This window comes from Musca domestica, unplaced genomic scaffold (genome assembly GCF_030504385.1).
Source record: "Musca domestica strain aabys unplaced genomic scaffold, Musca_domestica.polishedcontigs.V.1.1 81, whole genome shotgun sequence".
Taxonomy (NCBI): domain Eukaryota; kingdom Metazoa; phylum Arthropoda; class Insecta; order Diptera; family Muscidae; genus Musca; species Musca domestica.
This window is the reverse complement of record NW_026712412.1, coordinates 2,815,959-3,104,316: the sequence shown is the minus strand read 5'-3', so window position 1 is coordinate 3,104,316 and position 288,358 is coordinate 2,815,959. Positions and strand designations below refer to the sequence as shown.

The 288,358-nt window shown below is 36.0% G+C and overlaps 1 protein-coding gene and 1 long non-coding RNA gene across 6 annotated transcripts in view; one reads left to right on the top strand and one right to left on the bottom strand.

Annotated features, from left to right (window-relative positions):
* The first annotated feature begins 48,798 nt into the window (after positions 1-48,798).
* On the top strand, positions 48,799-52,200 carry LOC109614053 (uncharacterized). Its single transcript, XR_002195343.2, has 2 exons — positions 48,799-49,042; positions 52,058-52,200. It is a non-coding gene; the product is annotated as an uncharacterized LOC109614053 (long non-coding RNA).
* A 227,830-nt stretch (positions 52,201-280,030) lies between these two features.
* LOC101892885 (putative FERM domain-containing protein FRMD8P1) overlaps positions 280,031-288,358 on the bottom strand; it is a 1,829,920-nt gene continuing 1,821,592 nt past the window's right edge. For 3 of the 5 annotated variants that reach the window (XR_009344135.1, XM_059131212.1, XM_059131209.1), the window contains one exon: positions 280,031-280,152. The gene's annotated coding sequence lies outside the window, so the exon portion shown is untranslated. Of the gene's footprint in view, positions 280,164-288,358 lie in introns of all 5 variants that reach the window. The other 2 variants (XR_009344136.1, XM_059131210.1) reach the window with 1 other exon arrangement.

Here is a 288,358-nt window from a genome sequence, read left to right as displayed (position 1 = left end):
AAATTTGGAGATTTCTTGATTTCCAGCTGGTGGTTAGGAAAGAAGATCGGCTCTGGAGGCTTAGTCAAAAATCAGTTTATGGTAGAACAAAGTTGGAGATTTCCTGATTTCCAGCTGGCGGTTAGGAAAGAAGATCGGCTCTGGAGGCTTCCCTATACAAACATAGTCAAAAATCAGTTTATGGTCGAACAAAGTTGGAGATTTCTTGATTTCCAGCTGGTGGTCAGGAAAGAAGATTGGCTCTGGAGGCTTCCCTATACAAACATCATCCAAAATGAAATATTAACATTAAAGAGGAGGTCTTCACGCACATTTTCGAATCAATACTTAGTCCAAAATAAGATTTGGTAGAACAAAGTGGGAGATTTTCTGATTTCCAACTGGTGGTCAAGGCAGAAGGTCGGCCCTGGAGGCTTTACTATACAAACCTCGTCCAAGATGAACTACTAGAACTGAAGAGGGGGTCTTCACGAACATTTTCGTATAAATACTTAGTCGAAAATCAGTTTTTAGTAGAACAAATTTTGATATTTTCTGATTTCCAACTGGTGGTCAGAAAAGAAGATCGGCTCTGGAGGCTTCCCTATACAAACCTCGTCCAAAATGAACTATTAGAATTAAAGACAGGGTCTTCACGAACATTTTCGTATAAATACTTAGTCAAAAATCAGTTTATGGTCGAACAAAGTTGGAGACTTCTTGATTTCCAGCTGGTGGTCAGGAAAGAAGATCGGCTCTGGAGGCTTCCCTATACAAACCTCGGCCAAAATAAACTATTAGAATTAAAGAGGGGGTCTTCACGAATATTTGCGTATAAATACTTAGTCAAAAATCAGTTTATGGTAGAACAAAGTTGGAGATTTTCTGATTTCCAGCTGGTGGTCAGGAAAGAAGATCGGCTCTGGAGGCTTTCCTATACAAACCTCGTCCAAAATGAACTACTAGAACTAAAGAGGGGGTCTTCACGAACATTTTCGTATAAATACTTAGTCCAAAATCAGTTTTTGGTAGAACAAATTTGGAGATTTTCTGATTTCCAACTGGTGGTCAGAAAAGAAGATCGGCTCTGGAGGCTTCCCTATTCAAACCGCGTTCAAAATGAACTATTAGAATTAAAGACAGGGTCTTCACGAACATTTTCGTATCAATATTTAGTCCAAAATCAGTTTTGGTAGAACAAAGTTGGAGATTTTCTGATTTCCAACTGGTGGTCAGAAAAGAAGATCGGCTCTGGAGGCTTCCCTATACAAACCTCGTCTAAAATGAAATATTAGTATTAAAGAGGAAGTCTTCACGAACATTTTCGTACAAACCAGTTTTTGGTAGAACAAAGTTGGAGATTTTCTGATTTCCAACTGGTGGTTAGGACAGAAGGTCGGCTCTGGAGGCTTTCCTATACAAACCTCGTCCAAAATGAACTATTTGAATTAAAGACGTGGTTTTCACGAAAATTTTCGTATAAATACAAAACCAATTTTTGGTAGAACAAAGTTGGAGATTTTCTGATTTCCAACTGGTGGTCAGAAAAGAAGATCGGCTCTGGAGGCTTCCCTATACAAACCTCGTCTAAAATGAACTATTAGAATTAAAGAGGGGGTCTCCACGAACATTTTCGTATAAATACTTAGTCAAAAATCAGTTTATGGTCAAACAAAGTTGGAGATTTCTTGATTTCCAGCTGGTGGTCAGGAAAGAAGATCGGCTCTGGAGGCTTCCCTATACAAACATCGTCCAAAATGAACTATTAGAATTAAAGAGGGGGTCTTCACGAATATTTTCGTATAAATACTTAGTCAAAAATCAGTTTATGGTAGAACAAAGTTGGAGATTTCCTGATTTCCAGCTGGTGGTCAGGAAAGAAGATCGCCTCTGGAGGCTTCCCCATACAAACCTCGTCCAAAATTAAATATTAGTATTAAAGAGGAGGTCTTCACGAACATTTTCGTATCAATATTTAGTCCAAAATCAGTTTTGGTAGAACAAAGTTGGAGATTTTCTGATTTTCAACTGGTTGTCAGGACAGAAGGTCGGCTCTGGAAGCTTCCCCATACAAACCTCGTCCAAAATGAACTATTAGAATTAAAGACGTGGTTTTCACGAAAATTTTCGTATAAATACAAAACCAATTTTTGGTAGAACAAAGTTGGAGATTTTCTGATTTCCAATTGGTGGTCATGACAGAAGATCGGCACTGAAGAATTCCCTATACAAACCTCGGCCAAAGTGAACTATTAGAATTAAAGAGGGGGTCTCCACGAACATTTTCGTATAAATACTTAGTCAAAAATCAGTTTATGGTCAAACAAAGCTGGAGATTTCTTGATTTCCAGCTGGTGGTCAGGAAAGAAGATCGGCTCTGGAGGCTTCCCTATACAAACATCGTCCAAAATAAACTATTAGAATTAAAGAGGGCGTCTTCACGAACATTTTCGTATAAATACTTAGTCAAAAATCAGTTTATGGTAGAACAAAGTTGGAGATTTCCTGATTTCCAGCTGGTGGTTAGGAAAGAAGATCGGCTCTGGAGGCTTCCCTATACAAACATCGTCCAAAATGAAATATTAGCATTAAAGAGGAGGTCTTCACGAATATTTTCGTATAAATACTTAGTCCAAAATCAGTTTATGGTAGAACAAAGTTGGAGATTTCCTGATTTCCAGCTGGTGGTCAGGAAAGAAGGTCGGCTCTGGAAGCTTCCCCATACAAACCTCGTCCAAAATGAAATATTAGCATTAAAGAGGAGGTCTTCACGAACATTTTCGTATCAATATTTAGTCCAAAATCAGTTTTGGTAGAACAAAGTTGGAGATTTTCTGATTTCCAACTGGTGGTCAGAAAAGAAGATCGGCTCTGGAGGCTTCCCTACACAAACCTCGTCTAAAATGAAATATTAGTATTAAAGAGGAAGTCTTTACGAACATTTTCGTACAAACCAGTTTTTGGTAGAACAAAGTTGGAGATTTTCTGATTTCCAACTGGTGGTTAGGACAGAAGGTCTGCTCTGGAGGCTTTCCTATACAAACCTCGTCCAAAATGAACTATTAGAATTAAAGACGTGGTTTTCACGAAAATTTTCGTATAAATACAAAACCAATTTTTGGTAGAACAAAGTTGGAGATTTTCTGATTTCCAACTGGTGGTCAGAAAAGAAGATCGGCTCTGGAGACTTCCCTATACAAACCTCGTCTAAAATGAACTATTAGAATTAAAGAGGGGGTCTCCACGAACATTTTCGTATAAATACTTAGTCAAAAATCAGTTTATGGTCAAACAAAGTTGGAGATTTCTTGATTTCCAGCTGGTGGTCAGGAAAGAAGATCGGCTCTGGAGGCTTCCCTATACAAACCTCGGCCAAAATGAACTATTAGAATTAAAGAGGGGGTCTTCACGAATATTTGCGTATAAATACTTAGTCAAAAATCAGTTTATGGTAGAACAAAGTTGGAGATTTTCTGATTTCCAGCTGGTGGTCAGGAAAGAAGGTCGGCTCTGGAGGCTTTCCTATACAAACCTCGTCCAAAATGAAATATTAGCATTAAAGAGGAGGTCTTCACGAACATTTTCGTATCAATATTTAGTCCAAAATCAGTTTTGGTAGAACAAATTTGGAGATTTTCTGATTTCCAACTGGTGGTCAGAAAAGAAGATCGGCTCTGGAGGCTTCCCTATACAAACCTCGTCTAAAATGAAATATTAGTATTAAAGAGGAAGTCTTCACGAACATTTTCGTACAAACCAGTTTTTGGTAGAACAAAGTTGGAGATTTTCTGATTTCCAACTGGTGGTTAGGACAGAAAGTCGGCTCTGGAGGCTTTCCTATACAAACCTCGTCCAAAATGAACTATTAGAATTAAAGACGTGGTTTTCACGAAAATTTTCGTATAAATACAAAACCAATTTTTGGTAGAACAAAGTTGGAGATTTTCTGATTTCCAACTGGTGGTCAGAAAAGAAGATCGGCTCTGGAGGCTTCCCTATACAAACCTCGTCCAAAATGAACTACTAGAACTAAAGAGGGGGTCTTCACGAACATTTTCGTATAGATACTTAGTCAAAAATCAGTTTATGGTCAAACAAAGTTGGAGATTTCTTGATTTCCAGCTGGTGGTCAGGAAAGAAGATCGGCTCTGGAGGCTTCCCTATACAAACCTCGGCCAAAATGAACTATTAGAATTAAAGAGGGGGTCTTCCCGAATATTTGCGTATAAATACTTAGTCAAAAATCAGTTTATGGTAGAACAAAGTTGGAGATTTTCTGATTTCCAGCTGGTGGTCAGGAAAGAAGATCGGCTCTGGAGGCTTTCCTATACAAACCTCGTCCAAAATGAACTATTAGAACTAAAGAGGGGGTCTTCACGAACATTTTCGTATAAATACTTAGTCCAAAATCAGTTTTTGGTAGAACAAATTTTGAGATTTTCTGATTTCCAACTGGTGGTCAGAAAAGAAGATCGGCTCTGGAGGCTTCCCTATTCAAACCGCGTTCAAAATGAACTATTAGAATTAAAGACAGGGTCTTCACGAACATTTTCGTATCAATATTTAGTCCAAAATCAGTTTTGGTAGAACAAAGTTGGAGATTTTCTGATTTCCAACTGGTGGTCAGAAAAGAAGATCGGCTCTGGAGGCTTCCCTATACAAACCTCGTCTAAAATGAAATATTAGTATTAAAGAGGAAGTCTTCACGAACATTTTCGTACAAACCAGTTTTTGGTAGAACAAAGTTGGAGATTTTCTGATTTCCAACTGGTGGTTAGGACAGAAGGTCGGCTCTGGAGGCTTTCCTATACAAACCTCGTCCAAAATGAACTATTAGAATTAAAGACGTGGTTTTCACGAAAATTTTCGTATAAATACAAAACCAATTTTTGGTAGAACAAAGTTGGAGATTTTCTGATTTCCAACTGGTGGTCAGAAAAGAAGATCGGCTCTGGAGGCTTCCCTATACAAACCTCGTCTAAAATGAACTATTAGAATTAAAGAGGGGGTCTCCACGAACATTTTCGTATAAATACTTAGTCAAAAATCAGTTTATGGTCAAACAAAGTTGGAGATTTCTTGATTTCCAGCTGGTGGTCAGGAAAGAAGATCGGCTCTGGAGGCTTCCCTATACAAACCTCGGCCAAAATGAACTATTAGAATTAAAGAGGGGGTCTTCCCGAATATTTGCGTATAAATACTTAGTCAAAAATCAGTTTTTGGTAGAACAAAGTTGGAGATTTTCTGATTTCCAACTGGTGGTTAGGACAGAAGGTCTGCTCTGGAGGCTTTCCTATACAAACCTCGTCCAAAATGAACTATTAGAATTAAAGACGTGGTTTTCACGAAAATTTTCGTATAAATACAAAACCAATTTTTGGTAGAACAAAGTTGGAGATTTTCTGATTTCCAACTGGTGGTCAGAAAAGAAGATCGGCTCTGGAGACTTCCCTATACAAACCTCGTCTAAAATGAACTATTAGAATTAAAGAGGGGGTCTCCATGAACATTTTCGTATAAATACTTAGTCAAAAATCAGTTTATGGTCAAACAAAGTTGGAGATTTCTTGATTTCCAGCTGGTGGTCAGGAAAGAAGATCGGCTCTGGAGGCTTCCCTATACAAACCTCGGCCAAAATGAACTATTAGAATTAAAGAGGGGGTCTTCACGAATATTTGCGTATAAATACTTAGTCAAAAATCAGTTTATGGTAGAACAAAGTTGGAGATTTTCTGATTTCCAGCTGGTGGTCAGGAAAGAAGGTCGGCTCTGGAGGCTTTCCTATACAAACCTCGTCCAAAATGAAATATTAGCATTAAAGAGGAGGTCTTCACGAACATTTTCGTATCAATATTTAGTCCAAAATCAGTTTTGGTAGAACAAATTTGGAGATTTTCTGATTTCCAACTGGTGGTCAGAAAAGAAGATCGGCTCTGGAGGCTTCCATATACAAACCTCGTCTAAAATGAAATATTAGTATTAAAGAGGAAGTCTTCACGAACATTTTCGTACAAACCAGTTTTTGGTAGAACAAAGTTGGAGATTTTCTGATTTCCAACTGGTGGTTAGGACAGAAGGTCGGCTCTGGAGGCTTTCCTATACAAACCTCGTCCAAAATGAACTATTAGAATTAAAGACGTGGTTTTCACGAAAATTTTCGTATAAATACAAAACCAATTTTTGGTAGAACAAAGTTGGAGATTTTCTGATTTCCAACTGGTGGTCAGAAAAGAAGATCGGCTCTGGAGGCTTCCCTATACAAACCTCGTCTAAAATGAACTATTAGAATTAAAGAGGGGGTCTCCACGAACATTTTCGTATAAATACTTAGTCAAAAATCAGTTTATGGTCAAACAAAGTTGGAGATTTCTTGATTTCCAGCTGGTGGTCAGGAAAGAAGATCGGCTCTGGAGGCTTCCCTATACAAACCTCGGCCAAAATGAACTATTAGAATTAAAGAGGGGGGTCTTCCCGAATATTTGCGTATAAATACTTAGTCAAAAATCAGTTTATGGTAGAACAAAGTTGGAGATTTTCTGATTTCCAGCTGGTGGTCAGGAAAGAAGATCGGCTCTGGAGGCTTTCCTATACAAACCTCGTCCAAAATGAACTACTAGAACTAAAGAGGGGGTCTTCACGAACATTTTCGTATAAATACTTAGTCCAAAATCAGTTTTTGGTAGAACAAATTTTGAGATTTTCTGATTTCCAACTGGTGGTCAGAAAAGAAGATCGGCTCTGGAGGCTTCCCTATTCAAACCGCGTTCAAAATGAACTATTAGAATTAAAGACAGGGTCTTCACGAACATTTTCGTATCAATATTTAGTCCAAAATCAGTTTTGGTAGAACAAAGTTGGAGATTTTCTGATTTCCAACTGGTGGTCAGAAAAGAAGATCGGCTCTGGAGGCTTCCCTATACAAACCTCGTCTAAAATGAAATATTAGTATTAAAGAGGAAGTCTTCACGAACATTTTCGTACAAACCAGTTTTTGGTAGAACAAAGTTGGAGATTTTCTGATTTCCAACTGGTGGTTAGGACAGAAGGTCGGCTCTGGAGGCTTTCCTATACAAACCTCGTCCAAAATGAACTATTAGAATTAAAGACGTGGTTTTCACGAAAATTTTCGTATAAATACAAAACCAATTTTTGGTAGAACAAAGTTGGAGATTTTCTGCTTTCCAACTGGTGGTCAGAAAAGAAGATCGGCTCTGGAGGCTTCCCTATACAAACCTCGTCTAAAATGAACTATTAGAATTAAAGAGGGGGTCTCCACGAACATTTTCGTATAAATACTTAGTCAAAAATCAGTTTATGGTCAAACAAAGTTGGAGATTTCTTGATTTCCAGCTGGTGGTCAGGAAAGAAGATCGGCTCTGGAGGCTTCCCTATACAAACCTCGGCCAAAATGAACTATTAGAATTAAAGAGGGGGTCTTCCCGAATATTTGCGTATAAATACTTAGTCAAAAATCAGTTTATGGTAGAACAAAGTTGGAGATTTTCTGATTTCCAGCTGGTGGTCAGGAAAGAAGATCGGCTCTGGAGGCTTTCCTATACAAACCTCGTCCAAAATGAACTACTAGAACTAAAGAGGGGGTCTTCACGAACATTTTCGTATAAATACTTAGTCCAAAATCAGTTTTTGGTAGAACAAATTTTGAGATTTTCTGATTTCCAACTGGTGGTCAGAAAAGAAGATCGGCTCTGGAGGCTTCCCTATTCAAACCGCGTTCAAAATGAACTATTAGAATTAAAGACAGGGTCTTCACGAACATTTTCGTATCAATATTTAGTCCAAAATCAGTTTTGGTAGAACAAAGTTGGAGATTTTCTGATTTCCAACTGGTGGTCAGAAAAGAAGATCGGCTCTGGAGGCTTCCCTATACAAACCTCGTCTAAAATGAAATATTAGTATTAAAGAGGAAGTCTTCACGAACATTTTCGTACAAACCAGTTTTTGGTAGAAGAAAGTTGGAGATTTTCTGATTTCCAACTGGTGGTTAGGACAGAAGGTCGGCTCTGGAGGCTTTCCTATACAAACCTCGTCCAAAATGAACTATTAGAATTAAAGACGTGGTTTTCACGAAAATTTTCGTATAAATACAAAACCAATTTTTGGTAGAACAAAGTTGGAGATTTTCTGATTTCCAACTGGTGGTCAGAAAAGAAGATCGGCTCTGGAGGCTTCCCTATACAAACCTCGTCTAAAATGAACTATTAGAATTAAAGAGGGGGTCTCCACGAACATTTTCGTATAAATACTTAGTCAAAAATCAGTTTATGGTCAAACAAAGTTGGAGATTTCTTGATTTCCAGCTGGTGGTCAGGAAAGAAGATCGGCTCTGGAGGCTTCCCTATACAAACATCGTCCAAAATGAACTATTAGAATTAAAGAGGGGGTCTTCACGAATATTTTCGTATAAATACTTAGTCAAAAATCAGTTTATGGTAGAACAAAGTTGGAGATTTCCTGATTTCCAGCTGGTGGTCAGGAAAGAAGATCGCCTCTGGAGGCTTCCCCATACAAACCTCGTCCAAAATTAAATATTAGTATTAAAGAGGAGGTCTTCACGAACATTTTCGTATCAATATTTAGTCCAAAATCAGTTTTGGTAGAACAAAGTTGGAGATTTTCTGATTTTCAACTGGTTGTCAGGACAGAAGGTCGGCTCTGGAAGCTTCCCCATACAAACCTCGTCCAAAATGAACTATTAGAATTAAAGACGTGGTTTTCACGAAAATTTTCGTATAAATACAAAACCAATTTTTGGTAGAACAAAGTTGGAGATTTTCTGATTTCCAATTGGTGGTCATGACAGAAGATCGGCACTGAAGAATTCCCTATACAAACCTCGGCCAAAGTAAACTATTAGAATTAAAGAGGGGGTCTCCACGAACATTTTCGTATAAATACTTAGTCAAAAATCAGTTTATGGTCAAACAAAGCTGGAGATTTCTTGATTTCCAGCTGGTGGTCAGGAAAGAAGATCGGCTCTGGAGGCTTCCCTATACAAACATCGTCCAAAATAAACTATTAGAATTAAAGAGGGCGTCTTCACGAACATTTTCGTATAAATACTTAGTCAAAAATCAGTTTATGGTAGAACAAAGTTGGAGATTTCCTGATTTCCAGCTGGTGGTTAGGAAAGAAGATCGGCTCTGGAGGCTTCCCTATACAAACATCGTCCAAAATGAAATATTAGCATTAAAGAGGAGGTCTTCACGAATATTTTCGTATAAATACTTAGTCAAAAATCAGTTTATGGTAGAACAAAGTTGGAGATTTCCTGATTTCCAGCTGGTGGTCAGGAAAGAAGGTCGGCTCTGGAAGCTTCCCCATACAAACCTCGTCCAAAATGAAATATTAGCATTAAAGAGGAGGTCTTCACGAACATTTTCGTATCAATATTTAGTCCAAAATCAGTTTTGGTAGAACAAAGTTGGAGATTTTCTGATTTCCAACTGGTGGTCAGGAAGGAAGATCGGCTCTGGAGGCTTTCCTATACAAACCTCGTCCAAAATGAACTACTAGAACTAAAGAGGGGGTCTTCACGAACATTTTCGCATAAATACTTAGTCCAAAATCAGTTTTTGGTAGAACAAATTTGGAGATTTTCTGATTTCCAACTGGTGGTCAGAAAAGAAGATCGGCTCTGGAGGCTTCCCTATTCAAACCGCGTTCAAAATGAACTATTAGAATTAAAGACAGGATCTTCACGAACATTTTCGTATCAATATTTAGTCCAAAATCAGTTTTGGTAGAACAAAGTTGGAGATTTTCTGATTTCCAACTGGTTGTCAGGACAGAAGGTCGGCTCTGGAAGCTTCCCTATACAAACCACGTCCAAAATGAACTATTAGAATTAAAGAGGGGGTCTTCACGAACATTTTCGTATAAATACTTAGTCAAAAATCAGTTTATGGTCGAACAAAGTTGGAGATTTCTTGATATCCAGCTGGTGGTCAGGAAAGAAGATTGGCTCTGGAGGCTTCCCTATACAAACATCGTCCAAAATGAAATATTAACATTAAAGAGGAGGTCTTCACGAACATTTTCGAATCAATACTTAGTCCAAAATAAGATTTGGTAGAACAAAGTGGGAGATTTTCTGATTTCCAACTGGTGGTCGGGGCAGAAGGTCGGCCCTGGAGGCTTTCCTATACAAACCTCGTCCAAAATGAACTACTAGAACTAAAGAGGGGGTCTTCACGAACATTTTCGTACAAACCAGTTTTTGGTAGAACAAAGTTGGAGATTTTCTGATTTCCAACTGGTGGTCAGGACAGAAGGTCGGCTCTGGAGGCTTAGAATTAAAGAACAGGGTCTTCACGAACATTTTCGTATAAATACTTAGTTAAAAACAGTTTTGGTAGAACAAAGTTGGAAATTTTCTGATTTCCAACTGGTGGTCAGGACAGAAGATCGGCTCTGGAGGCTTCCCTATACAAACCGCGTTCAAAATGAACTATTAGAATTAAAGACAGGGTCTTCACGAACATTTTCGTATAAATACTTAGTTAAAAACAGTTTTGGTAGAACAAAGTTGGAAATTTTCTGATTTCCAACTGGTGGTCAGGACAGAGGGTCGGCTCTGGAGGCTTCCCTGTACAAACCTCGTCCAAAATGAACTATTAGAATTAAAGAGGGGGTCTTCACGAATATTTTCGTATAAATACTTAATCAAAAATCAGTTTATGGTAGAACAAAGTTGGAGATTTCCTGATTTCCAGCTGGTGGTCAGGAAAGAAGATCGGCTCTGGAGGCTTCCCCATACAAACCTCGTCCAAAATGAAATATTAGCATTAAAGAGGAGGTCTTCACGAACATTTTCGTATAAATACTTAGTCAAAAATCAGTTTATTGTCGAATAAATTTGGAGATTTCTTTATTTGCAGCTGGTGGTCAGGAAAGAAGATTGGCTCTGGAGGCTTCCCTATACAAACATCGTCCAAAATGAAATATTAGCATTAAAGAGGAGGTCTTCACGAACATTTTCGAATCAATACTTAGTCCAAAATAAGATTTGGTAGAACAAAGTGGGAGATTTTCTGATTTCCAACTGGTGGTCAAGGCAGAAGGTCGCCCCTGGAGGCTTTACTATACAAACCTCGTTCAAAATGAACTATTAGAATTAAAGAGGGGGTCATCAAGAACATTTTCGTATAAATACTTAGTCCAAAATCAGTTTTTAGTAGAACAAATTTGGAGATTTTCTGATTTCCAACTGGTGGTCAGAAAAGAAGATCGGCTCTGGAGGCTTCCCTACACAAACCTCGTCCAAAATGAACTATTAGAATTAAAGACAGGGTCTTCACGAACATTTTCGTATAAATACTTAGTCAAAAATCAGTTTATGGTCGAACAAAGTTGGAGATTTCTTGATTTCCAGCTGGTGGTCAGGAAAGAAGATCGGCTCTGGAGGCTTCCCTATACAAACATCGTCCAAAATGAACTATTAGAATTAACGAGGGGGTCTTCACGAATATTTTCGTATAAATACTTAGTCAAAAATCAGTTTATGGTAGAACAAAGTTGGAGATTTCCTGATTTCCAGCTGGTGGTTAGGAAAGAAGATCGGCCCTGGTGGCTTCCCTATACAAACCTCGTCCAAAATGAACTATTAGAATTAAAGACAGGGTCTTCAAGAACATTTTCGTATAAATACTTAGTTAAAAACAGTTTTGGTAGAACAAGGTTGGAAATTATCTGATTTCCAACTGGTGGTCAGGACAGAAGGTCGGCTATGGAGGCTTCCCTGTACAAACCTCGTCCAAAATGAACTATTATAATTAAAGAGGAGGTCTTCACAAATATTTTCGTAAATACTTAGTTAAAAATCAGTTTATGGTAGAACAAAGTTGGAGATTTCCTGATTTCCAGCTGGTGGTCAGGAAAGAAGATCGGCCCTGGAGGCTTCCCCATACAAACTTCGTCCAAAATGAAATATTAGCATTAAAGAGGAGGTCTTCACGAACATTTTCGTATCAATATTTAGTCCAAAATCAGTTTTGGTAGAACAAAGTTGGAGATTTTCTGATTTCCAACTGGTTGTCAGGACAGAAGGTCGGCTCTGGAAGCTTCCCTATACAAACCACGTCCAAAATGAACTATTAGAATTAAAGAGGGGGTCTTCACGAACATTTTCGTATAAGTACTTAGTCAAAAATCAGTTTATGGTCGAACAAAGTTGGAGATTTCTTGATTTCCAGCTGGTGGTCAGGAAAGAAGATCGGCTCTGGAGGCTTCCCTATACAAACATCGTCCAAAATGAAATAGTAGAATTAAAGAGGGGGTCTTCACGAATATTTTCGTATAAATACTTAGTCAAAAATCAGTTTATGGTCGAACAAAGTTGGAGATTTCTTGATTTCCAGCTGGTGGTCAGGAAAGAAGATCGGCTCTGGAGGCTTCAATATACAAACATCGTCCAAAATGAACTATTAGAATTGAAGAGGGGGTCTTCGCGAATATTTTCGTATAAATACTTAGTCAAAAATCAGAACAAAGTTGGAGATTTCCTGATTTCCAGCTGGTGGTTAGGAAAGAAGATCGGCTCTGGAGGCTTTCCTATACAAACCTCGTGCAAAATGAACTATTAGAATTAAAGACGTGGTTTTCACGAGAATTTTCGTATAAATACAAAACCAATTTTTGGTAGAACAAAGTTGGAGATTTTCTGATTTCCAATTGGTGGTCATGACAGAAGATCGGCACTGAAGAATTCCCTATACAAACCTCGGCCAAAGTGAACTATTAGAATTAAAGAGGGGGTCTCCACGAACATTTTCGTATAAATACTTAGTCAAAAATCAGTTTATGGTCATACAAAGTTGGAGATTTCTTGATTTCCAGCTGGTGGTCAGGAAAGAAGATCGGCTCTGGAGGCTTCCCTATACAAACATCGTCCAAAATAAACTATTAGAATTAAAGAGGGCGTCTTCACGAACATTTTCGTATAAATACTTATTCAAAAATCAGTTTATGGTAGAACAAAGTTGGAGATTTCCTGATTTCCAGCTGGTGGTCAGGAAAGAAGGTCGGCTCTGGAAGCTTCCCCATACAAACCTCGTCCAAAATGAAATATTAGCATTAAAGAGGAGGTCTTCACGAACATTTTCGTATCAATATTTAGTCCAAAATCAGTTTTGGTAGAACAAAGTTGGAGATTTTCAGATTTCCAACTGGTGGTCAGCAAAGAAGATCGGCTCTGGAGGCTTTCCTATACAAACCTCGTCCAAAATGAACTACTAGAACTAAAGAGGGGGTCTTCACGAACATTTTCGTATAAATACTTAGTCCAAAATCAGTTTTTAGTAGAACAAATTTGGAGATTTTCTGATTTCCAACTGGTGGTCAGAAAAGAAGATCGGCTCTGGAGGCTTCCCTATACAAACCGCGTTCAAAATGAACTATTAGAATTAAAGACAGGGTCTTCACGAACATTTTCGTATAAATACTTAGTTAAAAACAGTTTTGGTAGAACAAAGTTGGAAATTTTCTGATTTCCAACTGGTGGTCAGGACAGAAGGTCGGCTCTGGAGGCTTCCCTGTACAAACCTCGTCCAAAATGAACTATTAGAATTAAAGAGGGGGTCTTCACGAATATTTTCGTATAAATACTTAGTCAAAAATCAGTTTATGGCAGAACAAAGTTGGAGATTTCCTGATTTCCAGCTGGTGGTCAGGAAAGAAGATCGGCTCTGGAGGCTTCCCCATACAAACCTCGTCCAAAATGAAATATTAGCATTAAAGAGGAGGTCTTCACGAATATTTTCGTATAAATACTTAGTCAAAAATCAGTTTATGGTCGAACAAAGTTGGAGATTTCTTGATTTCCAGCTGGTGGTCAGGAAAGAAGACCGGCTCTGGAGGCTTCCCTATACAAACATCGTCCAAAATGAACTATTAGAATTGAAGAGGGGGTCTTCACGAATATTTTCGTATAAATACTTAGTCAAAAATCAGAACGAAGTTGGAGATTTCCTGATTTCCAGCTGGTGGTTAGGAAAGAAGATCGGCTCTGGAGGCTTTCCTATACAAACCTCGTGCAAAATGAACTATTAGAATTAAAGACGTGGATTTCACGAAAATTTTCGTATAAGTACAAAACCAATTTTTGGTAGAACAAAGTTGGAGATTTTCTGATTTCCAATTGGTGGTCATGACAGAAGATCGGCACTGAAGGATTCCCTATACAAACCTCGGCCAAAGTGAACTATTAGAATTAAAGAGGGGGTCTCCACGAACATTTTCATATAAATACTTAGTCAAAAATCAGTTTATGGTCAAACAAAGTTGGAGATTTCCTGATTTCCAACTGGTTGTCAGGACAGAAGGTCGGCTCTGGAGGCTTCCCTATACAAACATCGTCCAAAATAAACTCTTAGAATTAAAGAGGGCGTCTTCACGAACATTTTCGTATAAATACTTAGTCAAAAATCAGTTTATGGTAGAACAAAGTTGGAGATTTCCTGATTTCCAGCTGGTGGTCAGGAAAGAAGATCGGCTCTGGAGGCTTCCCTACACAAACCTCGTCCAAAATGAACTATTAGAATTAAAGACAGGGTCTTCACGAACATTTTCGTATAAATACTTAGTCAAAAATCAGTTTATGGTCGAACAAAGTTGGAGATTTCTTGATTTCCAGCTGGTGGTCAGGAAAGAAGATCGGCTCTGGAGGCTTCCCTATACAAACATCGTCCAAAATGAACTATTAGAATTAACGAGGGGGTCTTCACGAATATTTTCGTATAAATACTTAGTCAAAAATCAGTTTATGGTAGAACAAAGTTGGAGATTTCCTGATTTCCAGCTGGTGGTTAGGAAAGAAGATCGGCTCTGGAGGCTTCCCTATACAAACCTCGTCCAAAATGAACTATTAGAATTAAAGACAGGGTCTTCAAGAACATTTTCGTATAAATACTTAGTTAAAAACAGTTTTGGTAGAACAAGGTTGGAAATTATCTGATTTCCAACTGGTGGTCAGGACAGAAGGTCGGCTATGGAGGCTTCCCTGTACAAACCTCGTCCAAAATGAACTATTATAATTAAAGAGGAGGTCTTCACAAATATTTTCGTAAATACTTAGTTAAAAATCAGTTTGTGGTCGAACAAAGTTGGAGATTTCTTGATTTCCAGCTGGTGGTCAGGAAAGAAGATCGGCTCTGGAGGCTTCAATATACAAACATCGTCCAAAATGAACTATTAGAATTGAAGAGGGGGTCTTCACGAATATTTTCGTATAAATACTTAGTCAAAAATCAGAACAAAGTTGGAGATTTCCTGATTTCCAGCTGGTGGTTAGGAAAGAAGATCGGCTCTGGAGGCTTACCAATACAAACCTCGTCCAAAATGAAATATTAGCATTAAAGAGGAGGTCTTCACGAACATTTTCGTATCAATATTTAGTCCAAAATCAGTTTTGGTAGAACAAAGTTGGAGATTTTCTGATTTTCAACTGGTTGTCAGGACAGAAGATCGGCTCTGGAGGCTTCAATATACAAACATCGTCCAAAATGAACTATTAGAATTGAAGAGGGGGTCTTCACGAATATTTTCGTATAAATACTTAGTCAAAAATCAGAACATAGTTGGAGATTTCCTGATTTCCAGCTGGTGGTTAGGAAAGAAGATCGGCTCTGGAGGCTTTCCTATACAAACCTCGTGCAAAATGAACTATTAGAATTAAAGACGTGGTTTTCACGAAAATTTTCGTATAAGTACAAAACCAATTTTTGGTAGAAAAAAGTTGGAGATTTTCTGATTTCCAATTGGTGGTCATGACAGAAGATCGGCACTGAAGGATTCCCTATACAAACCTCGGCCAAAGTGAACTATTAGAATTAAATAGTCCACGAACATTTTCGTATAAATACTTAGTCAAAAATCAGTTTATGGTCAAACAAAGTTGGAGATTTCCTGATTTCCAACTGGTTGTCAGGACAGAAGGTCGGCTCTGGAGGCTTCCCTATACAAACATCGTCCAAAATAAACTATTAGAATTAAAGAGGGCGTCTTCACGAACATTTTCGTATAAATACTTAGTCAAAAATCAGTTTATGGTAGAACAAAGTTGGAGATTTCCTGATTTCCAGCTGGTGGTCAGGAAAGAGCCCTATCGGCACTGAAGGATTCCCTATACAAACCTCGGCCAAAGTGAACTATTAGAATTAAAGAGGGGGTCTCCACGAACATTTTCGTATAAATACTTAGTCAAAAATCAGTTTATGGTCAAACAAAGTTGGAGATTTCCTGATTTCCAGCTTCCCTACACAAACCTCGTCCAAAATGAACTATTAGAATTAAAGACAGGGTCTTCACGAACATTTTCGTATAAATACTTAGTCAAAAATCAGTTTATGGTCGAACAAAGTTGGAGATTTCTTGATTTCCAGCTGGTGGTCAGGAAAGAAGATCGGCTCTGGAGGCTTCCCTATACAAACATCGTCCAAAATGAACTATTAGAATTAACGAGGGGGTCTTCACGAATATTTTCGTATAAATACTTAGTCAAAAATCAGTTTATGGTAGAACAAAGTTGGAGATTTCCTGATTTCCAGCTGGTGGTTAGGAAAGAAGATCGGCTCTGGAGGCTTCCCTATACAAACCTCGTCCAAAATGAACTATTAGAATTAAAGACAGGGTCTTCAAGAACATTTTCGTATAAATACTTAGTTAAAAACAGTTTTGGTAGAACAAGGTTGGAAATTATCTGATTTCCAACTGGTGGTCAGGACAGAAGGTCGGCTATGGAGGCTTCCCTGTACAAACCTCGTCCAAAATTAACTATTAGAATTAAAGAGGAGGTCTTCACAAATATTTTCGTAAATACTTAGTTAAAAATCAGTTTATGGTCGAACAAAGTTGGAGATTTCTGATTTCCAGCTGGTGGTCAGGAAAGAAGATCGGCTCTGGAGGCTTCAATATACAAACATCGTCCAAAATGAACTATTAGAATTGAAGAGGGGGTCTTCACGAATATTTTCGTATAAATACTTAGTCAAAAATCAGAACATAGTTGGAGATTTCCTGATTTCCAGCTGGTGGTTAGGAAAGAAGATCGGCTCTGGAGGCTTTCCTATACAAACCTCGTGCAAAATGAACTATTAGAATTAAAGGCGTGGTTTTCACGAGAATTTTCGTATAAATACAAAACCAATTTTTGGTAGAACAAAGTTGGAGATTTTCTGATTTCCAATTGGTGGTCATGACAGAAGATCGGCACTGAAGGATTCCCTATACAAACCTCGGCCAAAGTGAACTATTAGAATTAAAGAGGGGGTCTCCACGAACATTTTCGTATAAATACTTATTCAAAAATCAGTTTATGGTAGAACAAAGTTGGAGATTTCCTGATTTCCAGCTGGTGGTCAGGAAAGAAGGTCGGCTCTGGAAGCTTCCCCATACAAACCTCGTCCAAAATGAAATATTAGCATTAAAGAGGAGGTCTTCACGAACATTTTCGTATCAATATTTAGTCCAAAATCAGTTTTGGTAGAACAAAGTTGGAGATTTTCAGATTTCCAGCTGGTGGTCAGGAAAGAAGATCGGCTCTGGAGGCTTTCCTATACAAACCTCGTCCAAAATGAACTACTAGAACTAAAGAGGGGGTCTTCACGAACATTTTCGTATAAATACTTAGTCCAAAATCAGTTTTTAGTAGAACAAATTTGGAGATTTTCTGATTTCCAACTGGTGGTCAGAAAAGAAGATCGGCTCTGGAGGCTTCCCTATACAAACCGCGTTCAAAATGAACTATTAGAATTAAAGACAGGGTCTTCACGAACATTTTCGTATAAATACTTAGTTAAAAACAGTTTTGGTAGAACAAAGTTGGAAATTTTCTGATTTCCAACTGGTGGTCAGGACAGAAGGTCGGCTCTGGAGGCTTCCCTGTACAAACCTCGTCCAAAATGAACTATTAGAATTAAAGAGGGGGTCTTCACGAATATTTTCGTATAAATACTTAGTCAAAAATCAGTTTATGGTAGAACAAAGTTGGAGATTTCCTGATTTCCAGCTGGTGGTCAGGAAAGAAGATCGGCTCTGGAGGCTTCCCCATACATACCTCGTCCAAAATGAAATATTAGCATTAAAGAGGAGGTCTTCACGAATATTTTCGTATAAATACTTAGTCAAAAATCTGTTTATGGTCGAACAAAGTTGGAGATTTCTTGATTTCCAGCTGGTGGTCAGGAAAGAAGACCGGCTCTGGAGGCTTCCCTATACAAACATCGTCCAAAATGAACTATTAGAATTGAAGAGGGGGTCTTCACGAATATTTTCGTATAAATACTTAGTCAAAAATCAGAACAAAGTTGGAGATTTCCTGATTTCCAGCTGGTGGTTAGGAAAGAAGATCGGCTCTGGGGGCTTTCCTATACAAACCTCGTGCAAAATGAACTATTAGAATTAAAGACGTGGTTTTCACGAAAATTTTCGTATAAGTACAAAACCAATTTTTGGTAGAACAAAGTTGGAGATTTTCTGATTTCCAATTGGTGGTCATGACAGAAGATCGGCACTGAAGGATTCCCTATACAAACCTCGGCCAAAGTGAACTATTAGAATTAAATAGTCCACGAACATTTTCGTATAAATACTTAGTCAAAAATCAGTTTATGGTCAAACAAAGTTGGAGATTTCTTGATTTCCAACTGGTTGTCAGGACAGAAGGTCGGCTCTGGAGGCTTCCCTATACAAACATCGTCCAAAATAAACTATTAGAATTAAAGAGGGCGTCTTCACGAACATTTTCGTATAAATACTTAGTCAAAAATCAGTTTATGGTAGAACAAAGTTGGAGATTTCCTGATTTCCAGCTGGTGGTCAGGAAAGAGCCCTATCGGCACTGAAGGATTCCCTATACAAACCTCGGCCAAAGTGAACTATTAGAATTAAAGAGGGGGTCTCCACGAACATTTTCGTATAAATACTTAGTCAAAAATCAGTTTATGGTCAAACAAAGTTGGAGATTTCCTGATTTCCAGCTGGTGGTCAGGAAAGAAGATCGGCTCTGGAGGCTTCCCTATACAAACATCGTCCAAAATAAACTATTAGAATTAAAGAGGGCGTCTTCACGAACATTTTCGTATAAATACTTAGTCAAAAATCAGTTTATGGTAGAACAAAGTTGGAGATTTCCTGATTTCCAGCTGGTGGTCAGGAAAGAAGGTCGGCTCTGGAAGCTTCCCCATACAAACCTCGTCCAAAATGAAATATTAGCATTAAAGAGGAGGTCTTCACGAACATTTGCGTATCAATACTTAGTCAAAAATCAGTTTATGGTCGAACAAAGATTTCTTGATTTCCAGCTGGTGGTCAGGAAAGAAGATTGGCTCTGGAGGCTTCCCTATACAAACATCGTCCAAAATGAAATATTAACATTAAAGAGGAGGTCTTCACGAACATTTTCGAATCAATACTTAGTCCAAAATAAGATTTGGTAGAACAAAGTGGGAGATTTTCTGATTTCCAACTGGTGGTCAAGGGAGAAGGTCGGCCCTGGAGGCTTTACTATACAAACCTCGTCCAAAATGAACTACTAGAACTAAAGAGGGGGTCTTCACGAACATTTTCGTATAAATACTTAGTCCAAAATCAGTTTTTAGTAGAACAAATTTGGAGATTTTCTGATTTCCAACTGGTGGTCAGAAAAGAAGATCGGCTCTGGAGGCTTCCCTATACAAACCTCGTCCAAAATGAACTATTAGAATTAAAGACAGGGTCTTCACGAACATTTTCGTATAAATACTTAGTCAAAAATTAGTTTATGGTCGAACAAAGTTGGAGATTTCTTGATTTCCAGCTGGTGGTCACGAATATTTTCTTATAAATACTTAGCCAAAAATCAGTTTGTGGTAGAACAAAGTTTGAGATTTCCTGATTTCCAGCTGGTGGTCAGGAAAGAAGATCGGCTCTGGAGGCTTCCCCATACAAACCTCGTCCAAAATGAAATATTAGCATTAAGGAGGAGGTCTTCACGAATATTTTCGTATAAATACTTAGTCAAAAATCAGTTTATGGTCGAACAAAGTTGGAGATTTCTTGATTTCCAGCTGGTGGTCAGGAAAGAAGATCGGCTCTGGAGGCTTCAATATACAAACATCGTCCAAAATGAACTATTAGAATTGAAGAGGGGGTCTTCACGAATATTTTCGTATAAATACTTAGTCAAAAATCAGAACAAAGTTGGAGATTTCCTGATTTCCAGCTGGTGGTTAGGAAAGAAGATCGGCTCTGGAGGCTTTCCTATACAAACCTCGTGCAAAATGAACTATTAGAATTAAAGACGTGGTTTTCACGAAAATTTTCGTATAAGTACAAAACCAATTTTTGGTAGAACAAAGTTGGAGATTTTCTGATTTCCAATTGGTGGTCATGACAGAAGATCGGCACTGAAGGATTCCATATACAAACCACGGCCAAAGTGAACTATTAGAATTAAAGAGGGGGTCTCCACGAACATTTTCGTATAAATACTTAGTCAAAAATCAGTTTATGGTCAAACAAAGTTGGAGATTTCCGGATTTCCAGCTGGTGGTCAGGAAAGAAGATCGGCTCTGGAGGCTTCCCTATACAAACATCGTCCAAAATAAACTATTAGAATTAAAGAGGGCGTCTTCACGAACATTTTCGTATAAATACTTAGTCAAAAATCAGTTTATGGTAGAACAAAGTTGGAGATTTCCTGATTTCCAGCTGGTGGTCAGGAAAGAAGGTCGGCTCTGGAAGCTTCCCCATACAAACCTCGTCCAAAATGAAATATTAGCATTAAAGAGGAGGTCTTCACGAACATTTGCGTATCAATATTTAGTCCAAAATCAGTTTTGGTAGAACAAAGTTGGAGATTTTCAGATTTCCAACTGGTGGTCAGGAAAGAAGATCGGCTCTGGAGGCTTTCCTATACAAACCTCGTCCAAAATGAACTACTAGAACTAAAGAGGGGGTCTTCACGAACATTTTCGTATAAATACTTAGTCAAAAATCAGTTTTTAGTAGAACAAATTTGGAGATTTTCTGATTTCCAACTGGTGGTCAGAAAAGAAGATCGGCTCTGGAGGCTTCCCTGTACAAACCTCGTCCAAAATGAACTATTAGAATTAAAGAGGGGGTTTTCACGAACATTTTCGTATAAATACTTAGTCAAAAATTAGTTTATGGTAGAACAAAGTTGGAGATTTCCTGATTTCCAGCTGGTGGTCAGGAAAGAAGGTCGGCTCTGGAGGCTTCCCTGTACGAACCTCGTCCAAAATGAACTATTAGAATTAAAGAGGGGGTCTTCACGAATATTTTCGTATAAATACTTAGTCAAAAATCAGTTTATGGTAGAACAAAGTTGGAGATTTCCTGATTTCCAGCTGGTGGTCAGGAAAGAAGATCGGCTCTGGAGGCTTCCCCATACAAACCTCGTCCAAAATGAAATATTAGAATTAAAGAGGAGGTCTTCACGAACATTTTCGTATAAATACTTAGTCAAAAATCAGTTTATGGTCGAACAAAGTTGGAGATTTCTTGATTTCCAGCTGGTGGTCAGGAAAGAAGATTGGCTCTGGAGGCTTCCCTATACAAACATCGTCCAAAATGAAATATTAACATTAAAGAGGAGGTCTTCACGAACATTTTCGAATCAATACTTAGTCCAAAATAAGATTTGGTAGAACAAAGTGGGAGATTTTCTGATTTCCAACTGGTGGTCAAGGGAGAAGGTCGGCCCTGGAGGCTTTACTATACAAACCTCGTCCAAAATGAACTACTAGAACTAAAGAGGGGGTCTTCACGAACATTTTCGTATAAATACTTAGTCCAAAATCAGTTTTTAGTAGAACAAATTTGGAGATTTTCTGATTTCCAACTCGTTTTCAGAAAAGAAGATCGGCTCTGGAGGCTTCCCTATACAAACCTCGTCCAAAATGAACTATTAGAATTAAAGACAGGGTCTTCACGAACATTTTCGTATAAATACTTAGTCAAAAATTAGTTTATGGTCGAACAAAGTTGGAGATTTCTTGATTTCCAGCTGGTGGTCAGGAAAGAAGATCGGCTCTGGAGGCTTCCCTATACAAACATCGTCCAAAATGAACTATTAGAATTAAAGACAGGGTCTTCACGATCATTTTCGTATAAATACTTAGTTAAAAACAGTTTTGGTAGAACAAGGTTGGAAATTTTCTGATTTCCAACTGGTGGTCAGGACAGAAGGTCGGCTATGGAGGCTTCCCTGTACAAACCTCGTCCAAAATGAACTATTATAATTAAAGAGGGGGTCTTCACGAATATTTTCGTATAAATACTTAGTCAAAAATCAGTTTATGGTAGAACAAAGTTGGAGATTTCCTGATTTCCAGCTGGTGGTCAGGAAAGAAGATCGGCTCTGGAGGCTTCCCCATACAAACTTGGTCCAAAATGAAATATTAGCATTAAAGAGGAGGTCTTCACGAACATTTTCGTATCAATATTTAGTCCAAAATCAGTTTTGGTAGAACAAAGTTGGAGATTTTCTGATTTCCAACTGGTTGTCAGGACAGAAGGTCGGCTCTGGAAGCTTCCCTATACAAACCACTTCCAAAATTAACTATTAGAATTAAAGAGGGGGTCTTCACGAAAATTTTCGTATAAGTACTTAGTCAAAAATCAGTTTATGGTCGAACAAAGTTGGAGATTTCTTGATTTCCAGCTGGTGGTCAGGAAAGAAGATCGGCTCTGGAGGCTTCCCTATACAAACATCGTCCAAAATGAAATAGTAGAATTAAAGAGGGGGTCTTCACGAATATTTTCGTATAAATACTTAGTCAAAAATCAGTTTATGGTCGAACAAAGTTGGAGATTTCTTGATTTCCAGCTGGTGGTCAGGAAAGAAGATCGGCTCTGGAGGCTTCCCTATACAAACATCGTCCAAAATGAACTATTAGAATTGAAGAGGGGGTCTTCACGAATATTTTCGTATAAATACTTAGTCAAAAATCAGTTTATGGTAGAACAAAGTTGGAGATTTCCTGATTTCCAGCTGGTGGTTAGGAAAGAAGATCGGCTCTGGAGGCTTTCCTATACAAACCTCGTGCAAAATGAACTATTAGAATTAAAGACGTGGTTTTCACGAAAATTTTCGTATAAATACAAAACCAATTTTTGGTAGAACAAAGTTGGAGATTTTCTGATTTCCAATTGGTGGTCATGACAGAAGATCGGCACTGAAGGATTCCCTATACAAACCTCGACCAAAGTGAACTATTAGAATTAAAGAGGGGGTCTCCACGAACATTTTCGTATAAATACTTAGTCAAAAATCAGTTTATGGTCAAACAAAGTTGGAGATTTCTTGATTTCCAGCTGGTGGTCAGGAAAGAAGATCGGCTCTGGAGGCTTCCCTATACAAACATCGTCCAAAATAAACTATTAGAATTAAAGAGGGCGTCTTCACGAACATTTTCGTATAAATACTTAGTCAAAAATCAGTTTATGGTAGAACAAAGTTGGAGATTTCCTGATTGCCAGCTGGTGGTCAGGAAAGAAGGTCGGCTCTGGAAGCTTCCCCATACAAACCTCGTCCAAAATGAAATATTAGCATTAAAGAGGAGGTCTTCACGAACATTTTCGTATCAATATTTAGTCCAAAATCAGTTTTGGTAGAACAAAGTTGGAGATTTTCAGATTTCCAACTGGTGGTCAGGAAAGAAGATCGGCTCTGGAGGCTTTCCTACACAAACCTCGTCCAAAATGAACTACTAGAACTAAAGAGGGGGTCTTCACGAACATTTTCGTATAAATACTTAGTCCAAAATCAGTTTTTAGTAGAACAAATTTGGAGATTTTCTGATTTCCAACTGGTGGTCAGAATAGAAGATCGGCTCTGGAGGCTTCCCTATACAAACCGCGTTCAAAATGAACTATTAGAATTAAAGACAGGGTCTTCACGAACATTTTCGTATAAATACTTAGTTAAAAACAGTTTTGGTAGAACAAAGTTGGAAATTTTCTGATTTCCAACTGGTGGTCAGGACAGAAGATCGGCTCTGGAGGCTTCCCTGTACAAACCTCGTCCAAAATGAACTATTAGAATTAAAGAGGGGGTCTTCACGAATATTTTCGTATAAATACTAAGTAAAAAATCAGTTTATGGTAGAAAAAAGTTGATGATTTCCTGATTTCCAGCTGGTGGTCAGGAAAGAAGATCGGCTCTGGAGGCTTCCCTATACAAACCTCGTCCAAAATGAACTATTAGAATTAAAGAGGGGGTCTTCACGAATATTTTCGTATAAATACTTAGTCAAAAATCAGTTTATGGTAGAACAAAGTGGGAGATTTCCTGATTTCCAGCTGGTGGTCAGGAAAGAAGATCGGCTCTGGAGGCTTCCCCATACAAACCTCGTCCAAAATGAAATATTAGCATTAAAGAGGCGGTCTTCACGAACAATTTTCGTATAAATACTTAGTCAAAAATCAGTTTATGGTCGAACAAAGTTGGAGATTTCTTGATTTCCAGCTGGTGGTCAGGAAAGAAGATTGGCTCTGGAGGCTTCCCTATACAAACATCGTCCAAAATGAAATATTAACATTAAAGAGGAGGTCTTCACGAACATTTTCGAATCAATACTTAGTCCAAAATAAGATTTGGTAGAACAAAGTGCGAGATTTTCTGATTTCCAACTGGTGGTCAAGGGAGAAGGTCGGCCCTGGAGGCTTTACTATACAAACCTCGTCCAAAATGAACTACTAGAACTAAAGAGGGGGTCTTCACGAACATTTTCGTATAAATACTTAGTCCAAAATCAGTTTTTAGTAGAACAAATTTGGAGATTTTCTGATTTCCAACTCGTTGTCAGAAAAGAAGATCGGCTCTGGAGGCTTCCCTATACAAACCTCGTCCAAAATGAACTATTAGAATTAAAGACAGGGTCTTCACGAACATTTTCGTATAAATACTTAGTCAAAAATTAGTTTATGGTCGAACAAAGTTGGAGATTTCTTGATTTCCAGCTGGTGGTCAGGAAAGAAGATCGGCTCTGGAGGTTTTGGTAGAACAAGGTTGGAAATTTTCTGATTTCCAACTGGTGGTCAAGACAGAAGGTCGGCTATGGAGGCTTCCCTGTACAAACCTCGTCCAAAATGAACTATTATAATTAAAGAGGGGGTCTTCACGAATATTTTCGTATAAATACTTAGTCAAAAATCAGTTTATGGTAGAACAAAGTTGGAGATTTCCTGATTTCCAGCTGGTGGTCAGGAAAGAAGATCGGCTCTGGAGGCTTCCCCATACAAACTTGGTCCAAAATGAAATATTAGCATTAAAGAGGAGGTCTTCACGAACATTTTCGTATCAATATTTAGTCCAAAATCAGTTTTGGTAGAACAAAGTTGGAGATTTTCTGATTTCCAACTGGTTGTCAGGACAGAAGGTCGGCTCTGGAAGCTTCCCTATACAAACCACGTCCAAAATTAACTATTAGAATTAAAGAGGGGGTCTTCACGAACATTTTCGTATAAGTACTTAGTCAAAAATCAGTTTATGGTCGAACAAAGTTGGAGATTTCTTGATTTCCAGCTGGTGGTCAGGAAAGAAGATCGGCTCTGGAGGCTTCCCTATACAAACATCGTCCAAAATGAAATAGTAGAATTAAAGAGGGGGTCTTCACGAATATTTTCGTATAAATACTTAGTCAAAAATCAGTTTATGGTCGAACAAAGTTGGAGATTTCCTGATTTCCAGCTGGTGGTCAGGAAAGAAGATCGGCTCTGGAGGCTTCCCTATACAAACATCGTCCAAAATGAACTATTAGAATTGAAGAGGGGGTCTTCACGAATATTTTCGTATAAATACTTAGTCAAAAATCAGTTTATGGTAGAACAAAGTTGGAGATTTCCTGATTTCCAGCTGGTGGTTAGGAAAGAAGATCGGCTCTGGAGGCTTTCCTATACAAACCTCGTGCAAAATGAACTTTTAGAATTAAAGACGTGGTTTTCACGAAAATTTTCGTATAAATACAAAACCAATTTTTGGTAGAACAAAGTTGGAGATTTTCTGATTTCCAATTGGTGGTCATGACAGAAGATCGGCACTGAAGGATTCCCTATACAAACCTCGACCAAAGTGAACTATTAGAATTAAAGAGGGGGTCTCCACGAACATTTTCGTATAAATACTTAGTCAAAAATCAGTTTATGGTCAAACAAAGTTGGAGATTTCTTGATTTCCAGCTGGTGGTCAGGAAAGAAGATCGGCTCTGGAGGCTTCCCTATACAAACATCGTCCAAAATAAACTATTAGAATTAAAGAGGGCGTCTTCACGAACATTTTCGTATAAATACTTAGTCAAAAATCAGTTTATGGTAGAACAAAGTTGGAGATTTCCTGATTGCCAGCTGGTGGTCAGGAAAGAAGGTCGGCTCTGGAAGCTTCCCCATACAAACCTCGTCCAAAATGAAATATTAGCATTAAAGAGGAGGTCTTCACGAACATTTTCGTATCAATATTTAGTCCAAAATCAGTTTTGGTAGAACAAAGTTGGAGATTTTCAGATTTCCAACTGGTGGTCAGGAAAGAAGATCGGCTCTGGAGGCTTTCCTATACAAACCTCGTCCAAAATGAACTACTAGAACTAAAGAGGGGGTCTTCACGAACATTTTCGTATAAATACTTAGTCCAAAATCAGTTTTTAGTAGAACAAATTTGGAGATTTTCTGATTTCCAACTGGTGGTCAGAAAAGAAGATCGGCTCTGGAGGCTTCCCTATACAAACCGCGTTCAAAATGAACTATTAGAATTAAAGAGGGGGTCGTCACGAACATTTTCGTATAAATACTTAGTTAAAAATCAGTTTTTAGTAGAACAAAGTTGGAAATTTTCTGATTTCCAACTGGTGGTCAGGACAGAAGATCGGCTCTGGAGGCTTCCCTGTACAAACCTCGTCCAAAATGAACTATTAGAATTAAAGAGAGGGCCTTCACGAATATTTTCGTACAAATACTTAGTCAAAAATCAGTTTATGGTCGAACAAAGTTGGAGATTTCTTGATTTCCAGCTGGTGGTCAGGTCAGAAGATCGGCTCTGGAGGCTTCCCTATACAAACCTCGGCCAAAATGAACTATTAGAATTAAAGAGGGGGTCTTCACGAATATTTTCGTATAAACACTTAGTCAAAAATCAGTTTATGGTAGAACAAAGTTGGAGATTTTCTGATTTCCAGCTGGTGGTCAGGAAAGAAGATCGGCTCTGGAGGCTTCCCCATACAAACCTCGTCCAAAATGAAATATTAGCATTAAAGAGTAGGTCTTCACGAACATTTTCGTATCAATATTTAGTCCACAATCAGTTTTGGGAGAACAAAGTTGGAGATTTTCTGATTTTCAACTGGTTGTCAGGACAGAAGGTCGGCTCTGGAAGCTTCGCTATACAAACCACGTCCAAAATGAACTACTGGAACTAAAGAGGGGGTCTTCACGAACATTTTCGTATAAATACTTAGTCCAAAATCAGTTTTTAGTAGAACAAATTTGGAGATTTTCTGATTTCCAACTGGTGGTCAGAAAAGAAGATCGGCTCTGGAGGCTTCCCTATACAAACCTCGTCCAAAATGAACTATTAGAATTAAAGACAGGGTCTTCACGAACATTTTCGTATAAATACTTAGTTAAAAACAGTTTTGGTAGAACAAGGTTGGAAATTTTCCGATTTCCAACTGGTGGTCAGGAAAGAAGATCGGCTCTGGAGGCTTCCCTATACAAACATCGTCCAAAATGAACTATTAGAATTGAAGAGGGGGTCTTCACGAATATTTTCGTATATATACTTAGTCAAAAATCAGTTTATGGTAGAACAAAGTTGGAGATTTCCTGATTTCCAGCTGGTGGTTAGGAAAGAAGATCGGCTCTGGAGGCTTCCCTATACAAACCTCGTCCAAAATGAACTATTAGAATTAAAGAGGGGGTCTTCACGAATATTTTCGTATAAATACTTAGTCAAAAATCAGTTTATGGTAGAACAAAGTTGGAGATTTCCTGATTTCCAGCTGGTGGTCAGGAAAGAAGATCGGCTCTGGAGGCTTCCCCATACAAACCTCGTCCAAAATGAAATATTAGCATTAAAGAGGAGGTCTTCACGAACATTTTCGTATAAATACTTAGTCAAAAATCAGTTTATGGTAGAACAAAGTTGGAGATTTCCTGATTTCCAGCTGGTGGTTAGGAAAGAAGATCGGCTCTGGAGGCTTCCCTATACAAACATCGTCCAAAATGAACTATTAGAATTGAAGAGGGGGTCTTCACGAACATTTTCGTACAAACCAGTTTTTGGTAGAACAAAGTTGGAGATTTTCTGATTTCCAACTGGTGGTCAGGACAGAAGGTCGGCTCTGAAGGCTTTCCTATACAAACCTCGTGCAAAATGAACTATTAGAATTAAAGACGTGGTTTTCACGAAATTTTCGTATAAATACAAAATCAGTTTATGGTAGAACAAAATTGGAGATTTCTTGATTTCCAGCTGGTGGTCAGGAAAGAAGATCGGCTCTGGAGGCTTCCCTATACAAACATCGTCCAAAATAAACTATTAGAATTAAAGAGGGCGTCTTCACGAACATTTTCGTATAAATACTTAGTCAAAAATCAGTTTATGGTAGAACAAAGTTGGAGATTTCCTGATTTCCAGCTGGTGGTTAGGAAAGAAGATCGGCTCTGGAGGCTTCCCTATACAAACCTCGTCCAAAATGAACTACTAGAACTAAAGAGGGGGTCTTCACGGACATTTTCGTATAAATACTTAGTCCAAAATCAGTTTTTAGTAGAACAAATTTGGAGATTTTCTGATTTCCAACTGGTAGTCAGAAAAGAAGATCGGCTCTGAAAGCTTCCCTATACGCTTCCCACGTCCAAAACGAACTATTAGAATTAATCAGGGTTTCTTCAAGACCATTTTCGTACAAATAGTTGGTCCAAAACCAGTTTTTTGGAGAACAAAGTTGGAGATTTCCTGTTTTCCAGCTGGTGGTCAGGACAGATGGTCAGCTCTGGAGGCTTCCCTATGCAAACCTCGTCCAAGATGAGCTATTAGAATTAAAGACGTGGTCTTCACGAACATTTTCGTATAAATACTTAGTCAAAAATCAGTTTATGGTAGAACAAAGTTGGAGATTTCCTGATTTCCAGCTGGTGGTTAGGAAAGAAGATCGGCTCTGGAGGCTTCCCTATACAAACATCGTCCAAAATGAAATATAAGCATTAAAGAGGAGGTCTTCACGAATATTTTCGTATAAATACTTAGTCAAAAATCAGTTTATGGTAGAACAAAGTTGGAGATTTCCTGATTTCCAGCTGGTGGTCAGGAAAGAAGATCGGTTCTGGAGGCTTCCCCATACAAACCTCGTCCAAAATGAAATATTAGCATTAAAGAGGAGGTCTTCACGAACATTTTCGTATTAATATTTAGTCCAAAATCAGTTTTTGTAGAACAAAGTTGGAGATTTTCTGATTTCCAACTGGTTGTCAGGCCAGAAGGTCGGCTCTGGAAGCTTCCCTATACAAACATCGTCCAAAATGAACTATTAGAATTAAAGAGGGGGCCTTCACGAATATTTTCGTACAAATACTTAGTCAAAAATCAGTTTATGGTCGAACAAAGTTGGAGATTTCTTGATTTCCAGCTGGTGGTCAGGTCAGAAGATCGGCTCTGGAGGCTTCCCTATACAAACATCGTCCAAAATGAACTATTAGAATTAAAGAGGGGGTCTTCACGAATATTTTCGTATAAATACTTAGTCAAAAATCAGTTTATGGTAGAACAAAGTTGGAGATTTCCTGATTTCCAGCTGGTGGTTAGGAAAGAAGATCGACTCTGGAGGCTTCCCTATACAAACCTCGGCCAAAATGAACTATTAGAATTAAAGAGGGGGTCTTCACGAATATTTTCGTATAAACACTTAGTCAAAAATCAGTTTATGGTAGAACAAAGTTGGAGATTTTCTGATTTCCAGCTGGTGGTCAGGAAAGAAGATCGGCTCTGGAGGCTTCCCCATACAAACCTCGTCCAAAATGAAATATTAGCATTAAAGAGTAGGTCTTCACGAACATTTTCGTATCAATATTTAGTCCACAATCAGTTTTGGGAGAACAAAGTTGGAGATTTTCTGATTTTCAACTGGTTGTCAGGACAGAAGGTCGGCTCTGGAAGCTTCGCTATACAAACCACGTCCAAAATGAACTACTGGAACTAAAGAGGGGGTCTTCACGAACATTTTCGTATAAATACTTAGTCCAAAATCAGTTTTTAGTAGAACAAATTTGGAGATTTTCTGATTTCCAACTGGTGGTCAGAAAAGAAGATCGGCTCTGGAGGCTTCCCTATACAAACCTCGTCCAAAATGAACTATTAGAATTAAAGACAGGGTCTTCACGAACATTTTCGTATAAATACTTAGTTAAAAACAGTTTTGGTAGAACAAGGTTGGAAATTTTCCGATTTCCAACTGGTGGTCAGGAAAGAAGATCGGCTCTGGAGGCTTCCCTATACAAACATCGTCCAAAATGAACTATTAGAATTGAAGAGGGGGTCTTCACGAATATTTTCGTATATATACTTAGTCAAAAATCAGTTTATGGTAGAACAAAGTTGGAGATTTCCTGATTTCCAGCTGGTGGTTAGGAAAGAAGATCGGCTCTGGAGGCTTCCCTATACAAACCTCGTCCAAAATGAACTATTAGAATTAAAGAGGGGGTCTTCACGAATATTTTCGTATAAATACTTAGTCAAAAATCAGTTTATGGTAGAACAAAGTTGGAGATTTCCTGATTTCCAGCTGGTGGTCAGGAAAGAAGATCGGCTCTGGAGGCTTCCCCATACAAACCTCGTCCAAAATGAAATATTAGCATTAAAGAGGAGGTCTTCACGAACATTTTCGTATCAATATTTAGTCCAAAATCAGTTTTGGTAGAACAAAGTTGGAGATTTTCTGATTTTCAACTGGTTGTCAGGACAGAAGGTCGGCTCTGGAAGCTTCCCTATACAAACATCGTCCAAAATGAACTATTAGAATTAAAGAGGGGGTCTTCACGAACATTTTCGTACAAACCAGTTTTTGGTAGAACAAAGTTGGAGATTTTCTGATTTCCAACTGGTGGTCAGGACAGAAGGTCGGCTCTGAAGGCTTTCCTATACAAACCTCGTGCAAAATGAACTATTAGAATTAAAGACGTGGTTTTCACGAAATTTTCGTATAAATACAAAATCAGTTTATGGTAGAACAAAATTGGAGATTTCTTGATTTCCAGCTGGTGGTCAGGAAAGAAGATCGGCTCTGGAGGCTTCCCTATACAAACATCGTCCAAAATAAACTATTAGAATTAAAGAGGGCGTCTTCACGAACATTTTCGTATAAATACTTAGTCAAAAATCAGTTTATGGTAGAACAAAGTTGGAGATTTCCTGATTTCCAGCTGGTGGTTAGGAAAGAAGATCGGCTCTGGAGGCTTCCCTATACAAACCTCGTCCAAAATGAACTACTAGAACTAAAGAGGGGGTCTTCACGGACATTTTCGTATAAATACTTAGTCCAAAATCAGTTTTTAGTAGAACAAATTTGGAGATTTTCTGATTTCCAACTGGTAGTCAGAAAAGAAGATCGGCTCTGAAAGCTTCCCTATACGCTTCCCACGTCCAAAACGAACTATTAGAATTAATCAGGGTTTCTTCAAGACCATTTTCGTACAAATAGTTGGTCCAAAACCAGTTTTTTGGAGAACAAAGTTGGAGATTTCCTGTTTTCCAGCTGGTGGTCAGGGCAGATGGTCAGCTCTGGAGGCTTCCCTATGCAAACCTCGTCCAAGATGAGCTATTAGAATTAAAGACGTGGTCTTCACGAACATTTTCGTATAAATACTTAGTCAAAAATCAGTTTATGGTAGAACGAAGTTGGAGATTTCCTGATTTCCAGCTGGTGGTTAGGAAAGAAGATCGGCTCTGGAGGCTTCCCTATACAAACATCGTCCAAAATGAAATATAAGCATTAAAGAGGAGGTCTTCACGAATATTTTCGTATAAATACTTAGTCAAAAATCAGTTTATGGAAGAACAAAGTTGGAGATTTCCTGATTTCCAGCTGGTGGTCAGGAAAGAAGATCGGTTCTGGAGGCTTCCCCATACAAACCTCGTCCAAAATGAAATATTAGCATTAAAGAGGAGGTCTTCACGAACATTTTCGTATTAATATTTAGTCCAAAATCAGTTTTTGTAGAACAAAGTTGGAGATTTTCTGATTTCCAACTGGTTGTCAGGCCAGAAGGTCGGCTCTGGAAGCTTCCCTATACAAACCTCGTCCAAAATTAACTATTAGAATTAGAGGGGTCTTCACGAACATTTTCGTATAAATACTTAGTACAAAATCAGTTTATGGTAGAACAAAGTTGGAGATTTTCTGATTTCCAGCTGGTGGTCAGGACAGAAGGTCAGCTGTGGAGGCTTCCCTATGCAAACCACGTCCAAAATGAACTAATAGAATTAATCAGGGGTTCTTCATGACCTTTTTCGTACAAATAGTTGGTCCAAAACCAGTTTTTGGAGAACAAAGTTGGAGATTTCCTGTTTTCCAGCTGGTGGTCAGGACAGATGGTCAGCTCTGGAGGCTTCCCTATGCAAACCTCGTCCAAGATGAGCTATTAGAATTAAAGACGTGGTCTTCACGAACATTTTCGTATAAATACTTAGTCAAAAATCAGTTTTTGGTAGAACAACGTTGGAGATTTCCTGTTTTCCAACTGGTGGTCAGGACAGAAGATGGGCTCTGAAGGATTCCCTACACAAACCTCGTCCAAAATGAAATATTAGCATTAAGAGGGCGTCTTCATGAACATTTTCATATCAATACTTAGTCCAAAATCAGTTTTGGTAGAACAAAGTTGGAGATTTTCTGATTTCCAATTGGTGGTCATGACAGAAGATGGGCTCTGAAAGATTCCCTATACAAACCTCGGCCAAAGTGAACTATTAGAATTAAAGAGGGGGTCTCCACGAACATTTTCGTATAAATACTTAGTCCAAAATCAGTTTATGGTAGAACAAATTTGGAGATTTTCTGATTTCCAACTGGTGGTCAGAAAAGAAGATCGGCTCTGAAAGCTTCCCTATATAAACCACGTCCAAAATGAACTATTAGAATTAATCAGGGCTTCTTCACGACCATTTTCGTACAAATAGTTGGTCCAAAACCAGTTTTTGGTAGAACAACGTTGGAGATTTCCTGTTTTCCAGCTGGTGGTCAGGACAGAAGGTCAGCTCTGGAGGCTTCCCTATGCAAACCTCGTCCAAGATGAGCTATTAGAATTAAAGACGTGGTCTTCAAGAACATTTTCGTATAAATACTTAGTACAAAACAGTTTATGGTAGAACAAAGTTGGAGATTTTCTGATTTTCAACTGGTGGTCAGGACAGAAGTTCGGCTCTGGAGACTTCCCTATACAAACCGCGTCCAAAATAAACTATTAGAATTAAATAGGGCTTCTTCACGAACATTTTCGTATTAATACTTAGTCCAAAATCAGTTTTTGGTAGAACAAAGTTGGAGATTTTCTGATTTCCAACTGGTGGTCAGGACAGACAATCGGCTCTGGAGACTTCCCTATACAAACCTCGTCCAAAATGAAGTATTAGCATTAAGAGGGGGTCTCCACGAACATTTTCATATCAATACTTAGTCTAAAATCAGTTTTGGTAGAACAAAGTTGGAGATTTTCTGATTTCCAACTGGTTGTCAGGAGAGAAGTTCAGCTCTGAAAGTTTTCCCATACAAACCTCGTCCAAAATGAACTATTAGAATTAAAGAGGGGGTCTTCACGAACATTTTCGTACAAATACTTAGTCCAAAACCAGTTTTTGGTAGAAAAAAGTTGGAGATTTCCTGATTTCCAGCTGGTGGTCAGGAAGGAAGATCGCCTCTGGAGGCTTCCCTATACAAACCTCGTCCAAAATGAACTATTAGCATTAAAGAGAAGGTCTTCACAAACACTTCCGTAGAAATACTTAGTCAAAAATCAGTTTATGGTAGAACAAAGTTGGAGATTTTCTGATTTCCAACTGGTGGTCAGGACAGACAATCGGCTCTGGAGACTTCCCCATACAAACCTCGTCCAAAATGAAATATTAGCATTAAGAAGGCGTCTTCACGAACATTTTCGTATCAATACTTAGTCCAAAATCAGTTTTGGTAGAACAAAGTTGGAGATTTTCTGATTTCCAACTGGTGGTCAGGACAGAAGATCGACTTTGGAGGCTTCCCTATACAAACCTCGTCCAAAATGAACTATTAGATAAAGAGGGGGTCTTCACGAACATTTTCGTATAAATACTTAGTCAAAGATCAGTTTATGGTAGAACAAAGTTGGAGATTTCCTGATTTCCAGCTGGTGGTCAGGAAAGAAGATCGGCTCTGAAGGCTTCCTTTCACCAACCTCTTCTAAAATGAAATATTAGAATTAATTCCTTTATTGTTGTTTTTATAAACACAACGTTTGTTTATTAGTGAAGAACGATGGTAATGTTTACCAGGGAGTAAGACAGAGAATTCCTGCGTTTCGGAAGAGGCACTAATCCTCATCAGTTCCCTTGTTATACCCTCCACCATACTATGGAGGGTATATTAACTTTGTCATTCCGTTTGTAACTCCTCGAAATACTCATATCAGACCCAACAAAGTATATATTTTCTTGATCAGCGTAAAATTCTAAGTCGATTTAGCGATGTCCGTCTGTCTGTCTGTCTGTTGTAATCACGCTATCTTTCGAATGAATTGAGATAGGTGGCTAAAATTTTGCACACATGTTTATTTTTCCAGTAGGCAGGTTAAGTTCGTAAATGGGCCATGAAGGTCCACGTTTTCATATAGCCCCCATATAACGGTACCTCCCTATATTCGGTATTTTGATTATTTTAGCGACATTATTCACGGGAATTGGTTCAAATTTGGTATTTGAAGTTCAAAATGGATACTACACCCTAAGACGGAAAATTATCCGTGCAGGTCCACGTCTTGGTATAGCCCCCATATAACGGTACCTCCCAATATTCGGTATTTTGATGATTTTAGCGACATTACTCACCGGAATTGTTTTAAAATTGGTATTTGAAGTTCGTTATGGGAACTACAGTCTGTGGCAGAAAATTGTCTGTGCGGGTCCAGGTCTTCGTATAGCCCCCATATAACGGTACCTCCCTATATTCGGTATTTTGATGATTTTAGCTACATTATTCACCGTTTATTTCAAGTTTCGAATTTGAATATGGTAATGGCTTATGACAAACAATGCCTATGTATTTCCACGTCGTATAGACCCCAAAATAACGGCTATATTTGGTATTTTTAAAATTTTAACAGAATTTTTTAAGGATTTTATTTTTTGAAAATTTCCAAATTCGTTGCAAATGGTGGAGTGTATTAAAAGTTCGGCCCGGACGAACTTACTGCTTTTTAACTTGTTTTTTGTCTGGGATATTCTCCCCAGAAGTTATTTTAACAATAACTTCTATGATAAATAAACTTTTTTATCAGGTTTTAGTTTTCAAGTTTCTAAACTCAATAGAAGAGGAACCAAATAATTTTTAACTTAACATTTTCAATTCCAAAATTGGTTTGAGAATTCATAGTCCCAAGAGCTGTGTCGACGCGACTACCTGTATTCTTCAACACACGGTTTACCCATGGTAGAAAAATACAGGTTAGCTAAATCGACACAGAATTTTATGCTGATCAAGAATATATATACTTTGTGGAGTCTAAAATATATATTTCGAAGTGACAAAATTAATATACCCTCCATATTATAGTGGAGGGTATAAAAGGATAAGGAACTTACTTCTCAAAAATTGTGACAGTTTGGCAATTTGCATTGACCTTGACATTGAAACACGACAAATTTACTGTGTTTAAGTCAGTTTTGAATTTCGTACTATTTTCCTTATATTTTTGATTACGAATTCTGTCATCAGTTTACAAATGTAATGGTTGGGCAGTTTTGGACGTTTTTATATGGAGGCTTCCAGAGCCATATTTCCGACCTGACCACCAGTTGGAAATCAGAAAATCTCAAATTTTGTTCCACCAAATCTGATTTATGATTAAGTATTTATACGAAAATGTTCGAAAAGACCCCGTCTTTAATTCTAATAGTTCATTTTTGACGAGGTTTGTAAAGGGAAGCCTCCAGAGCCGATTTTCTGTCCTGACCACCAGTTGGAAATCAAAAAATCTCCAAATTTGTTCTACCAAAATGTGATTTTGGACTAAGTATTTATACGAAAATGTTCGCGAAGACCTCCTCTTTAATTCTAATAGTTAATTTTGGACCAGGTTTGTACGGGAAAGCCTCCAGAGCCGATCTTCTTTCCTGACCACTAGCTGGAAATCAGGATATCTTCAACTTTTTCTACCAAAAACTGGTTTTGTACTAAGTATTTTTACGAAAATGTTCGTGAAGACCACGTCTTTAATTCTAATATTTAATTTTGGACGAGGTTTGTACGGGAAAGCCTCCAGAGCCGATCTTCTGTCCTGACCAAAAGTTGGAAATCTGAAAATTTCCAAATTTGTTCTACCAAAAACTGATTTTGGACTAAGTGAAGACCCCCCTTTAATTCGGATAGTTCATTTGGGACGCGGTTTGTATAGGAAAGCCTCCAGAGCCGGTCTCTTGTCCTGACCACCAGTTGGAAATCAGCAATTCTCCATCTTTGTTCTATCAAAAACTGATTTTGGACAAAGTATTAACACGACAATGTTCGTTAAGACCCCCTATTTAATTCTAATAGGTCATTTTGGACGAGGTTTGTATAGAGAAGCCGTCATAACCGATATTCTGTCCTGACCACCAGTTGGAAATCAGAAATTCTCCAACTTTGTTCTACCAAAATCAGTTTTTGGATTTACTATTGATAAGAAAATGTTCGTGGAGACCTCCTCTTTAATGCTAATAGTTTATTTTGGACGAGGTTTGTATAGGGAAGCCTCCAGACCGCTATCAAATCCCTTAAAAAACAGCATAATTTTTCACCTAGATTTGACCGGTGGTCAGGACAGAAGATCGGCTCTGGAGGCCTCCCTATACAAACCTCGTCCAAAATAAACTATTAGAATTATAGTCCAAAATCAGTTTTTGGTAGAGCAAAGTTAAAGATTTTCTTATTTCCATCTGGTGGTCAGGACAGAAGATCGGCTCTGGAGGCTTCCCAATACAAATCTCGTCTAAAATGAACTATTAGCATTAAAGAGGAGGTCTTCACGAACATTTTCGTATCAATTTTTAGTCCACAATCAGTTTTTGGTAGAACACAGTTGTATATTTTCTGATTTCCAACTGGTGGTCAGGACAGAAGATCGGCTCTGGAGGCTTCCCAATACAAACCCCGTCCAAAATGAACTATTAGCATTGAAGAGGAGGTCTTCACGAACATTTTTGTATCAATACTTAGTCCAAAACCAGTTTTTGGTAAAACAAAGTTGGAGATTTTCTGATTTCCAACTGGTGGTTAGGAAAGAAGATCGGCTCTGGAGGCTCCTTATACCAACCTCGTCCAAAATTAAATATTAGAATTAAACAGGATGTCTTCACGAACATTTTCGTATAAATATTTAGTCCAAAATCACATTTTGGTAGAACAAAGTTGAAGATTTTGTGATAACTGGTGGTTAGGACAGAATGTCGGTTCTGGAGACTTCCCTATACAAACCTCGTCCAAAATGATATATTCGCATTAAGGAGGAGGTCTTCACGAACATTTTCGTATAAATACTTAGTCCAAAATCAGTTTTTGGCAGAACAAAGTTGGAGATTTTCTGATTTCCAACTGGTGGTTAGGAAAGAAGATCGGCTCTGGAGGCTCCTTATACCAACCTCGTCCAAAATTAAATATTAGAATTAAACAGGATGTCTTCACGAACATTTTCGTATAAATACTTAGTCCAAAATCACATTTTGGTAGAACAAAGTTGAAGATTTTCTGATAACTGGTGGTTTGGACAGAAGGTCGGTTCTGGAGATTTCCCTATACAAACCTCTTCCAAAATGAACCATTAGCGTTAAAGAGGACGTCTTTACGAACATTTTCGTATCAATACTTAGTTCAAAATCAGTTTTTGGTAGAACAAATTTTCCAACTTTCTGATAATCCACTGGTGGTCAGGACGGGAATCTTGGGGCAATGAATTGTCAAACCAATTTTGGAATTGAAAATGTTAAATTAAAAATTATTTGGTCCCTCTTCTATTGAGTTTAGAAATTCGTCACTTGGATAAAAAAAGTTTATTTATCATAGAAGTTATTGTTAAAATAACTTCTGGGGAGAATATCCCAGACAAAAAACAAGGGAACTGATGATAATTGGTTGCTCTTCCGAAACGTAGGTATTCTCTGTCTTATCCCCTGGTAAACATTACCATAGTTCTCCACTAATAAATAAATGTTGTTTTTATAAAAACAACAATAAAGGGATTAAGCCTGTCCGTTTTTCAACAACAAAATTATTGAAATTTTTAAAAATTGTTGAAAAATACATATCATAACAACCTCCGATTTGCATCGTGTAAGAATACATATAAAAGATCTGCTTATTTTTGACAAAACATTTTAAATTTTTTGAAATTTCAATATTCCCAAGCTATGCTGCATCTACCTGTAGTCTTCTGCCATGGGTTAACCCGCCGAATCTATTAAACCCAGTAAGGTAATCATCCATAGTTTTCACAGTAACCTATCCATTCACTCCCACTTAATAGATATCATGTTACCGATCAACATGTATGTATATTTATGTATATAAATAAAATTATAAAATGCGTTGAAATCTTTTGATATTATCGTAAAAGGATCTGCAGTTGCATAGATCCCTCTGGAGAATTGAATTCCAAGTGGTACATAGTGGCGGGTGGCACGTTGAGGAACATTGGTGTTAATGTTGTTAACAAGAAAACTAGCAGAAATACCACCTATAATGACAATATAAAGAAATGAGACAGTTACAGTTGGCAGCATGATCAGCGAGAGTGTATCAGCGTATGGTGGAAGAACATCAAATGAAAAGTTTAAATATCATAAGCAGAAAAGAAGGAATAGTTTTTAAACAGACTCGATGTGGTCGCTGTGTGTTTTATGGTCCCATATGACCGAAGAGTAGTACAAAGTTGGGCGAACAATTCACATGTATAATTTTTTTATGCACAAGGATCCTAAAACTCCTTTATTTATTTTCTTTTATACCCTCGTCCATAGTATGGAGGGTATATTAAGTTTGCCATTCCGTTTGTAACGGCTCGAAATATGCATTTTAGACCACACAAAGTATATTCTTGATCAGCATAAAATTCTATGTCGATATAGCGATGGCCGTCTGTGGAAATCACTCTAGCTTCCGAACCAATTGAAGTAGATTGATTAAAGTTTACTCAAGTGTATACTATGTCTGCAGGAATTTTGGTATTGGTATTTGGAACTAAAGAGGGGGTCTTCACGAACATTTTCGTATAAATACTTAGTCCAAAATCAGTTTTTAGTAGAACAAATTTTGAGATTTTCTGATTTCCAACTGGTGGTCAGAAAAGAAGATCGGCTCTGGAGGCTTCCCTATACAAACCTCGTCCAAAATGAACTATTAGAATTAAAGACAGGGTCTTCACGAACATTTTCGTATAAATACTTAGTAAAAAATCAGTTTATGGTCGAACAAAGTTGGAGATTTCTTGATTTCCAGCTGGTGGTCAGGTCAGAAGATCGGCTCTGGAGGCTTCCCTATACAAACATCGTCCAAAATGAACTATTAGAATTAAAGAGGGGGTCTTCACGAATATTTTCGTATAAATACTTAGTCAAAAATCAGTTTATGGTAGAACAAAGTTGGAGATTTCCTGATTTCCAGCTGGTGGTTAGGAAAGAAGATCGACTCTGGAGGCTTCCCTATACAAACCTCGGCCAAAATGAACTATTAGAATTAAAGAGGGGGTCTTCACGAATATTTTCGTATAAATACTTAGTCAAAAATCAGTTTATGGTAGAACAAAGTTGGAGATTTTCTGATTTCCAGCTGGTGGTCAGGAAAGAAGATCGGCTCTGGAGGCTTCCCCATACAAACCTCGTCCAAAATGAAATATTAGCATTAAAGAGGAGGTCTTCACGAACATTTTCGTATCAATATTTAGTCCAAAATCAGTTTTGGTAGAACAAAGTTGGAGATTTTCTGATTTTCAACTGGTTGTCAGGACAGAAGGTCGGCTCTGGAAGCTTCCCTATACAAACCACGTCCAAAATGAACTACTGGAACTAAAGAGGGGGTCTTCACGAACATTTTCGTATAAATACTTAGTCCAAAATCAGTTTTTAGTAGAACAAATTTGGAGATTTTCTGATTTCCAACTGGTGGTCAGAAAAGAAGATCGGCTCTGGAGGCTTCCCTATACAAACCTCGTCCAAAATGAACTATTAGAATTAAAGACAGGGTCTTCACGAACATTTTCGTATAAATACTTAGTTAAAAACAGTTTTGGTAGAACAAGGTTGGAAATTTTCCGATTTCCAACTGGTGGTCAGGAAAGAAGATCGGCTCTGGAGGCTTCCCTATACAAACATCGTCCAAAATGAACTATTAGAATTGAAGAGGGGGTCTTCACGAATATTTTCGTATATATACTTAGTCAAAAATCAGTTTATGGTAGAACAAAGTTGGAGATTTGCTGATTTCCAGCTGGTGGTTAGGAAAGAAGATCGGCTCTGGAGGCTTCCCTATACAAACCTCGTCCAAAATGAACTATTAGAATTAAAGAGGGGGTCTTCACGAATATTTTCGTATAAATACTTAGTCAAAAATCAGTTTATGGTAGAACAAAGTTTGAGATTTCCTGATTTCCAGCTGGTGGTCAGGAAAGAAGATCGGTTCTGGAGGCTTCCCCATACAAACCTCGTCCAAAATGAAATATTAGCATTAAAGAGGAGGTCTTCACGAACATTTTCGTATTAATATTTAGTCCAAAATCAGATTTGGTAGAACAAAGTTGGAGATTTTCTGATTTCCAACTGGTTGTCAGGCCAGAAGGTCGGGTCTGGAAGCTTCCCTATACAAACCTCGTCCAAAATGAACTATTAGAATTAGAGGGGTCTTCACGAACATTTTCGTATAAATACTTAGTACAAAATCAGTTTATGGTAGAACAAAGTTGGAGATTTTCTGATTTCCAGCTGGTGGTCAGGACAGAAGGTCAGCTGTGGAGGCTTCCCTATGCAAACCACGTCCAAAATGAACTAATAGCATTAATCAGGGGTTCTTCATGACCTTTTTCGTACAAATAGTTGGTCCAAAACCAGTTTTTGGTAGAACAAAGTTGGAGATTTCCTGTTTTCCAGCTGGTGGTCAGGTCAGAAGTTCAGCTCTGGAGGCTTCCCTATGCAAACCTCGTCCAAGATGAGCTATTATGTATACTTGGTACAAAATCAGTTTATGGTAGAACAAAGTTGGAGATTTTCTGATTTTCAACTGGTGGTCAGGACAGAAGTTCGGCTCTGGAGTCTTTCCTATACAAACCTCATCCAAAATAAATCATTAGAATTAAATAGGGCTTCTTCACGAACATTTTCGTATAAATACTTAGTCCAAAATCAGTTTTTGGTAGAACAAAGTTGGAGATTTTCTGATTTCCAACTGGTGGTCAGGACAGACAGTCGGCTCTGGAGACTTCCCTACACAAACCTCGTCCAAAATGAAATATTAGCATTAAGAGGGCGTCTTCACGAACATTTTCATATCAATACTTAGTCCAAAATCAGTTTTGGTAGAACAAAGTTGGAGATTTTCTGATTTCCAATTGGTGGTCATGACAGAAGATGGGCTCTGAAGGATTCCCTATACAAACCTCGGCCAAAGTGAACTATTAGAATTTAAGAAGGGGTCTCCACGAACATTTTCGTATAAATACTTAGTCAAAAATCAGTTTATGGTAGAACAAAGTTGGAGATTTCCTGATTTCCAGCTGGTGGTTAGGAAAGAAGATCGGCTCTGGAGGCTTCCCTATACAAACATCGTCCAAAATGAACTATTAGCATTAAAGAGAAGGTCTTCACGAACATTTTCGTATAAATACTTAGTACAAAACAGTTTATGGTAGAACAAATTTGGAGATTTCTGATTTTCAACTGGTGGTCAGGACAGAAGTTCGTCTCTGGAGACTTCCCTATACAAACCGCGTCCAAAATAAACTATTAGAATTAAATAGGGCTTCTTCACGAACATTTTCGTATAAATACTTGGTCCAAAATCAGTTTTTGGTAGAACAAAGTTGGAGATTTTCTGATTTCCAACTGGTGGTCAGGACAGACAATCGGCTCTGGAGACTTCCCTATACAAACCTCGTCCAAAATGAAATATTAGCATTAAGAGGGCGTCTTCACGAACATTTTCATATCAATACTTAGTCCAAAATCAGTTTTGGTAGAACAAAGTTGGAGATTTTCTGATTTCCAACTGGTTGTCAGGAGAGAAGTTCAGCTCTGAAAGCTTTCCCATACAAACCTCGTCCAAAATGAAATATTAGCATTAAGAGGGCGTCTTCACGAACATTTTCATATCAATACTTAGTCCAAAATCAGTTTTGGTAGAACAAAGTTGGAAATTATCTGATTCCCAATTGAAGGTCATGACAGAAGATGGGCTCTGAAGGATTCCCATACAAACCTCGTCCAAAATGAACTATTAGAATTAAAGAGGGGGTCTTCACGAACATTTTCGTACAAATACTTAGTCCAAAACCAGTTTTTGGTAGAAAAAAGTTGGAGATTTCCTGATTTCCAGCTGGTGGTCAGGAAAGAAGATCGCCTCTGGAGGCTCCCCTATACAAACCTCGTCCAAAATGAACTATTAGCATTAAAGAGAAGGTCTTCACAAACACTTCCGTATAAATACTTAGTCCAAAATCAGTTTTGGTAGAACAAAGTTGGAGATTTTCTGATTTCCAACTGGTTGTCAGGAGAGAAGATCGGCTCTGGAGGCTTCCCTATACAAACATCGTCCAAAATGAAATATTAACATTAAAGAGGAGGTCTTCACGAACATTTTCGAATCAATACTTAGGCCAAAATCAGATTTGGTAGAACAAAGTGGGAAATTTTTTGATTTCCAACTGGTGGTCAGAAAAGAAGATCGGCCCTGGAGGCTTTCCTATACAAACCTCGTCCAAAATGAACTACTAGAACTAAAGAGGGGGTCTTCACGAACATTTTTGTATAAATACTTAGTCCAAAATCAGTTTTTAGTAGAACAAATTTGGAGATTTTCTGATTTCCTACTGGTGGTCAGAAAAGAAGATCGGCTCTGAAAGCTTCCCTATATAAACCACGTCCAAAATGAACTATTAGAATTAATCAGGGCTTCTTCACGACCATTTTCGTACAAATAGTTGGTCCAAAACCAGTTTTTGGTAGAACAACGTTGGAGATTTCCTGTTTTCCAGCTGGTGGTCAGGACAGAAGGTCAGCTCTGGAGGCTTCCCTATGCAAACCTCGTCCAAGATGAGCTATTAGAATTAAAGACGTGGTCTTCAAGAACATTTTCGTATAAATACTTAGTACAAAACAGTTTATGGTAGAACAAAGTTGGAGATTTTCTGATTTTCAACTGGTGGTCAGGACAGAAGTTCGGCTCTGGAGACTTCCCTATACAAACCGCGTCCAAAATAAACTATTAGAATTAAATAGGACTTCTTCACGAACATTTTCGTATTAATACTTAGTCCAAAATCAGTTTTTGGTAGAACAAAGTTGGAGATTTTCTGATTTCCAACTGGTGGTCAGGACAGACAATCGGCTCTGGAGACTTCCCTATACAAACCTCGTCCAAAATGAAGTATTAGCATTAAGAGGGGGTCTCCACGAACATTTTCATATCAATACTTAGTCCAAAATCAGTTTTGGTAGAACAAAGTTGGAGATTTTCTGATTTCCAACTGGTTGTCAGGAGAGAAGTTCAGCTCTGAAAGCTTCCCATACAAACCTCGTCCAAAATGAACTATTAGAATTAAAGAGGGGGTCTTCACGAACATTTTCGTACAAATACTTAGTCCAAAACCAGTTTTTGGTAGAAAAAAGTTGGAGATTTCCTGATTTCCAGCTGGTGGTCAGGAAGGAAGATCGCCTCTGGAGGCTTCCCTATACAAACCTCGTCCAAAATGAACTATTAGCATTAAAGAGAAGGTCTTCACAAACACTTCCGTATAAATACTTAGTCAAAAATCAGTTTATGGTAGAACAAAGTTGGAGATTTTCTGATTTCCAACTGGTGGTCAGGACAGACAATCGGCTCTGGAGACTTCCCCATACAAACCTCGTCCAAAATGAAATATTAGCATTAAGAAGGCGTCTTCACGAACATTTTCGTGTCAATACTTAGTCCAAAATCAGTTTTGGTAGAACAAAGTTGGAGATTTTCTGATTTCCAACTGGTGGTCAGGACAGAAGATCGACTTTGGAGGCTTCCCTATACAAACCTCGACCAAAATGAACTATTAGATAAAGAGGGGGTCTTCACGAACATTTTCGTATAAATACTTAGTCAAAGATCAGTTTATGGTAGAACAAAGTTGGAGATTTCCTGATTTCCACCTGGTGGTCAGGAAAGAAGATCGGCTCTGGAGGCTTCCTTTCACCAACCTCGTCTAAAATGAAATATTAGAATTAATTCCTTTATTGTTGTTTTTATAAACACAACGTTTGTTTATTAGTGAAGAACGATGGTAATGTTTACCAGGGAGTAAGACAGAGAATTCCTGCGTTTCGGAAGAGGCACTAATCCTCATCAGTTCCCTTGTTATACCCTCCACCATACTATGGAGGGTATATTAACTTTGTCATTCCGTTTGTAACTCCTCGAAATACTCATATCAGACCCAACAAAGTATATATTTTCTTGATCAGCGTAAAATTCTAAGTCGATTTAGCGATGTCCGTCTGTCTGTCTGTCTGTTGTAATCACGCTATCTTTCGAATGAATTGAGATAGGTGGCTAAAATTTTGCACACATGTTTATTTTTCCAGTAGGCAGGTTAAGTTCGTAAATGGGTCATGAAGGTCCACGTTTTCATATAGCCCCCATATAACGGTACCTCCCTATATTCGGTATTTTGATTATTTTAGCGACATTATTCACGGGAATTGTTTCAAATTTGGTATTTGAAGTTCAAAATGGATACTACACCCTAAGACGGAAAATTATCCGTGCAGGTCCACGTCTTGGTATAGCCCCCATATAACGGTACCTCCCAATATTCGGTATTTTGATGATTTTAGCGACATTACTCACCGGAATTGTTTTAAAATTGGTATTTGAAGTTCGTTATGGGAACTACAGTCTGTGGCAGAAAATTGTCTGTGCGGGTCCAGGTCTTCGTATAGCCCCCATATAACGGTACCTCCCTATATTCGGTATTTTGATGATTTTAGCTACATTATTCACCGTTTATTTCAAGTTTCGAATTTGAATATGGTAATGGCTTATGACAAACAATGCCTATGTATTTCCACGTCGTATAGACCCCAAAATAACGGCTATATTTGGTATTTTTAAAATTTTAACAGAATTTTTTAAGGATTTTATTTTTTGAAAATTTCCAAATTCGTTGCAAATGGTGGAGTGTATTAAAAGTTCGGCCCGGACGAACTTACTGCTTTTTAACTTGTTTTTTGTCTGGGATATTCTCCCCAGAAGTTATTTTAACAATAACTTCTATGATAAATAAACTTTTTTATCAGGTTTTAGTTTTCAAGTTTCTAAACTCAATAGAAGAGGAACCAAATAATTTTTAACTTAACATTTTCAATTCCAAAATTGGTTTGAGAATTCATAGTCCCAAGAGCTGTGTCGACGCGACTACCTGTATTCTTCAACACACGGTTTACCCATGGTAGAAAAATACAGGTTAGCTAAATCGACACAGAATTTTATGCTGATCAAGAATATATATACTTTGTGGAGTCTAAAATATATATTTCGAAGTGACAAAATTAATATACCCTCCATATTATGGTGGAGGGTATAAAAGGATAAGGAACTTACTTCTCAAAAATTGTGACAGTTTGGCAATTTGCATTGACCTTGACATTGAAACACGACAAATTTACTGTGTTTAAGTCAGTTTTGAATTTCGTACTATTTTCCTTATATTTTTGATTACGAATTCTGTCATCAGTTTACAAATGTAATGGTTGGGCAGTTTTGGACGTTTTTATATGGAGGCTTCCAGAGCCATATTTCCGACCTGACCACCAGTTGGAAATCAGAAAATCTCAAATTTTGTTCCACCAAATCTGATTTATGATTAAGTATTTATACGAAAATGTTCGAAAAGACCCCGTCTTTAATTCTAATAGTTCATTTTTGACGAGGTTTGTAAAGGGAAGCCTCCAGAGCCGATTTTCTGTCCTGACCACCAGTTGGAAATCAAAAAATCTCCAAATTTGTTCTACCAAAATGTGATTTTGGACTAAGTATTTATACGAAAATGTTCGCGAAGACCTCCTCTTTAATTCTAATAGTTAATTTTGGACCAGGTTTGTACGGGAAAGCCTCCAGAGCCGATCTTCTTTCCTGACCACTAGCTGGAAATCAGGATATCTTCAACTTTTTCTACCAAAAACTGGTTTTGTACTAAGTATTTTTACGAAAATGTTCGTGAAGACCACGTCTTTAATTCTAATATTTAATTTTGGACGAGGTTTGTACGGGAAAGCCTCCAGAGCCGATCTTCTGTCCTGACCACCAGTTGGAAATCTGAACATTTCCAAATTTGTTCTACCAAAAACTGATTTTGGACTAAGTGAAGACCCCCCTTTAATTCGGATAGTTCATTTGGGACGCGGTTTGTATAGGAAAGCCTCCAGAGCCGGTCTCTTGTCTTGACCACCAGTTGGAAATCAGCAAATCTCCATCTTTGTTCTACCAAAAACTGATTTTGGACAAAGTATTAACACGACAATGTTCGTTAAGACCCCCTATTTAATTCTAATAGGTCATTTTGGACGAGGTTTGTATAGAGAAGCCGTCATAACCGATATTCTGTCCTGACCACCAGTTGGAAATCAGAAATTCTCCAACTTTGTTCTACCAAAATCAGTTTTTGGATTTACTATTGATAAGAAAATGTTCGTGGAGACCTCCTCTTTAATGCTAATAGTTTATTTTGGACGAGGTTTGTATAGGGAAGCCTCCAGACCGCTATCAAATCCCTTAAAAAACAGCATAATTTTTCACCTAGATTTGACCGGTGGTCAGGACAGAAGATCGGCTCTGGAGGCCTCCCTATACAAACCTCGTCCAAAATAAACTATTAGAATTATAGTCCAAAATCAGTTTTTGGTAGAGCAAAGTTAAAGATTTTCTTATTTCCATCTGGTGGTCAGGACAGAAGATCGGCTCTGGAGGCTTCCCAATACAAACCTCGTCTAAAATGAACTATTAGCATTAAAGAGGAGGTCTTCACGAACATTTTCGTATCAATTCTTAGTCCACAATCAGTTTTTGGTAGAACACAGTTGGAGATTTTCTGATTTCCATCTGGTGGTCAGGACAGAAGATCGGCTCTGGAGGCTTCCCAATACAAACCTCGTCTAAAATGAACTATTAGCATTAAAGAGGAGGTCTTCACGAACATTTTCGTATCAATTCTTAGTCCACAATCAGTTTTTGGTAGAACACAGTTGGAGATTTTCTGATTTCCAACTGGTGGTCAGGACAGAAGATCGGCTCTGGAGGCTTCCCAATACAAACCCCGTCCAAAATGAACTATTAGCATTGAAGAGGAGGTCTTCACGAACATTTTCGTATCAATACTTAGTCCAAAATCAGTTTTTGGTAAAACAAAGTTGGAGATTTTCTGATTTCCAACTGGTGGTTACGAAAGAAGATCGGCTCTGGAGGCTCCTTATACCAACCTCGTCCAAAATTAAATATTAGAATTAAACAGGATGTCTTCACGAACATTTTCGTATAAATATTTAGTCCAAAATCACATTTTGGTAGAACAAAGTTGAAGATTTTGTGATAACTGGTGGTTAGGACAGAATGTCGGTTCTGGAGACTTCCCTATACAAACCTCGTCCAAAATGATATATTCGCATTAAGGAGGAGGTCTTCACGAACATTTTCGTATAAATACTTAGTCCAAAATCAGTTTTTGGCAGAACAAAGTTGGAGATTTTCTGATTTCCAACTGGTGGTCAGGACAGAAGATCGGCTTTGGAGGCTCCTTATACCAACCTCGTCCAAAATGAAATATTAGAATTAAACAGGAGGTCTTCACGAACATTTTCGTATAAATACTTAGTCCAAAATCACATTTTGGTAGAACAAAGTTGAAGATTTTCTGATAACTGGTGGTTTGGACAGAAGGTCGGTTCTGGAGATTTCCCTATACAAACCTCGTCCAAAATGAACCATTAGCGTTAAAGAGGACGTCTTTACGAACATTTTCGTATCAATACTTAGTTCAAAATCAGTTTTTGGTAGAACAAATTTTCCAACTTTCTGATAATCCACTGGTGGTCAGGACGGGAATCTTGGGGCAATGAATTGTCAAACCAATTTTGGAATTGAAAATGTTAAATTAAAAATTATTTGGTCCCTCTTCTATTGAGTTTAGAAATTCGTCACTTGGATAAAAAAAGTTTATTTATCATAGAAGTTATTGTTAAAATAACTTCTGGGGAGAATATCCCAGACAAAAAACAAGGGAACTGATGATAATTGGTTGCTCTTCCGAAACGTAGGTATTCTCTGTCTTATCCTCCACTAATAAATAAATGTTGTTTTTATAAAAACAACAATAAAGGGATTAAGCCTGTCCGTTTTTCAACAACAAAATTATTGAAATTTTTAAAAATTGTTGAAAAATACATATCATAACAACCTCCGATTTGCATCGTATAAGAATACATATAAAAGATCTACTTATTTTTGACAAAACATTTTAAATTTTTTGAAATTTCAATATTCCCAAGCTGTGCTGCATCTACCTGTAGTCTTCTGCCATGGGTTAACCCGCCGAATCTATTAAACCCAGTAAGGTAATCATCCATAGTTTTCACAGTAACCTATCCATTCACTCCCACTTAATAGATATCATGTTACCGATCAACATGTATGTATATTTATGTATATAAATAAAATTATAAAATGCGTTGAAATCTTTTGATATTATCGTAAAAGGATCTGCAGTTGCATAGATCCCTCTGGAGAATTGAATTCCAAGTGGTACATAGTGGCGGGTGGCACGTTGAGGAACATTGGTGTTAATGTTGTTAACAAGAAAACTAGCAGAAATACCACCTATAATGACAATATAAAGAAATGAGACAGTTACAGTTGGCAGCATGATCAGCGAGAGTGTATCAGCGTATGGTGGAAGAACATCAAATGAAAAGTTTAAATATCATAAGCAGAAAAGAAGGAATAGTTTTTAAACAGACTCGATGTGGTCGCTGTGTGTTTTATGGTCCCATATGACCGAAGAGTAGTACAAAGTTGGGCGAACAATTCACATGTATAATTTTTTTATGCACAAGGATCCTAAAACTCCTTTATTTATTTTCTTTTATACCCTCGTCCATAGTATGGAGGGTATATTAAGTTTGCCATTCCGTTTGTAACGGCTCGAAATATGCATTTTAGACCACACAAAGTATATTCTTGATCAGCATAAAATTCTATGTCGATATAGCGATGGCCGTCTGTGGAAATCACTCTAGCTTCCGAACCAATTGAAGTAGATTGATTAAAGTTTACTCAAGTGTATACTATGTCTGCAGGACTTTTGGTATTGGTATTTGGTATAGCATATGGGGGCTATCGGTACCTCCCGATATTCGGTATTTTCATGATTTTACATACGATCATTTTGTTTGTTTACAAACTGCTGGACAGCGAATGTTTTCTCAAGGAAGAAAACCAAACTCGGCAGTTCACCGCCGTTATATGGGGGCTATACGAAGACGTGGACCCGCACAGGCAATTTTATGTCTTTGCCAGTAGTATCCATTACGAACTTCAAATACCACATTTGAAACTAAAATGATCAAAATACCGAATATCGGGGGGTACCGTTATATGCGGGCTATACTAAAGCGTGGACCTACATAGCCCATTTTCCTGCAGACATAATATACACTTGTGTAAAATGTTATCAATCTACTTTATTTCGTACGGAAGCTAGAGTAATTTCCACAGACGGATAGGCAAAGAATTTTATGGTGATCAATAATATATATACTTTGTGGGGTCTAAATGTCAACTTCGAGGTGTTACAAACGGAATGACTAACTTAATAAACACTCCATACTATGGTTGAGGTATAACAAGTTAAAAAACAGTATGTTCGGCCGGGCCGAACTTTTAATACCCTCCACCATTTGCAACGAATTTGGAAATTTTCAAAAAATAAAATCCTTAAAAAATTCTGTTAAAATTTTAAAAATACCGAATATAGCCGTTATTTTGGGGTCTATACGACGTGGACATACATAGGCATTGTTTGTCATAAGCCATTACCATATTCAAATTCGAAACTTGAAATAAACGGTGAATAATGTAGCTAAAATCATCAAAATACCGAATATAGGGAGGTACCGTTATATGGGGGCTATACGAAGACCTGGACCCGCACAGACAATTTTCTGCCACAGACTGTAGTTCCCATAACGAACTTCAAATACCAATTTTAAAACAATTCCGGTGAATAATGTCGCTAAAATCATCAAAACACCGAATATCGGGAGGTACCGTTATATGGGGGCTATATGAAAACGTGGACCTTCATGGCCCATTTACGAACTTAACCTGCCTACTGGAAAAATAAACATGTGTGCAAAATTTTAGCCACCTATCTCAATTCATTCGAAAGATAGCGTGATTACAACAGACAGACAGACGGACAGACAGACGTTAAATTTTAAACGTCCCCTTTTTATTTCATCCCTTAAAATAGCTACTCCTGCAAAATTATTTAGTTCAATCGGCCTAAAGGTTTGTTAATAAAAGAATCTGTGTTTATGGAGCGAACAAACCCAGTTAATTTGTCGGTTAATCTTTCAGTTGTACCGTTGTCAAAAAACTATCTACATCTTTATGGATTCTCTATCAAAACGTGAGAGGTCTTAATACTAAACTTAAAAACATTTATTTGAACATCATTCCACAAACGCTGAAATTATTTGTTTTTGGGGATTTTAATCTGCCTAATTTAGCATGGGTCCCAGGAAAAAACTCTGGCAAGACTAACGCTGATCTGCTGAGTTCTATATTATTCAATATTAATTGGGGTTTTGAAGGTAACATTGATATTCTTATATCAAGTTTACATAAAATAGTTAACAATGTTTTCATTTCACGATACCAAATACCATTGACTGTTTTCGCTTGACTTGCCTTTTTTCATAAAAAAATTGTGCTTCCTCCACTCCAAAAACCACACTAAACAGTGACAAGTTGAGGGTGTATTTCCTTCTTGTGAATCACTCAAGGATTTTCCTCACTCCAAACAGACAATTCTCCCTCGTGACGAAGCCATCAGTATGAAAATGGGCCTCGTCCCGCAAGATGATTTTATGGGCAAAATCAACATGTTCATGTTATCCCTCCAATACCCAATCAACGAACTCCCTTCGCTCTCCATGCCCCATTTTTACTAATCTCTTAGCTCCTACTATTAAACAATATCAATTGTTCAAATTTCAAATGATGGTACTTCGAATGGCGCCAAATATAAAAATTGCGTTCTAGTTGCGACACAATTTAGATGAAATTATACTATTTAAAAATAAAAAAAAAAAATGGAATGCTTCGTTTCCCGTAACTCGAAAACTAAAGCCGTTTTCGAAAGTCAAAGAAATTTGCAAAATCTAAATATTAAGTGTTAAATTCAATATTTCTTTCTGTTTGTTCTTATTTCACTTTTTCCGAATCATTTTCATTTTCCTGTAAACAACCAATTTTTTCGTTCCACTTGTTGAACCCATTGAAATTTTTGGTAACTTGTATAAATTATTAAATCAATTAATAAATACTATATTTACAAATAAATAAAGATTAGGATGGTTAGTGGCTCAAGGAGGAAGTGCATCTGAGGTTTACCAATGTCCCATTGATTCGATGATAAATGTTCAAAAAACTTGTAATATATTGTAAATTTTTTAACAGGTTCTGGTGTCGACCAAAGCAATAAATTTAATCAATTATGTAACTATTGTGAAAAATTGTGTATCTACAATCGAGCTAAATAATTATACGCAACATATACTGAATAATTAACACTAATCCATATTTACTGACAATGAATGACTTAAATTATGGCAGAAATTGATTATAAAAAAGTATGCCTAGAATTATCCTCTTATGTGTGTTGGATTAAATATAATTGGTTCAGAGTCTAAATCAGACGCAAAATCTTTAAACATATATTATGGTAATTGGAATATTATGATATTTTTCTATTTCATGTGTTGTTGAAATAGCCATTGGTCTTTTTTGTCTTTATCTATGTTTACAAAACTAAACATTTTGTTGAAGCATATTAGAAATTAAATTGAACCATGATAAAAAAGTTTCCTCCTTTTTCACCCAGGTTGTTGAGTTTCAAAAGTCGTCGGTCAGCTTAAACAAACATGTTTCTTGTGGCCATCGATTATTAAAATGAATTGATTGGACATTTATTTATATATAAAGAAATGTTTAAGTCACTGGATGCTAACATTTACCTTTTTCTCATTTTTAACTTTTTCCTAAGTTAAAATCACATATTCACTTTGATGTAACAACGACAAAACAAGTTTTAGTAAAGTAGTATATAATAAAGTATATTGAAAATACTATTTTCTTTGCGAAAGTAAACTATTTTTATTGAAACACAGCATTTTTATTACAATATTGCATTATTATATATCTACTCTGCTCATCCCTTTGCCAAGTTATAAACGATTGTCCTTGCAATGATATTCAGAAACTAGTTTATTCTAATTCTAATTCTATTCTAACATTTATAATATGAAGTTATACAGTTAAATTTAAATATCAGAATAACTGGATTTCTACCAAAAAGTGGACAATTTCATCGATTATTGTGCTGACAGGGGAAGAAAACTTGGATAGAGTCTTCAGAAATTCACAAACGAAAAGATTTTATGTCTTTAGCAGAATTGCTTTAACTCGCCAATGAACTCGAAATTATGCATAATCCTAGACGATTTGAACCATCAAGATACCAGCCTCATCGTGCTCGAAATTCTGTTGCAACCCAAACAGCATCTTCATGGGACGGACATTATGTGAATACACAAGAGAACGACAGTATCGAGGACTTATAGAACCACCACCTAAGAGACATTGCGGAAATGATTCCTCACTTGAATTTGAAGAACACCAAGAAGGACGACTGCTGGCTTCCATTGTGAATACTGGGGCCACTACACTGAAAAAACAAAACGATGTTAATCTAACTGCGAAAGACTGTCAAAAAACTGTAGCGAAAAAATAGTTGAAACATTGAAAAACCCCTTGCCCCAACTGCTTTACATTTAAAAACATAATAGTGGCGCTGTTAACAGACTGTAGTCGAGACTGTTGATTTTATAATCAATGTAAATTGTTGTTTAACGCCTCCAAGAGCGATGTAGGTAAAACCAACAACCTTTTAACAACTTTGCTGTTATCTTCCTTCCATTTTTCATTTTTTCTCTTTGTTTTCTGCTGTATTTCTTTGTTCTTAATTTTTTTGTTGTAACAAGCCAATGTCAGAAACAGATGATTTATTTCTTCTAATGTAAATTCAGTTCAGTTGATATTTTGCAGCCTAAGTTAAAGCATGACTGAAGATCAGCAACTTGATTTCACGGCTTTTTTGAGTGAGTGGGGCATGAATACCGACAGTCAGTTATTATTTAAAGAGTGCGGTATTAATTGTATTGATACTTTTAAACTATTAAATAATAGTGACATAGACAAAGTGTTTAGTAAGCGAAACATGCTTGGAGAAAAACTTATTTTTCGGGAAAAATTTGAAAAATGGAAATCTAAAAACACGGTAAGTGCATTTTTTATACACAACACAAAGAACAGTTGAGTCTTAGAATAACAACACAAAGCATTCGAAAGCAAAGCACGCACATACAATAGCAACAACACGCATTAAAAGTAACCAACCGCACAGCTTGCGGTTTGGCACTTTTTTTTGATTAGTTTTTTCTTTGGTTCGTGAAGTTTGTGTTGTGCATTTTGTAGTACAGTAGCCCTTGAAATTTACATTATCGTTTTTTTATTGAACAGAAGTTGAACAGCAGTGATGGAACTAATAAGGTACAAAGTTCAAAAATTGATTTGAAAAATGTACTAATTTCAACGATTGATGGGCAAGACATATAAGACAATTTTTCGATTAGTAAAGGCTGACCAGACAATAATTGCTCGATTAGTTGTGGAACAGTATCAATTGCGACACATAAAAATGGACCCCTCAATAATGAGACGCGCTGCAAAAGCGATCGTTGAATTATTCCCAACTGAGGTAGAGGCCACGTATTATATTCCACGTTCGCAAAATATAAGACCGTCAGGAAAGTTATATGACAGGTACTTCAACACGTACAAAACAAAGAAAAAACCCACATCTACAGAAGAATTGCCACAAAAAAAAATCAGAATCGAAAACTGTGAGGACAATCCGAACTACGATGAATTTTTAAAACAGAAGTCATTTCTGCAGTTCAACACACCAGTAAATTTAAAAAAAGTATGGGAAGAAACATCGAAGTTGAGGATGCAGGAGTCCAAAGACAATCTTGACAATGTTTTCAAAAATTGGCCAAGATACAAGGACCTTAATGGTTTAGATTTAATAAACATTGATTTCCAGACCCTCTACCCAAAAAAATCAAATTTATTATTTGAGAAAATTGAGACATTTGTAGCAGACGTGTGCAAAATTTTCCCCTCACTCATCAAAGACAAACTCAATATGAACCTCTTCCATACATTGAATAAATGCTCAAACTGGTCGTCAGGTAAATAGTTTCAGTCATTTTAAAAGAACATTTCCTTTTTTTATTTACACGACACATTTTCAAATATTTAACCTTCTGCACGCAGTAATTTTACCACAGCGACTATCCAAAACTCACAAGCCCACTATATCGGAAGCGCAGAAGGACATGATGGTACATTTAGTAAATATTAACAATTTTAAGCACATGGAAGATACAATCACAGTTTCAGCGTTAGAGGAGAAGTTGTCGGTGCAACCCAAAGTTATTGTTGTTGGTGAACACGTGAATAATTTAAAAGAATTTTTCGTTTATTTAAATGGCTCTATATACAAAGTACATACGTTACTAGCGGCTGTCGACGCAGTCGTGAAAATGTGTTTTGTTTTCGATTTAAAATATTCAGCAAAAAGTAAATATGTATGGACGTTCTTGCAGGAATATGTTTATGAAATTCCATCAAAAACTAAAGTTTCGAAAGTTCAAAATTTTATTAATATTATTCAAAAATGAACGTTGAACATATTTGCTTTATTTGCGAAAAACCGTATGAAATCCCAGAAAATTTATTGAGCCATTTAAAAAATGAACACAAAACGTCAAATTCATATTGTTACAAATGCAAGTTCCGTGGTACTACAGAATGCCAAAGAACTTATCAAAATTTTTTTAAATTTAAGAAACATATATTACAGCATCGATCTCTATCTCATAGCGAAAACTTATCAGAGCAACCTCCACAAAAAAAAAGTCATGTGCAAGAGGAAGATATTGTCAATGATGTGCAAGTAGCTATTAATAATAATAATGTAATACCAGTAAAAGAAAATTTAAGAAATAATGAAATTAATATGAATTTTTTGAAAAATACTACCAACAAAAATGTTATCAAATTCTTATTAAGTTTTCATGCTAAATCGAATATGGCTAGAAAAAATATTCCGGAATTTTTACAAAGTATAAGAGAAACACAAAAAGTTTTAATAGTAACAGCTACTGCAGAATATGCTTTTTTCAAAAGAATCTTTCTGGCACAGATTCTTTTGAAAAAAGCGAAAAAATTCGTAACAAAAACACGTATGCAGACGAATGCGCATCTATTGACAATAATACAGCAGTTGTTGAAAATTCCATCTGGAATAGTATTCGAGATTTTCATGTAACGGACAATATTGCATGCGACATTATGCATGACATTTATCTTGGAGTCGCTAAATACAATCTCAGCAAAATATTAAATTATTTTATATATGAAAAGAAACTTTTTTCGTTAGATGCGTTCAATTTTAGAAAGCAAATGTTTCATTATGGTCCAAAGCTAGTTGGAAATATTAGTTCAGCAATAAAAAAAACATCACATCAAAACTGGAAATTTTAAAATTAATGCTTCAGAGATGAAAACTTTCTTGCATATCATTTTATTATTAATTCGTATTGAGAATTTAATTAAAGAAGAGGAATTTAACGATGAAAAATTGCAGTTGCTCGGAGATTTGATATCGAAACATCATGAACTCTATATTCATTTGTTTAAAGATACTCTAAAGCCAAAGCACCATTTCATGGTACACTATCCGATGGTAATTAGAAAGTTAGGGCCTCTTAAGCATTTATGGAATTTCCGTTTTAAGCGCAAGCACCAAGTTTCAAAACAATACAGTCATGTTATCACATCCAGGAAAAATATACCATTGTCATTAGTAATAAAACATAGCTTAAATTTTTCGCACTGTTTGGTCGAAAATGTTTTCTTTGCTTCCTATTTTTCAGATTTTTAAAAAAAAGCGAGACTGACTTAAAAACATATCCTTTTTACAAAAAATTAATGACGAATATGGAAAAAGTTTTTAGAATTAAGAGTGTTAAATATAGAGGTCATGTATTCGAAGAAAATACATATGTTAAGTTTAATGATATAATAATGAAAATATTACTGATATTTTTTGAAGAAGAATCGGATATTTATTTAGTATTACAAGAAAATGAAACTGTATTCTTACAAAAATATCAATCGTATGAAATAAAAATGCCAGTAATGCCTTTCATGTTGTAAATATAAATAATTTTAAGTTCTCGGCTAGAGAAAACATGTTGAATAACAATATAAGAATAATTACATTTTAATAAAAATTAGAAACAAAAACAACCAAAAAATGCTTTTTTATTTTCCAAAAATTTTCATAAAAAAAAACGGAATTACAATTTTGCAAGAACAAAGCTGTCAAAAAACTGTTGTTTACAATAATTCAAAGGCCGCACTCTTAAAAAATTGTGAGAATTTTTTAACAAAATATTAAAAGCAAAACTGTTATTAGCGCTTTCAAAAAATTGAAAAATTGAAAAAAACTACCTTCACAGTATAACAAGAGCAAAATTGTTGTTATTACCTACTCATACAGTTGAAAAATCAATTGCATTTGCATTTGGCACAACGGTTTCGCTGTTGTCATTACCTACATATTTCTCTTCACCAAATGACAGTCTCGGTACTGTTATCTCAACAGCTTCGGTTCTTGGGCAATAATGAAGAGCGGAATCATTTGGCATTACCTACATAATTTTTTCGGTGTAGTTGTTTATCCAAAAGGAACTTGTCGACTGCCTGAAGAATAAACCAACTTACAATAGACGAAATAACTAAAACTAATGCTGTTTTTTCAAATGGCACAAAATCACAATATTTGGGGTGCTGCGCCTAACATTGGGTTACAAATAGCGCCACAGTACTATTCCTAATTATGTTTCAATTCAAAGAGGTCATACTACTTGGTTTGGAATTTATGAAACGATTCCCCACAAAAAATAAGTGCGAATGACTCAGAGTCAGGTTGTTTAACCCTAGAGAGATAACCCTATTGGAAGCTACGGAAAAGATAACCATACGTCTGTGGGACGTATCATAGTTTTTCTTTACGGTGACAACATTTTGGGAAGCATTTTTTACCTTTTTTGTACTTACATGGCTTCTTTATATATTTCTTTATTATTTAAATGCGTTATTGACGAAACTTTTTTTATTAGGTAACAAAAAACACATTTTCAGTATTCTTATAAAATAAACAAAAAAAATTCAAGTATTTTCTAAAAGGAATTGCCGTTTTCTTAAAAACTAAAATTAACACATTTCTTTCGGTTTTTAAGCTTATTTAGATATAGCATTTATGATAAATAAAAAAAAATATTAAGTATGGTTACATTAGGTACAAGTTTTGCACACTTCATTTTTATGTTCCCCGCATATAGATTTAGAACATTTTAGACATACGCCTTATTTTGGAGGGGCAATAGTAACAGTATTTTTTTTCTTTCGTTCAGGTTCTTCTCTGTTTTCATTATTGTCTCTTTCACCCTGTTGAGGAAATGCATTTTTTATATTTCGCTTCAAAGCGTTACTCAAACTAGGAACCTCCAAGCGCTTTTCCATCCATGGCGATGTCAACGAACTGGATAAAGTTTTCATATAATTTTTTCGACTAGACGGTTTTTGGTTTCGAGATTGTAGGTTGTGGCAATAAATAATGTATGAATTTACAAAAGCTATGTTGAGCATTCCGTAAAATATTGCCATAGGCCAACGGTTAGTTTTCCTTGAGCACGACATTATTGAACAGATTTGGTCGAGCGTGTCGACTCCTCCTTTTGTTTGGTTATAATACAAAATCATGTCTGGCTTACCACTTCTTTCATCGATAGTGCCTTTTTCATTACAGGATGAGAGCATGGACACCATTTTAGAAGGCTTTGGTTTATAGGACAAAGGCGTTAAAGGTCCATCATAACAAAATCTGGCAGTTCCAACCTCTCGCGATCGTGCATTTTTCATTAATTCCGGAATTTCACGTTTATTGGACCTTATAGTTCCCACCAAAGTCAATTTGTACGGCTCTTTTAACAAGTTCTTTGCCAGTGGAACTGACGTAAACCAGTTGTCATAAGTAATATTGCGAGAAGTCCCATGTATTGGTTTGGATAATTCCTTCACGTAATATTCCCCCAGAGGGACGTTGTTGGTATTACTCGATTTGCCTAGGTATGGAATGGCAGTGAACATATACTTTGTGGCACTGTCGCAAATCATTGCAATTTTGATCCCATATTTGTTTGGTTTATTGGGAATGTACATCATAAATGGACATCGGCCACGAAAACCCAGCAACTGCTCGTCAATTGTGGTATGCGACCCCGGTGTGTAACTGGTTTGGCATTGTTCAATGAACATATCCCACACTTTTCTGACAGGCAAAAACCGGTCAGTAGGTTGAAGAGAAGCTCGCAATGCTTTGTCAACCATTCGCAGGCATCGAATCAAAAATTTAAATCTTTCGCGACTCATAGCCGAAGTATATAGCGTTCCACTGTAGGTATTGTCAAATATTTCATCGGTTGCCAGATGGTTATCTTTCAACGCAGCTGTCAAAGTAAGAATTCCAATCAGAGCACGGAGTTCGTGTTCACTTGTATCCCCATAAGTTGCTTTCGTCATTTCATCTTTACGTTTCAGGGATATTTCCACATTTGTCCATTTTACAATTTCCAGAATTATTTCGTCGGTAATAAATGCATTAAAGCAGGAAAGGGGCTCAAGCAATGATTTACATTGTCTAGTAGGACCTCTTGCCGTTCGAACAATGTTGGATGAAGAAACTCTGCCAGTGTTTTTCCCTTTCGACGTTGTCCAACAGTACTTACTTTTGCTTCTAATAGTAGGTTCAGAAAACGTAAGAATACGACTATCTGAAGAAGAAACACAATTGTAAGATCATGTAAATTGGTCCTCCAATAAAGCTGTGTTGATATCAGGATCTTCACTGGCGATTTCCTCATCTTCGACGTCGCTCTGAACATGATCTTCAAATAATTCATCTCCTGTTTCACTGCCATCAGATGATTCCGAATCGTCCGATAAACCTTGCAAATACGCATTTATTTCTGTGTCATTTAACCTTCTATTTCGGGCCATTATTCTTGGTTTAGCTAATGAAAAAACGAAATCACGATCAAAACAAATTTATTCAAATTGAGTGTAAAAGTCACACAAAAGCTAACCATACGTCTCTGAGACGTAAAGAGTATCGATCTTACCACGACAAAATAACCACCACCGGCAAGCTACTTTAGACGACTGAGAAAAACAAAAACAGCAACGTGTTGCACAAACATTCGAGAGAGGGAGAGCGAAAAATAAAAATGGCATACGTCTCTCAGACGTATGTTATCTTTCTAGGGTTAAGTCACCCTACAAAGTGGAACTTACAAGTTAACAACCATCATTTAAACTATGCTCCCGGAAACCCGAACCACACCGCCAACCCCTCAGTTAAAATAATATATTCTTTAGAATTTTCAATATATATCTCAGATAAAGAAGTGAGTCGACCCCGTTCAGAGAGTAAGAAATCTGAAGGGTCATCCACAACTGTGGACGAGGATGAAGAGGTTTTAAGAAGCCTCAATGGTTATGGGGATAACTACATTACACTTTGTTCCCCATCGCCAATGCAGTCATCAAGTTCGACTTCTATAAAGTCCGAAGATGAAGCCTTTTGCCCCCCACTCCACACCACAAACGTTACTGGGTTTTACTGAGCAAACAAACCGATACATTGGTTTCAAGTGTTTTAAGCGATCTTGAGTGTAAATTTGTCGGTATACGATAATACTAGATAGAAACAGGTAATAACACATGCAGAAGATTTTTTATCCTCAGCGAACACCTTGGGTACCGATGGGTGCAGACATCCCCATGAACCAAGGGACGGATATGTCTAACAAACGGATAAACTGAGAATAAGCAGTGGGTCGCTCCACCGTCACCTCCCTCTCCGGATTCATCCACCAGTCCTTCGTCTGTCTATTCATCCATTAGTCTCACTTCGACAACGTCCAACACTATATTATCACAGGCTAGTAACTCGGATATGCAATGCGCTCCACATCTACCATGCACACCTTCGGTTTCTAGTTTCAGATGAAGCAGCCATAGTAGATGTCAGAGGTTCCGAAATAAAACTTACTCCCCGTGTTACGAAAACGGTGCGGATATTGCCGTAATTGTCTCGCCAGGAATCATCTACCTAACCAGACTTAAGATATGCAACTGCAAAAAAAAAAAAAAAAAATTATACAATTACAATAATTATTACAATAATGATGCTGGCGAATAATAGGTTTTCTTAATAGGCAGTATTTCATACATTTTATAGAAATTATACTATCATTTAATACATACTATATTTACAAACAATTCAAGATAATGTTGGCTAGTGGCGCAAGGAGGAAGTGCCTCTAATGTTTACCAATGTCCCATTGATTCGATGATAAATGTTCAAATGAAGACGGTGGTGAACAGATGACGAAAGAAGGGTCAAGACACAATATCTCCAAAAAAACCGAAGATATTCAAAGCAAGCTGAACTATATTTATTCTCGGTTCCATCGACACTATAAGTCCATGCAACTTGAATGTTTTGAGGAAGTTTTTACACTCATCATAACTCTACGATACGTTGTCCCGCAATTTTCGAAACTCAGAACTGCGGATATCAAGATTGTGCTTAGTGAACTTTGATTTATGAAATTGTTCAAAAGGCGTAATTGACATTTTTAAGCAAAAAATAAAATTATTAAACTTAAGTTAGATGATGGAATACTTAACTTAAACAGAAGGTTAAACTTTACTAGACTTGCACTATGAACAAACCCAATATGAACAAGTTTAATCTGATTAACAGTTAAGAAATGTTAGATGTGGAATACTTGGCAAAAGTTATTGAGCAAAACTGAGGGAAATGCAACTCAACAACACTTTTTAAAGATCCTCTTGTTCTATGGATGTAAGGAAATTGCAGAGTAAGCACTAAGCGAAACAAAAGAGATTTTGAGACCTTCAATTCTCACAAGGGTTCAAATAACAATAACGGGGCGGTTATAACAGTAGCACCAAATATTCTTTGTTGTATGATAAACGCTACGACGGATGTTCAGTATAATCAAAGATTATAACTTTAAAAAAAATATATAATAGAAAACCTGCATTCCTATTACACTTAGATAACACAAGAAGTGTTAATATAAGTCGACCAACTGGCTTGTTTTCACACGAAAGGTAAATGTATGATCAACACAGCGTATGCTGATCAGTACAACGAATGCAATTCAATGCAACAAGAGTTGAATGCATTCGAATGACAATGACACACTCGAAGGGTGATTGAGGCTCGACCAATATTATGTTTCCTCGAATAAATACAACTATATTAATCGCGCACTAACAAACGCGAGTAGCTCACTTTAAATAGAGATCTGTTGATGATATGGTGATAGAGAATCCCATGATTCCCTCTTGCAATGAAGGGAGCTTTCGTTCCTAGTAGGCAAGTGGGCGCAGAGGTTCCAAGTGATCGCTGAGCACCCCATGTCTACCTACAATACATATAAGTAAATGCTGAGGTTCTATGTGATCGTAGAGTACCTTTTGTCCTGTAGAAAGATCTATTTTTCCTTTGCTTTAGGAATGTGTTCAAAAAATCTTTGTCGTTGGGTCCCTTCATCTTTTTTTTCGGAGTATTTAGAAAATGTTTATGCTATCGTTATCATAAAAAGATTGAAAAAATGCTAACAAAATTTTTCACAAAAATATGTGTAAAGTTGAACAGTTATCTCACGGAGCTTGCAACCTATTTCAACGCGAGGAATATGAAAATATCCGCAACAAAACCAACAGCCACACTCTTATCACATGGTATGCGAAGATCAGAATATAGCTAAATGTTCAGATCGAGAGAAATAAAATACCGACCACAAGTTACCCCAAGACCTTGGGGTTATATTCGATAGCCTGTTCAATTTGTCCGTACTGCAGCCAATGCCACAGCTATCTGCGACAAAATGAAAATTAGGAACAAGGTCCTCAATAGGCAAGCCGTCAGAACAATCATATGCTATCGACGCAGTACCTGCTTGGGTGTTATCGTGGGAGCCATCCAATCACATGGAGTATAAAACTCTTCCATCCAGGCGTGTCAGAAAGGACATACGTGATCTTGAGAGGCAGGTCCAACGCTACAAGAGAGAGCCTCTGGATCACAAAGCCCACAAGGGAGGTGTGAGTGACATTTATACTGAAGAAGTTACAGATGCCATCAATAATTATAATTTGAATGCTGTTCGGGATCGTCTCGATTCGTATTGGGCACTAGGGTAACGAAGATAACTTAAAATTAGTTTCCAAATACCATTTTTTTTTTTGAATTGCAACTCTCTTTGATTGAATCAGCATTATGTGCAAAAATTCTGGCTTAATTTTGATGACAACGATTTCATTGCAGGTCTGGGAAGAGTAATATGACTCAATCGATGGTATAAGAGACTACAAAGTTTGTATTCTTTCTGTGAGGAAAGCATCTAAGCCTGGAGAAGAAGGCAACTACGACTTATTCGTGATACTTTGCTCCCATAGAGTTAAAATTAATTTTTGCAGCTTCTTGTAACAATATACATAAATACAAATAAATTGGGGGAGGGATTTAAAACTGGCGATTAGTTTAGCAAAACATTCTATTGCACTAAAATTTTGCCCCTTGTATGTTGGGTATTAAAAATGGGCCACGTTTCGGTAAAACTTCCATATAGCGATACTTCCTGATTTTTGGTATTTTACAGGTTTCGGCCAAAATTTCAAACCCAATCATGAGCAACTTGACATTCTCTACCTGCTTAATTTTGTAAACGTACATCCACTATTTTGTATTGACCATATGTAACGGCACTTCCAAAGTTAAGGTATTTTGAGAATCACTCCACACTTTGTGAAGGAAAGTCCACAATTATATAGGTCCAATAAAATGATTTTTAGATTTAAATTTTAAATTTATTATTTGGTATTTTGTTTCTCAGAAAATGCTAATACAAAACTATCTATAACGTAGGTCTCTGCAGGGCTCAATGGGATTAGATCCACAAAATCAGAGATAAATGCAGGGGAAGCATTTCCTTGCACCCATTTATATAAATTTTTTTATTTTATATCTTAATCAGCAATAAATAAAAAAAAATATTGAGCTAGCAATTAAGCCTTTCCACCTGAAATAGACCAAAATCTTATCCATATATTAAAACAAGTAAGTAAAAAAACAAGTAAAAAAGCATAAAGTCGGCCGAGGCGAACTTTGCGATTTCCATTTGAAGGAAATTTGCAAATTTTCAAAAAAAAAAGTTATTCAAATACGAAACTTGAAACAATTCCGGTGAATAATGCAACTAAAATCATCATAATTCCGATATAGGGTTGATGCCAAAGTTAATATACCCTCCTGTGGTGGAAGGTAAAAAAATATGTAACTGATTTTTAAGAAATCATCATTACAATTTTCCTCCCTAAAATCTCTTTCATTATCTTATCATCATTCAAAATTATAGGTGAGGCAAGCGACCACACCACTGATTTTTAAAGAGAGACTTGATTATCATTATATAGTTTAGATTTCCCATTAATTATACGATAAAAATGTAAGAGAAGCGCATTTAAAAACAACTACAAAAACAAACAAACAAACCAGAGAACTAGGTCAATGTACATTCACCGCAAAGTCAGTTGACCATTTTCACCATTTTTAGATAAAACAAAAATGCAAAAAACTCAATATACTTTTTATATTGTTATATTTTGAATTAATTTTGAAAATATTTTTACATCACTGTTTATAAATCTTTTATATTCTGAAACACTGATAAAAATCTGTATTCAGTGCTTGAATTTAACAATTAAATAATTAAACTGAATTATTACACCAAAAACAATTTTTCCCTTAATCTTGGGAAAAAAGATTTTCATTTCTTGTAATGCTAAGCCACATATGACTTTGACATTTTCGGTATTGAAGTAGGATTTTGTGTTTTATAATAGCTTACAGACATTTATTTTAAAAGACAAATTTCATTTTCTCACATAATTCCGTTTGTTGTGATTTCATCCCTCTGTGCGACGTTATAGACGGCAATTTCAGCACTACAACCATTTATGCCACGTTGGATAGTTTTTAATCCGGAACAAGTTTTAAAATTTAAAAGAAGAAAGTCAAACAACGATGCGCATTAACTAAAAATAGTGAGTGGTAATCTGCAAACAATTTCTCGAGCCTCAATGGTAGTATGCAGCCTATGATAACAAAGATGTCCTATATCTAAAATATATGAATTGTTTATGAAGACGGTGGTGAACAGATTACGAAAGGAGACCAAATATTTAGTTCTGCGAACTCTGCTTGCATAGAAGTGTTTTTCTCTGCGTCGTCATACAAATTTACATAATAATTATTATTTCGTAATTATTGTGTTCTTCCAGTGTTTAATCGAGATTCTTCAACTAAACATTTGTCAATAAATTCCAAAAGTGGGAAGTTTTTGTGGAATTAATTTTTTTTTTCGCCTAATCATTGCTGTTAATATTCTTTTCTTCTTTGCTATTTACAACGTAGTGTTGTTTTCTTTATTAATGCCGTTTGTGGCTGATTCAATTTTGCTTAGATGGATTTACAACGTAGTGTTGTTTTCTTTATTAATGCCGTTTGTGGCTGATTCAATTTTGCTTAGATGGATCTCCGAAATGAAAAAAAATCAGCAGTCTTTGTACCTGGTGCTCTTTAAATTCACCAGTTGTGGCTCAGCAACACAATACTGTCATATCTTTCGGTTCGGACATCCTACCCACTATTAATTATAGAGCTGTAGAAAATGCTTCTAAAATTGCTCCAGTCGAAATTCAATCTTCTAAAATTGTACCTACAGCTCCTCAATCTTATTGCCCACAATTGTTAGTAAATCATCCAGTTGTTGATACTAATCCTCCAACTTCTACCTACATCTCTGATACTAATCCTCCAACTTCTACCTACATCTCTCAGCAAACTTTATATTCTCTACTTTCTGCGGAACTGTTGAAGGAAACTTCTGTAAGTGCAGAATCTAACAATACCTCTATTTTGATCGGCTAAAGAAGCAAAATCTGTCCCTGCATATAAAGATAAAATTATACTGATTTTTAATAGCCAATCTGCTTCTGCACATACTTCCAGTATCAGTTGAATGTCTGTTTCTGTAGACGTTAACAGCGCAACAGCGGGGTGCAAAATGAGCCTCGGCGGGTTCAGAAGTTTGTGATCATCATAGTTTTATTTCGGCTTTGTTGTCGTCCTAGTCAAGTAGTGTTGCTATCAGGACATCGAAACGCCACTGTTGTAACTGTAGTTGGGTCGCCTAAGGTAAGTGAGTTTTCAAAACCTTGACTTTTCGCAACACATCAGTGTGTACCAGACTCTAACCGCTTTTCGCAACACATCGATGTGTACAATACTGAAACGCTGCTGTGAAAAAATCGCTGCCAGGAGCAGCATAGCAACACTCATCGATAAAGCCATGTGCAACAACATATTAAAAGTATATAGGTGATATGAACCATCAAGAAACCACCCTTATCATGCTCGAAGTACTGATCGTCCCAAACAGCATCTTCATGGGACAGTGCCGAGGACTTACTATGCCACACCCTTAGATAAACTGCGGAAATTACTCCTCGCTGGAATTTGATGAACATCTTATAGAAGAAAGACTGTTTAGCGACATTGTGGATACGACATCGACAGCATGAAGGCTAAACCAACTTTCAATAGACGAAACACTAATGTTGTTCTGCAAATGGCACAACATAACAAAATTTAGGGTGCTGCGCCTGACATTGGGAAACAAAAAGCGCCACAGTACTATTCCTAATTATACCTCAATTCAAAAAGGACATACTACTGTGTTTGGAATTTCTGAAACGATTCCCCACAATAAATAAATGCGAATGACTCATAGTGAGATTGTTTAAGACACCCAAGAAAGTGAACCTTACAAGTTAACAACCATCATTTATACCATGCACCCGAAACCCCGAACCACAACGTCAACCCCTTAGTTAAGATTATATATTCGGAACGTCGACCTTATATTGGGTAGTTAATCATCACGAGATAGTCGAGGGCGTCCGTTCCCGCAACACCAAGTAATTCCGTGTGCTCACAGTTCCCCGTCACTCCGAGTAAAATATATCTCAGATAAAAAAGTGACTCTATCCCCGTTCAGAGTCTAAGAGACCTGAAGGGCCATCCACAACTGTGGACGAGGATGAAGAGGTTTTAAGAAGCCTGAATGGTTATGGGAATAACTACATTACACTTTGTTCCCCATCGCTAATGCAGTCATCCAGTTCGAAGTCTATAGAGTCTGAGGATGAAGATTTTTGCCCCCACTCCACACCACAAAGGGTACTGGGTTATACATTACATACACGCAAGTCGCCCGCACCATATATATATATATATATATATATATATATATATATATATATATATATATATATATATATATATATATATATATATATATATATATATATATATATATATATATATATATATTGAGTTTGTTTACATATGTTTTTTTGTATACAATCAAAAGGTTGTATTCAATTTCTGCTCATAATTTAAATCTCACATTGGAATAGGAATTACTGTTACTTCTCTCTCGAATCGATGTAGGTTGATTGAATCTATTGCTTCGATCGGCGCCGGAACCTAATATAAAATTTACTGTATATTACAAGTTTTATTTATCGTCGAATCAATGGGACATTGATAAAACTCTGATGCACAATAATGGGATTAAGCATGACAGTTTTACAAAAAACATATTTTCTTACTTTGTAAAGGGAGTCTGATATCGCAATTTCTTAGATATGGCTAGGCAGTAGCAGTCCGGAGCCAGGTGACTCCTGGCCAAACAGTTACGGTGAAGTTTGAATGGCTTAGTACCGGTCTCCAATATATGCGGAGCGAAGGTTAACGTTTTCGTAAAGCGTACGTACTTCGGTATCTCCCGTTAGTCGGGATTTTAGTCACATTTTTGTGCGGAATATCTAAAATTCGGTATGAAGAGTTTTAATGAACTCAACCATCTTTGGCAGAAGACTGTTTGAAGATGATGATTTCTTATATAACTTATATAGCGGTGCCTACGATTTTTATTTTGGTGATTTTTAGCTCATGTTTTAACAAATTTTTTTAATTTATATCGCAATATTTAAAAACCACTGTACCAGAAAATAAGTGCCATCTATTTAAAAAACCTTTAAACAATCGATTTCACATATAACCCAAGTTCGAGTCCTGAAAAATTCATTGATATTCGATTTACTCTTGTAATAACTTCTGGGAGATATGTTTGATGTTTAAATGGTAGATGTGGTGCGGGCGACTTTCCTGTATGTGATGTATAACCCAGTACCGTTTGTGGTGTGGAGTGGGGGGCAAAGTCTTCATCCTCAGACTCTATAGACTTCGAACTGGATGACTGCATTAGCGATGGGGAACAAAGTGTAATGTAGTTATCCCCATAACCATTCAGGCTTCTTAAAACCTCTTTATCCTTGTCCACAGTTGTGGATAGACCTTCAGGTCTCTTAGACTCTGAACGGGTATAGAGTCACTTCTTTATCTGAGATATATTTTACTCGGAGTGACGGGGAACTGTGAGCACACGGAATTACTTGGTGTTGCGGGAACGGACGCCCTCTACTATCTCTGATGATTAACTACCCAATATAATGTCGACGTTCCGAATATATCATCATAACTAAGGGGTTGACGTTGCGCAGCGATTTTTTCACAGCAGCGTGTCAGTATATATATATATATATATATATATATATATATATATATATATATATATATATATATATATGTATATATATATATATATATATATATATATATATATATATATATATATATATATATATATATACATATACATATAGTTTTTAATCCACTATTTTCTTAATAACATTTTCAGCAGATTTTAAGTATTTGTAAGTTAGACATTTTTTAATTCAGTAGTTTATAAGTTTTAACATGTAAGTAGATTGTAAGTTTTTTCACCTTCGTGTTGCATGTTCTTGTTTAGTAATATTCTCCTTGTTGTTGAATGTTCACTGTTTAATGTTCAATTTAATGTTATTAATTTTAACTTTGATTTTATACAGACACTTTCACTTGTCACTCGAGGGGGAAACTTGTGTTCGCGGCGGTAATTCGATTAGAACTCATTATTGTCCAATTTGCATCGTCACATCAAACCTGTTTTGGCTGTTGACGATGCTTAGTTATTAGAATTCAGCATTGGAATTTACCGGTGGCTGCATAAATGTATGTGTGTATGTGTATGTATTTACATTATTTACATCATTTTGTTATGATGTCATTTATGTGGCCGCCGGTAAATACCCAACCAACAGTGTTCGGCAAAATTATAGCAATTTTATGAACATTTTCTGGGCCCCGAATGACAAGTGTAAGTATTCATTTGTAATATACCATAAGGATCCTCGGTTTTCAGTTCCTCGGCATGTTCTTGATTGGCCCAGCAAACGCGTAGCCCAGTTGTGTGTTGTAGGCCATGACATCTCCCATTCCAGCTGCTGTACACCAATCTTTCCTTATGACTGAGTACGTGGCCGCTCCCAGTTCCACATCGATCGGACTATTTCCTCGGGGATCAGGGTCAGCAAGGGCGTAATTTGTAAAGCATCTCGTGGCGTTTTCTAGTGTTGGGTCCGAGTAAATGCGTCTTGGGAGATCTTCGATAATTACTGCATTTACCTTCAGACTCCAAGTACTGTTTGTGCGGCGGGGCGAAACGGTGAAGGTGGTGAATCGCTCCCCTTTGTACTCTCGCGACTGCAGACCCAGGCGACGGAACGCGGCATACGAAATCTTAGACATCGTCGCCGATAGGCTAATAATGGCTCGCAGCATACTAAAACCCTCCATGCCCTCGGCCGTTATGCGTACCATCTCTGTTGGTACAAAAACCAAATCCCATGCGAAGGCTGGTGGTGGACGGCTTCTATGTTGAGGGATACCTCGTCCAATTGAGACGCCCCGTGCAAAAGTGTATGGTGCCGGTCGTTGCATCTCCGGCAACCAGTTAAAGACGGGCAGTCGGGGGCCAAATGACTTCTCGCCAGGCAATTTCGGCAATACCCCCGACGCTCCACTGTCTCATACCGCTGGAAGGGCGTCTGTCTGCGGAACCGTTCACAGGTACTGAGGGCATGGTCATCTTGGCAGAGCCCACACGAATATTGCCAATAACTTGGTCTCTCATGACGTGGCCGGGGTCTTACATCAGATCTGCTTCTCTGTCTTAGGGCATATGCGTATGATCGATAAACTTTAGATAAAAGGAGAAAATTTTAAAGGGTCATCTCTTTCAGCAAAAAGAGTCATAGCTTTTGCCGTTTTGGCTTCTAAATTTGTGTCATTTGGGATTTCATATGATGGCCAACGGTCTTTTGGCATTCTGAGCCATTGAGGTCCCTGCCACCAGAGATCACTAGTCTTTAGCTCTGCAGGCGAACATCCACGGCTCGCAATATCAGCTGGATTATTTCCCGAATCAACATGTGTCCAATTTTCTTGTCCAACATTATCAGCAATTTCCGCGACTCTATTTCCAACAAATGTGTTCCAATGACAAGGGGGCTTTTTTAACCATGCCAAGACGATGGTAGAATCGGTCCAAAATTGTATCTAATATTTTGATATTTGTAGGCTATTTACAATGGATTTTGCTAATTTTGATAGTAATACTGCCCCGCATAACTGGGTATTGATAATTTTTTAATTGGAGCGACACGAGTCTTTGCTGCTAGCAAGAATGTATGTGTGGTATGGTCAGTATTTTCCACCCGAATATAAAGAGTGGCTCCATACGCGCTTTCTGACGCGTCACAAAATCCATGAATCTCTACAGAACCATCTAGCGTGTATCGAATCCATCGAGGAACTCTGAGATATTCAATATCTTTGCTATTTTTGACAAAATTGTTCCAGCTCATTTGTGTTGTTGGCTTTAATTGATCATCCCAGTCAATTTCGTCTAGCCAGATTTGTTGCATTATTAACTTAGCTACGACGACCACCGGTGCCAGCCATCCACATGGGTCAAACAATTTGGCTATCGTTGATAAAACTTCTCGTTTTGAAGATATATTTTTATTTTCCATTGCGGGTGGTGTGAAAGAAAAATAATCACCTGAGATATTCCATCGAATTCCAAGGGTCTTAGTTGAAGCATCTTCGGAAATGTCTAGCCAATTGAGTGGTAGCAAGTGTTCATGTGGAATATCTTGTATTATTTTGCGATCATTTGATGCCCATTTCATGAGTGTGAAACCAGCAGAGTCTAAAGCAGCAGTTAATTCTTTTCGAGCTTTAATTGATTCATCTTCAATGTGGCCGCCAGCTAATACATCATCGACATATAAATTATTGAAAATTATATTTGCGGCTCTAGGATGTGATTCTTTTACATCTGCTACTTTAAGAAGAGTTCTCAATGCTAAATATGGTGCGCAGTTAACTCCAAATGTAACTGTTAGCAGCTCATAGTCCTCCACTGGATTTTCCGGAGACTTTCTAAAGAGAAATCTTTGATATTTTGTTTGCTTGGAATCCAAAAATATTTGGCGATACATCTTTGTTATATCTGCATTGAAGGCATATTTGAAGAATCTCCATTTTAAGATTTGCAATACTAAATCCTGTTGAAGAATGGGTCCAGGATATAGTATGTCATTGAGACTTGTTTTGTTTGATGAAGGACAAGAAGCGTTAAATACGACTCTTAACTTCGTTGTGAGTCGATCTGGTTTTATCACAGCGTGATGTGGTAGATATTAATTTGGCATTTTATTTATTTCATTCGGATTGATTTTCCTCATATGACCAAGTTCTAAGTATTCAAGTCTTGAGTATCATTTTGTTCTTTGATCTCTGGTGTTTTCATAAGTTTTTTCTCCATTCTGTAGAATTGAGCTAGGGCGATGTTTCGGAAATTCCCCAATTCTTCGCATTTTTTGAATGGGAGAGTCACCACATATCTTCCATCCTTGTTTCGTATTGTTGTTTCAGTGTAGTTTTGTTCACAAAATTGGTCTTCTTCTGACCGTTAAACTTTTTTAGGGGTCTCTTCCACCTCCCAAAAACGTGTAAGTACTTTCTCTATTGAAGTTGTATTTAGAAGTGATATTTGTTTTCGTTGAAGGATGCTTCCTGGTATGGGTCCTCCAACTATCCATCCAATTTTGGTTTTTTGTGTTAAAATTGATCCAAATGTTTTCATTGGAGTTCCAATTGTGAATATTAATGGTCCTATGTCCATTCCAATAAGTAAATCGATTGGTTGACTAACGTAAAATTTCGGGTCAGCCAGTTCTAATGCTGTTACATCTCGAAGTTGTGATTCATCTAAGTTTTGTGGTGGTAGATTTGAAGTTAAGTTCTTTAAAACTGGAGCCCAGACTTCCAGTTTAAAGCTAGGGTCGTATTTGGATCTCATAGTGAACAAGCAAGATTTCGTTGAAGTCTCAGAAACAAATTGACTTAAGCCAGTGACATGAACTAAGTTATTCCGTGTAGGTAACTTCAAAAAGTTTTTCATCTTTTCCGAAATAAAGGTGGATTTTTATTCTGAGTCTATTAAAGCTCGGGCATCGTAAAGTTGTCCTTTGGTTTCAATTTGTACTATTGCTGTGAAGAGTAGTGTTCCTCCAGATTGTCGCTCACAAATTTGCTTATCTTGGAGGGTCAAAGTAGTATTAGTAGTTGGTTCTAGGTTTGTAGTGGACTGTATTTGATTTGTAAGAGCAGCAGCACTAGTACTAGGTCGTGCTTCCACTCGAGCTAGGTATGAGTTGGTTGTTTGGGTTTCCGTTCCCTTGTGTAAGAAAGTATTGTGTTTCATAGTACAAATACGGCAGCCAAAGCGACTTTTGCAATCCTTTACTCCGTGATTTGATGACAAGCAATTGTAGCATAAGTGTGAAGTTTTCACGATGTGAATTCTGTCATTCACACTCTGTTGGAAAAATTCGCTGCAGTCTCTTATGAAATGATTTGATTTGCAGACTTGACAAGTTTGAGTATTTTTCTGTTTATTTTGTTGAGGTAATATTACATTAGTAGGTCTTCCTCCAAAGTTGTTTGTATTTTTGGAGACATTTGTTTGAAACGTTTTCAAAAATCTAGGCGTGTGATTGTTAGTTGGTTTTTGTTGAGCAAATTTCGATGTAGAGGGCTTTATATTTCCAACTGATTCCAAAGTTTTGAATTTGTTTGTTAAAAAAGCGTCAAACTGTTCCCATTTTGGAATTTGTTTACAATCGCTTAATGAGTTCTCGAATTCTTCTAAAAAGCCTCTAGGTAATTTTGTTGAACAAATGTATATTAAAATCGGATCCCATCCTTTAACATCGACATCAAGCATCTCCAGTGTCTTAATGCTGCTATTAACAGTGCGTTGTAGTTTTTGTATAATGTGACTTGATTCAGTAGAAACTCCAGGTAGATTAAAAAGTGTCTTGATTTCTTCATTAATTTGCATTCGTTTATTCTCGTAACGATCTGTGAGATTTTTCCATGCTAATGTAAATCCATCATTAGTTAGTGGGACATGTGAAATAATTTCTCTAGCTTCTCCTGCCGTCTTTTGTGTTAAATGGAATAATTTTTCGACATTGCTTAATTTTGAGTTGTTTATGTAAATTGCCGAAAATAGATCTCTGAAAGTTGGCCATTCTCTATAACCACCTTTAAATGTGTCGGTATCGCATGGAGGTAGCCGCGATACATTAGTAAAATCCACTTCCCTTCCCTGTTGTGACATCTCTGACTCTATTTTAATTTTTCCCTGTGTCTTTTCATCCAAAAGGTTTTGAATTTGTCCATTTATTGAACTCAGCGCTTTTTTGTACGATCCCATGGTATCCATATAGTGCTTTCTCAGTTTATTTTTATCGATCGGCTTTCCTTCTTCTTCTGGAACATAATCCCGGCAGTCTGTGTATGCTCTTTTGACCTAGTCCCATGCAGAGTCCAACTCCATTCGTGTTGTTTCCAAAGTATGTACCGTGTCATCAGGTTTGGTTATTGAAAAAATTTAAATATAATACAGAAGATCGTTGACGCAATTTGTGAATTTAGCGCTTAAAGATTTATCCATTTTGCAAGCTGAGCGTTAACCTTAAGGAAATTTTGTTGGTTTACAAAAAAGAAAACTTGCCCAATGAAAAGAACTAACTTGGTTTAGAGTTTAAACTTTTATCCAAATTTTTATTTTTAAAATGAGGATAAGTTTCTCTCTCCAATTTTGTCGGCGAAAACGATCTTATCTTATTGGTTTGAGTCAAATTATATTTCGTTTCCTTTTAAGAATTTAAAAATTTTTGAAAAATTTCAAAAAATTTTCTTTGTATTAGACGCCGGACTGATTTGATTAAAAATGTTTGTTGGGTTGTCAGAAGGAGTCAACTTTTAGCCAAAATGAGCAAAAAGGAAAATAAAATCTCTTAAAGTCCACTTTCAGCAGGATTTTATTTTTGCAAATCGACAAATAATCCTAAAGTTTGTAAAACAAATGTGTAAACGAGAATTGCGAAAACAGAAACTACCAGAGATGTATTGCTGCAATAAACGATTTTTTTCCAAAAAATCTTGAGAGGCTAGTTTGCTAGTCAAAGAGAAGTTTAATGTTCCAACAAGTTCAGGAAAATCCAAAGAAAATTCTACGAAAGAAAAAATGTGTGTTGGGTTGTCGAACAAAAGTTTCAAAATTTTTACTTAAAATCGCTTAATATCCTATGACAGGAGGATTTTATTTTATAAAAGCCAATAACTTTGATTATTGCTGTGAAAATTTGTCTGATTCAACAGAAATATTTCAAACAAATAATTTGGGTCAAAAATCTAAAAATTTGAGCAAAAATTTCCAAAAAATTTGATTTGGGTCAAGATCCAAATATTTCAGCGGAAAATTTTATGTCCCAGCAAAATATTTCAAAAGAAAATATTTGGGTCAAAATCCAAATATTTTCAGCAAATAATTCAAGAAAGTGTAAAAAATGTCAATGAAGAATTTTTTTTTCCCAAAAAGTTGTCAAGTTGTCATTTTGTGACACATACAAAATCAAAAAAGTATACCAGCAAAATATTTCTGCGAAAAATGCAAGAAATTAATTTTGGGTCACAGAAAAATTTTTAAGCTCCTTAGAGCAATAGATATTGTGCTAAATGGGAAAAAGGTTAAAATTAGAATAAAAACAAGTTAAAAAGCCCGGCCGAACTTTTAATACCCTCCACCATTTGCAACGAAATTTTCAAAAAATAAAATCCTTAAAAAATTCTGTTAAAATTTTAAAAATACCGAATATAGCCGTTATTTTGGGGTCTATACGACGTGGACATACATAGGCATTGTTTGTCATAAGCCATTACCATATTCAAATTCGAAACTTGAAATAAACGGTGAATAATGTAGCTAAAATCATCAAAATACCGAATATAGGGAGGTACCGTTATATGGGGGCTATACGAAGACCTATACCCGCACAGACAATTTTCCCATAACGAACTTCAAATACCAATTTTAAAACAATTCCGGTGAATAATGTCGCTAAAATTATCAAAATACCGAATATCGGGAGGTACCGTTATATGGGGGCTATATGAAAATGTGGACCTTCATGGCCCATTTACGAACTTAACCTGCCTACTGGAAAAATAAACATGTGTGCACAATTTTAGCCACCTATCTCAATTCATTCGAAAGATAGCGTGATTACAACAGACAGACAGACGGACATCGCTTAGTCGACTTAGAATTTTACGCTGATCAAGAATATATATACTTTGTTGGGTCTGATATGAGTATTTCGAGGAGTTACAAACGGAATGACAAAGCTAATATACCCTCCATAGTATGGTGGAGGGTATAATAAAAATTGTAAATATATGGGATCGATTTTATGTCTGTCCACCAGACTCCGATATAAAATTTGTTCTCCAAGATTTCAAATAAATTTGTAGTTTACGTTTCAAATGTATGTCTGTCCACCAGACGCTTGCTTGTTTGCCAATTTTTTTTTTCCAAAAATTTCAAAAAAATTGTATGTTTTGTATCATATTTATATCTGTCCACCAGACGCTTGCTTGATTTCCAAATTTTTTATCAAAAATTTCAAAAAAAAATTAGGTTATTTTTCGTCTGTCCACCAGACGCTATTTTTTAAACGGGTTTTATTTACTCGTTTATGTATTCGGTTGAAGCCAAATTTTTCCAAAAAATATGGCGATAATATATTGACGCTTTGTTTCCAAAAATTGTATATAAAATATTTGCAATATGGCGTTTATATGCTTTCTTGGTGACGCCAATTTTCCAAAATTAAAAGCTTATGTATTTGTGTCAATATGGCGCTTATGTATTCACCTGAACTCCACGTTCAGAAAATTCCAAGATTTTTGTATGTATATCTATTTGAAAATTCCCGCTATTTCAGAAAAAAAAATGTCTGTCTGTTTTTTTCCGGGTCAAAAGCCAAATGTCCGTCCACAAAAATGGCTCCAAATGGAAAATTTTCCTTCACAGTGTCTGAGTGGGCAACTAGCAGCTTTGAATATGGGTCAAAGTGTTATTGCAAATTATGGGAATATGCGGGTCAATGCAAATATTGAAGATTTGCCTGCTCCCGAATTGCTCTTATGTGTCAAAAAAGAAATTTCAACGAGTACGCACTTTGATTTTGGGTTTTGGGTCTCCTTTGTTGTACCTTGGTTGTTGTTGTTGTGCTGCGAGTGTCCGTCCGCTTCTCCTTTACTGCTGTTTCCACAATTTTCCGGGATGTTGCTCTTTGTGTCAATGTATATTGTCTCTTGTGTATTACTGTGTATTGTTTTTTTTTTATACCCTCCACCTTGGAAAGGAGGGTATATTAACTTTGTCATTCCGTTTGTAACATCCTTAAATATTCGTCGTAGACCCCATAAAGTATATATATTCATAATCAGCATAAAATTCTAAGTCGATTTAACGATGTCCGTCTGTCTGTCTGTCCGTCTGTCTGTCTGTCTGTTGAAATCACGATACAGCCCACATTATTTGACGTAGAGCGCCAAAATTTAGCAGAGCAATTGGTATTGTGTCTAGGATGGTTGGTATTGAAAATGAGATATATCGGTCCACGTTCTGGTATAGTCACCATATAACGGTACCTCCCGATATTCGGTATTTTGATGATTTATGCCACATTATTTAACAGATTTGTCTGAAAATTGGTATTTGTAGGTCATAATAGGTCCCTGTATGTGTGGCAAAACATAGCATATATAGGTCCACGTTTTGGTATAGCCTTCATATAATGGTACCTCCCGATATTCGATATTTTGATTATTTTTGCCACAGTTTTTAACGGATTTGTCTAAAAATTGGTATTTGTTGGTCATAATGAGTTCCAGCTCCGGTGGCGAAACATTGCATGTATGGGTCCATGATTTGATATAGCCCCCATATAACGGTACCTCCCGATATTCGGTATTTTGATGGTTTTTGCAACATTTTTTCACTGATTTGTGTAAAAATTGGTATTTGTGAGTCATAATGGGTCCTAGTTCGTGTGGCGAAACATTGCATGTATAGGTCCACGTTTTGGTATAGTCCCCATATAACGGTAGCTCCCAATATTCGGTATTTTGATAATTTTTATTAGTTTTTTTCACGAATTTCACTGAAAATTTGGTAGTTGTAGATCATAATGGGTCCCAGTTCGTGTGGCGAGTCATTGTAATTATAGGTCCACGTTTTGGTATAGCCCCCATATAACGGTACCTCCCGATATTCGGTAATTTGATGATTTTTGCCCCTTTTTTCACGTATTTGTCTGAAAATTTGTATTTGTAGGTCATAATGGGTTCTAGCTCCGTTGGCGGAACCTTGCATGTGTAGGTCCACGATTTGGTAGAGCCCCCATATAACGGTACCTCCCGATATTCGGCATTTTAATGGTTTTTGCCACATTTCTTCTAATGTTTCCTTTACCCTAAGGTGGAGGGTATTAAAAGTTTGGCCCGGCCGAACTTAATGTTTTTTTACTTGTTTTTGTATAAAAAACTTTTTGTCACTTTTTATTAATTTTTTAGATTTTATATTTTTTAAAATTTAAGAATAAATTTAATTTTTTACTTGTCACACGGGGAGGAACTTGTCTTCGCGACGGTAATTACAAGAGAACTCGTTATTGTCCAATTTGCATCGTCACATCAAACCTGTTTTGGCTGTTGACGATGCTTAGTTATTAGAATTCAGCATTGGAATTTACCGGTGGCTGCATAAATGTATGTGTATGTATTTACATTATGTACATCATTTTGTTATGATGCCATTTATGCGGCCGCCGGTAAATACCCAACCAACAGTGTTGGGCAAAATTATAGCAATTTTATGAACATATATATATATATATATATATATATATATATATATATATATATATATATATATATATATATATATATATATATATATATATATATATATATATACATATACGGGTTCGTGTTCAGTAGGAACTGTATTTACATTGCACCTTCTACTAATTTAGGTAATAAGTAATGAACAAAGCAAAAGGAGAAATAATTGAACGCAGGCAATATCGAAGTAAGAAGCTTTGATAAGCAAAATATTAAACACAGCCAAAATGAAAGACAAAGATTTTCAAAAAGGCAAGTAAGCTCTATAATTTACAGGGAACAGACATTCATAAATTCGTTCGTGTATTTAGAAATTAAGAAGCATTAAATTCATGTAATCTAATAAAACCGTGAACTGCAAATATTTTAAACTTAATTTGATTGATATAATGAACCTAAATAATAATAAATAATAAATGTACATAAACTAAAATAAACAATTAAGTGTTTCTATTGCTCATGGGAATCAAACCTAAACGTAACCAAACCCATGCAAACCTGCATATTTGGGGGCTCAACCGGTTCCAACAATAAAAAGTGAAGTGAACACAAAAACCAATTGAAAATCAAAACCATATAGAAAGTGAAAGAATCCATTTAAATACAAATGATCTATAAAAATTTGAATGTGAAATGAATATCTAAGACAGTTGAAGAAAAATTTCTGATGTAATCTGCCAATGATAATTACAAAGAGATTGAAGCTTGACAAACCTTCTTGTGTGACGTTATAACGAAAATCTTGCTTGTGCGTCGAAATCATAAAATAGCCTTGAAGTAAAGTCTTGAAGTAAAGAAGTATAAAATCTACAACAACTGTGTATGCATAGACCTTACAACAACAATGTTGTGTGCAACAAAATCTTAAAATTTGGCTGACGAAAAGTGCTAATGATCATTTCAAAGATATTGAAGAATTATGAGAACTGCCTGTGCATAGATTTTAATACAACAATCTTGTGTGTGCGTCGTAAAATAGACCGTTGATCGTCACCCTTCTATTGAAATTGAAGTCCATAAAACAACAACAAAATACATATGAATGCTAGTGCGCATGCATAACATTACCCAAAGCACAGTAAGAAGACGACAACAACAACATATGAATGCTAAGTGCGCATACATAACATCATCAAGGGTACAATAAGAAGACAACAACAATCATACGAAGGCTGATTGTGCGCATAAACCAACAACAAGGAGAATAGCAATTTCGACCCCAAAAATTTGCGTTGACAAAGGAATGAGTGGAGCTGATCTTCGAGAAGAATCGATGTGGATGAGTAAGAATAACAGTACATATGATGAGTTGATATGTTAGACTTTAACAGGATGTAAGAAGAAGTATTCCATATTACGCATTAAATTGAGGTAGGGGGGAATTGTATGCATTGTGTTGCGAACGAACAGGAGATTTTATTTTTTGTTCATTTAGGGTGATCGATTTCATCATTTTTTTGTTGTTGTCGCCTAACAGCAAGCAGTTGAAAAACAGAAGTGTTAGTCAGCTTGTGCGTGTTTATTTTAAGATAATTATTTGGGGGAAGAGACTAATTGTCATTGAAGTTTTATTCTTACTTTGAAGTAATTTTATTTTGGTATTAGCTTGTAAGTATCTCGTAGAATACTTATTTTCGACTTTTTGGTGAAATATTGTCGAAAATATGGATAAAAAAGAAATAGCAAATCTTACCGTTGAAGTCTTAGGGAAAAACTGGATCAGCTTAATTTACCAAAAAGTGGAAAGAAAGGTGAACTGCAGACCCGTCTCCTTGAACATTACGGTCATTCTACGCCTGACGACGACTCTGATTATGGGGAAGCATCATCGGCTGTTGGACATGGCACAACGTTTTTTACTTTGGGGGATATTCAAGACTCGGTCTCGAGTTTTAGTGGTGACCAATTGCCAACTGTTGATCAATGGCTTAGGGAGTTTGAAGATTGCGCATGCACAGTTGGGTGGGATAACTTAAGGAAGTTTATCTATGGAAAGCAACTGTTGACTGGGGCCGCCAAAATTTTTGCTGGGAGCCAACCTAGGATAAAAAATTGGTTGTCGCTGAAACAGGCTTTAAAAAAGGAATTTGGAGTTCAAATTTCTTCCGTTGAAGTCCATACAAAATTATCCAGCCGAAAGAAGAAACAAACCGAAAGTTTACGAGAATACCTTTATAGCCTTATGGAGATTGGTCAGCCTATAAATTTGGATGATGAACGTTTAATAACTTATTTTATAGAAGGCATACCAGACACAAAATTAAATAAGAGTAATTTGTACCAAGCAACAAGTCTCGATGACTTAAAAAAAAGAAAATATACGAGAAAATGCAAAGCGATGCGGGTCCACATTCATATAGGAGTTCTACTAAAAATGAGAACAAAAATGATAAAATGTCTGTCCGTTGTTTTAAATGTGGGGAAAAGGGACACGTTTCAAATCAATGCAATGTCCCAGGGACGAAACGTTTCAAGTGCAAAGGCTTAGGACACAAATCCTTCGAGTGCAAAGTTCGCACTAAAGAACAAGTGAAAGAAGAAAACCCCAATTTAATAAAGAAAGATAGAGTACATACGGTGTCCGCAGAGAGTCCGCAGTCCATGCATAGAATATTTAAAGAAGTGCATATATTCGGCAAGACGTTTTTAGCGTTGGTAGACACAGGTAGTGATGTAAGTCTAATACGGAGCGATGTCGTTGACGACTTAGGTAATGTAGAAATAAGAAACAAAATAAAATCGCTCAGTGGCATAGGTGGTAAAACAGTTTACACGCTTGGATGTGTAAACACAAATGCAATGGTCGACGAAAACTACATAAACATAACTTTTCATATTGTCAAAAAATCCAACATAATATATCCTTTAATCATAGGAAATGACATTTTAGACCAGTTTGATGTTGTGAAACTACGTACCTGTGAAACCAGAATCATACCCCGTCGAAATAAAAATTATTTTAACTGACGAAATTCCTGTTGCACAAAGGTCAAGAAGAATGTCATATCCCGATCAATGTGCTGTCGATGAACAGTTAAACGAGTGGCTAAGAGATGGAAGTATTACTAGAAGTAGTTCAGAATATAGTGCACCTGTAGTTTTAGTAAAAAAGAAGGATGGAACAAGACGACTTTGTTGTGACTACCGAAAATTAAACGAGAAAATCATACGCGATAATTTTCCAATGGCAGTAATTGACGATGTAATACCAAGATTATTGAATGCCAGAATTTATACCACTTTAGATTTGAAGAATGGGTTCTTCCATGTTCCTATTGAGGTAGAATCTCAGAAGTATACCGCATTTGTGACACACAATGGACAATATGAGTTCAAATATGTTCCATTTGGGATATCAAATTCTCCAGCTGTATTTTGCAGATACATTGCTTCCATATTTAGGGATTTAGTATCGCAGGGAATATTAGTAATATACATGGATGACATCGTGATTCCATAAGAAAACGAGGCTGATGGTATGGAAAAGCTGGAAAAAGTTTTAAGAGTCGCGGAATCAAACGGACTTAAAATAAAATGGAAGAAATGTCAATTCCTTCAGAAGAAGAGTAACTTTTTAGGGTACATAATAGAAAATTCCACTATATTGCCATCTATGGAGAAAACTAAAGTTATAACAAATTATCCAGTACCTCCGAACAGGAAAGCCTTAGAACGGTTTTTAGATCTTACTTCATATTTTAGACGTTTCGTGGAAGGATACGCTACGATTGCACGACCGTTGACAGATATGTTGAAGAAGGATTCAAAGTTTAAAATAGGGGATGAAGAAATGTTCGCTTTCAACCAGCTTAGGAGTGCGTTAGCTAAAGTACCAATTTTAAAAATTTTTGATCCAAAAGCTGTTACTGAAATTCATGCAGATGCTAGCATGCATGGTTACGAAGCAGCCTTACTTCAAAAGGATGATGACGAGAAATTCCATCCAGTAGAATATATGAGTAGGAAGACGACGCCAGCTGAGCAAAAGTACCGCTCCTTTGAATTAGAAGTTTTGGCAGTAGTACAAGCTCTAAAGAAATGGAGAATATACATAATAGGCATGCATATAAAAATAGTCACCGATTGCAACACATTCGCACTAACGATGCGTAAAAAAGACATTCCTCCAAGAATATCTCGTTGGGTACTACTTTTACAAGAATTCAATTACACAATAGAACATAGGTCAGGGACAAGAATGAGGCACGTAGACGCATTAAGTAGACTTTCATGCTTGATGATTGAGGATTCCTTAAGACATCGCATTAAAGAGGCACAGCTACGCGATGAGTGGATAAGAGCTGTCAGGAAAGTTTTAGATAACAGTACCTACGACGACTACTACATAAAATATGATATTTTGCATAAAGAACCAAATAAGGAACTTATTGTGATACCATCGTCTATGGAAAATGAGATTATAACTGTAGCCCATAGACAGGGACATATTGCTGCACGGAAAACAAAAGATTTTGTCAAGAAAAATTATTTCATACCAGATTTGGCAAAGAAAGTTGAAAATATTGTAAAAAGTTGTGTTGAGTGCATAATAGCAGATGCTAAGAGGGGTCGAAAGGAAGGATATTTAAATCCAATAGAAAAAGCTGATAAGCCGTTAATGACGTATCATATTGACCATGTAGGTCTAATGGAAGCTACCCATAAACAATACAATCATATACTGGTGGTCGTAGACGGTTTTACTAAGTTTGTGTGGTTATACCCCACTAAGAGTGCGGGCACAAATGAGGTAGTAGATAGATTGTCGAAGCAAGCTGCACTGTTTGGTAAACCACAAAGAATCATTACCGATAGGGGAACTGCTTTTACTTCAAAACAATTTGAGGCATATTGTGAAGAACAGTCCATACAACATTTACTAATCACTACCGGTGTTCCACGTGGTAACGGCCAGGTAGAAAGAATGCATAGGATAATTGTTCCACTGTTAACAAAATTGTGTATAGAAGCACCTGGAAATTGGTATAAACATATCGATCATGTGCAAAAAACTATAAATAATGCTCCACCTCGTAGTACTAATGTATCGCCTTTTAAGTTATTGACATGAGGATTAAAGATTGTACGGATATACGGCAAATGTTCGAAGAATATGCGGTGGAGGAATTTGAAAATGAACATAATTGTTTGCGTGAAGAAGCAAGAAATAAGATATTGAAAATTCAGCAAGAAAATAGAAGGGAATACAATAGAAAGAGAATACCAGAGATATCGTATAATATTAACGATTTGGTTGCCATAAAACGAACTGAATTTGGAACAGGTATGAAATTAAGACCGAAGTTTTTAGGTCCGTACAAATTTGTGCAAAATCAAAACCATGACAGATACGCCGTCGAGAAGGTAGGCGACAATGAAGGTCTTAAGCGTAGTACAACAGTAGCAGAATACATGAAGCCTTGGAGTCTACATTCGCGGTCGAATGCGAATCAGGATGGCCGAATGTAGGAACGGGTTCAGTAGGAACGCTGTAATTACATTGCACCTTCCACTAATTTAGGTAATAAGTAATGAACAAAGCAAAAGTAGAAATAATTGAAAGCAGCCAAAATCGAAGTAAGAAGCTTTGATAAGCAAAATATTAAACACAGCCAAAATTAAAGACAGAGATTTTCAAAAAGGCAAGTAAGCTCTATACATGATTTCAATTTTTTGATTTTTAAAGCAAAAATTTGCTTAAATATTCAAACATGCTTGTGACTTCAATTAATTTAGTTTTTTCTTTTCTCGGCTCGACTCGCAACGGATATAACTTCTTGTCGTTATTTTAGTAAGTTTGGAACTAATAACAAAAGTTTGAAAGATAAACTTTTGCCCCCATTTTGACTTTTTGTTTACACAACTGGGAACTTTTTGAAAGTCTTGCAAAAAAAATTGTTATAAAGTCAGACCCAATATCGTACAAAGATGGCCGAACTTATTCATGATAAATTTGCGAATTGCATTAACGACCTGCGGTATTATACATCAATTTTATGCATCGCGCAGACAGATGATGACGTACATACACTAGAGGCATCACGAGTTGAGCTTAATTCATTCTACGATCAAGTTAAGCGGGCTTATGTGGAATGTCGAGATTACGTTGTTGAGAAAGAGGAAAAGCCAATCAGCAAAAACAAACTGAGAACCCATTACCTAGAGGCTATAGAAGCTTATAAAAAAGCTGTCGGGTCGCTTAATGGTCAAATCCAGATACTTAAGCTTACAGACATTTATTTTAAAAGACAAATTTCATTTTCTCAAATAATTCCGTTTGTTGTGATTGCATCCCTCTGTGCGACGTTATAGACGGCAATTCCAGCACTACAACTATTTATGCCACGTTGGATAGTTTTTTTATCCAGAACAAGTTTTAAAATTTAAAAGAAGAAAGTCAAACAACGATGCGCATTAACTGAAAATAGTGAGTGGAAATCTGCAAACAATTTCTCGAGCCTCAATGGTAGTATTCAGCCTATGATGACAAAGATGTCCTATATCTAAAATATATGAATTGTTTATGAAGACGGTGGTGAACAGATTACGAAAGGAGACCAAATATTTAAGTCTGGGAACTCTGCTTGCATAGAAGTGTTTTTCTCTGCGTCGTCATACAAATTTACATAATAATTATTATTTCGTAATTATTGTGTTCTTCCAGTGTTTAATCGAGATTCTTCAACTAAACATTTGTCAATAAACTTCAAAAGTGGGAAGTTTTTGTGGAATTATTTTTTTTTCGCCTAATCATTGCTGTTAATATTCTTTTCTTCTTTGCTATTTACAACGTAGTGTTGTTTTCTTTATTAATGCCGTTTGTGGCTGATTCAATTTTGCTTAGATGGATCTCCGAAATGAAAAAAAAATCAGCAGTCTTTGTACCTGGTGCTCTTTAAATTCACCAGTTGTGGCTCAGCAACACAATACTGTCATATCTTTCGGTTCGGACATACTACCCACTATTAATTATAGAGCTGTAGAAAATGCTTCTAAAATTGCTCCAGTCGAAATTCAATCTTCTAAAATTGTACCTACAGCTCCTCAATCTTATTGCCCGCAATTGTTAGTAAATCATCCAGTTGTTGATACTAATCCTCCAACTTCTACCTACATCTCTCAGCAAACTTTATATTCTCTACATTCTTCGGAACTGTTGAAGGAAACTTCTGTAACTGCAGAATGTAACAATACCTCTATTTTGATCGGCTAAAGAAATAAAATCTGTCCCTGCATACAAAGATAAAATTATACCGATTTTTAATAGCCAATCTGCTTCTGCACATACTTCCAGTATCAGTTGAATGTCTGTTTCTGTAGACGTTAACAGCGCAACAGCGGGGTGCAAAATGAGCCTCGGCGGGTTCAGAAGTTTGTGATCATCATAGTTTTATTTCGGCTTTGTTGTCGTCCTAGTCAAGTAGTGTTGCTATCAGGACATCGAAACGCCACTGTTGTAACTGTAGTTGGGTCGCCTAAGGTAAGTGAGTTTTCAAAACCTTGACTTTTCGCAACACATCAGTGTGTACCAGACTCTAACCACTTTTCGCAACACATCGATGTGTACAATACTGAAACGCTGCTGTGAAAAAATCGCTGCCAGGAGCAGCATAGCAACACTCATCGATAAAGCCATGTGCAACAACATATTAAAAGTATATAGGTGATATGAACCATCAAGAAACCACCCTTATCATGCTCGAAGTACTGATCGTCCCAAACAGCATCTTCATGGGACAGTGCCGAGGACTTACTACGCCACACCCTTAGATAAACTGCGGAAATGACTCCTCGCTGAACATCTTATAGAAGAAAGACTGTTTAGCGACATTGTTGATACGACATCGACAGCATGAAGGCTAAACCAACTTTCAATAGACGAAACACTAATGTTGTTCTGGCAAATGGCACAACATCACAAAATTTAGGGTGCTGCGCCTAACATTGGGAAACAAAAAGCGCCACAGTACTATTCCTAATTATACCTCAATTCAAAAAGGACATACTACTGTGTTTGGAATTTCTGAAACGATTCCCCACAATAAATAAGTGCGAATGATTCATAGTGAGATTGTTTAAGACACTCCACAAAGTGAACCTTACAAGTTAACAACCATCATTTATACCATGCACCCGAAACCCCGAACCACAACGTCAACCCCTTAGTTAAGATTATATATTCGGAACGTCGACCTTATATTGGGTAGTTAATCATCACGAGATAGTCGAGGGCGTCCGTTCCCGCAACACCAAGTAATTCCGTGTGCTCACAGTTCCCCGTTGCTCCGAGTAAAATATATCTCAGATAAAGAAGTGACTCTATCCTCGTTAAGAGTCTAAGAGACCTGAAGGGCCATCCACAACTGTGGACGAGGATGAAGAGGTTTTAAGAAGCCTGAATGGTTATGGGGATAACTACATTACACTTTGTTCCCCATCGCTAATGCAGTCATTCAGTTCGAGGTCTATAGAGTCTGAGGATGAAGACTTTTGCCCCCACTCCACACCACAAAGGGTACTGGGTTATACATCACATACAGGAAAGTCGCCCGCACCACATCTACCATTTAAACATCAAACATATCTCCCAAAAGTTATTATAAGAGTAAATCGAATATCAATGTAGTCGCCCGCACCACATCTACCATTTAAACATCAAACATATCTCCCAAAAGTTATTATAAGAGTAAATCGAATATCAATGAATTTTTCAGGACTCCAACTTGGGTTATAGATGAAATCGATTGTTTAAAGGTTTTTTTTAAATAGATGACACTTATTTTCTGGTACACTGGTTTTTAAATATTGCGATATAAATTAAAAAAATGTTGTTAAAATATGAGCTAAAAATCACCAAAATAAAAAAAATCGTAGGTACCGCTATATGAGTTATTTAAGAAATCATCATCTTCAAACAGTCTTCTGCCACAGATGGTTGAATTCATTAAAACTCTTCATACCGAATTTTAGAGATTCCGCACAAAAATGTGACTAAAATCCCGACTATCGGGAGATACCGAAATATGTACGCTTTACGAATACGTTAACCTTCGCTCCGCATATATTGGAGACCGGTACTAAGCCATTCAAACTTCACCGTAACTGTTTGGCCAGGAGTCACCTGGCTCCGGACTGCTACTGCCTAGGCATATCTAAGAAATTGCGATATCAGACACCCTTTACAAAGTTACAAAAAATTTTTTTTTGGAAAACTGTCAGGCTTAATCCCTTTATTGTGCATCAGAGTTTTATCAATGTATATTGTTTTCTGAAATTATTCTTGTGATGTTTCATGTGTTGTGTTCTTCTTCTTCAAAAGGAATAATATAAAAGAAATTTGGAAAAAAATTATTTTTGTGATTTTATTTTTTTAATGTGTCTGTTTTTTGAATTTTTGCAACTCATCTTAGCTTCCAGAGCATCTATTTGTAGCCAAATTTGTGTTGCTTTTTACCAAGATGGTGGAATATCCGCATTCACAGCTTCTTTGAGGGATGCCTCTGCGGTATTTATGTTTATCAGTGGGGGGAATCCGCGTCAACTTTTCTTCCTTTATTTGCTGTTGGCGCTTGAAATATTCGTCGAGTGTTAACCACATAGGACCTTGGGGTAATGTGTCATAACAGGATTTGCTGTGGATGCCGTGTTTGGCATGATCGCCATGTAATGTTGTCCTGCAACCTGTTGTTGTTTTTGTGTAGACATGAGTGTGTGGGTGGAAAATAAGGACCTGCCTCAATTTGATTGCAGGCGCTTACAAACGCCACTTGGCAGAAAATTATGTTGAAATGAAAACTCTTTTGGTTTTGTTGGGGAAGCCGCAAAATGCGACTTCCCCTTACTTTATTCAAATTAGAAATGGACTAATATTATCTTACAAAAATTAACTTAAGTTAAATGAATAATAAAGTGAGCGTGGGAAAACGCTTAGTAAGCATAATGCACGCTTACTATCTCGGAGCAGTGCGGACAACGCACCTCAATAAAGTGAGGGTGTAAAGTTACCTTCTGAATGTATTGTAACTTGAGTAAAAGCATACTATTAGTTGGATACAGAAGGTATGCCAACTTGGACAAATATGCAAACCAGTATGATACGTTGTCATACGGAAGGTATGGCAACATGGATGAATCAAACACACTACACCTCCTTTTTTAACAAAGAATAATCAACGGTTTAAGCTGATTATTCTTAGTTGAGTTTAATTCATATAATTTTATAATTCATGAATTTTATTCACATAAATCTACAATTAACAGTCAGTGCTAGCATTATTTAAAGTTAGTTCTGGTTAATTTTAAAATTACATTTAATGTTTACAAGTTACTCATTTTTTTTTTTTTTTTTTTTTTTTTGTATAGAGACTAATGCTTACATATATATTTAACTTTACTTATTAAATACGGTTACAATTTTTATTCTATATTATATTTTGTAGTAAAATATTATTACATGAGAATAACGAAAAATAGAACATTTGTTTTTGACTTAAGCGATATTTTGAAAATATAATTTATGGTTTGTAAAAATCATAATCAATATAATTTATGGTTTTAAAAAAATCAAAATAATTTTATAAAATTTTGTTGTGGGATCTTAAATTTTAATTTAATTGATTTAATATGTTTTTTTTCATTATTTTACATATATGCCTATTTTTTGTTATTAATTAATAGATGTATTCCTATATATTATTTTACTAAGTCGAATTGAAAAGTTAAATGCTCTTAAGTAGATTTAGATCAAAGTATGTTTATATATATTATTACTATATATATTATATTATTATATTTTCATAGGTACTGGCCAGTTATCTATGTTTTATGTAAGTTTTATAATTTATTGTATGTATATGCTGAATTTATATGTACGTATATTTTAGAGGCAGAGTTATATTTAAAAGGCAGTTAAAAAAAAAGTATTTTCAATATTTTTGTTCTTTATTCAAGTTATTGCTTAATGCATTGAACAATTTTAAACGGTTTTTATGTACTTCAATACTTTTTCTGCCCGACAATGTGTAATGATATATTGATGACCAATTCTAATTTAGTATTTACTTTCTCATTTAAACAAATATATACCTTATAGCAATTTTTGTAGCATGCGACCTTTTTTTTTTTTCTGGTATAGTTTTGTGCACTTACTAGATTGCCTTGTTTTCAGCCTTGTGTTAAAAAACTCCGACAGAACCTCATCATTTTGTTTTCTTCTTTTCTTTCCTGAGCATTTCACTCAAGAGCAACATCGATCTAATAGACTTAACTAAAGGTCGAGCCCTCTTATCTCTAAGAGATATATGTGAGAAAATTTCACATTTTGCCCTAATGGAATTTTTATTGGAAACATGGTACTTCATATAGAGGATGCAACTTAAGATCTCAATTTTTAATCTCCGAAAAAATTACCCAAATCCCTAAAATAGGGAAATTAAAATATATCAAAATTTATAAACTTCCGCGTCTATATTTAAGGGGATTTTTTTGAAGTATTTGCTTGAGTACGAACTGGTACAAAGTATTGTGTTAGTTTCGATAACGTACAATCTACGGATTTATCGGTTAGCAGGTACACCTGTTATCGCTAGGAGATGGAAACAGGCACCTACGCTATTGAAGAGAAATATGTATACTTCCTTTTCCTCGTGATTTATAAAAGCTACCAGACGTGTCTACCAGCATTCAATTTTTCTAACTCCAAATCCGAGTTACATTATCTGAAATTATCGTTACCATATTGAAAAAGTATAAATTTTTCCTGAATTAAATTTGATTTTGATTGCTATCAGAAAGCTATTGCCGGAGGTATGGGATTAAAATCCTTATATTTTGCCTTTTAACAGAGTTTCAAAGGAAATATTCTCTCCCGCAATTCCCTTTCTTTAGATTTTATTTGGGTTTCTATACAATACCCTTGGCTAATCCTAGCATCCGTAAACCATTAAACAATCTCCGGCTAATATAGCTTATCGCTATTTACAAAAATGAAAAGGCTCCAAATTGTCGACAATATCTGAAACCTAGGAGAAAGTTCACGTTAATCCTTGGGACCAACTAAATACTCGGCGATCCCAAAACACATTTTCCCGTCATTTCGCCCAAGAGTCTAAACTTACAATATTTCCCCAGTCAACTTGGAGTGCAAAGAAAAAAAAAACACACGGTCCGAATCCCTAATTTTAAGAGCACGAAAGCTCCCAGAGAAAAAAACTGCCTCATTAATTCGATGCCCCGATCTATCACTCCGCAGTCTCCTCCATTTCCCGAGGAATTTCAGTTGTCTCGGACATATGCAAGAATGCGCATCGAAACATAAGTGACGTGTAGTGCTAAAGAACGGGAGAATATCGAAAAAAAAAAAAAAAAACATACACCCAGAATTACTAAGAGCATTAGAATATTAAATATGAAAGAAAATGATGGTAATGAAACGTTTAAATACTAGTGATATTTTATTCTGGCAATATGTAAAACATCGTCGTTCGTAAATATACATACTTTTTTTTTAACAGCCCCCACAACAAAGGATTGAACTTGCTGAGGCCTCAACAACATCAATTTCTTTAGGTGAGTACAGTTTCATAATATTATCTGCTAAACTAGAAGACAAGAACTTTATTGGAGGACAGAAAGAAATATTATAATAATATTAAAATATTAAAAAAAAAACACTGTTTTAAACAAAATTACAACAACAAACATAGTTATCATTGATTACGGTCAATTTAGAGAAAAAGTCACCAATCAAGTTCTTCTCTTATTTCTTTTTATGCATATTTGCGAGTTACCTTTTGTTCTGCCTATTGCTATTGCCACCTATGCATTATTATTATGGTTTGTTTTGATCTCCTAATTTGATCTCCGTTCGGATGACCTAGTTTTTTTTTTCTTGCTCTCTTTCAATACTTAAGAATAACCAAATATGAGACAAAACAAAATATGTTACCATTCACAATAATCTTTTGTTTTCTTATTATATTTTATTAAATTGCCCTCCTTTAAATTTTATAATGATATTTTATCATCTCAGTAATTATGAAACTATTGTTAGGAATAAAAACAAAACAAATTAAATACCTAACCTAGATCTAGAAAACAAATCCCTATCAGTATGCTTAAATATATATTTAATCCACCTGATATGAAACAACAAATTTATTTCTAAGTACTATATACCTACAAAACAATGAATTAACATTTAAACAGATAATAAAAAATTAGGCATTTGTTGATTTTTCATAGTGTGAATTCTAGAAGTTCGTTCTAACCCCAAGTTATATGCAAATGTATGAATTGTATCCAAATCATTTTATAAATGGGTTGAAATAAAAATATATCTTTTACCATGAATTGCTAAACATATCATCGGGTTTCTTATAAGGTAAAGCTGGGTTAGGCAATCTCTCTTGTGGGTCCCTAAAACAATTTTAAGTGGTACAGGATGGTGTGGGTGAGAGATGGACCTAATAACATCTAAGGTTCCAATTCCGTTTAATTTGAGCATGTCTATTTGTTTTCCTTATATTTCTCATTGGCAGTCCGGTGGGGCATTTTTTATTTATCCTGACTGTCCTGGTCCATTATAAATTAGATTTAATAGTTGTTCTTTTGTACTTCGGGAGTCTATAAAAATATGTATCTGTATACAACAGTGTGCCTAAAAATGACGGACAAGAACTCCCCTTAAACCGACTGATCGCTAGCGATATCAAAGGCTCCCATCGTCTTTCATCTTTGGTGCATTGGAGGCGAACGTTGTTTGTCACCTTGATTAGAACATTACAGTACAGAAATGGCGCCCAACGTGGGGCCAAAGTTGATCCATTATTTGGTGACATTTTGGCTCTGAAACATTTGTAGTAGTATTAAATTTCCAAGTAGTTATTCATGAAACGAACTAGAATTGTGATCGACAATATTCTTATCTTTGAAATAAGGTTAAGAAAAAATTATATTGGATTTTAGAAACTTGAGTCAAATACAATCGAGTTAACCTACCGATAATTTTACTTTTCCTCTTTTTCGGGAAGGCATTTTGCGGTTTCATGACAGTAAGTTTCTAGTGAGAACATGTATGAGTTGTCAGTGAAGCATATATGTTTCTTAGCCATCCACACTAAATACTTTAATGGACTATGTTTTTTCATGGCGTTACGCTAGAAAACATCCTGAAATATTTAGAAGGAAATTTAGATTGCTAGTATACATCCTTACGTGGGTTTGAATATTGTACGCTTCATCCATTAACTCATACAAGAGACGCGATATCCATAGATCGGTAATTGTATCCTCATGCTCCAAATTGCGCCTAATAACCTAACTCAGCATAATCCCTTATCAAGAAACTGAAATGTTTTATATGTATTTATCTTCGAAAAACCTAACTTATTCTCAATACAATTATATACATATATATATTATATATATATATATATATATATATATATATATATATATATATATATATATATATACTAGTAATCTAATATTATTGAACATCAATCATTATCAAAACTTAAAAAAATGCCTCTTCATCATTCTCCTACGGGTCCCTCTGAACCAGAACAAGCTCAGGCTCAAGGCCCAGCTCAAGAACCAATTCAAATTTTGGATCAATGTCAATTATATCCTCCGTCACCTAGTGTACATAACACTAACGACGGTGTTCCTTCCTTTTGTACCATTTGTAATGAGGTTAAGATTGAAAAAACTCCGATTATGATGATATCGACATGTAATCATTCATTTCATCAAATATGCATTGAGAGTTATTTATCTACTGAAAGGGTTTGTCCATCATGTAAAGCTCCTTGTAACTTGTCTGATTTAAGAAGCTTAACACATCAAACAAATAACAATAAAGGCAAAGGTAAACCAAGAGGTGCTATGGCTAAATATTATAATACCCGGAGCCAAACCAAAAATTTATTTGCAAACTCTCAATTAGATGTAACAAATAATGATTCTCTTGAGCTTCCCTCACCAAACTCAAATCGTAACCAAAGAAAACAAGAAAACAATATAAGGAAAAATTATCCTACAGGTGAGACTCTTCCGCGCACCGATTACAATGTTATTAACAAACTCATTGAGGAAAACCTCACTAAAGCTCTACAAAACCTTGGTTTAACTAGAAACGTCTCTCCTAATAATCCACAACAACATTTTTCTACTACTCATTCCACAAATTTTAGCAATAATTCTCAGAATGGTGAACATCCTTCGTTACCACAACGATCTAATAGCAACTTATATTCCATCAATTCCATTAACTTACAACCAGACAAAATAACATCTGTTATACGAAATTGGGGTATAACCTTTGATGGTTCTTTGACGATGCATGCCGAGGAATTTTTGTATAGAGTTAATATTCTCACGAACGACTACTTTAATGGTAATTTTTCATTAATCTGCAAAAATCTACCAATCCTTTTGACAGGTAAAGCTCAAACCTGGTTCTGGAGATACCACAGACAGGTTGGAACTATAGAGTGGGAGGATTTTTGCAATGCTTTTAAATTCCATTATAAGGATTATAAATCGACATTTGACATTAGAGAAGAAATGCGGAATCGCAAACAAAAACCGGGGGAATCCTTTGATTCTTTTTTTGAAGCGGTATCTACCATCATGGACCGTTTACCTTCCCCAATGTCGGACATGGAACTAATAGAGATTGTAACTCGAAACCTTAGACCCGATATACGTCGCGAGTTACTATATGTACCAGTTAATAACATTCCTCATTTAAGAAAGTTGGTCCAAATGAGGGAAAGTCCATTAAATGATGAATATGTTCGAAGAAATTTTACTGCTAGAAATATCAATAATCAATTTGTTCCCCGAAAGCAGATAGCAGAAATCGACAATTCTACTGACGTATCAGTTCTACTGCCTGAAGAAGTTTCAGATTCTATAAATGCTATTCAGCAAGCAGAATCAAGTTATAAGTGCTGGAATTGTGACCAGGTAGGGCATCACTGGCAAGACTGTTTAGAACAGCGAACGATTTTTTGTTACGGATGTGGAGCAAAAGAAACTTATAAGTCACAATGCCGAAAATGTTCCTCTCGTAAACAAAAAAACTGCCAGAGTCAAATTTTTGTCGAAGATCCAACATAGAAAATGAGACCAATATTAAACATTTTATTAACCCTGATTGTACGATATCCACAAACTCTGATTTGACTTCCAACAAAGACGAAAATTACTTACCCCCTCCATCATGTAATGCCCAGGTTAAAAAGGTAGAGATTTTGAAAAGGGACTTTGTTCTGCCGGTAAATCGAGAATGTATGAACTGTACCAAAGTCATATTTCCACCCTTGCCATACCATAAACGTTGGAAGGCATACCAAAATAGAAGACAAGAGATTTTTTTCCAACCCACCGTATCAGGAATCTCGCTAACAAAACCAAAAAGATCTACTCTTAGACTAAGAAAGTTCTACAAAACCCTTAAAACGTGTTCTAAATTCCTTGTTTCGGCTATAGTTAATAACCCCAAAGACCAACGACACTATGCTAAAGTTTCATTTCTGAACTTTACCGAGTATGGGCTTCTGGACACCGGGGCCAGCATTAGCTGTATAGGGGCCGATTTCGCAAAGCAAAATTTTTCTAAATTTAGTTCTTTCGTTAAATGCAAATCCCACGTGCGAACAGCTGATGGGGCTTCACAAAAAGTTGTGGGTTGGTTAAATGTAAACGTTTCGTTTCAAGATAACACCCAAAATCTCAATATTTTCATTATACCGTCGATATCCCAGAGATTAATACTAGGCATTGACTTCTGGAAGAGCTTCCAACTAATGCCAAATATATTTAACTCTTCTGATATAATTGACAAGACCCTTTTTAGTCTCTCTTCAGTGGAATCTCCTGTGGATCTAAACCAAACTTATGATACCCAACCTTCAAACCCTATCGAACTAGAAGATAGTTCTTACTCTTTTCCTTTAAGTTCCAGCGAACGTCGACAGCTAACCACCGTCATATCGATGTTTCCAAATTTTGCCAAGGAAGGTCTAGGAAGGACGAAGTAAATAAAACATGACATAGATGTTGGTAATTCGAAACCTATAAAGCAGCGATTCTACCCAGTTTCCCCAGCTGTGGAGAAACTCATATATCAAGAGGTAGACCGCATGTTGTCTTTAGGGGTTATCGAAAAATCAAGTTCACCATGGAGTTCGCCCATGAGGCTTGTCCTTAAGCCAAATAAAGTCCGACTATGTCTAGATGCCAGGAAAATAAATATGGCGACCAAAAAGGATGCGTATCCTTTACCATCCATTGAAGGCATATTCGCACGTTTACCTAAGGCTAATATAATTTCAAAATTGGACCTTAAGGACGCCTATTGGCAAATTGGACTTACTGACGAAGCAAAAGCCATCACTGCATTCACAGTCCCTGGTAGACCACTCTACCAGTTTGTGGTCATGCCATTTGGATTGTGCAATGCACCCCAAACAATGTGAAGGATGAATTAATTCCTGCAGATTTGAAAACCTGTGTGTTTGGCTATCTTGATGACCTCATCATCGTTTCAGATAAATTTTCTGAACATTTAACTGTCCTTGTCCGTATTGCAGAACAATTTCGAAAGGCAAATCTGACTTTAAACGTAACCAAGAGTCACTTTGGCGTAACTCGGGTAAAATACCTGGGTTACGTGATTGGAGACGGCGGAATCACCACAGACCCGGAAAAAATTAGTTCCATTTTAAACTGGCCAATTCCAAAAACCATTCGGCAAGTCAGGGGATTTTTAGGAATTGCCGGATGGTATAGGAGGTTTATTGAAAAATTTTCGACCATTGTCTTTCCAATAACGGAGACTATATCCAACAAAAAGAAATTTCTGTGGACCTCAGAGGCACAGCAAGCGTTTGAGAAAATCAAATCCTTACTCTGTTCGGCCCCAGTGCTGACGAACCCCGACTTCGAAAAAAAGTTTTACTTGCATTGCGATGCAAGCGATTTTGGTATCGGGGCGGTTTTAATACAACTGGACGATCAGGGGAATGAAAAACCGATAGCTTTTATGAGCAAAAAGCTAAATTCTGCTCAAAGAAACTACAGCGTAACAGAGCGAGAATGCTTAGCTGCTGTAGAGGCTATCCAAAGATGTCGCTGTTATCTTGAGCTGCAAGAATTCGAAGTGATAACAGATCATTCGAGTCTTGTATGGCTCATGAGGCAGCCCAATCTTTCGGGAAGACTTGCTCGTTGGGTTCTTAAATTACAGTCCTTTAAATTCTCAATCAGCCATCGCCGGGTTAAGTACAATGTAGTTCCCGATGCGCTCTCTCGAATACCAAATTTTGAGATAGCCGATCTGAACATGGAACAACCCGAAATAGACTTGCAATCGTCAATGTTTGAGAGTCCAGAATATGTCAGCCTTCGAGAAAAAATTAGAGCTTCTCCAGAGAAATATCCTGATATAAATGTTGTGGATCAATTTGTCTACATTCGGACCCAGCATTACGATGGCATAGAAGGCAATGAAGAAACTTGTTGGAAATTATGGGTACCTGAAGGTCTTCGAAAAGAGCTGATTCGCAAATATCATAATTCTCCTATTTCCTCTCATGGAGGTATGTCAAAAACTATAGACCTCTTAAAACGACTTTTCTTCTGGCCTGGCCTTATCCGCGATGTAAGAGATTTGATTCGAAATTGCGACATATGCAAATCATCCAAGGCTCCAAATTTTGTTATGAAGCCGGAGATGGGTCGTCAACCAATTTCAGAAAGACATTTTCAGAGGATCTACATAGACCTATTAGGTCCATATCCTCGTAGCAAAAACGGAAACATAGGAGTTTTGATCGTCCTCGATCATTTCTCCAAATTCCATTGGTTACATCCTCTTAAAAAAATCACGTCCAAACTGATCAAAGACTTTTTGGAAAAGGACATATTTCATTGTTATGGAGTACCAGAAATTGTTGTTAGCGATAATGGATCGCAATTTAAAGCAAACGATCTTTGCGCATACTTTACTTCACTGGGTATTAAACACCTCTATACCGCTTTATATTCACCCCAAAGTAATGCGTCCGAGAGGGTAAACCGCTCTTTGCTAGTAGGAATACGTGCGTATTTAAAACAAGACCATTCTAGATGGGACGAGAATCTCAGTGCAATAAGTTGCAGCTTAAGAAATTCTAGACACTCAGCTATAAAAATATCTCCTTACCATGTACTCTTTGGCATAGATATGGTTACTCATGCATCCCAATATACCCTTTTGAAAGAGCTCAAAGTGATGGATGATCCATCATTTCTATTAAATCGAGAAGATAACATGCAATTAATAAGGCGTAATCTTCAGAAACATGTCAAAGGTGCTTACACTCAAAACCAATCTCGATATAATCTGAGGACGAGACCTTCCAATTACAAAGTAGGTCAACAAATCTGGCGAAGGAATTTCGTACAGAGTAGCAGCGAAAAGCGATTCAATGCCAAATTTGCCCATCTGTTCGTGAAAGCTCGCATCAGAGAAAAATCTGGAAGTAATTATTATATATTAGAAGACTTAGAGGGAAAATTAGTGGGCACTTTCCATGCCAAAGATTTAAGGGAATAAATATCTACCCATATATAGGTACATATATCATCGAAATGCATAAACAAAAAATATATCTTTTTCTGGCTAATCTGATTCTCATAGAGCCATATTATCCAGTTTTGTAATGATATATTGATGACCAATTCTAATTTAGTATTTACTTTCTCATTTAAACAAATATATACCTTATAGCAATTTTTGTAGCATGCGATCTTTTTTTTTTTTTGGTATAGTTTTGTGCACTTACTAGATTGCCTTGTTTTCAGCCTTGTGTTGAAAACTCCGACAGAACCTCATCATTTTGTTTTCTTCTTTTCTTTCCTGAGCATTTCACTCAAGAGCAACATCGATCTAATAGACTTAACTAAAGGTCGAGCCCTCTTATCTCTAAGAGATATATGTGAGAAAATTTCACATTTTGCCCTAATGGAATTTTTATTGGAAACATGGTACTTCATATAGAGGATGCAACTTAAGATCTCAATTTTAAATCTCCGAAAAAATTACCCAAATCCCTAAAATAGGGAAATTAAAATATATCAAAATTTATAAACTTCCGCGTCTATATTTAAGGGGATTTTTTTGAAGTATTTGCTTGAGTACGAACTGGTACAAAGTATTGTGTTAGTTTCGATAACGGATTTATCGGTTAGCAGTACACCTGTTATCGCTAGGAGATGGAAACAGGCACCTACGCTATTGAAGAGAAATATGTATACTTCCTTTTCCTCGTGATTTATAAAAGCTACCAGACGTGTCTACCAGCATTCAATTTTTCTAACTCCAAATCCGAGTTACATTATCTGAAATTATCGTTACCATCTTGAAAAAGTATAAATTTTTCCTGAATTAAATTTGATTTTGATTGCTATCAGAAAGCTATTGCCGGAGGTATGGTATTAAAATCCTTATATTTTGCCTTTTAACAGAGTTTCAAAGGAAATATTCTCTCCCGCAATTCCCTTTCTTTAGATTTTATTTGGGTTTCTATACAATACCCTTGGCTAATCCTAGCATCCGTAAACCATTAAACAATCTCCGGCTAATATAGCTTATCGCTATTTACAAAAATGAAAAGGCTCCAAATTGTCGACAATATCTGAAACCTAGGAGAAGGTTCACGTTAATCCTTGGGACCAACTAAATACTCGGCGATCCCAAAACACATTTTCCCGTCATTTCGCCCAAGAGTCTAAACTCACAATATTTCCCCAGTCAACTTGGAGTGCAAAGAAAAAAAAACACACGGTCCGAATCCCTAATTTTAAGAGCACGAAAGCTCCCAGAGAAAAAAACTGCCTCACTAATTCGATGCCCCGATCTATCACTCCGCAGTCTCCTCCATTTCCCGAGGAATTTCAGTTGTCTCGGACATATGCAAGAATGCGCATCGAAACATAAGTGACGTGTAGTGCTAAAGAACGGGAGAATATCGAAAAAAAAAAAACATACACCCAGAATTACTAAGAGCATTAGAATATTAAATATGAAAGAAAATGATGGTAATGGAAACGTTTAAATACTAGTGATATTTTATTCTGGCAATATGTAAAACATCGTCGTTCGTAAATATACATACTTTTTTTTAACAGCCCCCACAACAAAGGATTGAATTTGCTGAGGCCTCAACAACATCAATTTCTTTGGGTGAGTACAGTTTCATAATATAATCTGCTAAACTAGAAGACAAGAACTTTATTGGAGGACAGAAAGAAATATTATAATAATATTAAAATATTAAAAAAAAAAAACACTGTTTTAAACAAAATTACAACAACAAACATAGTTATCATTGATTACGGTCAATTTAGAGAAAAAGTCACCAATCAAGTTCTTCTCTTATTTCTTTTTATGCATATTTGCGAGTTACCTTTTGTTCTGCCTATTGCTATTGCCACCTATGCATTATTATTATGGTTTGTTTTGATCTCCTAATTTGATCTCCGTTCGGATGACCTAGTTTTTTTTTTTCTTGCTCTCTTTCAATACTTAAGAATAACCAAATATGAGACAAAACAAAATATGTTACCATTCACAATAATCTTTTGTTTTCTTATTATATTTTATTAAATTGCCCTCCTTTAAATTTTATAATGATATTTTATCATCTCAGTAATTATGAAACTATTGTTAGGAATAAAAACAAAACAAATTAAATACCTAACCTAGATCTAGAAAACAAATCCCTATCAGTATGCTTAAATATATATTTAATCCACCTGATATGAAACAACAAATTTATTTCTAAGTACTATATACCTACAAAACAATGAATTAACATTTAAACAGATAATAAAAAATTAGGCATTTGTTGATTTTTCATAGTGTGAATTCTAGAAGTTCGTTCTAACCCCAAGTTATATGCAAATGTATGAATTGTATCCAAATCATTTTATAAATGGGTTGAAATAAAAATATATCTTTTACCATGAATTGCTAAACATATCATCGGGTTTCTTATAAGGTAAAGCTGGGTTAGGCAATCTCTCTTGTGGGTCCCTAAAACAATTTTAAGTGGTACAGGATGGTGTGGGTGAGAGATGGACCTAATAACATCTAAGGTTCCAATTCCGTTTAATTTGAGCATGTCTATTTGTTTTCCTTATATTTCTCATTGGCAGTCCGGTGGGGCATTTTTTATTTATCCTGACTGTCCTGGTCCATTATAAATTAGATTTAATAGTTGTTCTTTTGTACTTCGGGAGTCTATAAAAATATGTATCTGTATACAACAGTGTGCCTAAAAATGACGGACAAGAACTCCCCTTAAACCGACTGATCGCTAGCGATATCAAAGGCTCCCATCGTCTTTCATCTTTGGTGCATTGGAGTCGAACGTTGTTTGTCACCTTGATTAGAACATTACAGTACAAATGACAGCGAGCAATTCCCATTAGTATCGATATTTTCGACAGAGTAGGGGCCTTTCTACTAGTACTAAATCTCCTATTTGTACGTGTAAAGGATTAGCCGTTTTGTCATATTGTAATTTATTGGAGAATTTTGATTGAGTAATCATTTTGGCTGCTCGTTGTCTTGCCATTTGGAGTCTGTACTTCACTTCTTTTTCATAAGAGTCAACATTATAAAGTGGATCTACAATGTTAAAACCAAGAGAATCAATGGTAGTCGGAATTTTGCCAAAAACCAATTCATACGGACAATAACCATGGATTGTTGATGGAGTAGTATTAAAACAGTATGTAAAATATTTAAGCCATTCGTCCCAATCCGTTCGTTCTAATGACACATAAGAACGAATATATTCATTAAATGTCCTATGTGACCTTTCTATGGATCCAACTGTTTGATGATGGTATGCTGTCGAGGGAGCATGTTTCACATCCAACATCTTAAAAAGTTCCTGCAGGAACTTTTCTCATTGGTCCATATGTAAGTACAAAGTTTTCAAATATTGCCGTAGCTATTGTTTTTGCCGTTTTTACGGGTACTGGTATAGTTACTAGGTACTTGGTGAGATCACATATAATTGTCACAGCGTATTTGTTACCGCTGTTTGACTTAATAAATGGACCTATTGTATCAATAACGAGAATATCAAAGGCACTTGCTGGGGTTTCCGTTATACACATAGGTTCTTTCGTCCTTTTAAGGGACTTGTTCTCTTGGCATTTACTGCAATTTTTAACACAGTTTTTGATGTCTTTAGACATTCCTTTCCAACGATATTTAGTGCGGAGTTTTTCTGACATTCTTTTGATGCCAGGGTGACCTCCGTATAATGGGTCATTATGATACGTTTGTAGGAGTTTTCTTTTCTGCTCGTCAGCAGATATTTTCTCTAATTTTGGCGTTAACGCTATTGTTAGTTTCTTTAATAACTGGTTCGCACAGTTTTTGAAATCATTGATTCGAATCATATTGAATAAATCCTCATTTAATGAGAGTTGTAATTTGAATATTCCCTTATTACCGGTTATTTTTTCCAACCTAGGAATGAATTGACTTAGATCAAAGCTTCCATTAGCAATAAGGTCATCAATCTTTACATTTTCTAAAGTTTTTCTCCCATATTTAAGGATACACTTTGGAGTTGTACCAGAGAGAAAAAACTTTAGGCGAACACTTTTCCTTACCTCCTTTGCATTTAGTGTTTCGTAGACCCTAGGAATGTCTGACACGCTTGTTAATTTTTTATCTTTTTGTGTTTGGTCTTTCTTACTTTTGGTCGTTAAACCTTATCAAGACCGTTTCCGACTGAAGCAGCCCTGATATAATATTTTCGCAATGCCCTTTTATGCAACTGGTAAAGAGTTACCAGTAGTTGCGCGGCTAGTAAAGCGATAATTATAATAAAGTAAATAGTAGGATGCTCAACCTTAAGCACAATGTCATTTACTACATTGGCATTCGGTTTGTCTATTTTAGATTCTGAGCCACCCATTGTTTAACAATGTAAAACCAAGCTGATAAAGATTTTATAGATTTGATGATATTTATGTTTGAGTTGAATTTGTCTGAATGTAATCAATCAATTCAAGTATCCCCGATTATATGTTATCAAATTCGGAGGCAACGCCAAAAATATTGCATGTAAACAAAAACAGAATGGAAACAATAAATATATAAATGTTGTTTTTTTTTTATATAGTTTGCCTTTGTTGTCGTGGTATATATTATATAAATATAAGTGTTTTGTTTTAATTATTTGCATTTAATAATGTATAGGGGTTGTTTTTGCAGTTTTTTGGTTAATACTAGAACTAAAATGTGTGTTGCTGTTGTGTTAAGTTAATATTTAACAATAATAATTTTAAGGGGACATTATTTTTCTGCTAGTGTGGGTGGTCGATATTATCCTTGTTGCACTTCTTAAAAACAAAAGGGGGTTACCTGTTATTGTAGTTGCTTGTTTGTTTTGTTTATTTTCTTAGATATAGATTTTCATATTGTTGGTGTATTTCTTCGAGAACTCGACAGGCATCCCACAATACAGCATTTGCGAATTTCTGGCATTATGGTATTTGTTTGTAAAAATTATCTGCAATATATGGAATATGAAGACGAACGCTTTCCTTTTCTCTACTTTTTTACTGTTCTTCCTTCGCCAATTTCGTCCTTTCTTCTGTTTTTTTTTTTTTTTTGGATTAATTTCAATTCTGTTGTTCTCGATGAGAGACAGAAGATTGGGAGAGTGTAAGTGTACAGCTCCTTTTTGTTCTCTTTTAACTTTTCATTCAATACTGGCTTCTGCACATACGTGTATTCGGAAATCTCAAGACCCCGTTTGTTTATGTGGTGTTTCGCTGATAGTTGTTGTTCACAATAGAGAATGTCAGAATCAGTCACATGCAGCTTTTGTTTTATTATGTCAACGTTTTTCTTTTTTTGTTGTTGTATTTAAAAAAAATTATATTTTAACCTTGTATTGGTTTTTTGTTGCATTTTTAAGTTATTTTTTAAATGGCATATTACGATTTTTTGTGGATTTTTTAAAGTTGTTTGTTTTGTGTTTGAATTTACTTTTTTTCAATTTTTTATCTTGTTTCAACTAACAAAAAAAAATAGTTTTTTTTTTCTTATTTTTTCCTTGTGTTGTTTTTAGGTTTTTTTTTCTTGTTGTTTTTTGAAGATTTTTTTTTATGTTTTGTTTGATATTTTCTGAGCAAAGTTTTCTTCTGCTTTCTCACATTCAAATGATTCATTTTTTTTCTTTTCTTTTTTGGCATTCATCCTTTTGTAAATCATTTTTTTTTTGGTGTGTTTGTTTGAATTTCACATATAGTTGTTGTTGTTGTTGTTAAATCCTTTTTCGATTGATACTTAAACAAGGATCATTAATCAAATCACTTGTTTCTTTGTCTTTTTTTAGCAAACCCGAGGCATTTTTCTTTCTCTTTTCTATTTATAATTTACGAGCTGGCACGGTCCGTGTTGCTGGTCCATAGTTTAAGCGTTTAATATATATAGATTATCCGAAATCACATTATACATGGTGCACCACTTTTGTAGATTTTAAAGTTCTTTTTTTTGTTTGGCAGCATCGCCATGAAATGAAAACTCTTTTGGTTTTGTTGGGGAAGCCGCAAAATGCGACTTCCCCTTACTTTATTCAAATTAGAACTGGACTAATATTATCTTACAAAAATTAACTTAAGGTAAATGAAAAATAAAGTGAGCGTGGGAAAACGCTTAGTAAGCATAATGCACGCTTACTATCTCGGAGCAGTGCGGACAACACACCTCAATAAAGTGAGGGTGTAAAGTTACCTTCTGAATGTATTGTAACTTGAGTAAAAGCACACTATTAGTTGGATACAGAAGGTATGACAACTTGGACAAATATGTAAACCAGTATGATACGTTGTCATACGGAAGGTATGGCAACATGGATGAATCAAACACACTACAATGTTTTAAATTTTTTTCGAAGGCACGACAAGGCCAACGTGACACTCTAAGGTGGAGGGTACTAAAAGTTCGGTCCGGTCGAACTTAATGTTTTTTACTTGTTGAAATTAAAATAATGTTACCTGGGTGTTTACCTAATATGAATTTCTTAGTTGTAATAATTAGTAATAAAATAGTATGCAAATAAAACCGTAAATATATAATATAAGAACATTAAATAGGAAATTAAATAATAACAAGTTAAAAAGCAGTAAGTTCGGCCGGGCCGAACTTTTAATACCCTCCACCATTTGCAACGAATTTAGAAATTTTCAAAAAATAAAATCCTTAAAAAATTCTGATAAAATTTTAAAAATACCGAATATAGCCGTTATATTGTCGTCTATACGACATGGACCTACATAGGCATTGTTTGTCATAAGCCATTTCCATATTCAAATTCGAATCTTGAAATAAACGGTGAATAATTTAGCTAAAATCATCAAAATATCGTATATAAGGAGGTGCCGTTAAATTGGAGCTGTGCGAAGACCTGGTCCAGCGTAGCATCCATTACGAACTTCAAATACAACATCTCAAAAAATTTCGGTGGGTATTGTACCTAAAATCGTAAAAATACCGAATATAGGGAGGTACTGATATATGGGGCCTATACGAAGACCTGGACCCGCACAGACAGTTTTCTGTCACAGACTGTAGTTCCCATAACGAACTTCAAATACCAATTTTGAAACAATTCCGGTGAATAATGTCGCTAAAATCATCAAAATACTGAATATAGGGAGGTACCGTTATATGGGGGCTATACGAAGACATGGACCTGCACAGACAATTTTCTGTCTTAAGGTGTAGTATCCATTTTGAACTTCAAATACTAAATTTTAAATTACTTCGGGGAAAAAGGTCGCTAAAATCATCAAAATACCGAATATCGGGAGGTACCGTTATATGGGGGCTATACGCAGACATGGACCCACATGGCCCATTTACAAACTTAACCTGCCTACTGGAAAAATAAACATGTGTGCAAAATTTTAGTCATCTATCTCAATTCATTCGAAAGATAGCGTGATTACAACAGACAGACGGACAGACAGACAGACGGACATCTCTAAATCGACTTAGAATTTTACGCTGATCAAGAATATATATACTTTGTTGGGTCTGACATGAGTATTTCGAGGAGTTACAAACGGAATGACAAAGTTAATATACCCTCCATAGTATGGTGGAGGGTATAAAATGAATTAAGGCTTTGTACCTGCCGGGAAATAAGTTGCATTTGCAAGAAACTTGAAAATTTAAAAAAAAAATATCCGTCAAAAAATACCACTCAAATGAAAACTGTTATATGGGGCTATACGAAGACGTGGTCCTCTTTTAGGGTATAAAGTACCCGCGAGGAACTCTTTGTGAGGATTTTCAGACAATTCCGTTTTTACAAAATACGGCTGGGAAATATGTAATTTTTAAATATTGATTTTCCCAGCGCTTCAACCATACTCAAAAGTATTTACATTTGAGTATGGTTGAGGCGCTGGGAAAATCAATATTCAAAAATTACATATTTCCCAGCCGCCATAAAATACCACATGTGAACAATTCGATGATCTTGTGCGCATACGATGATGTATCAAATAATAAAGGTTATGACCCACACGCACAGATATCAGATATCAGGAGAATTTAAAAAATATATACGTATTACAAAAAAGACCCAAAGGACAAAAAAAATGCGCCATGGGAGCAAAAGTATTAGATAACAGAGGACAACAAAGTCCCAAATAAGAAAACGTACAGTTTTGAAAAGAGGTCATTAAAAGTCCCAACCAAAAAAGAAACAAAATTTAAAAAAAAAAATAAAAAGAAACAATCCAAGAAGGCAGCATCAAAAAAGAAACAAACAAGCAAAATAAACAACAAAAAAAGCAAAGAAATATAAAAAAGCAAAAATTAATAAGACGATAATGTTGTAGCAGCAGGAGCAAATGAAATCGGTGATGGAAGAAATTAAGCAGATGTTCCTATTGGAACAAACCAACAAAAAGAAAAATCTAAAACATATTCCCCGCTAAGAAGTAAATATTGTAAAATTGTTCCCTCGAAAAACACGAAATTAATGGAAAAAGGAATTAGGGCGCTACGCAAAGGTCCCATTATTTCCAACGAATATGGAAAAGAATACATCGAAAAAAAAAACTTTGTACTCTCTCTGGCTCCGCCTCCTGAAGGACTGCGATTAGGTTAAGTTAGATTAGTTTCATTAGTAACATAGTTTTATACCCTCCACCTTGGAAAGGAGGGTATATTAACTTTGTCATTCCGTTTGTAACATCCTTAAATATTCGTCGTAGACCCCATAAAGTATATATATTCATAATCAGCATAAAATTCTAAGACGATTTAACGATGTCCGTCTGTCTGTCTGTCTGTCTGTCTGTCTGTTGAAATCACGATACAGCCCACATTATTTGACGTAGAGCGCCAAGATTTAGCAGAGCAATTGGTATTGCGTCTAGGATGGTTGGTATTGAAAATGAGATATATCGGTCCACGTTCTGGTATAGTACCCATATAACGGTACCTCCCGATATTCGGTATTTTGATGATTTATGCCACATTATTTAACGGATTTGTCTGAAAATTGGTATTTGTAGGTCATAACAGGTCCCTGTATGTGTGGCAAAACATAGCATATATAGGTCCACGTTTTGGTATAGCCTTCATATAATGGTACCTCCCGATATTCGATATTTTGATTATTTTTTCCACAGTTTTTAACGGATTTGTCTAAAAATTGGTATTTGTTGGTCATAATGAGTTCCAGCTCCGGTGGCGAAACATTGCATGTATGGGTCCATGATTTGGTATAGCCCCCATATAACGGTACCTCCCGATATTAGGTATTTTGATGGTTTTTGCAACATTTTTTCATTGATTTGTGTAAAAATTGGTATTTGTGAGTCATAATGGGTCCTAGTTCGTGTGGCGAAACATTGTATGTATAGGTCCACGTTTTGGTATAGTCCCCATATAACGGTAGCTCCCAATATTCGGTATTTTGATGATTTTTGACTGATTTTTTCACGAATTTCACTGAAAATTTGGTAGTTGTAGATCATAATGGGTCCCAGTTCGTGTGGCGAGTCATTGTAATTATAGGTCCACGTTTTGGTATAGCCCCCATATAACGGTACCTCCCGATATTCGGTAATTTGATGATTTTTGCCCCTTTTTTCACGTATTTGTCTGAAAATTTGTATTTGTAGGTCATAATGGATTCTAGCTCCGTTGGCGGAACCTTGCATGTGTAGGTCCACGATTTGGTAGAGCCCCCATATAACGGTACCTCCCGATATTCGGCATTTTAATGGTTTTTGCCACATTTCTTCTAATGTTTCCTTTACCCTAAGGTGGAGGGTATTAAAAGTTTGGCCCGGCCGAACTTAATGTTTTTTACTTGTTTAAATAAAAACTAGAATTGAAACAACAGTCAAACCATTCGGTTGTCTTCTTTTCTGATCACCGAAAACAGAATAGAGTTGACAATCGATGAGGGATATGGGACTCTACTCTCCTTTACATTGGTCCTTCGATTCGGATATAGAATAGAGTTGACAATCGAAGAGGGAGATTGGACTCTATTCTCAATCATCAAAATCATCAAAATACCGAATATCGGGAGGAACCGTTATATAAGGGATATACGATATCGTGGACCTATATCGACAATTCTCTTTAAATGGGTAATGTACTTACAAGGAACTCCGTTTGAGGATTTTAAGACAATCCTGTTGAAAAATTTGGCTGAAATCATTAAAATACCGAATATCGGGTGTATACGATATCGTGGACCGATTCGATAATTCTATTCCAGGGGATAAAGTAACAAGGAACTCCTTGTGTGGATTTTTAGACAATTCTATTGAAAATTTTGGCTGAAATCAAAATACTGAGTATCGGGGGTATCTATAAACAATTCTCTTTCAGCAGGTAAAGTACTGACAAAAAACTACTTGCGTTGAATTTCAGCCAATTCCATTGAAAAATGTGGCTCAAATCAATCAAAATACCGTATAACGGGAGGTACCGTTATATGGGGGCTATACGTTATTATGGACCGATATAGCTCATCTTCGAACTTGACCTGACTGCAGACAAAAGACAGATCTTTGCAAAATTTTAGCTTCCTATTTTAATTCGTTTTGATTGTAGTGCGATTACAACAGACGGATAGAATTTTACGCTGATCAACAATATATATTCTTTGTTGGGACTAAAATTATTATTACCATCACTTACAAACGGAATGAAAAAAAAACAATTTAGCTTAATTTTGCACACATTTTTATATTGCAAGTAGGCAGGTTAAGTTCATAAATGCGCCATGTAGGTCCACGTTTTCATATATGATTTAAGCGACATTATTTAACGGAATTGTTTCAATTGTGGTATTTGAAGTTCGTAATGGATACTACATCCTAAGACAGAAAATGAGCCATGTGGGTCCAAGTCTTCGTATAGCCCCCATATAGCGGTACCCTCGATATTCGGCATTTGGATGATTTTAGCGACATTATATACCTAAATTATTTAAAATTTTGCATTTGAAATTCGTAATGGATACTACAGCCTATGCCAGAAAATTGTCTGTGCAGGTCTACGTATTGTACCTCCCTATATTCGGTATTTTATTTATTATAGCTACATTATAAACAGATTTTTTTCAAGCTATGCATTTAAATATTATAATAGCTTAAGACTAAAGTTGCCTATGCAGGTCCTCGTTGTTGTATATACCCTAACATACGGCTACATTCGGTATTTCTAAGATTTTAACAGAATCTTAAATGGATTTTATACTTTTTTTGAAAATTGCCAAATTTGTACCAAATGGTGGAGGGTATTCAAAGTTCGGCTCGGACGAACTTACAACTTTTTTACTTGTTTGATATACAACTTCACTATTGTTCAGTTATTATATAGTTATGTGTATATTTTGTAGTTTAATAATATAAAAAACTTTACAAACTCCATTAGAAATGTTGCGGAAACTTTTTTCGAGGTTAACGAGCAGCTACGTCTCATTAGGTAATATCGTCGTATGTTTCATGTATCTTCTTTATGTGTATATGCAGATTGGTTTCAATTTGAAATGGATGTGGCTTACTCTACGATTTTCTAGTGACTGCTTAAAGAGTTGAGAGATTTGGACCTACAGCTAACAACTATACATTTAGGGGACTGATATGCACATATTAAAATTGAATATTTTAAGAACTAAGAACATATAGTTGTTGTAACTTTTGTTGGTCGACAACAATTTCTGTTACCCGGGGGGAACTCCGTAGTTGTAATAATAATAATAAATATCAAGTTAAAAAGCATTAAGTTCGACCGGGCCGAACTTTGAATACCCTCCACCATTTGGAACGAATTTGAAAATTTTCAAAAAATAAGATCCTTAAAAAATTCTGTTAAAATTTTAGAAATACCTAATATAGCCGTTATATTGGGGTCTATACGACGTGGTCCTACATAGGCATTGTTTGTCATAAGCCATTTCCATATTCAAATTCGAATCTTGTAATAAACGGTGAATAATGTAACTAAAATCATAAAATACCGAATATAGGGAGTTACCGTTATATCGGAGCTGTGCGAAGACCTGGACCAGCATAGACAATTTTCTGTCACAGGCTGTAGCATCCATTACGAACTTCAAATTCGACATCTCAAACAATTTCGATGGGTTTTGTACCTAAACTCGTCAAAATACCGAATATCGGGAGGTACTGATATATGGGGACTATACGAAGACCTGAACCTGCAAAGACAATTTTCTGTCACAGACTGTAGTACCCATTACGAACTTCAAATTACAAAATTGAAACAATTCCGGTGAATGATGTCACTAAAATCATCAAAATACCGAATATCGGGAGGTACCGTTACATGGGGGCTATACAAAGACCCGGACCTGCACAAACAATTTTCTGTCATAGGCTGTAGTATCCATTTCGAACTTCAAATACCAAATTTGAAACATTTCCGGTGAATAATTTCGCTAAAAACATCAAAATACCGTATATCGGGAGGTACCGTTATATGGGGGCTATACGAAGACGTGAACCTGCACATATAATTTTCTAGGTCTTCGTATAGGCCCCATATATCAGTACTTCCCTATATTCGGTATTTGGACGATTTTAGGTACAATACTCACCGAAATTGTTTGAGATGTTGTATTTGAAGTTCGTAATGGAAAATTGTCTACGCAGGTCCAGATCTTCGTATAGCTCCCATATAAAGGTACCTCTCTATACACGGTATTTTGATGAATTTAGCTACAATATTTACCGCTTATCTCAAGTTTCGAATTTGAATATGGCAATGGCTTCTAACAAACAAAGCCCATGCAGTTTACATCGTAGTGACCACAATATAACGGCTATACTCGGTATTTTTAAGATTTTAACAGAATTTTTAACGCATTTCATGTTTTGGAGGGTATAAGAACTTACTGCTGTTTAACTTGTTATACTTCCCTTAAACTAGAGGGGAACACAAAGCTTTGCGCCATGTGGAATCATTATTTTATGACGTTCGCTGTGAAAGGGCTGGCGATTATACAAATTTGTGAATTGGGATTTGGAATTTGAGCCTTTTTCATTAGTGAGTTGTATTCTTCTTCATAAACGAATTTTGGTGCATGAATTGTTCAAACGCGTATTCCATTTTAGATTACGGCTGTTGTAAGTTAGTTTTATGATGTGCGAGTATGTTGCCCATTTGCTCTAGTATTTTTCATAATCTTTGGATATATGCGTCTGATCGACAAACTTTACCTAGATAGGAGACATCTTTTTTTTCTAAGGAGATCTATCACTGTCCGTCTGTCTGTTGTAATCACGCTATCTTTCGAACTAATTGAGATAGAGGCTAAAATTTTGTATACGTGCATATATTACCAGTAGGCAGATTATGTTCGTAAATGGACCTTATCGGTCCACGTTTTCGTATAACCCCCATATAACGGTTCCTCCGATATTCGGTATTTTCATGATTTACCGGTATTATATACAACCTATGACCAAAATTTTTGTATGCCCGTCCAAATCTTCGTATAGCCACCACATACCGATATTAGGTATTTTCATGATTTAAGTGACACTATTTACTGGAATTGTAACAACTTTCGTATTTAAAGTTCGTAATGGGTACTACAGCCAATGAAAAAAAATTGTATGTAGGTTCACGTTTTCGTATATCCCCTATTTAACGGTAAATCCCGATATTCGGTATATCGATGATTTTAGCGACATCATTCACCGGAATTGTTTAAAATTTGGTATCTGAAGTTCGTTGTGGGTACTACAGCCTACAGCATATAACGGTACCTCCCGATATTCGGTATTTTGTTGGTTTTAGCGACATCAATCACCGAAATTGTTTCAAATTTGGTATCTGAAGTTCGATGTGGATACTACAGCCTACCCCATATAACGGTACCTCCCGATATTAGGTACTTTGATGGTTTTAGCGACATTATTCACCGGAATTGTTTCAAATTTGGTATTTGAAGTTCGAAATGGATACTACAGCCTAACACAGAAAATTGTCTGTGCTAAAAATAGTTCAACTTAAATAATTTTTTAGCTAAAAATAATATAAAAAATATATACATTCATTTTTTATAATTCCTTAAATTAGAGGGGAAACCTTAGTTTTGCGCCGCCTGTCTGTCTGTCCGTCTGTCTGTTGTAATCACGCTATCTTTGAACGAATTGAGATATAAGGCTAAAATTTTGCACACATATTTATTTTGCCAGTAGGACGTTTAAGATCGTAAATGGGCCATGTAGGCCCACGTTTTCATACAGTCCCCATATAACAGTACCTCCGGATATTCGGTATTTTGATGATTTTGGCGACATTATTCATCGGAAGTTATTCACATTTGGTATATGTAGTTCAAAATAGATACTACAGCCTGTGTTGCTGACGGCATCCCTGCTGATGATGGCAACCCTGCTACTGCCAATTTGTGACTCAAAAACTAACTTAAGAACGAATGTCATGTTGAGGAAAAATCATGGCGCAAAGAAAGGAGGGTATATTAACTTTGTCATTCCGTTTGTAACATCCTTAAATATTCGTCGTAGACCCCATAAAGTATATATATTCATAATCAGCATAAAATTCTAAGTCGATTTAACGATGTCCGTCTGTCTGTCTGTCCGTCTGTCTCTCTGTCTGTTGAAATCACGATACAGGATGGTTGGTATTGAAAATGAGATATATCGGTCCACGTTCTGGTATAGTCACCATATAACGGTACCTCCCGATATTCGGTATTTTGATGATTTATGCCACATTATTTAACGGATTTGTCTGAAAATTGGTATTTGTAGGTCATAATAGCCTTCATATAATGGTACCTCCCGATATTCGATATTTTGATTATTTTTGCCACAGTTTTTAACGGATTTGTCTAAAAATTGGTATTTGTTGGTCATAATGAGTTCCAGCTCCGGTGGCGAAACATTGTATGTATAGGTCCACGTTTTGGTAAAGTCCCCATATAACGGTAGCTCCCAATATTCGGTATTTTGATGATTTTTGACTGATTTTTTCACGAATTTCACTGAAAATTTGGTAGTTGTAGATCATAATGGGTCCCAGTTCGTGTGGCGAAACATTGTATGTATAGGTCCACGTTTTGGTATAGCCCCCATATAACGGTACCTCCCGATATTCGGCATTTTAATGGTTTTTGCCACATTTCTTCTAATGTTTCCTTTACCCTAAGGTGGAGGGTATTAAAAGTTTGGCCCGGCCGAACTTAATGTTTTTTTACTTGTTTGTATTGTATCTCTTTTTTGTATTTATGTATGTATTTGTTAACATTATTTCATATAAAAGGCCCATCAGGCACAAATACTTTCCTTTTCATTTGTATCATCAAGTAAAAAACATGTAAGTTAAATTTAACTTGTTTGTGCCTTTTTTTAAATTTTAATATTTCGCCACTTTGTTTAAATTTAAATGATCATTTTATTTATTGTGCCTTTAGTTCATTGTTAGTGAATAAACAACCAACTTGTAATCCTAACGCCTTTACTTACCGCCGTTGATAACCAGTATAAATAAAGCTAGCAGAAATTTTAATTTAAAAAGCCAAATGCCTTGTGTTGTTAATCTAAAAGGAACAAGTAAAAGAGCTGTAAGTTCGGCCGGGTCAATATATGCCACAAAAAACTACCACAAATTCACTTGCCACAACCTTCAAATCCACAAAGAAATCTGCGATTTAAAAAATCAAATGAACAAGCAAATGACAGCGACGCAAAAACAAATGCAGGCAATACAAACACAATTTCTTGATAATTCAATATATAACGGTACCTCCACATATTCGGTATTGTGATAATTTTAGCGACATTATTCACCGGAAATGTTTCATTTCGTATTTGAAGTTCAAAATGGATACTACCGCCTAGTTTTAGTTTTATGATGTGCGAGTATGTTGCCTATGGACCTAAATGGACCTTATCGGTCCACGTTTTCGTATAACCCCCACATAACGGTTCCTCCCGATATTCGGTATTTTCATGATTTACCGGTATTATATACAGCCTATGACCAAAATTTTTGTATGCCCGTCCAAATCTTCGTATAGCCACCACATACCGATATTTGGTATTTTCATGATTTAAGTGACATTATTTACTGGAATTGTAACAACTTTCGTATTTAAAGTTCGTAATGGGTACTACAGCCAATGAAAAAAAAAATTGTATGTAGGTTCACGTTTTCGTATATCCCCTATTTAACGGTAAATCCCGATATTCGGTATATCGATGATTTTAGCGACATCATTCACCGGAATTGTTTAAAATTTGGTATCTGAAGTTCGTTGTGGGTACTACAGCCTACACCATATAACGGTACCTCCCGATATTCGGTATTTTGTTGGTTTTAGCGACATCAATCACCGAAATTGTTTCAAATTTGGTATCTGAAGTTCGATGTGGATACTACAGCCTACCCCATATAACGGTACCTCCCGATATTAGGTATTTTGATGGTTTTAGCGACATTATTCACCGGAATTGTTTCAAATTTGGTATTTGAAGTTCGAAATGGATACTACAGCCTAACACAAAAAATTGTCTGTGCTAAAAATAGTTCAACTTAAATAATTTTTTAGCTAAAAATAATATAAAAAATATATACATTCCTTTTTTTATAATTGCTTAAATTAGAGGGGAAACCTTGGTTTTGCGCCGTCTGTCTGTCTGTTGTAATCACGCTATCTTTGAACGAATTGAGATAGAAGGCTAAAATTTTGCACACATATTTATTTTGCCAGTAGGGCCATGTAGGCCCACGTTTTCATACAGTCCCCATATAACAGTACCTCCGGATATTCGGTATTTTGATGATTTTGGCGACATTATTCATCGAAAGTTATTCACATTTGGTATATGTAGTTCAAAATAGATACTACAGCCTGTGTTGCTGACGGCATCCCTGCTGATGATGGCAACCCTTCTACTGCCAATTTGTGACTCAAAAACTAACTCAAGAACGAATGTCATGTCGAGGAAAACCATGGCGCAAAATTTCCCAAGCCGTTTTTATACCCTCCACCATACTATGGGGGGTATATTAACTTTGTCATTCCGTTTGTAACTCCTCGAAATACTCATGTCAGACCCAACAAAGTATATATATTCTTGATCAGCGTAAAATTCTAAATCGATTTAGCGATGTCCGTCTGTCTGTCTGTCTGTCCGCCTGTCTGTCTGTTGTAATCACGCTATCTTTCGAATGAATTGAGATAGATGGCTAAAATTTTGCACACATGTTTATTTTTCCAGTAGGCAGGTTAAGTTCGTAAATGGGCCATGTAGGTCCACGTTTTCATATAGCCCCCATATAACGGTACCTCCCTATATTCGGTATTTTGATGATTTTAGGGGCATTTTTCACCGGCATTGTTACAAATTTGGTATTTGAAGTTCAAAATAGATACTACACCCTAATATTGAAAATTGTCTGTGCAGGTCCACGCCTTCTTATAGCCCCCATATAACTGTACCTCCCTATATTCGGTATTTTGATGATTTTAGCGACATTATTCACCGGAATTGTTTCAAAATTGGTATTTGAAGTTCGTAATGAATACTACAGTCTAAAATAGAAAATTGTCTGTGTAAGTCTATGTCTTCGTATAGGCCCTATATAACGGTACCTCCTGATATTCGGTATTTTGGTGATTTTAACGACATTATTCACGGGAATTGTTTCAAAATTGGTATTTGAAGTTCGTAATGAATACTACAGTCTAAGACAGAAAATTGTCTGTGCAGGTCCACGTCTTCGTATAGCCCCCATATAACGGTACATCCCTATATTCGGTATTTTGATGATTTAAGCGACATTATTCACCGGAATTGTTTCAAAATTGGTATTTGAAGTTCGTAATGAATACTACAGTCTGTGACAGAAAATTGTCTGTGCGGGTCCAGGTCTTCGTATAGGCCTCATATATCAGTACCTCCCCATATTCGATATTTTGACGATTTTAGGTACAATACCCACCGAAATTGTTTGAAATGTGGTATTTGAAGTTCGTAATGGATGCTACAGCCTGTGACAGAAAATTGTCTATGCTGGTCAAGGTCTTTGCACAGCTCCAATTTAACGGCACATCCTTATATACGATATTTTGATGATTTTAGCTACATTATTCACCGTTTATTTCAAGTTTCCAATTTGAATATGGTAATGGCTTATGACAAACAATGCCAATATAACGGCTATTTTATTTTTTAAAAATTTCCAAATTCGTTGCAAATGGTGGAGGGTATTAAAAGTTCGGCCCGGCCGAACTTAGTGCTTTTTAACTTGTTTTGTATTGTATCTCTTTTTATACCCTCCACCATACTATGGAGGGTATATTAACTTTGTCATTCCGTTTGTAACTCCTCGAAATACTCATATCAGACCCAACAAAGTATATATATTCTTGATCAGCGTAAAATTCTAAGTCGATTTAGCGATGTCCGTCTGTCCGTCTGTCTGTCTGTTGTAATCACGCTATCTTTCGAATGAATAGAGATAGGTGGCTAAAATTTTGCACACATGTTTATTTTTCCAGTAGGCAGGTTAAGTTCGTAAATGGGCCATGAAGGTCCACGTTTTCATATAGCCCCCATATAACGGTACCTCCCTATATTCGGTATTTTGATGATTTTAGCGACATTATTCACGGGAATTGTTTCAAATTTGGTATTTGAAGTTCAAAATGGATACTACACCCTAAGACGGAAAATTATCCGTGCAGGTCCACGTCTTGGTATAGCCCCCATAAAACGGTACCTCCCGATATTCGGTATTTTGATGATTTTAGCGACATTATTCACCGGAATTGTTTTAAAATTGGTATTTGAAGTTCGTTATGGGAACTACAGTCTGTGTCAGAAAATTGTCTGTGCGGGTCCAGGTCTTCGTATAGCCCCCATATAACGGTACCTCCCTATACTCGGTATTTTGATGATTTTAGCTACATTATTCACCGTTTATTTCAAGTTTCGAATTTGAATATGGTAATGGCTTATGACAAACAATGCCTATGTATGTCCACGTCGTATAGACCCCAAAATACCGGCTATATTCGGTATTTTTAAAATTTTAACAGAATTTTTTAAGGATTTTATTTTTTGAAAATTTCCAAATTCGTTGCAAATGGTGGAGGGTATTAAAAGTTCGGCCCGGCCGAACTTACTGCTTTTTAACTTGTTTGTATTTATGTATGTATTTGTTAACATTATTTCATATAAAAGGCCCATCAGGCACAAATACTTTCCTTTTCATTTGTATCATCAAGTAAAAAACATGTAAGTTAAATTGAACTTGTTTGTGCCTTTATTTAAATTTTAATATTTCGCCACTTTGTTTAAATTTGAATGATCATTTTATTTATAGTTACTTTATTTCATTGTTAGTGAATAAACAACCAACTTGTAATCCTTACGCCTTTACTTCCCGCAGTTGATAACCAGTATAAATAAAGCCAGCACAAATTTTAATTTAAAAAGCCAAATGCCTTGTGTTGTTAATCTAAAAGAAACAAGTAAAAAAGCTGTAAGTTCGGCCGGGCCGAACTTTTAATACCCTCCGCCATTTGGTACAAATTTGGCAATTTCCAAAAAAAAGTAATATAATCCTTTTAAAATTCTGTTCAAATCTGCGTGGACCTGCACAGACAATTTTCTGGCATGGGCTGAAGTATCCATTACGAACTTCTATTGCGAAATAATGTCGCTAAAATCATCAAAATACCGAATATCGGGGGGTACGGTATATGGGGGCAATACGAAGACGTGGACTGTTTTATGCTGCAGTATCTATTACGAACTTCAAATGCCAAATTTGGAACGATTCCGTTAAATAGTGTCGATAAAATCATCAAAATACCGAATATCGTTGGGTACCGTTATATCGGGGCTATATGAAGACGTGGACCTTTACAGATAATTTTCTGTCTTAGGCTGTAGTATCCATTACGAACTTCAAATGCCAAATTGGAAACAATTCCGGTGAATAATGTCGCTAACATCATCAAAATACCCAATATCGGGAGGTACCGTTATATGGGGGCTATATGATAACTTGGACCTACATGACCCATTTACGAACTTAACCTGCCTACTAGCATAATATACATGTGTGCAAAATTTTCTATCTCAATTTGTTCGAAAGATAGCGGGATTACAACAGACAGACGGACATGGCCAAATCGTCTTAGAATTTTACGCTGATCAAGAATATATATACTTTTTTGGCCTGACATGAGTATTTCGAGGAGTTACAAACGGAGGGTATCATAGTATAGTGGAGGGTATAAAAAGGAAGCCGACGTTTATTCTCAATTGGTGATACAAATCTGGAAAAGCAACAAATTTATTCAATGTTCTACAAGTCCAAAGCCATATCTGTCGAATGTTTATGTTCGTGTGTGTGTTTTACTGTTAAAAAAGTATTAGTCCGACGGACAGACATTCGTGCCATTTTATTGCAAACAATTGTATTAAATCAATATTTGCACTAAGATATCGTCACTTTTTAAAATCATATTCCTTACCATGTGATATTTCCAGTTTTTCTTTCATGTCAGATCACCAGGAGTCAAGAAGAACAAGCAGCCGACGCACCCAAGGAATTCCACCAGCTCGTTTTGATCCAGATACTTACGAAATGTCCGTCTCTCATTCGCCAAAATCTAAAACGCCGTCTCGCAGCCGCCAAAACGAACCTGAAAATACAGCTTCGGTCAATATATGCCACATAAAACTACCACAAATTCATTTGCCACAACCTTCAAATCCACAAAGAAATCTGCGATGCAAAAGCAAATGCAGGCAATGCAAACACAATTTCTTGATAATTCAAAGCAAATGCAATCACACGCAAATGCAGTCACAATTTTTAGAAAATGCAGTCAACATTAGCTACGCAAATGCAGAGACAATTATTAGAAACCGCTACTCAAATGCATAATCAGTCAACACCGTCACAACAACAACAGCCACAAGTAAGCCAACAACAGCCACTGCATCAACCGCCACAATCTTACCAACAACAGCTACCGTCACAGCCTAAGAATACGCCATCCCACACACCAACTCACCAAATGCCCATAACCTCAGAAATGTCCGTTCACAATTCCACAGCCAATAACTCAACGTCCATTCCACACAAAAAGATATACCCATTGCCTACCTTTACGGGATTGGCAGAAGAATGGCTCACGTTTCATGAAACCACAACTACGGAGTTTGGTTACTCCAACCTGCACAACATAATGAGATTGAGGGATGTACTGAAAGGTTCTGCCAAAGAAGCCGTAGAGTCTCTGCTTGGTAATTCTGCCAATGTCGACGCCATTTCGAATTTACTCGAGGAGACTATCGGAAGACCAGAGCAGTTGATAAGGAGCCAAATTGAAAAGATCAGATCCATCCCTCCGGTTTACAATGACAATTTGGACGCACTGGTTAATTATACCAACAAAATTACCAATATGGCGACATTTTTGCAGAATGCCAAAGGTGACCAACATCTTTCGAACCCATCGCTCCTCAATGAATTGGTATCCAAATTATCGACAAATAGACAAATGCAGTGGGCAGAAAAATGCATAAGTCTAGAGCAACCTGCTACTATTGTTGATTTTGCCAAATGGTTATCGACTCTTCGTCGTTTAGCCAACATGGTTCATGACACTCAGCACATAACCTGTAATCGCCGCCAGCCTCCTGCTGCCTCATCAAGTCGCAAGTTCGCTTGCGTTGGCGTTGCACAAAGTCACCAATGTTTGGTTTGTCTGGGTGAGTGTTCTAACATAAAAAGTTGTCAGTCTTTCTTACAGATGGCCATTGATGATAGATGGAAACAAAGCAGCTCAAAACATGTTTCTGCTGCTTGAAAAGAGGCCACCAAGTGAAAAACTGCATGATGAGACGTCGTTGTGGCATAAATGATTGCCCAAAATCACATCATACACTATTGCACAAGCCTACACCGACGTCAGCCGCGATGCCGACAGATCGCCACACCACACGAAATAATTTGCCACAACAAAATACACTTGGAACCTCACAAACCTAACCTGAAAGGAGAAATTGCCATGCAACAAGTGACAACGAAAACGCTTTGTTCCAAATTTTGCCAGTCACATTGTATGGCAAACACAAAAACGTCACTATATACGCGTTTGTCGACGATGGAGCAAATGTGTCCATGTTGCATACCGAAGTCGCGCGCGATCTGGATTTGCACGGGGAGGACGAATATTTGGAGTGGCTCAATAATCATCGCACTTCACAAAAAACACACCGACCGTCACAATGAAAAATTTACAATTTCCAATATTTACACATCAGCTGATCTGTCATTGCCTTTGCAGATATGGCACATATTGTTAAATCCCAGCAATTCCAGAAAATCGACCAAATCCCAATTGGGGATTATTCCGATGTTCGCCCAATGACGATATTGAGTCTACAACATGCCTTTTTGACAGTGCTATTAGAAGCCCCACGCCTTTTAAATGATTTTCGGCCAATTGTGACTTTAAACAGATTGGGAGCTATTATTTACGGACCAATTCCAGGTGACAAAAATAATTATTCTAAACATGCTTTACATTTCCACAGATGTTCCAGGTCTGAAGATACGATTATGGAAGTTGGATATTGGCGTGTAGTAAGTGACGACATAAAAGTGGTGTTTGTTGTTGGTAAGACGAGTTGTGCCCCAACGAGGAATCACACTATACCAAAATTGGAATTACTAGCCGCTGTTATGGGAATACGGTTAAAGGAATCTATTGTGAAAAATCATTTAAAACAAATTAATGATATTTATTTTTGGACAGATTCCTCAACCGTAGTACAGTGGATAAGATCTGACCATCGAATGTACAAGCAGTTTGTGGCAAATAGAGTGGCAGAAATTCTGGATGGCAGTGAAATTAATCAGTGGAGATGGTGTCCCGGTGCAGACAATCCAGCGGATGATGGGACCCGCATGAAGCTGTCAAGGCCGTATAATCCTGAAGGAAGGTGAAAGAATGGGCCTGATTTTTTAAAGAGAGGTATGGAGTATTGGCCCGTGGAGACCTTAAGAGGTAGTTCGACTGACCGAAGTGAAACCGAGCTGCGTTCCAGATACAAAGTGATGGTGGCAAGGCAAGTACCTACTATTATAAGTTTTTCCAAGTATAATAGATTCAAGAGAACGATGTCGTGGATGCTTCGGTCGAAAGGTACAACAAGAAGCATTTACGGATGATTTGTCGGCGCTTGCCATAAACGGCAGATTATCTGACAACAGCGAGCTAAAGACGTTGAATCCTGTTCTTGGCGACGACGGAATATTGCGCTTGTGTGGAAGAATTGAAAATGCCACAATCCTTTCAATAAAGGCTAGAAGACCCATAATTTTGCCGAAAAATCATCCGGTTACATATCTTATTTTGGAATGGAACCACGTACGTCTCGACCATATTAATTTCAACACAGTCATGTGTGAGGTACGTTACACCTTTTGGGTTCCTGCACTTCGTCAACTACTTAAAAGAATTCAAGTGAGCTGTGTGTATTGCAAAATACTTCGGGCCAAACCTCGTCAGCCACAAATGGCGCCATTACCTGTGGAGCTTGTGACGCCTTATGTCAGAGCGTTTACCTATACTGGCTTCGACTATTTTGGCCCCATTAATGTTACCAATCGGCGTCAAAAAGAAAAAAGATGGGTAGCACTTTTTACTTATCTGACAGTGAGAGCCGTTCACCTTGAAATTGCCACCGACCTCTCAAGCGATGCCTGCCTGCTGTGTATTCATTAATCGAAGAGGTGTCCCAGTGACCATTAGAAGCGACAATGGGACAAATTTCGTCGGTATCGCTACGGAACTTCGAGGTACTGAAAACTTTATTGACAATAATGATTCTTTTAATTCGAAGGTGACGACTCTTGGGATAAAGTGGATGTTCAACACACGAAGCAGTCCTAGTGAAGGTGGTGTCTGGAAGCGCCTGGTCCAATCCGTGAAGAAAGCATTTTATGCCATGATGAAGGAGCAGGCGCCTAAATTAGAGACGTTTTGTTCCTTCCTTATAGAAGCCGAAAATATGGTCAATTCCAGGCCGTTGACCCATCTTCCAGTTTCGCCAGAAGAATCCGACTTTATGATACCCTACACCACTTTGCTAATTTAGTAGAGCTCCACGTAACAATTAAAAGTTTTTTCAATCATACACGCTATGATTATAATTTAAAGTTCAAAGGACCAAATATGCCGAAGCATTTGTATCTTTTAAATTCGGACTTGTATTGCCCATTTGGTGCAAAATTAATTTAAAATCAGATAAAGAGATATATGGGGGCTATATCCAAATCTGAACCGATCTCGAAAAAATTTTGCAAATATATTTCTGAGCTATATATGATATATTTCCTGAAATATTGTTGTTACGGAGTGCATATTACGGCTGTGGGTAACAAATACTAGAAATCGGATGAACAATATATATGGGAGCTATAGCTATATCTTAACCGATCTTCACCAAATTTGACATACTAGCTTCTGGACTCAATTCGGTTGTAAGTGCCAAATTTCATCCCATTTGGGCAAATATTAGACGTTTGGTGCACAATAAAAGGTAAATCGGACGAAGTTATATACGGCAGCTATATCCAAATCTGAACAGATCTCGATAAAATTTAGCAAATGTATTTCTGAGCTGTATTTGATATATTTCCCCAAATATTGTTGTTACAGAGTGCATATTATGGACAAAAATAACAAATCGGATGAAACATATGTATGGGAGCTATAGCTATATCTGAACCGATTTTGATCAAATTTGGCATACTTATTTTCAGGCCTAATTTGGTTGTATGTGCAAAATTCCATACTATTCGGCCTGATATTAAAAGTTTGGTGCACAATAAAAGGCAAATTGGACGAAGATATATATGGGAGCTATATCTAAATTTTTTCCGATTATCTCCAATTTCAACAGGGTTCGTCCTTGGGCCAAACAAATGTCGTTTTCAAAATTTCATCTCAATCGTATAGTAAATGCGACCTGCATTTTGTTCACAAGAATACATGGACAGACGGACGGACAGACGGACTGACATGCATAAATCAACTCAGAAAGTGATTCTATGGAAATCCTCAAAAGTAACTATGGGTCTATCTCGCTTCCTTTTCCATGTTACAAACAAATGCACAAAGACATAATACCCTTACCACTATGTGGTGTAGGGTATAAAAAGGAAGCCGACGTTTATTCTCAATTGGTGATACAAATCTGGAAAAGCAACAGCCTGTAAGTTCGGCCGGGCCGAACTTTTAATACCCTCCGCTATTCGGTACAAATTCGGCAATTTCCAAAAAAAAGTAATATAATCCTTTTAAAATTCTGTTCAAATCTGCGTGGACCTGCACAGACAATTTTCTGGCATGGGCTGAAGTATCCATTATGAACTTCTATTGCGAAATAATGTCGCTAAAATCATCAAAATACCGAATATCGGGGGGTACGGTATATGGGGGCAATACGAAGACGTGGACTGTTTTATGCTGTAGTATCTATTACGAACTTCAAATACCAAATTTGGAACGATTCCGTTAAATAGTGTCGCTAAAATCATCAAAATACCGAATATCGTGGGGTACCGTTGTATCGGGGCTATATGAAGACATGGACCTGTACAAATAATTTTCTGTCTTAGGCTGTAGTATCCATTACGAACTTCAAATGCCAAATTGGAAACAATTCCGGTGAATAATGTCGCTAACATCATCAAAATACCGAATATCGGGAGGTACCGTTATATGGGGGCTATATGATAACTTGGACCTACATGACCCATTTACGAACTTAACCTGCCTACTGGCATAATATACATGTGTGCAAAATTTTCTATCTCAATTTGTTCGAAAGATAGCGGGATTACAACAGACAGACGGACATGGCCAAATCGTCTTAGAATTTTACGCTGATCTAGAATATATATACTTTGTTTGGCCTGACATGAGTATTTCGAGGAGTTACAAACGGAATTACAAAATTAATATACCCTCCATAGTATAGTGGAGGGTATAAAAAGGAAGCCGACGTTTATTCTCAATTGGTGATACAAATCTGGAAAAGCAACAAATTTATTCAATGTTCTACAAGTCCAAAGCCATATCTGTCGAATGTTAATGTTCGTGTGTGTGTTTTACTGTTAAAAAAAGTATAAGTCCGACGGACAGACATTCGTGCCATTTTATTGCAAACAATTGTATTAAATCAATATTTGCACTAAGATATCGTCACTTTTTAAAATCATATTCATTACCATGTGATATTTCCAGTTTTTCTTTCATGTCAGATCACCAGGAGTCAAGAAGAACAAGCAGCCGAAGCACCCAAGGAATTCCACCAGCTCGTGTTGATCCAGATACTTACGAAATGTCCGTCTCTCATTCGCCAAAATCTAAGACGCCGTCTCGCAGCCGCCAAAACGAACCTGAAAATACAGCTTTGGTCAATATATGCCACAAAAACTACCACAAATTCATTTGCCACAACCTTCAAATCCACAAAGAAATCTGCGATTTAAAAAATCAAATGAACAAGCAAATGACAGCGATGCAAACACAATTTCTTGATAATTCAAAGCAAATGCAGTCACAATTTTTAGAAACAGCCACGAAAATGCAGTCAACATTAGCTACGCAAATGCAGAGACAATTATTAGAAACCGCTACTCAAATGCATAATCAGTCAACACCGTCACAACAACAACCGCCACAATCTTACCAACAACAGCTACCGTCACAGCTTAAGAATACGCCATCCCACACACCAACTCACCAAGTGCCCATAACCTGAGAAATGTCCGTCCACAATTCCACAGCCAATAACTCAACGTCCATTCCACACAAAAAGATATACCCATTGATTACCTTTACGGGATTGGCAGAAGAATGGCTCACGTTTCATGAGTCTTTTGAAACCACAACTATGGAGTTTGGTTACTCCAACCTGCACAACATAATGAGATTGAGGGATGCACTGAAAGGTTCTGCCAAAGAAGCCGTAGAGTCTCTGCTTGGTAATTCTGCCAATGTCGACGCCATTTCGAATTTACTCGAGAAGACTTTCGGAAGACCAGAGCAGTTGATAAGGAGCCAAATTGAAAAGATCAGATCCATCCCTCCGGTTCACAATGACAATTTGGACGCACTGGTTAATTATACCAACAAAATTACCAATATGGCGACATTTTTGCAGAATGCCAAAGGTGACCAACATCTTTCGAACCCATCGCTCCTCAATGAATTGGTATCCAAATTATCGACAAATAGACAAATGCAGTGGGCAGAAAAATGCATAAGTCTAGAGCAACCTGCTACTAGTGTTGATTTTGCCAAATGGTTATCGACTCTTCGTCGTTTAGCCAACATGGTTCATGACACTCAGCACATAACCTGTAATCGCCGCCAGCCTCCTGCTGCCTCATCAAGTCGCAAGTTCGCTTGCGTTGGCGTTGCACAAAGTCACCAATGTTTGGTTTGTCTGGGTGAGTGTTCTAACATAAAAAATTGTCAGTCTTTCTTACAGATGGCCATTGATGATAGATGGAAACAAAGCAGCTCAAAACATGTTTCTGCTGCTTGAAAAGAGGCCACCAAGTGAAAAACTGCATGATGAGACGTCGTTGTGGCATAAATGATTGCCCAAAATCACATCATACACTATTGCACAAGCCTACACCGACGTCAGCCGCGATGCCGACAGATCGCCACACCACACGAAATAATTTGCCACAACAAAATACACTTGGAACCTCACAAACCTAACCTGAAAGGAGAAATTGCCATGCAACAAGTGACAACGAAAACGCTTTGTTCCAAATTTTGCCAGTCACATTGTATGGCAAACACAAAAACGTCACTATATACGCGTTTGTCGACGATGGAGCAAATGTGTCCATGTTGCATACCGACGTCGCGCGCGATCTGGATTTGCACGGGGAGGACGAATATTTGGAGTGGCTCAATAATCATCGCACTTCACAAAAAACACACCGACCGTCACAATGAAAAATTTACAATAACCAATATTTACACATCAGCTGATTTGTCATTGCCTTTGCAGATATGGCACATATTGTTAAATCCCAGCAATGCCAGAAAATCGACCAAATCCCAATTGGGGATTATTCCGATGTTCGCCCAATGACGATATTGAGTCTACAACATGCCTTTTTGACAGTGCTATTAGAAGCCCCACGCCTTTTAAATGATTTTCGGCCAATTGTGACTTTAAACAGATTGGGAGCTATTATTTACGGACCAATTCCAGGTGACAAAAATAATTATTCTAAACATGCTTTACATTTCCACAGATGTTCCAGGTCTGAAGATACGATTATGGAAGTTGGATATTGGCGTGTAGTAAGTGACGACATAAAAGTGGTGTTTGTTATTGGTAAGACGAGTTGTGCCCCAACGAGGAATCACACTATACCAATATTGGAATTACAAGCCGCTGTTATGGGAATACGGTTAAAGGAATCTATTGTGAAAAATCATTTAAAACAAATTAATGCTATTTATTTTTGGACATATTTGTAGTGTGTTTGATTCATCCATGTTGCCATACCTTCCGTATGACAACGTATCATACTGGTTTACATATTTGTCCAAGTTGGCATACCTTCTGTATCCAACTAATAGTATGCTTTTACTCAAGTTACAATACATTCAGAAGGTAACTTTACACCCTCACTTTATTACACCCTCACTTTGTTGTCCGCACTGCTCCGAGATAGTAAGCGTGCATTATGCTTACTAAGCGTTTTCCCACGCTCACATTATTTTTATTTACCTTAAGTTAATTTTTGTAAGATAATATTAGTCCAGTTCTAATTTGCGGCTTCCCCAACAAAACCAAAAGAGTTTTCATTTCATGGCGATCCTGCCAAACAAAAAAAAAAACTTTAAAATCTACAAAAGTGGTGCACCATGTATAATGTGATTTCGGATAATCTATATATATTAAACGCTTAAACTGTGGACCAGCAACACGGACCGTGCCAGCTCGTAAATTATAAATAGAAAAGAGAACAAAAATTCCTCGGGTTTGCTAAAAAAAGACAAAGAAACAAGTGATTTGATTAATGATCCTTGTTTAAGTATCAATCAAAAACAGGAAATCAAAACTCAGGTTGACAAATTAATACAAGATGATATTATAGAGCCATCATTTTCATGTTACAACAGTCCGGTATTATTAGTACCAAAGAAATCCCTTCCAGGTAATTCCGCAAAGAGATGGCGACTAGTTGTAGACTACAGACAGATTAATAAAAGGTTAATAGCGGACAAATATCCCTTACCAAGAATCGAGGATATTCTAGACCAACTAGGTCGAGCAAAAAAATTTTTCCTGTCTGGATGTAATGTCTGGATTTCATCAAATAGAATTAAAAGAGTAGTCTAGGGATATAACTTCATTCTCCACGAATGAAGGATCATTTCGCTTTAAACGTCTCCCTTATGGAATCAAGGTAGCGCCGAACTCCTTCCAAAGAATGATGTCAATAGCATTTTCTGGTCTTACGCCTGAACAGGCATTCCTGTATATGGATGATCTCATTGTAATTGGATGCTCTGCGGAATGTCTTCACGACGTGCAGAAAATATAATCTGAAGCTGCATCCTGATAAGTGTATATTTTTCAGAAATGAAGTAACCTTTTTGGGTCATAAATGCACTGACAAGGGAATTCTTCCCGATAACTCAAAATATGAGACAATCCAAACATATCCTACCCCAAAAAGCGCGGACGAAACTAAAAGATTTGTTGCCTTTTGTAATTACTACAGAAGATTTATACCGAATTTTGCAGAATACTCTCTGCCATTAACAAAACTAACTAGGAAAAATGCAAAATTTATTTGGACTGAAGAGTGCTAAAAATGCTTTGAGTATTTAAAGAATTCACTTACTCCAGTACCCCGATTTCAATAAACAATTTTGCATTACTTCCGATGCAAGTAAATATGCATGCGGTGCTGTTCTAAGCCAAGAGCATAAGGGTGTACAATTACCCGTGGCATATGCATTAAGATCCTTTACCAAAGGTGAAAGCAACAAATCCGTAATTGAACAAGAACTCGTAGCAGTACATTGGGCAATAAAATACTTCAGACCATACATATATGGTACAAAATTTTTGGTGAGAAGTGATCACCGACCATTGTTCTCTTTGAAGAATCCCTCTTCAAAATTAACCCGGATAAGATTGGACCTCGAAGAATATGACTTTGAAATACAATACATAAAAGGAAAGGACAATTGTGGAGCCGATGCCCTTTCCAGAATTGATTTTAAGAGTATAAAGAGACTCTATATGGTAACAACACGGTCTAAATCAAAGAAAGACCAAACACAAAAAGATAAAAAATTAACAAGCGTGTCAGACATTCCTAGGGTCTACGAAACACTAAATGCAAAGGAGGTAAAGAAAAGTGTTCGCCTAAAGTTTTTTCTCTCTGGTACAACTCCAAAGTGTATCCTTAAATATGGGAGAAAACATTAGAAAATGTAAAGATTGATGACCTTATTGCTAATGGAAGCTTTGATCTAAGTCAATTCATTCCTAGGTTGGAAAAAATAACCGGTAATAAGGGAATATTCAAATTACAACTCTCATTAAATGAGGATTTATTCAATATGATTCGAATCAATGATTTCAAAAACTGTGCGAACCAGTTATTAAAGAAACTAACAATAGCGTTAACGCCAAAATTAGAGAAAATATCTGCTGACGAGCAGAAAAGAAAACTCCTACAAACGTATCATAATGACCCATTATACGGAGGTCACCCTGGCATCAAAAGAATGTCAGAAAAACTCCGCACTAAATATCGTTGGAAAGGAATGTCTAAAGACATCAAAAACTATGTTAAAAATTGCAGTAAATGCCAATAGAACAAGTCCCTTAAAAGGACGAAAGAACCTATGTGTATAACGGAAACCCCAGCAAGTGCCTTTGATATTCTCGTTATTGATACAATAGGTCCATTTATTAAGTCAAACAGCGGTAACGAATACGCTGTGACAATTATATGTTATCTCACCAAGTACCTGGTAACTATACCAGTACCCGAAAAAACGGCAAAAACAATATCTACGGCAATATTTGAAAACTTTGTACTTACATATGGACCAATGAGAAAAGTTTTAACTGACAGAGGAACTGAGTATAAAAATCAGACCCTGCAGGAACTTTTTAAGATGTTGGATGTGAAACATGCTCCCTCGACAGCATACCACCATCAAACAGTTGGATCCATAGAAAGGTCACATAGGACATTTAATGAATATATTCGTTCTTATGTGTCATTAGAACGAACGGATTGGGACGAATGGCTTAAATATTTAACATACTGTTTTAATACTACTCCATCAACAATCCATGGTTATTGTCCGTATGAATTGGTTTTTGGCAAAATTTCGACTACCATTGATTCTCTTGGTTTTAACATTGTAGATCCACTTTATAATGTTGACTCTTATGAAAAAGAAGTGAAGTACAGACTCCAAATGGCAAGACAACGAGCAGCCAAAATGATTACTCAATCAAAACTCTCCAATAAATTACAATATGACAAAACGGCTAATCCTTTACACGTACAAATAGGAGATTTAGTACTAGTAGAGAATAATGGCGGCCATAAATTGGAACAATTATTCAAAGGCCCCTACTCTGTCGAAAATATCGATTCTAATGGGAATTGCTCGCTGTCATTGTCGGGCAGAAAAAGTATTGAAGTACATAAAAAACCGTTTAAAATTGTTCAATGCATTAAGCAATAACTTGAATAAAGAACAAAAATATTGAAAATACTGTTTTTTTAACTGCCTTTTAAATATAACTCTGCCTTTAAAATATACGTACATATAAATTTAGCATATACATACTGTATGGTCAGTGACCATACTTTTGGTCGCTACTGTGCGTTTGAATTTTAAATTTTTCGGCTAGCGGTACACAATATGTACATTGGTGCATATTAACAAATACATGCATACGTGCTGCCGCTAGCCAAGCACTTTCCAATAAATCCTGGAATATTCAACAGCTCTGGCAGCCCAAAGCCAGAATATTCACGGACAGTTCGTCAAACATCTTGAGAGCGACAACATAAAAATCATCGAGTGCCCCGTGAAGCGACAAGTGCCCGCGAAAATCATCGACAAGTGCCCAGTGAAGAAAGAAACAAGCCAAGTTACAACAAACAAAATTATACATTAAACGAATCAAACAATTGTACATACACACAAACAACAAAGAATTGAATTACAATAAAACAACACATGAAATAAAAATTACAAATTAAATATCTAATAAATTATACAAAAAAAAAGGAAAAAAGGTTAAAGGTAAAATCAAAAACATTTGGTCCTTGACGAGCCAGATAGTGTTTTTTAATAAATAAATTAAAAAAAGTGCAAGTGAAATGAAATTAAAATACAATAAAACAATTTCATAAAAGTGAACTAACTCATAAGTGAACGGTACTCATAAGTGAACAATAAAAATTGAACAACAAAAAGAAATCAAAGCAAACAGTGAGTGAAATAAAAAAAATCAAAAAATGAAAATACATTCAACAAAAGTGTTATAACAAAAAACAAAGTGGAATAAATAAAAAGACATCCAAAAAAGAACAAAAAAATAAGTGTTTCAACAAAACAGTAGACCCTGGCAAAACACACACACACATGCATACGAATACAGAACAGTGATCAGTGGAAAGCAATAGTGATAAAGCAACAATATACGAATGAGAGACCAGTGGAAAAATTAAAAAGAAAAAAAAAGTAAACCACAGTGGGTCCAAACAGAAAAAATATTTAAAATTTATTAATTTTATAATTAAAAAATAATAATAAATAGTGAATAATAAATTTATTATATCCACAGAAAAATAACAAGCAGCAAGCAAAACGACAATTAAAAAGACACAACGGTTCGGGTATAACAAACAAAAACCAACAAAACAACCCAGACTCAACAGAAGGAAGAAGAAGAACCGAGGGGTAACACAACACATTCCCAACTTTACAAAGAGAGGCAAAGTGAGTACGAATGACATTTTTTTGTGCTTTTGAGCGTGGAATCGAGAAAGGATTGCAGTGTGCGGCTAAATTTGACACCGACACTGTGCCTTTAGATGATAGAAACGCTGTTTTCTACATATAATTTGACACCCATTGACACAATTGACCCAAACTCAGCGTTATTTGGGATCTTGGACTGATGTTGACCCTTTAATTAGACCTGGGGAATACACATATACGTCCTTATTTACACATACACACAAACATCTAGATTTCTCTCAAAAAATAGTTGGAAATTGTGGAAAATAGTTTCCAAATTATGGAAACTAACCCGTAAATTGTTAAATTGAGGACATTTTATGGAAAATTTAGAATTTCTCTCCGTCGTTTTGTGGAAAGCTGGAAAGTTAAGACTCTCTTTTGAAACTTATTTGTCTGTCCGTTTACAGTGGGACCTTTGGCAAATCAACACACCCTTATTAAATATAAAATTTTGGGGCCATTTTGAAAAAAAAAACTTATTTATTTACATGTTTTGGAAAAATCAATGCTTGTTTTTGGAAACTTGCCCTCTCGTTTTGTGGAATAATCCATTTACATTTAACTTGCGATCTTTGGAAACCAATTTTGGCGCAAATTATGGCGTCATAATTGCGGTACAACAACTTAGAAAAATTATCAGACATTTTGCTAAATATTTTACATACCAAAAACAACACGAAATCTACGTGGAATATTATGGCGCAATTTTTTGGCGTCATAATTTACCAAAACAAATAACCTTGCTATCGTACATATTTTGTGTGGAAATTTTCTTTTGAAAAATTGCTGGTTACCCCCTGACACATACATACATCCACAAGAAATATTTTGCATCAACACAGACACATCGGAATATCACTAAATAATTATAAACGCCATTTTGAGAAAAAGTTATTTTGGGAATTCTTGGAAATAAGACCTGTCTTTTAAACATACAAGAAGTTATCATAAACTTCTTTTGGCGGAAAAGCACCAACATTTTTAAGGTTAACTAACCTTAAAAATTGCAAAGTCAAATTTTTTAATCTTACATATGAACATAATTACTTATGAGGCTGTGAATACATCGTCTTATCTTTTCTGGTATTTTTTCTCAAAATTTTTGGAAAAAAAATCCATATCACTTTTAAATCATACATTTCATCTTGGGGTACATAGAAAAATTTCTGGAGAGACACTTTTACATTTATGCGTATTTTTTTTGGATTTTCGACAAAATTATCTACTTTTTGGGATTTTCGACAAAATTATCTACTTTTTGGAATTTTGATTGAATGAACAAATTTGAAAACTTAAGATACGATTTCTGACTCAACAGTTTTTACGAATAAGTCATTTTTGTCGAAGTCTCAAAAAAATATATTTTTTAAACAATTTTTTAAATATTTTTGGAAACGTTTTGGAATTTTTATTCTGGTGAACGGCTGGCACTTGACCCAAAAATATTTGCTGATTCTCTATAATATTCTAAAAAATCGGTGCTGCGATAATCTAATCTGCGACCCACAATATTTCTTTTTATGAAAGAAAAAATATATCTAAAATTTTAAACAATTTGGAAACCTATTTGCCGCATAAATTACTAAATATATCACAATTCTGTGGAATTACAATTTTTGAAGAAACTTGGAAGAAGAAATTGTCAAAAAAAAATATTTATCCACATCTAGCGTTTATAGAGTATTTGTTGACTCCGACAAATATTGAAAAGTTTTTTATATTTGGATAATTTCCAATTGAATTTGCTAAAAAAGTGAACCCTCGCTTGCAAAAAAAAAAAAAAATAAATTTTTTTTGACCCAAATTTTTTTTATTGGCAAACATTTTGCTGGGAAACTCCAATACTTGTAAATCCTTTTTGGTTAACTCTTTTATTAAAAAATTTTGTTTCTACACAAAATAAAATCTTCCTAGAATTGGAATTCAGCGATTTTATTGTAAATTTTTTGATTTTTCTCTTTGAAAATTGGTACTTTTTCGTGGCAACCCAGCACACATTTTTTCTGCGATTATTTTTTGAAAAATTTTTAAATAGTAAAAACGGATATTTTGTTTGAATCTAGCCATTATATCGTCGATTTGACTGACCCTTCTACGCAATACTTGCTATTTTCAGAAATAATAATATAAATGCTTATTGATTTGCCGAACTTGGATTCTCAATTTATTTCGTCGAAATTTTTAATATTCTTCTGACCTCTTGAAACGTATTTGCTAGCAAGTATTGTAAAATTTCCGCATTCGAAAGCGCGATTCCCCATTAAAAATCACTTGTCGTTAAAATTATATTTGGAAAGTAACATTCAAGGTTTTGCCAAGAAAAATCATTGATTTGTTTGTATCCAAATATAACAAAGATCTGTCCTCTTAATCGGCCAATTTTGTCAAATTCTTGTCATACAAAAATTTGTTCTAAAGTCTGGCCCTTGATACAACAAAGATGTCTAAACTCAACCGTGAGAAATTTGCAAATTGCGTGAATGATCTGAAGGATTACGCATCAATTGTGAGCATCGCAGGCACAGATGACGACATACACACATTGGAGGCATCGAGAGTGGAGCTAAATTCATTTTATGACCAAGTAAAAAAGGCGTATTTAGAATGCCGAGATTTTATTCCAGAGGAAGGAGAAAAACCGGTTGATAAAACTAAACTGAGGACCCACTACTTAGAGGCAATCGACACTTACAAAAAGGCGATAGGAATAGTCAATGGACAAATCCAAAATCTCAAAGAAAATGAAGCAAAGGAAAAACTCAGAATCGAGACCCAATTTTCTTAAAAGGAAACTGAATTTACCCCACCTTCGAGATTACCACCCTGCGACACGGATACTTTCGAAGGAAGTTACAATACTTGGCCAACTTTTCGGGATTTATTTACCGCCATTTACATCCAGAACTCCAAATTGAGCAATGTTGAAAAACTTTTTCATTTGACTCAGAAAACAACTGGTGAAGCTAGAGAAGTTATAAGCCATGTTCCTCTAACAAACGAGGGATTTGAGTTAGCCTGGAGGAATTTAACCGACAGATACGAGAATAAGAGAATGCAGGTGAACGAGCAATTAAAAATATTATTTAATTTACCAAACGTTTCAACTGATTCGAGTTACAGCATACAGAAATTACAGCGAACAGTAAATAGCTGCATTCAAATTTTGGAGACACAAAATGTTGAAGTAGCAGGCTGGTATCCTATATTAATATATCTTTGTTCCAGCAAACTTCCAAGAACTTTTTTAGAAGTATTCGAAAATACTATAGAAGATTGCAAGACTCTACCATCGTGGAAAGCTTTTAACAATTTTTTGACCCACAAATTCAAAAGGCTTGAATCAGTAGGGAACATAAAACCAAACTTGTCAAAACCAAATCAGCAGACTCAGAGCAGAAACGATTATACAAAGAAAATGAGATTTACAAGCAGTTTTCAAGCGAATATTAACCAGAAAGCCCAAAATTACAAGGGTAAAAATGCAAACATTCAGCAGCAATCCCAGACTCAGTACCAAAATACGTGCCAAATTTGCAAATCTAATCATTTCATACGAGATTGTCCACAATTTATCGCTAAAAACGTAAATGACCGGATTCATGTGGTCAAAATGGCACACCTGTGCTACAATTGTTTATCGTCTAACCATGGCGTGAAAGATTGCAAAAGTCGTTTTGGATGCAGAACATGTAATTTGAAGCACCATACTATGTTACATAAGGGAACTACAACACAAGAGGAAGCACGCCCTAGCACCAGTGCTGCCGCTCTCACAACACTAATACAGTCCACATCAAATGAAGAAACAGCGAATATAACAACTTTGACACTACAGGATGACGGTAAAGTTAATCCTCGTCCAGGAGACACCCTACTTTTTACAGCCATGGTTCAAATCGAAGCGAATGGTAATTATTACGACGCACGAGCTATAATCGACTCTGGATCACAATCTACCTTTGTTACTGAGAAATTAAAGAATCGTTTAAGGTTGCCCACTAAACGAAACCTAGTGCATGTTACAGGAATTAATCGACTCATTTCTGAAACGTCGGCTAAAGCTTGCGTATTTAAATTACGTTCCAGACTTGACCCAAATTTCAAGTTAGAAGTTTGGGCACCTGTTTTGAAATCGCTTCCGTCAAACTTGCCATCATATACCCTTGAAAGAACATAGATGCATGACGCTACGAACTTGGAATTAGCCGACCCGAAGTTCTACATCAGCCAACCAGTTGATCTCCTAATAGGGATGGACATAGGCCCACTCATCTTTACAGTTGGAACACCTATGAAATCGATTGGTACCTTATTAGCTCAAAAAACTGTGTTTGGATGGATAATTGGCGGACCCTTACAGGATGAATCACAAAAGAAGAGACAAATATCACTTTGCAATACTACATCGATGGAAAAAATATTAACACGTTTTTGGGAGGTGGAAGAGACCCCAAAACAGGTTTTGAGATCAGATGAAGACGTATTATGTGAACAAAATTACTTGAAAACTACCAAAAGGAATTCGGAAGGGCGATATATTGTGACCCTCCCATTCAAAAAATGCGAAGAAATTGGAGAATCAAGAAATATTGCTTTAGCCCAATTTTATAGAATGGAAAGAAAGCTTATGAAAAGTCCGGAGATAAAGGAATTATACGATAGCACGATCCTTGAATATCTAGAACTCGGGCATATGAGAAAAATATCTTCAAATGACATAAACAAGACTCCAAACTATTATCTGCCACACCACGCAGTCATAAGACCTGAAAACATTACATCAAAATTACGAGTTGTTTTCAATGCATCAAGTCCAACGTCAAACAAGCGAAGTCTCAATGACAACCTATATGCAGGTCCGGTTTTTCAGCAAGATATTGTATTACAAGTACTAAAGTGGAGATTTTTCAGACACGTTTATAATGCTGACGTTACAAAGATGTACAGGCAAATTTTATTGGACCCTAGTCAAACAAAGTTTCAACGAATATTATTCAGAAAATCTTCGTCTGACCCTATACAAGATTATGAATTGTTAACGGTAACATTTGAGGTTAATTGTGCACCTTTCCTGGCTCTTCGAACTCTCATTCAATTAGCTGAAGACATAAAAGACACTTATCCACTAGCATCGAAAGTAATTTTGGAAAACCTTTATGTTGATGACGTCTTAGCGGGAGGTCATTCGATCGAAGAGACCATAAAATCTCGCAAGGAATTAGCAGCTGCTATGGAATCCGCTGGATTTGAGCTAATGAAGTGGACTGCTAATGATCCAAAATTAATAAATGACCTGCCCAAAGAAAAGCTTAGCCCAGTGAATTCTCTGGATATTTCCGATGACGCCTCGACAAAAACACTTGGAATACGTTGGAACATTGATGGAGACTTTTTCAATTTCACTCCACCCTCAATGGACATTAAAAGAGCTTATACAGAAAGGGAAGTTCTCTCAACAATTGCCAAATTATTCGACCCATGTGGGTGGCTTGCTCCCGTTGTAGTAACCGCCAAACTAGTTATGCAACAAATTTGGCTTGATAAGATAAACTGGGATGACACTCTGAAAACAATGACACTTCTGAACTGGCAAAACTTTGTTAAACATAGCGCAGAGATTAAGCATTTAAAAGTCCCAAGGTGGATAAATTACTCCAAAAATAGTGTTGTAGAAATTCATGGATTCTGCGATGCCTCGGAAAAAGCATATGCAGCAGCATTATATATCGGACTACAGAATGAAGACAACGAAATCAAAACGTCATTGCTTACTGCAAAAACAAGAGTTGCTCCAATCAAAAAAATTTCACTTCCCAGATTAGAACTTTGTGGTGCCGTCCTATTGGCGAAGTTAGCATCAACAATATTGAACAATCTCCAGATATCAAACTTTTCGGTTCATTACTGGACAGACTCAACAATCCTGCTGGCTTGGTTGAAAAAACCATCTTGCCATTGGTCAGCCTTTGTGGGAAATCGTACATCTGATATCTTAGAAAATAGTGGAGCCGAACAATGGAATCACGTAGACTCTGAGGATAACCCCGCAGACATTGCCAGTCGCGGATGCCCACCCAGCGAACTTATAAACAACACACTCTGGTGGCATGGACCGCAATGGCTCAAAATTCCTAAAGTTCGTTGGCCAGCACATAAAATTCCCGATGATACAAACTTAGAAGCAAAAACACTAAAAGCACTGACTCTATTCGAAGAAGAAAGTGACCCTCTAAAAAATTACTCATCTTTGACAAGGGTTTACAGATCATATGCATATGCGTTAAGATTTTGGAAAAACACTGGAATAAATAGACGAAATCTTAGAACCTCTTCAATGGAACTCACCGCTGAAGAAATTCAGGATGGTAAACGTGCTTGCATAATTCATACCCAGAAATTCTTTTACGCAGCCGACTATGAATCACTTGGAAGGAAAGTTCGAATATCGTCTTCTAGTTCATTACTGACACTCAATTCTTTTTTGGACTCAAAAGGGATCATGAGATCTAATGGCCGATTAGTACAATCGCCTGCGCTAACTTACAATGAACGGCATCCAATAATACTCCCACATGGAGCAATATTAAGCAAACTATTAGTAGATTTTGCTCACAAGATCACATTGCACGGCGGTAATCAGTTGGTGACCAGATTATTAAGGTCCGAGTTCTGGATATTCGGACTAAAATCGTTGGTTAAACAAACAATACATAATTGCTAAATATGCTTAATTTACAAGAAACGCACACAGAATCAAATAATGGCTTCACTACCTCCTGAACGAACTCTCTTGGCAAGACCCTTTATGAATACAGGCGTAGATTTTGCGGGACCTTTCAATATTAAAAGTTATTCTGGCAGAGCCTGCTTCATTACGAGAGGTTATGTCTGTTTGTTTGTTTGCTTCGCTACCAAAGCCATTCATTTGGAACCCACAAGTGACTTGTCGACATATGCCTTTCTTGCCGCTTTTTCTAGATTTATTAGCCGACGGGGCTGTCCGTCGTGTATCTACTCCGATAACGGGACCAATTTTGTGGGAGCAGTTGATCTGTTAAAGCGGGATCGACTAGCCTTCATGAAAAATATACAAAATAGTACAGCTCAAAACAATTTTCATCAAAATATTAGTTGGAAATTTATCCCGCCTGGCGCTCCGCACATGGGTGGCTTGTGGGAGGCCGGGGTTAAATCCTTTAAAAATCATTTAAGAAAAAGCATGCCAAAAATGAACTTTACTTTCGAAGAATTCACTACAATTTTAACCCGCATAGAGGCATGTCTTATCTCTAGACCCTTGAGTCCAGCTAGCGAAGATCCTAACGATTTGGCGCCTTTAACCCCAGGTCATTTCTTAATCGGTACCGCGATTTTAGCTCCGCCCGAACCCGACGTTTCTGATCAAGATATTAGTCTGGTTAATAGATGGAAAAGGTTAAAAATAATCTCCCAATATTTGTGTAATCGATGGAAGGTTGAATATTTACATGAGCTTCATCGACGTACGAAATGGAAATATCAAAAGGATAACCTTAAAGAAGGTGACTTAGTTGTGATTAAAGACGAACGTTTGGCACCAAATGAGTGGAAACTCGGGATAATTATCAAGACCCATCAGGGAACAGATCAAAATGTTAGAGTAGTAGACATAAAAACTGCTGGTGGCAACATCAGCCGACCCATAACGAAGGTTGTCAAGTTATTTTCCGACTAATTAGTCGGACCCCTCCTTTCAAAAGAATTAGTACTCCTTCTTCTCTTTTTCACAGATGGCAGCATATTTACCAGTCCAGAATTGGAGAGACGAGGAGAGCCCAAGACGCCCTGAAAGGAGAGAATCCCGTCGCTTAATTGCAGAAAGAAGCCCGCAACGCCCCGACCGCAACCCACATCCACCAGAAGCCCACCCAGCCCGCGAACCAGCACCAGTACCCAATAGAAGCAACCCAGCCCGACACTTCGAACGCCGCCCGAGTCCTGATCGCAGTCACCGTAGCCGTTCTGAAAATAGACCAGCCCCCAGAGCTAGAGGAGCACGGCCAGGCCATTGGCAATACTCCTGCGGACTGTGTCAGCAGGACCATGCTCTGAGCTCGTGCCAGCTGTTTAAAGACCAAACTCCGTATCAGAGATACGAAACCACTGAGCGGCGGGGATACTGTCGAAACTGTCTGGCACGATCGCATTTGGCCCCCGATTGTCCATGCATTACGGGTTGCCGACGATGCGATTATCGACACCACACCATGCTACATGGGGCGCCACAGCTCGAGGATAACCTACAGCCCGCTCAAAAAAACGAACCGCCTTTTTCGTGGGATCTCGTCTTTGTACCCACTGTCATGCTGCGAGTTCCCACCGAAGATATAGACACCCACTATACGATACGGGCGTTGCTGAGTAAGTCAGCTGTAATGTCCCGCATAGGGTACTCTACCTTCCAACGGATGGGTCTGAGGTCATTTTTATTTAGGTCGATTTACGACCTTCAAAATAATGAGCCGGCGATCTAATTCAACATGGGCGCTGAAGGTCAATGCTCTTGTGACATATGAGCTGCCGAGACGAATTTATTCAGACCCCATACTAGATGACCCAACCTCATATTTTACAGAGCAAGCACTTGCGGACCCAGACCCTAGAAGCAATGTACCCATAGACTTGGAATTAGGCGCAGACACGTATTCTGCCATAAGAAAAGATGGATGTACCGCGGCTGGAGTGGGTGATGTTCAGGCGTACAACACTAACCTGGGATATGTATTCGCTGGACCAATTAGGAACATGCCATCGATGTAAAAAGACGCATATTAGCATGGAGTCATGGGGGCGGAGAATGTATGGTCAGTGACCATACTTTTGGTCGCTACTGTGCGTTTGAATATTAAATTTTTCGGCTAGCGGTACACAATATGTACATTGGTGCATATTAACAAATACATGCATACGTGCTGCCGCTAGCCAAGCACTTTCCAATAAATCCTGGAATATTCAACAGCTCTGGCAGCCCAAAGCCAGAATATTCCCGGACAGTTCGTCAAACATCTTGAGAGCGACAACATAAAAATCATCGAGTGCCCCGTGAAGCGACAAGTGCCCGCGAAAATCATCGACAAGTGCCCAGTGAAGAAAGAAACAAGCCAAGTTACAACAAACAAAATTATACATTAAACGAATCAAACAATTGTGCATACACACAAACAACAAAGAATTGAATTACAATAAAACAACACATGAAAGAAAAATTACAAATTAAATATCTAATAAATTATACAAAAAAAAAAAAAGGAAAAAAGGTTAAAGGTAAAGTCAAAAACACATACAATAAATTATAAAACTTACATAAAACATAGATAACTGGCCAGTACCAATGAAAATATAATAATATAATATATATAGTAATAATATATATAAACATACTTTGATCTAAATCTACTTTAGAGCATTTAACTTTTCAATTCGACTTAGTAAACTAATATATAAGAATACATCTATTAATTAATAACAAAAAATAGGAATATATGTAAAATAATGAAAAAAAAACATATTAAATCAATTAAATTAAAATTTAAGATCCCACAACAAAATTTTATAAAATTATTTTGATTTTTTTAAAACCATAAATTATATTGATTATGATTTTTACAAACCATAAATTATATTTTCAAAATATCGCTTAAGTCAAAAACAAATGTTCTATTTTTCGTTATTTTCATGTAATAATTTTTTTACTACAAAATATAATATAGAATAAAAATTGTAACCGTATTTAATAAGTAAAGTTAAATATATATGTAACCATTAGTCTCTATACAAAAAAAATATGAGTAACTTGTAAACATTAAATGTAATTTTAAAATTAACCAGAACTAACTTTATATAATGCTAGCACTGACTGTTAATTGTAAATTTATGTGAATAAAATTCATGAATTATAAAATTATATGAATTAAACTCAACTAAGAATAATCAACTTAAACCGTTGATTATTCTTTGTTAAAGGGAGGTGTAGTGTGTTTGATTCATCCATGTTGCCATACCTTCCGTATGACAACGTATCATACTGGTTTACATAATTGTCCAAGTTGGCATACCTTCTGTATCCAACTAATATTATGCTTTTACTCAAGTTACAATACATTCAGAATGTAACTTTACACCCTCACTTTATTGAGGTGTGTTGTCCGCACTGCTCTGAGATAGTAAGCGTGCATTATGCTTACTAAGCGTTTTCCCACGCTCACTTGATTTTTCATTTACCTTAAGTTAATTTTTGTAAGATAATATTAGTCCAGTTCTAATTTGAATAAAGTAAGGGGAAGTCGCATTTTGCGGCTTCCACCGTAGTACAGTGGATAAGATCTGACCATCGAATGTACAAGCAGTTTGTGGCAAAAAGAGTGGCAGAAATTCTGGATGGCAGTGAAATTAATCAGTGGAGATGGTGTCCCGGTGCAGACAATCCAGCGGATGATGGGACCCGCATGAAGCTGTCAAGGCCGTATAATCCTGAAGGAAGGTGGAAGAATGGGCCTGATTTTTTAAAGGGAGGTATGGAGTATTGGCCCGTGGAGACCTTAAGAGGTAGTTCGACTGACCGAAGTGAAACCGAGCTGCGTTCCAGATACAAAGTGATGGTGGCAAGGCAAGTACCTTCTATTATAAGTTTTTCCAAGTATAATAGATTCAAAAGAACGATGTCGTGGATGCTTCGGTCGAAAGGAACAACAAGAAGCATTTACGGATGATTTGTCGGCGCTTGCCATAAACGGCAGATTATCTGACAACAGTGAGCTAAAGACGTTGAATCCTGTTCTTGGCGACGACGGAATATTGCGCATGTGTGGAAGAATTGAAAATGCCACAATCCTTTCAATAAAGGCTAGAAGACCCATAATTTTGCCGAAAAATCATCCGGTTACATATCTTATTTTGGAATGGAACCACGTACGTCTCGGCCATATTAATTTCAACACAGTCATGTGTGAGGTACGTTACACCTTTTGGGTTCCTGCACTTCATCAACTACTTAAAAGAATTCAAGTGAGCTGTGTGTATTGCAAAATACTTCGGGCCAAACCTCGTCAGCCACAAATGACGCCATTACCTGTGGAGCGTGTGACGCCTTATGTCAGAGCGTTTACCTATACTGGCTTCGACTATTTTGGCCCCATTAATGTTACCACTCGGCGTCAAAAAGAAAAAAGATGGGTAGCACTTTTTACTTATCTGACAGTGAGAGCCGTTCACCTTGAAATTGCCACCGACCTCTCAAGCGATGCCTGCCTGCTGTGTATTCATTAATCGAAGATGTGTCCCAGTGACCATTAGAAGCGACAATGGGACAAATTTCGTCGGTATCGCTACGGAACTTCGAGGTACTGAAAACTTTAATGACAATAATGATTCTTTTAATTCGAAGGTGACGGCTCTTGGAATAAAGTGGATGTTCAACACACGAAGCAGTCCTAGTGAAGGTGGTGTCTGGAAGCGCCTGGTCCAATCCGTGAAGAAAGCATTTTATGCCATGATGAAGGAGCAGGCGCCTAAATTAGAGACGTTTTGTTCCTTCCTTATAGAAGCCGAAAATATGGTAAATTCCAGGCCGTTGACCCATCTTCCAGTTTCGCCAGAAGAATCCGACTTTATGATACCCTACACCACTTTGCTAATTTAGTAGAGCTCCACGTAACAATTAAAAGTTTTTTCAATCATACACGCTATGATTATAATTTAAAGTTCAAAGGACCAAATATGCCGAAGCATTTGTATCTTTTAAATTCGGACTTGTATTGCCCATTTGGTGCAAAATTAATTTAAAATCAGATAAAGAGATATATGGGGGCTATATCCAAATCTGAACCGATCTCGAAAAAATTTTGCAAATATATTTCTGAGCTATATATGATATATTTCCTGAAATATTGTTGTTACGGAGTGCATATTATGGCTGTGGGTAACAAATACTAGAAATCGGATGAACAATATATATGGGAGCTATAGCTATATCTTAACCGATCTTCACCAAATTTGACATACTAGCAAATTTCATCCCATTTGGGCAAATATTAGACGTTTGGTGCACAATAAAAGGTAAATCGGACGAAGTTATATATGGCAGCTATATCCAAATCTGAACAGATCTCGATAAAATTTAGCAAATGTATTTCTGAGCTGTATTTGATATATTTCCCCAAATATTGTTGTTACAGAGTGCATATTATGGCTGCGGAGGAAAAAAATAACAAATCGGATGAAACATATATATGGGAGCTATAGCTATATCTGAACCGATTTTGATCAAATTTGGCATACTTATTTTCAGGCCTAATTTGGTTATATGTGGAAAATTCCATACTATTCGGGCTGATATTACAAGTTTGGCGCACAATAAAAGGCAAATCGGACGAAGATATATATGGGAGCTATATCTACATTTTTACCGATTATCTCCAATTTCAACAGGGTTCGTCCTTGGGCCAAACAAATGTCGTTTGCAAAATTTCATCTCAATCGGATAATAAATGCGACCTGCATTTTGTTCACAAGAATACATGGACAGACGGACGGACTGACATGCATGAATCAACTCAGAAAGTGATTCTATGGAGATCCTCAAAAGTAACTATGGGTCTATCTCGCTTCCTTTTCCATGTTACAAACCAATGCACAAAGACATAATACCCTTACCACTATGTGGTGTAGGGTATAAAAAGGAAGCCGACGTTTATTCTCAATTGGTGATACAAATCTGGAAAAGCAACAGCCTCTGACAGAAAATTGTCTGTGCAGGTCCACGTCTTCGTATAGCCCCCATTAAACGGTACCCCCTATATACGGTATTTTGATGATTTTAGTTATATTATTCACCGTTTATTTCAAGTTTCGAATTTGTATATGGCAATGGCTTATGTCAAACGAAGCCTATGATTCACGTCGTAGAGACCCCAATATATGTATTTTTAAGATTTGGACCTACTGCTAACAACTATACATTCAGGGGAATGATATGCACATATTAAAATTAAATATTTTAAGAAGTACTCTTCTGCCTTTTAAATTTAAAAACCGAAGTTTCAAAAATGTACATTGTTGAAATAAAATAGTTCATAGAAAACTATTTGTGTTACGTACAAAAAGAAAAAAAAAGAAATAAATAAATAAAAAAATAAGTGTGTAGTTGTTGTTACGTTTGTTGGTCAATAACAATTGCTGTTCCCTGTGTTATGCTACCTAATATGAATTCCTTAGTTGTAATAATTAGTAATAAAATAATATGCAAAGTAAGCCGTAAATATATAATATAAGAACATAAAAGAGGAAATTAAATAACAAAATTAATTAAGTTGTTGTACCTACCGCGAAAAAAGTTACATCATCTTCAGCCTTATTCTCTCCGACAGATCACTGCTGAAATCATGAAAATACCGAATATTGGGGGTATTTATAGACAATTCTCCTTCAGCGGCTAAAGTACTGACAAAGAACTACTTGTGTTGAATTTCAGCCAATTCCATTGAAAAATGTGGCTCAACTCATCAAATTGTGTCTAAAATTATTACCTCGATGAGTTACAAACGGAATGACGAACTTAATATGCCTTACATACTATATATGGTGGAGGGTATAAAAAACAATTTAACTTAAATAATTTTTTTAGCTAAAAATAATAAAAAAATAAATAAATTCTTTTTTATACCTTTCACCATACTATGGAGGGTATATTAATTTTGTCTTTCCCTTTGTAACTCCTCGAAATACTCATGTCAGTCCCATGATCTAAAACGATTTAGCCATGTCCGTCTGTCGGTTGTAATCACGCTATCTTTCAAACGAAATGCGATAGAAGGCTAAAATTTTGCACACATGTATATTTTGCCAGTAGGCAGGTTAAGTAGGTCCACGTGTTCGTATAGCCCCCATATAACGGTACCCCCCAATATTCGGTATTTTGATGATTTTAGCGACATTATTTACCGGAATTGTTTCAAATTTGGTATTTGAAGTTCGTAATGGATACTACATACTAAGTCAAAAAATGAGCCATGTAGGTCCACGTCTTCATATAGCCCCCATAAAACGGCACCCCCCCCCCCTATATTCGGTACTTTGATGATTTTAACGACATTATTATAAGATTGGTATATGAAGTTCGTAATAGATACTGCAGCATAAAACTGAAAGTGGGCCATGTAGGTCCACCTGTTCGTATAACCCCCATATATCGGCCAGGCCGAACTTACAGCTTTTTTTACTTCTTTATACTTGCTTAAACTAGAGGGGAACACTAAGTTTAGCGCCGTCTGTCTGTCTGTTGTCATCATGCTATCTTTCGAACGAATTGAGATAGAAGGTTAAAATTTTGTATACGTGCATACTTTACCAGTAGGCAGGCTAAGTTCGTAAATGGGCCATATCGGTCCACGTTTTCGTATAACCCCCATATAACGGTTCCTCCTGATATTAGGCATTTTCTTGATTTTAGCGACAGTATTTACCGGAATTATATCAAATTTCCTATTTAAAGTTCGTAATGGGTACTAAAGCCTATAACAAAAATATTTGTATGCACGCCCACATCTTCGTATAGCCACCATATAACGGTACCTTCCGATATTAGGTATTTTCATGATTTAAGTGACATTATTTACAGGAATTGTAACAACTTTCGTATTTAAGGTTCGTAATGGATACTACAGCCTATGACAAAAAAATTTGTATGTAGGTTCACGTTTTCGTATATCCCCTATTTTATGGTAAATTCCGATATTCGGTATTTTGATGGTTTTAGCGACATTATTTACCGGAATTGTTTCAAATTTGGTATTTGAAGTTCGAAATGTATACTACAGCCTAAAACAGAAAATTGTCTGTGCGGAAAATAATTCAACCTAAATAATTTTTTAGCTAAAAATAATATAAAAAAATAAATACATATTTTTTATAATTCCTTTAATTGTCTGTCCGTCTGTCTGACTGTTGTTGACTGCTATGTTTCAACGAATTGTGATAGAAGGCTAAAATTTTGCACACATATTTATTTTGTCAGTAGGACGGTTAAAATCGTAAATTGGCCATGTAGGCCCACGTTTTCATACAGTCCCCATATCAAAGTACCTCCGGATATTCGGTATTTTGATGATTTTGGCGACATTATTCACAGAAGTTTTTCACATTTGGTATATGCAGTTCAAAATACATACTTCAGCTTGTGACAGAAAATTGTCTATGCAGGTCCAGATCTTCGTATAGCCCTCATATAACGGTACCTCCCTATTTTGATGATTTTAGCTATATTATTCACTGTCAAGTTTCGAATTTGAATATGGCAATGGCTTATGACAATATATGTATTTTTAAGATTATAACCGAGTTTTTAACTGATTTTATTATTTAAAGTTTCCAAATTCGTTCCAAATGGTGGAGAATATTCATAGTTCGGCCCTGCCGAACTTACTGCTTTTTAACTTGTGGAACATGAAAAAAGTATACATTTATTGATTTAAAATTTCACTATAGTTCAATGTATATATTTTGTAGCTTAATAATATAAAAAAATTTACAGAACTCCATTAGAGATGTTGCGGAAATTTTTTGGCGGTTAACGAACAGCTACATCACATTGGGTAATATAGTCGTATGTTTCATGTTTCTTCTTTATATGTATATGCAGATTGGTTTCAATTTGAAATGCATGTGGCTTCCTCCACGATTTTCTAGTAACATTCAGGGGAATGATATGCACATATTAAAATTAAATATTTTAAGAAATATTCTTCTGTCATTTAAATTTAAAAAGTGAAGTTTCAAAAATGTACATTTTTGAAATTAAAATAGTTTATTGAAAACTATTTGTATTGCGCACAAAAAGAAAAGAAAGAAATAAATAAAAAAAGAAATGTGTAGTTGTTGTTACGTTTGTTGGTCAACAACAATTGCTGTTCCCTGTGTTATGCTACCTAATATGAATTCCTTAGTTGTAATAATAAGTAATAAAATAGTATGTAAAGTAAGCCGTAAATATATAATATAAGAACATAAAAGAGGAAATTAAATAATAAAATTAATTAAGTTGTTGTACCTACCGCGAAATAAGTTGCATCATCTCCAGCCTTATTTTCTCCGATGGATCACGGCTGAACTCATATTCGGGCTGATATTACAAGTTTGGCGCACAATAAAAGGCAAATCGGACGAAGATATATATGGGAGCTATATCTACATTTTTACCGATTATCTCCAATTTCAACAGGGTTCGTCCTTGGGCCAAACAAATGTCGTTTGCAAAATTTCATCTCAATCGGATAATAAATGCGACCTGCATTTTGTTCACAAGAATACATGGACAGACGGACGGACAGACGGACTGACATGCATAAATCAACTCAGAAAGTGATTCTATGGAGATCCTCAAAAGTAACTATGGGTCTATCTCGCTTCCTTTTCCATGTTACAAACCAATGCACAAAGACATAATACCCTTACCACTATGTGGTGTAGGGTATAAAAAGGAAGCCGACGTTTATTCTCAATTGGTGATACAAATCTGGAAAAGCAACAGCCTCTGACAGAAAATTGTCTGTGCAGGTCCACGTCTTCGTATAGCCCCCATTAAACGGTACCCCCTATATACGGTATTTTGATGATTTTAGTTATATTATTCACCGTTTATTTCAAGTTTCGAATTTGTATATGGCAATGGCTTATGTCAAACGAAGCCTATGATTCACGTCGTAGAGACCCCAATATATGTATTTTTAAGATTTGGACCTACTGCTAACAACTATACATTCAGGGGAATGATATGCACATATTAAAATTAAATATTTTAAGAAGTACTCTTCTGCCTCTTAAATTTAAAAACCGAAGTTTCAAAAATGTACATTGTTGAAATAAAATAGTTCATAGAAAACTATTTGTGTTACGTACAAAAAGAAAAAAAAAGAAATAAATAAATAAAAAAATAAGTGTGTAGTTGTTGTTACGTTTGTTGGTCAATAACAATTGCTGTTCCCTGTGTTATGCTACCTAATATGAATTCCTTAGTTGTAATAATTAGTAATAAAATAATATGCAAAGTAAGCCGTAAATATATAATATAAGAACATAAAAGAGGAAATTAAATAACAAAATTAATTAAGTTGTTGTACCTACCGCGAAAAAAGTTACATCATCTTCAGCCTTATTCTCTCCGACAGATCACTGCTGAAATCATGAAAATACCGAATATTGGGGGTATTTATAGACAATTCTCCTTCAGCGGCTAAAGTACTGACAAAGAACTACTTGTGTTGAATTTCAGCCAATTCCATTGAAAAATGTGGCTCAACTCATCAAATTGTGTCTAAAATTATTACCTCGATGAGTTACAAACGGAATGACGAACTTAATATGCCTTACATACTATATATGGTGGAGGGTATAAAAAACAATTTAACTTAAATAATTTTTTTAGCTAAAAATAATAAAAAAATAAATAAATTCTTTTTTATACCTTTCACCATACTATGGAGGGTATACTAATTTTGTCTTTCCCTTTGTAACTCCTCGAAATACTCATGTCAGTCCCATGATCTAAAACGATTTAGCCATGTCCGTCTGTCGGTTGTAATCACGCTATCTTTCAAACGAAATGCGATAGAAGGCTAAAATTTTGCACACATGTATATTTTGCCAGTAGGCAGGTTAAGTAGGTCCACGTGTTCGTATAGCCCCCATATAACGGTACCCCCCAATATTCGGTATTTTGATGATTTTAGCGACATTATTTACCGGAATTGTTTCAAATTTGGTATTTGAAGTTCGTAATGGATACTACATACTAAGTCAAAAAATGAGCCATGTAGGTCCACGTCTTCATATAGCCCCCATAAAACGGCACCCCCCCCCCTATATTCGGTACTTTGATGATTTTAACGACATTATTATAAGATTGGTATATGAAGTTCGTAATAGATACTGCAGCATAAAACTGAAAGTGGGCCATGTAGGTCCACCTGTTCGTATAACCCCCATATATCGGCCAGGCCGAACTTACAGCTTTTTTTACTTCTTTATACTTGCTTAAACTAGAGGGGAACACTAAGTTTAGCGCCGTCTGTCTGTCTGTTGTCATCATGCTATCTTTCGAACGAATTGAGATAGAAGGTTAAAATTTTGTATACGTGCATACTTTACCAGTAGGCAGGCTAAGTTCGTAAATGGGCCATATCGGTCCACGTTTTCGTATAACCCCCATATAACGGTTCCTCCTGATATTAGGCATTTTCTTGATTTTAGCGACAGTATTTACCGGAATTATATCAAATTTCCTATTTAAAGTTCGTAATGGGTACTAAAGCCTATAACAAAAATATTTGTATGCACGCCCACATCTTCGTATAGCCACCATATAACGGTACCTTCCGATATTAGGTATTTTCATGATTTAAGTGACATTATTTACAGGAATTGTAACAACTTTCGTATTTAAGGTTCGTAATGGATACTACAGCCTATGACAAAAAAATTTGTATGTAGGTTCACGTTTTCGTATATCCCCTATTTTATGGTAAATTCCGATATTCGGTATTTTGATGGTTTTAGCGACATTATTTACCGGAATTGTTTCAAATTTGGTATTTGAAGTTCGAAATGTATACTACAGCCTAAAACAGAAAATTGTCTGTGCGGAAAATAATTCAACCTAAATAATTTTTTAGCTAAAAATAATATAAAAAAATAAATACATATTTTTTATAATTCCTTTAATTGTCTGTCCGTCTGTCTGACTGTTGTTGACTGCTATCTTTCAACGAATTGTGATAGAAGGCTAAAATTTTGCACACATATTTATTTTGTCAGTAGGACGGTTAAAATCGTAAATGGGCCATGTAGGCCCACGTTTTCATACAGTCCCCATATCAAAGTACCTCCGGATATTCGGTATTTTGATGATTTTGGCGACATTATTCACAGAAGTTTTTCACATTTGGTATATGCAGTTCAAAATACATACTTCAGCTTGTGACAGAAAATTGTCTATGCAGGTCCAGATCTTCGTATAGCCCTCATATAACGGTACCTCCCTATTTTGATGATTTTAGCTATATTATTCACTGTCAAGTTTCGAATTTGAATATGGCAATGGCTTATGACAATATATGTATTTTTAAGATTATAACCGAGTTTTTAACTGATTTTATTATTTAAAGTTTCCAAATTCGTTCCAAATGGTGGAGAGTATTCATAGTTCGGCCCTGCCGAACTTACTGCTTTTTAACTTGTGGAACATGAAAAAAGTATACATTTATTGATTTAAAATTTCACTATAGTTCAATGTATATATTTTGTAGCTTAATAATATAAAAAAATTTACAGAACTCCATTAGAGATGTTGCGGAAATTTTTGGCGGTTAACGAACAGCTACATCACATTGGGTAATATAGTCGTATGTTTCATGTTTCTTCTTTATATGTATATGCAGATTGGTTTCAATTTGAAATGCATGTGGCTTCCTCCACGATTTTCTAGTAACATTCAGGGGAATGATATGCACATATTAAAATTAAATATTTTAAGAAATATTCTTCTGTCATTTAAATTTAAAAAGTGAAGTTTCAAAAATGTACATTTTTGAAATTAAAATAGTTTATTGAAAACTATTTGTATTGCGCACAAAAAGAAAAGAAAGAAATAAATAAAAAAAGAAATGTGTAGTTGTTGTTACGTTTGTTGGTCAACAACAATTGCTGTTCCCTGTGTTATGCTACCTAATATGAATTCCTTAGTTGTAATAATAAGTAATAAAATAGTATGTAAAGTAAGCCGTAAATATATAATATAAGAACATAAAAGAGGAAATTAAATAATAAAATTAATTAAGTTGTTGTACCTACCGCGAAATAAGTTGCATCATCTCCAGCCTTATTTTCTCCGATGGATCACGGCTGAACTCACAAAAATACCGAATTTTGGGGGTACCTATAGACAATTCTCTTTCAGCGGGTAAAGTACTTACAAAGAACTACTTGTGTTGAGTTTCAGCTAATTCCGTTGAAAAATGTGGCTCAAATCATCAAATTGTGTCTTAAATTATTACCTCGGAATGACGAACTTATTATGCCTTACATACTATGTATAGTGGTGGGTAAAAAAAACCAATTTAGCTTAAAATAATTCAATCTAAATAATTTTTTTAGCTAAAAATTTAAAAAAAAAAAAATAAATTCTTTTTTATACCCTCCATCATACTATGGAGGGTGTTTAATTTAGATTGGTAATTATTGTTTTGTAACGTTAACAATGGGTTTACGCATAATTAATTTGTAAATGATTAACCTCGTTTAGATCTGTCAATGGAAACTGATTTCAACGAGTGGCGATTGGCACCAAAGCCTCCACCTTCCTTCATGTTTTGATCGTTGGTTTTACACTCGTCTCTTCTATTTCTCGATACGAATCGCGCTCCCCCGCTATTGTGCAAATCAGGTAATCTGTCTTACCAATTATTATTTATTATTATTATTATTAATAAATACGGCCTTTGCCATTATTCTTAAAACTTAAACCCCCCTATTGAGTTTTTATTTATCTATTGGTTTGAGCTTTGCATATTTCCCCGCATTGGCGCAAACATTAGTCCATTCGTACCGGATGACGAACGAGCTGTTTGTAAAAGAAGTAATCGTTTTCTTCTTTTTTCTTCTAATTGCAAAGCATAACATCATCATCACCATCTATACAGTCCACCACATCATCTCCTTAACATTATCATCGTGTTTCTATCAAAAAACAATCAGGTACGTACAGTGATAAAAGTGCCGGTGAATTTAAATAAATAATTTTCTTGAAGAGAGAAAAGAAAAAAATATCGAAACAAATTGTGTAAAAACAACAACAACAATCGCGTCGTTGATATTCTTTGTGGCCGTCTTACAACGCGCCGCTTACCCCGTCCCCTCCGTCTAGTTAGCAAATATTGTTTTGCCAACGGCAAATTGAAATTAAAGAAAAATCAAATAATTGAAGAAAAGTGTATTTTTTAGAATTTCTGTTGAAAATAATATATTGTTGTGCGGTGTCATTTTAATGTGCATCAAATTCCCCATCGATTGGTATAATTGAAATTTTAAAATTGTTAAATTTTTTGCAAAATTGCATTTTTAATATTTAAAATATTTTTCATAAATCACCCCCAAAAAATACACTTACTTCAATTGCATTGGTTTTGTTGTAATTGGTACAGCCATAAAAATCATACGGTTAATGTCGTTGCTTAGTCGGCCAGCCGCTTGACACACATATACGTACATACGTTTGGTATTGTCTGTTGTGTTACAGGTGACCATCGATAAACGCAACTTAACATATTTTACAGGTGAACCTCTATAAACGGAACCAACATAAAATATTAAACATTTTCAAATTTTATTTTTGATTATTATTGAATGATAATTGGGTGTTAGAAACGACGTTTTTTGAAAAATTAATAACGCGTACACCCTACGATCGGTCAATACGACTTTTTTAAATAAAAAGTGTTAAAACTGATATTTTTCGTGTGGAATTTCAAAATTTTAATTACTTTTGGAGATTTTGAATTTTATTTTTTAAAATTAATTTTTTGAGAATACGCTACATTTGGTAGTTCGATTGCTTAAATAGTAGGTAAACGGTGGAAATAAAAATAATAAAATCTCAATATTTTCGGTAGAAAATAATAAAAATTTGAATATTTTGAATTGTTTGTGCGCGAAAATACGGTTTTTTTTTTGGAAAATTACACAATTTGACAAATCATAACCATTTTTATTATTTATTGATATTTCTTTGGATATATATTTGAAATTTTTATTATTTATTTGAACATTTTCACATATTTTTCGTCGTATCTTTGCATTTGGTTGCTAAATATTTCATCAGAGATTACAATTTTGGTGATCATAGACCATTCGAAAATTTTCGATTTCTTTGGCCCTATAGTGCGGTTTTGTAAGATTTTCGGAAGCTTTTCGGTATTTTTCTTGAACTGTGGGAAAACTTGGTTGATTTTTTGAAACTTTTGGAGTTTTTGTATAAACTTTTGTGTTTTCTTCGTATATTGTGCGAAGAAGAATCTGTAATTCGTGGATTTTGTACAAATTATCTGAGCAAATCGTGCTTTAGTCGTTCCCTTCTTGCTTTTTGTAGTACAGATTTCGGGAAATTTATTCACAATGTCATTCACCCCAATTGATATGTTCACTAGAACTTCGGACGCGGTCATCCAGTTTAATGCTCGTTTCAATACGATTCGTGATGACCAGCTCGATATTCGTTCGCTGCAGTCTCATCTTAGTACATTAGAAAAACTTTGGACGCAAGCACAGGACAAATTTGAAAAGTGCTGTGACTGTATGATGTCGTCAGTAGAGACGACGAAAGAAGTTATCGATGCGGTTGATCAGAAATACAATTCGTCATTTCAAATCTATGTCGACTGCCAGTCCGCAATTAATAGAAAGCTAGGGCAATTCAAAAAATATCGTACTTCCTCTACTAATGGTAGCCTTTGTGGTTCGGTTGCTGCGTTGATAGAAACGCCGGGCGAGACTTCAGCTAAGTCGCCCATACAAAACTCGCAAGCTACGGGCAACAATTTGAGTACTTCGACTCATGCTTCCCGCGAAAATCATTCGCAGATACAAACTCCGCTTTCCTCTATTGTGAGAAATAATAGTTCCAGTTTTAGGACTACAGAGGAAGTTTCTCATTTGGATTGTGTCCATAACCTTGCCCTACCGCCATGCGATACGGACATATTTGAAGGTGATTTCCACTCATGGCCAACATTTAGGGATTTGTTTACGGCTATATATATTGTTAACGGTCGTCTTACCGACGTTTAAAAACTTTGTCATCTGGTTAGAAAGACTTCTGGTGAAGCTCGCGAGATTGTATCGAAGTTTCCCTTAATTAATCGTAGTTTCGAGCTCGCGTGGAAGGCTCTAGTTGAAACTTATGATAACCCTCGGCTTCTGGTTCATAACCAATTGAAAGTTTTGTTTGATATTCCGGTCCTCTATAGTGAGACAAGTTCGGGATTAAGGTCGGTCCAACGTGGTATTAATGGATGCCTGTTTTCGATGTCCGTGTATGATGTCAATACGGAAAATTGGGATCCAATATTAGTATTTTTGTGCCTCCAGAGATTGCCAAAAATTACTCAGACTCTTTGGGAGCAGAGTGTTAAGGATAAATCTTCTCTTTCGTCCTGGAAGGAATTGGATGCCTTTCTCACTGAGCGCATACGTACGCTCATGTGCCTCCATGATATGCGTGCTACAGATCAGTCTAAGCGGCCAAATAATAGTAAAGTTCAAGCGCATCATTCAAATATCAGAATTCCAGAGCCAACGCGTTCTCCCCGCGCTTCGAAAGGTTCAAATTGTTCAAATTTGTCAAAATTGTATGACTGTCCCCGCTTTGAGAGTTTCACACCCGCTGATCGATACAAAGTAATGAAACGTCATCATCTTTGTATCAACTGTCTTAGGAACGATCATGAAGTTAAGAATTGTGATAGCAAACGTCGGTGTTCGAAGTGAAACAAGTCCCACCATACGTTGTTGCATCGGGATGATATTACCTCTAGTAATTCAAATCGAACTTCCACCGTTACTAGCAATGCTCCCCCAAAATTCGAGTGCTACGCCTTCGACTGACCCCCCTAATTCAGAAAATTGCGCGCCATGCACATCCGCCGGTTGCTTGCTCCGAGAAGTATTTCACGCCGCGCAGAACAAGGCTGCACTCTTAGGTACCGCAATGGTGAATATTGTTCATCTAGGTGTTTCACTTCCTGCCAGGGCGTTAATAGATCCTGCTTCCGAGTCCTCTTTCATTTCAGAGAGACTCCAAACTCGTTTGAAGCTTCCTGCGCGTTCTACGAATGCTGTAATTTCGGGAGTTAGTTGTTCACTCTCGGCCACTGCTAATAAAGCTTGTCGTATACAAATTAGCAGTCCTTTCGACCCTTCGCTGAAATTGGAAACCAACGTTTTAGTTTTGCGTGCCATTTCTGGAAATCTTCCCTCGTTTGTGGTTAATTCCGACTTAAGGTCACAAATTCCCGATCTTCGCTTGACAGATGTTAACCTTTTTGAATCTTGTCCCGTCGATCTGCTGTCGATTGTTAGATGATTGTCGTCCCATTTTGTCTGGAGCATTGCTTGCTCAAAATACTGTATTTGGTTGGCTTGTTACGGGTCCTATCCCAGCCACACAAGTTCGAACATTTGCCACTACTGTCGATGTAGCAGAGGAAGACAAAATAAAACAAACTCTTTTGCGATTTTGGGAAATCGAAGAGCCTCCTAAACGCAAAATATTGTCTCCATCGGACCGTTTTTGTGAGGAGAATTTCGCCCGGACTACTCGTATGGACTCAGAGGGTAGGTATATCGTTACGCTGCCACTTAAATCTGAGATTAGCGCTATCGGGTATTTGGGAGATTCTCGCGCGAACGTCCTCAAACAATATTATCGGAATGAGAGTTCTCTATTGAAAAAGCCTGAATTAAAGCTAGTTTTCGACCAGATATTATCGGAATATTTGGAACTTGACCACATGAGGCCGGTACCCGCAAATACTTCTATGGATGTCCTTTCGTGTTATCTACCACATCACCCCGTAATAAACCTAGCAAAACAGACCACGAAACTTAGAGTAGTGTTTAATGCCTCAAATAAAACTTCGAATGGGCAGAGTCTTAACGACATATTGCACGTAGGTCCAACGTGTTTAACTCGGATATTACTCAAATGTATAGGCAAGTTCGTGTAGACTCAAAGCATTCGCCTCTTCAGAGAATTTTGTATCGAAATTCAACAACAAAACAGGTCCTAGACTACGAACTACAGACAGTGACGTTTGGTGTAAATTGTGCACCATATTTAGCGATTAGAACGCTTCTTCAACTGGCCTAAGATACTGAGTCAGAGTTTCCTCTCGCGGCGCATATATTGCGACAATGTACGTACGTTGATGACGTTTTGGCAGGAGCTCACGATATCGAGACTGCATTGGCAGCTAGGGACCAGTTGATTAGGGCACTATCGTCGGCAAAGTTCGAGCTGCGAAAATGGACAGCGAATAATGGAGCTATTTTGGATCGCTTCCCCCCTGAGCATTTGGTAGATGCTCAGCTTTTATCGTTTGTAGAAGCTAGTAGTTCTAAACCCCAGGGTTTTAGGTGGAATGCGCATTTAGATTGTTTTTTCTTCGAAGTGAGTCCAATTGTCAATAAACACTTCACTAAAAGGGAAATTCTTTCGGAATTGTTTGACCCTGTCGGTTGGTTGGCCCCTATGATTGTTAGGGCGAAAATGATCATGCAGAAGATTTGGCTGGAAAACATTGGTAGGGATGATCAACTTCTGGCAGCTACTGAGGCTGAATGGAGAAGTTTTGTCGAAACATATCCGCATGTTAACTCGATTAAGATACCTAGATGGGTTCAATATGTTCCAGGATTTTCTGTTGAGCTTCATGTCTTTTCCGATGCCTCGGAAAAGGCATATGCGGGGGTAGTATATATACGTGACGAGTCCCCTGATGGAAAAATTTTCGTTAATTTGCTATCGTGCAAAACGAAAGTCGCCCCTTTGAAATCAATTTCGCTTCCTCGCTTGGAACTTTGTAGAACAGTTTTAGCATCAGACCTATTGAAAACTATTGTGCGGAACGAGATCTGGAATTTAATCAAATTTATTGTTGGACAGATTCGACTATAGTTCTTGCCTGGTTGAAGAGAACCCCCTCTACTTGGACGACCTTTGTAGCCAATAGGGTGTGTCGAAATGTTCAAGAAAATGTTGGCAATTATAATTGGTACCATGTTAAATCTGAAGATAACCCCGCTGATTTAGGAAGTCGAGGATTGTCTCCGATAGAATTGTCCGCCTCCCCCCTGATGTGGAACGGCCCTAGTTGGCTAGGTAAAACTAAATCGGAATGGTCTATTCGTGATCTGGCTCCGATTAGTACTGAAATGGAAACGCGCCCCGTTAAATGTCACTTTGCTTTCTTTCCGTCGACATTTAAAGAGATTTTGGAAGATTTTTCTTGTTTGCGTAGAGCTCTTCACTTCATTGTATACGCGTTTCGATTTATTCGTCAAACGCATCCCCGGTAAAGAAACCATTACTTATGTCCCACTAGACGCATTTCCTCGGCAGAGATTATTGACGCACGTAATTATTGTGCAATTACGGCTCAAAAAATAAAATTTTGTCAGCGATTATAAGAATCTGTTAGACAAGAAGGCGTTAGATAGTAAGAGTTTGTTGGCTCCTCTCAATCCTTTCCTAGATGACAATGGTGTCATGCGAATGAATGGTAGACTGGTAAATTCGCCCACACTTGCACCTTCGGAACGTAATCCTATAATTGTCCCCTATAGGAGTGCCTTTGGTAGAATATACCCACCAAAAATCTGTTCATGGTGATATCCAGTTAATGATGCGAAATTTGAGATTGGAATATTGGATTCCGCGTATGAAAAGTTTGGTTCGGATGGTTGTTCGTCGCTGTAAAGTGTGCCTTCTGTTGGAGAAACGTGCTTGCAGTCAATTTATGGCTGCACTCTCCCCTGAGAGAACAACTCTTAATCGACCTTTTACAAACACTGGCGTGGATTTCGCAGGTCCGTTTGGTGTAAAATCGTATCTAGGTCGGTCTTGTAAAATAACAAAGGGCTATGTATGTGTCTTTGTATGTTGCTCTACAAAGGCAATTCATTTGGAAGCAGTGTCCGATTTGTCGACTGCTAATTTTTTGGCTGCGTTACATAGATTTATTGCTCGACGTGGTTGTCCCCATTCCATTTTTCCGGATAATGGAACAAATTTTGTTGGAGCATCGCGTGAACTTCAAAGAAATTTTATAGATTTCCTCCAAATAAGCGCTGACTCCACCTCCTCGTCTTTATCAGACCAGGGCCTATTATGGCATTTTTTACCTGCCGGTGCCCCTCACATGGGAGGGTTATGGGAAGCTGGAGTCAAGAGCTTCAAGTTACATTTTCGGAAGCAATCTTGAAATTTAAAATTCACGTTTGAAGAAATAGCAACGGTATTGGCTAGGATCGAAGCTTGTCTTAATTCTCGGCCGTTGTGTCCAATGTCGGATAATCCAGGAGAAATCGTTGCATTGACGCCAGGTCACTTCTTGATTGGTGCCCCCTTGTTAGCCCCGCATGAATCTCTCATCACAGAGCAACCATTAAATCTAATTAATCGGTTTAGGAAAGTTCAGGCCCTTGCCCACCAGTTAAGTTTAAGGTGGAAAGATGAATATCTCAAGCAGTTACATATGAGATATAAGTGGAAATTTCCCCAAAGAGAAATGGCGATTGACGATCTAGTCGTTGTTCATCATGATCAGCTTCCCCCAACGTCGTGGAAATTAGGGCGTATAGAAAAGGTTTTTTCGGGCACCGACGGTCATGTTAGAGTCGCGGACGTTCGAACGGAAAACGGCGTTGTAAGACGGCCCATTACAAAGTTGGTCGTTTTGACCGACCACACTCCCGCAAACGAATAATATTGTTCTCTTCTCATTATATAGTATGTCGGTGAAAATCTATTCGGAAGAAGAACTTTTGAATGTTGATGACGGTATTGATTACCATGAAACTCGGCTCACCGATCCCCGAGCTGGAATGTCGTCAGCTGCAGTGGAAGCAGCCCTTGTTGAGCCGATCGCGGCTGTAAAAATATCAGAACGAGGGTCCGAATCCGATAAAGCGGATTCATCTGCGGCCCTCGCTGAACAGATGCAAACCGAGTCCGAATCCATAGCAACGGATTCATCTGCGACTCTGGTCCTTGATTCAAAAAATGTTACAATACAAACCGAGTCCGGATCTTCGGGTCCATCTGCGGCTCCGGTTGCCACACCTCATTTGGAGGAGTCGAAAAAGAATTTAACGTCCGAAACCCATAAGGTTTCATCTGCAGCCTCACATAAATGTCGCCTTTGTGATCGCATGCACCCGCTAGATAGATGTAGTGACTTCCGGGTTATGAATGTAGACATGCGACGTCGCATTGTCCTAAAATACAATGACTGCATACGGTGTTTATATAAATCCCACCAAGCTAGGGACTGCCGAAGCAAAAGAAAATGTGCCGTATGCAATGAAGAACACCATTCCTCCTTCATGAAGATACGAAGACCGTGGTTAAACCCACTAATAATCGTCAGCGTCGTCCGCGGACCGAGTATAGGTATCGGTCATCTAACAGTCCGTATAGTCGTCCGTCTGATAACGCTCCCCCCTCGCAGATAGGATTGGTCGGCTTGTTGTCCCTCCAAACAGGTATCTGCCTATCCCCGAATTTGATAGTCAAAATTATGTCGTCCGATCGACCCACTATTGTGAGGGCGGTTTTGGACCCGTGTAGTAGGCAGAGTCAGATATGTTCCTCTTTGGTGCATAATCTTCGACTCCCTACTTCTAGAATGGAAGGTAGCCAAATATGTCGGCTGACCGTTTGTTCGATCTATGACCGGAGTCAGTCCATTTCAATTGTGGCTGTGGTAACCAATTTGGACCGTGACTCATTTTTAGGTCTTTGCAGATCCCGATTTTAATAGGCCTGGTCGGGTGGCCTTGGTACTCGGACCGGAAGTTTATGCCAGGGTCGTAACTCATCGGGTGCAAGCGACGCCATTCATAACCCGGAAGTCAATGTTTTTTGAAAAAAAAAAAATATAAATTGAGAAATAAAGGAAAAAAAATGAAATAAATTGAAATTGGATTGAAAAAAAGTTGAAAAAAATGTATGTAAATGTTTAGATCTGTCAACGTAAATGTAAACAGATTTCAACGAGTGGCGAATGGCGCCAAAGCCTCCACCTTCCTTCATGTTTTGATCGTTGGTTTTACACTCGTCTCTTCTATCTCTCGATACGAAGTCGCGCTCCCCCGCTATTGTGCAAATCAGGTAATCTGTCTTACCAATTATTATTATTTATTATTATTATTATTAAATACGGCCTTTGCCATTATTCCTGAAACTAAAACCCCCTATTGTGTTTTTATTTATTTATTGGTTTGAGCTTTGCATATTTCCCAGCAGTGGCGCAAACAGAGGGTATATTAATTTTGTCATTCTTTTGTAACTCGAAATACTCATGGCAGACCAATGATCTAAAACGATTTAGATCTGTCCGTCTGTCTGTTGTAATCACGCTATCTTTCAAACGAATTGAGATAGAAGGCTAAAATTGTGCACACATGTATATTTTGCCAGTAGGCAGGTTGGGCCAAATAGGTCCACGTCTTCATATAGCCCCCATATAACGGCACCCCCCGATATTCGGCATTTTGATGATTTTTGCGACATTATTTACCGGAATCGTTCCAAATTTTGTATTTGAAGTTCGTAATAGATACTGCAGCATAAAACTGAAAATTGGGCATGTAGGTCTACGTCTTCACATAACCCCCATATAGGCCCGGCCGAACTTACATCTTTTTTACTTGTTTATACTTGCTTAAACTAGAGGGGAACACTAAGTTTTGCGCCGTCTGTTGTAATAACGCTATTTTTCGAACGAATTGAGATAGAAGGATAAAATTTTTCTATACGTGCATATTTTACCAGTAGGCAGGTTAAGTTCGTAAATGGGCCATATCGGTCCACGTCTTCGTATAACCCCCATATAACGGTTCCTCCCGATATTCGGTATTTTCATGATTTTAGCGACAGTTTTTACCGGAATTATATCAAATTTCATATTCGATTTCCTATAACAAAAATTTTTGCATACACATCCACATCTTCGTATAGCCACCATATAACGGTACCTCCCGATATTAGGTATTTTCATGATTTAAGTGACACTATTTACAGGAATTGTAACAACTTTCGTATTTAAAGTTCGTAATGGATACTACAGCCTATGACAAAACAAGTAGGGAAGTACCATTATATGGGGGGCAATTCCAAAACGTGGACCTATAATTTCAATGACTCGCCGCGCGTATGATCTACAACTACCAATTTTCAGAGAAATTCGTGAAAAAATGTGTCAAAAATCACCGAAATACCGAATATTGGGAGGTATCGATATATGGGGACTATATCAAAACGTGGACCTATACATACAATGCTTCTCCACACGAACTAGGACCCATTATGACCCACATATACCAATTTTTAGACAAATCAGTGAAAAAAATGTGGTAAAAACCATCAAAATACCGAATATCAGGAGGTACCGTTGTATGGGGACTATACCAAAACGTGGACCTATACATACAATGTTTCGCCACACGAACTAGGACCCTTTATGACCCACAAATACCAATTTTTAGACAAATCAGTGAAAAAATGTGGCATAAATAATCAAAATGCCGAATATCGGGAGGTACCGTTATATGGAGACTATACCAGAACGTGGACCGATATATTTCATTTTCAATACCAACCATCCTAGACGCAATATAATTAATGTGACCTGTATCGTGATTTCAACAAACAGACAGACGGACATCGTTAAATCGACTTAGAAATTTGTATGTAGGTTCACGCTTTCGTATATCCCCTTATTAAAGGTAAATCCCGATATTCGGAATTGTTTCAAATTTTGTATTTAAAGTTCGAAATACTTCAGCCTAAAACAGAAAATTTTCTGTGCTGAAAATAATTCAACCTAAATAATTTTTTTAGCTAAAAATAATATAAAAAATAAATACATTCTTATTTTATAATTGTCTGTCCGTCTGTCTGTCTGTGTAATCACGCTATCTTTGAACGAATTGTAATAAAAGGCTGAAATTTTGCACACATATTTATTTTGCCAGCAGGACGTTTAAGATCGTAAATGAGTCATGTAGGCCAACGTTTTTATACAGTCCTCATATAACAGTACCTCCGGATAATCGGTATTTTGATGATTTTGGCGACATTATTAACCGGAAGTTTTTCACATTTGGTATATGTAGTTCAAAATAGATACAGGTCCAGATCTTCGTATAGCCCCCATATAAGGGTACCTCCCTATATACGGTATTCTGATGATTTTAGCTATATTGTTCACTGTTTATTTCAAGTTTCGAATTTGAATATGGCAGTGGCTTATGACAAACAGAGCGTATGATTTACGTCGTAGAGACCCCAATGTATGTATTTTTAAGATTATAACACAGTTTTTACGGATTTTATTTTTTAAAATTTAAAAATTCGTTCCAAATGGTGGAGCATATTCAAAGTTCGGCCCGGCCGAACTTACTGCTTTTTAACTTGTGGAACATGAAAAAGGTGTACATTTTTTTGATATGAAATTTCACTATAGTTCAATGTGTATTTTTTGTAGCTTAATAATATAAAACATTTGGATGGAACTTGCAAAATGAAAGGAAAATCGTTGAATATTGCTGCTAAAATTATTAAAATTCCGAATTCCGTTAACCTGTACATGCAATCTTTTGTCATAAGTCTGTCATAAGTATCTAAAGATATATGCAGACAGTTCTATACGGAGATGTTTTCTACAATTGGCTGCAAATCCGTGTTCGAAGTATGACTGGACGAAAAAAATCTGCTCATACAGATACCAAAAGTTTTACCTTAAATGCATCAGAGACAAAATTAATCAGCCTATTTCGTTTCGTTCGTAAACTAGTTCCACAGAATTTATATTTAATAAGTTTGAGACGTAAATAATTCAACCATTTTATCAATGCAAAGATCTAATATGGACATACAATTCGTTTTGGATGCATATGCTTGCGTTTCGTATATTGTAAATTACATTAATATTGGAAACAAATTAATCAATGCATCCAAAGTCTCCGCACAGGAAGCATCTTATAATGTAAGTTAACGACCGGAACATAATGAATTTTTAACAAACAACACAAAGTCAAACCAACCAAACGTGCCAATGCTAAATCTGCCGATTTAGCAACATCAAATTGTCGAATGATGTTCCCAGACGAAATATGATCCACACAGACAGCAAGAAGTCCAAATGAAATTTGTATCTTTAGGTGCATAAGTGAGCTGATTGTGGGAAATGCAGATTAAGCAGTTTGGAAGTTTAGGTAGTTGTCATTAAGAATCAAAATTGTAAATTCATTGCAGTCGGTTTTGGAAATTCATAAATAAAGGTTGTGTTAACAACCATAAAAATATATATATTTTTTTTTAATCTTTAAACATTTAAAAACTTAATTGGCGCCCGAGCAGGGACACTTAAAAAAGGTCCTTATTCGTAAAATAAAACCCTCGGGAAAAGGGTTTTCCGGAAAAAAAAAAAATAAATAGATCACGTATCGTGCCCTAGTAACCTCTTCGGAAAATAAGAGGTAAACCGGAGATCTTAAAATAGATCAGCGGCCGTGATGTAGTGTAAGGAACTTAGTGAAAAAATGTTAAGTACAATTTTTAAGTGAACAGTAAAAAAATTAAAAAGGCAAAAATGAACAAAAAAGAATTATAAAAAAATAAAAGAAACAGTTTTTTACAAAGTGAATAGTAAAACAAAATTTAAGTGAACAAATAGAAATTATTAAAAATTAAAAGAAACAGTTTTGTACAAAATGAAAAAAAAGAATTTTTTAAAAACATACAAAAATAAAGGAAAAGAGAAACGTTTTAAAATAAAAAATAAATGATGAAAAAATAAGTGAAAACAATAAATTAAAGAAAAAAATCAAGGTAAATCAAAAAAGAAACAGTTACAATTTAAAAAAAAATAATAATAGTAAGAAAAAATATAAAGAAAAGAGAACCATATAGTGAACATTTATAAAATAAATAAAAGAAATACAAAAAAATAAATAACTGTTAATGAAAAAAAGAAAACATAAAGAAAAAAATAAACAAACAACTAACAAAAAAATCACTGAGAAGCAAAAATTATTGAACAATCAACGAGAAGAAAACAGAACAACATCGGAATCGCTCAGAAATCAACAAATATCCAGCTATGTTCCAGATATTAGCGTAAGATCATAATAATAAGTTATTATTTGCTTAAATTAAAAGAAATAGAAAGAATTAAGATTGTACAAATTTTTTTTATCACACAAAGTTTTTGTAACACTTATATATTCATTGTTTTGCTTCCTTAGTTCTTAAAACTGATTGTCCTTTTATTACAATGCCTGACGAAACGATCAATAATCTTACGGACAGACTAAATAGAACACTGACAATGACCCAACCAACGGTACAAACAACAGGATCATCAACGGGTTTTACCACATTACAAATGGAACAGATATCTCTAATGATAAAAGAAGCTTTGCAGATATCGTCTGATCATTTGGCTGACGAGGGACAGTCACTGCAAGGTTAGAAGAATTAGATAAGGTTCCCGACATAGTTAGGTCCTTGAGAGAGTTTTCTGGTAGGCCGGGAGAGTTTAACTCTTGGCGAAAGTCCGTAGAAAGAGTTTTGAAGCTCTATGACTCGGTAAAAGGAACTGGAAGATACTACGCAATTCTTCATACAATTCGCACTAAAATCGTAGGTGATGCAGATACCGCCTTAGAGTCGTATCGGACACCACTAGATTGGTCACGCATTAAAAAGTGTCTTTCAATGCATTATTCGGACAAACGGGACATTGGAACGCTGGAATACCAGATGATGACATTGTGTCAAGGTAATAGAGTATAACAGAATTTTATCAAGCCGTTTACCAGCACCTTTCTCTATTACTTGACAAAGTCTCTTCCCTAGACCTGGAAGAAAGTAGCCTTCACGCCATGACAAACACCTACAGGGAAAAAGCATTAGATACGTTTGTAAGGGGTTTGAATGGAGATTTGCCGAAATTATTAAGCGTACGCGAACCAACATCCTTGCCACAAGCATTACATATTTGTCTAAAGTTGGACAATATGACATTTAGGAGAAATTATGCCCATGGACAATCCATCAGAAATAATGTACAAAAGGATAAGATCGGTAGGGCGACTTTTACAAATGGGAGAATATTTTATCCCGAACTTGCCTATGTTGGTGGAACACCGTCCTTGAGACCACCTCTTCCACCTAGACGTAATATGATCCCAAACTTTAACCGTAACCCAAACAATCATTTGAATTTTAATCCGACTTTAAGTCGCAATCAAAATTTAAACCACAACCCAAACTTTCATCCTAACGTTAATCCAAATCTCAATAGTAATATTAGTTTCAATCACAACCGTAACGTTCCTGAAAACTTTAGAAGGAATTCAGCTTTCACAAATAATCTTCATAATCGGCGACCAGAGCCCATGGATGTAGATAATTCAATCCAAACCCGCCAGGTCGATTACATGAACAGACCACCTAACAATTTAGCAGTAAAAAGACCAGAAACATCTTTTCAAATTCCAGCGAGTAAATTTCAGCGAAATTTCCATATAAATGCTGATTGTATGCCGAAGGAAACCTTCTATGATTACTATCGGCCAGAAGATGGTAATATGAGCCATCATAACCAGAACGTGGATTTTGAATATGATGCTGATTACTTTCATCAAATTCCTGAGGAAGTAACAACGCTCGAAAAGAAAGAAGAATAAACTGATGATGTTCAGCTTGCTGTTAATTTTTTAGATTAAACTGTTCCTCATTACCATATTTCGAAGCAAAAATGGGGAACGAAAAAAAATTAAAAATATTACTAGACACTGGCAGCAATAAAAATTACATTAACCCAAAATTTATGAAAAGTCCGAAACAAAACGAAAGAAATTTTAAAGCAAAGTCCATTAAGGATGACATCGAAATAACACAGCATAAATTTATAACATTGTTTGATAATACTCCCGTAAAATTTTTTCTTCTTCCAGAATTAGAAACATTTGGTGCAATATTAGGAAACGATAGTTTAAAAGAATTCTCAGCTGTGATTCATACAGCCTAGGATTATTTCACCATTAAGGGAGGTAGAAAAGTCCCAATTGAGCAGTTCATTTCTCAGAACGTAAATAAAAGTAATGTTGTAGCTGATGCACTTTCTAGACCCCCTGGAACGAATATTAACTCTTTAACGGGAACAGTGCATAGTAGCGACAGCTCACCAGAAAAACTTATTCCTAGTGTTGAAGTGCCAATAAATGCATTTAAAAATCAAATTTTTCTTGAAATCAACGACACCCCAAATTACAATTTTCAAATAATTTTTCCAGGATATCATAGACATTTGATATCGGAACCAGAATATGATACTGAAAGACTTATTTCAATTTTAAAGAGATACCTGAACCCATCGGTCATTAATTGCATTAAAACTCCAGAGTTTATTATAGGAAAAAATTCAAGAAATTTATCCACATCATTTTGTAAATTTTAAAATTCGTTTTACTCAACTTTTTGTAGAAGATATTCTGTCGGAATCTGATCAAGAAACGATTATAATAGAAACTCATAATCGTGCGCATAGAAATGCTGTAGAAAATAAAATGCAAATATTGGAAAAGGCATATTTTCCCAGTATGTTCTCTAAAATTAAAAGAATATTAAAATTGTGCTCCACATGCAAAAGAAATAAATACGACAGGCATCCAAGTCAAACAAGACTGAATGCCACACCAATACCACACTACCCAGGTCAGGTTATTCATATTGATATTTTCTCAACAGATAGAAAATTAGTTTTGACGGCCATAGATAAGTTCTCGAAATACGCTCAAACCAAGATTCTCCAAGGAAAATCAATAGAGGATATTAGGAGACCTTTGAGAGATATTTTGTTTTTCTATGGAGTTCCCAAAACGGTTGTCATGGACAACGAAAAATCATTGAATTCTGCAACCATACTTTTTATGATGAAAGATGAATTGGGAATAGAGGTGTTTACAACTCCACCATACAAAAGTGAAGCCAATGGCCAAATCGAAAGATTTCACTCAACATTGGCCGAAATTTTGAGATGTCTCAAGGAGGAAGGTATTTGTAGGAATTTTGAGGAGCTTTTGGAACGATCCGTAAACGAATATATCAACTCAATACATTCAACAATCGGTAAGAAACCAGTAGAAATGTTTTTCGGGAGGACTGTGGATTTTTCCCAAGGAAGCTATGAAAGAACAAGGGAAAATAATATTAAGATGCTGAAAAGGAAACAAGAAAAAGATTTGAACTATCACAACAAAGATAAAGACGAAATCAAACAATACATACCCGGACAGGAGATTTTTGTCAGAGTTAACAAAAGACTTGGAACAAAATTATCCGAAAAATTCAAACGAGAGCTAGTAAAGGAAAACAGACATTCAACTGTAGTGACCGAAAGTGGGAGGGTCGTTCATAAGAAACATATTAAGAACTAAGTTTTATTACATTTATTTACAGATTTTTTCTGCTGCTTGATTACTCTAAAGGAGAGTTCCAGATAATGGATTACTCTAACTCTAGACTAGTAGTGATCAATACAGGGACCGCGAAAATTCAGAACGGCGTTTTCAAACTTGTCCATACAATTGACTTGATACAATATGAGAATTTGATAGAAACGTTAGAAAATGGAATTGACGTGCGTGACATCAACAATAACTCATTATTACCGTACCTATCCTATTCCATATCCCAAATTAAATCCTGTCTATCTAGACTTACATCCAAAACAATGAAAAAAACGATCTCTGGACTTTATTGGTAGCGCCTGGAAATGGTTAGCCGGTAGTCCAGACCACCATGATTTCGAAATAATAGAAAATAAAATAAATAATGTCCTTGTTAACAATAACAATCAATTTGTAATTAACCAATTGACAATAGAGAAAGTAAACCAAATTTCAAAGATTACCAATAATATTTCTAAATTATTAGAGAGTCAAGATATGGAAGAAAAATTGTTAGATTTTAAGTATAAGTTGGAAATTATTAAAGAAGAACTGTCTAATATAGAATATGCCATTCATTGGGCCAAATCAAACATTGTAAATTCATTCATTTTTTCTAATAAGAGATATTTTTTATAATGATAACATACCATTTGCTAGTATGGATGAGCTTTTAAATTTTTCAAAAGATAAAGTCGCTTCAAATAATAATGAAATAATTTATATTGTTAATATTCCTACAACTAATAATGAAAATTGTGACAATTTGCTAATTAAACCCGTAAGGAAAAATAATAAAATAATTAAGACAATATTTAAAAATATTTTAAGTTGTAATGACAAGATGTTTGGTATTAAGAATGACTGCAAGAATTATAATAAGATAAGTATTTGCGAAATTGATAATATCCTAGACATAAGTAAATCTGAATGTATTCCAAATCTGGTAAGGAGTAAACCATCCCGCTGCACAACAACCAACGATGAACATGTGGCACTAGTCGAAGAAATTGACGACAGCATGATATTACTGAACGAGTACAAAGGCCAAATAGAAATCGACAATTCAACAATAAATATAGATGGCACTTTCATAATCCATCACCTAAATTCTACAGTTCGAGTTGGAAACCAAATATATCTAACAAATCTCTTACCAAACCTCTGCCTGCCCTATTGCAGCGAAGTAGTTCCAGTATTCAGGAACAAGTGATAACTTTGGAAAGAATGGAAGCAGTAAATGTTAACAATACCTACATAATCGATAGACTAAAAATCGAAAATAAAATAAACCTTTTCATCAACATTTGATTGCTAATGATCTTTATAATTTTGGCTACCATCATCTACTTAACAAAAAGGAGGAAAAGAAATGAAACTCCCAAAAATGAAAATAATTCAACCAAAAGTAAACCAGAGTCCTCTAATGCAGAGCAGGAAATAGAAATTTTGGAAAATGCTCAACTAAGCACCCATTCAAAATCAAACCTATCATTACCATTAAGAGGTCCTAACAGTAAGAAGATTCCCGACCTTACATTCTTCTAATATGTGACTTATCATGCGAGGATGCATGAACTTAGAGGGGGAGGAGTTAACGACCGGAACATAATGAATTTTTAACAAACAACACAAAGTCAAACCAACCAAACGTGCCAATGCTAAATCTGCCGATTTAGCAACATCAAATTGTCGAATGATGTTCCCAGACGAAATATGATCCACACAGACAGCAAGAAGTCCAAATGAAATTTGTATCCTTAGGTGCATAAGTGAGCTGATGGTGGGAAATGCAGATTAAGCAGTTTGGAAGTTTTGGTAGTTGTCATTAAGAATCAAAATTGTAAATTCATTGCAGTCGGTTTTGGAAATTCATAAATAAAGGTTGTGTTAACAACCATAAAAAAATATATTTTTTTTAATCTTTAAACATTTAAAAACTTAATTTGTACTCGGTATGTTTATGTCACAGTGTAGCCGTGCCGAGGTTTATATTAACACATTTCCGCCAGAAAAACGTGTCCGTATGTTAAAATCAATTCAATACTTGCAGAATCTAGACAAAGAATCAACAGATATATTTAAAACTAATATTCTTGACCACTATATTCAACGACCCGACATTTTAGAAAATGTATGCTTAGCATATTTTGCTGGCTATTACAGCTATTCTGGGAAATTAAGGAATTCTCGGTCACAATATGAGGAAGACGATGATTTTCTTGAATATGAAGATTCTGATCGTAATCACACTGTCGCTCCTATCCGATTAAGAAATAATTCAGGTTAGGTGTACAAGAGGAGAAGCCCAGCTATAATACGATTTCCATCGTTTAACGTCAATACTAATAGAGACGACTATTTCCGATCGTTGATGATGTTATACTTTCCATGGAGAAATGAAGTTAACGATTTATTGCAGAGCGATAATGAAAATTCTTGTCGTGTTTAAAAAGAGTGTATTTAAGAAAATAGAATCCAATTTGAAATATTTAACGAAGGTGAACTTGACGAAATCTTGTTGCAAGTTCAAGATGAACATAGCGCATCTTACAACAATACAAATGAAACTGGAGCTGCATCTCAAATATTAGATGACGAATTTTGTGCTTTGGCAATACCCGAAATTGGCGATAATTTCAATGTCTTGGACGATGACGAAAATAATGATCCTGACTCCAGAGATAATGCTAGATTTATAAAACTACCACCACTCATAAGTGAGAACGATCTTCTGTGCAACATACGAACATTAAACATTAAGCAACGTGCATTTCTACACCACATACTTCAGAATGTCGTTGAAAAGAATGTTTTTCATGAATATATTGGGGGTGGGGCTGGAGTCGGTAAAAGTCGGTTAATAAAAGCTATATACCAATCCATAACACACAGATTTAATAAAATTCCTGGAAGCAATCCAGATCATCCAAAAGTATTGCTGACAGCTCCAACGGGAAAGGCTGCATTTGGTGTTGGTGGCTCCACCTTACATGCATTGTTTTGTCTTCCAATAAACCGATGCTTTGGGGAACTCCGACCACTTTATGGACTTATTGTTGGTTCTAGATTATGGGATATTTTTCGTTTTTACGAGCTGACGGAAAAAATGCGACAAAGGGATGATTTGAGGTTCGCTCAGGCATTAGGCAGAATGTCTGATGGGGAAATGACCACCGACGACATGGAAATCATGAAAGCGAGAATTGTTAACGATGTGTGAGATGTACCCCCAGATGCAATACATTTGTTTTCGTCAAATGATGAAGCTGATAATTATAATTTTATAAAACTGAGTCAAATCCCTACCGAGTCATTTATCTCTCATTTATTTAGTTAAAACCAGTGTATTAAATCCTATACAGAGAACTAATATTATCAATTATATTGCAAGACTCAAAACTTCCGAAACACAAGGCCTTTGTTTTGAACTGCAATTGAAAATGTCAGCAAAGTATATGATGACTATAAACGTTAATACTGCAGATGGTCTAGTTAACGGTGCTACTAGGATTCATCACATACAAAAACTTTTTAGCTGTTATTTTCCGATGAAAACGTTGGAAGAGAAACTCGACGACAGAAGCCACATGTATCAGAACCTCTTTGGACTCCAGTCGAAAAGTGCATAAGATTATTTCAATTCAAACGAAATAATCAAATTTGCATTGAACGTCGTCAATTCCCTTTAGTGGTGGCGGAAGGTATTGCTATTCACTAAAGTCAAGGTGCCACCTATGCAAAAGTTGTTGTACATATTCGCAGTAGAATGACCAGAGCCGCAATTTATGTTGCTTGCAGTCGAGCAACAAACGCCGCTGGTCTGTATATAATTGGTCCGTTTAATTCACCGAAGCCATTTCACAATGGAAAAGTTAAGCACTACAAAGAATTTGAAGCTCCAATATGATTTTCTTGATTCCAAAGAAATAAAAATATATTTCCAAAATATTCAAAGTCTTCGTGCGCATATAGAAGATAACAGTTCTAATTATTCGATTATGCAATCTAATTTTATTTGTTTAGTTGAAATATGGAAAAATTGATTATTTCGATTGAATTGAAATGATCTTATGCACTTTTCGACTGGAGTCCAAAGAGGTTCCGATACATGTGGCTTCTGTCGCCGAGTTTCTCTTCCAATGTTTTCATCGGAAAATAACAGCCAAAAAGTTTTTGGATGTGATGAATCCCAGTTGATAATATTAGTTCTCTGTATAGGATTTAATACACTGGATTTAACTACGTCGCATGCTTTTGAGATAAATTACTCGATAGGGATTTGACTCAATTTTATAGAATTATAATTATCAGCTTCATCATTTGACGAAAACAAATTTATTGCATCTGGGGGTACATCTCACACATCATTAACAATTCTCGCTTTCATGATTTCCATGTCGTCGGTGGTCATTTCCCCATCAGACATTCTGCCTAATGCCTGAGCGAACCTCAAATCATCCCTTTGTCGCATTATTTCCGTCAGCTCGTAAAAATGAAAAATATCCCATAATCTAGAACCAACAATAAGTCCATAAGGATTGGAAATGTTTTCGCTAAAACTCCATTTTAAATATTTGTTTTTATCTAGCGACCAAGTATCCCAGCATTCTAGATCCGACCATTGATATTTCGTCTATAATTATCACCTTTAAATCAATTAAATTTGTAATAATCGAATTAATGCTGTCATTACCCAGTGGTCGCAGTTCCACAAAGCATTGGTTTATTGGAAGACAAAACAATGCATGTAAGGTGGAGCCACCAACATCAAATGCAGCCTTTCCCGTTGGAGCTGTCAGCAATCTTTTTGGAAGATCTGGATTGCTTCCAGGAATTTTATTAAATCTGTGTGTTATGGATTGGTATATAGCTTTTATTAACCGACTTTTACCGACTCCAGCCCCACCCCCAATATCTTCAGGAAAAACATTCTTTTCAACAACATTCTGAAGTATGTGGTGTAGAAATGCACGTTGCTTAATGTTTAATGTTCGTATGTTGCACAGAAGATCGTTCTCACTTATGAGTGGTGGTAGCTTTAAAAATCTAGCATTATCTCTGGAGTCAGGATCATTTTTTTCGTCATCGTCCAAAACATTGAAATTATCGCCAATTTCCGGTATTGCCAAAGCACGAAATTCGTCATCTAATATTTGAGATACAGCTCCATTTTCATTTGAATTGTTGTAAGATGCGTTATGTTCATCTTGAACTTGCAACAAGATTTCGTCAAGTTCACCTTCGTTAAATATTTCAAATTGGATTCTATTTTCTTAAATACACTCTTTTTAAACACGACAAGAATTTTCATTATCGCTCTGCAATAAATCGTTAACTTCATTTCTCCATGGAAAGTATAACATCATCAACGATCGGAAATAGTCGTCTCTATTAGTATTGACGTTAAACGATGGAAATCGTATTATAGCTGGGCTTCTCCTCTTGTACACCTAACCTGAACTATTTCTTAATCGGATAGGAGCGACAGTATGATTACGATCAGAATCTTCATATTCAAGAAAATCATCGTCTTCCTCATGTTGTGACCGAGAATTCCTTAATTTCCCAGAATAGCTGTAATAGCCAGCAAAATATGCTAAGCATACATTTTCTAAAATGTCGGGTCGTTGAATATAGTGGTCAAGAATATTAGTTTTAAATATATCTGTTGATTCTTTGTCTAGATTCTGCAAGTATTGAATTGATTTTAACATACGGACACGTTTTTCTGGCGGAAATGTGTTAATATAAACCTCGTGACATAACCATACCGAGTACATTATAAGATGCTTCTTGTGCGGAGACTTTGGATGCATTGATTAATTTGTTTCCAATATGTTGCAGCCTTTCTTTGACAGAATAATTCCCATCTCTGATTTCATTCATTGCTTCTTGCAATAGTCTCGAATCACCCCTATTCGACTCATTAATGTAATTTACAATATACGAAACGCAAGCATATGCATCCAAAACGAATTGAATGTCCATATTAGATCTTTGAATTAAAATGGTTGAATTAAATGTATTTATTGATCTGTCCTTAAATAACCATTTTAAAAAAAACTTGCGGTTTTCTTATTGAAGATCTTAATTCTAAAATATAATCTTCTTGGCTCAATCCAATGCGACTACCCGACAGAAAATTTTGAAACGATTGAAGTTCGTCTTCTTGAAATACTGGTATATTTGCATCTAACAAAGTATGTATCCATTCAAAAATTTCCTTGTGCTTTTTCTGTTCTTCAGGATTTGTGTCTTCTGGTAACGGCAATAATATCTGTGTTGTTGGCATTGGAGGATATGGAATATGAAAGCGGCAAAACTTTTGTCCTCTTATTTCCCGTTGGCATGTTCTAGTATGATTGTGACGTTGAACATTGATGAAGGGTGTGACATCTGTATTAGATGAATCTGTGGTAATGGATTTGCCAATAAAATCCACTACGGGTTGAAATGTTGTAGTATCAGAAAGGTTTAAATTCGGAGCTTCTCTTAACCAGTAAATTCCATGTAAATGTGGAGAACCGCGTTGCTGAAATTCAATTCTCCAATAATGTCGTACAACGCAATGTTGATCGAATATACCTTCTCTTGATTTGAAATGTTTAAACAAGTGCCGTATTCTTTGATCAAAATATCTGGAACAAGTAACAGGATCCTTTCGAATTAGGTCATACTTTCTTTGGGTAGAGAAAGAATTTGCCTCCTCTTCAGTAATGTCGTTCCCCTCTAAAATTTTAACTAAAATCACTATAAATTCCGGCCTTTGTGATTCTGCAGCCGACAATGTAATAAAAAATGTTGGCAATCCAAATTGTCTAATCATTGCCAACACTTTGTTCTTTTCACTTTCCCAGTGAGCACGAGAAGAGCGAATACCTTTCAGAATGTGATATCCGTCATCATGTTGTACCAAGTTTTGAACAAAACGATCAATTCTTCTGAATCTTCATCCACCAACATATCGATTAGTCTTTGTCCCTCACCCGGAGCAATTGATATACGTTGCAAAGGAATATTTTCCACAGGAATATTATCTAATAATGTTTCCTGAGGATTATATTCCTCAACTTCGTTTTGCAACGTGCAGATATTTTCCAATCGGACAATATTTCATCGGATATAAGAACGTTATGCTTTCTATATAGCTGTGTGTTGGCAAGATACCTTGCAGCTTGGAAAATTTGGTCGGCCTAATTAATTCGGTCATGAAACTATGGTCGTATATTAACCTACGCTTCAGATAGACCTGTACAACTTAAGTTTGATCTATTGTTCGTGGAAGTACATTTACCGTTGAGGATAATTGAATGGGAACGTTAACTACAGCACCCCTTACACCACATTGACGGTTATAGCTGAGAGAAACTATTCTCATGAATGGAATTCTTTCTGCCAATGGCGTTAGCTCCCGAAGAACATTGGGAATATCTGGAAAATGAAGTCGATTTGATAAATAAATGGACGGCACTTTTCCCCCACTAACAATCTTGTGGCAAGTATTACAAAATGCATACTTATTATCCTCTGAGGGAAATACTGCAGATAAGAAGAGTACCTGACCAAGAGTCGGATATTTTAGAAGTAAATTATTTTTCCTAATATGTTTAATTTGTTTTGGGAACCATAGTTCCCCACAACAGATACACATTTCAGTTGGACCCTGTCTGGCATTTTCGTGAAAGCACTTAATGCCCTTGACCTGTGTCGCGAAGAATCTACTCTCCATTCATGATATCGGAGAAAGGTTCTGTTTTATATCAGAATTTCTTAAAGATTGACGCATATTCTCGTTTTGCCGATTTAGAGGATTCAATCGATGCGGACGCACTCGGCTATTTCTAATATTATTCCGATTGTTGTCTGCAATTGCAGTTACAAGTCTGGCCTCTCGCCGTTGTGTATTACGCAGCTGCTCCACGACGCGGTATTCTATATTTGATCTTCGTGCAACATGTTCCTCTGTATTTCGAGCTTGTTGGGATGAACGATAGTTTTAATTTTTTCTCCGATGTCGGTGACTGCTTGCATCCCTCTCCCTTTCTATTTGTCGGTAAGTCTTATCTTGTCTACGAGTCCTATGTGCATCCGTATTCTGTTCCTGTTCGAATATCCCTCATTTTCTCTCCGATGTCGGTGACTACATACATCCTTCTCCCTTTCTACTTGTCTGTAAGTCTCACTTTGCCTACGAGTCCTATGAGCAACCGTATTTTGTTCCTGTTCGACTATTCTATATTCTTCATTTTCCCTACGATTTCGGTGACTTATAGCATCCCTCTCCCTTTCTACTTGTCGGTAAGTGTCATTTTCTCTACGAGTCTGATATTCATTGGTATTCCAAATTTGTTCCACATTTCGTATTAAAGACGACCTTCTTCTGTCTTGATGAAATATACGATCTCTTTGACGTTCTTGCTCCCTAAATTCACGGTTTTGTCTTCTTTCTGCTAAAGTCCGTGCGTTTCTAAGGCGGTCAACAGTGGAATTTTGTCCTCGGTAATTAGTGAGTCTAACTGCCATTAACCTTTGTCGTTGCAAAGTGGATTGTCTACGTAGTCTGGGCATTATGGGTTTCACAAATGGATTCGAAAATAGATAATTTTAGATAGATTTATGATACTCACAATATATAATAATGATTATCCTATTTTTCACAACACGTAACACTGTTCACTGTTTTTCAAATGACTTTGCTCTATAAGACACTTTTAAGTACTGACGCCTAAACAATAAGCAACCCAAATTTATACTTTACTTCTTTATACCAAGCTAAAGATCCTACAGTATGATCTAGATTTTGTAATCAGGTATAAAAAATATTATTTTTAATACATTATTATTTACCTGACCACACGTACACGAGCTAAAAGCACGTTATATGGTAATAAATAGTTTAAAAATTTGGTAAAAAACAAATAAGATATGATTACCTGAATTCAAAGCAATCTGAATAGAAACAGGTGTACAGTTTCAATTTCTACCTGTAATAAATATGGGTCGTAAAATCATAAAACGGAAAAACATGTAAGAACAGGCTTGAATTCTTGGTTTATTGATAAGTAAAGTATAACTACCTGAACTCAATCTAATTGTAATTTAAACAGGTGCATAGTTTACATGATCGGTCGTAAAATATAAAACTGGAAAAACATGTAACCATTTAAAAGATGGGACAATATTTAACACACAATCAACGTAGAGTGTGGAAACCATCATGACTACGTAATGCTCGATTGTCCTTCTAACCCTATATCAACATATTTAGAATTATAGTTTCAATAATTTAATTCGATTGAAGCATAGCAAATTCGGTTGAAAAATACTTTTATAATAATACTTGGTCATTTTGGACTTAGACTATCTTTGCAAGCATGTGTTGGTCCATGGAAATGCAAACTGCTATATCAAAAACCGACGATTTTTTGAAAATATGTTAAATTGTTCTGTACTACATTATGGAGGTTATTCTATAATTGAAACATATTTTAGCCTACTTTATTCTGTTCGGAATGTACAGTGACCATGAAGGGGCAGACTCATTGCAAACTTTTAATACGAAATTTCCAGTATAAAATGTTGCTAAAATCATCAAAATACCGAATACAGGAAGGTACTGTTATATATTAAGACGTGGACCTGCACATACAATTTTCTGTCATAAACTGTAGAATCCATTACAAACTTCAAATACCAAATTTTAAACAATTCCGGTGAATAATATCGCAAAAATTGTCAAAATACCAAATATCGGGAGGTACTGTTATATGGGGCCGCTATGTCGCTAAAATCACCAAAATACCGAATAACGGGAGGGCTATACGAAAACGTGGAACTACATATCCCATTTTCAATACAAAAAGTCCTGCAGATATAATATACATTTCAGTAAAATATTACAAACTTATATCATTTCGTTCGGAAGCTAGAGTGATATCCACAGACGGATGGACATCGCTAAATCTACTTAGAATTTTATTCTCTGGGGTCTAAAATGTATATTTCGAGATGTTACAAACGAAATGACAAATTTAATATTCCCTCCATACTACGGTGGAGGATATAAAAATCGGTGAATAATGTAACTAAAGTCATCATAATACTGTTATATAGGGGAACTGTACAGACAATTTTCCGCCTTAGGCTGAAGTATTCTGTCTTAGGCTGTATTATACATTGCGAACTTCAAATACCAGATTTGAAACAATTTCGGTGAATAATGTCGCTAAAATCATAAAAATACCGAACATTGGGAGGTACTGTTCTATGGCGATTATACGAAGACGTGAACCTGCACAGACAACCTCCTGTCATAGGCTGTAGCATCTATTACGAACTTCAAATACAAAATTTGAAACAATTCCGGTAAATAATGTCGCTAAAATCATCAAAATACTGAACATCTGGAGGTACCTTTATATGGGGGCTATACGAAGACGTGAAGCTGCACAGACAATTTTATGTCATAGGCTATTGTATTTATTACGAACTTCAAATACCAAATTTGAAATAGTTCCGGTAAATAACGTCACTAAAATCATCAAAATACCGAATATCGGGATGTACCGTTATATGGGGGCTATACGAAGATGTGGACCTGCACAGACAATATTCTATCATAGGCTATAATATTCATTACGAACTTCAAATACCAAATTTGAAATAGTTTCGTAAATAATGTCGCTAAAATCATCAAAATACCGAATATCGGGGGGTACCGATATATGGGGGCTATACCAAAACGTGGATTTACATATCCCATTTTCAGTACAAAAAATCCTGCAGATATAATATACATTAGAGTAAAATTTTACCAATTTATATCATTTCGTTCGGAAGCTAGAGTGATTTCAACAGACGGACGGACTTTTATGGAATTTTATGCTGATCCAGAATATATATACTGTTTGAGAAAAGAAAACCAACCGAACGGTTTGGCTGTTTATTCAATTCTAGTTTTATTTCCAAAATATTTTCCTTATGTACTACTGAAACTAATCTAACTTAACCTAGTCGCAGCCACACAATTGTTCTTATCTATTCCAATATTGAATGGAGAACATTGCAGGGCTGCTTTACATTTCATTCAAGTGGTCTTGTGCAACTACTGAGCGCATCGATATATGTGCGTGTGGGTCATAACCTTTATTATCTCTCACATTATCGTATGCGTCAGCGCACAAGATCACCGAATTCTTCAAATGTTATATTTTATGGCGGCTGGGAAATATTTAATTTTAGAACATTTATCTTTTATTGCTACATTTTCCCAGCGCCTCAATCGCACTCAAAAGTATGTACAAAGTATTTTGTACATTCTCCCGGGAGGCTTAAATGTGTATGTTAATAGTGGACTGTATTTTTATAAAGTTGAATAAATGTATACTATAAAATATTTAAATATAAAAATATGAAAAGGAAACTAACTATATATGCTCAAACAATCTAAATATTCTATTAAGTAACTGCTTCCAGGAAACGAATCCATTTCTTTGTCCAGTCCTTCTTGCCAATGCCACCACCTTTATCTGCCGGCTTCATTCTCCATACCGCATTCATAGTCCATCGATGCAGACCGCCATCATTCACGTCGGAAAGGATTACCATTGGCTCCATGGTACGCTCTGCTTTGTCGTGTTCTGTTTTTACGGCCATCGATGATTTGCTATTGGTTTCTCTAAGGCAATACCGTTCAAGAACCGGAACCAGAGAACTTTGTTCGGCTTTACCCATTTCTTCGTTGTATTCTTTTTCATATTCGTTGGAAATGAAGGGACCTTCTGTACGTAGAGGCTTTCCTTCTTTTTTCTCTTCTGCTATGTTTTATTTTCCTCTAGAATCGTTGTCGTAATTAACATGCCCGTATCCGCCGAACATGTTGGGGCCTTCTGCACGTGAATCCATTCGTTCTTCACCGAGTGCTTCATTGCTCAGAGCGGATTCTTCTTCTTCTTTCCGTTCCTCAAAATGAGGACAATATTTACTTCTAAGCAAGGAATCTGCTGTAGTTGAGCAGCATCATGTTTTATTCTTACATTTTCCACTTGTTTAGATATGTCATCTCTCTCAGCTTCAAAGACTTGCCGCGCTCTTTCCGAGCTAGCCAATTTTTCATTGACTTTCTCTAACTTCATTTTCAGATGTCGCACTTGATCTTTCTGAACACGATGTTTTTCTTCGAATTGTTTATCTTTGGCCCGCAGGCTTTCTTCATATTTGGCGAGCAGATATTTTTCGTGGGCCTTCGCATTTCTCAATATCATTTTACTTTTTTCCACTTCGGTTGTTAGTTGAGAACGCAATTCGATTGCTTGTCCCTGCAGAGATTGAAAATTGTTTTCATAGGCTTGCATTTGTTCGTGCAAACCATCTTCTAATTCTCTGTCGTAATCTTCCTTTGTTTCGACATAGTTAAGTTGTCTGTTTTCTTCCACTTGCTCTTCCCAAGTTAAATGGTCATATTTCAGCGAGAGTATCCATCGTGATGGAGGTTTCATCGAATCTTCGATTTCTTCATCGATGTCCAAGTCTGTGTAATTGCGACTCCGGGTTGCTAAAAGCTTCATTGCCGATAAGATACACACATCTACATCACAGGGTAATGTCTTCATATGGGTTGGAAGATATTTTTGGTGTACCCTCAAGTACCGTCGTAACTGGTAATATGTATTTTCTACCAGTACCTTCCATGCCGCGACGTGTTTCACCTTTTCAAAGGCTGACGTCGACGTTAACAGCTGGAAATAGTCTGCCAAAGTGGTGATAGCTTCTTCCATTTTTTTATACATTTTTAATTTAGATGGGTCCATTTGTCGTCTTTTCAAAACTTTTTTATACTGCCTTCTTGGCTTTTATCTATTTTTTTTTTCAGTTGGGACTTTGATGTCCTCTTTTCCAAAATTGTATATTTTTATGTGGGACTGTTTTTGTCCTCTTTTTGTTATGTTTTTTTTTTTTTTTGCCCCGTGGGTCTTTTTTTAATATATATGTTTAAATTTTGTCCTTATGGCTCTTTATAATTTTATCCCTCAACGGATTTTTATTGGTAGCTATTCTCCTCTTTTTTGAAGAATAGCACTTCTGCTTGTAGTGAGTCTCTTACCACTGGTGGGGGAAAACTCCTACAATTTTCTTTTTTGTGGTCGCTAGTTCTTTTCACTTTATAACAAAGTGAAGGCTCGATTGACCAATGAGTGAGAAAAGAAAACCAACCGAACGGTTAGGCTGTTGCTTCAATTCTGTTTTTATTTAAAATATTTGTTCCTTACGTACTACTGTAACTAATCTAACTTAACCTAGTCGCAGCCACACAATTGTTCTTATATATTCTAATATTGAATGGAGAACATTGCAGGGCTGCTTGTAATTTCATTCTAGTGGTCTTGTGCATCTCCTGAGCGCATCGATATCTGTGCGTGTGGGTCATAACCTTTATTATCTCTCACATTATCGTATGCGTCAGCGCACAAGATCACCGAATTGTTCACATGTGATGTTTTATGGCGGCTGGGAAATATTTAATTTTAGAACATTTATTTTTTATTGCTACATGTTCCCAGCGGCTCAATCGCACTCAAAAGTATGTACAAAGTATTTTGTACATTCTCCCGGGCGGCTTAAAATGTGTATGTTAATAGTGGACTGTATTTTCTATAAAGTTAACAAATGGATAATATGGAATATTTAAATATAAAGATATGAAAGATTTGAAAAGAACATTTATGCGTAACTATCTATATATGTTGAAATAATATCAGGTAACCGCTTCCAGGAAACGACTCCAACGTTTCATCCAGCCTCTCTTGCCGATACCACCACCTTTATCTGCCGGCTTCATTTTCCATGCTGCCGAATTAGTAGTCCATCGCTGCAGACCGTCATCACCCATGTAGCAAATGATTGCCGTTGGCTTTATTGTAAGCTCCGATTCGTTGTCTTCTGTTTTCACGGCCCTTGATGATTTGCTATGAATTTCGCTAAGACCTTCAGGAACCGGGACCAGAGAATTTTGTTTGGCTTTTCCCACTTCTTTGATAAATTCATTTCCATACTCGTTGGAATACTCTTCAGGAACCGGAACCAGAGAATTTTGCTTGTCTTTTCCCATTTCTTCGATTAATTCTTTCCCATATTCGTTGGAAATGATGTGACCTTCTGTGCTTATCGCCTTCATTTCTTTTTCCTTTTCCCCAATATCATTATGTTTTTCGGGTTCTTCGTTGGTCAGGGCGGAATTTTCTTCTTCTTCATTCCGTTCCTCAAAATGAGGACTTTCCGGCGGGAAAAAATTCCCAGAATTACCTTCCAAGACTGGAATCTGTTTTCGTTCAACAGCATTATGTCCCTCTCTTGCACTTGCTAGTTGTGTGGACAGGTCATCTTTCCCAGCTTCGACGACTTGCCTTTCCTTTTGTTCCTTGTCCCCTTTTTGATTGTTGCTGAATTGCTGCGATAGGAACATCTGCTCAAATTCTTCCATAATCGACTTCATTTGCTCCTGGTGCTGCTGGATAATCACATTCTGGAACGCCCGAAACTCTCGTACCATTTTTTCCATATCGAACTCGGATATATTCAATGCCCCAGGATTTTTGAGCTCAATATCTCCTGACGCAGTTGTATTTTCTCGCTCCTCTTCTTGGAACTTTTGATTTTGGAACTCCTTTTCCATTTTTTGCTTTTATATATATATATTTATTTTTTTTTTTTTGTATATTTTGCTTCTTCGTTTTTTTTACTGCTTTTCTTTCATTTATTTATTATTATTTTTTTTTTTTAATTTACTTCTTTTTTAATTGGGACTTTTGATGTCCTCTTTTCAAAATTGCATGTTTTTTTCTTTTTTGGACATTATTGTCCTCCTTTAGTTATTTTTTTTTTTAATTTGCCCCGTGTGTCTTTTTTGTATTTTTTTCTTGCTCCTATGGTGTATTTTGTAATTTTTGCCCGTTGGGTCTTTTTTTATTTTTGCCTTTATGGCTTTTTTATTTTTGCACTATGGCTTTTTCATATAATTTTGTCCCTTCGACTATCTTTTAAAATGCCCAACGGTCTAACATTTAAAATGTCTCAGCGGACTTTTTGGTAGCAGTTCTCCTCCTTTTTGAAGAACAGCTACTTCTTTTTTGGCTTTTCTGAGTTTCTTACCACTGGTGGGGGATAACTCAAACCAATTTTATTTTAGGTCTTCGATTCTTTATTTTTCGAAGGACCAATGAATGAGAAGAGAAAACCAACCGAACGGCTTGGCTGTTGATTCAATTCTAGTTTTATTTCCAAAATATTTTCCTTATGTACTACTGAAACTAATCTAACTTAACCTAGTCGCAGCCACACAATTGTTCTTATCTATTCCAATATTGAATGGAGAACATTGCAGGGCTGCTTTACATTTCATTCAAGTGGTCTTGTGCAACTACTGAGCGCATCGATATATGTGCGTGTGGGTCATAACCTTTGTTATCTCTCACATTATCGTATGCGTCAGCGCACAAGATCACCGAATTCTTCAAATGTTATATTTTATGGCGGCTGGGAAATATTTAATTTTAGAACATTTATCTTTTATTGCTACATTTTCCCAGCGCCTCAATCGCACTCAAAAGTATGTACAAAGTATTTTGTACAATACTTTGTGGGGTCTAAAATGTATATTTCGAGGTGTTACAAACGGAATGACAAACTCAATACACCCTCCATACTACGGTGGAGGGTATAAAAATCGGTGAATAATGTAACTAAAGTCATCATAATACCGAATATGTGGAGGTACCGTTATATGGGGGCTATACGAAGACGTGAACCTGCACAGACAATTTTATGTCATAGGCTATTGTATTTATTACGAACTTCAAATACCAAATTTGAAATAGTTCCGTTAAATAACGTCGCTAAAATCATCAAAAAATACCTAATATCGGGAGGTACCGTTATATGGGGGCTATACGAAGATGTGGACGTGCACAGACAATATTCTATCATAGGCTATAATATTCATCACGAATTTCAAATACCAAATTTGAAATAGTTCCGGTAAATAACGTCGCTAAAATCATCAAAATACCGAATATCGGGAGGTACCGTTATAGGGGGCTATACGAAGATGTGAACCTGCACAGACAATATTCTATCATAGGCTATAATATTCATTACGAACTTCAAATACCAAATTTGAAATAGTTTCGGTAACTAATGTCGCTAAAATCATCAAAATACCGAATATTTGCACAGACAATCTCCTGTCATAGGCTGTAGCATCGATTACGAACTTCAAATACAAAATTTGAAACAATTCCGGTAAATAATGTCGATAAAATCATCAAAATACCGAACATCTGGAGGTACCGTTCTATGGGGACTAAACGAAGACGTGAACCTGCACAGACAATCTCCTGTCATAGGCTGTAGCATCGATTACGAACTTCAAATACCAAATTTGAAATAGTTCCGATAAATAATGTCGCTAAAATCATCAAAATACCGTATGAAATAGTTCAGGCAGCATTTTTACTTGTTTATACTTGCTTAAACTGTATATCTATTGTAATCACGCTATCTTTCGAACGAATTGAGATAGAAGGCTAAAATTTTGTATACGTGCAGTAGACAGGTTAAGTTCGTAAATGGGCCATATCGGTCCACGTTTTGGTATAACCCCATATAACGGTTTCACCCGATATTAGGTATTTTCATGATTTTAGCGACAGTATTTACCGGAATTATATCAAAATTTTCTATATCAAATTTACAAAAATGTTTGTATGCACGTCCACATCTTCGTATAGCCACCATATAACGGTACCTCCCGATATTAGGTATTTTCATGATTTAAATGACATTATTAACAGTAATTGTAACAACTTTCGTATTTAAGGTTCGTAATGGATACTACAGCCTATGACAAAAAAAAATTGTATGTAGGTTCACGTTTTCGTATATCCCCTATTTAGTGTCAGTTTTTGTTGTCTCTGCTGACGAATGCGGTCGCAGATAACGTTTGTGTATGTCAGAATTGTGGCGTCCCCTCCTTAATTAAAAAGCGTGTCATTGGACTGGTCCGAGATCTTGTTCAGTGATCGGTTTGGTGGTTCTTGGTTTATTTTGATTGATTTTCGTAGTCTCCGTAAAAAAAAAAAATTGGGACTGTGGAGGATACCAGGTTCACCATGACACAACCTGCCTACCATGGTAAGGACATGGCAACTAAGTCTGCCACTCACTGAAACGCCCAGGTTCCCGTGAGGTATATATATAAGTTAACACAGTCCCCGTCGTCTCACTCTAATATCCCAGACGGAATGGTTGTTTATGAATATCCAACAGAATGCAATTCAATAATCCACACGAGTAGCAACATCAGCATTCTGACTTCCAACATTCTGAAACTCAACACCACACACGAGGCGCAGTGTCAGCGGTTACTATAATAAATGTAGGGTTTTTCTAAATGTCTTCTTAGATTATCTTACGGGACAAAGTAAAAATTGCAAACAGACTAATAACATTATATTTTTGTAACCTTACGGGACAAAGTAACAATTGCAAACAAAAAACAAGTAAGCAAAGGCTACAGTCGAGCGGGGCCGACCGTTGAATACCCTACAACACTATAATAAACGATACTGTTTACATAGACGAGATACTCGAAAGAATTCCACAAGATATTGTGACAAATTATAAAAGAAAACCATCAGGTTTCGTTCTCTAATATTCGAATAATAGCAACTTAAACTAATTTGCTCATTTCCAATTTATTGGTAGATGTTGCACATAAATGGTCTTCCTAGATCTGGAACCAATATTTCCCAAAGACCTAGAACCTCTCAGTGCGTCTTTCCTGTATTTGTGAATTCTCCAAAAATTCACTGGAATGGACATTTTCGTATTTTGTCTACAAAAGTTGGCAAACTATTTCGCACATTGAATGTTTTTGGATGGCCATCTAAAACTGCTTGGCTTTTGCAATGTCTGCGATAATTACGACCTGCTGACAATTTTGCAGTTTTTTGGTCCATTTCAACCCCTAAATATATGGCGATCATCTCCAAAAAGAGTAGGCTTCTACTCTGACCCTCATCTTATCCCCATGCGAAATTTCGTAAGGATCAGGCCATAAATGCGATCTGTATATGAAATGAAATCCTAACTAGTTAGTTTTGTAAGCTGTAGAAATATTACCAAATGTTTAATTCAAAATGAAAATATGCCAAAAATATGACAAAATTGAAAAAATATGAGAAAATTTTACAAAATCAATATTTTCATCTTTAGAGAGATATTTTTATGCGATTTTTTTAGACTTTTTTTGTTTCCTGCCAAGAGGCCATTCTGAATTAATGAGAACTGTCGAAATCAGTTCAGCCGTTCTCGACATATAAGAGATCTTTCAAGCATATCTTCTTTGATAGACATATATATCGCACATATTTTGCTATATATCCGTTTTGTTGGATGTTAACATCAATGTAAAGATCAGAAGTAACATTGTCATGGCTTTGTGATTTCGCCGGGATTTAAAATATTCACGGTTTAATGAAAAATTTTGAATTTTTTCAACTGAAAAGATATGTTCTATTTTACCCGCTAAATATTATCCGATGACCACCCAAATTGGTAGGCTAAACTCTAGCTACATGCGAAGTTCCGCGTCGATTGGTCTATAATTGCGACCTGTATAGCTACTGCAAAATCCGACATTTTTTCCATTTCGACCCCTAAATATTATGCGATCATCTCCAAAAGAAATAGGGTTCTATTCTGACCCTAGCCCCACCTCCATTCTAAATTTCGTGAAGATCGGGCCATAATTGCGACCTGTAGAGTGATTACAAATTAACATGGACAGACGGACAGACGGACGGACGGACATACATAGCTAGATCGACTCAGCTCGGCGAGCTAGGAAGATCCATATATACTTTCCTATGTGGGAAATCAATATTTCGTGGTGTTACATAATTTTTGGCCCAATCAAACTTATAATACCCCCAACACATAGTGTTGTAGGGTATAACTAATGCTGATTTTGACAATGATACTATCCATCTGTCCAATGACAGCAACTCTAATGGACTATTCCAACAGTAAATACATCCCGATTACAGACGGCAACGTGATTATTTGGAGATATTTTGACCACTTGAGACATACAATAACCTTAACATTGTATTCTGACATCGCAGATGAAACTGAAAGCCGCACCAAACATTTTTCTTTATCACACATGGTTAAATTACTAAATTCCGATACAATGCGGATACGATACCTTTTAACAACTTAAGAAGTTCACCACAGACATGCAAGGAGCATCAATGTGATAGGAACAACTCTTAAAATAATTGCTGGAACGCCTGACTTTTATGTCTTCGAGGGACTTAAATTTAAACAACAAGAAATCACAAACGCTATGAACAGACAAATATCAATAAACACAAGAACTCAGGAACAAATTATTAAATTGACAGAAACAGTCAACAAAATTATTTCAATGACAAATCCTAAACAAACCAGCACGGATCACTTGTATGAGACCCTACTTTCCAGAAATCGAATAATAATTAGCGAGACCGATTTATTAATTTTGTCAGTCAGCTTGGCAAAGATAGGAATAATTAACCTAATGCTTTTAGACACTAAAGAGTTAAAAAATTTAATGGAAAGAGATAATATAAATGTAATTATTACAGATTTGTTGGAAGTATCTATTGTTAAAGTCCTTTTAGACAGTAAGCTATTACATTTTATTATAAAGTACCCTAAACCTAGTTTAGAATGTAAGAAAATTATTATTTTCCCTGTTTAACACAATGGAACAGCACTACACCTCCCTCACAACAATGTTGCAGATTGCGGAACACAAACGTTGGTAACTGGAAATTGTAGTGCTACTTTAACATCAACATTTTGTATCATCACTAAAACGACGGTAAGGACGTTTAGTGGAAACCGCCTAACATGAGGTTGTACATCACATCGAGAGCACCTTCGATAAGAAGATGTATACACTGGCAGTATGCGTTCAACAATGTCAGCACAGATACACTCATCCAATCCTTAGATAATGTATATATATATAATAGAGAATTTATATATAATATATATATATATATATATATATATATATATATATATATATATATATATATATATATATATATATATATATATATATATATATATATATATATATATATATATTAATTCATTGCCTTAGTACGTGAACAATGTTTTGTGTTTGTTTGTTTTCCGTCTGTCTGTTGAAATCACGATACCGCCGACATTATTTGACGTAGAGCGTCAAAATTTAGCAGTACAATTTGTATTGTGTAGGATGGTTGGTATTAAAAATGAGATATATCGCTCTACGTTTTGGTATAGTCCCTATATAACGGTTCCTCCCAATATTCGGTATTTTTGCCACATTTTTTTACGGATTTGTCTGAAACTGGGATTTGTGTGGCGAAACATTGTATGTATAGGTCCAGGCTTTGGTATAGCCCCACTATAATGGTACCTGCCGATACTCGGTATTCGAATTATTTTCTCCACATTTTCAGGGATTTGTCTAACAATTGGTATTTGTAGGTCATAATAGGTTCTAATGTTTCCTTTATTGTAAGGTGGAGGGTATTAAAAATTCGGTCCGGCCAAACTTAGGGTTTTTTACTTGTTAATATTTTTTAAGGTACTTCTCTTAGGCCAATAACGTGCAACTTAAGGTAACTTACAGTTATACTAGGTAATATTGATAGGATTATGTTCATTGTGATATGATTTGACTGCAAAATTTTGTACCACAGATGTATAGAAAGCTTAGAGTTAAACAGAAAGTTTCCCAAGGTGCTATCTCCGGAACCGTGATGATATCTCCGGAACCGTTTAACCTCTACCTTTCTTACATTCCACGCCCTCCAGACGGCATAGAGTTTATAACGTACGCAGATGATTGTATGCTCGTGGGGTCCGGACCTATTATTGATGACATTTGCGATCGGTTAAACGTTTCCCTTGTTGATCTTACCGCCTTTTTTCTGCGAGTTATATGAAGATATCCGCCACTAAGTCGACGGCCACACTTCTTATCACAGGGACTGTGGAGATGGGGCTATCCTTGAATGTGCAGGTCTATGGTGCTATAATTCCGACTACCAACTACCCCAAGGTATAAGGGGTCACATTCGAGGAACAAGGTCCTCAAGTCTCTGGCCTGCAGTACTTGGGGAGCTGATAAGCAAACCTTGTTGACCTCCTACAACGCGATTAGCTGGCCTGTTGTAAACTATGCGGCTCCGATGTTGTCCGCCAACGTCAGTGCTACGCAGTGGAAAAATGTCCAGTCCTGCCAGAATGCCGGCATTAGAACCGCAAGAGGGTGCCTTCTCATGACACCTGTCGATCACTTACATGAGAAGGCAAAGGTGTTACCGGTGCGACAGCATAACAAAATACTGTCAACGTAATACCTGCTTAGGTGTTATAGACAAAGCCATCCAAATCACCATCTTGTGGATAGGCATAGCCTCTAGATCAACAAGCCTATCAAGCGTGACTGAAAAGTATTCACTCTAATGCGGTCTCAGAAGCCATGGAAGGATATAGAGTGAATACTGTGGTAGGAGACCATCCCCCTCCCGTCGCAGCTGAAGAACGAGAGCTGCCCCGACAAACCCGAGTAGTTTTGGCTCAATTACGACCCGGATGGAGCAGCCGCCTAAATTCCTACTGGACCCGGATTAACAGCGAAGTGCAGAACATCTGCCCAGCTTGTGGCACAGGGCCACATGACACGCTGCACCTATTTCGTTGCCCAGCCAAGCAAAAAATCCATCATTAATTAGTGGAGCATGCATAATTATTTCTCTGGCTACTCCTGCCGTCTATTGAGTTTAATTGTTTAATTTTGTGCCCTTAATGTAAATAAATCTTTGTAGGTTGGTCATTTTCTATAACCACCTTCAAATATCTCTGTGTCGCATGGAGGCAGTCGAGAAGCAAGTGTGAAACCCACTTCCCTTCCTTGTAGTTAGATTGCTCACTCCTCTTTGATTGTTTTCTGTGTCGTTTCATCCATAATCTTTAAATATGTCGACCCATGTAATATTTTCTCAGTTTATTTTTGTCCTTCTTTTTCTAGAGCATAATCCCGACAGTCTACACGTACTCTTTTGACCGACAAGTACGATTCTTGTTGGTCTGACTCAATAAAATATTTCGATTTCTTTCAAAAAAGTACAGAATATTTGAAGAACACATAAATGTTACGTTGTTATTAACACCAAAATGATTTGAAAATGAGTCAAAAAATCGCTTAATTTGGCAAATCTACAAGTAACCAAGATTATTGCAAAAGGTGTGAAACCGAAAGAAAATACCCAAGATATATTGCTTTAAGACTTTTTTCAAAAAAAAAAAAAAAAAATAAAAAAATAATAATAATAATAGTAATAAAATATAAATTGGTGTCTATGTTGATAGTGACCGAGAAAAATAAAATTTCAACTAAATATATCTGCAATGTTTAGGTTGTCGAACAAAAGATTTTAACTTAAAATTGCTGAATATCCTGTACCAGGAGGATATTATTTTTCAAAAGCCTATTACTTTCTTTGATTACTGCTATAAAAATAAAAATATTCTAGACTAGCATATGCCCGCTACTTCGTATGTGGAATAAGAAATTTATAATAAGTTCATTTATATTAAGAGTATAGAATGTATTAAATAATATACCACAATTTATTATTTCAATACACTTTAATTTTAGATTTTCAGATGTATCCTTTCCCCAAATAACCAAAATTATTTCAAAAGGGGTGAAAACGAAAGAAAATACCAAAGATATATTGCTGAAAACACGACTTTTTTTTAAAAATAAAAATAAATAAATAATAATATTAAATAAATAAAATTAAAATTGGAGTCCCGTCAATGGTGACCGAGAAAAAGAAAATTTCAGCTAAATATTTCCGCAATGTTTGGGTTGCCGAACCAAAGCTTTAACATAATATTGCCTAATATCCTGTAAAAATAGGGTTTTATTTTTTAAAAGCCTATAACTTTCATTGATTATTGCTATGAAAATACAAATATTCTAAACTAGCAGATGCCTGCTAGTTTGGAGAATTTTTGGCACAAATAGAATGTATTAAATAATATACCACAATTTATTAATATCAAGTTATAAATAGTATGACTATTTTCAATACACATTAATTTGTATCCTTTCCCCAAATACCAAATGTAATACCGTTTAGTACTTTTTTGTATGTTATATATATATATATATATATATATATATATATATATATATATATATATATATATATATATATATATATATTAATATCAAGTTATAAATAGTCTGACTATTTTCAATATACATTAATTTTAGATTTTCAGATGTATCCTTTCCCCAAATACCAAATGTAATACCGTTTAGTACTTTTTTGTATGTTATGTATATATAAATTTGAAATGATGTTACCTTTATATCATTGTACCGTGGGTACGACGTGCGCCCCATATATTGCTACAAGATGTCTAAACAGACTAGCAGGTACTTCATAATAAGTTTTATGTTGGCGATTGCATGTGCGGGTCTGACAGTTTAGCAACGGCAATTGAGATGCAGAAACAACTTAATACATTACTACCGGAAGCAGGATTTAGACTACGAAAATGGTGTGCAAACCACATGAAACTTCCGCATGGAGTTCCTTCAGAAGACAGAGAAGTAGATCTCAATTTGGACAAGTCATTAATCAATCAAATTAATCAAGCAGACCGATTTTGTTTGAAGAGTGATGTGAATGAATGTAGTATCATCACCAAGCGAAAGGTCAGATTTGATTCGGCAAGATTCTTCGACCCCTTAGGAGTTGCAGATCCTGTGCTATCAGCAGCAAAGACCTTTATTCAGCAGCTGCCTAAGAATAAAATTGGCTGGGACGAGGAACTGCCAGCAGAATAGGCAGCATATTAGTTATAGTTCCGAGAAAGCCTGAAAATATTAAATAATTTCAAAGTACGCAGACACATATTCAAGGGAAGGAAACCATCAAAAATTGAGATAGATACATTTGTGGACGCCTCAGAAAAGGCATACGGAGCTGTGTTGTATATTTGGGCTATGCTACCAGATGGATATAGTCAGATTCTTTTGTTCAAAATCGAAAAAAGCACCAATAAAAGAGATTATTTTGTCACGGCTTTGTGCCGCTGAATTGGGAGCCAAACTTACTGCTAAAGTAAAGGCCGGAGTGGGTTACCAAGATCTAAGGACTATTTATTGGTCAGATTCAGAGATTACATAGTATTGGATCAATTCCGAACCCTCAACACTGAAGAGGTTCGTTGCCAACCAGGGTAAAAATATACAGTGAAAATCGCTAATCACTCAATGGGGACTTGTGATGACAAAGGATAAGCAGCAGATTTCATTTCTAAAGGCATGAAACTGCCTCGGCTGTAAGCCGATATTTCTACACGGAAATTAATCTCTCTGGCCGGAACCTTTCTCAAAGAATAGAGAAAATCGAACTGATCTTGAATGTAAGAAGAAGTCTACAGTGTCAGCAATTACTTCAAAGAGTGGGTTACAGGATATTATCTATGGAATCAACCACAAGGGACGCAAGGAATCAATCAAAGGACGCAAGCATTGAAGCTCGACAGAAGTATTGGATTTCGCGAAAGAAATGCTGCAGTTGAGTAAACATGGAGCACTAGTCAAATCAAGTTCCATATAGAGCTTAACTCCGATTCTTAATGACAGAGGAATACTCAGGGTCGGTTGTAGGATGAAAGAGGCAACCTTAGCATATGACACAAAACACCCAATGTTGGTTCCATACAACGACCCAATTGTAAAACTCATCCTTGGCATGGAAAATAAGCACTGTGGCTCACAATTGTTACTCACACCCTCAACACAGAAATATTGGATCACCAAGGGGAAAGCATTGGCACGCAACATTGTGCAAAATTACGTAAGGTGCACCCGAGCAAAACCGTAGTTATATAATCAAATTATGGGGAAACTCTCACGTAACAGAGTCACGAATGCAAGGCCTTTTGTTGTGTCCGGCTTTGACTATTGCGGGCCGTTATGTGTCCACTACAAAATACGAGGGAAGAGATTGCACAAGGTTTACATCGCCGGGTTTGTCTGCATCGCAACAAAGGCTGTGCATTTGAAAATAGTTACAGATCTGACAACAGACGCATTTATCGAGGGAAAGTCAAACTTTGCATTCAGACAACGCGATAAACTATGTAGAAGCCAAAAATTAGCTTGATGAATTGAATCAAACAGTATTTGGAGGGAAAGAATGCATTGATTTCCAGTTCATACCCCCAAGAGCTCCAAATTTTGGTGGCTTATGTGAAGCTGCGATGAAGTCAGCGTAGCAACTATTGTTTCGTACCATCCTTAACCCACGAAGAGTTGGAAACAATTGTCGTAATCCTAAATTCCAGACAACTGACTCCTATTTCTAACCATCCAACTGATCTAGCATGATTAGCAACTGGTCATTTTTTTGTGGGAGAGGATCGTCAACATCATTTAAAAGCTGATGGAAGGTAGGCAGATTAGGCATGAATACTGGAAACGTTGATCTACGGAATACCAAAATACTCTTCAAGAAAGAAGGAAATGGATTACACCATCAGCAAACGCCTGAGCCTGGTCAATTGATCATCATTAAGGAAAACAACATGCCTGTAATGTAGTGGCCCCTAGGCAGAATAACCCGAATATACAAGGATAACGATGGAGCCGTTCGTGTAGTGGACGTAAAGGCACATAACGGCGAAGTTAAAATATGCATAAACAGATAAGGTCCTTTATGCGAGAAAGTAGTAGGGAAGGGCTATCGTGTAAGCGCTTCAAGACGTTAAGCTGCATGCTAATATCGACAATGATTGTGGCTTCATTATTCCTACCGCTATGCTTGTGTCAGTCATTCAACATACAAAAATTGAGAATAAGCCCGGCATCTACTTTGATGGAATTAGAGTCACAAAGGTAGTGACAGCGGAATGGAAATTGATTACCTATTATGATCTTTCCCTGTTTTGGGCAGATAAGAATGAATTTTCTACAGGGATAAGAACTCTTCAGGAGCTTTGCAAGGTAGCTGTTCAGAAAAGAAGCTGTGAGATACTTTCAGAAAATCGCATTCAAGTACAGAAGTAGTTAGAATTTTGTACACTGACCGTATATCAGAAACGTAGCACACTCGTTATTTGATGTCTTAGATTCATAATATGCGGAATAAATAGCTGTCACAATTGAGAAGGGAAATGAAGATAAGAAACATCTGTTGGAGCTGCTAAGCATCAGACATCCATTATTGATTCAACAATCCGCATTATCAGAAAGGATGAACATATGAGCCAAAGAACCTTCGCCAACATGCAAGTAGAAAGGGAAAAAATTAATTATTTTCCTCAATTCGAAGCTCATTAAAGTTGAAACATATAGAAGCCAACACCATCGATATTTTAACGGATGCTCATTATGATCGTATAAATCCATTGCTACTTACCCCACACCAATTGATGAACAAGCTCCAAACCATCAAAGATCATATTCCACCATCTCGTGTTCTACCCATTCGTGAATATAACCTGACGGATTTCTTCAAATTATTGAGGAGTAAGAGAAGTGTTATGAAAAACCATATACTATTTGGGATTCGCCCTGCATTAAGGGATTTATTGCAGTATGGTTTATTTAACATGATACCCGTAACCATGCTACGATCCTGGCTGCCAAAGTCCATCGGGACTAGTACATGTCGTTAACGCTAAGAAGATATGCATAAATTCATACATACCACAAATGACCTTTTCATTTGCGATAACCACGCGAAGTTTAGCAAGGCCGATCGGTCATATGAATGTGAAGTAAACTTCCTATTGAATAAATCGCCAGAAGATTGTGACTTCGAGTCAACCATCACCAAACTTGGAGATAAATGGCACAAAAGAATCAATGGATGTGTACCCGAGGAAATTTAACAGAATTGTCCTTTATTTGTACAAAAATGGCAAGGAGCTGGAACTTTAGAAACTAGGACAGATTGTATATTAAAGGACAACACCTTTGCAATATATGGTCATTACGAAAATAAAACAATAATGCACACCTCATTTCTGGTACTTAAGCCACTGGATTCCATAATCTCATCCCATAAGCTCGTCTTGCTTAACAAAACATTAAACAGCACATATGTAACACACGCTACTAAGCTCGTTACCTTAAAAACCAGTGAAATCGGAAGCCTTCTAGAACAAATAAAAACGACAGCCATTTACCATCATACCATCAGCTCTTTGCGTTGGAATTGGAGTAGTCATATACGTCACAGTCAAGTTTTCCCGGCAGTCAGTATCAGCATCATTCGTCATTGACCCGACACTCTGCAATCTTTCCTGTTCAAAGTGGGGGAAAACGTTCAAAAGAAAATATGTTCTGCATATACATTTTTACTTTTTTTCTTATTTAATAGTTTAATTCTATATTAGCATATAACTGACCCATATAATTATTGTTTATTTTAAGCAGGTCAATAAACTAAATAAAGAAACATCTCCGTTGGTTTCAGATTGCGTGCGTTATTCTCTAAAGTAATTTGTGTTTACTTTACATTTAATACAAGTTTTAAAGAAATCCAATTTTCTTTTTGATTTTGCACCTACACTTTCACTAGACACTCGGGGGGAACTTGCAAAACATTTTTATGTATTTAGTACCCACAAATGACACTCCAAAAAATTGGTAAAACAAACAAAATATGGTCTAATCACAACCAACTAACACAAATATCCCACTTCTCGTTTGTCCATTAATATCAAAGAACTCCTCGTTGTACCATAAAATTTCGAAGAACTCCAAAAGAGGCCGACACATCACCGACTATTTTTCCGTCTTCCCGATCTCCTCTCACCCTACATATATAACTGGACGAATTAATTATTGTTTATTTAAAGCAGTGTTCACATTGTATGGGTTATTGCTGAAGTAACTTATTGTTTGCTTTGCATATAATGCTAGTTTCAGTAACATCCAAAAGCTATACATTACTACATAATCCAAGTGTTATATACATCTACTATCCTTTACATTAGTAAACATTTTTGGTGACTCCGACATGATTCTAAAAAGGATCAAGTTCAAGAGATTCACTCACAAATTTCAATTTTCTTTCCACCAGTCGTAAGCAGTTTGGAACACTTATTGGTGAAAGGAAGAAACTGGCTCCGCATAGCTAGCAGCACGTTTTAAGAGCCAGGAACATCAGGAGAAGGACGACAGTTTCATGTCATAGACCCGAAAACATCTGGCGAAGGATCTAGCTCACACCTTGTAGCTAAAAGCAAAGACCAGAAACCATCTGTAGAAGGATGACAGTTACATGTGGCAAAAATCAAAGACGAGAAACCACCTGAAGAAGGAAGAGAGTTGCTACATTAACCTAGCATAAGAATCATATTGAGCCCTCAATCCAGCATATCATATTTTAGGTATAGACATACCTACAACATAGAAATTGGAAGCAACAATTACGGAGATGAGGAAGGCGATTGATAAGGCAAAAAAAGGATCAATTGGAAAGAAGAACGGTGGAGTTCTACAGCAAACAGTTGGAGGAGATGGAAGCATTCAGCGGGATCTTGTGGCAGAGTAACATACCCATATCGTCAGTAACGATATATATATATATATATATATATATATATATATATATATATATATATATATATATATATATATATATATATATATATATATATATCGTCAGTAACGATATATATATATATATATATATATAGAATCATGTCGGAGTCACCAAAAATGTATATTAATGTAAAGGAAAGTAGATGTATATAACACTTAGATTATGTAGTAATGTATAGCTTTTGGATGTTACTGAAACTAGCATTATATGTAAAGTAAACAATAAGTTACTTCAGCAATAACCCATACAATGTGAACACACCTTTAAATAAACAATAATTAATTCGTCCAGTTATATATGTAGGGTGAGAGGAGATCGGGAAGACGGAACAATAGTCGGTGATGTGTCGGCTTTTTTTGGAGTTCTTCGAAATTTTATGGTACAACGAGGAGTTCTTTGATATTAATGGACAAACGAGAAGTGGGATATTTGTGTTAGTTAGTTGTGAGTAGACCATATTTTGTTTGTTTTACCACTTTTTTGGAGTATCATTTGTGGGTACTAAATACATAAAAATGTTTTGCAAGTTCCCCCCGAGTGTCTAGTGAAAGTGTAGGTGCAAAATCAAAAAGAAAATTGGATTTCTTTAAAACTTGTATTAAATGTAAAGTAAACACAAATTACTTTAGAGAATAACGCACGCAATCTGAAACCAACGGAGATGTTTCTTTATTTAGTTTATTGACCTGCTTAAAATAAACAATAATTATATGGGTCAGTTATATGCTAATATAGAATTAAACTATTAAATAAGAAAAAAAGTAAAAATGTATATGCAGAACATATTTTCTTTTGAACGTTTTCCCCCACTTTGAACAGGAAAGATTGCAGAGTGTCGGGTCAATGACGAATGATGCTGATACTGACTGCCGGGAAAACTTGACTGTGACGTATATGACTACTCCAATTCCAACGCAAAGAGCTGATGGTATGATGGTAAATGGCTGTCGTTTTTATTTGTTCTAGAAGGCTTCCGATTTCACTGGTTTTTAAGGTAACGAGCTTAGTAGCGTGTGTTACATATGTGCTGTTTAATGTCTTGTTAAGCAAGACGAGCTTATGGGATGAGATTATGGAATCCAGTGGCTTAAGTACCAGAAATGATGTGTGCATTATTGTTTTATTTTCGTAATGACCATATATTGCAAAGGTGTTGTCCTTTAATATACAATCTGTCCTAGTTCCTAAAGTTCCAGCTCCTTGCCATTTTTGTACAAATAAAGGACAATTCTGTTAAATTTCCTAGGGTACACATCCATTGATTCTTTTGTGCCATTTATCTCCAAGTTTGGTGATGGTTGACTCGAAGTCACAATCTTCTGGCGATTTATTCAATAGGAAGTTTACTTCACATTCATATGACCGATCGCCCTTGCTAAACTTCGCGTGGTTATCGCAAATGAAAAGGTCATTTGTGGTATGTATGAATTTATGCATATCTTCTTAGCGTTAACGACATGTACTAGTCCCGATGGACTTTGGCAGCCAGGATCGTAGCATGGTTACGGGTATCATGTTAAATAAACCATACTGCAATAAATCCCTTAATGCAGGGCGAATCCCAAATAGTATATGGTTTTTCATAACACTTCTCTTACTCCTCAATAATTTGAAGAAATCCGTCAGGTTATATTCACGAATGGGTAGAACACGAGATGGTGGAATATGATCTTTGATGGTTTGGAGCTTGTTCATCAATTGGTGTATGGTAAGTAGCAATGGATTTATACGATCATAATGAGCATCCGTTAAAATATCGATGGTGTTGGCTTCTATATGTTTCAACTTTAATGAGCTTCGAATTGAGGAAAATAATTAATTTTTTCCCTTTCTACTTGCATGTTGGCGAAGGTTCTTTGGCTCATATGTTCATCCTTTCTGATAATGCGGATTGTTGAATCAATAATGGATGTCTGATGCTTAGCAGCTCCAACAGATGTTTTTTATCTTCATTTCCCTTCTCAATTGTGACAGCTATTTATTCCGCATATTATGAATCTAAGACATCAAATAACGAGTGTGCTACGTCTCTGATATACGGTCAGTGTACAAAATTCTAACTACTTCTGTACTTGAATGCGATTTTCTGAAAGTATCTCACAGCTTCTTTTCTGAACAGCTACCTTGCAAAGCTCCTGAAGAGTTCTTATCCCTGTAGAAAATTCATTCTTATCTGCCCAAAACGGGGAAAGATCATAATAAGTGATCAATTTCCATTCCGCTGTCACTACCTTTGTGACTACAATTCCATCAAAGTAGATGCCGGGCTTATTCTCAATTTTTGTATGTTGAATGACTGACACAAGCATAGCGGTTCTTTACTTTACATATAATGCTAGTTTCAGTAACATCCAAAAGCTATACATTACTACATAATCTAAGTGTTATATACATCTACATTCCTTTACATTAGTAAACATTTTTGGTGACTCCGACATGATTTTAAAAAGGATCAAGTTCAAGAGATTCACTCACAAATTTCAATTTTCTTTCCACCAGTCGTAAGCAGTTTGGAACACTTATTGGTGAAAGGAAGAAACTGGCTGCGCATAGCTAGCAGCACGTTTTAAGAGCCAGGAACATCAGGAAAAGGACGACAGTTTCATGTCATAGACCCGAAAACATCTGGCGAAGGATCTAGCTCACACCTTGTAGCTAAAAGCAAAGACCAGAAACCATCTGTAGAAGGATGACAGTTACATGTGGCAAAAATCAAAGACGAGAAACCATCTGAAGAAGGAAGAGAGTTGCTACATTAACCTAGCATAAGAATCATATTGAGCCCTCAATCCAGCATATCACATTTTAGGTATAGACATACCTACAATATAGCAATTGGAAGCAACAATTACGGAGATGAGGAAGGCGATTGATAAGGCAAAAAAAGGATCAATTGGAAAGAAGAACGGTGGAGTTCTACAGCAAACAGTTGGAGGAGGTGGAAGCATTCAGGCAATCGGCAGAGTAACATACCCATATCGTCAGTAACGATATATATATATATATATATATATAACATACCCATATCGTCAGTAACGATATATATATATATATATATATATATATATATATATATATATATATATATATATATATATATATATATATATATATATATATATATATATATATATATATATATATATATATATATATATATATTATATATATCGTTACTGACGATATGGGTATGTTACTCTGCCGATTGCCTGAATGCTTCCATCTCCTCCAACTGTTTGCTGTAGAACTCCACCGTTCTTCTTTCCAATTGATCCTTTTTTTGCCTTATCAATCGCCTTCCTCATCTCCGTAATTGTTGCTTCCAATTGCTATATTGTAGGTATGTCTAGTATATATATAACGATAACGATATAATATATATATATATATATATATATATATATATATATATATATATATATATATATATATATATATATATATATATATATATATATATATATATATATATATATATATATATATATATACCACATACCATATATATATACCACACTCTTTATACCCTACACCACAAGGTGGTCAGGGTATTATGTCTTTGTGCATTTGTTTGTAATAGGCAAAAGGAAACGAGATAGACCCATACTTCCTCTTGATGATATGCATAGGATCACATTCTGAGACGATTTATGCTTGTCCGTCTGTCCATGTAAGTTTGTAAACAAAGTACAGTTATTGTCTTATCCAGATGAAATTTTGCACAAATCATTTGTTTGGTCCAAGGACGACCCATATTGAAATTGGAGATAATCGGTCAAAATTTAGATGTAGCTCCCATATATATCTTTGTCCGATTTGCTTTTTATTGTGCACCAAACGTGTAATATCTGTCCGAATTGTATAGAATTTTGCACGTACGATCAGATTGAACCTGAAAATAAGTATGCCAAATTTGATAGAAATCGGTTCGGATATAGCTATAGCTCCCATATATATTGTTCATCCGAAATGCTATTTTTGTCCTCCGCAGCCGTAATATGCACTCTGTAACAACAATATTTGGGGAAATATATCATATACAGCTCAGAAATACATTTGCTAAATTTTATCGAGATCGGTTCAGTTTTGGATATAGCTCCCATATATAACTTCGTCCGATTTACCTTTGATTGTGCACCAAACGTCTAATATTTGACCAAATTGGATGAAATTTGGCACTTACGACCGAATTGAAGCCAATAGAAGCTAGTATGTCAAATTTGGTGAAGATCGGTTCAGATATAGCTATAGGTCCCATATATACTGTTCATCGGATTTGTCATATTTGTTACCCACAGCAGTAATATGCACTCCAACGAGTACATACCCATGATATTCAGGGAAATATATCAAATACAGCTCAGAAATATCTTTGCCAAATTTTATCGAGATCGGTTCTGATTTTGATATAGCTCCCACATATATACTTTTATCCGATTTCAAATTAATTGTGCACCAAATGGGCAATGAAAGTCCGAATTTAAAAGATACAAATGCTTCGGCATAGTTAGTTCTTTGAACTTTAAATTATAATTATAATCATTGCGTTTATGATTGAATTCTCCCATTAAAACTTTTAATTGTTTTGCGCAGCTCTACTAAATTAACAAAGTGGTGGAGGGTATCATAAAGTCGGCCCCGGCCTTAAGACTTTCTTTACTGGTTTTTACTTGTGGCAGGCTATATATATATATATATATATATATATATATATATATATATTTGCATTTTAAATCGTTTGCTTAGTCCTAAAAACCTATGACTTTCTTCTGCTTATTGCTGCTATAAGTTCTTCATAGCTTTTATTTTCACACCATATCATATAAGTAAATATTATCTGAGCTTTTTATACCCTCCACCTTTGGAAAGGAGGATATTTTAACTTCATCATGCCGTTTGTAGCATCCTAAATATTTGTCGTAGCATCCCTAAATATTCGTCGACCCCATAAAGTTTATATATTCATAATCAGCATAAAATTCTAAGTCGATTTAGCGATGTTCGTCTGTCTGTCTGTTGAAATCACGATACCGCCGACATTATTTGACGTAGAGCGTCAAAATTTAGCATTATAATTGGTATTGTGTAGGATGGTGGGTATTAAAAATGAGATATATCGCTCTACGTTTTGGTATAGTCCCCATATAACGGTTCCTCCCAATATTCGGTATTTTTGCCACATTTTTTTACGGATTTGTCTGAAAACTGGGATTTGTGTGGCGAAACATTGTATGTATAGGTCCAGGCTTTGGTATAGCCCCACTATAATGGTACCTGCCGATACTCGGCCTTCGGATTATTTTCTCCACATTTTCACGGAATTGTCTAAAAATTGGTATTTGTTGGTCATAATGGGTTCTGGCAAGCCCGATATAGCGGTACATCCCGTTATTCGCTACTTTGATGATTTTTTTTAACATTTTTGCATGAATATGTCTTAAAATTGGTATTTGTGGGTCATAATAGGTTCTAATGTTTCCTTTATTGTAAGATTGCGGTCAAAAAAGCCATAGACTAAGTGGTCATGAGAAGCGAAGAAGTTAACGGTCTGGTGACTACTATGTCAATAGTGAAGATTTAATCTCTTTACATTGCATTAAAGGTTTGGAATACACTGGGTGGTCCAAGTGGCTCTCTTGGGTTCAAAGTCATTGCAATATTCCAGGCAATGGGACTGCAGAAGAATTGGCTAATCTGGGTTCCCAATCAGAATAAAGATTAATACCAGAATATATATCAGAATAAAGATTAATACGAGCAATCCGCCTAAATTTATTTTTTTTAACTTGAAAAATGAAACATTGTTCACGTACTAAGGCAAAGAATTAAAAAAAATGTTATATACATAAATAAATAAATAAATAAATATATATATATATATATATATATATATATATATATATATATATATATATATATATATATATATATATATATATATATATATATATATATATACAAACAGCAAATAGGGCCCGGTCGACCTGAAAATTATCTAAGGATTGGATGAGTGTATCTGTGCTGACATTGTTGAACGCACCTGCGATGTCAATGCATACTGCCAGTGTATACATCTTCTTATCGAAGGTGCTCTCGATGTGGTGTACAACCTCATGTTAGGCGGTTTACACTAAACGTCATTTAACATACGCATGCTGTTAGTATTTGAGCATATCGCTTACAATTCTGCTCGTAATCCTGGTGTCGATTGTACGTTCCTTGGTTTTGAGTAAGAACGATGTTAGACTTATCGGTCGATAAGACTTGGGTATTACGCAGCTTGCTTTTCCATGTTTGAGTATAAACTACCCTCGATTCCTGCCAGGCAAACGCAAACGTATACGCAAACTTTAGGCACGCGTTGAAAATTCCGGCTAAGTTGGACGAAATAAGGTTCACATCCTTTTGGAGCAGAGCCGGGAAGACCATATCTGGTCCTGCTGCCTTAAACGGTCTGAAACTTGTGATAGCTTCCTTTATCTTTACCATCGATTCTTCAATTTTCGGTGCTTCCTCACTCGCAATCCTTCTATATTCCGATATATCCACGTGTGTCGTGATGCTCGGCGGGAAGTGTGTACTCATCAGAAATCCTAAGGTCTCTTTTATTGTTTCCATCTTGTTACCCATATCATCCACCATTGTCTCGGCTGGTGTATAGGAGCCGGGAAGACCATATCTTGTCCTGCTGCCTTAAACGGTTTGAAACTTTTGATATCTTCATTTACCTTTACCATCGATTCTTCAATTTTCGGTGCTTCCTCAGTCGCAATCCTTCTATATTCCGATATATCCACGTGTGTCGTGATGCTCAGAAGCCCTAAGGTCTCTTTTATTGTTTCCATCTTGTTACCCATATCATCCACCATTGTCTCGGCTGGTGCATAGGAGCCGGGAAGATCATATCTTGTCCTGCTGCCTTAAACGGTTTGAAACTTCTGATAGCTTCATTTACCTTTACCATCGATTCTTCAATTTTCGGTGCTTCCTCAGTCGCAATCCTTCTATATTCCGATATATCCACGTGTGTCGTGATGCTCGGCGGGAAGTGTGTACTCATCAGAAGCCCTAAGGTCTCTTTTATTGTTTCCATCTTGTTACCCATATCATCCACCATTGTCTCGGCTGGTGTATAGGTTTTTGAAAGAAACATTTTTATTTTTGAAAAACCATTCACGCTATTAACCTGTTCGCAGAAAAGCTTACAGGAGTTTCGTTTAGCTGTTCTTACTAGTTTGTTGTATTCTTCAAGTTTGTTATGGTAATTGTCCTAGAATACTACCAGTTTTGTATGCCGATCTCTGTTGTAAAGCCTTCGGACCTATTTTCCTTTGTTACGAATTTCTCCTGTAATCCAGGGTTTTTCGTAGACAGATTTCCTCTCTCGTAGTGGACAGCATCCCTCGGAAGGCTTTAAAAGGGTCTCTGTTAACCTATCGACATCTATGTCTACGTCGTTAGGCATTCAATTTTTTCCTGCCCTAGCCTCTCTTTTACTAGTCTCCCATAATTCATCCAGTCAGTCTTGGATTTGTTCCGGAAGCGTATTGGGTTCGGCGGCGGCCGATCCGAGAAAGAGTGTTCTTCCGAAGCCTTACAATTCTGAATCTCGTTTATAAGATTTCCGGAACAAAAAGTAATGTCTAAAACCTCCTCCATAATTTTGTTTACAAAGGACAAGCTGCAGTTCCGACGAAGGTGGTAATGTCGGCGCGTCGTACGGTAGGTATACTGACGCTAGGTATATGTTTCCATTCCCCTGTTCCCCTGTGTACTGTTGCGTCCGATGTTGAAAACTCTGGGGAAAAAACATAACATAAGTTTTTGTGACATATTATACAAGTTCTCGGTCGAGACCCTGTATTAGCATAGAATAGTTGGTAGTTTATATGGTTTAGTCCAGAGACCTTGTTCTGAACTGTCCAAGGTTCCTGAATTAAACCAATGTGAATCTTACCTGAATTTATTAGTTTCATCAGATCCAAGGTTGCCGTCTCGCTCCGATGATAGTTGATCTGGATGACCTCGATCGGTCGGTAATTTTGTCACCAACTCCCTGCTCTTTGGTGCTTGGGGGTCTTCTTTCTCCTCCTCGCTGCTACACTTGGTGTCTTCGTCTCCGATCCTCACCTTATTATTTTTGAACCTGACAGCGTTCGAGACATAGAATGCCACGCCCTTAGTCTTTGTCAGACTGGCCATCGTCAACTCCAATCACAAGGAGAGTGTCATCCTCCTTCTCCTCCCTGTGAAAGACTTCCCATCTCTTCACGTTCAAAGTCTTATTTTGCCTTCCAAAGACTTCAAGCATACGTTCCGTCTCGAATTTGCTGCCAAATCCTCTGATGTATACCGTCGTTTTAGTAAGGCGAGGAATTTCGTTCCACCTGACCAACTTAAGGCTGCCGTTTTCCCACTGGGGTTTTATCTTCTCGAAAATCCCCCTTAGGTCGGCAGTGTTAGCATGCGCAACAAGGTTGAAGAACATTTTATTATTCTTCGCGCCTCTGTCCACGATTAAGTGAGGGCCGTCCTCGGACCTCTTGTAGCTCTCGATGACAGCTTCAATATCGATGTTTCTGGCGCAATTTTGGAACAATGAAAGGACCAAAAATTAAGATTGAAGTTGCTAGCCCCGAAATTGCAGGACCTATCATTGCCTTTGCCTTTACGTCGTTGATATGCTGTACATTTTCCATGCTTAATCTTTGTTGATAAGGAAGACTTAGTATGTCTTGATGACCCTTGATATTGAGAAACGCTATTGAGGCTGTCGCAGGTTTTTATACCCTCCACCTTAGAAAGGAGGGTATATTAACTTTGTCATTCCGTTTGTAACATCCTTAAATATTCGTCGTAGACCCCATAAAGTATATATATTCATAATCAGCATAAAATTCTAAGTCGATTTAACGATGTCCGCTGTCTGTCTGTCTGTCTGTCTGTTGAAATCACGATACAGCCCACATTATTTGACGTAGAGCGCCAAAATTTAGCAGAGCAATTGGTATTGTGTCTAGGATGGTTGGTATTGAAAATGAGATATATCGGTCCACGTTCTGGTATAGTCACCATATAACGGTACCTCCCGATATTCCGTATTTTGATGATTTATGCCACATTATTTAACGGATTTGTCTGAAAATTGGTATTTGTAGGTCATAATAGGTCCCTGTATGTGTGGCAAAACATAGCATATATAGGTCCACGTTTTGGTATAGCCTTCATATAATGGTACCTCCCGATATTCGATATTTTGATTATTTTTGCCACAGTTTTTAACGGATTTGTCTAAAAATTGGTATTTGTTGGTCATAATGAGTTCCAGCTCCGGTGGCGAAACATTGCATGTATGGGTCCATGATTTGGTATAGCCCCCATATAACGGTACCTCCCGATATTCGGTATTTTGATGGTTTTTGCAACATTTTTTCACTGATTTGTGTAAAAATTGGTATTTGTGAGTCATAATGGGTCCTAGTTCGTGTGGCGAAACATTGTATGTATAGGTCCACGTTTTGGTATAGTCCCCATATAACGGTAGCTCCCAATATTCGGTATTTTGATGATTTTTGACTGATTTTTTCACGAATTTCACTGAAAATTTGGTAGTTGTAGATCATAATGGGTCCCAGTTCGTGTGGCGAGTCATTGTAATTATAGGTCCACGTTTTGGTATAGCCCCCATATAACGGTACCTCCCGATATTCGGTAATTTGATGATTTTGCCCCTTTTTTCACGTATTTGTCTGAAAATTTGTATTTGTAGGTCATAATGGGTTCTAGCTCCGTTGGCGGAACCTTGCATGTGTAGGTCCACGATTTGGTAGAGCCCCCATATAACGGTACCTCCCGATATTCGGCATTTTAATGGTTTTTGCCACATTTCTTCTAATGTTTCCTTTACCCTAAGGTGGAGGGTATTAAAAGTTTGGCCCGGCCGAACTTAATGTTTTTTTACTTGTTTCATTATAATAACTTTCTGGTTTCTGTAAATGGATCCATTAATGATAATTTCGTCCTCAAAGGTAATTAATGTACCGCAAACTGTGGTTGTAGAACCCTGGGTGTTGTTGATTACCGCTGTGTTCTCGTTAAGAATAATGACACCGTCATCAATAATTACCAAAGGTTCAAGGTGACTGGGTCGTGTGCTGCAATGGGCTTGGACGCCTGAATAAAGCTGTCGAGCGCATGTTGTTTCCGATAATTCTTGACAAAATGATGATGTTAAAGTAGCACTACAATTTCCAATTACCAACGTTTGTGTTCCGCAATCTGCAACATTGTTGTGAGGGAGGTGTAGTGCTGTTCCATTGTGTTGAACAGGGAAAATAATAATTTTCTTACATTCTAAACTAGGTTTAGGGTACTTTATAATAAAATGTAATAGATTACTGTCTAAAAGGACTTTAACAATAGATACATCCAACAAATCTGTAATAATTACATTTATATTATCTCTTTCCATTAAATTTTTTAACTCTTTAGTGTTTAAAAGCATAGGGTTAATTATTCCTATCTTTACCAAGCTGACTGACAAAATTAATAAATCGGTCTCGCTAATTATTATTCGATTTCTGGAAAGTAGGGTCTCATACAAGTGATCCGTGCTGGTTTGTTTAGGATTTGTCATTGAAATAATTTTGTTGACTGTTTCTGTCAATTTATTAATTTGTTCCTGAGTTTTTGTGTTTATTGATATTTGTCTGTTCATAGCGTTTGTGATTTCTTGTTGTTTAAATTTAAGTCCCTCGAAGACATCAATGTCAGGCGTTCCAGCAATTATTTTAAGAGTTGTTCCTATCACATTGATGCTCCTTGCATGTCTGTGGTGAACTTCTTAAGTTGTTAAAAGGTCTCGTATCCGCATTGTATCGGAATTTAGTAATTTAACCATGTGTGATAAAGAAAAATGTTTGGTGCGGCTTTCAGTTTCATCTGCGATGTCAGAATACAATGTTAAGTTTATTGTATGTCTCAAGTGGTCAAAATATCTCCAAATAATCACGTTGCCGTCTGTAATCGGGATGTATTTACTGTTGAAATAGTCCATTAGAGTTACTGTCGTTGGACAGATGGATAGTATCATTGTCAAAATCAGCATTAGTTTTTTGTCTGCAATTGTTACTTTGTCCCGTAAGGTTACAAAAATATAATGTTATTAGTCTGTTTGCAATTTTTACTTTGTCCCGTAAGATGACAAAAGTACTTTTTGTTAACACACTTAGCACTTTGGTTTTTTATTTTTCCCGTAAGGCAACAAGAATTTTTTAATTCATTTGTTTTCTTTTGTTAGGCACCAATTAACGAATGCACGTTCGATTGATTCGAGTTTATTTGTAAAACTAAATAACTTAATCTAAGAAGACATTTAGAAAAACCCTACATTTATTATAGTAACCGCTGACACTGCGTGTGGTGTTGAGTTTCAGAATGTTGGAAGTCAGAATGCTGATGTTGCTACTCGTGTGGATTATTGAATTGCATTCTGTTGGATATTCATAAACAACCATTCCGTCTGGGATATTAGGGTGAGACGACGGGGACTGTGTTAACTTATATATATACCTCACGGAAACCTGGGCGTTTCAGTGAGTGGCAGGCTTAGTTGCCATGTCCTTACCATGGTAGGCAGGTTGTGTCATGGTGAACCTGGTATCCTCCACAGTCCCAATTTTTTTTTACGGAGACTACGAAAATCAATCAAAATAAACCAAGAACCACCAAACCGATCACTGAACAACGATCTCGGACCAGTCCAATGACACGCTTTCTAATTAAGGAGGGGACGCCACAATTCTGACATACACAAACGTTATCTGCGACCGCATTCGTCAGCAGAGACAACAAAAACTGAAACTAAATAGGGGATATACGAAAACGTGAACCTACATACAATTTTTTTTTGTCATAGGCTGTAGTATCCATTACGAACCTTAAATACGAAAGTTGTTACAATTACTGTTAATAATGTCATTTAATCATGAAAATACCTAATATCGGGAGGTACCGTTATATGGTGGCTATACGAAGATGTGGTCGTGCATACAAAAATTTTTGTAAATTTGATATAGAAAATTTGATATAATTCCGGTAAATACTGTCGCTAAAATCATGAAATTACCTAATATCGGGAGGAACCGTTACATGAGGGTTATACGAAAACGTGGACCGATATGGCCCATTTACGAACTTAACCTGCCTACTGGTAAAATATGCACGTATGCAAAATTTTAGCCTTCTATCTCAATTCGTTCGAAAGATAGCGTGATTACAACAGACAGACAGTTTAAGCAAGTATAAACAAGTAAAAAAACTGTAAGTTCGGCCGGACCGATATATGGGGTTATGCGAAGAGGTGGACCTACATGGCTCATTTTTTGATTTTGGTATTGGAAATTTTCCACGTAGATCCATGTAGGTCCACGTTTTCGTATAGCCCCCATATAGCGGTGCCTCCCGATATGCGGTATGTTGATGATTCCAGCGACATTTTTTGCCGGAACACATCAAAAAGTACATACCATAATTGAGGACATTGTAAGTTGAATTTCTAGGTTATGTAATAACTCCACACGGAGTATGTGCCATTTTAAAAAGGTGGAGGCACAACTCGTTTTCCTCACGGAACCTTGAAGAATTGAAAAGCTTCGTTGAATTGACATCTTACTGGAGGCAATTTATTAGGGATAATGCCAAGTCAACTTGACCATGGGGGAAACGGACGAATACGGGCTAATGCTTCAAAGAAATGAAAATAAATTAACGGCTCCTAGTTTCCATATTTTTCAAAATCATTCAACCTGAAGACGGACAATTCAGACAACGCTATTGGTGCGGTTCAGTCGCAAGGCATGTAAGATAAGTACATATGATAGATAAGATAAATTCCATTAAACTGTCTTAAAAATGTTTACATAAAAAATCCGTTAAAATTTCTTTTAAAATCTTAAATATACCGAATATAGCTGTCATATTAGGGTCTATACGACGACATGGACATGCAAAGGTAACATTTGTCATAAGCCATTACAATATTCAAATACGAAACTTAAAAAAATCGGTAATAATGTAGATAAAATCAGCAAGATAGGGAATATCGGGAGGTACCGTTTTATGGGGGCTATACGAAGATTTGTACCTGCACAGACAACTTTCTGTCTTAGGCTGTACTATCCATTACGAACTTCAAATACCAAATTTGAAACAATTCCGGTGAATAATGTCGCTAAAATAATCAAAATACCGAATATCGGGAGGTACCGTTATATGGGGGCTGTAGGAAGACGTGGACCTGCATAGACAATTTCCTGTCTTAGGCCATTATGAAATTATTCCAAATTTGAAAAAATTGCGGTGAATAATGTCGCTAAAATAATCAAAATACCGAATATCGGGAGGTACCGTTATATGGGGGCTGTAGGAAGACGTGGACCTGCATAGACAATTTTCTGTATTATGCTCTAATATCCATTTCGAACTTCAAATACCAAATTTGAAACAATTCCGGTGAATAACGTCGCTAAAATCATCAAAATACCGAATATCGGGAGGTGCCGTTGTATGGGGGCTATACGAAAACGTGGACCTGCATAGACAATTTTCTGTCTTAGGCTCTAATATGCGTAGAACTGCGCAGATAGTTTTCTGTCTTAGGCTGTAGTATCAATACCAAATTTGAAACAATTCCGGTAAATAATGTCGATAAAATCATCAAAATACCGAATATCGGGAGGTATCGTTATATGGGGGATATACCAAAACGTGGACCTACATGGCCCATCAATACCAAAAGTTTTATCAATCTACTTCAATTTTTTCGGAAGCTAGAGAGTGATTTCTACAGACGGACAAACGGATAGACGGATGTTAAATCGACTTAGAATTTTATGCCGATCAAGAATATATACACTTTGCGGGGTCTGAAATGTGTATTTCGAGGTATTACAAAAGGAATGACAAACTTAATATACCCTCCAAATATGAAAATTTTGCTTGAAAAAATACAAAGAAGGAACCCAAAATAATAAATATTGCCCAAGCAAAAAACGAAAAAATCAATGCCATACCAATCATAAAAGGTATGCAAAATATTTTTATGTATTTAGTACCCACAAATGATATTCCAAAAAATTTATAAAACAACAAATATATGGTCGAATCACAACTAACTAACACAAATATCCCACTTCTCGTCTCAAATATAAAATTCCGAACAACTCCTCTAACTCCAAAAAAGTCAGACATATCACCGACTATTGTTCCGTCTTTCCGAACTCCTCTCACCCTACATAACACTATCTACTCAGATAGGATTAAGTTTCGGCTGTAAAACGTGAATATGATCTTGAAAATTGAAATATAAAAAGCTAAAAAGCAGTAAGTTCGGCCTAGCCGAACTTCGTACACCATTGGGAACGAATTTAAAATTTTTCAAGACATGAAATCATTTAAAAATTCTGTTAAAATCTTAAAAATACCGAATATAGCCGTTATATTGGGGTCGCTACGACGTAAACCTACATAGGCTTGGTTTCTTATAAGTCCTTGGCATATTGAAATTCGAATCTTGAAATAAACGGTGAATAATAGAGCTAAAATCATCTAAAAACCGTATATAGGTAGGTACCATTATATGGGGCTATACAAAGATCTGGACTTGCATAGACAATTTTCTGTCATAGGCTGTAGCATCCACTACGAACTTCAAATACAATATCTCAAACAATTACGGTGAGTATTGCACCTAAAATCGTCAAAATACCGAATATTGGGAAGTACTGATATATGGGGCATATACGAAGACCTGTCACAGGCTGCAGCATCCATTACGAACTTCAAATATCTCAAACAATTTTGGTGAGTATTGTACCTAAAATCGTCAAAATACCGAATATTGGCAAGTACTGACATATGGGGCCTATACGAAAACCTGGACATGCATACACAATTTTCTGTCACAATCTGTAGCATCCATTACGAACTTTAAATACAATATCTCGAACAATTTTGGTGAGTATTTTACCTAAAATCGTCAAAATACCGAATATTGGCAAGTACTGATATATGGGGCCTATACGAAAACCAATCACAGACTGTAGCATCCATTACGAACTTCAACTAAAATATCTCAAACAATTTTGGTGAGTATTGTACCTAAAATCGTCAAAATACCGAATATTGGGAAATACTGATATATGGGGCCTATACGAAGACCTGTCACAGGCTGTAGCATCTATTACGAACTTCAAATACAATATGTCAAACAATTTTGGTGAGTACTAAAATCGTCAAAATACCGAATATTTGGAAGTACTGATATATGGGGCCTATACGAAGATCTGGACCTGCATAGACAATTTTCTGTCACAGGCTGCAGCATCCACTACAAACTTCAAATACAATATCTCAAACAATTTCGGTGAGTATTGTACCTAAAATCGTCAAAAAACCGAATATTGGGAAGTACTGATATATGGGGCCTATACGAAGACCTGTCACAGGCTGTAGAATCCATTTCGAACTTCAAGTACAACATCTCAAACAGTTTCGGTGAGTACACTGAAAGAAAAAAAATTCATCAATATGATGATTTTGGGCATTACTTTGATGAAATGTTTCTTCGATTTTGAGCTTACAACGCGTTTCATCATTATAATGAAGAATTTTACATACAATTTTCATCAAAAATATTTATCAATTTAATGAAATAATGTCATCATCTTGAAGAGAAAGTTCATTTAAGTGATGTATTTTTTCTTCCTTTCGATGAAAAAATATACTCAAATTGATGTTCGATTATCTCTATATAATGTATATTCTGCATCATTCCAATGAAAGGTATTCATCAAACTTACGTAATTTATTCATTAAAATTACATAACTTCAACGAATAAACTGGATCAAACTAATGTATAATTTACATTTAATCAATGAAGCCCTAATATCGAACTGAATTTTGTTTTCCTCTTTAGAAACGCCGTTCTAAATTTTTCAAAATTCAATATAAATACAAATACTTTAGGCATTTAGGAAATATTTTTTATTTAAAAACTTAAAAAATAATTCATTACGGGTTTGACAATGAATATATATTTCAATATTTCCTTAGAATAATGAATTAATAAACTATGAATGTGATAAAATTTAAAAATGTACATAAATATAGGACGCTTTAAGCGTTTGAATTATATTCAAATACAAAATTAAATATGATGTAGATAATTTAAAATAAATCAGTTTTCGGTATAATTTAAATCACTTAAAATATTTAGTATTTTGAAAAAATTTTTGTGTGAGCTGATTTCATGTCATAGAAGTACTCTTGAACAAAGATACAGAACTGATTGGATGCTCCGGGAAATTCTAAACTAAATAAGAAAAAGCTTTTGAAGCAAGTATCTAGTGCTCGCTGGAAATCTACAAAATGTAGCAATGCATGGTCTAAATAAACATAGTAATTGTAGTCATTATCTTCTAAATTGTCATCTCCAACAACAAAAATAAAAGGTTGAATATTCTCATTTCTCTTTTCTAAGAAATTTAAGTGGTTGTCTACTTCTTGGATACTTCGTGCGAGGAATATTGACGATTCTTGGGAGTCTTTTATGGTGTATTTACAATACGTTTTCTTTCCATCTTTATCTTTACGGAGGTATTTTGATGTTGGATATAAGTAGCCGTGTAGACACCAAGTCAAGCGCATAATAAATAAAGACATGTTTGAGGCTACAAAATTAAATAAAAATATTAGTTATTTAATGATATGCATCTAATGACAATTTATTTGTAACAAACCTGCGTCTGATGGATCAATTCTATCGAAAACTGATTTAATTCCAGCATCTTTAATATATTTTTCCTTCTTAATCACATTATACACCGATATTAGTTTAGTTTCCCATTCGAATATTGGTGTGTAGTCTTTATGCAGTACTCCGAAGTCTATGTTAATCTAAACGGAATATCAACATACACATGTAGAAAGAATATTAAATTATGATGGACACATAAATTAAGTTACTTACCAACTTTGCTCCAAGACCCTCTTTATACTGTTTTAAATATATCCTTAAGGTTATCGTGCTCGTCCAAAATTTGACGTATTCGGTAATTTGCGCATGACTGCCACATTTTTAAAAATTGTTCTTTGTCGACATTATCGTATTTTAAACTATGAATTATTTCTTTGGCGTTTTATTCAGAAACTAAAATAAAAACCCAAATTTACTACATTTGTATAAATGATGACGCTTTTTTAGAATATCTTACCGATATAATCTGCAGGTTTATATCCCTTAGGTGAATTGACATCTCTATCTTTCTGATAAATGTGATTTCTTTTCATATTGTTGTATTTTACATATAGCTTTCCACGTCTGTCGGTGCGGTAAGAATGGAGTTTCTCATTGGGAAACATTTCTATTATTTGTTTTTCCAAATTATAGCTTTCTTGTAAAGACATGTGCAACTCATTTGCATGAAAATAACTAGCTATTGTTGTAATTATTAAATTTCGGTGATCTTCATTTATATGTTCGTACTTTTTATAGGTCTTTCTTTTGCCAATTTTATTTTGGTTCAAAATTGTCGTCAGTTTTACACTGGTATTGGAGTCAAACCGTTCTTTCAGAGGTTCTTGAGATAAAGAATTAGAAGAACAGCTAGATTTCCGTGAGATAAACGAAATATTGGTCACGTCTGAGTAATAGTCGTCTTCAATAGGTTTTCCGATTTCTTCTCTCCATTTATTAATATTAAACTCAAAAACTATTTTGTCTCCTAATTTAAATCTTCGTGTCAGTTCCTCTAAATGTTTTCTGTTAATTATTTGTAAGACATCAATCGTTATATTTTCATCTGGAAAATACACTAATAAATAAGCTTTAATTTTAAGTTATATTATATATTACCTTTTATATATTACCTTTTATATATTACCTTTTAAGTTGGAAAGTAAATGTAGTTTCATTTTTTGAGTAGAATTTCTAATTGATCTTCAATAGCTGCCATTTTTATATATATTAATATAACTCTTTTATTCTTATCATATATTTTCCTGTATGGGTTTTTATGGCTGTTGTTGGATGTCCAATTAAATTTTTGATATTGACCGCAAAGGCTCCCCCTACTTTGTTGACGTGTATCTCAAAAGCTCTATAATGGCTACAATAAACAACGTCTTTAAATCGTTTAAAGATTCCATATGATCAATAATTTTTAATAATAAGTTATCTTTTTGAAGATTTTTTTTGAAAGAATGTCTTAGGGAAAGCGTTGCCATTGTGGTCTCTTTTTCAGCGAAAGTTAAATTGCCTTTTTTGTGAATGAGCTCGCCGCTTTTGTCAATGACAGAAATGTTTAAATCTTCACACAAATCTCTTTTTTTAAGTTCTTTAGTTAATAAGTACTCAGATTTTATTGAATTCAAAACTTCATTGCAACAATGAATAGTTTTAAATAATTCCTGCTTTGAATCCAAATCTAATTTGCCAGCAAATTTTTTGAAAACGTCTAGAAGTGGTAAAATTACAAGATTGTATTGAGAAGTCTGAATATTTTCAGCGTCTTTTCGACTTAAGTTATTTATAGAATACAAACCAACCGAGTCTGAAACTTTAAATTATTTTCAAAAAGATTTTCTATTACGTGTACTTCATCCAATGTTCCCGAATCAGAAGTCTCTTCACAGTGGCTCTCGATGCTTACCTCCTTAGGTACATATTTTTTGTGTAGTATATTTTTTTTCCAAATTCCTAAAATCACTTTGACTTGGTAATTTTTTCGTGGAGCCGCAATGTTTTTCCACAAATACTTCTCTGTGAACTTTTGTAAGATGCCTTTTAAAGGAACTTTAAGTTGTGAATGCGCGTACACCTGAATGTATCACTATTTTGGAAACCATGAAATGTTTGCAAATGCCACAAATATTTTTCTATATTGCTAAAATTTTTAGAAGATATAAAACACTCCATTTTAACTTACAGCACTTCTATTAGCTCCAATGCACAAAAATATTACAAACACTTTTATCAACGTCTGATCACAATAAATGTCACTTTACAAATGGATTTTTCTTATTATTCAATCACTGTTTCGCACGCTGCAGACATAACGGGATTTTCTCAATTGGCATGCCACTGATGTGAGTTTGCATTTTATGCTAGGGTTTCTTTCGTTTATCTGAAAACTACCAAAAATAGTTTTAATACAGCAATAAAATGTAATTGAAGTGTAACCCCACAAACGGTAGAAAAATTAATAAACTAAAGGATGATATAAAAGACATGTAATAAATTAAAAATCTTAAAACCTTTTTTTATTCAAGATTATTGTTTAAAGGTAATAATTCCCATGCCTGAATAAGTATACTACAAAAGCAATGCTTTTGTGTGTGCTTGATTTACAAATAAACGCACAAACATCAGGGGGTGGAAAAATTAAAATTACAAACAGTTAATGAAAGCTTTCTTCAATTTGATAACTGATTTCATTATTATGATTAAAACATGATGACCACAAATTGATGAAAGTTTCTTCATTTACTTGATGACGGTGTTTTTCAGCCGAAAACATAAAACATCGAATTGAGCACCGATTTCAAAAAAACAATGTTTTTTCTACACCAATTTAATGAAGATTTTTTGATGATTTTTTTTCATTACCATGATCATGAATTTACCATTGCAACGAATTTAGAAATTTTCAAAAAATAAAATCCTTAAAAAATTCTGTTAAAATTTTAAAAATACCGAATATAGCCGTTATTTTGGGGTATTGGTGGACATACATAGGCATTGTTTGTCATTAGCCATTACCATATTCAAATTCGAAACTTGAAATAAACGGTGAATAATGTAGTTAAAATCATCAAAATACCGAATATAGGGAGGTACCGTTATATGGGGGCTATACGAAGACCTGGACCCGCACAGACAATTTTCTGCCACAGACTGTAGTTACCATAACGAACTTCAAATACCAATTTTAAAACAATTCCGGTGAATAATGTCGCTAAAATCATCAAAATACCGAATATCGGGAGGTACCGTTATATGGGGGCTATACCAAGACGTGGACCTGCACGGATAATTTTCCGTCTTAGGGTGTAGTATCCATTTTGAACTTCAAATACCAAATTTGAAACAATTCCCGTGAATAATGTCGCTAAAATCATCAAAATACCGAATATAGGGAGGTACCGTTATATGGGGGCTATATGAAAACGTGGACCTTCATGGCCCATTTACGAACTTAACCTGCCTACTGGAAAAATAAACATGTGTGCACAATTTTAGCCACCTATCTCAATTCATTCGAAAGATAGCGTGATTACCATGCCTGAATAAGTATACTACAAAAGCAATGCTTTTGTGTGTGCTTGATTTACAAATAAACGCACAAACATCAGGGGGTGGAAAAATTAAAATTACAAACAGTTAATGAAAGCTTTCTTCAATTTGATAACTGATTTCATTATGATGATTAAAACATGATGACCACAAATTGATGAAAGTTTCTTCATTTACTTGATGACGGTGTTTTTCAGCCGAAAACATAAAACATCGAATTGAGCACCGATTTCATAAAAACAATGTTTTTTTTTTTTCATTACCATGATCATGAACTTTTCTTTCAGTGTATTGTGCATAAAATCGTCAAAATACCGAATATAGGGAAGTACTGACATTTGGGGCCTATACGAAGACCTGGACCTGCATACACAGTTTTCTGTCATAGACTGTAGTTCCCATTACTAACTCTAAATACGTAATTCGAAACTACTCCTGCGAATAATGACGCTAAAATCATCGAAATACCGAATATAGTGAGGTACCGTTATATGGGGGCTATACGAAGACGTAGACCTGCACAGACAACTTTCTGTCACAGGCTGTGGTTTCCATTTTGAACTTCAAATACCAATACAAATATATATATATATATATATATATATATATATATATATATATATATATATATATATATATATATATATATATATATATATATATATATATATATAGGGCCTGTCACAAGTAAAAACCAGTAAAGAAAGTCTAAAAGTACATACAATAATTGAGGACATTTTGATGCAATATATTTGAAGAATTTGTTATGTCAACATTAATGACGTAATCGTGTTTGGAAAAATTTTTTTATAAATATTTATACAATGTTGAGAAAGTGCTCATGTGTCTGGAAAGGTAAGTTGAATTTATAGGTTATGTAATAACTCCAGACGGAGTATGTGCCATTTTAAAAAGGTGGAGGCACTACTCGTATTCCTCACGGAACCTTGAAGAATTGAAAAGCTTCGTTGAATTGACATCTTACTGCAGGCAATTTATTAGGGATAATGCCAAGTCAATTTGAGCAAGGGGGAAACGGACGACTACGGGCTAATGCTTCAAAGAAATAAAAATAAATTAACGGCTCCTAGTTTCCATATTTTTCAAAATCATTCAATCTGAAGACGGACAATTCAGACAACGCTATTGGTGCGGATTAGTCGCAAGGCATGTAAGATAAGTACGTATGATAGATAAGATAAATTCCATAAAACTGTCCTAAAAATGTTTGCATAAAATAAGCCATTTTTGGGATTAGCATAAGCCTGCCTATGTCAACAGATTTCACTCCTTTATTCTGAAAATAATCGCTAAACACAAAATGTACAAATCAAAATTAAATCTATGCCATGGAAAATATAAAAAAGGAACCCAACATCAGGGTCAACAAGTAAAAAAGTTGTAAGTTCGGCCGTGCTTAACTTTGAATACCCTCCACCATTTGAAACGAATTTGGCGATTCTCAAATACAATTAAATCCGTTAAAAGTTTTTTTTTAAAATCTTAAATATACCGAATATAGCTGTCATATTAGGGTCTATACGACGACATGGACCTGCAAAGGTAACATTTATCATAAGCCATTACAATATTAAAATGCGAAACTTGAAATAAACGGTGAATAATGTAGCTAAAATCATCAAAATACCGAATATAGGGAGGTACCGTTATATGGGGGCTATACGAAGACCTGGACCCGCACAGACAATTTTCTGCCACAGACTGTAGTTCCCATAACGAACTTCAAATACCAATTTTAAAACAATTCCGGTGAATAATGTCGCTAAAATCATCAAAATACCGAATATCGGGAGGTACCGTTATATGGGGGCTATACCAAGACGTGGACCTGCACGGATAATTTTCCGTCTTAGGGTGTAGTATCCATTTTGAACTTCAAATACCAAATTTGAAACAATTCCCGTGAATAATGTCGCTAAAATCATCAAAATACCGAATATAGGGAGGTACCGTTATATGGGGGCTATATGAAAACGTGGACCTTCATGGCCCATTTACGAACTTAATCTGCCTACTGGAAAAATAAACATGTGTGCACAATTTTAGCCACCTATCTCAATTCATTCGAAAGATAGCGTGATTACAACAGACAGACAGACGGACAGACGGACATCGCTAAATCGATTTAGAATTTTACGCTGATCAAGAATATATATACTTTGTTGGGTCTGATATGAGTATTTCGAGGAGTTACAAACGGAATGACAAAGTTAATATACCCTCCATAGTATGGTGGAGGGTATAAAAAATCGGTAATAATGTAGATAAAATCATCAAAATAAGGAATATCAGGAGGTACCGTTTTATGGGGGCTATACGAAGATTTGGACCTGCTCAGACAATCTTCTGTCTTAGGCTGTACTATCCATTATGAACTTCAAATACCAAATTTGAAACAATTCCGGTGAATAATGTCGCTAAAATCATCAAAATACCGAATATCGGGAGTTACCGGTTTATGGGGGCTATACGAAGGCGTGGACGTGCATAGACAATTTCCTGTCTTAGGCTGTACTATCCATTATGAAATTATACCAAATTTGAAAAAATTGCGGTGAATAATGTCGCTAAAATAATCAAAATACCGAATATCGGGAGGTATCGTTATATGGGGCTGTAGGAAGACGTGGACCTGCATAGACAATTTTCTGTCTTAGGCTCTAATATCCATTTCGAACTTCAAATACCAAATTTGAAACAATTCCGGTGAATAACGTCGCTAAAATCATCAAAATACCGAATATCGGGAGGTGCTGTTATAAGGGGCTATACGAAGACGTGGACCTGCATAGACAATTTCCTATCTTAGGCTGTACTATCCATTATGAAATTCAAATACCAAATTTGAAAAAATTGCGCTGAATAATGTCGCTAAAATAATCAAAATACCGAATATCGGGAGGTACCGTTATATGGGGGCTGTAGGGAGACGTGCCGTTATAAGGGGCTATACGAAGACGTGGACCTGCATAGACAATTTTCTGTCTTAGGCTCTAATATCCATTGCGAACTTTAAATACCAAATTTGAAACAATTCCGGTGAATAACGTCGCTAAAATCATCAAAATACCGAATATCGGGAGGTACCGTTATATGGGGGCTCCTCGAAGACGTGTACCTGCATAGACAGTTCAACTTCTTAGGCTGTACTATCCATTACGATCATCAATAATGTCGCTAAAATCTTCAGAATACCGAATATCGGGAGGTACCTTTATATGGGGACCATACGAAGGCGTAGAACTGCACATACAGTTTTCTGTCTTAGGCTGTAGTACCCATTGCGAACTTCAAATTTAATTTAAAATTTTTCAAGACATGAAATCATTTAAAAATTCTGTTAAAATCTTAAAAATACCGAATATAGCCGTTATATTGGGGTCGCTACGACGTAAACCTACATAGGCTTGGTTTCTTATAAGTCCTTGCCATATTGAAATTCGAAACTTGAAATAAACGGTGAATAATAGAGCTAAAATCATCTAAATACCGTATATAGGTAGGTACCGTTATATGGGGCTATACAAAGATCTGGACTTGCATAGACAATTTTCTGTCATAGGCTGTAGCATCCACTACGAACTTCAAATACAATATCTCAAACAATTTCGGTGAGTATTGTACCTAAAATCGTCAAAACTGGTGCAACATTAACTGGTGCAACATTAACTGGTGCAACATTAATCTTATGGAAATTAATTATTCGAAATGCAAACTTATGAGATTCACAAGAAAAAAATTATTGGATACTTGTTACACCCTCGGTGATTATTCTCTGGAAAATGTTGATACATTCGTTGATCTTGGAGTTGTATTGGATTGTAAACTTAACTTTAAATCTCATATTTCTGTTTCTATAAACAAAGCAAAATCAGTTCTTGGTTTTGTGAAACGTTGGAGTAAAGAGTTTAAGGATCCTTATGTTTCAAAAAATTTATACATGTCAATTGTTCGCCCAATTTTGGAATACTCTTCGGTCATATGGGATCCAATTTATAAAACACACAGCGACCGCATCGAGTCTGTTCAAAAACAATTCCTACTTTTCTGTCTACGAAGTTTGAACTTTTCATATGATAATCTTCCACCATACACTGATAGACTCTCACTGATCAAGCTGCCAACTCTGGAAAGCCGTAGAAAAATGCTAAATGTCTCATTTCTTTATAATGTGATTATGGGTGATATTTCTGCTGGCTTTCTTGTTAACAACATAAATTTCAATGTTCCTCAACGTACTACCCGCCACTATGCACCACTAGCAATTCAATTCTCCAGGATGAGCTATGCAAACGCTGATCCTTTAACAAGAATTTCAAAAGATTTTAACGCGTTTTATAATTTTATCGATTTTACAATGGATATTAATACTATAAAAAGTAAAATAATAATGTTTTTAAATTCTTAATTTTAATTTTACAATTATTAGTTATGTACATATATAGTCTTTAAGGAATTATCCATAGACTAATAGATTAAATAAATAAATAAAATAAATATTGGGAAGTACTGATATATGGGGCATATACGAAGACCTGTCACAGGCTGTAGCATCCATTACGAACTTCAAATATCTCAAACAATTTTGGTGAGTATTGTACCTAAAATCGTCAAAATACCGAATATTGGCAAGTACTGACATATGGGGCCTATACGAAAACCTGGACATGCATACACAATTTTCTGTCACAATCTGTAGCATCCATTACGAACTTCAAATACAATATCTCGAACAATTTTGGTGAGTATTTTACCTAAAATCGTCAAAATACCGAATATTGGGAAGTACTGATATATGGGGCCTATACGAAAACCAATCACAGGCTGTAGCATCCATTACGAACTTCAAATAAAATATCTCGAACAATTTTGGTGAGTATTGTACCTAAAATCGTCAAAATACCGAATATTGGGAAATACTGATATATGGGGCCTATACGAAGACCTGTCACAGGCTGTAGCATCTATTACGAACTTCAAATACAATATGTCAAACAATTTTGGTGAGTACACTGAAAGAAAAAAATTCAACAATATGATGATTTTGGGCATTACTTTGATGAAATGTTTCTTCGATTTTGAGCTTACAACGCGTTTCATCATTATAATGAAGAATTTTATATAAAATTTTCATCAAAAATATTTATCAATTTAATGAAATAATGTCATCATCTTGAAGAGAAAGTTCATTTAAGTGATGTATTTTTTCTTCCTTTCGATGAAAAAATATACTCAAATTGATGTTCGATTATCTCTATATAATGTATATTCTGCATCATTCCAATGAAAGGTATTCATCAAACTTACGTAATTTATTCATTAAAATTACATAACTTCAACGAATAAACTGGATCAAACTAATGTATAATTTACATTTAATCAATGAAGCCCTAACATCGAACTGAATTTTGTTTTCCTCTTTAGAAACGCCGTTCTAAATTTTACAAAATTCAATATAAATACAAATACTTTAGGCATTTAGGAAATATTTTTTATTTAAAAACTTAAAAAATAATTCATTACGGGTTTGACAATGAATATATATTTCAATATTTCCTTAGAATAATGAATTAATAAACTATGAATGTGATAAAATTTAAAAATGTACATAAATATAGGACGCTTTAAGCGTTTGAATTATATTCAAATACAAAATTAAATATGATGTAAATAATTTATATATAAATCAGTTTTCGGTATAATTTAAATCACCTAAAATATTTAGTATTTTGAAAAATTTTTTGTGTGAGCTGATTTCATGTCATAGAAGTACTCTTGAACAAAGATCCAGAACTGATTGGATGCTCCGGGAAATTCTAAATTAAATAAGAAAAAGCTTTTGAAGCAAGTATCTAGTGCTCGCTGGAAATCTACAAAATGTAGCAATGCATGGTCTAAATAAACATAGTAATTGTAGTCAATATCTTCTAAATTGTCATCTCCAACAACAAAAATAAAAGGTTGAATATTCTCATTTCTCTTTTCTAAGAAATTTAAGTGGTTGTCTACTTCTTGGATACTTCGTGCGAGGAATATTGACGATTCTTGGGAGTCTTTTATGGTGTATTTCCCATACGTTTTCTTTCCATCTTTATCTTTACGGAGGTATTTTGATGTTGGATATAAGTAGCCGTGTAGACACCAAGTCAAGCGCATAATAAATAAAGACATGTTTGAGGCTACAAAATTAAATAAAAATATTAGTTATTTAATGATATGCATCTAATGAAAATTTATTTGTAACAAACCTGCGTCTGATGGATCAATTCTATCGAAAACTGATTTAATTCCAGCATCTTTAATATATTTTTCCTTCTTAATCACATTATACACCGATATTAGTTTAGTTTCCCATTCGAATATTGGTGTGTAGTCTTTATGCAGTACTCCGAAGTCTATGTTAATCTAAACGGAATATCAACATACACATGTAGAAAGAATATTAAATTATGATGGACACATAAATTAAGTTACTTACCAACTTTGCTCCAAGACCCTCTTTATACTGTTTTAAATATATCCTTAAGGTTATCGTTGTCGTCAAAAATTTGACGTATTCGGTAATTTGCGCATGACTGCCACATTTTTAAAAATTGTTCTTTGTCGACATTATCGTATTTTAAACTATGAATTATTTCTTTGGCGTTTTCTTCAGAAACTAAAATAAAAACCCAAATTTACTACATTTGTATAAATGATAACGCTTTTTTAGAATATCTTTCCGATGTAATCTGCAGGTTTATATCCCTTAGGTGAATTGACATCTCTATCTTTCTGATAAATGTGATTTCTTTTCATATTGTTGTATTTTACATATAGCTTTCCACGTCTGTCGGTGCGGTAAGAATGGAGTTTCTCATTGGGAAACATTTCTATTATTTGTTTTTCCAAATTATAGCTTTCTTGTAAAGACATGTGCAACTCATTTGCATGAAAATAACTAGCTATTGTTGTAATTATTAAATTTCGGTGATCTTCATTTATATGTTCGTACTTTTTATAGGTCTTTCTTTTGCCAATTTTATTTTGGTTCAAAATTGTCGTCAGTTTTACACTGGTATTGGAGTCAAACCGTGCTTTCAGAGGTTCTTGAGATAAAGAATTATAAGAACAGCTAGATTTCCGTGAGATAAACGAAATATTGGCCACGTCTGAGTAATAGTCGTCTTCAATAGATTTTCCGATTTCTTCTCTCCATTTATTAATATTAAACTCAAAAACTATTTTGTCTCCTAATTTAAATCTTCGTGTGAGTTCCTCTAAATGTTTTCTGTTAATTATTTGTAAGACATCAATCGTTATATTTTCATCTGGAAAATACACTAATAAATAAGCTTTAATTTTAAGTTATATTACATATTACCTTTTATATATTACCTTTTAAGTTGGAAAGTAAATGTAGTTTCATTTTTTGAGTAGAATTTCTAATTGATCTTCAATAGCTGCCATTTTTATATATATTAATATAACTCTTTTATTCTTATCATATATTTTCCTGTATGGGTTTTTATGGCTGTTGTTGGATGTCCAATTAAATTTTTGATATTGACCGCAAAGGCTCCCCCTACTTTGTTGACGTGTATCTCAAAAGCTCTATAATGGCTACAATAAACAACGTCTTTAAATCGTTTAAAGATTCCATATGATCAATAATTTTTAATAATAAGTTATCTTTTTGAAGATTTTTTTTGAAAGAATGTCTTAGGGAAAGCGTTGCCATTGTGGTCTCTTTTTCAGCGAAAGTTAAATTGCCTTTTTTGTGAATGAGCTCGCCGCTTTTGTCAATGACAGAAATGTTTAAATCTTCACACAAATCTCTTTTTTTAAGTTCTTTAGTTAATAAGTACTCAGATTTTATTGAATTCAAAACTGCATTGCAACAATGAATAGTTTTAAATAATTCCTGCTTTGAATCCAAATCTAATTTGCCAGCAAATTTTTTTAAAACGTCTAGAAGTGGTAAAATTACAAGATTGTATTGATAAGTCTGAATATTTTCAGCGTCTTTTCGACTTAAGTTATTTATGGAATACAAACCAACCGAGTCTGAAACTTTAAATTATTTTCAAAAAGATTTTCTATTACGTGTACTTCATCCAATGTTCCCGAATCAGAAGTCTCTTCACAGTGGCACTCGATGCTTACCTCCTTAGGTACATATTTTTTGTGTAGTATATTTTTTTCCAAATTCCTAAAATCACTTTGACTTGGTAATTTTTTCGTGGAGCCGCAATGTTTTTCCACAAATACTTCTCTGTGAACTTTTGTAAGATGCCTTTTAAAGGAACTTTAAGTTGTGAATGCGCGTACACCTGAATGTATCACTATTTTGGAAACCATGAAATGTTTGCAAATGCCACAAATATTTTTCTATATTGCTAAAATTTTTAGAAGATATAAAACACTCCATTTTAACTTACAGCACTTCTATTAGCTCCAATGCACAAAAATATTACAAACACTTTTATCAACGTCTGATCACAATAAATGTCACTTTACAAATGGATTTTTCTTATTATTCAATCACTGTTTCGCACGCTGCAGACATAACGGGATTTTCTCTATTGGCATGCCACTGATGTGAGTTTGCATTTTATGCTAGGGTTTCTTTCGTTTATCTGAAAACTACCAAAAATAGTTTTAATACAGCAATAAAATGTAATTGAAGTGTAACCCCGCAAACGGTAGAAAAATTAATACTCTAAAGGATGATATAAAAGACATGTAATAAATTAAAAATCTTAAAACCTTTTTTTATTCAAGATTATTGTTTAAAGGTAATAATTCCCATGCCTGAATAAGTATACTACAAAAGCAATGCTTTTGTGTGTGCGTGATTTACAAATAAACGCACAAACATCAGGGGGTGGAAAAATTAAAATTACAAACAGTTAATGAAAGCTTTCTTCAATTTGATAACTGATTTCATTATGATGATTAAAACATGATGACCACAAATTGATGAAAGTTTCTTCATTTACTTGATGACGGTGTTTTTCAGCCGAAAACATAAAACATCAAATTGAGCACCGATTTCATAAAAACAATGTTTTTTCTACACCAATTTAATGAAGATTTTTTGATGATTTTTTTTCATTACCATGATGATGATCTCTTCTTTCAGTGTATTGTGCATAAAATCGTCAAACTACCGAATATAGGGAAGTACTGACATTTGGGGCCTATACGAAGACCTGGACCTGCATACACAATTTTCTATCACAATCTGTAGCATCCATTACGAACTTCAAATACAACATCTCAAACAATTTCGGTGAGTATTGTGCATAAAATCGTCAAAATACCGAATATAGGTAAGTACTGACATTTGGGGCCTATACGAAGACCTGGACCTGCATACACAGTTTTCTGTCATAGACTGTAGTTCCCATTATTAACTCTAAATACGTAATTCGAAACTACTCCTGCGAATAATGACGCTAAAATCATCAAAATACCGAATATAGGGAGGTACCGTTATATGGGGGCTATACGAAGACGTAGTCCTGCACAGACAATTTTCTGTCACAGGCTGTGGTTTCCATTTTGAACTTCAAATACCAATACAAATACGTATACAACCTGCCTACTGACAGAATAACCATGTGTGCAAAATTTTAGTCTTCTGTCTCAATTCGTTCGAAAGATAGCGTAATTACAACAGACGGAGAGACAGACAGACGGACATTGCCAAATCGACTCAGAATTTTACGATCAAGAATATATATACTTTGTTAGGTCTGACACGAGTATTTCAAGGAGTTACAAACGGAGTGACAAAGTTAATGTACCCTCCAAAGTATGATGGAGGGTATAAAAAAACATTTTCTTTTATTACTAATCATAAAAACAATACACAATCATTCTAAATGTTCCAATTAATTTTTATGTTTGAAGAACAATAATTTGTTATATATTTTCGCTAAATATTTTTGTGTCAAAAATAAAGAATTATTTATGTTGATTGTTCAAAAGAACATATTTTTGCATACAAATATTTTTTACTCTTTTTATTATTTAATAGTTTTATTCTATGTCAGCATATAACTGGACGAATTAATTATTGTTTATTTAAAGCAGGGTTCACATTGTATGGGTTATTGCTGAAGTAACTTATTGCTTACTTTACATTTAATGATAGTTTTAGTAATACCAAAATCTATACATTATTACATAATTTAAGTGTTGTACTTTCCTTTACATTAGTAAACGTTTTTGGTGACTCCTACGTGATCCTAAAAAGGATCCAATTCAAGAGATTCACTCATAAATTTCAATTTTCAATAGCTCCCATATATAATTTCGTCCGATTTACCTTTGATTGTGCACCAAACGTCTAATGTTTGGCCAAATTGGATGAAATTTGGCACTTACGACCGAATTTGAGCCAATAGAAGCTAGTATGTCAAATTTGGTGAAGATCGGTTCAGATATAGCTATAGGTCCCATATATACTGTTCATCCGATTTGTCATATTTGGTACCCACAGCAGTAATATGCACTCCACCGAGTACATTCCCACGATATTCAGAGAAATATATCAAATACAGTTCAGAAATATCTTTGCCAAATTTTATCGAGATCGGTTCCGATTTCGATATAGCTCCCATATATATTTTTATCCGATTTCAAATTAATTGTGCACCAAATGGGCAATGCAAGTCCGAATTTAAAAGATAGAAATGCTTTGGCATAGTTAGTTCTTTGAACTTTAAATTATAATTATAATCATAGCGTCGGGCCCGGCCTTAAGACTTTCTTTACTGGTTTTTACTTGTGAAAGGCCGTATATATATATATATATATATATATATATATATATATATATATATATATATATATATATATATATAATAAATTGCCTGAAAGTCTTAAGGCCGGGCCCGACTTTATGATACCCTACACCACTTTGTTAATTTAGTAGAGCTGCGCATAACAGTTAAAAGAATTTGTTATGTCAACATTAATGACGTAATCGTGTTTGGAAAATTTTTTTTATATATATTTATACAATGTTGAGAAAGTGCTCATGTGTCTGGAAAGGTAAGTTGAATTTCTAGGTTATGTAATAACTCCAGACGGAGTATGTGCCATTTTAAAAAGGTGGAGGCACTACTCGTATTCCTCACGGAACCTTGAAGAATTGAAAAGCTTCGTTGAATTGACATCTTACTGCAGGCAATTTATTAGGGATAATGCCAAGTCAATTTGAGCAAGGGGGAAACGGACGACTACGGGCTAATGCTTCAAAGAAAAAAAAAATAAATTAACGGCTTCTAGTTTCCATATTTTTCAAAATCATTCAATCTCAAGACGGACAATTCAGACAACGCTATTGGTGCGGTTTAGTCGCAAGGCATGTAAGATAAGTACGTATGATAGATAAGATAAATTCCATAAAACTGTCCTAAAAATATTTACATAAAATAAGCCATTTTTGGGATTAGCATAAGCCTGCCTATGTCAACAGATTTCACTCCTTTATTCTGAAAATAATCGCTAAACACAAAATGTACAAATCAAATTTAAATCTATGCCATGGAAAATATAAAAAAGGAACCCAACATCAGGGTCAACAAGTAAAAAAGTTGTAAGTTCGGCCGGGCCAAACTTTGAATACCCTCCACCATTTGAAACGAATTTGGCGATTCTCAAAAACAATTAAATCCGTTAAAAGTTTTTTTTTAAATCTTAAATATACCGAATATAGCTGTCATATTAGGGTCTATACGACGACATGGACCTGCAAAGGTAACATTTGTCATAAGCCATTACAATATTCAAATGCGAAACTTAAGAAAATCGGTAATAATGTAGATAAAATCATCAAAATAAGGAATATCGGGAGGTACCGTTTTATGGGCGCTATACGAAGATTTGGACCTGCTCAGACAATCTTCTGTCTTAGGCTGTACTATCCATTACGAACTTCAAATACCAAATTTGAAACAATTCCGGTGAATAATGTCGCTAAAATCATCAAAATACCGAATATCGGGAGTTACCGGTTTATGGGGGCTATACGAAGGCGTGGACCTGCATAGACAATTTTCTGTCTTAGGCTGTACTATCCATTATGAAATTATACCAAATTTGAAAAAATTGCGGTGAATAATGTAGCTAAAATAATCAAAATACCGAATATCGGGAGGTACCGTTATATGGGGGCTTTAGGAAGACGTGGACCTGCATAGACAATTTTCTGTCTTAGGCTCTAATATACATTTCGAACTTCAAATACCAAATTTGAAACAATTCCGGTGAATAACGTCGCTAAAATCATCAAACTACCGAATATCGGGAGGTGCCGTTATATGGGGCTATACGAAGACGTGGACCTGCATAGACAATTTCCTATCTTAGGCTGTACTATCCATTATGAAATTCAAATACCAAATTTGAAAAAATTGCGCTGAATAATGTCGCTAAAATAATCAAAATACCGAATATCGGGAGGTACCGTTATATGGAGGCTGTAGGGAGACGTGGACCTACTTGGCCCATCAATGCCAAAAGTCCGGCATACATAACATACATTTGAGTAAAATTTTATCAATCTACTTCAATTTTTTCGGAAGCTAGAGAGTGATTTCCACAGACGGACAAACGGATAGACGGACGTTAAATCGACTTAGAATTTTATGCCGATCAAGAATATATATCTAAAATGTGTATTTCGAGGTGTTACAAACGGAATGACAAACTTAATATACCCTCCAAATATGAAAATTTAGCTTGAAAAAATAAAAAGAAGGAACCCAAAATACGCAAAATAATTGAAATCTAAAGAAAAAATCTTAACTAAAACTGAACCTAAAATATAAGTCACAACAGCAAAAGTATATTCAAACTTAAAGGAAACCCAAGCAAGGGTCAAAACTACAACATATAATGCTATACCAATCATAAAAGGTATGCAAAATATTTTTATGTATTTAGTACCCACAAATGATACTCCAAAAAAAAATTATAAAACAACCAATATATGGTCGAATCACAACTAACTAACACAAATATCCCACTTCTCGTCTCGATATAATATTCCGAACAACTCCTCTAACTCCAAAAAAGACAGACATATCACCGACCATTGTTCCGTCTTCTCGAACTCCTCTCACCCTACATAACACTATCTAATCAGATAGGATTAAGTTTCGGCTGTAAAACTTGAATATGATCTTGAAAATTGAAATATAAAAAGATAAAAAGCAGTAAGTTCGGCCTGGCCGAACTTCGTACACCCTCCACCATTGGGAACGAATTTAAAAATTTTCAAGACTTGAAATCCGTTAAAAATTCTGTTAAAATCTTAAAAATACCGAATATAGCCGTTATATTGGTGTCGCTACGACGTAAACCTACATAGGCTTGGTTTCTTATAAGCCCTTGCCATATTGAAATTCGAAACGTGAAATAAACGGTAAATAATAGAGCTAAAATCATCTAAATACCGTATATAGGTAGGTACCGTTACATGGGGCTATACAAAGGTCTGGACCTGCATAGACAATTTTCTGTCACAGGCTGTAGCAACCCTTACTAACGTCAAATACGATATCTCAAACAATTTCGGTGGGTATTGTACCTAAACTCGTCAAAATACCGAACATTGGGAAGTACTGATATATGGGGCATATACGAAGACCTGGACCTGCATACCCAATTTTCTCACAATCTGTAGCATCCATTACGACCTTCAAATACAATATCTCGAATAATTTTGGTGAGTATTTTACCTAAAATCGTCAAAATACCGAATATTGGGAAGTGCTGATATATGGGGCCTATACGAAAACCAATCACAATCTGTAGCATCCATTACGAGCTTCAAATACAATATCTCGAACAATTTTGGTGAGTATTGTACCTAAAATCGTCAAAATACCGAATATTGGGAAGTACTGATATATGGGGCCTATACGAAGACCTGTCACAGGCTGTAGCATCTAGTACGAACTTCAAATACAATATGTCAAACAATTTTGTTAAGAACAAAAATCGTCAATATACCAAATATTTGGAAGTACTGATATATGGGGCCTATAGCACAGGCAATTTCCTGTCACAGGCTGTAGAAACCAATACGAACTTCAAATACAATATCTCAACCAATTTCGGTGAGTATTGTACCTAAAATCGTCAAAAAAAACCGATTATTGTGAAGTACTGATATATGGGGCCTATACGAAGACATGTCACAGGCTGTAGAATCCATTACGAACTTCTAGTACAACACCTCAAACAATTTCGGTGAGTATTGTGCATAAAATCGTCAAGATACCGAATATAGGGAAGTACTGACATTTGGGGCCTATACGAAGGCCTGGACCTGAATACACAGTTTTCTGTCATAGACTGTAGTTCCCATTACTAACTCTAAATACGTAATTTGAAACTACTCCTGTGAATAATGACGCTAAAATCATCAAAATACCGAATATAGGGAGGTACCGTTACATGGGGGCTATACGAAGACGTAGACCTGCACAGACAATTTTCTGTCACAGGCTGTGGTTTCCATTTTGAACTTCAAATACCAAAATATGAAAAACTTCCGGTGAATAATGTCGCCAAAATCATCAAAAGCAAATATCCGGAGGTACCGTTATATGGAGGCTATATGAAAAAGTGGGCCTACATGGAACTTTTACGTATACAACCTGCCTACTGACAGAATAACCATGTGTGCAAAATGTTAGTCTTCTATCTCAATTTGTTCGAAAGATAGCGTAATTACAACAGACGGAGAGACGCACAGACGGACATTGCTAAATCGACTCAGAATCTTGCGCTGATCAACACATTTTATTTTATTACTAATCATAAAGACAATACACAATCATTCTAAATGTTCCAATTAAGTTTTAGGTTTGAAGAACAATAATTTGTTAAGTTTTGCCTTGTTAAGGCGAAGATCATATGTTTTATGATTTAAGTGTTTGTTTTCTCTTTCGAGACGAGCTTAATGATCTGAAATTTGCCGTGAAAAGGAAAGCCAGATAGACACTATCACATACTCACCACTATGCGACGCGTTTCGCCGTTGGTTAAGCGGCTCATCAGGCATGTTTGATGTGGATGATGGCTTACGTCATAATTTGTTAAGTTTTGCTTGTTAAGGCGAAGATCATATGTTTTATGATTTAAGTGTTTGTTTTCTCTTTCGAGACGAGCTTAATGATCTGAAATTTGCAATGAAAAGGAAAGCCAGATAGACACTATCACATACTCACCACTATGCGACGCGTTTCGCCGTTGGTTAAGCGGCTCATCAGGCATGTTTGATGTGGATGATGGCTTACAAGGGCCGTTCTCTGGAAAGTAGTATATTTCGAACTTATTGCAAATTAGCATATGCGAATTATACACTAGAAACTCTCCAGGTTCGACTCAAGTTCTATTGGCAGATCTTTTTTCACAGCAACGTTTTGTTTTTTGTAGTGATGGATTTTTTGTCCACAACAACTACATTGCTTCCAATGCATACACTTGTTTTAGTGCTGCTTTAGGAAGACGGGTTAATTTGCAATAAGTTCGAAATATATACTACTTTCCAGAGACCGGCCCTTGTAAGCCATCATCCACATCAAATATGCCTGATGAGCCGCTTAACCAACGGCGAAACGCGTCGCATAGTGGTGAGTGTGTGATAGTGTCTATCTGGCTTTCCTTTTCACTGCAAATTTCAGATGATTAAGCTCGTCTCGAAAGAGAAAACAAACACTTAAATCATAAAACATATGATCTTCGCCTTAACAAGGCAAAACTCAAAAATTCAGCCGAGCCTGGCTGTGGGATTTGAACCGCGGGCCTCTGTGTGCAGCCAACTAGAAGTTGTCGTCTCTACGTTCAGAGCCATTAACCCGTCTTCCTAAAGCAGCACTAAAACAAGTGTATGCATTGGAAGCAATGTAGTTGTTGTGGACAAAAAATCCATCACTACAAAAAACAAACCGTTGCTGTGAAAAAAGATCTGCCAATAGAACTTGAGTCGAACCTGGAGAGTTTCTAGTGTGTAATTCGCATATGCTAATTTGCAATAAGTTCGAAATATATACTACTTTCCAGAGAACGGCCCTTGTAAGCCATCATCCACATCAAATATGCCTGATGAGCCGCTTAACCAACGGCGAAACGCGTCGCATAGTGGTGAGTGTGTGATAGTGTCTATCTGGCTTTCCTTTTCACTGCAAATTTCAGATCATTAAGCTCGTCTCGAAAGAGAAAACAAACACTTAAATCATAAAACATATGATCTTCGCCTTAACAAGGCAAAACTCAAAAATTCAGCCGAGCCTGGCTGTGGGATTTGAACCGCGGACCTCTGTGTGCAGCCAACTAGAAGTTGTCGTCTCTACGTTCAGAGCCATTAACCCGTCTTCCTAAAGCAGCACTAAAACAAGTGTATGCATTGGAAGCAATGTAGTTGTTGTGGACAAAAAATCCATCACTACAAAAAACAAAACGTTGCTGTGAAAAGAGATCTGCCAATAGAACTTGAGTCGAACCTGGAGAGTTTCTAGTGTATAATTCGCATATGCTAATTTGCAATAAGTTCGAAATATATACTACTTTCCAGAGAACGGCCCTTGTAAGCCATCATCCACATCAAATATGCCTGATGAGCCGCTTAACCAACGGCGAAACGCGTCGCATAGTGGTGAGTGTGTGATAGTGTCTATCTGGCTTTCCTTTTCACTGCAAATTTCAGATCATTAAGCTCGTCTCGAAAGAGAAAACAAACACTTAAATCATAAAACATATGATCTTCGCCTTAACAAGGCAAAACTCAAAAATTCAGCCGAGCCCGGCTGTGGGATTTGAACCGCGGACCTCTGTGTGCAGCCAACTAGAAGTTGTCGTCTCTACGTTCAGAGCCATTAACCCGTCTTCCTAAAGCAGCACTAAAACAAGTGTATGCATTGGAAGCAATGTAGTTGTTGTGGACAAAAAATCCATCACTACAAAAAACAAAACGTTGCTGTGAAAAGAGATCTGCCAATAGAACTTGAGTCGAACCTGGAGAGTTTCTAGTGTATAATTCGCATATGCTAATTTGCAATAAGTTCGAAATATATACTACTTTCCAGAGAACGGCCCTTGTAAGCCATCATCCACATCAAATATGCCTGATGAGCCGCTTAACCAACGGCGAAACGCGTCGCATAGTGGTGAGTGTGTGATAGTGTCTATCTGGCTTTCCTTTTCACTGCAAATTTCAGATCATTAAGCTCGTCTCGAAAGAGAAAACAAACACTTAAATAATTTGTTATATTTTTTCCTAAATATTTTGTTGATTGTTTAAAAGAACATATTTTTGCATACAAATATTTTTTACTCTTTTTATTATTTAATAGTTTTATTCTATGTCAGCATATAACTGGACGAATTAGTTATTGTTTATTTAAAGCAGGGTTCACATTGTATGGGTTATTACTGAAGTAACTTATTGCTTACTTTACATTTAATGCAAGTTTTAGTAATATCTAAAATCTATACATTATTACATAATTTAAGTGTTGTACTTTCCTTTACATTAGTAAACATTTTTGGTGACTCCGACGTGATCCTAAAAAGAATCAAATTCAAGAGATTCACTGTTAAATTCCAATTTTCCCTCCACCAGTTGTAAGCAGTTTGGAACACTTATTGGTGAAAGGAAAAAACTGGCTCTGCATAGCTAGCAACAAGTTTCAAGAACCAGAAAAATCAATAGGAGGACGACAGTTCCATGTCGTAGAAGGACCCACGGCACACCTAGTAGCTGGGAAGGAATATTTGTAACGACACTTTTTGTTCCACTTTGTAATCTCTACTTAAGTGGATTACTGGTTTCAATGTATTTTTCTAAAAAAAAATTGAAATGACATGCATTTATTTTTATTTTTTTTAACTGATTTTAATTCTTTTCACTCATAGTTTCTTCCTGTTTTCAACAAAATAAAAACATCACTTTCCCATCAGGTTATGTTTTATTTAACTGTAAAGAAATTTAGTAGATAAATTTATAATAAATCTCAATTTTTTGATCATTGTTATTCATATTCCATCAGTGTTTACGTTTACCCATGACTGTAAACATGTGTGTGTATGTGTGTTTATATTATTGACATCATTCTGTTTTGATATTATATATGGACCCAACGTTAAATACCGAACGTGTTATAGCAAATTTATAAACAGTGGCATTAAGTGTAAGTAGCTTTAAATAACTAAACCAAACTCTGGCTCTTCATATTAGGAAAATGTTATCTATTGAAAGCAAAGACCATAAAATGAACTCGCTGACAAAATACATAAGTTTAAATTGTCTGTCATTTTAATACCATACAGATATAAGTTTTTGTGTATTTTTACTTTGAAAAATACATATATATGACCAAAATTTTGTAGAAACTCGCGAATAAATTTAATGCTGGAACAAAACTTGAAGAATGAAATAAGTTTTTCTGCTGTTTTTTTAGCAAATTACGGGTAAAATGTATGTATATTGAACTTATTGACAGTAAACATGTGTGTGTATGTGTGTTTATATTATTGACATCATTCTGTTTTGATGTTATATATGGACCCAATGTTAAATACCGAACGTGTTATAGCAAATTTATAAACAGTGGCATTAAGTGTAAGTAGCTTTAAATAACTAAACCAAACTCTGGCTCTTCATATTAGGAAAATGTTATCTATTAAAAGCAAAGACCATAAAATGAACTCGCTGACAAAATACATAAGTTTAAATTGTCTGTCATTTTAATACCATACAGATATAAGTTTTTGTGTATTTTTACTTTGAAAAATACATATATATGACCAAAATTTTGTAGAAACTCGCGAATAAATTTAATGCTGGAACAAAACTTGAAGAATGAAATAAGTTTTTCTGCTGTTTTTTTAGCAACGGGTAAAATGTATGTATATTGAACTTATTTTTACTAGTGTCTACCAAGGCATAATCCGTACATGAAATGAATAGTTCGGTTGATCCCATGTCGCAGATCCACATACCATATTTACAATTATTAGACGTGGTTTCCGAATTGCTGAAAACATTAAAAATGCTTATGCCCACAGCTTCAGACTTTTATGTGGCAATGTTGGTACACTATTAACAATATGGAACTCTAGACAATCGTCAAAGAAGAGGAGCTCCGTTGAAATTCGTGGGTTCGTTTCAACACTGGATATTTGGGGTGATGGACTGTGACGATCGATTAACTATGGAGAACAATATGAAGAATCTATTAGTCAACCAAAGCCAGCAAAACAGCAGACATCTGTAGTTGACGCTACGGTAAATCTTTTGAAGAGAACAACAGAGGAAGTGAATTTGCATTTTACAGATTCCAAAGGAAAAATTGAGAATATAAGTGCTACGATGAATGAGAATTACTTCGTGTATAGAGAATCCACAATATTCTTTTAAATTATGCATAACAAATTCATGAGATTTTGGTAGAATATGACGAAGTTCAAAAGGAGGTCATTGACGAATTAATTTATGCAAACAGCGGGAAGTTTCATCCCGTCCTTGTAACTCCCAAACAATAACAAGCGGAGATAATACAAATACGAGGTGCTCTACCTGAGAAATGTGTACTGCCAGGAATGGAATTAAAAGAGAACTTACATTTGATGATGGGTCAGGGAACTTTTGTGGGGTCCCAACTGGGAATATATATAAAAATACCACTGTTCAGTCGGCAGTCAATCCAGTTCTACAAAGTCATTCCGACACCATTTGAAGGAGGAGATGCGATATTGATAGCTCATGTGAAATCCCCGTATATTGTACATAACTTTGAATTGGATCCTTCAATTTCTTAACACATAATTAATGAGACGTTGGGTGAAGAGATAATGTGGGAAGAGAATTTTCCATGGAGAGATGCAACTACAAATAATTGTGAATTATCTCCTCTGAGACCGCACATAAAACTAATCTGCGCCTATGATGAGATAGAACAAAAGCCTTTTTGGATGCCATTGAAACAAAATGACAATTGGCTTTTTAAAATGTTTTCCAGTACAACAGCTCTTCTTCAATACACCGACGAACAACAAACGATTATGGAACTTCCAGCAAGAACCTCTCACGCTGGATGCAGACTGTACAACGAGGATCGGTAAAGTGACTTTGGCAGCTACGCACGAGATAACAACAGAATTCGGTTAGTTTCTTCTGAAGGATGTAAATCCGGACGAAAAATAATCTATTCGTGGACAAGTTAAAGAAAGAAAATGTGGAATTGATATGCTTTAAGCTCTATCACATCTCATCACACGTAGCCTTTATATTAGTAATTATAGTAATAATAATTCTAATTATATTATTTATAAGATTTCTTCTAATAAAAAATGCAATTGATCCGAGGCCAGGATGTCCAAATAATTTATTTGCCACCCGGGAGAATGTTCATAAAACTATGAACATGATAGACCATAGGAATAAATTAGATATCTAGGCGGTTTAGGCTATCAATTTTTATGTATTTTTAGTCCAACACGATAGAGTATTTGTAGATGTGTGCTCATGTATGATAAGGGCATAAGGGATGATAACACTTTACACATTGATAATAAAGAATATTCTCACAAAAACATGTGCTCAGAGGGAGAGTAAATGTGAGTAGAGTAGATGCATAAAACTAAACCACCTAAGATTTCTGTTGTGTCTTAGCACGTAAGTAATCTATTTTTCTCAATAAAATTAGAGAAACCAACATCGTGTAAAACGAGAGGGAACATTATTTAATAATTCTGAATCATTAGAACCACTTAAATCTCTTATTAGAAATACAGATCTAAATAACAAGAGTCTCCTTTCCATAGTCGGGAGATCATTAAGTTTAAAGCTTGGGGAGTGCTGTAAAGAATACGAAGTGAAACTCCGATGGATGCATATTTGTTTTTTTTTATACCCTCCACCATATATTAAGTTTGTCATTCCGTTTGTAACACCTCGAAATATACATTTTAAACCCCACAAAGCATAAAATTCTATGTCGATTTATAAATGTCCGTCCGTCTGTATGTCTGCAGGACTTTTGGTATTGAAAATATAACGGTACCTCTCGATATGCTGTATGTTGATGATTCCAGCGACATTTTTTACCGGAATTGTTTAATTAATTAATTAATATTTAAAGTTCGTAATATTTGCTACAGCATAAACAGAAAATGGGCCATGTAGGTCCACGTCTTCGTATGGCCCTCATGTAACGGTACCCCCCGATATGCGGTATTTTGATGATTCCAGCGACATTATTTACCGGAATTGTTTCAATTTTGGTATTTGAAGTTCGTAATGGATACTATATACAAAGACAGAGAATGAGCCATGTAGGTCCACGTCTTCGTATAGCCCCCATGTAACGATACCCCTCGCTATTTGGTATTTTGAAGATTTTAGCGACATTATTTGCCGGAACTATTTCAAATATGGTATTTGAAGTTCGTAATGAATACTATAGCCTATGACAGGAGATTGTCTGTGCAGGTTCACGTCTTCGTATAGTCCCCATAGAACGGTTCCTCCCAATATTCGGTATTTTTATGATTTTAGCGACATTATTCACCGGAATTGTTTCAAATGTGGTATTTGAAGTTTGTAATGAATACTTCAGCCTAAGACGGGAAATTGTCTGTGCAGGTCTACGTCTTCGTATAGCCCCCATATAAGGGTACCTCCCCATATTCGATATTTTTATGATTTAAGCGACATTATTCACCGAAATTGTTTCAAATCTGGTATTTGAAGTTCGCAATGTATACTACAGCCTAACACAGAAGACAGCATACTTCAGCCTAAGACGGTATTTCGGCGATTTTAGCGACATGGCGTCGACATGGCGGCAGTACCTCCCGATATTTGGTATTTTGACAATTTTTGCGATATTATTCACCGGAATTGTTTCAAATTTGGTATTTGAACTTCGTAATGGATTCTACAGTTTATGACAGAAAATTGTCTGTGCAGGTCCACGTCTTCATATATAACAGTACCTTCCTGTATACCGGAAATTTCGTATTTCAAGTTCGCAATGAGTCTGCCCCTCCATGGAAATCACTGTACATTCCGAACAGAATGAAGTAGGCTAAAATATGTTTCAATTATAGAATAACCTCCATAATGTAGTACAGAACGATTTAACATATTTTCAAAAAATCTTCGGTTTTTGTTGTAGCAGTTTGCATTTCCATGGACCAAAACATGCTTGCAAAGATAGTCTAAGTCCAAAATGACCAAGTATTATTATAATAGTATTTTTCAACCGAATTTGTTATGCTCCAATCGAATTACGTTATTGAAACCATAATTCTAAATATGTTGATATGGACATAACTGGGGTTAGAAGGACAATCGAGCATTACGTAATCATGATGGTTTCCACACTCTACGTTGATTGTGTGTTACAATATTGTGCTACCTTTTAAATGGTCACATGTTTTTCCAGTTTTATATTTTACGACCGATCATGTAAACTATGCACCTGTTTAAATTACAATTAAATTGAGTTCAGGTAATTATACATTATTAATGAATAAACCAAGAATTCAAACCTGTTCTTACATGTTTTTCAGTTTTATGATTTTACGACCCACATGTATTACAGGTAGAAATTGAAACTGTACACCTGTTTATATTCAGATTGCTTTGAATTCAGGTAATCATATCTTATTTGTTTTTTACCCAGGATTTAAACTATTTATTACCATATAACCGTCGTTTGGAGCACGTGTACGTGTGGTCAGGTAAAAATTAATATATTAAAAATGATATTTTTTATACCTGATTACAAAATCTAGATCATACTTCAGGATCTTTAGCTAGGTATAAAGAAGTAAAGTATAAATTTGGTTTGCTCACTGTTTAGGCATCAGTACTTAAAAGTGTCTTATAGAGCAAAGTTGTTTGTAAAACAGTGAACAGTGTTACGTGTTGTGAAAAATAGAATAATCATTTTGGAATCATTTTGCGAAACAAAAATGCCAAGACTACGTAGACAATCAACTTTGCAACGACAAAGTTAAATGGCAGTTGGACTTACTAATTACCGAGAATAAAATACCACTGTTGACCGCCTTAGAAACGCACGGACTTTAGCAGAAAGGAGACGAAACCGTGAATTTAGGGAGCAAGGACGTCAAAGAGATCGTATACGAAACGTGAAACAAATTCGGAATACCAATGAACATCACACTCGTAGAGAAAATGCGACTTACCGACAAGTTGAAAGGGAGAGGGATGTTATTCGTCACCGAAATCGTAGGGAAAATGAAGAATATAGGATATTCGAAGAGGAACAGAATACGGATGCTCATAGGACCCGAAGGCAAGATGAGACTTACCGACAAGTAGAAAGGGAGAGGGATGCTATTAGTCACCGAACTCGTAGGGAAAACGAAAAATATAGGATATTCGAAGAGGAACAGAATACGGATGCTCATAGGACCCGAAGGCAAGATGAGACTTACCGACAAGTAGAAAGGGAGAGGGATGCTATTAGTCACCGAACTCGTAGGGAAAACGAAAAATATAGGATATTCGAAGAGGAACAGAATACGGATGCTCATAGGACCCGAAGGCAAGATGAGACTTACCGACAAGTAGAAAGGGAGAGGGATGCTATTAGTCACCGAACTCGTAGGGAAAATGAAGAATATAGGATATTCGAACAGGAACAGAATACGGATGCTCATAGGACTCGTAGGCAAGATAAGACTTACAGACAAGTAGAAAGGGAGAGGGATGCAAGTAGTCGCCGAAATCGCAGGGAAAATGAAGAATAGGATATTCGAACAGGAACAGAATACGGATGCACATAGGACTCGTAGGCAAGATGAGACTTACCGACAGGTAGAAAGGGAGAGGGATGCAAGCAGTCACCGGCATCGGAGAGAAAATGAGGACTATCGTTCATCCGAACAAGCTCGAAATACAGAGGTACAACGGCGAGAAGCCAGACTTGTAACTGCAATTGCAGACAACAATCGCAATAATATAAGAAATTGCCGAGTGCGTCCGCATCGATTGAATCCTCTAAATCGGCAAAACGAGAATATGCGTCAATCTTTAAGAAATTCTGATATAAGGCAGAACCTGACGCCGATATCACGAATGGAGAGATTACAAGTAGATTCTTCGCGACACAGGTCAAGAGCATTAAGTGCCTTTCACGAAAATGTCAGACAGGGTCCATCTGAAATTTCTATCTATTGTGGGGGACTATGGTTCCCAAAACAAATTAAATATATTAAGAAAAATAATTTACTTCCGACTCTTGGTGAGTTATTTTTCTTATCTGCAGTATTTCCCCAAGAGGATAATAAGTATGCATTTTGTAATACTTGCCACAAGATTGTTAGTGGGGGGAAAGTGCCGTCCATTTCTTTATCAAATGCACTTCATTTTCCAGATATTCCCATTGTTCTTCGGGAACTAACGCCATTGGAATAAAGATTCGTTTCACCTAGAATTCCATTCATGAGAATAGTTTCTCTCGGCTATAACCGTCAATGTGGTGTAAGGGGTGCTGTAGTTAACGTTCCCATTCAATTATCCTCAACGGTAAATGCACTTCCACGAACAATAGATCAACTTGAAGTTGTACAAGTCTATCTGAAGCGTAGGTTAATATACGACCGTAGTTTCATGACCGAAACAATTAGGCCGACCAAAATTTTCCAAGCTGCAAGGTATCTTGCCAACACACAGCTATATAGAAAGCATAACGTTCTTATATCCGATGATTGGCTTCAAAATATGAATTTCTCTGAAGAAATACCGTTTGTATCCAATAGGGAAAATCAAGAAATATTGTCCCGATTGGAAAATAACTTCACGTTGCAAAAGGAAGTTGAAGAATATAATCCTCAGGAAACATTATTAGATAATATTCCTGTGGAAGATCTTGCGTATATCAATTGCTCCGGGTGAGGGACAAAAACCAATCGATATGTTGATGGATGACGATTCAGAAGAAATGTCGTATCCTACAATATATTGCGGAATTTAAAGGACCTGTATTGATACAATTGGTATAATTATAAAATCCGAAGTCCGTCGATAGACGATGTGCTCGTTTTGCTCGAGTTATCTCGTATCAAGAAAAACATTTCTACATGTCTAAGAAAGAAATTAGGAACTAGACAGATAAGGGCCAACGAAGTATTGGATGATCACTTTGTTCAAAACTTGGTACAACATGATGACGGATATCACATTCTGAAAGGTATTGGCTCTTCTCCTGCTCACTGGGAAAGTGAAAAGAAAAAAGTTTTGGCAATGGTTAGACAATTTGGACTGCCAACATTTTTTATTACATTGTCGGCTGCAGAATCACCATGGCCGGAATTGATAGTGATTTTAGTTAAAATTTTAGAGGGGAACGACATTACTGAAGAGGAGGCAAATTCTTTCTCTACCCAAAGAAAGTATGACCTAATTCGAAAGGATCCTGTTACTTGTTCCAGATATTTTGATCAAAGAGTACCGCACAAATTTTAAACATTTCAAATCAAGAGAAGGTTTATTCGATGAACATTGCGTTGTACGACATTATTGAATTTCAGCAACGTGGTTCTCCACATTTACATGGAATTTACTGGTTAAGAGAAGCTCCGAATTTAAACCTATCTGATACTACAACATTTCAACCCGTAGTGGATTTTATTGACAAATTCATTACCACAGATTCATCTAATACAGATGTCACACCCTTCATCAATGTTCAACGTCACAATCATACTAGAACATGCCAACGGGAAATAAGAGGACAAAAGTTTTGCCGCTTTCATATTCTTTATCCTCCAATGGCAACAACACAGATATTATTGCCGTTACCAGAAGACACAAATCCTGAAGAACAGAAAAAGGACAAAGAAGATTTTGAAAAGATACATACTTTGTTAAACGCAAATATATCAATATTTGAAGAAGACGAACTTCAATCGTTTCAAAAATTTCTTTCGGATAGTCGCATTGGATTGACCCAAGAAGATTATATTTTAGCATTAAGATCTTCAATAAGAAAACCCCAAGGTTATTTAAGGACAGATCAATAAGTACATTTAATTCAACCATTTTATCAATGCAAAGATCTAATATAGACATTCAATTCGTTTTGGATGCATATGCTTGCGTTTCGTATATTGTAAATTACATTAATAAGTCGAATAGGGTGTTTCGAGACTATTGCAAGAAGCAATGAATGAAATCAGAGATGGGAATTATTCTGTCAAAGAAAGGCTGCAACATATTGGAAACAAATTAATCAATGCATCCAAAGTCTCCGCACAAGAAGCATCTTATAATGTACTCGGTAGGTTTATGTCACAGTATAGCCGTGCCGAAGTTTATATTAACACATTTCTGTGCAACATACGAACATTAAACATTAAGCAACGTATCTACACCACATACTTCAGCATGTCGTTGAAAAAAATGTTTTTCATGAATATATTGGGGGTGGGGCTGGAGTCGGTAAAAGTCCGTAAATAAAAGCTACATAACAAACTATAACACACAGATTTAATAAAATTTCTGGAAGCAATCCAGATCTTCCGAAAGTATTGCTGACAGCTCCAACGGGAAAGGCTGCATTTGGTATTGGTGGCTCCACCTTACATGCACTGTTTTGTCTTCCAATAAACCAATGCTCTGGGGAACTCCGACCACTTGGTAATGACAGCATTAATTGGATTATTGCAAATTTAATTGATTTAAAGGTGATAATTATAGACGAAATATCAATGGTCGGATCTAGAATACTGGGATACTTGGACGCTATATTAAAACAAATATTTAAAAGCACAAATCCATTTGGTGGAATTTCAATTTTAGCTTTTGGTGATTTTAAACAACTCCCTCCAGTCGGTGATAAATGGATTTTTAGCGAAAACATTTCCAATCCTTATGGACTTATTGGATATGGATATTTTTCATTTTTACGAGCTGACACAAGTAGTTCTTTGTCAGTACTTTACCCGCTGAAAGAGAATTGTCTATAGATACCCCCATGATTTCATGATTTCAGCCGTGATCCGTCGGAGAAAATAGTGCTGAAGATTATGCCACTTATTTCGCGGTAGGTACAAAAACTTAATTAGTTTTATTATATAATTTCCTCTTTTATGTTCTTATATTATATATTTACGGCTTACTTAGCATACTATTTTATTACTGATTATTACAACTAAGGAATTCATATTAGGTAGCATAACACAGGGAACAGCAATTGTTGCTGACCAACAAACGTAACAACAACTACACACTTACTTTTTTATTTATTTCTTTCTTTCTTTTCTTTTTGTACGTAATACAAATAGTTTTCAATAAACTATTTTAATTTCAAAAATGTACATTTTTGAAACTTCGCTTTTTAAATTTAAAAGGCGGAAGAATACTTCTTAAAATACTTAATTTTAATATGTGCATATCATTCCCCTGAATGTATAGTTATTAGCTGTAGGTGCAAATCTCTCAACTCCTTAAACAGTTACTAGAAAATCGTGGAGAAAGCCACGTCCATTTCAAATTGAAACCAATCTGTATATACATTCCGTTTGTAACAACTCGAAATATACATTTTAGACCCCACAAAGTATATATAGTCTTGATCAGCATAATAGTATTTTGTCGATTTATCAAATTTAATTGATTTAAAGGTGATAATTATAGACGAAATATCAATGGTCGGATCTAGAATACTGGGATACTTGGACGCTAGATTAAAACAAATATTTAAAAGCACAAATCCATTTGGTGGAATTTCAATTTTAGCTTTTGGTGACTTTAAACAACTCCCTCCAGTCGGTGATAAATGGATTTTTAGCGAAAACATTTCCAATCCTTATGGACTTATTGGATATGGATATTTTTCATTTTTACGAGCTGACACAAGTAGTTCTTTGTCAGTACTTTACCCGCTGAAAGAGAATTGTCTATAGATACCCCCATGATTTCATGATTTCAGCCGTGATCCGTCGGAGAAAATAGTGCTGAAGATAACTTATTGCTTACTTTACATTTAATGCAAGTTTTAGTAATATCTAAAATCTATACATTATTACATAATTTAAGTGTTGTACTTTCCTTTACATTAGTAAACATTTTTGGTGACTCCGACGTGATCCTAAAAAGAATCAAATTCAAGAGATTCACTGTTAAATTCCAATTTTCCCTCCACCAGTTGTAAGCAGTTTGGAACACTTATTGGTGAAAGGAAAAAACTGGCTCTGCATAGCTAGCAACAAGTTTCAAGAACCAGAAAAATCAATAGGAGGACGACAGTTCCATGTCGTAGAAGGACCCACGGCACACCTAGTAGCTGGGAAGGAATATTTGTAACGACACTTTTTGTTCCACTTTGTAATCTCTACTTAAGTGGATTACTGGTTTCAATGTATTTTTCTAAAAAAAATTGAAATGACATGCATTTATTTTTATTTTTTTTAACTGATTTTAATTCTTTTCACTCATAGTTTCTTCCTGTTTTCAACAAAATAAAAACATCACTTTCCCATCAGGTTATGTTTTATTTAACTGTAAAGAAATTTAGTAGATAAATTTATAATAAATCTCAATTTTTTGATCATTGTTATTCATATTCCATCAGTGTTTACGTTTACCCATGACTGTAAACATGTGTGTGTATGTGTGTTTATATTATTGACATCATTCTGTTTTGATATTATATATGGACCCAACGTTAAATACCGAACGTGTTATAGCAAATTTATAAACAGTGGCATTAAGTGTAAGTAGCTTTAAATAACTAAACCAAACTCTGGCTCTTCATATTAGGAAAATGTTATCTATTGAAAGCAAAGACCATAAAATGAACTCGCTGACAAAATACATAAGTTTAAATTGTCTGTCATTTTAATACCATACAGATATAAGTTTTTGTGTATTTTTACTTTGAAAAATACATATATATGACCAAAATTTTGTAGAAACTCGCGAATAAATTTAATGCTGGAACAAAACTTGAAGAATGAAATAAGTTTTTCTGCTGTTTTTTTAGCAAATTACGGGTAAAATGTATGTATATTGAACTTATTGACAGTAAACATGTGTGTGTATGTGTGTTTATATTATTGACATCATTCTGTTTTGATGTTATATATGGACCCAATGTTAAATACCGAACGTGTTATAGCAAATTTATAAACAGTGGCATTAAGTGTAAGTAGCTTTAAATAACTAAACCAAACTCTGGCTCTTCATATTAGGAAAATGTTATCTATTAAAAGCAAAGACCATAAAATGAACTCGCTGACAAAATACATAAGTTTAAATTGTCTGTCATTTTAATACCATACAGATATAAGTTTTTGTGTATTTTTACTTTGAAAAATACATATATATGACCAAAATTTTGTAGAAACTCGCGAATAAATTTAATGCTGGAACAAAACTTGAAGAATGAAATAAGTTTTTCTGCTGTTTTTTAGCAACGGGTAAAATGTATGTATATTGAACTTATTTTTACTAGTGTCTACCAAGGCATAATCCGTACATGAAATGAATAGTTCGGTTGATCCCATGTCGCAGATCCACATACCATATTTACAATTATTAGACGTGGTTTCCGAATTGCTGAAAACATTAAAAATGCTTATGCCCACAGCTTCAGACTTTTATGTGGCAATGTTGGTACACTATTAACAATATGGAACTCTAGACAATCGTCAAAGAAGAGGAGCTCCGTTGAAATTCGTGGGTTCGTTTCAACACTGGATATTTGGGGTGATGGACTGTGACGATCGATTAACTATGGAGAACAATATGAAGAATCTATTAGTCAACCAAAGCCAGCAAAACAGCAGACATCTGTAGTTGACGCTACGGTAAATCTTTTGAAGAGAACAACAGAGGAAGTGAATTTGCATTTTACAGATTCCAAAGGAAAAATTGAGAATATAAGTGCTACGATGAATGAGAATTACTTCGTGTATAGAGAATCCACAATATTCTTTTAAATTATGCATAACAAATTCATGAGATTTTGGTAGAATATGACGAAGTTCAAAAGGAGGTCATTGACGAATTAATTTATGCAAACAGCGGGAAGTTTCATCCCGTCCTTGTAACTCCCAAACAATAACAAGCGGAGATAATACAAATACGAGGTGCTCTACCTGAGAAATGTGTACTGCCAGGAATGGAATTAAAAGAGAACTTACATTTGATGATGGGTCAGGGAACTTTTGTGGGGTCCCAACTGGGAATATATATAAAAATACCACTGTTCAGTCGGCAGTCAATCCAGTTCTACAAAGTCATTCCGACACCATTTGAAGGAGGAGATGCGATATTGATAGCTCATGTGAAATCCCCGTATATTGTACATAACTTTGAATTGGATCCTTCAATTTCTTAACACATAATTAATGAGACGTTGGGTGAAGAGATAATGTGGGAAGAGAATTTTCCATGGAGAGATGCAACTACAAATAATTGTGAATTATCTCCTCTGAGACCGCACATAAAACTAATCTGCGCCTATGATGAGATAGAACAAAAGCCTTTTTGGATGCCATTGAAACAAAATGACAATTGGCTTTTTAAAATGTTTTCCAGTACAACAGCTCTTCTTCAATACACCGACGAACAACAAACGATTATGGAACTTCCAGCAAGAACCTCTCACGCTGGATGCAGACTGTACAACGAGGATCGGTAAAGTGACTTTGGCAGCTACGCACGAGATAACAACAGAATTCGGTTAGTTTCTTCTGAAGGATGTAAATCCGGACGAAAAATAATCTATTCGTGGACAAGTTAAAGAAAGAAAATGTGGAATTGATATGCTTTAAGCTCTATCACATCTCATCATACGTAGCCTTTATATTAGTAATTATAGTAATAATAATTCTAATTATATTATTTATAAGATTTCTTCTAATAAAAAATGCAATTGATCCGAGGCCAGGATGTCCAAATAATTTATTTGCCACCCGGGAGAATGTTCATAAAACTATGAACATGATAGACCATAGGAATAAATTAGATATCTAGGCGGTTTAGGCTATCAATTTTTATGTATTTTTAGTCCAACACGATTGAGTATTTGTAGATGTGTGCTCATGTATGATAAGGGCATAAGGGATGATAACACTTTACACATTGATAATAAAGAATATTCTCACAAAAACATGTGCTCAGAGGGAGAGTAAATGTGAGTAGAGTAGATGCATAAAACTAAACCACCTAAGATTTCTGTTGTGTCTTAGCACGTAAGTAATCTATTTTTCTCAATAAAATTAGAGAAACCAACATCGTGTAAAACGAGAGGGAACATTATTTAATAATTCTGAATCATTAGAACCACTTAAATCTCTTATTAGAAATACAGATCTAAATAACAAGAGTCTCCTTTCCATAGTCGGGAGATCATTAAGTTTAAAGCTTGGGGAGTGCTGTAAAGAATACGAAGTGAAACTCCGATGGATGCATATTTGTTTTTTTTTTATACCCTCCACCATATATTAAGTTTGTCATTCCGTTTGTAACACCTCGAAATATACATTTTAAACCCCACAAAGCATAAAATTCTATGTCGATTTATAAATGTCCGTCCGTCTGTATGTCTGCAGGACTTTTGGTATTGAAAATATAACGGTACCTCTCGATATGCTGTATGTTGATGATTCCAGCGACATTTTTTACCGGAATTGTTTAATTAATTAATTAATATTTAAAGTTCGTAATATTTGCTACAGCATAAACAGAAAATGGGCCATGTAGGTCCACGTCTTCGTATGGCCCTCATGTAACGGTACCCCCCGATATGCGGTATTTTGATGATTCCAGCGACATTATTTACCGGAATTGTTTCAATTTTGGTATTTGAAGTTCGTAATGGATACTATATACAAAGACAGAGAATGAGCCATGTAGGTCCACGTCTTCGTATAGCCCCCATGTAACGATACCCCTCGCTATTTGGTATTTTGAAGATTTTAGCGACATTATTTGCCGGAACTATTTCAAATATGGTATTTGAAGTTCGTAATGAATACTATAGCCTATGACAGGAGATTGTCTGTGCAGGTTCACGTCTTCGTATAGTCCCCATAGAACGGTTCCTCCCAATATTCGGTATTTTTATGATTTTAGCGACATTATTCACCGGAATTGTTTCAAATGTGGTATTTGAAGTTTGTAATGAATACTTCAGCCTAAGACGGGAAATTGTCTGTGCAGGTCTACGTCTTCGTATAGCCCCCATATAAGGGTACCTCCCCATATTCGATATTTTTATGATTTAAGCGACATTATTCACCGAAATTGTTTCAAATCTGGTATTTGAAGTTCGCAATGTATACTACAGCCTAACACAGAAGACAGCATACTTCAGCCTAAGACGGTATTTCGGCGATTTTAGCGACATGGCGTCGACATGGCGGCAGTACCTCCCGATATTTGGTATTTTGACAATTTTTGCGATATTATTCACCGGAATTGTTTCAAATTTGGTATTTGAACTTCGTAATGGATTCTACAGTTTATGACAGAAAATTGTCTGTGCAGGTCCACGTCTTCATATATAACAGTACCTTCCTGTATACCGGAAATTTCGTATTTCAAGTTCGCAATGAGTCTGCCCCTCCATGGAAATCACTGTACATTCCGAACAGAATGAAGTAGGCTAAAATATGTTTCAATTATAGAATAACCTCCATAATGTAGTACAGAACGATTTAACATATTTTCAAAAAATCTTCGGTTTTTGTTGTAGCAGTTTGCATTTCCATGGACCAAAACATGCTTGCAAAGATAGTCTAAGTCCAAAATGACCAAGTATTATTATAATAGTATTTTTCAACCGAATTTGTTATGCTCCAATCGAATTACGTTATTGAAACCATAATTCTAAATATGTTGATATGGACATAACTGGGGTTAGAAGGACAATCGAGCATTACGTAATCATGATGGTTTCCACACTCTACGTTGATTGTGTGTTACAATATTGTGCTACCTTTTAAATGGTCACATGTTTTTCCAGTTTTATATTTTACGACCGATCATGTAAACTATGCACCTGTTTAAATTACAATTAAATTGAGTTCAGGTAATTATACATTATTAATGAATAAACCAAGAATTCAAACCTGTTCTTACATGTTTTTCAGTTTTATGATTTTACGACCCACATGTATTACAGGTAGAAATTGAAACTGTACACCTGTTTATATTCAGATTGCTTTGAATTCAGGTAATCATATCTTATTTGTTTTTTACCCAGGATTTAAACTATTTATTACCATATAACCGTCGTTTGGAGCACGTGTACGTGTGGTCAGGTAAAAATTAATATATTAAAAATGATATTTTTTATACCTGATTACAAAATCTAGATCATACTTCAGGATCTTTAGCTAGGTATAAAGAAGTAAAGTATAAATTTGGTTTGCTCACTGTTTAGGCATCAGTACTTAAAAGTGTCTTATAGAGCAAAGTTGTTTGTAAAACAGTGAACAGTGTTACGTGTTGTGAAAAATAGAATAATCATTTTGGAATCATTTTGCGAAACAAAAATGCCAAGACTACGTAGACAATCAACTTTGCAACGACAAAGTTAAATGGCAGTTGGACTTACTAATTACCGAGAATAAAATACCACTGTTGACCGCCTTAGAAACGCACGGACTTTAGCAGAAAGGAGACGAAACCGTGAATTTAGGGAGCAAGGACGTCAAAGAGATCGTATACGAAACGTGAAACAAATTCGGAATACCAATGAACATCACACTCGTAGAGAAAATGCGACTTACCGACAAGTTGAAAGGGAGAGGGATGTTATTCGTCACCGAAATCGTAGGGAAAATGAAGAATATAGGATATTCGAAGAGGAACAGAATACGGATGCTCATAGGACCCGAAGGCAAGATGAGACTTACCGACAAGTAGAAAGGGAGAGGGATGCTATTAGTCACCGAACTCGTAGGGAAAACGAAAAATATAGGATATTCGAAGAGGAACAGAATACGGATGCTCATAGGACCCGAAGGCAAGATGAGACTTACCGACAAGTAGAAAGGGAGAGGGATGCTATTAGTCACCGAACTCGTAGGGAAAACGAAAAATATAGGATATTCGAAGAGGAACAGAATACGGATGCTCATAGGACCCGAAGGCAAGATGAGACTTACCGACAAGTAGAAAGGGAGAGGGATGCTATTAGTCACCGAACTCGTAGGGAAAATGAAGAATATAGGATATTCGAACAGGAACAGAATACGGATGCTCATAGGACTCGTAGGCAAGATAAGACTTACAGACAAGTAGAAAGGGAGAGGGATGCAAGTAGTCGCCGAAATCGCAGGGAAAATGAAGAATAGGATATTCGAACAGGAACAGAATACGGATGCACATAGGACTCGTAGGCAAGATGAGACTTACCGACAGGTAGAAAGGGAGAGGGATGCAAGCAGTCACCGGCATCGGAGAGAAAATGAGGACTATCGTTCATCCGAACAAGCTCGAAATACAGAGGTACAACGGCGAGAAGCCAGACTTGTAACTGCAATTGCAGACAACAATCGCAATAATATAAGAAATTGCCGAGTGCGTCCGCATCGATTGAATCCTCTAAATCGGCAAAACGAGAATATGCGTCAATCTTTAAGAAATTCTGATATAAGGCAGAACCTGACGCCGATATCACGAATGGAGAGATTACAAGTAGATTCTTCGCGACACAGGTCAAGAGCATTAAGTGCCTTTCACGAAAATGTCAGACAGGGTCCATCTGAAATTTCTATCTATTGTGGGGGACTATGGTTCCCAAAACAAATTAAATATATTAAGAAAAATAATTTACTTCCGACTCTTGGTGAGTTATTTTTCTTATCTGCAGTATTTCCCCAAGAGGATAATAAGTATGCATTTTGTAATACTTGCCACAAGATTGTTAGTGGGGGGAAAGTGCCGTCCATTTCTTTATCAAATGCACTTCATTTTCCAGATATTCCCATTGTTCTTCGGGAACTAACGCCATTGGAATAAAGATTCGTTTCACCTAGAATTCCATTCATGAGAATAGTTTCTCTCGGCTATAACCGTCAATGTGGTGTAAGGGGTGCTGTAGTTAACGTTCCCATTCAATTATCCTCAACGGTAAATGCACTTCCACGAACAATAGATCAACTTGAAGTTGTACAAGTCTATCTGAAGCGTAGGTTAATATACGACCGTAGTTTCATGACCGAAACAATTAGGCCGACCAAAATTTTCCAAGCTGCAAGGTATCTTGCCAACACACAGCTATATAGAAAGCATAACGTTCTTATATCCGATGATTGGCTTCAAAATATGAATTTCTCTGAAGAAATACCGTTTGTATCCAATAGGGAAAATCAAGAAATATTGTCCCGATTGGAAAATAACTTCACGTTGCAAAAGGAAGTTGAAGAATATAATCCTCAGGAAACATTATTAGATAATATTCCTGTGGAAGATCTTGCGTATATCAATTGCTCCGGGTGAGGGACAAAACCAATCGATATGTTGATGGATGACGATTCAGAAGAAATGTCGTATCCTACAATATATTGCGGAATTTAAAGGACCTGTATTGATACAATTGGTATAATTATAAAATCCGAAGTCCGTCGATAGACGATGTGCTCGTTTTGCTCGAGTTATCTCGTATCAAGAAAAACATTTCTACATGTCTAAGAAAGAAATTAGGAACTAGACAGATAAGGGCCAACGAAGTATTGGATGATCACTTTGTTCAAAACTTGGTACAACATGATGACGGATATCACATTCTGAAAGGTATTGGCTCTTCTCCTGCTCACTGGGAAAGTGAAAAGAAAAAAGTTTTGGCAATGGTTAGACAATTTGGACTGCCAACATTTTTTATTACATTGTCGGCTGCAGAATCACCATGGCCGGAATTGATAGTGATTTTAGTTAAAATTTTAGAGGGGAACGACATTACTGAAGAGGAGGCAAATTCTTTCTCTACCCAAAGAAAGTATGACCTAATTCGAAAGGATCCTGTTACTTGTTCCAGATATTTTGATCAAAGAGTACCGCACAAATTTTAAACATTTCAAATCAAGAGAAGGTTTATTCGATGAACATTGCGTTGTACGACATTATTGAATTTCAGCAACGTGGTTCTCCACATTTACATGGAATTTACTGGTTAAGAGAAGCTCCGAATTTAAACCTATCTGATACTACAACATTTCAACCCGTAGTGGATTTTATTGACAAATTCATTACCACAGATTCATCTAATACAGATGTCACACCCTTCATCAATGTTCAACGTCACAATCATACTAGAACATGCCAACGGGAAATAAGAGGACAAAAGTTTTGCCGCTTTCATATTCTTTATCCTCCAATGGCAACAACACAGATATTATTGCCGTTACCAGAAGACACAAATCCTGAAGAACAGAAAAAGGACAAAGAAGATTTTGAAAAGATACATACTTTGTTAAACGCAAATATATCAATATTTGAAGAAGACGAACTTCAATCGTTTCAAAAATTTCTTTCGGATAGTCGCATTGGATTGACCCAAGAAGATTATATTTTAGCATTAAGATCTTCAATAAGAAAACCCCAAGGTTATTTAAGGACAGATCAATAAGTACATTTAATTCAACCATTTTATCAATGCAAAGATCTAATATAGACATTCAATTCGTTTTGGATGCATATGCTTGCGTTTCGTATATTGTAAATTACATTAATAAGTCGAATAGGGTGTTTCGAGACTATTGCAAGAAGCAATGAATGAAATCAGAGATGGGAATTATTCTGTCAAAGAAAGGCTGCAACATATTGGAAACAAATTAATCAATGCATCCAAAGTCTCCGCACAAGAAGCATCTTATAATGTACTCGGTAGGTTTATGTCACAGTATAGCCGTGCCGAAGTTTATATTAACACATTTCTGTGCAACATACGAACATTAAACATTAAGCAACGTATCTACACCACATACTTCAGCATGTCGTTGAAAAAAATGTTTTTCATGAATATATTGGGGGTGGGGCTGGAGTCGGTAAAAGTCCGTAAATAAAAGCTACATAACAAACTATAACACACAGATTTAATAAAATTTCTGGAAGCAATCCAGATCTTCCGAAAGTATTGCTGACAGCTCCAACGGGAAAGGCTGCATTTGGTATTGGTGGCTCCACCTTACATGCACTGTTTTGTCTTCCAATAAACCAATGCTCTGGGGAACTCCGACCACTTGGTAATGACAGCATTAATTGGATTATTGCAAATTTAATTGATTTAAAGGTGATAATTATAGACGAAATATCAATGGTCGGATCTAGAATACTGGGATACTTGGACGCTAGATTAAAACAAATATTTAAAAGCACAAATCCATTTGGTGGAATTTCAATTTTAGCTTTTGGTGATTTTAAACAACTCCCTCCAGTCGGTGATAAATGGATTTTTAGCGAAAACATTTCCAATCCTTATGGACTTATTGGATATGGATATTTTTCATTTTTACGAGCTGACACAAGTAGTTCTTTGTCAGTACTTTACCCGCTGAAAGAGAATTGTCTATAGATACCCCCATGATTTCATGATTTCAGCCGTGATCCGTCGGAGAAAATAGTGCTGAAGATTATGCCACTTATTTCGCGGTAGGTACAAAAACTTAATTAGTTTTATTATATAATTTCCTCTTTTATGTTCTTATATTATATATTTACGGCTTACTTAGCATACTATTTTATTACTGATTATTACAACTAAGGAATTCATATTAGGTAGCATAACACAGGGAACAGCAATTGTTGCTGACCAACAAACGTAACAACAACTACACACTTACTTTTTTATTTATTTCTTTCTTTCTTTTCTTTTTGTACGTAATACAAATAGTTTTCAATAAACTATTTTAATTTCAAAAATGTACATTTTTGAAACTTCGCTTTTTAAATTTAAAAGGCGGAAGAATACTTCTTAAAATACTTAATTTTAATATGTGCATATCATTCCCCTGAATGTATAGTTATTAGCTGTAGGTGCAAATCTCTCAACTCCTTAAACAGTTACTAGAAAATCGTGGAGAAAGCCACGTCCATTTCAAATTGAAACCAATCTGTATATACATTCCGTTTGTAACAACTCGAAATATACATTTTAGACCCCACAAAGTATATATAGTCTTGATCAGCATAAAATACTATGTCGATTTATCAAATTTAATTGATTTAAAGGTGATAATTATAGACGAAATATCAATGGTCGGATCTAGAATACTGGGATACTTGGACGCTAGATTAAAACAAATATTTAAAAGCACAAATCCATTTGGTGGAATTTCAATTTTAGCTTTTGGTGACTTTAAACAACTCCCTCCAGTCGGTGATAAATGGATTTTTAGCGAAAACATTTCCAATCCTTATGGACTTATTGGATATGGATATTTTTCATTTTTACGAGCTGACACAAGTAGTTCTTTGTCAGTACTTTACCCGCTGAAAGAGAATTGTCTATAGATACCCCCATGATTTCATGATTTCAGCCGTGATCCGTCGGAGAAAATAGTGCTGAAGATTATGCCACTTATTTCGCGGTAGGTACAAAAACTTAATTAGTTTTATTTTTTAATTTCCTCTGTTATGTTCTTATATTATATATTTACGGCTTACTTAGCATACTATTTTATTACTGATTATTACAACTAAGGAATTCATATTAGGTAGCATAACACAGGGAACAGCAATTGTTGCTGACCAACAAACGTAACAACAACTACACACTTACTTTTTTATTTATTTCTTTCTTTTCTTTTTGTACGTAATACAAATAGTTTTCAATAAACTATTTTAATTTCAAAAATGTACATTTTTGAAACTTCGCTTTTAAATTTAAAAGGCGGAAGAATACTTCTTAAAATACTTAATTTTAATATGTGCATATCATTCCCCTGAATGTATAGTTATTAGCTGTAGGTGCAAATCTCTCAACTCCTTAAACAGTTACTAGAAAATCGTGGAGAAAGCCACGTCCATTTCAAATTGAAACCAATCTGTATATACATTCCGTTTGTAACAACTCGAAATATACATTTTAGACCCCACAAAGTATATATAGTCTTGATCAGCATAAAATACTATGTCGATTTATCAAATTTAATTGATTTAAAGGTGATAATTATAGACGAAATATCAATGGTCGGATCTAGAATACTGGGATACTTGGACGCTAGATTAAAACAAATATTTAAAAGCACAAATCCATTTGGTGGAATTTCAATTTTAGCTTTTGGTGACTTTAAACAACTCCCTCCAGTCGGTGATAAATGGATTTTTAGCGAAAACATTTCCAATCCTTATGGACTTATTGGATATGGATATTTTTCATTTTTACGAGCTGACACAAGTAGTTCTTTGTCAGTACTTTACCCGCTGAAAGAGAATTGTCTATAGATACCCCCATGATTTCATGATTTCAGCCGTGATCCGTCGGAGAAAATAGTGCTGAAGATTACGCCACTTATTTCGCGGTAGGTACAAAAACTTAATTAGTTTTATTTTTTAATTTCCTCTGTTATGTTCTTATATTATATATTTACGGCTTACTTAGCATACTATTTTATTACTGATTATTACAACTAAGGAATTCATATTAGGTAGCATAACACAGGGAACAGCAATTGTTGCTGACCAACAAACGTAACAACAACTACACACTTACTTTTTTATTTATTTCTTTCTTTCTTTTCTTTTTGTACGTAATACAAATAGTTTTCAATAAACTATTTTAATTTCAAAAATGTACATTTTTGAAACTTCGCTTTTTAAATTTAAAAGGCGGAAGAATACTTCTTAAAATACTTAATTTTAATATGTGCATATCATTCCCCTGAATGTATAGTTATTAGCTGCAGGTGCAAATCTCTCAACCCCTTAAACAGTTACTAGAAAATCGTGGAGAAAGCCACGTCCATTTCAAATTGAAACCAATCTGTATATACATTCCGTTTGTAACAACTCGAAATATACATTTTAGACCCCACAAAGTATATATAGTCTTGATCAGCATAAAATACTATGTCGATTTATCAAATTTAATTGATTTAAAGGTGATAATTATAGACGAAATATCAATGGTCGGATCTAGAATACTGGGATACTTGGACGCTAGATTAAAACAAATATTTAAAAGCACAAATCCATTTGGTGGAATTTCAATTTTAGCTTTGGTGACTTTAAACAACTCCCTCCAGTCGGTGATAAATGGATTTTTAGCGAAAACATTTCCAATCCTTATGGACTTATTGGATATGGATATTTTTCATTTTTACGAGCTGACACAAGTAGTTCTTTGTCAGTACTTTACCCGCTGAAAGAGAATTGTCTATAGATACCCCCATGATTTCATGATTTCAGCCGTGATCCGTCGGAGAAAATAGTGCTGAAGATTATGCCACTTATTTCGCGGTAGGTACAAAAACTTAATTAGTTTTATTTTTTAATTTCCTCTGTTATGTTCTTATATTATATATTTACGGCTTACTTAGCATACTATTTTATTACTGATTATTACAACTAAGGAATTCATATTAGGTAGCATAACACAGGGAACAGCAATTGTTGCTGACCAACAAACGTAACAACAACTACACACTTACTTTTTTATTTATTTCTTTCTTTCTTTCTTTCTTTCTTTCTTCTTTCTTTCTTTCTTTTCTTTTTGTACGTAATACAAATAGTTTTCAATAAACTATTTTAATTTCAAAATGTACATTTTTGAAACTTCGCTTTTTAAATTTAAAAGGCGGAAGAATACTTCTTAAAATACTTAATTTTAATATGTGCATATCATTCCCCTGAATGTATAGTTGTTAGCTGTAGGTGCAAATCTCTCAACTCCTTAAACAGTTACTAGAAAATCGTGGAGAAAGCCACATCCATTTCAAATTGAAACCAATCTGTATATACATTCCGTTTGTAACAACTCGAAATATACATTTTAGACCCCACAAAGTATATATAGTCTTGATCAGCATAAAATACTATGTCGATTTATCAATGTCCGTCCGTCTGTCCGTTTGTGGACATCACTCTAGCTTCCGAACGAAATGAAGTAGCTTAATAAAATTTTACTCAAATGTGTACTATGTCTGCAGGACTTTTGGTATTGAAAATGTTCCACGTAGATGCATGTAGGTCCACGTTTTCGTATAGCCCCCATATAGCGTTACCTCCCGATATGCGGTATGTTGATGGTTCCAGCGACATTTTTTACCGGAATTGTTTCAAAATTAATATTTAAAGTTCGTAATAGGTGCTACAGTATAAAAGTGAAAATGGGCCATATAGGTCCACGTCTTCGTATAGCCCCATGTAACGGTACCTCCTGATATTCGGTATTTTGATGATTTTAGCGACATTATTTACCGGAATTGTTTCAATTTTGGTATTTGAAGTTCGTAATGGATACTACATCCAAAGACAGAAAATGAGCCATGTAGGTCCACGTCTTCGTATAGCGCCCATAAATGGCCCTTATAAGCCATCATCCACATCAAATATGCCTGATGAGCCGCTTAACCAACGGCGAAACGCGTCGCATAGTGGTGAGTGTGTGATAGTGTCTATCTGGCTTTCCTTTTCACTGCAAATTTCAGATCATTAAGCTCGTCTCGAAAGAGAAAACAAACACTTAAATCATAAACATATGATCTTCGCCTTAACAAGGCAAAACTCAAAAATTCAGCCGAGCCTGGCTGTGGGATTTGAACCGCGGACCTCTGTGTGCAGCCAACTAGAAGTTGTCGTCTCTACGTTCAGAGCCATTGACCCGTCTTCCTAAAGCAGCACTAAAACAAGTGTATGCATTGGAAGCAATGTAGTTGTTGTGGACAAAAAATCCATCACTACAAAAAACAAAACGTTGCTGTGAAAAAAGATCTGCCAATAGAACTTGAGTCGAACCTGGAGAGTTTCTAGTGTATAATTCGCATATGCTAATTTGCAATAAGTTCGAAATATATACTACTTTCCAGAGAACGGCCCTTGTAAGCCATCATCCACATCAAATATGCCTGATGAGCCGCTTAAACCAACGGCGAAACGCGTCGCATAGTGGTGAGTGTGTGATAGTGTCTATCTGGCTTTCCTTTTCACTGCAAATTTCAGATCATTAAGCTCGTCTCGAAAGAGAAAACAAACACTTAAATCATAAAACATATGATCTTCGCCTTAACAAGGCAAAACTCAAAAATTCAGCCGACCCTGGCTGTGGGATTTGAACCGCGGACCTCTGTGTGCAGCCAACTAGAAGTTGTCGTCTCTACGTTCAGAGCCATTAACCCGTCTTCCTAAAGCAGCACTAAAACAAGTGTATGCATTGGAAGCAATGTAGTTGTTGTGGACAAAAAATCCATCACTACAAAAAACAAAACGTTGCTGTGAAAAAAGATCTGCCAATAGAACTTGAGTCGAACCTGGAGAGTTTCTAGTGTATAATTCGCATATGCTAATTTGCAATAAGTTCGAAATATATACTACTTTCCAGAGAACGGCCCTTGTAAGCCATCATCCACATCAAATATGCCTGATGAGCCGCTTGACCAACGGCGAAACGCGTCGCATAGTGGTGAGTGTGTGATAGTGTCTATCTGACTTTCCTTTTCACTGCAAATTTCAGATCATTAAGCTCGTCTCGAAAGAGAAAACAAACACTTAAATAATTTGTTATATTTTTTCCTAAATATTTTTGTGTCAAAAATAAAGAATTATTTATGTTGATTGTTTAAAAGAACATATTTTTGCATACAAATATTTTTTACTCTTTTTATTATTTAATAGTTTTATTCTATGTCAGCATATAACTGGACGAATTAATTATTGTTTATTTAAAGCAGGGTTCACATTGTATGGGTTATTGCTGAAGTAACTTATTGCTTACTTTACATTTAATGCAAGTTTTAGTAATATCTAAAATCTATACATTATTACATAATTTAAGTGTTGTACTTTCCTTTACATTAGTAAACATTTTTGGTGACTCCGACGTGATCCTAAAAAGAATCAAATTCAAGAGATTCACTGTTAAATTCCAATGTTCCCTCCACCAGTTGTAAGCAGTTTGGAACACTTATTGGTGAAAGGAAAAAACTGGCTCCGCATTGCTAGCAACAAGTTTCAAGAACCAGAAAAATCAATAGGAGGACGACAGTTCCATGTCGTAGAAGGACCCACGGCACACCTAGTAGCTGAGAAGGAATATTTGTAACGACACTTTTTGTTCCACTTTGTAATCTCTACTTAAGTGGATTACTGGTTTCAATGTATTTTTCTAAAAAAATTGAAATGCCATGCATTTATTTTTATTTTTTTTAACTGATTTTAATTCTTTTCACTCATAGTTTCTTCCTGTTTTCAACAAAATAAAAACATCACTTTCCCATCCGGTTATGTTTTATTTAACTGTAAAGAAATTTAGTAGATAAATTTATAATAAATCTCAATTTTTTGATCATTGTTATTCATATTCCATCAGTGTTTACGTTTACCCATGACTGTAAACATGTGTGTGTATGTGTGTTTATATTATTGACATCATTCTGTTTTGATGTTATATATGGACCCAACGTTAAATACCGAACGTGTTATAGCAAATTTATAAACAGTGGCATTAAGTGTAAGTAGCTTTAAATAACAAAACCAAACTCTGGCTCTTCATATTAGGAAAATGTTATCTATTAAAAGCAAAGACCATAAAATGAACTCGCTGACACAATACATAAGTTTAAATTGTCTGTCATTTTAATACCATACAGATATAAGTTTTTGTGTATTTTTACTTTGAAAAATACATATATATGACCAAAATTTTGTAGAAACTCGCGAATAAATTTAATGCTGGAACAAAACTTGAAGAATGAAATAAGTTTTTCTGCTGTTTTTTAGCAAATTACGGGTAAAATGTATGTATATTGAACTTATTTTTACTAGTGTCTACCAAGGCATAATCCGTACATGAAATGAATAGTTCGGTTGATCCCATGTCGCAGATCCACATACCATATTTACAATTATTAGACGTGGTTTCCGAATTGCTGAAAACATTAAAAATGCTTATGCCCACAGCTTCAGACTTTTATGTGGCAATGTTGGTACACTATTAACAATATGGAACTCTAGACAATCGTCAAAGAAGAGGAGCTCCGTTGAAATTCGTGGGTTCGTTTCAACACTGGATATTTGGGGTGATGGACTGTGACGATCGATTAACTATGGAGAACAATATGAAGAATCAATTAGTCAACCAAAGCCAGCAAAACAGCAGACATCTGTAGTTGACGCTACGGTAAATCTTTTGAAGAGAACAACAGAGGAAGTGAATTTGCATTTTACAGATTCCAAAGGAAAAATTGAGAATATAAGTGCTACGATGAATGAGAATTACTTCGTGTATAGAGAATCCACAATATTCTTTTAAAATAGGCATAACAAATTCATGAGATTTTGGTAGAATATGACGAAGTTCAAAAAGAGGTCATTGACGAATTAATTTATGCAAACAGCGGGAAGTTTCATCCCGTCCTTGTAACTCCCAAACAATAACAAGCGGAGATAATACAAATACGAGGTGCTCTACCTGAGAAATGTGTACTGCCAGGAATGGAATTAAAAGAGAACTTACATTTGATGGTGGGTCAGGGAACTTTTGTGGGGTCCCAACTGAGAATATATATAAAAATACCACTGTTCAGTCGGCAGTCAATCCAGTTCTACAAAGTCATTCCGACACCATTTGAAGGAGGAGATGCGATATTGATAGCTCATGTGAAATCCCCGTATATTGTACATAACTTTGAATTGGATCCTTCAATTTCTTAACACATAATTAATGAGACGTTGGGTGAAGAGATAATGTGGGAAGAGAATTTTCCATGGAGAGATGCAACTACAAATAATTGTGAATTATCTCCTCTGAGACCGCACATAAAACTAATCTGCGCCTATGATGAGATAGAACAAAAGCCTTTTTGGATGCCATTGAAACAAAATGACAATTGGCTTTTTAAAATGTTTTCCAGTACAACAGCTCTTCTTCAATACACCGACGAACAACAAACGATTATGGAACTTCCAGAGCAAGAACCTCTCACGCTGGATGCAGACTGTACAACGAGGATCGGTAAAGTGACTTTGGCAGCTACGCACGAGATAACAACAGAATTCGGTTAGTTTCTTCTGAAGGATGTAAATCCGGACGAAAAATAATCTATTCGTGGACAAGTTAAAGAAAGAAAATGTGGAATTGATATGCTTTAAGCTCTATCACATCTCATCACACGTAGCCTTTATATTAGTAATTATAGTAATAATAATTCTAATTATATTATTTATAAGATTTCTTCTAATAAAAAATGCAATTGATCCGAGGCCAGGATGTCCAAATAATTTATTTGCCGTCCGGGAGAATGTTCATAAAACTATGAACATGATAGACCATAGGAATAAATTAGATATCTAGGCGGTTTAGGCTATCAATTTTTATGTATTTTTAGTCCAACACGATAGAGTATTTGTAGATGTGTGCTCATGTATGATAAGAGCATAAGGGATGATAACACTTTACACATTAATAATAAAGAATATTCTCACAAAAACATGTGCTCAGAGGGAGAGTAAATGTGAGTAGAGTAGATGCATAAAACTAAACCACCTAAGATTTCTGTTGTGTCTTAGCACGTAAGTAATCTATTTTTCTCAATAAAATTAGAGAAACCAACATCGTGTAAAACGAGAGGGAACATTATTTAATAATTCTGAATCATTAGAACCACTTAAATCTCTTATTAGAAATACAGATCTAAATAACAAGAGTCTCCTTTCCATAGTCGGGAGATCATTAAGTTTAAAGCTTGGGGAGTGCTGTAAAGAATACGAAGTGAAACTCCGATGGATGCATATTTGTTTTTTTTTTTTATACCCTCCACCATATATGGAGGGTATATTAAGTTTGTAACACCTCGAAATATACATTTTAAACCCCACAAAGCATAAAATTCTATGTCGATTTATAAATGTCCGTCCGTCTGTATGTCTGCAGGACTTTTGGTATTGAAAATGTAACGGTACCTCTCGATATGCTGTATGTTGATGATTCCAGCGACATTTTTTACCGGAATTGTTTAATTAATTAATTAATATTTAAAGTTCGTAATATTTGCTACAGCATAAAACAGAAAATGGGCCATGTAGGTCCACGTCTTCGTATGGCCCCCATGTAACGGTACCCCCCGATATGCGGTATTTTGATGATTCCAGCGACATTATTTACCGGAATTGTTTCAATTTTGGTATTTGAAGTTCGTAATGGATACTATATACAAAGACAGAAAATGAGCCATGTAGGTCCACGTCTTCGTATAGCCCCCATGTAACGATACCCCTCGCTATTCGGTATTTTGAAGATTTTAGCGACATTATTTGCCGGAACTATTTCAAATATGGTATTTGAAGTTCGTAATGAATACTATAGCCTACGACAGGAGATTGTCTGTGCAGATTCACGTCTTCGTATAGTCCCCATAGAACGGTTCCTCCCAATATTCGGTATTTTTATGATTTTAGCGACATTATTCACCGGAATTGTTTCAAATGTGGTATTTGAAGTTTGTAATGAATACTTCAGCCTAAGACGGGAAATTGTCTGTGCAGGTCTACGTCTTCGTATAGCCCCCATATAAGGGTACCTCCCCATATTCGATATTTTTATGATTTAAGCGACATTATTCACCGAAATTGTTTCAAATCTGGTATTTGAAGTTCGCAATGTATACTACAGCCTAACACAGAAGACAGCATACTTCAGCCTAAGACGGTATTTCGGCGATTTTAGCGACATGGAGGCAGTACCTCCCGATATTTGGTATTTTGACAATTTTTGCGATATTATTCACCGGAATTGTTTCAAATTTGGTATTTGAACTTCGTAATGGATTCTACAGTTTATGACAGAAAATTGTCTGTGCAGGTCCACGTCTTCATATATAACAGTACCTTCCTGTATACCGGAAATTTCGTATTTCAAGTTCGCAATGAGTCTGCCCCTCCATGGAAATCACTGTACATTCCGAACAGAATGAAGTAGGCTAAAATATGTTTCAATTATAGAATAACCTCCATAATGTAGTACAGAACGATTTAACATATCTTCAAAAAATCTTCGGTTTTTGTTGTAGCAGTTTGCATTTCCATGGACCAAAACATGCTTGCAAAGATAGTCTAAGTCCAAAATGACCAAGTATTATTATAATAGTATTTTTCAACCGAATTTGTTATGCTCCAATCGAATTACGTTATTGAAACCATAATTCTAAATATGTTGATATGGACATAACTGGGGTTAGAAGGACAATCGAGCATTACGTAATCATGATGGTTTCCACACTCTACGTTGATTGTGTGTTACAATATTGTGCTACCTTTTAAATGGTCACATGTTTTTCCAGTTTTATATTTTACGACCGATCATGTAAACTATGCACCTGTTTAAATTACAATTAAATTGAGTTCAGGTAATTATACATTATTAATGAATAAACCAAGAATTCAAACCTGTGATTTAAGAACATGTTTTTTCAGTTTTATGATTTTACGACCCACATGTATTACAGGTAGAAATTGAAACTGTACACCTGTTTATATTCAGATTGCTTTGAATTCAGGTAATCATATCTTATTTGTTTTTTACCCAGGATTTAAACTATTTATTACCATATAACCGTCGTTTGGAGCACGTGTACGTGTGGTCAGGTAAAAATTAATATATTAAAAATGATATTTTTTATACCTGATTACAAAATCTAGATCATACTTCAGGATCTTTAGCTAGGTATAAAGAAGTAAAGTATAAATTTGGTTTGCTCACTGTTTAGGCATCAGTACTTAAAAGTGTCTTATAGAGCAAAGTTGTTTGTAAAACAGTGAACAGTGTTACGTGTTGTGAAAAATAGAATAATCATTTTGGAATCATTTTGCGAAACAAAAATGCCAAGACTACGTAGACAATCAACTTTGCAACGACAAAGGTAAATGGCAGTTGGACTTACTAATTACCGAGAATGAAATTCCACTGTTGACCGCCTTAGAAACGCACGGACTTTAGCAGAAAGGAGACGAAACCGTGAATTTAGGGAGCAAGGACGTCAAAGAGATCGTATACGAAACGTGGAACAAATTCGGAATACCAATGAACATCACACTCGTAGAGAAAATGCGACTTATCGACAAGTTGAAAGGGAGAGGGATGTTATTCGTCACCGAAATCGTAGGGAAAATGAAGAATATAGGATATTCGAAGAGGAACAGAATACGGATGCTCATAGGACCCGAAGGCAAGATGAGACTTACCGACAAGTAGAAAGGGAGAGGGATGCTATTAGTCACCGAACTCGTAGGGAAAACGAAAAATATAGGATATTCGAAGAGGAACAGAATACGGATGCTCATAGGACCCGAAGGCAAGATGAGACTTACAGACAAGTAGAAAGGGAGAGGGATGCTATTAGTCACCGAACTCGTAGGGAAAATGAAGAATATAGGATATTCGAACAGGAACAGAATACGGATGCTCATAGGACTCGTAGGCAAGATGAGACTTACAGACAAGTAGAAAGGGAGAGGGATGCAAGTAGTCGCCGAAATCGCAGGAAAAATGAAGAATATAGGATATTCGAACAGGAACAGAATACGGATGCACATAGGACTCGTAGGCAAGATGAGACTTACCGACAGGTAGAAAGGGAGAGGGATGCAAGCAGTCACCGGCATCGGAGAGAAAATGAGGACTATCGTTCATCCGAACAAGCTCGAAATACAGAGGTACAATAAAAAATGCAATTGATCCGAGGCCAGGATGTCCAAATAATTTATTTGCCGCCCGGGAGAATGTTCATAAAACTATGAACATGATAGACCATAGGAATAAATTAGATATCTAGGCGGTTTAGGCTATCAATTTTTATGTATTTTTAGTCCAACACGATAGAGTATTTGTAGATGTGTGCTCATGTATGATAAGAGCATAAGGGATGATAACACTTTACACATTAATAATAAAGAATATTCTCACAAAAACATGTGCTCAGAGGGAGAGTAAATGTGAGTAGAGTAGATGCATAAAACTAAACCACCTAAGATTTCTGTTGTGTCTTAGCACGTAAGTAATCTATTTTTCTCAATAAAATTAGAGAAACCAACATCGTGTAAAACGAGAGGGAACATTATTTAATAATTCTGAATCATTAGAACCACTTAAATCTCTTATTAGAAATACAGATCTAAATAACAAGAGTCTCCTTTCCATAGTCGGGAGATCATTAAGTTTAAAGCTTGGGGAGTGCTGTAAAGAATACGAAGTGAAACTCCGATGGATGCATATTTGTTTTTTTTTTTTATACCCTCCACCATATATGGAGGGTATATTAAGTTTGTAACACCTCGAAATATACATTTTAAACCCCACAAAGCATAAAATTCTATGTCGATTTATAAATGTCCGTCCGTCTGTATGTCTGCAGGACTTTTGGTATTGAAAATGTAACGGTACCTCTCGATATGCTGTATGTTGATGATTCCAGCGACATTTTTTACCGGAATTGTTTAATTAATTAATTAATATTTAAAGTTCGTAATATTTGCTACAGCATAAAACAGAAAATGGGCCATGTAGGTCCACGTCTTCGTATGGCCCCCATGTAACGGTACCCCTCGCTATTCGGTATTTTGAAGATTTTAGCGACATTATTTGCCGGAACTATTTCAAATATGGTATTTGAAGTTCGTAATGAATACTATAGCCTATGACAGGAGATTGTCTGTGCAGATTCACGTCTTCGTATAGTCCCCATAGAACGGTTCCTCCCAATATTCGGTATTTTTATGATTTTAGCGACATTATTCACCGGAATTGTTTCAAATGTGGTATTTGAAGTTTGTAATGAATACTTCAGCCTAAGACGGGAAATTGTCTGTGCAGGTCTACGTCTTCGTATAGCCCCCATATAAGGGTACCTCCCCATATTCGATATTTTTATGATTTAAGCGACATTATTCACCGAAATTGTTTCAAATCTGGTATTTGAACTTCGTAATGGATTCTACAGTTTATGACAGAAAATTGTCTGTGCAGGTCCACGTCTTCATATATAACAGTACCTTCCTGTATACCGGAAATTTCGTATTTCAAGTTCGCAATGAGTCTGCCCCTCCATGGAAATCACTGTACATTCCGAACAGAATGAAGTAGGCTAAAATATGTTTCAATTATAGAATAACCTCCATAATGTAGTACAGAACGATTTAACATATTTTCAAAAAATCTTCGGTTTTTGTTGTAGCAGTTTGCATTTCCATGGACCAAAACATGCTTGCAAAGATAGTCTAAGTCCAAAATGACCAAGTATTATTATAATAGTATTTTTCAACCGAATTTGTTATGCTCCAATCGAATTACGTTATTGAAACCATAATTCTAAATATGTTGATATGGACATAACTGGGGTTAGAAGGACAATCGAGCATTACGTAATCATGATGGTTTCCACACTCTACGTTGATTGTGTGTTACAATATTGTGCTACCTTTTAAATGGTCACATGTTTTTCCAGTTTTATATTTTACGACCGATAGTTTACATTATGCACCTGTTTAAATTACAATTAAATTGAGTTCAGGTAATTATACATTATTAATGAATAAACCAAGAATTCAAACCTGTGATTTAAGAACATGTTTTTTCAGTTTTATGATTTTACGACCCACATGTATTACAGGTAGAAATTGAAACTGTACACCTGTTTATATTCAGATTGCTTTGAACTCAGGTAATCATATCTTATTTGTTTTTTACCCAGGATTTAAACTATTTATTACCATATAACCGTCGTTTGGAGCACGTGTACGTGTGGTCAGGTAAAAATTAATATATTAAAAATGATATTTTTTATACCTGATTACAAAATCTAGATCATACTTCAGGATCTTTAGCTAGGTATAAAGAAGTAAAGTATAAATTTGGTTTGCTCACTGTTTAGGCATCAGTACTTAAAAGTGTCTTATAGAGCAAAGTTGTTTGTAAAACAGCGAACAGTGTTACGTGTTGTGAAAAATAGAATAATCATTTTGGAATCATTTTGCGAAACAAAAATGCCAAGACTACGTAGACAATCAACTTTGCAACGACAAAGGTAAATGGCAGTTGGACTTACTAATTACCGAGAATAAAATTCCACTGTTGACCGCCTTAGAAACGCACGGACTTTAGCAGAAAGGAGACGAAACCGTGAATTTAGGGAGCAAGGACGTCAAAGAGATCGTATACGAAACGTGGAACAAATTCGGAATACCAATGAACATCACACTCGTAGAGAAAATGCGACTTATCGACAAGTTGAAAGGGAGAGGGATGTTATTCGTCACCGAAATCGTAGGGAAAATGAAGAATATAGGATATTCGAAGAGGAACAGAATACGGATGCTCATAGGACCCGAAGGCAAGATGAGACTTACCGACAAGTAGAAAGGGAGAGGGATGCTATTAGACACCGAACTCGTAGGGAAAACGAAAAATATAGGATATTCGAAGAGGAACAGAATACGGATGCTCATAGGACCCGAAGGCAAGATGAGACTTACCGACAAGTAGAAAGGGAGAGGGATGCTATTAGTCACCGAACTCGTAGGGAAAACGAAAAATATAGGATATTCGAAGAGGAACAGAATACGGATGCTCATAGGACCCGAAGGCAAGATGAGACTTACAGACAAGTAGAAAGGGAGAGGGATGCTATTAGTCACCGAACTCGTAGGGAAAATGAAGAATATAGGATATTCGAACAGGAACAGAATACGGATGCTCATAGGACTCGTAGGCAAGATGAGACTTACAGACAAGTAGAAAGGGAGAGGGATGCAAGTAGTCGCCGAAATCGCAGGGAAAATGAAGAATATAGGATATTCGAACAGGAACAGAATACGGATGCACATAGGACTCGTAGGCAAGATGAGACTTACCGACAGGTAGAAAGGGAGAGGGATGCAAGCATTCACCGGCATCGGAGAGAAAATGAGGACTATCGTTCATCCGAACAAGCTCGAAATACAGAGGTACAATAAAAAATGCAATTGATCCGAGGCCAGGATGTCCAAATAATTTATTTGCCGCCCGGGAGAATGTTCATAAAACTATGAACATGATAGACCATAGGAATAAATTAGATATCTAGGCGGTTTAGGCTATCATTTTTTATGTATATTTAGTCCAACACGATAGAGTATTTGTAGATGTGTGCTCATGTATGATAAGAGCATAAGGGATGATAACACTTTACACATTGATAATAAAGAATATTCTCACAAAAACATGTGCTCAGAGGGAGAGTAAATGTGAGTAGAGTAGATGCATAAAACTAAACCACCTAAGATTTCTGTTGTGTCTTAGCACGTAAGTAATCTATTTTTCTCAATAAAATTAGAGAAACCAACATCGTGTAAAACGAGAGGGAACATTATTTAATAATTCTGAATCATTAGAACCACTTAAATCTCTTATTAGAAATACAGATCTAAATAACAAGAGTCTCCTTTCCATAGTCGGGAGATCATTAAGTTTAAAGCTTGGGGAGTGCTGTAAAGAATACGAAGTGAAACTCCGATGGATGCATATTTGTTTTTTTTTTTATACCCTCCACCATATATGGAGGGTATATTAAGTTTGTCATTCCGTTTGTAACACCTCGAAATATACATTTTAAACCCCACAAAGCATAAAATTCTATGTCGATTTATAAATGTCCGTCCGTCTGTATGTCTGCAGGACTTTTGGTAATGAAAATGTAACGGTACCTCTCGATATGCTGTATGTTGATGATTCCAGCGACATTTTTTACCGGAATTGTTTAATTAATTAATTAATATTTAAAGTTCGTAATATTTGCTACAGCATAAACAGAAAATGGGCCATGTAGGTCCACGTCTTCGTATGGCCCCCATGTAACGGTACCCCCCGATATGCGGTATTTTGATGATTCCAGCGACATTATTTACCGGAATTGTTTCAATTTTGGTATTTGAAGTTCGTAATGGATACTATATACAAAGACAGAAAATGAGCCATGTAGGTCCACGTCTTCGTATAGCCCCCATGTAACGATACCCCTCGCTATTCGGTATTTTGAAGATTTTAGCGACATTATTTGCCGGAACTATTTCAAATATGGTATTTGAAGTTCGTAATGAATACTATAGCCTATGACAGGAGATTGTCTGTGCAGATTCACGTCTTCGTATAGTCCCCATAGAACGGTTCCTCCCAATATTCGGTATTTTTATGATTTTAGCGACATTATTCACCGGAATTGTTTCAAATGTGGTATTTGAAGTTTGTAATGAATACTTCAGCCTAAGACGGGAAATTGTCTGTGCAGGTCTACGTCTTCGTATAGCCCCCATATAAGGGTACCTCCCCATATTCGATATTTTTATGATTTAAGCGACATTATTCACCGAAATTGTTTCAAATCTGGTATTTGAAGTTCACAATGTATACTACAGCCTAACACAGAAGACAGCATACTTCAGCCTAAGACGGTATTTCGGCGATTTTAGCGACATGGCGGCAGTACCTCCCGATATTTGGTATTTTGACAATTTTTGCGATATTATTCACCGGAATTGTTTCAAATTTGGTATTTGAACTTCGTAATGGATTCTACAGTTTATGACAGAAAATTGTCTGTGCAGGTCCACGTCTTCATATATAACAGTACCTTCCTGTATACCGGAAATTTCGTATTTCAAGTTCGCAATGAGTCTGCCCCTCCATGGAAATCACTGTACATTCCGAACAGAATGAAGTAGGCTAAAATATGTTTCAATTATAGAATAACCTCCATAATGTAGTACAGAACGATTTAACATATTTTCAAAAAATCTTCGGTTTTTGTTGTAGCAGTTTGCATTTCCATGGACCAAAACATGCTTGCAAAGATAGTCTAAGTCCAAAATGACCAAGTATTATTATAATAGTATTTTTCAACCGAATTTGTTATGCTCCAATCGAATTACGTTATTGAAACCATAATTCTAAATATGTTGATATGGACATAACTGGGGTTAGAAGGACAATCGAGCATTACGTAATCATGATGGTTTCCACACTCTACGTTGATTGTGTGTTACAATATTGTGCTACCTTTTAAATGGTCACATGTTTTTCCAGTTTTATATTTTACGACCGATAGTTTACATTATGCACCTGTCTAAATTACAATTAAATTGAGTTCAGGTAATTATACATTATTAATGAATAAACCAAGAATTCAAACCTGTGATTTAAGAACATGTTTTTTCAGTTTTATGATTTTACGACCCACATGTATTACAGGTAGAAATTGAAACTGTACACCTGTTTATATTCAGATTGCTTTGAATTCAGGTAATCATATCTTATTTGTTTTTTACCCAGGATTTAAACTATTTATTACCATATAACCGTCGTTTGGAGCACGTGTACGTGTGGTCAGGTAAAAATTAATATATTAAAAATGATATTTTTTATACCTGATTACAAAATCTAGATCATACTTCAGGATCTTTAGCTAGGTATAAAGAAGTAAAGTATAAATTTGGTTTGCTCACTGTTTAGGCATCAGTACTTAAAAGTGTCTTATAGAGCAAAGTTGTTTGTAAAACAGCGAACAGTGTTACGTGTTGTGAAAAATAGAATAATCATTTTGGAATCATTTTGCGAAACAAAAATGCCAAGACTACGTAGACAATCAACTTTGCAACGACAAAGGTAAATGGCAGTTGGACTTACTAATTACCGAGAATAAAATTCCACTGTTGACCGCCTTAGAAACGCACGGACTTTAGCAGAAAGGAGACGAAACCGTGAATTTAGGGAGCAAGGACGTCAAAGAGATCGTATACGAAACGTGGAACAAATTCGGAATACCAATGAACATCACACTCGTAGAGAAAATGCGACTTATCGACAAGTTGAAAGGGAGAGGGATGTTATTCGTCACCGAAATCGTAGGGAAAATGAAGAATATAGGATATTCGAAGAGGAACAGAATACGGATGCTCATAGGACCCGAAGGCAAGATGAGACTTACCGACAAGTAGAAAGGGAGAGGGATGCTATTAGTCACCGAACTCGTAGGGAAAACGAAAAATATAGGATATTCGAAGAGGAACAGAATACGGATGCTCATAGGACCCGAAGGCAAGATGAGACTTACCGACAAGTAGAAAGGGAGAGGGATGCTATTAGTCACCGAACTCGTAGGGAAAACGAAAATATAGGATATTCGAAGAGGAACAGAATACGGATGCTCATAGGACCCGAAGGCAAGATGAGACTTACCGACAAGTAGAAAGGGAGAGGGATGCTATTAGTCACCGAACTCGTAGGGAAAATGAAGAATATAGGATATTCGAACAGGAACAGAATACGGATGCTCATAGGACTCGTAGGCAAGATGAGACTTACAGACAAGTAGAAAGGGAGAGGGATGCAAGTAGTCGCCGAAATCGCAGGGAAAATGAAGAATATAGGATATTCGAACAGGAACAGAATACGGATGCACATAGGACTCGTAGGCAAGATGAGACTTACCGACAGGTAGAAAGGGAGAGGGATGCAAGCAGTCACCGGCATCGGAGAGAAAATGAGGACTATCGTTCATCCGAACAAGCTCGAAATACAGAGGTACAATAAAAAATGCAATTGATCCGAGGCCAGGATGTCCAAATAATTTATTTGCCGCCCGGGAGAATGTTCATAAAACTATGAACATGATAGACCATAGGAATAAATTAGATATCTAGGCGGTTTAGGCTATCAATTTTTATGTATTTTTAGTCCAACACGATAGAGTATTTGTAGATGTGTGCTCATGTATGATAAGAGCATAAGGGATGATAACACTTTACACATTGATAATAAAGAATATTCTCACAAAAACATGTGCTCAGAGGGAGAGTAAATGTGAGTAGAGTAGATGCATAAAACTAAACCACCTAAGATTTCTGTTGTGTCTTAGCACGTAAGTAATCTATTTTTCTCAATAAAATTAGAGAAACCAACATCGTGTAAAACGAGAGGGAACATTATTTAATAATTCTGAATCATTAGAACCACTTAAATCTCTTATTAGAAATACAGATCTAAATAACAAGAGTCTCCTTTCCATAGTCGGGAGATCATTAAGTTTAAAGCTTGGGGAGTGCTGTAAAGAATACGAAGTGAAACTCCGATGGATGCATATTTGTTTTTTTTTTTTATACCCTCCACCATATATGGAGGGTATATTAAGTTTGTCATTCCGTTTGTAACACCTCGAAATATACATTTTAAACCCCACAAAGCATAAAATTCTATGTCGATTTATAAATGTCCGTCCGTCTGTATGTCTGCAGGACTTTTGGTAATGAAAATGTAACGGTACCTCTCGATATGCTGTATGTTGATGATTCCAGCGACATTTTTTACCGGAATTGTTTAATTAATTAATTAATATTTAAAGTTCGTAATATTTGCTACAGCATAAAACAGAAAATGGGCCATGTAGGTCCACGTCTTCGTATGGCCCCCATGTAACGGTACCCCCCGATATGCGGTATTTTGATGATTCCAGCGACATTATTTACCGGAATTGTTTCAATTTTGGTATTTGAAGTTCGTAATGGATACTATATACAAAGGCAGAAAATGAGCCATGTAGGTCCACGTCTTCGTATAGCCCCCATGTAACGATACCCCTCGCTATTCGGTATTTTGAAGATTTTAGCGACATTATTTGCCGGAACTATTTCAAATATGGTATTTGAAGTTCGTAATGAATACTATAGCCTATGACAGGAGATTGTCTGTGCAGATTCACGTCTTCGTATAGTCCCCATAGAACGGTTCCTCCCAATATTCGGTATTTTTATGATTTTAGCGACATTATTCACCGGAATTGTTTCAAATGTGGTATTTGAAGTTTGTAATGAATACTTCAGCCTAAGACGGGAAATTGTCTGTGCAGGTCTACGTCTTCGTATAGCCCCCATATAAGGGTACCTCCCCATATTCGATATTTTTATGATTTAAGCGACATTATTCACCGAAATTGTTTCAAATCTGGTATTTGAAGTTCCCAATGTATACTACAGCCCAACACAGAAGACAGCATACTTCAGCCTAAGACGGTATTTCGGCGATTTTAGCGACATGGCGGCGACATGGCGGCAGTACCTCCCGATATTTGGTATTTTGACAATTTTTGCGATATTATTCACCGGAATTGTTTCAAATTTGGTATTTGAACTTCGTAATGGATTCTACAGTTTATGACAGAAAATTGTCTGTGCAGGTCCACGTCTTCATATATAACAGTACCTTCCTGTATACCGGAAATTTCGTATTTCAAGTTCGCAATGAGTCTGCCCCTCCATGGAAATCACTGTACATTCCGAACAGAATGAAGTAGGCTAAAATATGTTTCAATTATAGAATAACCTCCCTAATGTAGTACAGAACGATTTAACATATTTTCAAAAAATCTTCGGTTTTTGTTGTAGCAGTTTGCATTTCCATGGACCAAAACATGCTTGCAAAGATAGTCTAAGTCCAAAATGACCAAGTATTATTATAATAGTATTTTTCAACCGAATTTGTTATGCTCCAATCGAATTACGTTATTGAAACCATAATTCTAAATATGTTGATATGGACATAACTGGGGTTAGAAGGACAATCGAGCATTACGTAATCATGATGGTTTCCACACTCTACGTTGATTGTGTGTTACAATATTGTGCTACCTTTTAAATGGTCACATGTTTTTCCAGTTTTATATTTTACGACCGATCATGTAAACTATGCACCTGTTTAAATTACAATTAAATTGAGTTCAGGTAATTATACATTATTAATGAATAAACCAAGAATTCAAACCTGTGATTTAAGAACATGTTTTTTCAGTTTTATGATTTTACGACCCACATGTATTACAGGTAGAAATTGAAACTGTACACCTGTTTATATTCAGATTGCTTTGAATTCAGGTAATCATATCTTATTTGTTTTTTACCCAGGATTTAAACTATTTATTACCATATAACCGTCGTTTGGAGCACGTGTACATGTGGTCAGGTAAAAATTAATATATTAAAAATGATATTTTTTATACCTGATTACAAAATCTAGATCATACTTCAGGATCTTTAGCTAGGTATAAAGAAGTAAAGTATAAATTTGGTTTGCTCACTGTTTAGGCATCAGTACTTAAAAGTGTCTTATAGAGCAAAGTTGTTTGTAAAACAGTGAACAGTGTTACGTGTTGTGAAAAATAGAATAATCATTTTGGAATCATTTTGCGAAACAAAAATGCCAAGACTACGTAGACAATCAACTTTGCAACGACAAAGGTAAATGGCAGTTGGACTTACTAATTACCGAGAATAAAATTCCACTGTTGACCGCCTTAGAAACGCACGGACTTTAGCAGAAAGGAGACGAAACCGTGAATTTAGGGAGCAAGGACGTCAAAGAGATCGTATACGAAACGTGGAACAAATTCGGAATACCAATGAACATCACACTCGTAGAGAAAATGCGACTTATCGACAAGTTGAAATGGAGATGGATGTCATTCGTCACCGAAATCGTAGGGAAAATGAAGAATATAGGATATTCGAAGAGGAACAGAATACGGATGCTCATAGGACCCGAAGGCAAGATGAGACTTACCGACAAGTAGAAAGGGAGAGGGATGCTATTAGTCACCGAACTCGTAGGGAAAACGAAAAATATAGGATATTCGAAGAGGAACAGAATACGGATGCTCATAGGACCCGAAGGCAAGATGAGACTTACCGACAAGTAGAAAGGGAGAGGGATGCTATTAGTCACCGAACTCGTAGGGAAAACGAAAAATATAGGATATTCGAAGAGGAACAGAATACGGATGCTCATAGGACCCGAAGGCAAGATGAGACTTACCGACAAGTAGAAAGGGAGAGGGATGCTATTAGTCACCGAACTCGTAGGGAAAATGAAGAATATAGGATATTCGAACAGGAACAGAATACGGATGCTCATAGGACTCGTAGGCAAGATGAGACTTACAGACAAGTAGAAAGGGAGAGGGATGCAAGTAGTCGCCGAAATCGCAGGGAAAATGAAGAATATAGGATATTCGAACAGGAACAGAATACGGATGCACATAGGACTCGTAGGCAAGATGAGACTTACCGACAGGTAGAAAGGGAGAGGGATGCAAGCAGTCACCGGCATCGGAGAGAAAATGAGGACTATCGTTCATCCGAACAAGCTCGAAATACAGAGGTACAATAAAAAATGCAATTGATCCGAGGCCAGGATGTCCAAATAATTTATTTGCCGCCCGGGAGAATGTTCATAAAACTATGAACATGATAGACCATAGGAATAAATTAGATATCTAGGCGGTTTAGGCTATCAATTTTTATGTATTTTTAGTCCAACACGATAGAGTATTTGTAGATGTGTGCTCATGTATGATAAGAGCATAAGGGATGATAACACTTTACACATTGATAATAAAGAATATTCTCACAAAAACATGTGCTCAGAGGGAGAGTAAATGTGAGTAGAGTAGATGCATAAAACTAAACCACCTAAGATTTCTGTTGTGTCTTAGCACGTAAGTAATCTATTTTTCTCAATAAAATTAGAGAAACCAACATCGTGTAAAACGAGAGGGAACATTATTTAATAATTCTGAATCATTAGAACCACTTAAATCTCTTATTAGAAATACAGATCTAAATAACAAGAGTCTCCTTTCCATAGTCGGGAGATCATTAAGTTTAAAGCTTGGGGAGTGCTGTAAAGAATACGAAGTGAAACTCCGATGGATGCATATTTGTTTTTTTTTTTTATACCCTCCACCATATATGGAGGGTATATTAAGTTTGTCATTCCGTTTGTAACACCTCGAAATATACATTTTAAACCCCACAAAGCATAAAATTCTATGTCGATTTATAAATGTCCGTCCGTCTGTATGTCTGCAGGACTTTTGGTAATGAAAATGTAACGGTACCTCTCGATATGCTGTATGTTGATGATTCCAGCGACATTTTTTACCGGAATTGTTTAATTAATTAATTAATATTTAAAGTTCGTAATATTTGCTACAGCATAAAACAGAAAATGGGCCATGTAGGTCCACGTCTTCGTATGGCCCCCATGTAACGGTACCCCCCGATATGCGGTATTTTGATGATTCCAGCGACATTATTTACCGGAATTGTTTCAATTTTGGTATTTGAAGTTCGTAATGGATACTATATACAAAGGCAGAAAATGAGCCATGTAGGTCCACGTCTTCGTATAGCCCCCATGTAACGATACCCCTCGCTATTCGGTATTTTGAAGATTTTAGCGACATTATTTGCCGGAACTATTTCAAATATGGTATTTGAAGTTCGTAATGAATACTATAGCCTATGACAGGAGATTGTCTGTGCAGATTCACGTCTTCGTATAGTCCCCATAGAACGGTTCCTCCCAATATTCGGTATTTTTATGATTTTAGCGACATTATTCACCGGAATTGTTTCAAATGTGGTATTTGAAGTTTGTAATGAATACTTCAGCCTAAGACGGGAAATTGTCTGTGCAGGTCTACGTCTTCGTATAGCCCCCATATAAGGGTACCTCCCCATATTCGATATTTTTATGATTTAAGCGACATTATTCACCGAAATTGTTTCAAATCTGGTATTTGAAGTTCCCAATGTATACTACAGCCCAACACAGAAGACAGCATACTTCAGCCTAAGACGGTATTTCGGCGATTTTAGCGACATGGCGGCGACATGGCGGCAGTACCTCCCGATATTTGGTATTTTGACAATTTTTGCGATATTATTCACCGGAATTGTTTCAAATTTGGTATTTGAACTTCGTAATGGATTCTACAGTTTATGACAGAAAATTGTCTGTGCAGGTCCACGTCTTCATATATAACAGTACCTTCCTGTATACCGGAAATTTCGTATTTCAAGTTCGCAATGAGTCTGCCCCTCCATGGAAATCACTGTACATTCCGAACAGAATGAAGTAGGCTAAAATATGTTTCAATTATAGAATAACCTCCCTAATGTAGTACAGAACGATTTAACATATTTTCAAAAAATCTTCGGTTTTTGTTGTAGCAGTTTGCATTTCCATGGACCAAAACATGCTTGCAAAGATAGTCTAAGTCCAAAATGACCAAGTATTATTATAATAGTATTTTTCAACCGAATTTGTTATGCTCCAATCGAATTACGTTATTGAAACCATAATTCTAAATATGTTGATATGGACATAACTGGGGTTAGAAGGACAATCGAGCATTACGTAATCATGATGGTTTCCACACTCTACGTTGATTGTGTGTTACAATATTGTGCTACCTTTTAAATGGTCACATGTTTTTCCAGTTTTATATTTTACGACCGATCATGTAAACTATGCACCTGTTTAAATTACAATTAAATTGAGTTCAGGTAATTATACATTATTAATGAATAAACCAAGAATTCAAACCTGTGATTTAAGAACATGTTTTTTCAGTTTTATGATTTTACGACCCACATGTATTACAGGTAGAAATTGAAACTGTACACCTGTTTATATTCAGATTGCTTTGAATTCAGGTAATCATATCTTATTTGTTTTTTACCCAGGATTTAAACTATTTATTACCATATAACCGTCGTTTGGAGCACGTGTACATGTGGTCAGGTAAAAATTAATATATTAAAAATGATATTTTTTATACCTGATTACAAAATCTAGATCATACTTCAGGATCTTTAGCTAGGTATAAAGAAGTAAAGTATAAATTTGGTTTGCTCACTGTTTAGGCATCAGTACTTAAAAGTGTCTTATAGAGCAAAGTTGTTTGTAAAACAGTGAACAGTGTTACGTGTTGTGAAAAATAGAATAATCATTTTGGAATCATTTTGCGAAACAAAAATGCCAAGACTACGTAGACAATCAACTTTGCAACGACAAAGGTAAATGGCAGTTGGACTTACTAATTACCGAGAATAAAATTCCACTGTTGACCGCCTTAGAAACGCACGGACTTTAGCAGAAAGGAGACGAAACCGTGAATTTAGGGAGCAAGGACGTCAAAGAGATCGTATACGAAACGTGGAACAAATTCGGAATACCAATGAACATCACACTCGTAGAGAAAATGCGACTTATCGACAAGTTGAAATGGAGATGGATGTCATTCGTCACCGAAATCGTAGGGAAAATGAAGAATATAGGATATTCGAAGAGGAACAGAATACGGATGCTCATAGGACCCGAAGGCAAGATGAGACTTACCGACAAGTAGAAAGGGAGAGGGATGCTATTAGTCACCGAACTCGTAGGGAAAACGAAAAATATAGGATATTCGAAGAGGAACAGAATACGGATGCTCATAGGACCCGAAGGCAAGATGAGACTTACCGACAAGTAGAAAGGGAGAGGGATGCTATTAGTCACCGAACTCGTAGGGAAAACGAAAAATATAGGATATTCGAAGAGGAACAGAATACGGATGCTCATAGGACCCGAAGGCAAGATGAGACTTACCGACAAGTAGAAAGGGAGAGGGATGCTATTAGTCACCGAACTCGTAGGGAAAATGAAGAATATAGGATATTCGAACAGGAACAGAATACGGATGCTCATAGGACTCGTAGGCAAGATGAGACTTACAGACAAGTAGAAAGGGAGAGGGATGCAAGTAGTCGCCGAAATCGCAGGGAAAATGAAGAATATAGGATATTCGAACAGGAACAGAATACGGATGCACATAGGACTCGTAGGCAAGATGAGACTTACCGACAGGTAGAAAGGGAGAGGGATGCAAGCAGTCACCGGCATCGGAGAGAAAATGAGGACTATCGTTCATCCGAACAAGCTCGAAATACAGAGGTACAACGGCGAGAGGCCAGACTTGTAACTGCAATTGCAGACAACAATCGCAATAATATAAGAAATTGCCGAGTGCGTCCGCATCGATTGAATCCTCTAAATCGGCAAAACGAGAATATGCGTCAATCTTTAAGAAATTCTGATATAAGGCAGAAACTGACGCCGATATCACGAATGGAGAGATTACAAGTAGATTCTTCGCGACACAGGTCAAGAGCATTAAGTGCCTTTCACGAAAATGTCAGACAGACATGTGTGTGTATGTGTGTTTATATTATTGACATCATTCTGTTTTGATGTTATATATGGACCCAACGTTAAATACCGAACGTGTTATAGCAAATTTATAAACAGTGGCATTAAGTGTAAGTAGCTTTAAATAACTAAACCAAACTCTGGCTCTTCATATTAGGAAAATGTTATCTATTAAAAGCAAAGACCATAAAATGAACTCGCTGACACAATACATAAGTTTAAATTGTCTGTCATTTTAATACCATACAGATATAAGTTTTTGTGTATTTTTACTTTGAAAAATACATATATATGACCAAAATTTTGTAGAAACTCGCGAATAAATTTAATGCTGGAACAAAACTTGAAGAATGAAATAAGTTTTTCTGCTGTTTTTTAGCAAATTACGGGTAAAATGTATGTATATTGAACTTATTTTTACTAGTGTCTACCAAGGCATAATCCGTACATGAAATGAATAGTTCGGTTGATCCCATGTCGCAGATCCACATACCATATTTACAATTATTAGACGTGGTTTCCGAATTGCTGAAAACATTAAAAATGCTTATGCCACAGCTTCAGACTTTTATGTGGCAATGTTGGTACACTATTAACAATATGGAACTCTAGACAATCGTCAAAGAAGAGGAGCTCCGTTGAAATTCGTGGGTTCGTTTCAACACTGGATATTTGGGGTGATGGACTGTGACGATCGATTAACTATGGAGAACAATATGAAGAATCAATTAGTCAACCAAAGCCAGCAAAACAGCAGACATCTGTAGTTGACGCTACGGTAAATCTTTTGAAGAGAACAACAGAGGAAGTGAATTTGCATTTTACAGATTCCAAAGGAAAAATTGAGAATATAAGTGCTACGATGAATGAGAATTACTTCGTGTATAGAGAATCCACAATATTCTTTTAAATTAGGCATAACAAATTCATGAGATTTTGGTAGAATATGACGAAGTTCAAAAAGAGGTCATTGACGAATTAATTTATGCAAACAGCGGGAAGTTTCATCCCGTCCTTGTAACTCTCAAACAATAACAAGCGGAGATAATACAAATACGAGGTGCTCTACCTGAGAAATGTGTACTGCCAGGAATGGAATTAAAAGAGAACTTACATTTGATGGTGGGTCAGGGAACTTTTGTGGGGTCCCAACTGGGAATATATATAAAATACCACTGTTCAGTCGGCAGTCAATCCAGTTCTACAAAGTCATTCCGACACCATTTGAAGGAGGAGATGCGATATTGATAGCTCATGTGAAATCCCCGTATATTGTACATAACTTTGAATTGGATCCTTCAATTTCTTAACACATAATTAATGAGACGTTGGGTGAAGAGATAATGTGGGAAAAGAATTTTCCATGGAGAGATGCAACTACAAATAATTGTGAATTATCTCCTCTGAGACCGCACATAAAACTAATCTGCGCCTATGATGAGATAGAACAAAAGCCTTTTTGGATGCCATTGAAACAAAATGACAATTGGCTTTTTAAAATGTTTTCCAGTACAACAGCTCTTCTTCAATACACCGACGAACAACAAACGATTATGGAACTTCCAGAGCAAGAACCTCTCACGCTGGATGCAGACTGTACAACGAGGATCGGTAAAGTGACTTTGGCAGCTACGCACGAGATAACAACAGAATTCGGTTAGTTTCTTCTGAAGGATGTAAATCCGGACGAAAAATAATCTATTCGTGGACAAGTTAAAGAAAGAAAATGTGGAATTGATATGCTTTAAGCTCTATCACATCTCATCACACGTAGCCTTTATATTAGTAATTATAGTAATAATAATTCTAATTATATTATTTATAAGATTTCTTCTAATAAAAAATGCAATTGATCCGAGGCCAGGATGTCCAAATAATTTATTTGCCGCCCGGGAGAATGTTCATAAAACTATGAACATGATAGACCATAGGAATAAATTAGATATCTAGGCGGTTTAGGCTATCAATTTTTATGTATTTTTAGTCCAACACGATAGAGTATTTGTAGATGTGTGCTCATGTATGATAAGAGCATAAGGGATGATAACACTTTACACATTAATAATAAAGAATATTCTCACAAAAACATGTGCTCAGAGGGAGAGTAAATGTGAGTAGAGTAGATGCATAAAACTAAACCACCTAAGATTTCTGTTGTGTCTTAGCACGTAAGTAATCTATTTTTCTCAATAAAATTAGAGAAACCAACATCGTGTAAAACGAGAGGGAACATTATTTAATAATTCTGAATCATTAGAACCACTTAAATCTCTTATTAGAAATACAGATCTAAATAACAAGAGTCTCCTTTCCATAGTCGGGAGATCATTAAGTTTAAAGCTTGGGGAGTGCTGTAAAGAATACGAAGTGAAACTCCGATGGATGCATATTTATTTTTTTTTTTTATACCCTCCACCATATATGGAGGGTATATTAAGTTTGTCATTCCGTTTGTAACACCTCGAAATATACATTTTAAACCCCACAAAGCATAAAATTCTATGTCGATTTATAAATGTCCGTCCGTCTGTATGTCTGCAGGACTTTTGGTATTGAAAATGTAACGGTACCTCTCGATATGCTGTATGTTGATGATTCCAGCGACATTTTTTACCGGAATTGTTTAATTAATTAATTAATATTTAAAGTTCGTAATATTTGCTACAGCATAAACAGAAAATGGGCCATGTAGGTCCACGTCTTCGTATGGCCCTCATGTAACGGTACCCCCCGATATGCGGTATTTTGATGATTCCAGCGACATTATTTACCGGAATTGTTTCAATTTTGGTATTTGAAGTTCGTAATGGATACTATATACAAAGACAGAGAATGAGCCATGTAGGTCCACGTCTTCGTATAGCCCCCATGTAACGATACCCCTCGCTATTTGGTATTTTGAAGATTTTAGCGACATTATTTGCCGGAACTATTTCAAATATGGTATTTGAAGTTCGTAATGAATACTATAGCCTATGACAGGAGATTGTCTGTGCAGATTCACGTCTTCGTATAGTCCCCATAGAACGGTTCCTCCCAATATTCGGTATTTTTATGATTTTAGCGACATTATTCACCGGAATTGTTTCAAATGTGGTATTTGAAGTTTGTAATGAATACTTCAGCCTAAGACGGGAAATTGTCTGTGCAGGTCTACGTCTTCGTATAGCCCCCATATAAGGGTACCTCCCCATATTCGATATTTTTATGATTTAAGCGACATTATTCACCGAAATTGTTTCAAATCTGGTATTTGAAGTTCGCAATGTATACTACAGCCTAACACAGAAGACAGCATACTTCAGCCTAAGACGGTATTTCGGCGATTTTAGCGACATGGCGGCGACATGGCGGCAGTACCTCCCGATATTTGGTATTTTGACAATTTTTGCGATATTATTCACCGGAATTGTTTCAAATTTGGTATTTGAACTTCGTAATGGATTCTACAGTTTATGACAGAAAATTGTCTGTGCAGGTCCACGTCTTCATATATAACAGTACCTTCCTGTATACCGGAAATTTCGTATTTCAAGTTCGCAATGAGTCTGCCCCTCCATGGAAATCACTGTACATTCCGAACAGAATGAAGTAGGCTAAAATATGTTTCAATTATAGAATAACCTCCATAATGTAGTACAGAACGATTTAACATATTTTCAAAAAATCTTCGGTTTTTGTTGTAGCAGTTTGCATTTCCATGGACCAAAACATGCTTGCAAAGATAGTCTAAGTCCAAAATGACCAAGTATTATTATAATAGTATTTTTCAACCGAATTTGTTATGCTCCAATCGAATTACGTTATTGAAACCATAATTCTAAATATGTTGATATGGACATAACTGGGGTTAGAAGGACAATCGAGCATTACGTAATCATGATGGTTTCCACACTCTACGTTGATTGTGTGTTACAATATTGTGCTACCTTTTAAATGGTCACATGTTTTTCCAGTTTTATATTTTACGACCGATCATGTAAACTATGCACCTGTTTAAATTACAATTAAATTGAGTTCAGGTAATTATACATTATTAATGAATAAACCAAGAATTCAAACCTGTGATTTAAGAACATGTTTTTTCAGTTTTATGATTTTACGACCCACATGTATTACAGGTAGAAATTGAAACTGTACACCTGTTTATATTCAGATTGCTTTGAATTCGGGTAATCATATCTTATTTGTTTTTTACCCAGGATTTAAACTATTTATTACCATATAACCGTCGTTTGGAGCACGTGTACGTGTGGTCAGGTAAAAATTAATATATTAAAAATGATATTTTTTATACCTGATTACAAAATCTAGATCATACTTCAGGATCTTTAGCTAGGTATAAAGAAGTAAAGTATAAATTTGGTTTGCTCACTGTTTAGGCATCAGTACTTAAAAGTGTCTTATAGAGCAAAGTTGTTTGTAAAACAGTGAACAGTGTTACGTGTTGTGAAAAATAGAATAATCATTTTGCGAAACAAAAATGCCAAGACTACGTAGACAATCAACTTTGCAACGACAAAGGTAAATGGCAGTTGGACTTACTAATTACCGAGAATAAAATTCCACTGTTGACCGCCTTAGAAACGCACGGACTTTAGCAGAAAGGAGACGAAACCGTGAATTTAGGGAGCAAGGACGTCAAAGAGATCGTATACGAAACGTGGAACAAATTCGGAATACCAATGAACATCACACTCGTAGAGAAAATGCGACTTATCGACAAGTTGAAAGGGAGAGGGATGTTATTCGTCACCGAAATCGTAGGGAAAATGAAGAATATAGGATATTCGAAGAGGAACAGAATACGGATGCTCATAGGACCCGAAGGCAAGATGAGACTTACCGACAAGTAGAAAGGGAGAGGGATGCTATTAGTCACCGAACTCGTAGGGAAAACGAAAAATATAGGATATTCGAAGAGGAACAGAATACGGATGCTCATAGGACCCGAAGGCAAGATGAGACTTACCGACAAGTAGAAAGGGAGAGGGATGCTATTAGTCACCGAACTCGTAGGGAAAACGAAAAATATAGGATATTCGAAGAGGAACAGAATACGGATGCTCATAGGACCCGAAGGCAAGATGAGACTTACCGACAAGTAGAAAGGGAGAGGGATGCTATTAGTCACCGAACTCGTAGGGAAAATGAAGAATATAGGATATTCGAACAGGAACAGAATACGGATGCTCATAGGACTCGTAGGCAAGATGAGACTTACCGACAGGTAGAAAGGGAGAGGGATGCAAGCAGTCACCGGCATCGGAGAGAAAATGAGGACTATCGTTCATCCGAACAAGCTCGAAATACAGAGGTACAATAAAAAATGCAATTGATCCGAGGCCAGGATGTCCAAATAATTTATTTGCCGCCCGGGAGAATGTTCATAAAACTATGAACATGATAGACCATAGGAATAAATTAGATATCTAGGCGGTTTAGGCTATCAATTTTTATGTATTTTTAGTCCAACACGATAGAGTATTTGTAGATGTGTGCTCATGTATGATAAGAGCATAAGGGATGATAACACTTTACACATTGATAATAAAGAATATTCTCACAAAAACATGTGCTCAGAGGGAGAGTAAATGTGAGTAGAGTAGATGCATAAAACTAAACCACCTAAGATTTCTGTTGTGTCTTAGCACGTAAGTAATCTATTTTTCTCAATAAAATTAGAGAAACCAACATCGTGTAAAACGAGAGGGAACATTATTTAATAATTCTGAATCATTAGAACCACTTAAATCTCTTATTAGAAATACAGATCTAAATAACAAGAGTCTCCTTTCCATAGTCGGGAGATCATTAAGTTTAAAGCTTGGGGAGTGCTGTAAAGAATACGAAGTGAAACTCCGATGGATGCATATTTGTTTTTTTTTTATACCCTCCACCATATATGGAGGGTATATTAAGTTTGTCATTCCGTTTGTAACACCTCGAAATATACATTTTAAACCCCACAAAGCATAAAATTCTATGTCGATTTATAAATGTCCGTCCGTCTGTATGTCTGCAGGACTTTTGGTATTGAAAATGTAACGGTACCTCTCGATATGCTGTATGTTGATGATTCCAGCGACATTTTTTACCGGAATTGTTTAATTAATTAATTAATATTTAAAGTTCGTAATATTTGCTACAGCATAAAACAGAAAATGGGCCATGTAGGTCCACGTCTTCGTATGGCCCCCATGTAACGGTACCCCCCGATATGCGGTATTTTGATGATTCCAGCGACATTATTTACCGGAATTGTTTCAATTTTGGTATTTGAAGTTCGTAATGGATACTATATACAAAGACAGAAATGAGCCATGTAGGTCCACGTCTTCGTATAGCCCCCATGTAACGATACCCCTCGCTATTCGGTATTTTGAAGATTTTAGCGACATTATTTGCCGGAACTATTTCAAATATGGTATTTGAAGTTCGTAATGAATACTATAGCCTATGACAGGAGATTGTCTGTGCAGATTCACGTCTTCGTATAGTCCCCATAGAACGGTTCCTCCCAATATTCGGTATTTTTATGATTTTAGCGACATTATTCACCGGAATTGTTTCAAATGTGGTATTTGAAGTTTGTAATGAATACTTCAGCCTAAGACGGGAAATTGTCTGTGCAGGTCTACGTCTTCGTATAGCCCCCATATAAGGGTACCTCCCCATATTCGATATTTTTATGATTTAAGCGACATTATTCACCGAAATTGTTTCAAATCTGGTATTTGAAGTTCGCAATGTATACTACAGCCTAACACAGAAGACAGCATACTTCAGCCTAAGACGGTATTTCGGCGATTTTAGCGACATGGCGGCGACATGGCGGCAGTACCTCCCGATATTTGGTATTTTGACAATTTTTGCGATATTATTCACCGGAATTGTTTCAAATTTGGTATTTGAACTTCGTAATGGATTCTACAGTTTATGACAGAAAATTGTCTGTGCAGGTCCACGTCTTCATATATAACAGTACCTTCCTGTATACCGGAAATTTCGTATTTCAAGTTCGCAATGAGTCTGCCCCTCCATGGAAATCACTGTACATTCCGAACAGAATGAAGTAGGCTAAAATATGTTTCAATTATAGAATAACCTCCATAATGTAGTACAGAACGATTTAACATATTTTCAAAAAATCTTCGGTTTTTGTTGTAGCAGTTTGCATTTCCATGGACCAAAACATGCTTGCAAAGATAGTCTAAGTCCAAAATGACCAAGTATTATTATAATAGTATTTTTCAACCGAATTTGTTATGCTCCAATCGAATTACGTTATTGAAACCATAATTCTAAATATGTTGATATGGACATAACTGGGGTTAGAAGGACAATCGAGCATTACGTAATCATGATGGTTTCCACACTCTACGTTGATTGTGTGTTACAATATTGTGCTACCTTTTAAATGGTCACATGTTTTTCCAGTTTTATATTTTACGACCGATCATGTAAACTATGCACCTGTTTAAATTACAATTAAATTGAGTTCAGGTAATTATACTTTATTAATGAATAAACCAAGAATTCAAACCTGTGATTTAAGAACATGTTTTTTCAGTTTTATGATTTTACGACCCACATGTATTACAGGTAGAAATTGAAACTGTACACCTGTTTATATTCAGATTGCTTTGAATTCAGGTAATCATATCTTATTTGTTTTTTACCCAGGATTTAAACTATTTATTACCATATAACCGTCGTTTGGAGAAACGTGTACGTGTGGTCAGGTAAAAATTAATATATTAAAATGATATTTTTTATACCTGATTACAAAATCTAGATCATACTTCAGGATCTTTAGCTAGGTATAAAGAAGTAAAGTATAAATTTGGTTTGCTCACTGTTTAGGCATCAGTACTTAAAAGTGTCTTATAGAGCAAAGTTGTTTGTAAAACAGTGAACAGTGTTACGTGTTGTGAAAAATAGAATAATCATTTTGGAATCATTTTGCGAAACAAAAATGCCAAGACTACGTAGACAATCAACTTTGCAACGACAAAGGTAAATGGCAGTTGGACTTACTAATTACCGAGAATAAAATTCCACTGTTGACCGCCTTAGAAACGCACGGACTTTAGCAGAAAGGAGACGAAACCGTGAATTTAGGGAGCAAGGACGTCAAAGAGATCGTATACGAAACGTGGAACAAATTCGGAATACCAATGAACATCACACTCGTAGAGAAAATGCGACTTATCGACAAGTTGAAAGGGAGAGGGATGTTATTCGTCACCGAAATCGTAGGGAAAATGAAGAATATAGGATATTCGAAGAGGAACAGAATACGGATGCTCATAGGACCCGAAGGCAAGATGAGACTTACCGACAAGTAGAAAGGGAGAGGAATGCTATTAGTCACCGAACTCGTAGGGAAAACGAAAAATATAGGATATTCGAAGAGGAACAGAATACGGATGCTCATAGGACCCGAAGGCAAGATGAGACTTACCGACAAGTAGAAAGGGAGAGGGATGCTATTAGTCACCGAACTCGTAGGGAAAACGAAAAATATAGGATAT